The sequence below is a fragment of the Phoenix dactylifera genome, chromosome 11 (genome assembly GCF_051530095.1).
Source record: "Phoenix dactylifera cultivar Ajwa chromosome 11, Ajwa_hap1_PhDact_Kaust_v1.1, whole genome shotgun sequence".
NCBI lineage: Eukaryota > Viridiplantae > Streptophyta > Magnoliopsida > Arecales > Arecaceae > Phoenix > Phoenix dactylifera.
This window is the reverse complement of record NC_143200.1, coordinates 1,182,073-1,465,523: the sequence shown is the minus strand read 5'-3', so window position 1 is coordinate 1,465,523 and position 283,451 is coordinate 1,182,073. Positions and strand designations below refer to the sequence as shown.

At 38.7% G+C, this 283,451-nt stretch overlaps 25 protein-coding genes, 1 long non-coding RNA gene and 1 pseudogene across 60 annotated transcripts in view; 9 read left to right on the top strand and 18 right to left on the bottom strand.

Annotated features, from left to right (window-relative positions):
* LOC103713453 (uncharacterized) overlaps positions 1–1,349 on the top strand; it is a 15,569-nt gene extending 14,220 nt beyond the window's left edge. For all 4 annotated transcript variants that reach the window (XR_005506987.2, XR_005506985.2, XR_005506986.2 and 1 more), the window contains one exon: positions 842–1,349. The gene's annotated coding sequence lies outside the window, so the exon portion shown is untranslated. The remainder of the gene's footprint in view (positions 1–841) is intronic.
* A 1,389-nt stretch (positions 1,350–2,738) lies between these two features.
* LOC103711734 (putative calcium-binding protein CML19) lies at positions 2,739–3,644 on the bottom strand. The gene is made up of 2 exons (XM_039116067.3): positions 3,448–3,644; positions 2,739–3,345 (listed from the first exon to the last, which is right to left on the bottom strand). The coding sequence occupies exons 1-2, from the start codon at positions 3,505–3,507 to the stop codon at positions 2,878–2,880; spliced, it is 528 nt and encodes a 175-aa protein (XP_038971995.2). The 5' UTR covers positions 3,508–3,644; the 3' UTR covers positions 2,739–2,877.
* Positions 3,645–4,169: 525 nt separating this feature from the next.
* LOC103711726 (uncharacterized protein At2g39795, mitochondrial-like) lies at positions 4,170–8,898 on the bottom strand. The gene is made up of 3 exons (XM_008797988.5): positions 8,538–8,898; positions 5,257–5,606; positions 4,170–4,517 (listed from the first exon to the last, which is right to left on the bottom strand). Exons 1-3 carry the CDS (start codon positions 8,817–8,819, stop codon positions 4,358–4,360), a joined length of 792 nt encoding a protein of 263 aa, XP_008796210.1. The 5' UTR covers positions 8,820–8,898; the 3' UTR covers positions 4,170–4,357.
* Positions 8,899–11,839: 2,941 nt separating this feature from the next.
* Positions 11,840–22,542, bottom strand: LOC103711718 (pyrophosphate--fructose 6-phosphate 1-phosphotransferase subunit alpha). The gene is made up of 19 exons (XM_008797978.5): positions 22,336–22,542; positions 21,015–21,187; positions 19,944–20,056; positions 17,214–17,288; positions 17,006–17,119; positions 16,859–16,926; positions 16,544–16,627; positions 16,101–16,154; positions 15,657–15,737; positions 15,454–15,547; positions 15,306–15,379; positions 15,053–15,163; positions 14,739–14,783; positions 14,583–14,639; positions 14,214–14,318; positions 14,008–14,124; positions 13,780–13,883; positions 13,149–13,314; positions 11,840–12,204 (listed from the first exon to the last, which is right to left on the bottom strand). The coding sequence occupies exons 1-19, from the start codon at positions 22,423–22,425 to the stop codon at positions 12,067–12,069; spliced, it is 1,863 nt and encodes a 620-aa protein (XP_008796200.1). The 5' UTR covers positions 22,426–22,542; the 3' UTR covers positions 11,840–12,066.
* Positions 22,543–29,477: 6,935 nt separating this feature from the next.
* LOC103711712 (splicing factor U2af small subunit B-like) lies at positions 29,478–31,413 on the bottom strand. Its single transcript, XM_008797966.5, has 2 exons — positions 31,264–31,413; positions 29,478–30,551 (listed from the first exon to the last, which is right to left on the bottom strand). Exon 2 carries the CDS (start codon positions 30,507–30,509, stop codon positions 29,679–29,681), a length of 831 nt encoding a protein of 276 aa, XP_008796188.1. The 5' UTR covers positions 30,510–30,551; positions 31,264–31,413; the 3' UTR covers positions 29,478–29,678.
* A 20,464-nt stretch (positions 31,414–51,877) lies between these two features.
* Positions 51,878–64,911, bottom strand: LOC103711701 (AT-rich interactive domain-containing protein 3-like). 4 transcript variants are annotated; one of them, XR_015970978.1, is made up of 13 exons: positions 63,514–64,911; positions 63,391–63,430; positions 62,906–62,958; positions 58,470–58,515; positions 56,513–56,605; positions 56,192–56,314; positions 56,051–56,096; positions 55,906–55,981; positions 53,216–53,282; positions 52,968–53,054; positions 52,622–52,714; positions 52,340–52,541; positions 51,878–52,217 (listed from the first exon to the last, which is right to left on the bottom strand). XR_015970978.1 is itself a non-coding variant. In XM_088706329.1 (12 exons), exons 1-12 carry the CDS (start codon positions 64,128–64,130, stop codon positions 52,437–52,439), a joined length of 1,410 nt encoding a protein of 469 aa, XP_088562455.1. In that variant the 5' UTR covers positions 64,131–64,911; the 3' UTR covers positions 52,258–52,436. The 4 variants fall into 4 exon arrangements, 1 of the variants encoding a protein (XP_088562455.1); XR_015970977.1 differs by having other exon boundaries at positions 52,968–53,018; XR_015970976.1 differs by having other exon boundaries at positions 51,878–52,201; positions 52,968–53,018.
* Positions 64,912–68,078: 3,167 nt separating this feature from the next.
* LOC103711692 (cyclin-dependent kinase B2-1-like) lies at positions 68,079–71,207 on the bottom strand. Its single transcript, XM_008797935.5, has 8 exons — positions 70,876–71,207; positions 70,172–70,313; positions 69,674–69,735; positions 69,451–69,562; positions 69,224–69,317; positions 69,027–69,096; positions 68,779–68,917; positions 68,079–68,479 (listed from the first exon to the last, which is right to left on the bottom strand). Exons 1-8 carry the CDS (start codon positions 71,091–71,093, stop codon positions 68,387–68,389), a joined length of 930 nt encoding a protein of 309 aa, XP_008796157.1. The 5' UTR covers positions 71,094–71,207; the 3' UTR covers positions 68,079–68,386.
* A 2,763-nt stretch (positions 71,208–73,970) lies between these two features.
* Positions 73,971–88,721, top strand: LOC103711668 (vacuolar protein sorting-associated protein 26B-like). 5 transcript variants are annotated; one of them, XM_008797923.5, is made up of 12 exons: positions 73,971–74,276; positions 74,380–74,469; positions 75,685–75,759; positions 77,889–77,963; positions 78,065–78,137; positions 80,192–80,236; positions 81,451–81,562; positions 83,702–83,768; positions 85,195–85,239; positions 86,149–86,204; positions 86,300–86,475; positions 88,232–88,721. In XM_008797923.5, the coding sequence occupies exons 2-12, from the start codon at positions 74,467–74,469 to the stop codon at positions 88,447–88,449; spliced, it is 945 nt and encodes a 314-aa protein (XP_008796145.1). In that variant the 5' UTR covers positions 73,971–74,276; positions 74,380–74,466; the 3' UTR covers positions 88,450–88,721. The 5 variants fall into 5 exon arrangements, with proteins under 5 accessions (XP_008796145.1, XP_008796137.1, XP_026662400.1 ...); XM_008797915.5 differs by having other exon boundaries at positions 73,977–74,295; XM_026806599.3 differs by having other exon boundaries at positions 73,990–74,295; positions 77,861–77,963.
* A 4,223-nt stretch (positions 88,722–92,944) lies between these two features.
* Positions 92,945–100,309, top strand: LOC103711654 (AT-hook motif nuclear-localized protein 10-like). 2 transcript variants are annotated; one of them, XM_008797898.5, is made up of 6 exons: positions 92,993–94,400; positions 95,203–95,255; positions 96,750–96,821; positions 97,055–97,186; positions 98,733–98,894; positions 99,766–100,309. In XM_008797898.5, the coding sequence occupies exons 1-6, from the start codon at positions 93,878–93,880 to the stop codon at positions 100,006–100,008; spliced, it is 1,185 nt and encodes a 394-aa protein (XP_008796120.3). In that variant the 5' UTR covers positions 92,993–93,877; the 3' UTR covers positions 100,009–100,309. The 2 variants fall into 2 exon arrangements, with proteins under 2 accessions (XP_008796127.3, XP_008796120.3); XM_008797905.5 differs by lacking the exon at positions 96,750–96,821 and having other exon boundaries at positions 92,945–94,400.
* A 1,288-nt stretch (positions 100,310–101,597) lies between these two features.
* On the bottom strand, positions 101,598–105,110 carry LOC103711646 (uncharacterized). The gene is made up of 2 exons (XM_008797886.5): positions 104,704–105,110; positions 101,598–101,796 (listed from the first exon to the last, which is right to left on the bottom strand). The coding sequence occupies exon 1, from the start codon at positions 104,986–104,988 to the stop codon at positions 104,719–104,721; it is 270 nt and encodes an 89-aa protein (XP_008796108.1). The 5' UTR covers positions 104,989–105,110; the 3' UTR covers positions 101,598–101,796; positions 104,704–104,718.
* Positions 105,111–107,396: 2,286 nt separating this feature from the next.
* On the top strand, positions 107,397–117,797 carry LOC103711631 (protein CPR-5). 2 transcript variants are annotated; one of them, XM_008797868.5, is made up of 7 exons: positions 107,445–108,013; positions 112,601–112,657; positions 112,749–112,784; positions 112,912–113,577; positions 113,672–114,645; positions 116,951–117,287; positions 117,463–117,797. In XM_008797868.5, exons 1-5 carry the CDS (start codon positions 107,615–107,617, stop codon positions 114,206–114,208), a joined length of 1,695 nt encoding a protein of 564 aa, XP_008796090.2. In that variant the 5' UTR covers positions 107,445–107,614; the 3' UTR covers positions 114,209–114,645; positions 116,951–117,287; positions 117,463–117,797. The 2 variants fall into 2 exon arrangements, with proteins under 2 accessions (XP_008796098.2, XP_008796090.2); XM_008797876.5 differs by lacking the exon at positions 116,951–117,287 and having other exon boundaries at positions 107,397–108,013.
* Positions 117,798–121,476: 3,679 nt separating this feature from the next.
* On the top strand, positions 121,477–128,649 carry LOC103711624 (AT-hook motif nuclear-localized protein 10-like). Of its 2 annotated transcripts, XM_008797857.5 has the most exons (7): positions 121,477–121,782; positions 121,895–121,987; positions 122,116–122,697; positions 123,526–123,578; positions 126,682–126,813; positions 127,206–127,367; positions 128,072–128,649. In XM_008797857.5, the coding sequence occupies exons 3-7, from the start codon at positions 122,232–122,234 to the stop codon at positions 128,288–128,290; spliced, it is 1,032 nt and encodes a 343-aa protein (XP_008796079.1). In that variant the 5' UTR covers positions 121,477–121,782; positions 121,895–121,987; positions 122,116–122,231; the 3' UTR covers positions 128,291–128,649. The 2 variants fall into 2 exon arrangements, with proteins under 2 accessions (XP_008796079.1, XP_088562453.1); XM_088706327.1 differs by lacking the exons at positions 121,477–121,782; positions 121,895–121,987 and having other exon boundaries at positions 122,099–122,697.
* Positions 128,650–129,727: 1,078 nt separating this feature from the next.
* On the bottom strand, positions 129,728–137,950 carry LOC103711612 (NAD(P)-binding Rossmann-fold superfamily protein). Of its 2 annotated transcripts, XM_008797838.4 has the most exons (6): positions 137,647–137,950; positions 135,526–135,868; positions 134,615–134,886; positions 132,965–133,164; positions 130,214–130,577; positions 129,728–130,067 (listed from the first exon to the last, which is right to left on the bottom strand). In XM_008797838.4, exons 1-6 carry the CDS (start codon positions 137,834–137,836, stop codon positions 129,964–129,966), a joined length of 1,473 nt encoding a protein of 490 aa, XP_008796060.3. In that variant the 5' UTR covers positions 137,837–137,950; the 3' UTR covers positions 129,728–129,963. The 2 variants fall into 2 exon arrangements, with proteins under 2 accessions (XP_008796060.3, XP_008796069.2); XM_008797847.5 differs by having other exon boundaries at positions 129,946–130,577; positions 137,647–137,948.
* Positions 137,951–140,906: 2,956 nt separating this feature from the next.
* LOC148700549 (heavy metal-associated isoprenylated plant protein 30-like) lies at positions 140,907–143,452 on the bottom strand. Its single transcript, XM_088706326.2, has 3 exons — positions 142,233–143,452; positions 141,458–141,530; positions 140,907–141,336 (listed from the first exon to the last, which is right to left on the bottom strand). The coding sequence occupies exons 1-3, from the start codon at positions 142,236–142,238 to the stop codon at positions 141,149–141,151; spliced, it is 267 nt and encodes an 88-aa protein (XP_088562452.1). The 5' UTR covers positions 142,239–143,452; the 3' UTR covers positions 140,907–141,148.
* LOC103711603 (uncharacterized) lies at positions 141,272–145,949 on the bottom strand. 2 transcript variants are annotated; one of them, XR_015970975.2, is made up of 4 exons: positions 145,238–145,948; positions 143,460–143,728; positions 141,458–141,530; positions 141,272–141,336 (listed from the first exon to the last, which is right to left on the bottom strand). XR_015970975.2 is itself a non-coding variant. In XM_088706325.2 (3 exons), the coding sequence occupies exons 1-3, from the start codon at positions 145,564–145,566 to the stop codon at positions 141,523–141,525; spliced, it is 606 nt and encodes a 201-aa protein (XP_088562451.1). In that variant the 5' UTR covers positions 145,567–145,949; the 3' UTR covers positions 141,457–141,522. The 2 variants fall into 2 exon arrangements, 1 of the variants encoding a protein (XP_088562451.1); XM_088706325.2 differs by lacking the exon at positions 141,272–141,336 and having other exon boundaries at positions 141,457–141,530; positions 145,238–145,949.
* Positions 145,950–147,646: 1,697 nt separating this feature from the next.
* Positions 147,647–150,337, bottom strand: REME1 (Pentatricopeptide repeat (PPR) superfamily protein). The gene has a single exon (XM_008797809.5). It carries the CDS (start codon positions 150,195–150,197, stop codon positions 148,257–148,259), a length of 1,941 nt encoding a protein of 646 aa, XP_008796031.4. The 5' UTR covers positions 150,198–150,337; the 3' UTR covers positions 147,647–148,256.
* A 2,417-nt stretch (positions 150,338–152,754) lies between these two features.
* Positions 152,755–156,109, top strand: LOC103711585 (uncharacterized). Its single transcript, XM_008797799.6, has 2 exons — positions 152,755–153,152; positions 155,819–156,109. The coding sequence occupies exons 1-2, from the start codon at positions 152,973–152,975 to the stop codon at positions 155,990–155,992; spliced, it is 354 nt and encodes a 117-aa protein (XP_008796021.1). The 5' UTR covers positions 152,755–152,972; the 3' UTR covers positions 155,993–156,109.
* A 1,781-nt stretch (positions 156,110–157,890) lies between these two features.
* On the bottom strand, positions 157,891–167,166 carry LOC103711576 (chromatin remodeling protein EBS-like). Of its 3 annotated transcripts, none has more exons than XR_604783.6 (6): positions 166,706–167,161; positions 166,249–166,591; positions 166,068–166,136; positions 159,661–159,796; positions 159,260–159,398; positions 157,891–158,236 (listed from the first exon to the last, which is right to left on the bottom strand). XR_604783.6 is itself a non-coding variant. In XM_008797785.6 (5 exons), the coding sequence occupies exons 1-5, from the start codon at positions 166,776–166,778 to the stop codon at positions 158,210–158,212; spliced, it is 651 nt and encodes a 216-aa protein (XP_008796007.2). In that variant the 5' UTR covers positions 166,779–167,166; the 3' UTR covers positions 157,891–158,209. The 3 variants fall into 3 exon arrangements, 1 of the variants encoding a protein (XP_008796007.2); XR_016397824.1 differs by having other exon boundaries at positions 159,260–159,330; XM_008797785.6 differs by lacking the exon at positions 159,661–159,796 and having other exon boundaries at positions 166,706–167,166.
* A 2,369-nt stretch (positions 167,167–169,535) lies between these two features.
* Positions 169,536–184,084, bottom strand: LOC103711549 (serine/threonine protein phosphatase 2A 59 kDa regulatory subunit B' gamma isoform-like). 4 transcript variants are annotated; one of them, XM_039116001.3, is made up of 3 exons: positions 182,458–184,080; positions 173,132–173,187; positions 169,536–170,155 (listed from the first exon to the last, which is right to left on the bottom strand). In XM_039116001.3, the coding sequence occupies exons 1-3, from the start codon at positions 183,652–183,654 to the stop codon at positions 170,152–170,154; spliced, it is 1,257 nt and encodes a 418-aa protein (XP_038971929.2). In that variant the 5' UTR covers positions 183,655–184,080; the 3' UTR covers positions 169,536–170,151. The 4 variants fall into 4 exon arrangements, with proteins under 4 accessions (XP_038971929.2, XP_008795966.3, XP_088562449.1 ...); XM_088706323.2 differs by lacking the exon at positions 173,132–173,187 and adding an exon at positions 170,717–170,816 and having other exon boundaries at positions 169,992–170,155; positions 182,458–184,081; XM_089926212.1 differs by lacking the exon at positions 169,536–170,155 and adding an exon at positions 170,801–170,816.
* Positions 184,085–187,170: 3,086 nt separating this feature from the next.
* LOC103711557 (homeobox protein knotted-1-like LET6) lies at positions 187,171–199,460 on the bottom strand. 3 transcript variants are annotated; one of them, XM_039116003.3, is made up of 5 exons: positions 199,181–199,460; positions 198,466–198,783; positions 198,109–198,388; positions 187,918–188,162; positions 187,171–187,742 (listed from the first exon to the last, which is right to left on the bottom strand). In XM_039116003.3, exons 2-5 carry the CDS (start codon positions 198,745–198,747, stop codon positions 187,539–187,541), a joined length of 1,011 nt encoding a protein of 336 aa, XP_038971931.2. In that variant the 5' UTR covers positions 198,748–198,783; positions 199,181–199,460; the 3' UTR covers positions 187,171–187,538. The 3 variants fall into 3 exon arrangements, with proteins under 3 accessions (XP_038971931.2, XP_038971930.2, XP_017699631.3); XM_039116002.3 differs by having other exon boundaries at positions 199,240–199,421; XM_017844142.5 differs by lacking the exon at positions 199,181–199,460 and having other exon boundaries at positions 198,466–199,147.
* Positions 199,461–209,530: 10,070 nt separating this feature from the next.
* LOC149751588 (uncharacterized) lies at positions 209,531–212,215 on the bottom strand. Its single transcript, XR_016397825.1, has 2 exons — positions 212,093–212,215; positions 209,531–210,278 (listed from the first exon to the last, which is right to left on the bottom strand). It is a non-coding gene; the product is annotated as an uncharacterized LOC149751588 (long non-coding RNA).
* Positions 212,216–220,267: 8,052 nt separating this feature from the next.
* PTAC2 (plastid transcriptionally active 2) lies at positions 220,268–226,673 on the bottom strand. Of its 3 annotated transcripts, none has more exons than XM_088706320.2 (5): positions 225,102–226,673; positions 224,609–225,021; positions 222,151–222,465; positions 221,932–222,039; positions 220,268–221,257 (listed from the first exon to the last, which is right to left on the bottom strand). In XM_088706320.2, the coding sequence occupies exons 1-5, from the start codon at positions 226,536–226,538 to the stop codon at positions 221,203–221,205; spliced, it is 2,328 nt and encodes a 775-aa protein (XP_088562446.1). In that variant the 5' UTR covers positions 226,539–226,673; the 3' UTR covers positions 220,268–221,202. The 3 variants fall into 3 exon arrangements, with proteins under 3 accessions (XP_088562446.1, XP_026662363.1, XP_008795952.1); XM_026806562.4 differs by having other exon boundaries at positions 220,268–221,169; XM_008797730.6 differs by having other exon boundaries at positions 220,268–221,100.
* A 698-nt stretch (positions 226,674–227,371) lies between these two features.
* Positions 227,372–231,756, bottom strand: LOC148700548 (uncharacterized). Its single transcript, XM_088706322.2, has 2 exons — positions 231,497–231,756; positions 227,372–227,747 (listed from the first exon to the last, which is right to left on the bottom strand). Exons 1-2 carry the CDS (start codon positions 231,707–231,709, stop codon positions 227,718–227,720), a joined length of 243 nt encoding a protein of 80 aa, XP_088562448.1. The 5' UTR covers positions 231,710–231,756; the 3' UTR covers positions 227,372–227,717.
* Positions 231,757–232,130: 374 nt separating this feature from the next.
* On the top strand, positions 232,131–252,659 carry LOC103711537 (homeobox-DDT domain protein RLT3-like). 2 transcript variants are annotated; one of them, XM_008797716.4, is made up of 18 exons: positions 232,131–232,459; positions 234,308–234,408; positions 234,533–235,117; positions 236,226–236,281; positions 236,871–237,110; positions 237,256–237,318; positions 237,572–237,782; positions 237,862–237,962; positions 239,961–240,047; positions 240,173–240,304; positions 241,115–241,255; positions 243,048–243,170; positions 243,291–243,755; positions 245,516–245,959; positions 246,068–246,688; positions 246,894–246,998; positions 247,131–247,356; positions 252,224–252,659. In XM_008797716.4, exons 2-18 carry the CDS (start codon positions 234,330–234,332, stop codon positions 252,244–252,246), a joined length of 3,702 nt encoding a protein of 1,233 aa, XP_008795938.3. In that variant the 5' UTR covers positions 232,131–232,459; positions 234,308–234,329; the 3' UTR covers positions 252,247–252,659. The 2 variants fall into 2 exon arrangements, with proteins under 2 accessions (XP_008795938.3, XP_088562440.1); XM_088706314.1 differs by having other exon boundaries at positions 232,149–232,459; positions 233,056–234,408.
* Positions 252,660–253,232: 573 nt separating this feature from the next.
* Positions 253,233–267,766, top strand: LOC103723851 (Calmodulin binding protein-like protein). Of its 8 annotated transcripts, none has more exons than XR_005506984.2 (8): positions 255,902–256,265; positions 256,415–256,481; positions 261,934–261,986; positions 262,122–262,615; positions 265,425–265,585; positions 265,953–266,156; positions 266,255–267,168; positions 267,285–267,766. XR_005506984.2 is itself a non-coding variant. In XM_088706315.2 (7 exons), exons 1-7 carry the CDS (start codon positions 253,375–253,377, stop codon positions 266,906–266,908), a joined length of 1,662 nt encoding a protein of 553 aa, XP_088562441.1. In that variant the 5' UTR covers positions 253,233–253,374; the 3' UTR covers positions 266,909–267,190. The 8 variants fall into 8 exon arrangements, 6 of the variants coding, with proteins under 6 accessions (XP_088562441.1, XP_038971927.2, XP_038971928.1 ...); XR_015970974.1 differs by having other exon boundaries at positions 255,937–256,248; positions 256,359–256,481; XM_088706315.2 differs by lacking the exons at positions 255,902–256,265; positions 267,285–267,766 and adding an exon at positions 253,233–253,403 and having other exon boundaries at positions 266,255–267,190.
* A 2,781-nt stretch (positions 267,767–270,547) lies between these two features.
* LOC103723850 (RNI-like superfamily protein) lies at positions 270,548–273,945 on the bottom strand. Of its 2 annotated transcripts, none has more exons than XM_008814918.4 (2): positions 273,634–273,945; positions 270,548–272,394 (listed from the first exon to the last, which is right to left on the bottom strand). In XM_008814918.4, exon 2 carries the CDS (start codon positions 272,364–272,366, stop codon positions 270,963–270,965), a length of 1,404 nt encoding a protein of 467 aa, XP_008813140.2. In that variant the 5' UTR covers positions 272,367–272,394; positions 273,634–273,945; the 3' UTR covers positions 270,548–270,962. The 2 variants fall into 2 exon arrangements, with proteins under 2 accessions (XP_008813140.2, XP_026656062.2); XM_026800261.3 differs by lacking the exon at positions 273,634–273,945 and adding an exon at positions 272,735–273,404.
* A 2,576-nt stretch (positions 273,946–276,521) lies between these two features.
* On the top strand, positions 276,522–283,045 carry LOC103723849 (putative glycerol-3-phosphate transporter 5; annotated as a pseudogene). The gene is made up of 2 exons (XR_015970973.2): positions 276,522–278,558; positions 280,296–283,045. The product of XR_015970973.2 is annotated as a putative glycerol-3-phosphate transporter 5 (transcript).
* Positions 283,046–283,451: the final 406 nt, after the last annotated feature.

Here is a 283,451-nt window from a genome sequence, read left to right as displayed (position 1 = left end):
CCTCATCCATTGAGTCAAAGCCCATGTGTAATGGATCCACATGGCTCAATTTTGATAGAAATGTGGATTAAGTACTTCATTAGAGTTGTGGCTCTTTTTTTTTAATTGTTATTCATTCTTTGCTGTCATTCGCTTCCACCACTTACATAGGTCAAATTAAAACCTTACATCATTAAATTTTTTTAAATTGAAGACATGACAGCACAATGCACACATATTAAGTGGTTAGGGGCAAATCAAGCAGACAAAGGATTTTGAAATGTGAAGGTCTGCTAAAAGATTGGATGTCTCTCTTATTATAACAACAATGCCTTTTTTATTTGCAGTAATCTGAGGCTCTGAGCATTGATTGCAATTAAGATGCGCTCCTTTTATGTCTGTTTCTCACACTAAAAGTCATAAAGGGTGTGCATCTTATGAAATGTTTTTTCTTTGATAGGTTATCTGAGTATATTACAATCAGAGTGTTGCTATATTTTTGTATCGATTTGTCTTCTTGCGCTAAATCAAATTGTCACCTGCATTTGCGTGTGCTCAGCCAGCTTTGTATGCTTGTTATACAATAACTGATTTCTGGTAGAACATGTTTCCATTCCTTTATCCACATATTTCTCTTGATATGTATGTCACAACCTTTATTGGATAAGACTCCGTTAGCCATCTATTGCGACCAAACTCCTATGCAACCAATGATGTAAATTCAATAATTTAACAGGCTTCCTCCTACATCAAACTTTTCAAGAGAATGCTAGATGCATTATATACTCATGTGGCTTTGTTGTATGCTGTTTGCGACTGTGGGGGTTCACAAGACTAATTACCGGTTATCAACATGTTGCAGGTTTTCCCTAGTCATGGTCACCAGAGATACCACAAAGTCATCCCGTTGCTCCGACAGATGGAGCTGAAAGCGCGAGAGCTCGGATTGCTCATCACGCTGCTGTCAAGTGTCTGTAAATTTTCATGCCCTACTGGAGTCTGTCGTAACCGGTGGAGCATGGACGATGGATCCCAAAATTGGATTCAACAACTTGGTAAGGATAGATTATGGATTTCGGAATTGGAGTCCGACAATCCATAGGAAGTATAGTGTAAGGTAACCTTGGAATCAAAATGATTCTATGAAAATCTAAAGCTTGCATCTAGTTGTACCATGTCCTGTTGTGGTTCCTGGGTAAACTAGTCTTTCACTGTAGTAAACCGTGGCCTCATAGATGGATACCAGTGGTTGTCAGTCGAGTCTGTCATTAGCAAGTTGTTCTGAACTGAAATAAAGGGCCTGAAAACTTGGTACTGGCTCATTGGTTGCATATTGGGTATTTATGATCATCTTCCCCCCTTTCTCCCAATCTCAAGTTGTGCAGTTACGATCTGGGAAGCTGTGTTATCTCTGATTTGTTTCGGCTTGTTTTGACATGTTGGATGGGTTCAACCAAAGTTTTATCAGAATGTCCACAGAAGCCATACTGCAGTTATTAACCAGTCTGTCTAACCAGGCGAGAGTCATCTCGAGCTGTTTCCATGTGAGCTTGAGCAAATATTTCTTCTATGCACAAATCTCGATCACTTCCAAGGTGCGGCGAGATAGAATGGGCTGATTTCAGGCTGCTGGTGGCCAGCAATATCTACAGACTCGGCTCGAGGGCCGTCAGCTGGTTAAGAACGATATCGATGGTCAGCAGTGAAATCTAATATACCCATCTTAACTTGGAATAGCAGACGAAGAGTTGGGGCTGGTTATGAATGGATATGGATTAAATGCTTCACGGATTATTCCTGGAGCAATAAAATCGTTATTTGGTTGAAGTTTTTGGATCTGTGCGATAAGTTGAGGGGAAAAAGAAAAAGAAAAAAAAAGTTAAGAGAGAGAACAGATTGTGGTTGATTTAGAAGGGAGTGCTAATATTATTTCACCCCTCCCCGTGAAATAGTATTAACTCTGTTGAGTTTTCTGTCGTTGACCGAAGAAAACGAGGCCTTTGTTGGGAGGCCAAGAGAACCATTTTCTAATAGCGGTGACTGAGGTTTAGATAATATTATTCATCTAGATCTAAATCTATTCGAATACAGATACAAATTTAAGTATCTGACTGTTATTTGTATTTATATTTATATATATATAAGAATTAAGATATGGACGTACAATTATGTGATTTGTATCCAAATTTATTTATTTTTTTCTAGTCCTATATAGTTTTATATAGTATTTATAATTTTTTTTTAAAAAAAAGTAATTATATTAACATGGTATTGGTTTGATTTACTTTTGATTTAATGGTACTTTTGATTTGGCGGTCATAAAGTTTAACCATCTGATGCAAGACTTACATCTATGTTCATACTTTTGGTACCTGATTTGTATTCACGTAGGCTTCAAATAAATATCGATGTAAAATTTTATATATGACAAATAAAGACAAATAGGGACATGGAATGGACAAGCATATGACATGATATTCTGATATAGGCTATCGGTTCCCGACCAGCTTAATCAGAAAATCATATAAATAAATATAATTAACTAAAAGCCGAACAGAAACCTAAGAAACATAATTCCTAAATTCACTGGTTATAATAATACTATCTTTTAATCTCTGATCTTCACGAGGTTGAGTCGTATTTCACACAATTTAACTTTTGTGTCAATACAAAAACTCAAAACATTCATCATCGTATTCTTATTAACTACTTATATACATTATTTTTATTTCAACTCAAGACATTGATGATCAGTCTTATTGAATATTGCCAATGAAATAAGATATGGTTTGATTGACAGCATCACAGCATCCATTGAAGGATACAGATGAAAGACAAGATCTTTTAATTCCTGGGCCTGCACCAAGAATTTAGCCGAGAGAGAGAGAGCTTGTCATATCATAACATCATCATGTTCCTGAACTCTTCAAAGCCAAGCACTCCATCCCCATCCATGTCAAAGCTTTGGATCATTACGATGCAGTCCTCAAGGGACCTGGACCACCCCAGCCGACTGAGGGCCCTCCTCAAGCTCTCAGGCGTGATGCGCCCCTCCCCGTCCATTACAAACACCCCAAATGCCTCCCTCAGCTCCCTAGTCTTCCCCTCCTCATCCCCAACCACCCCTACCACCCTCGTGAACTCATCAAACCCAATCAAACTCTCCCCATTCCCCTCCAGCAGCAACTCCACCTGTTCGGCCGACGGCTCCTCGCCGATCGTCCTCAGGCATCTCCTCAGATCATCTTGCGATATCTTCCCATCCCCATCCTCATCAAAGTGAAGAAACACCCGTTCGAATTCCACGAACTCTCTCTTCGATCCTGTGCAGGCCATCTCTAAGCCCCCAGGAATCAGTCGGTCAACCTATGAATGATTTGGTCGGGCGGCTTAGCTTTGATGTTTGTGGGGGCTTCATATTTATACATAAGAGAGAGAAAGAGATGAAGAACTTCCATGAAAGCTTACATGGTAGAAGTTGGAATGGTTCAGACTTTCAGAGACGGTGTTGGCCGTCAAGTCCACCATATAAGACGGCCGAGTCTCGTTTCACGGCAGAGAGGAGCAGTGCGTCGTGCATGGCTGGGGCTGACGTTGCTGCCATGCGCGTGTTGCAGGGGTTGATAACTGATTCCAGTCTCATCCCCCGAGGAATGATACCTAAAAGTTCCCCCCCATCTCCCTTGGCTTCGCACATCGCCGTCGTCACCAAACATCAACTCGCTTTTTGTCTGGATGGCCAGGAATGACGACGACGACGACGACATTAGGACGTGTGAAAGGTCTGGAAAATCAGTCAAAGGTTTGGAAAAAGGGTAAGGAATTGCACGGCAAGAATCTTTGATGACATTAGGATGGGTGACATCATGCTCTTTACGCATGAAATGATGATGAAACACACATGACGTGATGCAAGGTCATGGTGATGACGAAGCTAGAAAGAAGGGTCTCAACTATGTAAGAAATGGAACGGAGATTTCCATGAAATTGGGCTGAGGAGAAGAGGAAAAGCAGGATTGAGATTCAGTCAGTCAATCTTTAATGCTAGGAGAAGAATGAGAAATCATACCATATGTACAAGGTACCTAACAAAACAAGACTACAGCCTTATAATGAAGCTCTAATTACTAGTTCAGGGAAAAAAAACATAGAAAAAATTATTTACCGACAAACAGCAAACAGTCAATGTCTTGACAAATCATGATAAATTAAGATAACAGACAGTTTACAACTTATTTTAAGTTAAACCCTGATGAGAAGCACCTTTCTCACTAAAGTACAATTTTCTGAGACTGAAAGTTTAAGAATCACATATCCTTGGAGATGAATGTATCAAAAATCTCCTTAAACGTATCTAAACTCAAAGTTGATGAAATACTCACTTCCCAACGAATTCCTTCAAGTTCTTCAACCATGCTAAGTACTCCTTCTCATCCTTGCTCATCATGTACTCATGCAAGAAGTCAAACAGGGAGCCCTTAATACCTCTCACTGCAAGGTACTTGTGCAAGGCCTTCTGCAAGTTCTCGTCCAAATCCCTGCAACCAAAGAGTAGACATGAGACCACAGCCTTTTGTCTGGGCATATCTCAATACACTTTTCCTTTACTACATTAGATTACCTAGATTTTTGATACAAATATTTACAGATATTTGAGAATAAAAAGTATCCTGATTTTCATTATCCAAAGTTTCTACCCCCATCTTTTCGTGACCCAAATGAATAAAAGATGATTCCAAAACGTTTGGCAAGTATTGTCTATAATTCATAATCTGGTGTCTGTAATTCACCCAAATGCCCTCAAGTTTTCCTCATTCTAGCCACTTATCCTTATTAGTTGTTCATCACCAACGTTTCTCTAATATTTTTCCAATCATTGCCTCATCAGTGTCACCAGTTGGATAGTCCAGTAGTCAGATACCCCTACTACTTTAGGGCCCCTTCTGCTGCTATCAGCCTGTAAAGCTGACACTCAAGTATCCCGAGGACCTGCAGAATTTCCAAAACCACCTTTCTTATTCCACAACCTATAAATCACCCCTTGAAATCAGGTCTTAGGAGATGGATTCTGAATAAAATTTAGGTACCACATTCGCCCAAAACCTTGTTTAATTAGTATTGATTAATAGCATGCAAATTCACGTCAAATTCCTATTAATACACCCCAATAACTAAATAGACTAAAAGAAAATATGACCAAAGGAACTTATGAAAAGTCCGGACCTTACACCCAATAACTAAATAGATCAAAAGAAAAATATGATAAAAGGAACTTACGAAAACTCCGGCCCTTGATAAGCACCCTGATCATCAGGAGCATCATGCTTCTTCAAGGCCATGCTTTCTATTTCAAGCTCATCAGCATTAAGATTGCAGGAGAATTCCAAGAAAGGGCCCTCTCCTTTTTCAATAGATACAACCACGGAGATGGTTGGCTGGAAAGAGCTCTCATTGTTGTCATCCTCACTCCCATCTTCGTCATTCTCACCCAAATCTCCCTCTGCATCCAAATTCATGAAAACAGTGACTTGGATGTTCTCACCTGCAAATTCCCGTTTAAGGATGACTGTCTGGTTGCCAGGATTGTCAATGATTTCAAAGGGAAACCCATCTGGCAATTCAATTTCCTGCAAAGAGAAACTGAACAGATTATTTTGACATTTTTTTAATTTTACTTTCAATGTATATGATGGGGATAGGGATTGGTTTTACTTTCTAGGATTAGGGTTTTCTCTCCATTATGGACGCTATATTTTTTGGGATCCATACAGCTTCTTGACGGCCATATTGGTAACAGGAACCCCACCAAGACCTAGTTGTCAGTAAGGTCTTGGCCAGCCATGCCATGCATGGAGAAGAGAGAAAATAGGACATCTCTCTCTATCTTTCTCTCTAAGTCGTGTAGCGGGAACAGATGGTAAACGTTAATGGATGATAAAGAAAACTTATTGGATCATAAAGTTAGTCTATTGGATCCTTTTTAAACATTAAATTTGATCCACATACAGTTAAGTTATTTAACCCATTAAGGTAATGGATTTAGAACCAACAACCCAGAAACTTTGAATTTCGTGCAAGGACTTAACTGCAACCATATTAGGGATTGTTCTGCAGTAATATTGTTTTGGGGGACTTTCAGGATACAGTTATGTTGTATGGCCTTAGCCAGACTGAGGCCTATCTGCTGTTATAGATTTTCTAAGGACTTCTGATGAACTGTTTTCTCATACAGTTTCAGCAAATAAGCTGTTGTCTCCATATAACAGAAAGTTTTCTAAAATTATATTTCAAAACATCTGAAGACTTTTATGTGACAGCATGTTTGATTTATACATATATAATGGTCTATGTTTATTTATCACACATGCTTTAGATCAACCGATAATAGAATGATCTACATAAATGTCCTTCATGTGTTAATAATCCACCCTCTAGTGTCTATTGGGTTGAGCTAGAGTCGGTTTGTGTGATGATGTCCTATAGTATTGATTATTCATTATTGGTTCAATAATTGTAATTCATTATTGTAATTATTATTGTAATTTGGGTTATAATATATTTAAATAAGCCATTATGTAATTATTGTTGTTCTAAAGCTCTGTCTGACCCCATATAGATGTAGGCAAATTTATGTTTGAATGTTATGTTTCGTACAGTGTGATGCTTTTAGTTTTCCTAATGTCATAAAGTGCAGAAAAATGTTCAAATTAGAGTATCTGGTGTAGCCACCAATGCAGCCCCGAATACAATGATTTGGAAATTTTTTTCTGTATTAAGTCCCCAATGGCATTACATGGTGCTTAATCTAATACCACCCAAAGAAGGGGCCACTATGTTGGATGCTTAAGCAAGATGAGATAGTAAGAATGTATATTAGGTCATGATGTGTTTCATGGCCAAAGGCAGGGCACAAAACGTCTCCAATATATATGGCTCATAGTCTCATCAAGTGAGTTTTCTCACTACATGGGCAAAGCCTTTTGTGTTACAGTTTTCTCCCAAAGGAGAGGCAGTAATGACTCCTTTGGTATGCATAAGGAAAGTAAATCCTATGGACCTCAAGATTTACTTTACATTTATACATGTTAATTTTGTGGTTATGATGTGAGCATTACTTTGTTTACTTGCAGTTATTCTTGCTGCTATGCATAACGAGAGCAACAATTGCATTCATTATCTGAATGGTTCAAACTTTTCTGCATGAAAAGAATGCATTATGGTTACATTAGAGTGCATGGATTTGGATTTAGCTTTCCAAGTGGATGAACCTGATCCACTCACAATGGCGAGGATTGTCACTCAGAAGGCTGCCTTTAAAAAATGGAAGCACTCGAATAGTTTAGCCTCTTGCCTATACAAGCTCATGCTGGCACGAATATTCGAAGTTCCATTTCTGCTTGTAGAACAGCTAAAGAATTCTTGAAGGCTATTGAGGACCAGTTTGTCAATTTTGATAAGGCAAAGCCAACACCTTGATGTCAAAAATGTCTTCCATGAAATATTCTAGCTTTCGAGGCATTAGTGAACACATAATGCAAACAAAAAATATTGCCTCTCAGCTCAATGAGATAGAGTTCATAATATCTAACAATTTCCTAATTCACTTCATATAGAACTCCCTGCCAGCTGAAAGTGGGCCCTTTAAAGTCCTTACAAGATGCAAAAGGAAAAATGATTGTTAAATGGCTTACTCTCCATGTGTGTTCAAGAAGAGAAAGAGACTTAAAGATGAGGGAGTGCTAATTGGACATACGGTCTCTTATCAAGACAATAATGCACCAGCTGGTAAAGGCAAGGGAGGTCCTTCAAGAAGCAGAAGGGAATTGTCTGGTGGGATTTCAAAACCAGCAGGCATGAATGTGAATATTTCTTTTGGCGCAAGAAAGGACACAAGATGGAGGAATGCTTCAAATACAAGAAATAGCTAGAGACTAAAGGTAACTTCATTCTTGTTTCATCTAAGTATAATACTGTTGATGTTCCATAAAACAGTAGGTGGATTGACTTAGGTGCCACAGTGCCTATTCCTAATGTCATGCAGGGCAGAGAATTCCATCTTGCAACAATTCTATCTTACCAAGTCAAGATAAGCAGATAATTCCATTTATATCCCAGTATCGTAACCCACAATGTTGCAAGTAGTAAATTTCGTTTTGCAAACAAAGGGAAAAAAAACAGAAAATTAACATAACAAAACCTTCATCGCATTGATAAGGAAGAAAAAGAAAGACAACAACCAGAGTCATGGTGAAGAATCTAATACATCGAAAATCTTATCCAGATGTCGTGCTCCATGACAACAAAATTAGAACCTGACACTTATTTAGCATCAAAATTAAGAAATTAATACAAAAACGTTCGCAATAAAGTACAAAATGGGTTTTCCCCACATCTTCAAGCCGGGAGAAAAGAAAATATGTCCAAAAAAAACAAAATCTTTCAAAGGAAGAAATTTTGACATAACTCCTAGTTTCTAGCTACCAAAAAATATCCAAACAAAAAAGAAAAAAAAAATCCTAGATCAATCGATTAGGGTGATGAGATATTGGAGGCATTACCTGTCCGTGGGTGTTCGATTGCAGGACGCAATTGATCTCGGAATCAAGGACTCGTTTGAGATTCTCATCCGCCGACACCTTGGATGAGGCGAACCGAAATGAAAGGAGAGAAGGGGGGTTCCTGAGGATTTGGGGAACCACGCTTCGGATCAGAGGGGAGGAGGAGCGGGAGGAAGCGAGAGAGGAGTAGAAGAGCGGCTGGCAATGGCCGAAGAAGCGAGAGGAGGATCGAGAGAGGCGGAGGGTGCGGCAAAGGAGAGAGGAGGCGATGGAGGACGGCATCTTCCTTCTACTCCCTTCGAGATTCCGCTATCTCGAAGTAGGGTTTAAGGAGGAGGAGGGAGAGGCAGCGTCTCCCGCGAGGGTTTAAGGCTTTTAACGCTGGGGGGGATTGGGAAATAGAAGAATTTATTAAGGGTAAAATTGGTATCGGGTCAGATGTTTCTGGACCCTCCGATGGGTCATCCTTGGTTTTATGGAAGGGAATTGCGTGCCATACATCAAAATAATTTTTTTATTATAAAAAAAAGGGTTTGATGGATGACTGAGTAGATTTATTGGCAATTTTGAACTATGTAGCTGAAGAAAGGATTCAATCTCATGTCTCCTTGGACAACAAAAAAGAAAAATGGTTAATGCTCATGAGCTCTCATCAGACAAGGAGGCAAGGATTTGTCTATTGTTTAATATGACTACCATCATAACAATTTCAAATGCTTCTTCATTGCATCATATATGTACAAAATAGATATGTAAATAATAGATATTATTTAGATAATATATATTTTTTACTAGCATGAAATGCATTTTAGAAAATAAATTAATAAAACAAGAGTTCAAAGGTTCGAGGAATAAGAGAGAGAAAATATATGGATCGAGCATCAACCTCTACCCCACAAAAAAAAAAAAAAAGAGCATCAATGTTTTTATTGGTTTTTTAAAATTTTGGAAAGAGTTCAATAGGTTGGAGATATGGATGCGAGATGGAAAAGGATATTTTTTTTTTGACAAAGTCCTATTGATTTTGGAATATTTAAGAGAAATCATGTAAATAAGGTATAGAGACATAGAAATAAGTAGAGAGGCATGTTATTTATATATCTAACTTTTTAATGGCATTTTTCATAAATATTCATGAAGAAAGGAATTAAAAACTATTCTAGTCACATAAATTGGTGGAGAAAATCTGATAATAAATATACCTCTTTCTTTTAGTAATATAGTACAGATGATGATTTATACATAAGTAAGATAACATTAAATATTTAATAAAAAATAATTTCAAAACCAATAATGAGACAGCCAATTTAAACGTCTACATCATTGATTTTGATCCACATTTAATAGTAGGCGATTTTTTTAAAAAAAATCATATATTTTGAAAATCTTTAGCTTACAAATTAAATGAATCTAATTCTATCAATTACACTAATTTGTCGAATAACATGATAGAGCAAATTCCTACTTCCCTACCGACCATGATTTTAAATATTTTATTTTTTGGTAGGTTAAGAGTCATGATTTAAATATCTTCAAACATGGATAAATTTGAACTCATTAGATTTTTTATGTCTGGATCATAGAAATATATAGCATCATACTATTTAAACCTTTTTTTTCCATCCATTTAATGCTTAGGTTAGGGACACTCAACACATAAGAATTTCTTTCTAGGCATTTCTCATGGTATTTATCTCGTTCAACAGTTTGGACTTTGATTTAAATGATCCACTACTGACTTTAAACCATTAAGTATTTTATTAAATATTTAATATTTAGTGCAGAGTTCAACTCTCTTATATCTAGAACTTCCAAAATGATGAAAAAATGTTACTAAAACAAATTTATTTTTGTTATAGAAAAATTGAATATCTTTAGTTATCATGGCTATCACCAATTAAATAAAAGTGTATGGACAAATTGACTCGATCTTATGCACCACAATCATCAAAAAGATCAGACTTAATCATTGAACCCCTGTAAAGTGAGATCTAGTTGACCTTTCCGGCCTTGCATGTTTTATATAGGTAATTAGATATACAAAGGATGCTTGTAATTTACTCGAGCTGCAGTTCTATTTTTTTTCAATTCAAAGCTCTGCCCAAGTTTGAAAATGATACTTAATTATGAAAATGGCATCCAAATAATACCATTATTTCATATTATCATCCATTATCTCCAATAATAATAACAGCTGCTATATTTTCCAATGCTCTACTCCTCTAGTGTCTGGTCCGAGTGAAGGAGAAAACAATTGTCTGTTGGTAATGTTATAACAATAAATGATGGTTTTGGAGGGTATTCTCTCTCATGCAAATGGGAGGGACCCACCAAGTTAAGAAGGGGTAAGAAGAGACAAACTAATGAATTGGCACCTGCAATGCAACTTTCATTTTGAGCTCTTTGAGTTCCCCTGAAAATTTTTTAAAAAATTATTTAAAAAAACTCGAGACAGCTCAAATTTCATCCTTTTGACTTTATACTTCTACAAGAAATATCATGTCAATAAGCTGGCTAAAGATCCAAAGAGCCCCTGAGAAATATATCTGGACAGCAATGGCATCAAGGAAAATGAGAACACAAATGTACCAGGCTCTGCTGAGCTTTATAACATATTCACAAATAATAATACATCCAAATAATATAAATTTTGTCGCTGGACTGGCTCATTTGCATCCAGAGCAACCATCAAAACTCCAATACGAGCAAATTTAAAGACAATCATCAACAATTTGGCAACTAGGCTGCAGGATGCCCAAAAAGGAATTTAAGGGGTCCAGAAGATATTGTTACCTTCTCAAAGGGTTCCTGACTGTGGAAATCCAGTGGTCCACAACAGGCCCACAGTAGATGGCATCAAGCTTCCATCGCAAGTCCAATTTCAAACAAACTCTTTCAACTTTTCTGCTCATGCAACACCACAGCACCTGATAGATCTGAAAACCATATCGCAGTTCTCGGAAAGGTTCAGGTGAAGGTCCCTCGGCTAAATGTCCAGCCCCTCAAAAGAAATCTCCAGCCGAGTGGAAAGAACCCGACAAGGTGAGCCAAATTACTCGGACAGTATTAGTTCTCCCAGTTTTTCCCCTTACCAGGGGTTTCCAGGCAGGCTTCCTCCAAATAATACCCAACCTATCAGGTTTCCAGGCATGCAGAAGTTCAACACCAAAAATTCGCAATTACGGTAATCCCCTTTCCTCTGTATATTGCTGTTTTCTTCCAGTTTATAAACATATCCCACATAGAAGTCCTCAACATTTCAGAAATAGCTAAAATCATCATTATTTGATGTAGGAAAGAACTTTGTCATAAAACAGAATCGTATTATTCTCAATTTCAAAGTACAGCAATGAACGTGTGGTAGTCACTAACCATCACCAAAAATGCATGCCAACCGAAAGAGACAGATAATCATGTGAAAGTTCTTACCTCCTGCAAACACTCGACAGTAGAAAAAGACAGACGGAGGAACAAGAAAACCAAATAAATGGAGCATAGACATTGCTAATGGGTACACTATTGAAGATGGTTAGTTGTGCAACTGAGGTGGCTGGCTGCTAAATGTGGGAGAAGCCATCACAGACAACACGTCCGTCACAGAAGCCATAGAGCTCAAAGCTGCTTTCAGGACATCCTGTGAACAACCAGGCTTCACAATGCTTTTCACCTGTCAAAACAAAATATAGGAGTGCAAGAGTTAGATCTATATTTGCAGCAAGGAATACAGTAGAACTGCTGTTATAATGATAACCAAGCAAAGGGCTGAGGCTTAGCTTATAAACTAACACTGCAGGACATAAACAAGATCTTGTAATTTGTTATTTTGTTTAAGGGCAGTTCCAGAGCAGGTTTGCGGTGTTTTGATGGGGACTAGGAGATAAGCAGCATGTCAGCAAGCAGGCATTATGATTCAGCTCACAAAGGGGATATCCACTGACATGAATGTTAGTTTACTGGTGTAGCATCCGAATGGCCTATAAGTTAACCAAGTGATAGGAGAGGTATATATTGCGGCAGAAAATTAGGACCAAAGAGACAAGGCAAAAATCATAGCAGATTGAATCGGGTGCAACACAAGAAAAGCAGTTTATGGATAAATTTGAGAAGTTTGAGTTTCTAGGAACCTTAAACAAAATTTATCGCACAAGGTATCCCAGATTTATTACAGGAGCAACATATTTGGTTGTGGCAACATAGGAAAGGGACACTGCAGAGATTTTTTTTTATAAAAAAAAACTATAAATGATAGTGTTGTCATAATTGCAGGCTAATAATTTAGAATAGTTCAGAACATAATAGAAGCCTTAAAATAGGGAAAAAAGATAAACGAGGAGGATTGTTGGGGGGGGGGGGGGGGGGGGGGGGGGGGGGGGGATGGGATGAAGTTCCAGAGTAGGTGCCACGTCCTCCAGGGATAGTTCCTACACTTGGATGGGAAAAAATAACTTTAAAAAAAATATTTCTGTGAATGGATAATTAAATCATCAGCTAAGATACAAACCAAACATCAATTTACAACAATAACATATCCTGTATCATTCTAGAAGATACAGTTAAAATGGGAGAACAGGAAGATCATTATCATATCATAGAACAACGAAATATGAGAACCTTATCCAGATATTCCTGAAGCAATTTAATCCGGCCCATGTAATCTTGATCTTCAACACATAATGTAATGGCCTTAGCATCAGCACCAGGTCCATCAAACTGAAGAGGTCCAAGGTTTCTGTATATGTCATCCATCAAAAAGCTGGAAGCATTGTGTCTCAACAACCTGGAACCCAGATTTAAACATTAGGCACAAGTGAAAACGCACGCAACCAATATTATAAAATGATAAGTTAGAAACCAGGCCACTTGAATCTTATGTTTCTCATCCAAGCATATCAAGAAAAATTTTCCAACTCTAAATAAACTGAACTTATCTCTTACGAGAAGACTACCAAATAAATTTTCTAAGGATCCTTCATGATTGCATACCAAAAATGGACTGGGTAGACTTGCAGTTGCTGGGAAAAGGAAAAAACGCATGCAGCTCAAAGAATATTATATTAAAAGGAAACAACTGAAGGCTTAGAAAATGGTTCATTTCCTTCAAAAAAAAAGGAACTGTGGTTCCATCGACAAAGCCAGTATGTCAAGCCATGCTCAGATAACCGCTTGGAAAGGCAACTGATTCAGAACATATAATAGGAGATAGCAACTGCCATATCAGTAAAATGCTGTAACAATAACATACTCGAATGCTTTTCCTTTCAAGTCTACAGTGGCAGGATGAACAGCAGGTTTTCCAATCATGGAGGCTGCAGGACCACGTGACCATCGCTTCACAGTCATCATTGCCTAGAAATAATCAAAACAAATTGTTACCTGTGGCTTATTTTGATCAGACTGTTGGATCCAAGTGTTCAAACAGGATATTGAGAAAAAAACATTAATTAGAAAAACAAAGAGGATGGAGATTCACCGTAATTGGAGCAGCACCACACTTCCATTTATTCACAGGATTTTTCAGATTTGTAATAGTAGCCATGTAACCATTCAAACCAGCTGCTAGTATATGATAGCAGACATGCCCAAGAACCTAAGCAGATACAGTTTCACAAATAAACTCATTGGTCATAGCAAAACTAACAAAGCAAAAGAAGAAAGCGACTCCTTATAGGAACTCACATAAGCATAGTCACAGTCAAATTTAGAAGGTAAGGATCCCCGAGCTTGGTAGCCAAAAAAGTGGCAGATGGCATTAAATTTCTTTCCTTTATATGTGCCTTCTTTCTGTGAAGATAGTAAAATAAAACATTTACTGCACTAGAACATTTTAGGAATGACCCAGCAGTGACTGATATAGCATACAAGACATAAATGGAAAGAGCAACAAGCTATCAGTCCATTAAACAATATTGCAAATTTGCAATACATATATAAGCAACAGATAAAGAAACTTTAAGAAATGCAACAACTTTAAGAAATTCTATCTGAAGTTCTAGTGAATAGGTGATTTTAGGTGTCATCATCATATAAAATGTGATTTAAACTCACCAGCCGCTTGTTCATTTCTTTCTCCACCAACTGAGCTAGAAGTTTCTCTGTCTCAATCTAAATACAAAGAAATAAAGGTAACTTCAGAAAATAATAATGAGAATAATGCTTTTCTAAAAAAATTCCATCCTTTTGAGTTGTTGCACCAAATTTTACCTGGGATAACTGTGCAGAGTCATCAGATTCTGGATGGAGAAGCAGCTGCAGTATAGATAGAAAATGTTACCAGTATCACAAATGTCTCAAGCAAATCGAGCAGCAAGTAACGAATACGAATTTACAAATATGTTTATAGCCACCATAAATGGTAAGCCTTGGCGCAACAGTAAGATTGCTCTGCTGTAATCTAGGTGTCACAAATTCGAAACACAGAAACAACCTCTCCCCCCAACCCCACAATAGTAGGAGCCTCAAGCACTAGGCCCCTTTTTTAATTTTTATAGCCACCAATAAAAAATAACAAAAATAACCTGTCTCCTTAAAAATGCTGGCAAAAATTCAAACAGTGCAGATGCCCACGGTGAAAGTTGTGAAGAAATATTCTCAGCAGACACACCCTGAAGATGGAGACCATGGATTTCCTAAACCAGATATAACAGTTTAGTAAATATGTAAAGCCACAGTAAAGCCAGAAAAACAATGAGAATATAACTGTTGCTTTCAATTTTCATCCAAAAAACATGGAAATAAATCATTAAGTCGCTTTTTTTATAGGCCAAGTACCTGGAGCAAGGCATACAGTTCTGGTATGCTTTCTACAAGCCCCTCAGGTATAAGAATTACACCATGAGACTTGTCTACACAAGAAACAAAAAGTATATCAGAAGTCGACAAACTAAACATTAATGAGCCCAAGCCAACAACTTCTAACCTTTCTCTGCTCTGGCTTGTACTGCATCACAGATCTGTTTTGTAATGTCAAAAATAGTGAGTTTTGACGCAGCAACCTCCTCGCCTAGGATAACCTGAGAGATTGAAGTTATTATAAATCAGTTGACAAAACAGATATTATCAAATAGATAAAATGTCACGAAAAAAAAGGAAAACCAAGTGAAATCAAATGTGAAGTCTAACCATATTTGGATGTGACTGAAGAGTACATTCCAAGGCCACATGAGATGCCTTGCGACCCATAAGCCGAATAAAATAATAATACTGCAAAAGAAAATGCAAACCATTTGTTCACCAGAAGATTGAGGCTGAAGTTTGAGCAAGAAAAAATAACAACAAACGGCTTGCTTAGCAAACAAAAAAGATATCTGGTGATAAAATCTACTACTGACTGAAACAGGACTAAATATTAGAATATGGTTGATTGCAGGAACATGGAAAACAGGTAGCTTCAACATTTGCGTTGTAGCCCAAGTCAACCATTATAAAAAAATACTCCTTTTTGCCAACACTATTGGACTCTTGAAGAATGATAAATTCATTTGGTCTAACCAAGTTGCTGAAGCTAGTTTGACGAGTAAAGCCTTACAGAGTTATTTCATCCACATGAAATGAACTATGCATTACCTTTTCAGCTGAGAGGGCATCTGTGCAGACATTGCTGATGAGCTGTGAATTAACCTGCAAAGAGAATGCACATAAACAAGCCTCACTATGACATTGCACAGTTTAAAAACTATGGTCATTTTAAAGTCCATATTTTATTGCTAAAAAAATCATGATTGTTAGGACTTCCTCCTCAAATTTATTAGAAAATTTGAATGCCAAGTTCCTGGTGATGAAACATTAAAATGTTATGTTACACTGATTTTACATGCATAATACATGATTGCCACATATAACAAGGTAGGTACAATGTCCAAAAGTAATAAGGAAGAAGTTGGAGTGAGTTACCCAGATGAAAACTAAGAAAATAAAATCAGAAACCAAGGTTCTGTTGACAACAGAATGTATTCATAATTACCTCAACACATCTATAAGATTACAGCATTTGATGTTACGAAACATACCTTGCATATTGTATCAAATCCAACATTTGTCTCCACAAACTGATTCTTAAGATCCCCATTCAAAGTTACAGGAACACCTACTACCTGTCACGTATTCTTAAACTTAGCTCTTGAACTTATCCAGTTTAAACCAAAGGGCACCTGAAGAATCAAAAACCAACATTTCCTGGAAGGAAAATGCATGCATGATTCTCTATAGAGCTATTATCTAACGTCAAAATAAAATAGCCTATAAAATTTAAATGCATGCAAGAAAAAGTTAAGTTGACAATTGACTCATTCCCTAGAATAATGCCAAAACCACATGTCAAATACCTTTGTTGGACATTTTGACTCAGCAAAAGTCTCTGCAAGCTGTGCAGCATCCGTATTGGACGTAACTCCTTAAGAAACATAGGGAAATGCATATTAAGTTATACAGAAGTCTGATAGCATAATTAGTAAGCATACTATGAGACACACCTCCGATGATGACAAGACCATCCAACTTCAGTGCCTGGCATGCAGTCATTGCGGCATTGACTTGTTCGGTTGTTCTAATTTGATCTTTTGTCCGGCCAAGCAAATCATAACCACCTTTAGAAGCAGAAAGCATATGCACAGAAATTAGGAAGATAATTTGCATTAATACAAGAATAAATAAAAGCAATGAAGACAAGCTATAACAAACCTTGGTTTTTATATGTGGAAAGGATATCATCTGTTATTTTCAAAGTTTTCTGTGCAAATAAACCTTCAGTACCGCCTGTAACAAAGACAAGAGGCATTGGCAAAAAATATAAAATGATTTCATCACAAGAATAGAACCACTAGAATCATCTCACAAAAAACAAAGCAAACTGAAATAAGGAATCTGCGGGTGATAGACCAAGATTTGCTAAACCGGTATTGGAAGGGGTACCAGCCAACAACCAGCTCAGCACGTATAAATCCATGCTGAAGAGGAAGGGAGAAAGAGGAGAGAGCGAAGCCTCGAAAGCCCTCATCAGCAGAGGATTGCATATGTTTCATTTTGAAATAGGGGATGCCTTTTTTTTCTAAATTTCAAATTGAAATCAACAAATGATTTGTTGACTTTCTTCTGAATGAAGTCAGCAAATTATTTGCCAATGTCAATTCGAAATTTACAATATATACATATATGGTATGTCGTACCGTACCATACTGACACTATTGCTAATGTGGCACCGGTACGGAATCCGATACCGAGACGGCGAACCTTGATACATACATATATACAAACATACATACGTATGTACATATATACATGTGTGTGTGTGTGTGTTTCGAACCAAACCATGCTAGTAACTGACAAGTTTGATTCGGTCCACCCTGAACTAGCTAGTACAACACGGTTCAACAAACCTTGTGATAACCATATACAGAAGTCATTCTTTAAAAGAGGGGGTGGGGGAGAATAGAAAAATAGAATCCATGTCCAAATAAGAGCATAATCAACATCAAAAAATATTAATCAAGGGCAGCTACCGCGGTTATACAGTGAAGAAAAAATCCATGTCACAAGTACCTTAATTAGATATATTCATGCATTAAGGATAAAGAAGGATTTTAGAGAACAAGAAATGAACTCTTATGTAGTAAAGAATTAGATAACAAGGAATTTTATCACAATGGTACAGAGAAAGAGGGAGAGAGAAAGGAGGAAGATGGAGGGAAAAAAATAACTCAATATATTATGACGATTTTATTAGAAATAACATGATTTTTTCTTCTGCAGGTCCACCTGCAAAAAAAGAAACCATTGACATAGCTTTATTGACCCAAAATGAAAATAGCTAAATTATTAGGTGATATTGATGGGTAATGATGGAACAAGATAGGCAGAGGAGCAAGAAATGCAATAAGCAATTACAAAGAGATGGGTTGGTCATGACAGCAGATCCACTTCAGTGAGCAGCTTTGAGGCACTGATGACTTCTCTTTCTTATTTGGCAACGTAACCAATTCATGGAAGTTGCAATCACTATTGCCAATCAACCAGGTTATAATCTGAACTCCATAATCTTTCATCTTAATTGAGCATACTCTTACCAATGAAAAGTTCGACAATTTATTGCACTAGGATTAGATATCAAAGGGATGTTTGGCTTGGGAAGGGTGAGCTTGTTAACTGATTCCCAACTTGCCTGATACACCAATCCTTAGAGAAGAGGGAGTAAAGTGCAGCCCATGTTTTCAAGAGAAACTTAAGTGATATGGAATCAGGGCATGCATGTCTTCTTGCACTCAAATGTGTGGATGGGGCAATATCAGAAGTAAAAGTCCAGACAGGAAATTTAAGTTGAAGTCCTGAAATGGACCAAAGGCAAATCAAAGGGCCTTCTGCAATCTGAGAAAAGCAAAAATATCAGTATTTCTTGACATCCTTTCATCTATTACCCATCACTACTTATTTGGGACAGAAGAGCTCTTCGTAGAAAGCAATAAGCTGAAAACCAAATCATAGCAGCTAGCTGGGTCTGCTTCCACACTGTTATGAATAAAAGATGAATGCTAGCGTAGCATCACATGATTAATAACAATGCTTCCTCTTTTCTAATATATGATCAGCAGACAACAGTCTTCAACCCACAACACCAGAGTGATGCACCATGTCAAGTCACAGGACCATACAAAAGCCAACAACATTTTAGAAGAGCTTGGACATCCCTCCGAAACCAATTTGTAACTCACTGATCAACTTATACCATCTTGTCTTATTTAAAGGATGAAGATTGCAAAAGATACTAAGTATAAGATCAAAAGAGACTGACAGTAGGGGTAATAGTGCCAGATACAAAACTAGAGAAAGAAAGATGATCCAATAAAAAGTAATTCAAAAAAGAGGTTAGATAGATTATGTCTGGTGGCCGGGAAAAGGAAAGAGGGGAGAAGTACACCAAAAGAAAAAGAGATGAATTGAAAACCAAAAGTTTCTCCAATTTGGTTGGACTGAAAAATTGCAAAGAAAGCAATAAAGAAAGTGGTCAAGATGTGGTAATCTTGATATATTTTCCTTGTGTTATTATTCTCTCAAATTTATTATCATTTAGGCATTATTTGATTGCCAAGAAAGACAAAAGAAAACAAAAGTATTTCATGGGAAGAAAAGAAAAGAATTCTCTTCTTCAGTTGAACCTACAAAACCTAGAAAAACTATTTTTTCCATTGCTAGACAATGGAAAAGAAGATTCTCCTCAAAGTTTCTTTACTGCCACTTTCTTAGCAACCAAAGAAAATGTAGGAGCATAAATAACAAGAAGAAGAAGATAAAGAACATTAGTGATCTTAGAATGCTAACTGAATTTTGCTAATTCATAAAAAAGAACAAAAAATAATGAACACAAAATTGCTGTGTGTAAACTTGGCCATAAAAATGCATCATAAGACAGATGCTTACCAACAAATCCAAGCAATGTACTGTTGGGATTGTGAGCCTTGATAGCATCGTAAAGCCCCCAAATAACATTATGCCCTCCTGGTGATTGTCTCCCAGAAAATACAACACCCACCCTGCAATAAGATATTTGAAAATACAAATCTTAAGTTCTGCTGGAAATAAGCTAATGTGTCATAAGCATAAAATGATGATCAAATGATCAATCTTCCCAAGGAAGCATGATGTTGTACATACCAGAAAATAAAATGTATACTATATGGAAATAACATGCCAACTAACAAATAATTTCGGGGAAAAAGTTTGATATTCGCTGAGGGTATCAGGTTGATAGAATAAACTAAGGGAAACAATCTGTCCAATCTTTAGAACAGTCAATTGACAGCAGGACTCAGCTTCGGCAATACCTGCATAAACGTGAGTTTATGACAGGAAATGTGCGACATTTTAGGAATATTAAGCATCAAAAAAACTTTCCAATCTATACCACCTCAGAGAGTCATTAAAGTTACCAATCTTACAGTAGCCATGCCAAGAATGATGAACCGTTCCAAAAAGAATGAGACATAAAAGCATTCTCATTGGCATACATGCATGAGAAGTGCTTAGTCACACTATCTACATGGATCAGCATGCCCACAAGTGCATTCAGCATGTATATTACAAAGGTGAAAAAAAAAGAAGGCTAATTACATTTTTGACATGGTTTTCAGTAAGATGATTCAGACAGTCACATGTAGGACCACAATATCATATAATTTGTTTCAAAAATCGTGGAGATGCATGCTAAGTAACAACCTCTTCAGAATAAGATACCAGAAGAGTAAAAGTGCAAGCCACATGAGATAGTCTAGCACTTGAGTAATAGAATAGACTATTGCAATGATAAATTTGCTCATTTCCCCCTTTCAAGAGGGTGCCAGATTTACTTAGCATGTAACTCTTATTTAGATCCTTGAAACCAAAATTTTCAAGGATTCGCTCAAATAAGACAAGAAAAATTCCTTACGTTTGCTGAATCACGAGCTCAAAATTTATTAGGAAGCAAAAGAGAAACAGCAATTGAGTATAAACCTGATAGCTGGATGCTCTGTTATGATCTGTGCATCAGGAACTTTGGCTGTCGCCCTCAGAAAATGAGCCAAAGGTTGCCCATATGTGTGGGGAAAGTTTTGACCGATCACATGCGCACTAGCTGGATCTCCAGCTGTTGTTGCATCCCCAAACTCTACCCTCACTGTGGTGCCCTGTTTTAGGTGAAGAGGGGAAAAAATAAGAAAAAGTACAGACCCGCCACTCGGAGAACTGATCAAGTAAGATCAATTTTACTACTGCTAAAGCAGCATGACACAAGATGCAATAAATTAAATAAAATATAAATCATTATTAACTAGGCATAATGAAAATATTGATTTACCAGAGCTAGGGCACAACAAAGGTTTATTTACCGGCGGACACAGACAATCTAAGACTTTGATCATACCGAAAAACAAAAGGCTCCAGAGACCTTTCAGTCAAACCTTTACGAGAGTAAATACAATTTCTATGTTAATGAGATTGGAGACAGATGCGTGATATGTGCTGGCTTGGAACCCATCCCATATTTCTTCCAAGACTAAGACCTTACTCACGCCATAGAAGCATGACCAGAATCCAGTCAAAATTAAAAGCAACTTGTCCAACCAAGCATGATAGGGGAAGAAGACGAAACCATCGAGCATACAGCATATAGAGTCAAAATTTGTCTCTTACAGTTCAAAAGGAGTCAAAGCTTCGTCAAAATTATAGCTTGGTTCCAGAATTTACATCAAAGTCATGGGAAAAAGGGAAAGAATGCACCCAAACCGAACACACGCACAACAAAAAGGTCAAAGCATGCTAGTAGATTCGCTCCATCCCCAAGAATAGTACTCAAAAAGGACACCCGTTCCCCGTCTTATTAAACCGCGCAATCCGCCGATCTACAATATCTAACATGGCGCTGTACGATTAACTGACTGCTAGAATAAAACAAAACACAGTAAACCAAGAAAAATATAATCTTTAAAAATGTCGAAGGCCGAAGCACTAACATCAGATCCAATTTCCAGCACGAGATGGGGCACGAGAAAACAGATTAAATCATCAAAACAACCGAAAAAATAAACACAAGAAACCGTCATAGAGATCCGATCTTTCCATGAGGCAATGCCTGCATCCCAGTCCCACTGTCCATACAACCACAAACCCCGGCCCGATCTAACAGCCGATCAACAGAGTAAAAACCCTCGAAACAAAGCGAAAACCCATCAATTCAAAACGGGAAAAAGAAGGAGGAGAAGAAAAAGATCGCAGATGGAAGCGGAGAAGCCCAATGGAGGCGAAAAAACCAAACCCTTCAGGTAAGAGGAGGGACCTGAAGGCAAGGAGGGAGCTCCGGCTGGTAGAGAGCCCTTTGCTTCTGGAGATCCGATAGCTCTCGGGGAACGCCATAGTCCGAATCCATCGCCTTCTCTCGCCTTCTCTCTTCGCTTCTCTCTTTCGTCCCTGCGTCTTCTCCGCCCCTCGGAAAGAGCGGTATTTAAACCGGGGGCGATATTTACAACGAACGCGAAACCTTTTGCCCTAAATTTACATAAAACCCCACCACGTTTTTATATTTACAAAACAAGCACTAAGCGGTATATACGGAGTACGGATTATAGTTATCTGTATATTAATTTCTATGCGGATGCATGATCTTCTATCCACGTGGCACACCGAACCCACAGCTTCACTTTTGGGCGGTCGATTGTGTGTATGCATAGGATTTTTATGGGGTTTTATGTAGAGGTTTGTCGTTGGAATATACTTGACTGCTTTCGGATCCGGGGTCTGGTGGCCCGCGGAGGGGGCAGGGCTTGAATTTGGACTACTAGGTCAAGCTTGGTATGGATATAAAGCATCTGAATTTTTTTGGTTTAATAGATTCAGGATCTCCACTTGCTTGTGGTTTAGTATCTTGATACAGTGAGTTAGTCCAGATATGGACCAGATCTAAGTTTGATATGCCAAATTTGGAAATGTTATGTGTTGTTGGATTTGGTTAAATCTATTGCATGTCGAGTCCAAATCTACGAAATAGATGTAAAGTACTCACCTTGGTTGTTGCTTGGGTATTAAGATAGCTTTAATTTGATGATTTTTTTTAGGTAGGCTTTGATCAAATTATTTGTTATTTAATGCATCCCTATTGGTTAATAGAGAAAACATTTTTTAATTAGATGGAGGATTATGGTAGTACATAATTCCTCTTGCATGCAAAAGGTTAGAACTAGGCTTGTCTCTACCATATGTTACACAAATGAACCAATGTGACTAGATATTTACTGACCTCAATAAATCAATATTTTGTTCCGATATGGAGCCCATACATATATTTTCTCCGCTCTTCTTTGGTATTGAAAATATTATAAAGAATTTACAAAGATGCATTAAGTACAATCTCAATACATCTACGCTCTCTATACAAGTCTAAAATACTTTCATCTTTAACATGTTCCAATAAATAAACATAAATGCACATCCGACAAAAAGAATAAATCAAATATTAACTAAAAATAAAAAAATAGGCCGAATGCACAACTCTAAGTTTGAAAAGAAAAAGGAAATATGAAATAAAAATAAGAAAAAATATAAGTTAGAAAATAATATCAAAGTAATGTGAAATTTGAATATAGTTAACTATAAATTTACCGATACAAAAAAATAAAATAGAAACATATAAACTAAAACAAATATAAACCCAAAACATGAAAAAAGAAACATGATGGAAACTAAAAAAAGTTAAATATAACAACTAATAAAAAAATCAAAATATAGAAGCAATACTAGCAAATGAAATGAAATGAAATGAAATATATAAAATAGGAGAATATTAGCACAAAAATAACTATAAGATGAATATAACATTATTGTAGATTATATATATATATATATCGGTCTTATCATGATCGTCTCAGATATTGGAGATGGTGGTTGGGATGGGTAGGTAGGGAAGTTTGGTTAGGACCATAGTTAGGTTATGAAAGCGAAAAAGAGAGAAAAAAAGAGATGAGTATCAAGACATAAATAAAACTGTGAAAAGACAATTATGATGCTTTCAGCCATACGTGTTATGCTTACTCATCAAAAAAAAATATAGGAGAGCCACATAACATGCAAGTGTTACACCCCAAAGATATCATGGTTCAAGTACAGCCTGATTTTAGCCCACAACTTGTTCAAACTTCCTATGCTGGAAACATTATATAAAGCATCACTTATAAAATAAGTGATTGTTGGTACCACATAAATAAGGAATTCATAGAAACTTTTCCATTAAGAACTTGCAAATAAAATAGGTTGTTATTAGAGGAACATGAAGAAGGGAAGGGAGGAATGAGCAGAATCTTCCAAATTTATATAAAGAATGGTTTTGCCATTTGGAAAAAAGGTGATGAGTAGAATCTTAAAGAATCCAAATTTTTCATTTCTAACGCGGTAGAGATGATGATAGAGATAAATATATTTCGGAGAGATCTCAATTCAAAATTTTGAATTAAAAATTCTAAGAAATCATGATTTTGGAATCAAAAATGTCAAAAAAAAAAACCCAAGAACTTAAAGATATATTTTATTCCAAGAATTTTTTTAAAAAACTATTTTTTAAAAACATATAATATTTGAGGCCATTCCTTGCTTCGGGACATTCAGGCTATGACGAGGGGTGGTGTGACCTTCCAGGCCAAGTATATTTTCAAAGAGGCAAACGGCCGCGGATTAGGTAGTTTCATATATGGCCAGTCACTCCGAAAGCACCTTGTGGGTTGAAAAAGGGGAGTTGTCTAAAGCACTCTAGGACTACTTGTTTTCTGATCTTTTTGAATGTATCCATACTAGATCTGTATGAATCATCCATTTCAACACACAAAAAAAAAAAAATCTAATATTTCAAGCATATACAAAAATGGGTTGCAAATCATGTATTGCTAACCCCTTAGGGCATTCCTTTTGCTTGTAGGATGACCAGTCCATGTCACCTATCAAGCCTACTAAAATCCTAATATAACTTTTGGGTTTATCTCCTCATTTTTAAACCAAAAAAAAAGGCCAGTATAATGAAGATTTCATCTCCTAGTCACCTTCCCAGAGATAAAATGGAAAGAAAAAAAGAATGGAACAAAAAAAGAACGGAAAAAAAAATTTCTGTCCTACAACCTAAACTTCAGCATCTCCTTGTACTAAAAACAATCAGCTCTCCAAGCCCATGCAGCCACGCACCATCCCCACTAGAAGAAAAAAATTCAGGAATCCAATCAATGGAATCTACAGAACCCCAAGACATGCAGAGGCCAAAATTGATTCGCCCAGCAAGGAAACAAACAAGAAACAAAAACAAGGCACTCCTTGCAGGATATTTGCTAAATCATATGTAAACTAATTGGAAAAACTAATAGTTAATGAAGTCTTAAACCGGTTGAAATGGAAAGAGTTTGTCTGCAACCAACACCTCTATGAGCAAATGTAATACCTCTAAGCATATATAACCAAATGTAAGATGTCATTATCTACTACCTGCAGTGGAGGTGAAAGAAGATCCAGAAAGAATGGACAATTTTCAAAGGCTAGGAAGAACAAAGCTCCAAAGCCGAGGATCGAAGAAGCAACAAGGGAGAGATTCCACCAATTAGCCTTACCCTCGTTAGCAGGAGTCGACAGGGGATTCTGTTGAATTACAGAAAAGCAGTAAACAAAGCAAACAAGAGCTGATCATTGCAAGTGTTACCAGAATGTACCAATATATCACATCTCGACTATATTTATATTAGCCGATATAAAAAAATGCAGCTCGATATATAGGCTGAGATGATATCAAAATATTGGCTGATATTTCCTAATCTACCTCTTAGGAATTTGAAATAATCTTTTGTTTATTAATTATTCAAATCAATTGCTAAATACAGAAGTAATATGTGCTAATTATAATAATCAAGATCTCAGAGAATCTTAATTTCTATAATATCAGCTGAGACTTGCGAGATCTCGCATCCTACTGTTTTGGTCTTGGATTCATTTCTCGCCCTCAATAAACTAAGATCTCCATCCATCTTTGTATCAGTGACCTTCCACGACGGCCGAGATCCCTGTACCCCAGTTCACCTTTAATCATATTACACTTCCATTTTCATTTCAAGCTACTTGAACTAAAGTACAAACTAGTTTGCAGTGCTGCTCTTATCCAATCAGGTCCAACACTACTCCCGACCATAATATGTGCATCACTGTTTGATAAAAAAATTGATCATACACTGACTTATATGATCCTCTAAACAAATTTTATCCAGCTCAGAGCCACTACTATATCATTCTTGACAACCAATATGACAAATAAAATGAGTTTACATACTCTGCCATTTAATATACAACTTACCTTGAGACATGCAGCGTAATGATCATGCTCATTTTGGAGCTCAGATAAGATCATTATGCTAGAAAGCAGCCTTCTTCCTCCGTTGTCTTCCACCGCATTTAGCATCCACACATGCTTTTGATCTAGCCCTCTACTTCCTGTTGTCAAGCTCACTAAAATTTAACTTAAAACAGGAAAGCATGGAAGACACACGAAACTTGAATGCCCATGAGAGAACTGCATACACCTCAATATATCCAAGCTAGTGTTTGAAACTAGGGTGGTACATCGGATCAAAGAATTAATGATCTGTTGTTTTGCCTGAGCTCATCTATTTGTGCCAACTTCCCTTAAACAAAGTGAATGACTGTAATTGGGTTTGTGGCTACTTCTCTATGAACCTGAGAGATGACTGCCTAACTTTTACCTTTATGACAATGTCAGTCCATAAGCACATGCTCCTACAAGATCCTTCTATCCGCTGGGTTGGGTGTCCTAATAGTTTGGCCTCTTGAAGCCCTCACCATTAGAGTCGGAAATGACGATACTTTCCGAGTCATTAAAAAAAAAACCATATATCGGCAACTTTCCAATACTCCCAAAATAAAACCTAAAATCCCTGCAAGCTTCTATGGTCATATGAGATTATAGCAAAGTTCCCGTAGATCATGGACACAACTTACATCTGGTCCTCTTGTCATTGCTCTAGAAGCCTCCTGTAACAACATTGGGCTATTAAGAAAAGCCATTGTTTTCTAATGTTGTTTTCTGTATTTGTTTAGCCTCCTTAAATCATAAAATGTTTTGTCGCCAATCAACAAAATTCTACCTCCTGTAGTAAGATTGTGTTTTGTTGCAGGTTAAAGGATGATTAAATAGACATAGACCCCTTAACTCCATTTATTGCGCTTTAACATGACATATGCTTGGAAAGGGCCTATTTGTTTTGAGGGTAAAATGAGTATTTCGAAAATTACATAGAGCTACATGCAAGTAGTAAATTTGCAAAGGTATACATGCAATTTCAGATTTTTATGAGGTGTATATGCAAAAATATTTATTTATGAGGGCATATATATGAATAGCAAGTTTACGAGGATGTTTGCCAAATTTCAGATATCTATAAGGATATATATGCAAAAAGCCCAATAAACTACTATACTCCACCCTATATAGCAGAGTCATTTATCAAACTAAAGAGGGCTACGATTAGGTTAACCCATTTACAATGGGTTAACTTATTCAACAAGCAACTTATAAGGGTGCACATGCAAAAATATTTAACTTATAAAGATACACATGCAAATATTAAAATTACGAGGATATTCAGGTAGTTTCAGATATGTATAAGAATAAACATACAAAAAGCCCAATAAACTACTCCACTCCACCCTATATGGTGGATTAATTCACCAAAGAGGGCTAGGAGTAAGTTAACCCATTTACTAGGGGTTAACTTATTCAGAAAACCCTGCATGAGGTGCTAGCAAATCCACATCAAATTTCTTTTAGAAACTCATAATTCTGTATAGCTACCTCCTAGCATATCCTTGCGTTATATAAATTTCCATCACTTTAACTTTTACATAGTCCAATTCTTGAAATAAATAGCTTAGTTTGAAGTTTGAACTTCTCAAAGTGCAACAGAATAAGTTTGTTTTGCAAAGTTCCTTAACTCTTAAGTGACACCAGTTGAGTTAGATCATTCTAGAACTTTAATCTTTGTGTTAGTTCCATCAGTATATACTCTTGGCACTGACCTTTTTTTCCTAAATTCTTTGCAGGTGGCTTCAACAGACCAATCCAGAAATTGTTTAAACTTTGTAATAACACAGCTAAGAACTCCAAAGAAAAAAAAAGGCTGCTATATAAAGAAGATTCTATAGCACCACCAAACAGTCTGAGAATGTACAAACTTAGATGTGGGCAAAATCCAACAAAAGGCTAAAAACATCCCATACCAAAGCATTACGCCTATCTTCTGAAGATGGCAGTTGATATTTAACGTGTTTACCCTTCTATCTCTGAATCCAGTTGTTCAAAATTGTACTTTAAACTTCTGATGCAATTATATTATGTGAGATTATAAAGCTTATCACATGAAACAAATGCCTAGTGAATCAATCATCGCACCTCCAACAAAAACCGTCTGGCATTAAAAGGACGAAAAGCTCAACTAAGTATATAACATCTTGTTTTACCCTCAAAAAAACAGCATGCAACATCTCGAAACAAATCATCCTCCAATCTGATCCTCACAAATATGCAGCCTTTTGAACCTCAATATAGATCGTTTAACAACCCAAGATTTCATAAGTTCTCTTCAGACTTCTGCAAACAGTAAGCCTAATAACTCCCACATTAAGTCATGAACAACCTATTCTGGCCCATAATACCTGCCTAGTGCCTTATATATGTATGCATGAATTATAACAGTATCAGAAAACATTTAGACTCATAATCCACCCCCTACTGTTCAGCCAATTTATAATATTTTTTTTGAATGCATCACATGTTTGACATGTGCCAAATGACCAACCCAAGGAAATTTGAATATTATATAAAACTAACCAAAACCTTTTTGTTGGGCTGCTGTACAGGTACTTTAATAGATACCCAACTGCTAATGTAAGAAATTTGGAAGAAGGAATAAAATTGGTATCGCTAAAACTTTGGAATTATGTACTACCAAATTGATAGTATAAATGTCAGACAATCTACTCATCTATGTGATGCTCATCAAACTTGCCAGCACAGTGAAATCTTTTGGCTTCAAACTACACATGGCTCTTTATACATACGTTCAGACTGTAGAAGAGGAAAACCAGTATCACTCTTTTCCTGCTTGAATTTCGGTTGTTTGACATTCAACAACAGGATCAAACAATTGTTAATAATTGATTCAGAACTACAATTATCTGACATATGCCATTTTCCCCATTAACTGTCATTGACTAAAAAAACAAATCAATACATTAAAAGAAATAAACAGAATCAAAAATTCACAGAAGCATCTCACAACACGCCTAACAAATTCATGAAGATATAGCAGAAAAATTGGTTAGATACTACACCTGGTACATGTAGATGAATAATAATTCAGCAGATCATGGCAAACCAAACAGAAATTTAATCGAATACACAAGATCCAGGTTCTCATTCAAACATCAAGATTAGAGAGACCATTTTTAAGGTTCAAGGAGTGCAATTAAAATGTCTGGACCACAAAGTGTTTTCACAATAAAAGCAGAAGGCCAAACATAACTCCTCGCCTAGGTCACCTATAAATAGAAATGGTAAACAAGATACTGCAAGAAATTCAACCTGAATCATGCATGCCTCTCCTCTCTTTCCCGATTCCACTGCTCGATCCTAGCCCTCCGTTCCTCACTTCCTTCTCTCACTGGGCTCCTTGTCCGCCTGGGGCTCCCATGTCGCCGCCTTCCCCCATTGTTCTCATACTTCCCATGCCTGTCTCCACTCCTCCGCCCACTCCCATAGTAATCCCCACGGTCACGGTAGTCTCTATCACGATAGTCCCTCCGAAAGTATTGGCTAGGACTTTGACTACGGCTCCTGCTCCTACGAGACCTCCGAGACTGCCCAAATAGCTTCCTCCTCAACTCCTTACCGATCTGCTTCACATGCATAAAATTGCAATACCCACCACGGTTGCAGCTGTTCTCCTCAAACTGCCGGCAAGTGGCTTCCCGAAAGTCAGTCACTGGGGAGAAGTCCACAATTATCGGGCGGCCTGAGTAGAACCGGCCTTGAAGGGCCTTAACAGCTGCAGCCGCTTGTTCTTCTTCTCTGAACTGGACGTAGACATTCCCGATCATGTGGTCAGCAAGGTTATCACAGACATTTAGGCACTCAATCTCACCAAACTTGCTGAGCTCCTCAAAAATATCCTCATAAAAGTCCTCAAAGTGTTCCTGGATCTTTTGGGGTTCTATTTGCTGGCCCTGGGCATCAATTCCTGGGGTTATCATGTCAGGACGCTGATACATGTTGGACAGGAGAAGGGTTGGGGATATTGTCGGGCGGTTGTGGAGACGGGAGCATCTGTCGCCATGGCGGCATGCCCCAATCTTGAAGTAGAACGGGCAGTTGACCCTATCCTTCTCAGTACCAAAGATCGAAGCCAAGTGTTCCGCCATCAATCCCACACAGTAGATATAACGCTAAAACCTCCAGAAACCCTAGACAAGAGCAACAGCAGTGTTATAATCAGCCATTTCATAAAAAAATGCAATCTTTTTTTACTTGGTTTGGGGAAGAACATGTATTGCCTTGGTTTGGGGAAGAATAACAATATAAAAAGAACTAAAAAGAGATTGAGGTTATGCTCGAGAAATTGGAAGTGGGGTTTACTAAATCCAACTCTAAACAGTGCACAAGATAACCAATGAAAATGCATTCCATAGAATCACAGAGCTGAGGAAGTTTAGCATCTCAAAAGGGAGTGACCATATGGCACCTTTTAATTCAGAAGATAGCCTACCGCCAACAGGAAAAACTTCGTTAAAACAAAGAAAAAAGAAATAACCCCGTAGCAATCGAAATCACACCGTTCTATTGATTAGAGCGTGATATATTTGGCATCGATAAAGCTTGAACTGAAAAACCTAGCATCCAAATCAAGCAATAAAATTGAGGGAGGAGAGAACTAGAAATGAACGAGTCTAATCGGCCACGATCTTCTCAAAAAAGCTAATCCCGAGATATCGTGGAAAAAACAATCAAGAAAAAGAACACCGAAAATTTGGATTCCTCCTGATGTTAAAAGACTCTCACTCATACAAATCAACGATCACAAAACCCTAGCAACCAATCCGTAGCTCTTAACTCGCATCAAAACCAACAATTTCAGAGAGAAGAAAAAGGATGATGCTAGGGTTTGGAAGAGCTAACCTTGTCGAGCGTCGAAGGAGAAGCTGGATCGACGAATCGAATCGCAGGTCGTATCGCCGCCGTTCCGCAAATGGGGCGAGAAGCGCCTGCGCGAGAGAGAGCAAAGGTTTATGGGAGTCCGTATGCCGATCAAGGACCGTCCGTCTGTCCTGATTGATGGATGCGCCACCGTACGGTAGAGCCAGGTGCATGCTCCCCTTCCGCAAAGAAAAATAAAAAAAGCTAGACATATTCAATGATGCGATATCAAACTGTCACCTGATGTTAAAGGAAACAGAATATAAAATAATACCTTAAGGGTACAAATTGCTATGTAAATTTGAAACAGGCTAGGCCCAATCAAACTATCCCATATTAATTTTACACTTTTAAATAACATCTTTTTTTCTTTGAAAATTAATTTTCAAGTTACATCCAATCGAGCCATTTTATGCTCATTGTTTGGTCGCACATTAAGCTTATATATCCATTATCCATACTGATTGTGGCAGGTAGGCGACGCACCTTCGAGTCATCTGTTCTAAGAGCGGAGCTCAAGACAGTATGGGAGGGTGTCTCCTATGCGAGGCAAGTTTTGTAGGCCCGGTGCACCATCCTGGAGGGAGACTCACTAAAGATGGTAGAATAGATTCTACGGGAGAGGCCGGAAGTCTTCAAACATCTACTTCTAGAGGATGTCAAACGGTTATTACAGGAGTGTGCTGTGTTTCAGGTTGGCTATATGTTCTGAAAGGCGAATAGAGTTACTGATTGGGTCCCCTCATTTGCTGCTCATTACTCTGAAAAGATTTTGTAGACTCATTGTGTACCTGTTCATCCACCATTATGGAGTATTTTGACTTGTGACTCTATTGGCAATGCTCCCGCGAGATTAATGTGAGCGGCCAGTTTACCAAAAAAAATTAATTTATATTATCTCTTATATTATATAATTGTTATAGTATAACAAATTAATATATTATATATAGCACTACTAGCATAAAATAACATAATGATTTTAGTAGTACAAAAAATATTATATTGTATTACTCTATATTATATTAATTATGTTACAGTATTGTATTTATAATATGGTAATCCTGTATATTATAATATTGCATCGTAATATAATTTTATAATATTTTGTACTTCTATAATAATATTACATAAAAATATTATAGTATATTATATAAATATTAATATAATAAAATTAAATTTTAATATTAATATTATGGTATAATATCATTATACAAAACAGATGGTGTGTTATGATGTGATACGCACACATATTAATATAGTAAAATGGTTTATTAAGATAAGATAATATCATAATATGATTATTTAATATTAATATATGACTTAAAAATATTAATATATAAAGTCTATACACCATAACATATCAAGATTAACTTTGATATTTTAGAAAATAATTTTCATTAATAAACAGAATTTAATATAAATATGTAGTATAGAAAGTATTTAGACAAAAAAAAATATTTGCTTTCTAATAATAGGAATATTTGGATATTCATGCAAGAATCGGGCCTGTTGACTTTCCTAGCCCACATCTTCTAAGAGCTCGCCGAAATTCTAACCTAAAATCCTAGCATGTGGGCTTTTGGTGAAGAAAGAAAATTCTATAGAGGTCTTTTTTTTTTTTTCTTCCCATAAAAGTCTTTATGAAGAGCTTGGATTTAGTTTGTATAACGATATGTTGGCAAGTATTGTTAGAGAATAATTTAAGAGTTTTTCTTAAAAAGATGGGATCAATCAAATATATGCTTCAGAAGGCTCTGCCAAATTTTTGCTTGTGGTCAAATCTTTGGTGAGGAAAAAGGATGATTAAACGCCTAGATCTTACCAAAAAGATCGAGCTATGCAGACTCCCTTCTTGTAAATTTCACTACTTCATTGTTAACTCCTCCCAACTCTGTATTCTTTATTCTTTCTCAATAAAATAGGGGAAAGGATTCCTTCCACCAAATGCATTAAAAAAAAAAAAACAGTTACAGAGCAATATGAAAAGGAAATTTGAAGGGTTGCCTACTTCTCATGGAAAATAATGTTATATTTGTTGTGGTTGATCGCCTTAGTAAACATAAATACCCACTTAATGCCACTATCACATCCTTATATTGCTGCAGAGTTAGCAATAGGTGTTTCTTGACAATGTATTTGAGCTTCAAGGAATGTCATTATCGATTTTAAGTGTTCGCAAGTAATTTTGGAAAAAACTTTTTACGTTCGTAGCAGACTCGATTGCAGATGAGATTTCTTCTTGCCATGCGCAAGTAGATGGACAAACTGATCAGTGGTCGGCAGGTGCCTTGAAAGCTATCTCCACTGTATGACTGGTGATCAACCAAAAGGATTAGGTGAAATGGCTTCCATTGGGTGAAAGGTTTAGACAACTTTTCTGAAAATAAAACAATCAAATGTTCCAAGTGGTGCTACATTAGTTGTACGCATCATGTAAAGTTAATCAATTAGTTGTCTGAGAAATTCTCTAAAAAGAATAGAAGAGCTTAATGTAGTGTCCTTTAAAAGCTTTAAAATTAGGCTGCAAAACTCTTTTAGCATGAATTAGACCTTGCTATCGAGAGGCATACCAACGGTTATTCAACCTTTAAAAGTCTGCTAAGGCTATGACCAAGGATCACTGACCAATCATTGCCAATGTATATTGCTTATCAATGGATACTTACCAGCTATCTTAATTAATAAAATATTAAGGTAAGGTTGACATATCCGGACTTCAAACCAAAGCTGCAAGTATACTTGAACCTCACTCTCACCCAATCCAATGTGGCATGACATGGGTTTAAACCAAGATCCACAATCTTGGTACCTTGTGCTATATCGGTACAGTAGGGTACGGTAAGGTATGGTACACTCCTATAGCAAAATAGCTTTCTGACCATTTTTATCTTGCTACACCTCAATACAGGTTGGTAAACCTCAGTACGGGCCGGTGCGTACCTCGGTACGTCTCGGTACAGGTCAGTATACCTTGGTATGAGGCAGTACGGGACTTGTACCGACTTAAAGTTAAGCTTCATACCAGTTTCCTTCCGGTATGGTACGGGGCAGTTTAGCAGACTATGGTTCAAACACATTATGAATGATTTCTTCCCCCTCCACCTGACAAATTCTCAACTTCCAACTTATACGGATAAAAGATTTCAATTCTTTGACGATCCAATTTGCGAGTGAACCTATAAAGTTTTGGCTTCTTTCTGGATTTTGAGATACTTTACTCTCAAAGTTTCAAACATGGAATAGCCAAAAAAAAGAAAAGGAGGGATCCTCCAAAAGATAGAGTAAGGTACTATTGCAGATGTGGGGTCCCATCATTTGAAATACCTAGCAAGTAAATAAGTTCCTATAGCAGTCTCTAGTTGTTTTTTGCACTAGATGCTAGTGTCTTTATTTAATAATCAAAATGTGCCGCCATTCCTTCCCCTCAAAAAAAAAAAAAGAAGAATCTTTCCAATTTTATTCAATGCATCCTAAATGTAGTTAGTGCATTTCTTGCAGCTGATTGTTGCCATGTTTTTTCCCTTTCGGAGGAAATGATTGTTGTCACGTAGATCTTTCAAAGGTATGCAATTTGAAGGTCATTAAATTAATTCCTAATCAAAATAATTTGTGAATTCATAATTGTTTTCTGCAGTTCCGACATTCAAGGGATGCTTGAAATGTTTTCTTTTTGTTTCTCAATTCACTAAAAGTTTTCATGATGCTATACATCTTTGATACAGTATTCAACTTGAAATATATTCCCCTTTGCACGTCTGTCATATACTTTTTATTAGCAGGAGAATGGAAAAGAATTGTCTGGTAGTTCAGAATTTCTTTACAAAAGATGTATTTCCTTCATCAGTAGATTCTCTCTTCTATCCTGCAGGCTTTCTTAATTCAACATGAGAAATTTCTCTTTACTGGTATCTTTCAATGTCCTTTTTCTCCTGTCTTTCTGTTCACATCTCAATACATATCTCTTATTATTTCTTCACTTTTTCGATCCTATTTTTTTCTTCATTCTTGTAGTGACTTCATTTTTCTGTCCTCTTAGACTTGAATTATGAATGTGCATCATATGCAATGGTTCTGTCCAGTATGATTGTGTATATCAGTGAATAAGTCACTGGAGTTGTTGATTTTTTTTTTTGTATGTCAACACAGTCATTTTCTATAGTTTTCACATATCCTGGGGAGTTTTTCTGAAGCTGGCACTTGTTAGGGGATATACTTGATTTTTCAAGCCTACAGTTTGTTTTGTTTCTGATAATATGGAAATTCGTGCATAAGAAACTTGTCAGATATGAAAATGGTGCTGAAGCTTTGTATGATTTGTGTGTATAGAACTTTAGAAAGGAATTGTGCATGTGATCGATCTCAAAAGTAAGATATAAATGGTTTCTGTTTACCATCTAATAGGATTTGAAAATAGAAATCCTGTAAATATATGAAGTTTTATGGTACAATTTATTCCTCGCCTTATAACTCTACAGTTAGCTTTTGGGTTGTAGTGCTACTGAAACATTATATAGTAAAAGTGTTTCTGCATTCTCTACCAAAACTTTTCTGCTTGCTCTCTGGGAATTTGTTGAAGAGCCGATTTATTTGTTGCATTGGCATCCCATGTTTACATGGCTGGTAATTGTACATTGAAAGATAATATAATGGAGTTATAATCTATATTTTCAGTTTTCATACAAGTCTTTCCGAGAAAACATTGCCTATGTGTAAAAATTTTATTGGGAGTCTGAAAGCAACCTGTCATTTTTTATCTCTAGATGTCTGGCAGAGAAGTAAGAAGGCTGTGGAGATGCTTGAGAGCTCAAATTAGAAAAATATGAAGCTTCACACTTGTGAGAGATTAGGCTTGATGGATATGCTGAATATCATAAGGATTTAGAGCAGCTAAAGGGGAAGCACCTTGTGATCTATCCATACATGGGTAACATTAATAAGCCACACAACATGTTATTTTGGACTTGCCTTGGTTCGGAAACTTCCCACAAGAACAGTTCACCATGATTATGCTGTGTCTCCATATTCCAATTCTGATCGGCTCTTTTTCTTATCACGAGCTAAGAAATCCTAAGACTGTTAAACAGGATTGCTCAAACTAAAAACAACTTTTGTTTTTTGCATTGATGACACTTGTTTTAAGCATAAAACCAAGGAATCTATTCTGCTTATTTCTTTTAATGGCTCATTTGCATTTTGATCAGAAAGCATGCCCAAACCAACTTTGTAGTCACTGAAGAGCTCTCACAGGTGAAACAAGAAGGTTACACTACTCCAAATATTAGCCATCAGGGAGGGGTAGAAACTCAGGAAAGTAGCTCAAATGCAAATAGGAGGAAGCAGCACTGTAACTGCCATTAAGTTTATTCCCTCAAAACACAGACAGCATATCAAAAGTTAAAAAGAAAAGTAATTACAAAAGTATTGCGGACGCGCATGATTTCTTTTCTATCCACCTGTAAAAAGTGAGATTTCCACTTCATCATGCTATGTTCCTTTCTGAACAGAGTCATGAAAATACTCCCAGTTGATTACACTTATTAGACCAGTCTGCAGCAAGATGCAGTAGCAGGTTTAGGCTCATGGAAGCATAAGTGGCTGGTAAATTGTGCTAGTACTGTCACACCATCCAGCCTTTTTGGGGGCCAGCTTGTTTGCTGGTTAGAGGTAACAATAAACCTAAATGCAGACATGAAAACTTCATTCAGCCCTCCACCATGAGTCCAGCAAGTGGGTGTATGATTGGTAGGTGAGAAAGTTTTTATAATAACATAGAAGAGTCACAGAGGGCTATTGGTGATGCATATAGCTAGGCAAGCAATAGCCAAAAAATGGTCCTATCCTGCATGTGGGGGAAGAAGTGGAATGCAAGACATCCTTTGTCTCTCTGTCAGCCAATTCTTTGGGTCTCTCAGTTGCCTAACCGTGATCATTTTTGCTATCCCTACCATTGGACAGGTATAAAATGTTTCATGTTGGGAGATTCTACTTGCAGCTCTCATCCAACAAAAAAAAAAAAAGAAAAAAGTTTGGTGATTGCAATGGGCGAGTCCTTAGGAAGGACCCCTTGGCATGGTTTCCTGTTGGTTGCTTCAGCCACATTCTTCACTACAGCGCTCTGCTTAGCCACCGATCCGCCCCACTCTGAGGAACTTGCGCCATCACTGAACAGCAACAATATGACTACCACCAATGGCAGCACCACTGGCTTTGAACTTCATGCACAACTGCATCATGCAGTATCTGATGATCTGCGCATGTCAGAATTCTCAAGTATAAGCGACGGGATGGCGGCGGCGGCGGCGGTGGTGGTGGAAGAGGAGGAGGAGGAGGAGGTGGTGGTGGTGGTGGAGGTGGTTGGGGTTATGGCTGGGGATGGGGTGGCAGGGGTGGGGGCGGGGGTGGCGGCCGCGGAGGAGATGTTAGTGGTGGATGTTGGTGGAGATGTGAAGATGGGAGGGAAGGAGGGAGACATCATAGACTTGGAGGCAGAGGAGGAAGTGGATATAATAGGCCAAGTTACAGCTCCACTTTGTACCAGGTAGGAGAGTATGCAAGGTGTTCCGGGAGGGGGCGGTGCGGCGGGATGGAGCTGCTGTGCCCCATGCACTGCAATGATCCATGTTTCTATGACTGCAAGCGCAGTTGCAGGGCCCACTGTAGATTCTAAGGAGGAAGAAAAAGAGCATGCCAAGCTTTGTGCTTGATGCGTGGTGGTTGTATTCTTCTGTGTTCTTCCACTTGTCAGGTCATTAGATGACTGATTGGCTTTGGGGTTAAGCTTTTCGAGTGCTGATTAATTATTTTCAAGGTGGTTGTTGCTGGAAATTGGACCCGGGGGCAATCTTCGGTCGAGGAGAGGGAGCGGAAGGTGGTTACTCACGGCGGGGCGGTGGTCCGTCGACGGGCGGCGTCCTCCGTCTGGGGCGATCGGATAGAAGGAGCGGCTGGTTCCCGCGGCTGGGCGACGATCCGACAGTGGGCGGCGTCCTCCGTCTGGGTGCCTGCACACGAACCGGTGGCCGGGTCTTCCGGCGCCGGCCCTCCGACGCTCAAGTCAGGGAGGGGGCAAATCGTGTAGAGTAGAGGTAAACAGTGCTTGTCCAGAGTATCGATTTTTCAACCCCCTTTTATAGACCGGGGGTCGGTTTACCTGCGATGTAACGGGGCGAAGCCGTAGTACGGCTCGGCATGTCGTTCAGGTCGGCGCTTGGTCAGGCGAATCATTGCACTGATGTCGGCGATGAGGGCGTCGTACAACCCGAACTAGCACGCTACCAGGCGAATTTATTGCATCAGTGTCGGAGGTATGGCCGAGATCAGAGACTTATCACAGTTGACTAGACTCTGCTGGGCTTATTTGCCGTGGAGAGCTGGGAGTCCGTAGATGACAGGAGTCACGTGCATTAATTGTTGAGTGAGCCTGAGATCCACATTTATTGTGGAGTAAGCCGGAGATCCACATTTATTGTGGAGTAAGCCGGAGATCCGCATTTATTGTGGAGTGTGCCGGAGGATCACAGCGGTCATGCGCAATAAATGCCGGAGGGGCGTCATAGTACGGTCTCTGGCCGGACCTCGGAGACGTACGGCCGTAGTAGGTGGCTGACAAAAGTAGGCCTCGGACATTGGGGTTTCTCTTAGGTCGGAGGTTCCGAGTTCGGATGCCGACTTCGGCCTTCCAGGGTCGACGATTATGCGGCTTCTTAGGGGCATTCGTGTCATTTGGGGGAAAAACCTTATTCCCCCAACACTACCTCCCGACTTCCGAGTTCGAGCGGCTTGTGGGCTCGGACGTAGGAAGTAAAGTCCATCGTTAAAGTTGGGGGGCGAACTTCGTCCGCACCCTCATGTTTCTTGGAATTTTCATGGTAGGACCTGCGCCCTTGGGCGTTTCGAGGTTACTTTGTTCGGCGAATTAATGATGGGGTCCATATCCCTACGTCTTTCGAGGCGACTATAGCGGGGGCGGTGTCTCTTGGATTACCGAGGTTGCTTTGCGAGGCGGACCCAGGATGAGGGTCCTCGGGTTCAACGAGGCGGCGCCTCGGCCCCACAATCGAGAGTTCCCGCTCATCAATGAGCGTGCCATTTCGGGTTTCAAAACGGACACGCGGCATGACCAGGGGTCGGACGCTTCCGATTTCGTGTTACCGGGTCATAATTTCGGGGGAGTGAAGGCCACACCGGGGCTCCACGTGTCCCAGATTTTATTAAACGAGGGGAGCGGGGGTGCCGTCCGTTCATTCTTCGAGGCGATGGGATTCTGTGGACCCATAATGAGGTCCCGAGATCCGATGGGACAACACTTTGATTTCGTATTCGATTTATTGATCCGGAGTGGATGCAGTGCCTCGGCCTCAGAGGTCGCCACGTGGCGCAGCCCGATCGGGGGATGGGAACCGACCCCATCGATCTGGGCCGTCAGGGGGTCTATATAAACCCCACGAGTCTGCCCTAAAGGTCTTGTTTGGCTTCCCCTCATTTTCGTCGTCTTTTTCCCCTTGTTTTCTCCCTCAACCGAATTTTGCCGGCGGTGCCCGGAGCAATTTCCGGCAATGTCCAGTAGGTTTTCTTCCTGTTTTCACTAGAGTTTTCTCTTTTCTTCTCCTCGCCAACTTCCATTTTCTGCTCTTAATTTTTACTCCATTCTTCTGTGAGAATGGGTCTCGGTCCCGAAGAAGTTGGGTCGAATATGTCAGAGGAGGAACTGGAGACAATCCGCTCCCGTTTCTTCTTCCAGCCCGGGTTTCGTCTTGAAACCGCAGGGCCGGGGGACAGGGTGACGCAGCCGCCCCCAGGTCGGATCGCGGTTTACCGCGAGACACTCTGGGCGGGCCTGCGTTTTCCCACCCATGGGTTCGTGAGCAGCTTGCTGGCCGAGTACCAGCTCGTCCCGGCGCAGTTGGCTCCGAACTCATGGAGGACCATAATCGGGTTTTTGTCCCTGTGCCTCGGGCACGGGATCCCGATCACGGTAGGCCTTTTCCGCCGGTGTTTTCTGTTAAAGAAGAACCCGGCGGACGCAGGGTGGCTATATTTCGCCTTTCGGGGCGGTATGTCACTCTTCCGGGGCGCCCCTTCCTCGATCCATGAGTGGAAGTTGAAGTTTTTCTTCCTGGCGTCCGCGGCGCCTTGGGGGTTTGAGCCGAGGTGGGGACACCCACGGCTGAAGGCCCTCAACAGACTCTCCGAGCCCACGGGGAGGGAGCTGAGGATCCTAGACTCTGTGCGAGCCCTCGGGAGGGGCAACGACCTGACCGAGCTCCTGCGGGAGGACGCCCTGGCGAGCGTGGGTCTGAGCTCGGCGCGCCCCGAGGGTAAGGGCGGCTACGTTATTTTCATTCTTTGTCTTTCGCTTTTACTGCCACTGGCCTGACACTTAACAAAATTTTTGATTTCAGATATTCCCCGTATGCCGACCAGTAACACGTCGCTTTTTTCCCGCCTGAGGAGGCGGGAGGCCGAGGCCGGGGGGGCTAATCCCCAGCCTCGGAGGAGGGCGAGGACAGACGGCGCTTCCTCGTCGGCCGGGACGAGTGGCCCCGAGGCGGGGGCCCCTGCGGCCGACCCGAGGCGGGAGCGGGTGGTCAGTGGTGCGGGCCCATCGGCCCCTCCTTGCCCTGCCCCCCTTGCCCGGCGGGGGGAATCGTCCGTGGCCCGGCCGCAGCAGCCAGGACCCGGGCCTGCCCGAGGCCCCGAGGCGAGCGGCTCCGGGACCTCGGGTTCGATCGTGCCGAGCTCTTCCCGAGCTTTCCGAGAAGAGTCGGTTGAGCCGGACTCTTCCATTCCTGAGGGGAGCTCGGCCTTTCAGGACGCCGAGGTCGCACGCTCCATGTTGCGGCGTGCAGTGCTTCCAGCGGACCGGGCCGTGTTCCGGGGGATTTCGCTGGAGGAGGTCGCCGGCAGTGCTTACTGCAGCACCGCCCGGGTAAGTTCCCTTCTTAATTTTCCGGAGTTATTAGCGTGCATACGTGCCTTTCAACTCACAATACCCTCGCTTCTTCTTTTTTTTTTTTTCAGCATATTCTCGAGCTCGACACCATGGCGTTCCTCGCCCACGGGTATCGGGAAGAAGTTCGGCAGCTCGGCCAGCAGCTGGAGCCGGCCAAGAAAAGAATCGCCGAGCTAGAAGCGGTGTCGGCCGCGGCCGAGGCTCGGTGGGCGGCCACCGAGGCCGAGCGCCTTGCCGTGGTGGGGGCGCTTGAGGAGGAGAAGGCGGCTCACGCCATGACCAAGGCAACCATGTGCGGCACGGAGGCGCGCTTGGGGGAGGTCCAGGCCAGGGTCGCGGCCCTCGAGTATGAGGAGAGGGCCCTTCGCCTCCGACTCGAGCAACTTGAGGCCCGGGAGAGGAGGGCTCTCGAACGAGCCGAGCACGCCGTGGAGCTCTTCAAAGAGTCGCAAGAGTTCCGCGACATGTTGGAGGAGGAGACGGTCGACGGTTTCCTTCGAGGCTTCGAGAACTTCCGAGAGCAGGTGCGCCTGTACTGCCCTCAGTACGACTTCTCGACGGTCCGTCCGAGGGAGGACCGGGGCTGGGGGTCCGACGTGCGAGCCCTTCCCACCATCCTGACATCCGAGGCGGGAATATATGAGCAAGACCCCGCCGAGCCTTCGACGGGGGTAGCCGAGGCGGACGGTGTCATGGAGGTGGCTCTGGCGGCCGAGACGGACGCTGTCCCGGAGGTGGTGCCCGAAGCTCCTGCTCCCGACCCCGAGCCTGTTCCGGAGGAAGGTCTTGAGGTCATCAATGTGCCGGACGACCCCCCGGATGTGGCTCCCGCCGCTTAGGACTTAGCATATTTTTCTTTTCTTTTTCATTGTATCCGGGGTCGGCCCTTGAGCGGCCGACTTCCAATTTTGTAATTGGCCTTCCGGCCCTTTGTTAATGAAAAAGTATTTTTGCCATTCCTTGTTCATCTTTCCCTCTGTTGTCGTGACCGAGGCCAGGGCCTTAGCGAACCGCCTCGATGGCCTAGCTTTGCATTTTAATTTCCGGGCTGCTTAACGAAGTTGCCCTTCTTCCCAGGCTACGTCTTAGCCTTCTCGGGTTCCAGTCATCCCGACGAAGAGGAGCTCCGAGTCTTGAGTTTTTTAGAAAATTTCTCTAAGTCCTATAGCTCGGATTTGGGAGTCGTGGAGGTCATTGCGTTTAGCCTTTAGGAAAGTCCCAAGGCGTCGAGGTCGGGCCTTAGCCCTTTAACTAAGACCGGACTAGGTCTGTGCGTGCCGCTAATCGGGGAGTTTAGTCGGGTCTCCGAACTTAACTCCAAACCCCTCAGAGGGAGCGCGGGCCAATAGGCAGGTTATTACCGAAGGTTTTCGTAGTTATTGTTCTCGGACTCTGCCGAGGCTTCGGTGAGCAAGGCTGGGGTTTCCAGAGATTGCCTTGGTACCCGTGTTTGGCTGGCACATTCGTGGCCGGGACCACTTTTTCAGCCGGACGTAGGAGTTTACGTCGAAGAGCCGAGTTGGGCACTAATTTATGAAATCCTCTGTACCAGTTTCGGAGACTTGACGAACGGTGCATGCATAATGTAATTAGGAGGTCGATCCTAAGCCGACCCGTTAGAGAGGCCCGACTTTGGGGCGAGATAAGGCTCCAACATTAAGATTCCGCTCAGCAATATGTAAATAAAATTTGACAAGGAGGGCGTCCAGTTGAATGTACCTCTTTCATTCTCAGAGTTATGCTTCGCATGGTGGAGTAGGCTGCTTCCCTTCCTCGTCGGCCTGCGGAGTTATTTTTGACTTTAAGGGGGCTCGGGCTTCTCACGGACCCGACAGCACCCGCCGAGGTTGAGAGGGCTTGGGGAGACTTTATTGATTTGTAGCTCTTTGCGAGGTCGAGGGAGTTTGAGACCCTGTGGTTGGACCTCGGGGCACCTCAACTTTGGTCGAGGGGTCTTGTGTCAGGTCGGCGGGTCTGCGGACGCTTTGCTGACCTGTGGTACCTCCCGAAGTCGAGGGAGTCTGATTCTCTACGGTCGACCCTCGGGGCATCCCGACCTCAGTCGAGGGATCATACGTCAGGTCGGCGGGTCTGGGCACGCACTACCGACCTGCGATGCTTCCCGAGGTCGAGGGAGTCTGGTTCTCTACGGTCGATCCTCGGGGCATCCCGACCTTAGTCGAGGGGGCGCTACGGGGGGCCGCGAAGGTACTACCCCGTTGTTGGTGATGAGCGCCACGGAGAGCCGCGAAGGTACTACCCCGTCTTTCCGAAGTGTCGAGGGGTCTGGGTACGCACTGTCGACACTCGGGGCATCTCGACCTTAGTCGAGGGATCGCTCGCTTCGGGGATCGGGGATCGTCGACCGCTCCTGGGGGTCCACTTCGTGGCGCCCCAGGTGGAGCCACCCTTTCCACCCCTCACGGCGCCTTCCCGAGGTCGAGGGAGTCTGGTTCTCTACGGTCGACCCTCGGGGCATCCCGACCTTGGTCGAGGAATCGTTCGTCAGGTCGAGGGGTCTGGGTACGCACTGTCGACCTGCGACGCTTCCCGAGGTCGAGGGAGTCTGGTTCTCTACGGTCGACCCTCGGGGCATCCCGACCTTGGTCGAGGAATCGTTCGTCAGGTCGAGGGGTCTGGGTACGCACTGTCGACCTGCGACGCTTTCCGAGGTCGAGGGAGTCTGGTTCTCTACGGTCGACCCTCGGGGCATCCCGACCTTAGTCGAGGAGGCGCTACGGGGGGCCGCGAAGGTACTACCCCGTTGTTGGTGATGAGCGCCACGGGGGGCCGCGAAGGTACTACCCCGTCTTCCCGAAGTGTCGAGGGGTCTGGGCACGCACTGTCGACACTCGGGGCATCTCGGCCTTAGTCGAGGAATCCTGCTCCATTCCACGTTTCATCGTCTTGCGATTCTTCCCGAGGTCGAGGGAGTTTGGGACTCTACGGTCGAGCCTCGAGGCATCCCGATTTTGGCCGGGGAATCTGAGGATCACAGACGACCCAATATTAAAAGAGGATTACAGTTATCAAGGTGAGAGAAATATTTGCAGAAAAAGGAGCTGAGTCCATTGTCCTGATTGTTTTGAACCCTTTAGGGTTTCATTGGTAATACATCCGTAGATTCTCGGAGTTCCAGCTTCGTGGGATCAGAGTCCCCTCCAGGGACTTCAATTTGTACGCCCCTGGTCGTTGTACCCGGGCGATTTGATACGGCCCTTCCCAATTTGGGGCGAGCTTTCCTTGCTCGGTCGGTTGAGAAGCCTCGACTCTCCTGAGGACGAGGTCCCCTACTTTGAAGAGCTTGGGCTTGACTCTGGAGTTGTAGTATTGGGCCGTTCGCTGTTGGTATCTCGCCATGCGAACCCGGGCGACCTCTCTCGTTTCTTCGACAAGGTCCAAGTTGCTCCTTAGCTGGGAAGAGTTGGTGTCGGGGTCGTAATGCTCCACTCTGGGAGAAGGCAGGCCGATCTCCAACGGGATGACGGCCTCAGTGCCGTATGCTAGGTTGAAGGGGGTCTCTCCCGTGGGTAGTCGGAACGTGGTCCGGTACGCCCAAAGGACATTGTACAAGTCCTCGACCCACTGTCCTTTGGACCGATCAAGCCTAGCTTTAAGTCCCTGCAAAATAGTTCGGTTAGTTACCTCGGTTTCCCCGTTTGTCTGGGGATGGGCAACCGAGGTGAAGCGATGATCAATGCCGAGTTCAGAGCAAAACTCCCTGAAATGAATATTGTCAAATTGTCGACCATTATCAGATATAAGGATACGGGGTAGTCCGAATCGGCAGATTATAGACTTCCACACGAAATCCCGCATCTTTTGCTCGGTGATCCGGGCGACAGGTTCGGCCTCGACCCATTTAGTGAAATAGTCGATGGAGACGACCAGGAACTTTCTCTGTCCGGTGGCGAGGGGAAAGGGCCCCAGGATGTCGATCCCCCATTGGGCAAACGGCCAGGGGGCGATGATGGAGGTCAGCAGAGCTGAAGGTCGGCGCTGGATATTGGCGTTTCGCTGGCACCGATCGCACTTGCGGACGAAATCTGTTGCGTCTTTTTGGAGTGTGGGCCAGTAATATCCCTGCCGCAGGATCTTATGGGCCAAGGCCCGGCCCCCCAGGTGATTTCCGCAGATCCCTTCATGGACCTCTCGGAGAGCATAGTCCGCCTCGGAGGGGCGGAGGCATCTGAGAAGGGGGGAAGTAAATGATCGTCGATAGAGCCTGTTCTCGTATAGGACATACCGGGGGGCCTGGCGCTTGATTCGGCGAGCCTCCATCTCGTCATGAGGTAGGGTTCCGTCCTGAAGGTAGCAGACGAGCCCGTCGATCCAGCTTGGCTCGGAGCCGATGCACATGGTAGGCTCGGGTTCCTCCGTGCTGGGGGTCTGAAGATACTCGAGCGCGGTTCCCTTAGGAAGCTCGCTCATGCGGGAGGTTGCCAGCTTGGATAGCTGGTCTGCCCTGAGGTTTTCCGTTCTGGGAATGTACTGAATGTTGAAAGAATTCAGGGCAGATATGAGTTCCCGCACCTTTTGGAGATACTTTTGCATGGATGGCTCTTTAGCTTCAAAATCTCCTTGGACCTGGTTCACCACCAGCTGGGAGTCGCTGAATGCCGTCAGGTCTCCCACGTTTAGTTCTTTCGCCAGTTTGAGCCCGGCGATGAGGGCCTCATACTCGGCCTCATTGTTCGAGGCCGGGAACTCGAGGCGCAGGGCTTGCTCAGCCACCACTCCGTCTGGACTAGTGAGGATAAGTCCGGCCCCGCTACCCCCCGAGGTCGAAGACCCGTCCGAGTGCAGGACCCATGGCTGCCTCGGGGCCTCCTCCGCGGGTCCAGATGGCAGCTCGGGGTCGTCCGGAAGGGTGCACTCCACGATGAAGTCGGCGAGTATCTGAGCTTTGATAGCCGGCCTGGGCCGATATTCGAGGTCGAATTTCCCGAGCTCGACCGCCCATTTGGCGATCCTCCCCGCACGATCCGACCTCTGCAATATTTGCTTCATGGGCTGGTCGGTCAATATAGCTATCGTGTGGGCTTGGAAGTAAGGCCTGAGTCTCCGAGCCGAGATGATGAGAGCGAAGATGGTCTTCTCAAGTTTAGAATATCGGGTCTCGGCATCCCTGAGAACCCGGCTGGTGTAATAGACCGGCTTTTGGAGCTTGTCCTCTTCCCGGACGAGAACTGAGCTCACTGCGGCTGGGGAGACGGCCAGATATAAGTAAAGGACCTCGCCTTTCCGGGGCTTGGTGAGCAGCGGGGGAGAAGCCAGAAGGCTCCGAAGCTCTTCAAAGGCCTGCTGGCATTCTTCTGTCCACCGGAAGTCTTTCGGCCGTTTGAGGCTCTTGAAGAAGGGGAGGCAACGCTCGGCTGACCGAGAGACGAACCTTCCCAGGGCGGCTACCCGCCCCGCGAGCCGCTGCACCTCCTTAACTGTCTTTGGAGGCGACATCTCTTGCAGTGCCCGGATTTTCTCCGGGTTGGCCTCAATTCCGCGCTGGGTCACTATGAAACCCAGGAACTTGCCCGAGGTGACCCCAAATGCGCACTTCGCCGGATTGAGTTTCATTTGATATTTTCTGAGCTTGGCGAACGTCTCGTCGAGATCGGCTATGTGGTGTTCCGCCGCTCGGCTCTTCACCAACATGTCGTCCACGTAGACTTCCATGTTCCGGCCGATCTGGTCTTTAAAAATCTGGCTGACCAGCCTCTGATAGGTGGCCCCAGCGTTTTTCAGGCCAAAGGGCATCACCTTATAGCAGTAGGTGCCCTTGTCGGTGATGAAGGCCGTCTTCTCCTCGTCTTCTGGCGCCATTCGGATTTGATTGTATCCTGAAAAGGCGTCCATAAAAGTTAGCAGTTGGTGTCCCGAGGTGGAGTCGACGAGCTGGTCGATGCTCGGGAGGGGAAAACTGTCTTTTGGGCAGGCCTTGATCAGGTCGGTGTAGTCCACACACATACGCCATTTTTCGTTGGCCTTCTTTACGAGGACTATGTTGGCGAGCCAGTCCGGGTAGGAGACCTCCCGGATGAAGCCGGCTCCGAGGAGTTTGTCCACCTCCTCGGCCGCAGCTCGTTGTCGCTCGGGGGCGGAGCCTCTTTTCTTCTGCTTTACAGGCCTGCTGGTTGGTTTCACCTGAAGTCGGTGGACCATGACCTCAGGGTCAATTCCTGGCACGTCCGCGGGCGACCAGGCGAAGACGTCGGCATTATCCCGCAGGAAGCTGACGAGGTGATCCCTCTCATGGGCGCCGAGGCCGGAGCCGACCTGCACGGTTAGCTCGGAAAAATTTTCTCGTAGTGGGATTTGAATAAGGAGCTCACCGGGCTCTACTTGCTTCTTCCAGGGGGTGTCCCTCGCATCGAGGGTTTCTATGGGGAGTGAAGGGCGCGTCGGGCGGTCTGGCGCCTCAGCTGGTTGTTTCACTGTGTGGGCCGCCATGTAGCATTGCTTGGCGACCAGTTGGTCTCCGCAGACCTCGCCTACTCCTTGGCCGGTGGGGAACCGCATGAGTAAATGGCGAGTTGAAACCACGGCTCGAAGGGTGTTTAACCCTGGGCGCCCAAGGATGGCGTTGTAGACCGAGGGCAGACGGACCACCAAGAAGTCCATCCTCACAGTGCTCTCCCGGGGGGCGAGGCCAACTGTGACAAGGAAGCTAGCCTCACCTTCAACCGAGACCGCATCTCCGGTAAACCCGACTAGCGGGGCATTGATTCTCCGGAGATGTCCTTCTGTCAACCCCATTTTTTGGTAGGCATGGTAGTACAAAATGTTGGCTGAACTTCCATTGTCAACTAGGACACGCTTTACATCAAACCTATTTACAATCATTGAGATGACCACAGCGTCATCGTGAGGGGTCTCGACCCCTTCTAAGTCCTCGTCCGAGAACGAGATGACTTCATCAGTACGTGGGCGCTTCGGGGGTGTTCCCTGGGCGGCCGTTCCTGCCGAGGCCCGCCCGATCATGTTGATGGTGCCGGCGATGGGCCTGTTGTCGCCTGGATTTTCGGTTGGTGCGACATTCTCCGCCGGCCTTCTTTCCTCAGGTCGATTCCTCACGAACCGGTTGAGTACTCCCCGTCGGATGAGCGCTTCTATCTCGTCCCGGAGTTGGAAGCAGTCCTCCGTGTCGTGCCCACGGTCTCGGTGGAAGCGGCAATACTTCCTGGTATTTCGGAGAAATCCCGTGTCTCGCATAGGAGGCGGGGGTCGGAAGAAGTCCCGACCCTCAATTTCCATCAGGATCTCGGCCCGGGGAGCATTGACGGGTGTATAGTTCTCGTACCTCGCCTGGTACATCCGGGGCCGTGGTGGAGACCTCGGACGAGGAGGTGTCCTCTGCTGAGGTCGCCCCTGCTGACGGGGCGGACTCCTCAGTCTGGGGAGATTTTTCTCTCTGCGGGGAGACCGGCTCCTTTGTCGGCCGCGCTCCTCGCGGCGCTTCTTCTGCTTCTTAGAGGCGGGCTCGATTGCTCCCCGCCTGGAGGCGACTGCCTCCTCGGCCTTGGCATACTTCCGGGCTCGGGCCAGCATTTCGGTGAAGTCGGCCGGGAAGCTCTTCTCGATGGAGAAGAGGAATCGGTAGGAGCGAACCCCAGTTTTCAGAGCCGACATGGCTATCGACTGGTCTAGCTCGCGGACCTCCCATGTGGCGGCGGTAAAGCGGTCCAGGTACTCTTTGAGGGACTCCCCCTCCTTCTGCTTGATGTCCAGGAGGGAGTCTGATGTCCGTCGCTGGCGCCGGCTGGCAGCAAAGTTGGTGGCGAACTGCCTGCCGAGCTGCTCAAAGGAGGACACCGTGTTCGGCTTCAGTCCAGAAAACCAAAGCCGAGCGGTCCCTCGGAGGGTCGCTGGAAAGGCTTTGCAGAGTATGGCCTCCGAGGACCCTTGTAGGGTCATGAGGGCCCGATAACTCTCCAAGTGGTCGAGGGGGTCGGTGATTCCGCTGTAGGGCTCCACCTGAGGCATTTTGAATCTCGCGGGAACCGGCTCGTCCTCGATCTGGCGGGAGAAGGGGGACTTGGCAGTGAACTCAAAGTCCCCTTCCTGTCTTGCCTTCTTGCCGTGGAGTGCCGCAATCTGGCGCTCCAGATGCTCAACTTTTCGGTCGAGCTCCCCCACCCGTGGGATTGTCGTTGTGGTTTGCGCCGGCCCTTGGCGGTCCGGGGCTGACTCCGCCTCGGAAAGTTGGGGTCTCCGATCGAAACCTTCTCCCGGTAACTCCCTACGGGGAGCAGCCCGTTCTCCGTTGTTGGCTCTGGAGGAGCCATGCAGATTTTGACTGGAAAGAACCGGGCCGTTGGGGAGACACTCCGGCGGGGCCTGGGCCTGCGGGGGAAGCGCCGGTGAAGCTTCCACGCGCCGTAGGCCCTGAACGACGGCGGCCAGGGCCTGGACTTGCTGTACCAGGGCATTGAACTGTTCCAGCTGGACCTGAGGACCTGGGTCAGCTGGAGTTGGGGAATTCTGGACGGAGTGTCCAGGACTTTGCGGGGGACGCCGGGAGACGTTAGAGGCTCCCTTACTTCTCAACTTCATGACTGCTACTCGGGCCCTTCCTCTAGCGCCAACTGTTGCTGGAAATTGGACCCGGGGGCAATCTTCGGTCGAGGAGAGGGAGCGGAAGGTGGTTACTCACGGCGGGGCGGTGGTCCGTCGACGGGCGGCGTCCTCCGTCTGGGGCGATCGGAGAGAAGGAGCGGCTGGTTCCCGCGGCTGGGCGACGATCCGACAGTGGGCGGCGTCCTCCGTCTGGGTGCCTGCACACGAACCGGTGGCCGGGTCTTCCGGCGCCGGCCCTCCGACGCTCAAGTCAGGGAGGGGGCAAATCGTGTAGAGTAGAGGTAAACAGTGCTTGTCCAGAGTATCGATTTTCCAACCCCCTTTTATAGACCGGGGGTCGGTTTACCTGCGATGTAACGGGGCGAAGCCGTAGTACGGCTCGGCATGTCGTTCAGGTCGGCGCTTGGTCAGGCGAATCATTGCACTGATGTCGGCGATGAGGGCGTCGTACAACCCGAACTAGCACGCTACCAGGCGAATTTATTGCATCAGTGTCGGAGGTATGGCCGAGATCAGAGACTTATCACAGTTGACTAGACTCTGCTGGGCTTATTTGCCGTGGAGAGCTGGGAGTCCGTAGATGACAGGAGTCACGTGCATTAATTGTTGAGTGAGCCGGAGATCCACATTTATTGTGGAGTAAGCCGGAGATCCGCATTTATTGTGGAGTAAGCCGGAGATCCACATTTATTGTGGAGTAAGCCGGAGATCCGCATTTATTGTGGAGTGTGCCGGAGGATCACAGCGGTCATGCGCAATAAATGCCGGAGGGGCGTCATAGTACGGTCTCTGGCCGGACCTCGGAGACGTACGGCCGTAGTAGGTGGCTGACAAAAGTAGGCCTCGGACATTGGGGTTTCTCTTAGGTCGGAGGTTCCGAGTTCGGATGCCGACTTCGGCCTTCCAGGGTCGACGATTGTGCGGCTTCTTAGGGGCATTCGTGTCATTTGGGGGAAAAACCTTATTCCCCCAACAGTGGTGTTTTGTGTTTTCTCAACCTTGTCCTTAAGATTATCAGAGCTCATTGGTTCGTTTTCAGTATGTTGCGACATCAAACTACTGGGTTGGTTTGTTTCTGGTGGCAAGTGGAAGTATATGAGGAGCAGAGGAGCATTTGGTCTTCTGAGAGTGTTGAGTATATGACCTTCTATGAGCAGGATTTCTATAAACCTTTTTTGACTATGCAATAATCCAGAAAAATGCAGCAAGATATTGTATCCAGCCTTTTCTCCTGGTGTAATTCCATGAACCATGGAATTAGATATGGCAATGTCGGTCTTTCTTTCTTCAGGGCTTTAATAAGTTATCCTGCCTTCATAATCATAGCATTTATGTTCTACAAATCTCTGTATTATTGATCTAAAATGCATGTACTGCCGTCGCACTATTAAGCTTGTACATAGATCATAACCACAAGAAATTATTTTCATACTATTAAGCGCACATATATATACCACAAGAATTCACAGCACGCGCAATCATGGCACCCTATAAATCTTTGATACATAAGCCATCATATTATTTCTGTCCTGAACCACCAGCTTACTTTCAGCTTACCCATATTTGCTCCAAAGTAATTCAAATCTGGATGAACTGACATAGCAAACAATATGTATTAATTGACTCCCACTACCATATTATCAGGTAAATAGTTTGTAGCATCACTTGAAGCCATCCACAGCCAAATTAGACTCCCAAAACTCCAGGATCAATGAAACATATACGCAAGCAGTTGTACATTAATATAACAAATTTCAATCCAACACCCCTCGCATGCGACATCCAATGCCTGAGACTTCAGAAATCATAATTGTGATAACTTAATTTTACTGAACTAAGTTATCATTCTAAACCCCAATGAGAACAACAGCACATTTGCCATGGATTTTTCACAAGCCCAGTGATTATAAATTGAAAAACTAAAAATCTCAATTCTATTACGCCAGACTTTTAATGAAGTGTGCATCAAAGCATTCCACAAAATTTTCTACCAACTGTCCCAGCATCTACATGCGGCAGCCAATCAAACCAATGGGATCATTAACCAAACATTAAGGAAGCAGCACAACATTAAGGATCAAGTACAGATAAGCCTGTAACAGTCTAATGCATTAGTATCAAGTTAGATTTACAAGTAGATACATCTAGTTGGCGTTCTTTTATGCTAAGTTGCAACTGTGTTCAATTTTCTCCAACCCTAGCTTAGTAATCCCTAACCATAAACAAGAAGCCATATCCCAATTATATTTGGCCAACATCCATCGTTAACAGTACCAAACATCAGCTCATATGGCAAGCTACATAGACAAACGTCCAGTATTCCAGCTTATTCAAACTATGCTGCATGATATCAAACAATAACAGCCACCTCAGCAGCATGAGAGTTCTTCAAGCCTGGAAAAACTAATAACTAGTGCAAGTTTAAAAAAAGAAAAGAAAAAAAAAGACCATTGACGAGAAACTGTATCAGTGGAATATAGAGTTTTCAGGTTAAGAAATGTATGTGGACAGCATGAATCAAGAAGAAAGAACCTGAAGTTTACAGTAGGCCATCAACACAGAATTTCTGCTATTGCTTCCCAAATTTGCCACTACAGAGGTACTAGTCTGACAAACCTAAATCTCACTACTATAGATCTGACTGCTCAAAAGGCGCGCGTACAAACAACTGGCCATGTAGTGTGACAACTGCTGATGTTTGATGTGGATCAATTCGCGAGGGCAACGTAATAACCTGTGAATGATGTCATATTCTATTGAGAAAATATGGATTGATCAAAATTAGATTGTCCCGTTAAGAAAACATATAATCACCTTTTTAAAGGGGGTGACACCCCATGGATTATCAGGCTGCTCTGGCTCACCAGATATAACCAAACGACCAGCAGGATCTGACTGAACATGCACCTGAGTTCCAAATCCATGAATAAATATACCAATGAGTAACACAAATATCATTTCTAATATATTTTTTTTACACACTTATTTCCCCTTTGATATCGAAAAGGAAAACAAAAGAATGTTTTTTTTTTCTGGTCATATGCTACCCCCTATAAGAAGACAAAAGGGCATGAAGTCTATGTAACAGAATCATTCCATGGCCATGCAAGAATGCATTACTCATTTCAGTTTCAAAGCAAGGAGTGGCACACGTCCTCACCTCTTCACGCAGAAGTCCAGGAACTAAAGCGTAGAGTTCAAAGCAATCTTTCTGCACAAAATTATATAAGCTTCAAGCAAGAAGAACCTTGATTGAACAAAAGTTATTCAGCAAGGTCCTATAATCAGTATATCTCAGATATGGTAAGTACAAGCTCTATTTATTCCCTCACAAATTCATTCCCTTTGGACAGTATATGAATACCAAAAGAGATTCAGCTAGCAGTATATTTTATTTGAAAAACTTACAGTCCGCCGGACATTGATCTTCACCCAATCAGCAGGAGCCCCAACATCAACAACCATCGAATCCGTTCTGCCAAACGCCAATAGTCAGCCAGATGTTAGAATGCTAAGCGACAGTAGTTCGATAAATGGGAAACATCAGGAAAACCATTATGATTAAGAAACTAAAAGATGTAATTAAAGAGGCAACTTGTTTTGGGATTTCCAGCAAGAAAAAATTGTTATGGTTGACAAAGCAATTTGACATATGCTTGTCAAGACATCAGGAATCCACGAGGCACAGAGAGATCTGATGTTAGCAATTTACTTGCAACAATATCAAAATCGAATCTATATCTAGGGAAAGGCCTTACATAAATATAGATTTGAGAAGGAAAGATAAAAGGAGACTGAATCCACAATCTTGGGGTGACTCCTTAAACATAAATTTAAACAAAATTTTAAGACATGAAGTCTGTTATCTAAGAAATTAAAAAAGAAAGGGAGTGACTCCATAACTATTCATCAAATCTAGGGAGATAAAATTGGTCTCAATACAATAAATTTCCAAAATCTTGATCCTATTGCAAGAGGAAGCAAAAATATTTAAAAGGTATAAGCATATACATGTCTGGTACTGCTAACCATGCTGATGCATTGTTGATGCTACTATTATACATCTTGCTTGATCATTAAGAAAAAGCAATCAACAAATCTAATTGCAACCATATAATGAGATATTCATAGGTTCAAATATTTCCCAGTGATAGCACATGAAGATAAAGTGATAAATGCTTTCATACTAAGGGACACAAATCACCTTTCCATGAAGAATACTAAATCCTTCCATTTTCTCACAGACTTACTTTATGCAACATTTTTCGTAACATCATTCTATTCTCCTAGCAGTTGGAAGTCTGAGTGACTCTCCCCAAGACCTAGATATTAACTAGAAAATCGGGAAAGCCTTGACCGTCAACAATAATCCAAACACAAGCTAAATTTTAAATAGTCATCTCTTCCTTTTACAAATTTACATAATTGTCATTTATATTAAATTCCAATAAAAACTAGGAAAGCATCAATGGGAATATGATTATTTTAAAGAGTATCATATAAAAGGATTGTCTGCCCACTTTATCTCCATCAAGAAAAAAAAATGCCATGTAGATCTACGAAAGAAGACACCACAACATCAAATGATGAAAGCTAATAACTCAAATCCCTTTAAGGTTCAATCTCCAATTTTTTATTTTCGTAAACATTTCTAGAGATACCATCCATTATCATCAAGCATTGGTGGCGTTCACATGTTACTTCAACATTTGTGCAGAAGTATGAGCTTCAGATATGTTAATATCTACAACCCATTGTCGGGCCAGTTCAGACCATGATGTCAACTAACCGCCGAAATCAGTATGAACCAAAACCATTGGAAATGTTTAGTATTTTAGCATGTGTACAAGAATGAAGAAAATTGAGATTGTCATAATTTAAAAATGTAAAAGGGAAACCTGAAATTAAGAAAATATTCTTCTATCAAGCGGTAAAGATTTCAGTATGATACAATTAGAGATAAAGTAGAATTGACACCCTTTGGCAGCAAAAGAATCAACAAAAAGATTTTCTACATGCTCACATTTAGGTTTTCCAACCCTTTTTCAGAACTAGTTATATACTAGAAGAACTGCAACTTAGACTTACAACAACCTTGACCAATAAGGTTGCAAAAGAACTGGGTAGTTCAAGTGCAGACCTTGACCCAATAAGACTAAACTCAACCCAATAAATGACACTGCAGTTCAGGTTGGAAGCTAGACCACACTTATTAGGTTGGCCTTGGATCTTCCTAGTTTTGACTCACTTAACCTAGCCCACCCTAAAAAAAGCATGGGACAAATGTTAGGCAGCCCCTCAACCCAACTTGACCCAACCTATATAAATTGCTTGTTAAAGGAAATCAATTAAATCTATTAACAAAGTAAGCTTGATGATATTTTTAAATCATGACATATAGCCTTTTAATGAAATAGAAAATACTGCATATTCAAGATTTGTTTTCCATCCATTATTATACAATGATCTTATTACCTGGTTACAGAACCTATTTTTGAGAGTGGATTTCTTGAAACTACGATGGATGGAGTTTAAGATTTTGAATTTTAACAATGTATGCATAATTCTCCAAATTTATTTTTCCACATTCTAGACACTTTATATCACCCATACCACAGATATCCACAGACATCTAAAGCTCAACTTGCCATATAACTTACCCCAAAACCTACCCCTTCAGCCCTACCCAAATCCAATCCCAAAAATCAGTGGTTGAATTTGGATCTAAAAAAACCCACAATCCAATCTGAGATTCCTTTTGGATATTAAAAATAAAATAACAACTTGACGCTACAAAGAATTTAAAAATGGTTAGTCTCATCATCTGGATTAGATCTAGATGTTGGAACTGGATTAATTGAGGATTAGATCTGAATCAAGCAAATCTCTAGCCCATTTGCAGCTTGATGGACAAATATCAAAAGATTTACCCCAAGCAATTTCAAAACAACAAGAGTTATTTTCAGATTATAAGGAAGCTTGAATCTACCACTATGCCCAGTTGAAAGAGGCAAATAAAAAATCCCATAAGAAAAGGAACATGTCTCACAGCAACCAAAACAAAAGGCCAGCATAAATTAAGAGCAAAGGATCTTAACTGTGGCCTAATGACTTTTGTACGTGCAAGTTTGGCTGCATGCTCCAGGCTAGATGCCTTCTTCCTCCTTAGTAAACCTAAATACATTTGAGAAATATGTAAGTAACCATAGAGGCTAGTATTGTTAAAAGAAAGCAAACCAATACTTTTGAGATGTTTATCACGCTTCACGAGAGACATTGGGCTTTTATCCTACAAAAATGAATTAGTTGAGTTACTATGTACGTTAAGAGAATAACAGTAATAAATCAGTATGCCTAACAACGGCCAGGATTCCTGATACTAACCTTAATAATCGGGTCTCCAACTTCACCATTACTAAGTAGGCGCTGAGAATGCCAACCCTGCATAGCACGTGCTGCAGCATCCCTTCGGGCTCTACCTGAGCCCGATGATTGGTTTCCACCTACCTGCAGACGAACTACATGAGAATAACTGACCAAAAAAATTCCACCTACTTCTGTGCAGAAATTCCACCACAATAAGTTTTTAATCTTTGTTAAGCTGCACCTTGATTCATATATCCAACACATAAAAGAAAGCATAAAACCTCATAGCAAAATGATATAAAATTCAGCTGAAGTTGCAAGATCGGAATGAAAACTCACCTGGTGATCAGAAACCATAGTCTCTGGAAGGGAAGAGATCGGCACATGGAGATCACCAATACGAATTTTATGTTTCTCATACTCAAGAAGTGCCTGCAATTTTAGGGAAATAAGGCTATTGAGAGGTAATGAAGGAATAAAATGATGCCTACAAGCAAAAAGTGCAATTTAGTATATCCAATTCTTTCCAAATCACTTTATTATCTTTAACTTTAATGTTAAGGAATTGTTGTATTTTAACCAACATGTCAACCAGTTGATGTAGGACAGCTATGAAGGGCTGCCTACATGCAAATGGTGGACCTAGAGGCGAAGGATTAGGGTTATGAAGGATTTCGTTGTCCGCTGTCCAGGTTCTGAGATTAGGATGGCCAATAAGAAAATTTGAAATTTAGGACAATAGCTGCTCAAAAGAATGTCTGTTTAGGGTGTCTTATAAATGAGCATATGAACCAAATCACAATCTGGAGCTCTCCTAGACAGTCAGATATAAATTTCTAATCAGATTAGATCAAATAATGCACACAGAAATCTGTAGACAGCAATATGATGTATTCAAAGCCCAAAAGAAGCAGGGATAAATAGGTGATTTGTCAAATAAATAAGAAGAAGAAGATTGAGAGAGAGACGAGGGGAATAAGTAGCAGAAAATAAAGAGAAGAGAAGAGAGAAGAGAGAAGAGAAAGGGAGGAAACAAGAGGGATGAACCTGGTCTCTTATCTTCAATTCCATTTACAATTAAGAAAAAAAAAGGATCTAAATCTTTTGCGCGACCCACCTAATAAAGAATCAAGCTTGACCCATGAGATAGAAACAAATCCCTCAAAAAGTTCCCAAAACAAGCTAGTTATTGACTCCTAATAGCTCACAGGTACTGTAACGCACTATTCATGCTACAGTCCTATAAACAGTACCGACACCTTAATTAAATCGAGTCCTTTTGGTCCTGCTAAAATTATAAACTTCAAGATCTTATGATACAACCTTGATTGGCTAGTGCTGGACTTCAAAAAACCCTAATCATTCCAATATAAAGCCCACAATTAAAGAACTTTAAATCAGCAAAATCAAGCTATAGAATGTGATGCAATTCAATCTCGCATCACCAGCCAAGGCAGAATTTTGAAATTTTGATTATATTAAAGATCCTACCAAATAAAAATTCACTTTGTCATGTTCAAATTGGCATAGTTTGATGAAGGTGTGGGTTAAAAGCAAACTTGATATATTTATTAGTAACAATGTAAATGAGGTACATACAACACAGGTCCATGGCTATGGCTATAGAAATAGTCTAAGCCTAATGCACGATATGATGTACTTGATTTTCATAAGACATGATCAGAAGTATTTCAATTTCTGTCTTAAGGGTTGTGGATGTCCACGAGGGACAGATGTTTGTAACGTCTACTATAAGATTCTCCATTATCATCAATGAAAGAGCTTCAACCTGCTCGTGAAAAGAAAAGAAGGTTCTCACTGAAGGCCGATAGGCATAGTATGGGGCTTTAAACTCGGACAGAAGCCTGAAGGAATAAACCTTGAGCAATATCTTGAAGAGTAAAGAATACGGATTTGACATTAACCTTCTGATCCTTTAAACTTTTGCCCCTCTTATATATGTACAAAAAAAAAACACTTTAACTTGGAGAAATTACAAAAAAAAAGAAAGAGAAAGAAAGAAGGTTGAACTATGTGCTAGAATTTTCTTTAGCTTTGACCAGATCCACCTGCAGTGCCAGTTATAACAGAAACCAACATAAAAAGCAGTTGTGAATTAACAAGTATTATATCCATAGACAACAGAGCCCCTTTCAGCACAATAAAGGTAAATGAAAAATAATTAACAAAAATGCATTTTGAACTTTAATCTCATACCGAGATGAAAAAGATGAAGGTAATTTGTTTAGCAGAAATTTTACAAATCCAAGTTGTAATCTTCCAGTCTAAGCATTACCTTCTCGTAGAAAATTCGAAATGACCAAGATACAGTAGTACAGGTCCTGCATGAAAAATGATCTTCATCAAGGAATCAGCTGATAGATTTAGCGATTGAAACTAGAAATTATAGTAATCACTACCATATATACAAGTTACGCATAGACTCAATGCATTTGTAGAGTTGACATAATGGATAAAAGTTAAGATAACTTGTTCAAGCATACTATAGAAAATGTTTACAGGTTAGCAACAAAACAGTCAAGCAAAAATCAAGCTCTAATGACAAAAAGAATGCTGCCAGTAACTAGCAAGCAATTAGATGAGAATGAAGCTTCTCCCATCCAGGATAACATTGAAAGATGTTCCCATAGTTAATAAATGTGGATTAATATATGATATGCATCTAAAAGTGCAAAAAAATTTCCTCAAGGTATAAAGCTAGGATGGGGGAGATCAAGACCATTATGATGAATGGCATGCTAAGGGCTTACCTGACTCAAATTGGATCATCAAACATGTTTCATGTAACCCTCTGGGTTGAAAATCACATTATCATGGGTTCACTGATTAAATTTTTTTCATTAGAAGAGTCTCATTAATTCTAAAAGTCCACATCGTGGGTCCAACAATCAAAATACCCATCAATATTAGAGAATCCCATGAAAGATCTGATTGTGAGCAGTGGCTCCAAAAAAGTACCTGTGTCAACTGACCTCTCACCAAATTCCTATCTCAAAAAGATTTCAGCTTACAACAAAAAATTGGAAAGCAATGGCCTACGACTTCCTTGTACCCCACTCTCATGTTGCACCATCATAGAGCTCCTTCCAAACATGATCAAGGATACAAACTAAAGCAGGCTTTTTATATAATACCGAGATAGCAACAAAAACAGGGAGATTGCATCTCCTATATTTGGTTCAGATAGTGGAGACAAAAGATCATTCAACTAACCAATGCTCTGTTTGGATTTAGAGAAATGGGGAGAAGAGAAGAGATGGTGGCGAGAGAAAGTCAACATCCCTGTTTCATTAAGAAGAGAAAGTACAAATCTCTCGTTTCGATAATTAAAAAAGAAAAGAGGCAAACAGACAGAAATGGAGAAGAAGTTTCTCCCCTAATCCACATTTTTAATCTCTCTAAAACTGGAGAACTTAGCGATAAGAGATCTTTTCTCTCATGCCAGAAGTTCTCTTTTCTTCCCTTGTTTACCTTCTTTTCTTATCTCCTCCATTATGTATCCAAAGAAAGGCTAAGAGAGAGGAGGGACCAAGGGGCTGGCCACCAAAGAAGGTATTTCTCTTATGATGATGGGGACAGATCGAGATTTTTTTTTCTTTTTTTTCCTTGTTATTCTTTCTGTTCTAACTTCCTTCTAAGGAGAAGTAGGGATCAAATAGGATCATTCTTGTAGCAAAATTAGGATGTAGATGATGAAACATAGTTGTTCAGTCTAGGAAGGTTGAGTTCATAAACATGTGTTATCTTTTTCTCTTGTAATTGAAGAGAATCTAACAGTATTTCAGATTTCTTTTACCATTATTTCTGAAGATAGATTCTTCGAGTGGTCAATGATTATCAATTTTGGTCATGCCCCCGAAGATTTGGATTATGGAAGAAACTGATTCCAAACAATTTAAGGTAGTATTCTCAAACTTACATACTTAAGTTTCAGTTCATTGTTCATCCAAGTTTATTAGTTTGAATTTCTACTCAAGAACATCAGAAATATCATTATCAATCTAAACTTTCAGCAGCCCCTCTCAATAAGGAATTCAAACTTTTAAATACTAGTTTTAGTCCCCATATAATAACCAACTAGTACAGGTTGTACACTGTCAGTAGTGTACACTCTTTGATCTGACACACTGTATGCGGGTGTACCAGGTACAAGTTCCCTAACAGTACAGTATAGTTTCGACTTTGGACAACGGTCCAGTGCTTCAAACTATGCTTCAGACAACTAAAGAGATTTGACTTGATAGCATTTCAACTAAACATCTTGCTGAAATTACTTTTTGAGCAGTGATTGCCAAAAAATTTGAAGTTCAATTGCCCACTCTCTCCATTATAGTTCAAATATTCGGTTCTGCAACCTCAATGTTGGCATCAGAGAAATCATCTTTATTTGGAGAACTGACAACTTGATAAAGAAAGTATTTGCATACTAGACTATCATTGATTGGCAACATGAGTGAAATTAATCCTAACAATGATGCTAGCTTTGAAGCAAAAAGCAAAACCATTAGAAAGCATTGGAAGAAAAATCTGTTTTATGACATGCAACAATGACAAAGCTAACAGGGATTTCAAAAAAAAAACAAAGTCGCATTAATCCCTCAGAATTGCAGTCTCCAAAACATGATCTTCCAAGGCATTACAAAGAGCATGATGATGGCAAATCTTCACGACTGAATATTCAACCACCTAAGTATCTTGAAAGAATTGGTAGATCTGATATAATGGGTGATATCACCAACAGGCATCACCTGAAGTTGTCAATTTCCACAATAGCTTGAATACTATGTGGTCATTTTGGCATTCTTATTATTGAATCATGTCCATAGATGATAATTATTTTTGGTAGAGCAAGCCCAAAGGAAGAAGGCTGACATTCATGAAGAGAATTAAAGAATTTGCACATCTATTGTGGTAAAGTGTGGAAAATTGATTCATAAGAAAATATAAGCATCAGTCAATGCATGAAAAGAAATGGAGCCAAGTACAAATAAGCCTTGAACAACAACTTGTTCCTTCCCTGTTGAGCGCATAAATTAATAAAGGATTTCCCCAAACAATCCAGAAATTTGCCACTAGAAATTGTGCGTATAAGCCTCCCCATATAACTAGGCAATCCCATAATGAATTTCTTTGTTTGACAATTCTAATAGAGGAAAAAACTATAGGGTCAACCACCAGGAAAGCTTACATAAAAGTGGGATCCACTACTTTTTTTCCCCTTTTTAAGTGCTATCATGACTATCTTTTGAAGAGAAGTATGGGTCAAACAAAAGCCTCCTTAACCGAGATTAAAACAATGATGACAGAGGATTTATTTGAGTTTAAAACGAAGAATAAGATTGAGTCCATAAGAAGGTAGTCATTTTTCTCTTGTTACAACAATATATGGGAAAAAATCATACTGCTCCATGTTTCTTTTACTTCCATCTTAAATAAAGCCTTGGTGAGAAGATGTTGATCATCTATAGCACAATTTTTCCCTATATCAGGTTTAGAAACTTAAATTGAGGCCCAATTCCACTCAAAAATGCCTCTAACTGATTTAGAAAAGACAACCAACATCTGGAGCTCAAAAAGTGTCCTCAACTAGCCATAAAATGTCTAAACTCCAAAAGCATTAGCACTCAATGAATTAATTAAAAGTTATGAATCCACATGATACATTCTATAGATTGTGGTAAGCATATCCTAAAAAGGCAAACCCACAACATTTTAAGATGCAATTCTCTTGTAGCCACCCTAGCAAGACAAGCTACAACCTTACAATACCCAAGATTTAATTCTTTTATTAACTTGAACATCATAACACGTGTTCCTAATGTCTGTATAAGTAGTCGAGTGGTTCATAAAACAGTAATTGGAGGACAGTCCTCTCCTAGACTCCCTCCAAAATGGACAAGTGACATAACCCAAACAACTGGGTAATTAAGTTTCCTAATTCCATTTGATTAAAGTTGATGGAATTGTGTATTGCAATACATTTGCATTTCATCTTTATCTTATATTTATTTGAACCATATTTTGTAATATTGCTGTTACTCAAGTATTCACCATGTTTTCAGATTGTATTATTGTAGTCACAATATCACCTAGATAAATTGTTTCGATGTCAGTCATTTCTCCATTATTAAATGGAAGAAAAGCTGGTGATAGTAGTTCATGATATCTTTAGCATCCTGACAATTTAATCAACCTATTTGAATGCTTATGACAGTTTGACTGTCTGGCAGAGGTAATGCATTTATAGTTTAGGCATTTTCACAACCTCATATGAAGCATGAAACCTTTCTAGTGAACAACATATTTTCCAAAAACTGATCAAAAACAAGGCACAGCCATCTTGATCTTTGTTAACCCAGCTGCTTATTTGAATGGTTGAACCAGTCGATAATTACAAAAAAATAACATAGAGGGATCAAAAGAAAAAAAAGGCTAAATATTATTTATGGGAAGTTTGAGAGGGGTACGCAAGTGGAATTTTAAGAGGAGGCGTGCAAGTGAGCAGAGAGAGGAGGTATCTGCAGATGTACACCAGGTTTGACTGCTTAATTGGTTTCAACTGGTCAGGTAATGGCAATTATTTTAAATGATTGGTACAGGACTGCAGGTTAGATCTTGGTTTAACCATACCAATCTGACAAATGTGAGATGCAAGATTAAAAGAAAAATAACAGCATAAGCCCAAAACAAATACATCCGAAAAGAACTTACTTGGGGGGCTTGAAAGACTCTCCCACCTGACGCCACAGCTTGCACGATGTCACCTACAGAAAATTAAAAATATCCATATCAAGCATATAGCTGCATGAAAGATGCTAACCACATGCACAATTGCAGTGCAAGAATAAGGAGTGAGCCTTTTCTGGCATACAGCAAGATACAGAATTATATATGCGCAAGTCGCAAGAGGCATGAAAAGAGAATTTGAGGAAAAACAGGATTTTCTTTAAGAATAGCACACTGCCTGATTTTAATTTTTCTAAGAGATAGCTCATCTCTAGCCTAGTGACTAACTTACGAAAATCTTCAACCCTTGTAGTAATTGCAAAACTGATCTCTGATCTTATACACTATAATAGGCAATTACAATTCCATTGCACTTCCAGATTCTATTCTTATCCGTTGAATTACTATGAGTAAAGGAAATTTCATGCAATCCACAAAAATCTAAATTTCATGCAAAACATCACTTTTACCTGGTCATAACCACCCAATCTAGTCACTGCCCTCCATAACCTGGTCCAGAAAAGTGTCTGAAAATTGCTCATGGTGACAGCAAAGCAAAAATACTGGAAAAGATTGAAAGGCCCAGCACTTACTTGAGGCAATTTAGGCCTTCTCCATAAAACTTGGGAGGCTTAAACTCCATGCTCCTCTCCCTGAAAAAATTCTCAAGCTCCTTCATGAAGGCTGCCTGTTCCTCCTCTGCTCCAGAATCATCGCCATCCAAGAATGAGTCAAAAGAGTAAGACTGGTTTGAACCATCCACATGGGCTGGGTACTCTCCGCATTGCTTTTCCTGTTTCAATGAGGCCTCTGTAAATTCTTCGGAACGAGCTGCATTATTATCTATTGCAACAGATCTGCCCCCATTCTCCAATTGAACATTATCCAGCTCATGCTCCTCGCCAGTCCTGATATCAGATGCCTCATTGTGAGCTGAGGCACTGTCCTTCTCGATCATTGGACCAAGATCTTCAGCATTACTTTTGAGGTCAGGTGATGTCCTATCACTTCTTGGAGTCTGTTCAGCTGAAGCAGATTCCCGAGAAACTCCTGCAAAAGCTTCTGTTTGCAACTCAGAGTTCTGCCCCATAGGATTCTCAATTAAAGGTGAGAATTCCTCATCTTCAGCCTCCTCATCTATCTGCTCGTCATCTGAAAGTTCCGGCATTTCTTGGTCCGATGATTCACTGCTATCTTTTGTCTCACTCATCTTGTTAAATTAACTCCTTGAACCAATCGAAACTAGATAGCAGGACTAAACTCCACAGTTCATGAAAACTAGTTTAGGTTTCTCCACGAATTCCCGGAAGCAAGTAATGACTGAAAATCTTCTTCCAAAATCCTAATTTACTTCTGATGCATGTTTGTAGCTATGATTCCCACAAACCCAAACAAAGACCCTACTTCATGTCTCAAAAAGAAACAATGTACATGGAGAGATGCTCATCAGAAGAGTCCCTCAAATCATTCCACTTCTACCTCGGGATTGCCACACAAACCGTAAAACGAATGGAAAGAAGAGCTCCAACCTTTTGAAGGGAAAAAAAGAAGAGAGAGAAAGCTCTAGCCCCAACCCCTCTTCTTCCTCCACACCGCTTCACCTACTCAACTTCATCCACTGGTTTCAGAGCCCCAGTTTCCTTCTTGATCGAAATGGAAGCCAAAACTTCTTAAATAACGGAGCCAATAACAAAAGCTAAGTGAAGCGGAAAAGAAATTCGCTTAAAAACCCGATCATTCTACAGAAAAGAAGAGGAAAGAACTTAGCTTTCTTGGGACACCGTTTCTCTCAGTGATCGAAAACCACGAAGAGAACCAGGGTTTGTATAATGGGCGGGGATTCGGAGCTCCAGAGCGCCCTGAGCCCGATTAGGGTTTCAATCGGGGCCACTTCAAAAACGAAACCTGACCCTAAATTCTTCGAAAAGGGGAGGCAACAGATCTCGTAACAGGTGATGCTGCTGCGACGCTCTAAGGTGGGAATTCTAGACATTTTTTTAATTAAATATTACATTTATATATATAATTATTAAATTTGATTTTGCTTGTCTTATTTTATTATTTTTTATTATTTTTATTAAAATTTAAAATTATTAAAAAATTACATTGGGATGGTTCCAAGAACCAGTTATATTTAAACTCTAAAAGTTTAACAAAATTTTAATCAGCTAACAAAGCCGTCTAAGTCTTAACACTATTAACAAAGTAAGAAAAAAGAAAACAAAAATATCGTGCTCTAAATAGGCCGCATTATAGCTTTTATGCAATCTCAAAGGGCTCCATCCTTTATGATTCATTCACTTATGCAAATTTAGAGCACTTTATCACTTTATCTATTTATGCATCTTTTAAAGTACTCCATCAATTTTTTTTTTTTTTTGTACATGGGCGTTTGTACATCGGCGACTCACACTAATCTTGCATGAGTATAACTAGTACAATCAAAAGAAAGAAAATTGCTCAAAAATGAAGGAGCATCTAACTCCCATGTCCAAAGGATCTCTCCGGTGTATTGAGCGGCATAGGTGGCCACCCAGTCAGTCGCCTTATTCGCCTCCCAGTGCACATGAACGACCTAAAAGGAATCACACTCGCTCGCCAACTGTCAAATGTCGTTGAGGACTCTATCACCCATCCTCTGCCATCAATTTACTTGCATGGATCTCAAAATATTCCATCTTCTATCATGCATCCACCTACATATAGGGGTGGCAATCGGGTCGGGTCGGGTCGGGTCATAAACGGGTCGGGTCATATGCAGGTCGGGCCAAAAAATCATAAACCTGAACCCGACCTGTTTATTAAACAGGTCCGAAATTACAACCTGAACATGTCATGTTTAATAAACTAAGTAACCCGACCCGACCCGTTTAACCTGTTTAATAAACAGGTAACCTGTTTAATAAACAGGTAACCTGTTTGCCCAACCCGACCCGACCCGATCTGTTTAACCTGTTTACCCAACTTGACCCATTTAACCTGTTTAGACCTGTTTAACCTGCCCAACCCAACCTGTTTAGACCCGTTTAACCTATTTAGACTTGTTTAACCTGTTTGACCCGTTTAGACTTGTTTAACCTGTTTAACCCGTTTAACCTGTTTAGACATGTTTAACCTGCCCAACAGTTAAACGGGTTAAACGGTTTAAACGGGTCAGACATCTAAAACCCGTATCCGACCCAATTAATAAACAGGTTAAATGGGTCGACCTGTTTACGACCCGAACCTATTTAGGCCAAACCCAAACCTGTTTATGGCTGGTCGAACACGGGTCGGATTGGCGGGTCGGGTCATATTTTGCCACCCCTACCTACATAGATCTTAGAGCACTCTATCGTCCATACACTGGCACAGATCTCAAAACACTCCATTTGTTATTCATCCACCTACAAATATCTTAAAAAAAATGTTCTATCCTATGTCATCCATCCACTTGCACAAATCTCCAAACACTCCTTTCTCTTCCATCCATTCATCTACATAGATCTCAACCCTCCGAAGCCGCTCTTCCTCGCTAATTCCACTCAAGCAAAGCAGAATAATAATAATGAAAATTCTCGTCATTTATCACAGGCTATATATGTCACAAGCTGCAGATAAACCAGATTTAGTGAGGATGAATCTAAGAATAGCTGGAACAAAAGTATTCTAGGTGAGTTGCAAGAGGTCGTTAGGCAAAATAATCCAAAATAAATCAAATTAGCACCACTTATTCCATGATAGGGCAGAACCAAATACGGATGAACATGACTGGGCACCCCTTATTCCAAGCATCATGACAATGCCTCCCTTATTCCAAGAGTTCTTTTCCTTTCAGTTAAAGATGCAATTCATCTGGGCCTAGTGCATTAAGATCCTTTATATCAGCTCGCTCTTTTGGTGCAATGTGCACTTCCACTTGCAATGAGTATAGGAAAGACATACTTCCACAAATGGACTTGTGTTCCAAACATGCTATTTGTTTACTGATTTAATTTTTTTTCAACAATTTTTTTCACTAACTAAGTCATAATTGGAATTTCCTAATTCCTATATCTCTAAAATGCTTGATGTAATTTGGCAGAGTGAAAATGCTCTGTTACTTTTTTCTGGGCATACGCCCTGAGCTCTCATGGGCATTTTAAGTTCAAGGCTCTCATGATTGGTGCAATCTAGCTTGATACAGAAATCAAAGATGAAGCAAGGCAGTCTACTTCTATGGATGTGTTCTAGATGGTGGCAGTAGGGGAGGAGATGGCTTCGTCATCAGAGATCCGGACTCTAGGGTGGTTGTTGCTGGGGGTCGCCAGATATTTGACACCTCAATTTCGGAGGATGAATTAAGGGCAACATGGGCCAATCTAACCCATGCTCGGTGCGTGTTGCAGGCTATAGCAGTTATGCTTGAGGGTAATTCGGCTACGATTATCGGCTGGATCTAGAGAGGCACCGGCAGCGTGGGTGGGTGCCACCTCTTGCTTCGAGACATCCGGGCCATGGTTAGTGGTGGCGTAACATTCCAGGCTAAGAACATTTACAGAGAGGCCAATGGGGCCGTAGACTGAGTGGCTTTGTATGTGCCCTGTAGGTCAGAAAAAAGAGAGCTGCCTAGAGCACTTTGGGATTTGCTATTTTTTGATTTTTTTTGATGTGTTTATTCTGGAACTGTATGAATTATCTGCTTTAGCAACAACAACAACAAAAAAAAGCGAGGCTTATATCAGCAATCCGTAATACAGAAGCCGGCAACATGAAAGGAGTGCTATTCCAATTGTAGCACCATTCATGCGGCTCTTAAAGAGTCATAGTGTAGTATTTTTTTATTGAAAAATTAGTGCCTTCATGTGGTTTTTCTTTCATTGTCACAGTTGCCATTCTGTTGCTGCCATTTGAGATGAAAAATGAGAACTGTTAATTTGATCCAGACATGAAATATTTGCTATGGAATATAATCAGCATTACCCCCCTTACTATTTTGTTACGGAATATGCTAGACTTGCATTGATGCCACAATGACAAAGCTTGTAGAATTTTCTTCACTATATCATCTATCCATTTCCATATTAAGATCAAAATTCTGGAGCCCAATGATTTATGGTCTATCTAAGGGATAATTTAATCATGTGCCTATGCAAGTAAACAAAATTTCTGCCCATTTCAGCATGTCACATTTTTGAATTCTTTTGATCTTCTTTCAAATGCTTAAAGGATACATAAAATGTAAGAACCAAGGCAATTTCATACTTGAATAGCGCGTCGAATGAAAGTTGTCACAAAACTTCACACAGGTCAGGATAGTAAATCAAATCATACACATTATCATTCCTGAAAAGGTTTTGGTCTCCACCTTTTTCTCAGCTACTGAGGCAGAGTAAAAACATTATACAAAGCTTAGATCTTAATAGACATACCACCAAATTGCAATGCTTGAGGAAAGCAGCCATACACACCAAAGTAACACCTATTTGGCCCCAGTATTTAAAGATGTCAAACATATGCTTTATTTACATTGTTAAAGTATTGGTGCTCCATTGCTTTCTTTGCAGAGATCCGCTTCGAAGGATCATACTGCAACATCTTCTGCAAAAATGTGGAAGTTCCATGTATTAAAAGACAAGCAGCAGGATTATGAAGTAAATAGAAAGACGTGTATATATTACCACATCCATTCCATTACTCACAACTACATATATTAATTCAAAAGAATGTACTAGGAGCAGCATTTCAGTGGCTCGACATTTGATCACCCAGAGAAAATAGCCTAGTATTTTAGTGGAAGGAAGCATCTTGGTTTTTATATGTTTTAAGAAATATGCTTCCTGTGCATACAGAAAACCTCGATATCGAATGACATTAGAGTGCATGCAGGCTCGACTCACCGAAAGCAGATCAATTCCATCAGCGTCGAGATCTGGAACTGCTGAGGAAAGTTTCTTTGGGGTCCATTGAGGATACTCATGCCAATTGGGTAATTTGCCTACTCCTGGCCACACCTCTTCATTTGGAGTGCCCAATAACCTGGAAAATAAATGAATAAATGATCAACATTGAAAGAAAAAAATAGTCAATAACATAAATGTTCTCAAAGGAAAATATGGGAAACACAAGAAAAGTACTGGGTAGGCACCTGAAAATATGAAGGAGCTGCTGCAGTTCAGAATCTCCAGGAAATAGTGCTTGAGTTGTAACTAGTTCAGCTAGAATATAAGAAGACCAAGAAAAAAGAGTTAGGTTACTTTAAAAAAAAAGAAAAGAAGACTTATTTTTTTATACAACATGAATTCTAAGCATGCTTGGTCAGCCTGGAAGAAGTGAACTGCCTACCAAATATGCAGCCAATAGACCACATATCAACTGGTGTTGAATAATGTGTGGCCCCAAGAAGCACTTCGGGGGCTCTATACCACAGTGTCAGGATCTGAAACAAATAGTTATCTTAGTAGTTAGTATTCATTAGAAATCCAAGGTATCAAGGGCTTGGATATCATTAGAAATCATAATGAAGGTAATATTACTTCAACAAAAATCAAGATTATTTCTAAAGCGCAAACCTCATGAGTATACTTCTTAAGGGGAATAGTGAATGCTCTACTGAGTCCGAGGTCTGCTATTTTAAGCATGATCGTCTTCCGATCCATCAAAAGATTGTGAGGCTTCAGGTCTCTGCAAATGAAAAGGGAGCATGAGATGCAAATTGAGAAAAATGGGACCTGTTGTGTGCAAACTCTGTATTTTACCTAAACTAGGAAAAGATGATGATGATGTAAAATTTACCTATGCAGTACACCATGACCATGACAGAATGCTACACCCTTGCACAGTTGGTACATCAAAATCTGCAGGAAGAAGAATACCTACTCCTAAGAATCTCCACCCAACTTGTTACAATTGATTCATTGCTAAATAAATAATAGCCAGTGAAGCAGATGATCTCCAATGACCATGATGTTCAACTTCCAAAAGGAAAGGCAAAACTTGCAAATATACTTAGGGATAATTGATAGTGTCAAGCATGATGGCTGATAAACCCGTCAGCTATACACAGATGGAATCTGCCTCATTTCTAGCAAAATGAAGACATTTTGATTATTGATTCATTAAGCAGAAAAACCTATGAGAAAGATGGTTCAATATCGAAACATTAGACCCCATGAGTATATGGAAATCCTTTCTTTAGAAATTATTTTTGCATCCTTGATAACAATTTTGGTTCAGAGGTGACGGTTCCATTGGCAATATATATGTGCCTCTGAGAAGCTTTTAGAATGTCACCTTCACAAATTTGGATGGAATCTTCATCCGGCTCGCATGGAAGCTTCTGATGTATTTCTTGAGATCAGTGTCCATGTACTCAAAGACCAGATAAAGAATTGTCTTCCCTTCTTTGTTTTGGCCTTGTTTCAGATCCAACAGCCTGGAATTGATAGTGGTAGCAATAAATTTAACAGAAGTCTCAGTAATCATTAATCAGTGCAATAAAGAAAGGGAAATTAAATAGGGAGATGAAGGAGCTGGAAATTGCCAAAAAGAAATGTCTTTTTTTATTTTCCATCTCGGCAGATTAACAAGATATAATACGTATATCATTATCATGGGAGGCTGAATGCTACAAACTAGAACATTGTCCCAAAGAAAAATTTATTGAAGACAAGATAGAAGCATCAAAAGAATCCCAAAATCATGACTTTATGTAAACACAATATTCTCGAAATAATTTTTAACAACATAAAACAGAAGCTTCACGAAGTAATATTTGGGCAGAAATAAATTATTGCACATACAATAAGAACCAAGAAACCGTTCAAGATAGAGCCTTTAAAAAAAAAAAAAAATCTAAAGCGAAGAATCAAAATCCATCGACTTACAAAGAAATGATGAGCCCCAAAATAAAGAACTTGAGAACGGCTTTTATACTCTTAGCTACCGAAATCCTAAACTCACTAAAGAGAGAAAAAAGAGAGAAAAGATTCGCTCACCTGACGACATGGGGGTCTATGGAGAGCATTCTGAGAAGGGAGACCTCGCGGAGAGTGGTCGGAGGGACGCCCTCGTCGTCCTCGGGTAGGCGGGTCTTCTTGAGGGCGACGATCTTTCCCGTCGCCTTCTCCCTCGCCTTGTAGACCTTGCCGTAGGTCCCTTCTCCCACCTTCTCCAGCTTCTCGTAGGCATCCATGCCGCTCATCGTCGCTGCCATCTCTCTCTCTCTCTCTCTCTCGCTCGCTCGCTCGCTCGCTCGGAAAGATTTTGGAGGAAGGGATCGAGAGAGGGCGGTTTTTATGTGAGAGAAGATAGCCGTTAGGGCTTTTAGTGCGATGCACAAACGGCTAGAATGTTTGAAATTATACGGAAGGGCGGCCCATAGATAAAATAAAATTGCTACCCGGGCCTAGGCTCATCCCTCTGATTAAAATGAAGGACAAATCTGCACGGCTCTTAATGCCGCTTAAGGCCTAACCTGCCCGGCTTTTAATGCCTCTTAAGGCCTAATCTTCACTTCTCCTATCACAATTCTGTGCAAAGGGGAGCATGTGAGATGTGGCCCTTGATGGTGGGATGTGGCTTGCCTTGCTGCCATCCGAATCATGCAAACCAGGGAGTAGGGTGCCAGTCAGGGAATCAAGGTGTCAGTACTTGATTTCAGCTCTGTTAGTGTCATGCTGTTCATCGCTTGTTATGAGGTTGTATCGAAAATGTTTTGATGGGTTTCTTAGCCATTAATATTGGAGAAAAATGATTAAATGAGTTGATTATGTTGAGCTCATTATACCATCGTGGCTCCAACTATTATGAAGTCCAGGAAGAGTCGAATATATGCAATCTTTTTTCTACGTACAGAGAAGTTGTTAAGCTATTTTTGTACGTCAAATGCATGCTCAACTTTACCATTGTGCCAGAACCTATCCTCTCATTACGTAAACCATCAGCTACTGATCATTATCTAAATCAGTTACAAACAGCATCACACTACAACTAGGGCTCGATTAAGTTTTGCACTTGCTTGCTTGCGTATAGCTTTAGGCTGGATTGAGCTCGACTCTTGACTTGAACCCCGAGCTGGGTCAACCCAAAAGCGGTGCCAATTTGTGAGTCTAACTCGGACCCTAAATCTAAGCCCTTGTAAGGCTGTAACTAGCTTTAGTTCCTTTTCTCCTTCTCCATGGTCTTCATTGTCCAATGAACCCTCCTATTATCCCCCAACAACCTATCCAAAACCCTAGCTTTTCTCAACCCTTCAGTCCCAACTCATAAACCCAATCTTTCCTCACTCCAATCCCTCCCCATGCTATAGAGCATTGAGGCCGTCATGGTGAAAGCCCATCGGGATACCATCATAGCTGACGAGAGTCTCGCTATGGAAGGTCCCCCAGCATCCTTTAAAACAAGTTTTCTAATAGCTAACCAGCCTTTATTTTGTTTACGCAGTAATTCATTGGAAGGCAAGTGAAGGCACCAAATATTAAAGAAAATACTGAAGTATATAGTCATTAGTCCAAGAACTTCCTCGGTCCCTTCTGTCACACACACACAAACACACACACACACACACACAAAAAGCCACTGCTGGTAGTAGTACCATCACACACTTATACAGCATGCGCATGCATGCCCATAACATTAGTAGCCTGCAATGAAAAGTGAGGTAACAGAAATAACCATGGAATCCACACAAAGTCCATCAACTCTCCATGGCATATACAAATTAATCTGCTTCACATCACCTCCACAACCATCATCCCATGCTTCACTACCATTCTTTGTCTCCTTTTGGATCTAACTTGAGATAAATCTCCCCATCTGCTGCCCAGATCTGCACGTTCTCCTACTTGTAAATGGCATCATAAACTCGTGTACACCATTTCTAAGGCCTGACTTACCATTTTGAAGGCAGCCCAGTGAGAGTTAGTATCATGTTGATTGGATCGTTTTCTTTTCTACTCATCATTCTGGGAAGATTCTTTGGATCCACTTTGTAACTAATCATTCTGAGAAGATTTTTTGGATCTGCTTTATATCTGTTCACCTATCTTTGTGGAGTGTTTTGTCTCTTGACTTTGATGGCAATACTCTCACGACATCAGTATGAGCGGCCAAAAAAAAAATATTATCCCTATACATATATATATATATATATATATATATATATATATATATATATATATATATATATACATACACACACACACAAATTGCGATTTCATTTTTATTGGGATTCAATGCATAAGAACAAGAACATGCATTCGGTACAAGAAGCAATGCGATCGCCTAGTGCTTGTTTGCTCTAAATACACGCAAACTTAGAGATCGACCTCTTTATAGCGCATCTTAAGGCCCACGTGACCCAGCTTGGCATTGGTTGGATGATTTTCAACCAAGGGGAGCCATCAGCTAATCGCTGAGAGAGAAGGCACATCCAAGATACAAAAGTCACCCACTATTCTATTCCCAATTTATATAAATAAAATTTAAAATTTTATATTTTAATTTCCATAGCTTGCATAATTTTTTTTTAGATATCCTTCTAAATATGTAAAATTATATAAATACCCTCGTAAAATTTTTTTTTATATACTCTTATAAATATTTTTTTCATATCTATCCATTAAGAATATTTTAGTCATTTTTAATTTTAAACCACTAATTTTTTGACAGTATTAGATGGTGTGGACACAAATGCAAGAAAAAAGAAAAATAAAGAGTATACATGCAAAACAAGTATTTTATAAGGATATACATGTAAATATTAATTTTAGAAAGATATTTATGTAAATTTTAATATTTAAAAAGATATGTATGCAAAAAATTCTTACGTACATCAGATTATTAGTTTTTTTTAATTTACATTCTAAATGGTTTAGAAGTATCCTCCCAATCATATTTTGTATGCACTAAATATTTATATTTTTATTTGCTTATTAATTTGCTAAAAACTGCATGTCTAATAACAAGAAAATGAAACGGTTTGCGCCGACGAGTTCAAATCGGCAAACCCAGCTCGGCTCCCGTCCAACGCGTCCTTTTGACTCGCAGCGGGAAAGACAATGCCGTCCTTCGTAGCGTAATACCTCCGACTGCACGTGTACACGATCCGAACCCTCTACCATCCCAACCCGACCTTCTTCGGACGCCCCCTTCCCTTTCCCCTCTCTCTCTCTCTCTCTCTCTGGAAACCCCCTCTTCGCCCCTCGCTCCGCCGCTGCCCGCCGGCGACGGTCCGCCTTCTATCGCCTTCGGACTCCGAGGCGAGCTTCTCTTCCGCCTCCGTGGATCTTGGCCTCCTTCTTGGTCTCTTCTCCTCCAATTTTCTCGTAGTTTGAGATTTCGGCTAGCGATCGGGATCTAGGGTTTCTCGACTCGTCCGATCTTCGCCGACGCTAGAGTTCTGTCCTCGATCCCAGGTCTTTGACATTTTTTAGTAGCGCAGGTATTGCGGCCAAGATTCCTTAGTACTTTCTTACGATCTTTCTTCGATTATTCTTCAGCTGTTGTCGGGGAGGTTAGATACAGTAGGAGTGGAGAATCAAGGGTAAGGGCGATTTATTCAAATCAGTTCTTGATCACAGAAAAAGATGGTAAGTTTCTTTTCTTTTTCGTCTGTAATTCTGGGCAGAATTAACTGCAGCTTGGTTTGGTACCTTGTAGGGAATTCGATGGCGCATCGGACGCTCATAGATTAGGATTTTGATAGATTTAATGTTTAGTGACCGTCTTGGTGCTTTAGATTTGAGAACTTTTGGCAGGGTCAAAAGTGTTGAAATTTTGGCCATTTTTGTAGTTTTGCAAGTTTATGCTCCAGCTCCAACCACAAAAAATTAATTGGAAATCTACACAAGTAGGAAAAAATTAGAAATAATTAAAGAAAAAACAAGTGAATGAAATAAACTAAAGTTCCTTTCAGCGTGTAACCATTGGTTGTATTTTTTTGTGTTTTCTAGCAGAAGTGATCAAAGTTAAATCGAGTTAAACATTTAAGTTTTTTTAAATTATCTAAGAGTGTAAGTTGCCCTATTATTATTGGTCAACAATCTGAAATATACCAATATAAATGGCTGAGATGCTGAGGTATAAACTTCAGAATAGTTAAACCTGTATAAAAAATTTACTGCCAAATTCAAGGCCAATATTGAGAAGTTGCTTCTTGAATGCTTACGTATACAGACCAATACTGGTTTAGAATTTGTTCCAACCGAACCAGAAAGTTCTGGTTCCAGTTTTGGAGTTGACTTTTCTCTTATATGTGAGCGAATACTTCAGGACTTAGATGCGGGATCACCATGGAGCAAAGTCTTCTTTCTTGTCATTGTAAATGCTGTAAGCAGAAGATGCTGTAAGCAGAAGGTTCACTACCTATTAGTAAAATTGGATCACTTTTTTATGGGTTTTACATTTTTATATCATGATATTTTTCTTGTTGGATGTAGAATATTGCTGTGGAATGGGAGCAGGGGGAGAGATGAGAGTGCAATGATGTTCACGTAAAAAACCTTTATACTAACATTAAAGATGTTCTTCTAGAGAAAATTTCAAATAGGTTGCATATGACATAGTTATCATGCATTAAGTTGGAAGGTATAGCTGCTCTGCCCTAATGAAATTCTCGTCGAGCATTTGATTGGAGAGTAGAGATCTCATTATTTAAGATATTTTTTTTTATTTTTTTCTGGAATTTGTTGTTTGTATTACTTATGAACATCTGGAATCTGTTTAGCATATAGAATGTTTTTTGATGCTTAGTATATAGATTTTTGTTGTCCTCTTTTCATTAAATTGTACTTTGTCTACTCCAGAATTTCATTGCTGGAGCATTCAAGCCACCATGTAACATCACAGTCAGATTTTCTGATGGGAAGACCAGAAAACAGGTAAAGCATGAGATATTCACGGCATTGTAGTAAGGTGGTAAATCTTTCAACTGAGTATATTTTTTGATCTTGTTTTATTCATGCATATATGTCATGTGAAACTTTGGTAGATAACTTCATGAGAGCCGATGTTGTAGAAATTATTTTCATTATTGGATAATGGCCATACTCTTATTGTCCTCAGTGAAAAAATAATTTTTGTCTCAGGTTCTTTCTTATAGTGTTTGTATTGTTTCATTTAAGTGATCAGTTCTTCTTATAGTGTTTCTGTTGTTTCATTTAAGTGAATTGGTAACCTTTGTGCCTTCGTTGGACCTTGTTTTATGATGCATTCTGTTCAGCGATTTATCATAGCTATTCTTGTCAGTGGAACAATAGTGGTCTCTTTGCCATGGGCCTGAAGGCTTGAACCACTGTATGATATGCGCTGCATATGATAAAGCAGCTTTTCATTGGTTGCTCTTTCTTGGGACCAATTTCCTTGAAAAGCAGTTGGGTCTTCTATTCATGGTGCATGCTGCACTTTGGTTTGATTGGCTGGAATTTCTAGGGGTTTAATTTCTGGAGGAAACAAAATCCTTTGGCTTCTTAAAGCCCAACCTAAAATATAGATTCCACCTACTGATTTGTGTCTGAGCTTGAAGTAAACTCAGCTAATGACCTAGCTTGGGGTTGTTTTAGGGTAATCTTGGTTCTAATAAACAAGTATAATTTTAATAATAGAAATAGAAACGAACTAAATTTTGGTTTCATATGTACCATATGCAGTTCATATATGGTACGCCATATCGTACCGAACTACCGAATTGGATGATACAGAGTGTACCGAACTAGACAATACGAAGCATATCGTACCATATCGGTTCAATACTGGTACGTGGTGTGGTGGGTGTACTAACACTCGGTATGCCAAACCAAGCCCTATATCGGGCGTATCGACATAGTGATAGGGTGGTATTGGTATGGAGCCTAGCATCGAGATGGCTTACCTTGAGTTTAAATATGCCTAAACTTATGAAAGGACTATTTCCTATGCTAGAATGATATTACTGGATACTGGTTCACAATCTAGAACAATGTCTTGTGCCTCAGTACTAGATTTCATGCTAGTAACTTATTGGTATGGTTAAGTTTGGTGCTATATGTCCGTGTGCCGATACATGTAAGAGTTGGCAGAACAGTTGTACCATATGTCAATACAGGGGTGTATTGAGCCCCTGTACGGTACCAATATTATGCTAGGCCAATACAGCACGCCCTATACCAGCCACTGTGGGTTGGTACGTAAAACCATGATCTAACAAATCTAAGATAAAATGAGAATCATTCTAAGAAAAATGTTTAGTGTGAGTTGAGCCCAGTTTTCAGGTTTTGGAGCCTAATTTGAGTTACCAAAGCTGGCTCACCTCAGCTCGTTGACACCTCTATTTGCATGCAATTACAAGCATAATTGTCGATAAAATGTACGCTGAGCTGAAAACATCATGATAAACTTAAATTCCTTAATAATTCTTTGAGCAAATTGATTTCTTTTCTTACATCCATTCCTTAAGACAAATATTATTTCCAAGGAGAGTAGTCATCATTGCAGAAACACTTCCCCTGATTGCTAGATGCAACATTCAGACCGGATAAGATGAACACTCAAAGTTAGTTTTCCATAAAATGATAAATGTGTATGTGTCTGATGTACATATTATCTATAATACCTGCATATACATATATACATATTCATATATCACTCTATAAGGGCTTTTAACATTTTTTTTGGTTAAAAATTGGATTATAAATGTCTTTGTGTCATATGTTTATATTTATCTGTTACATACACACTTACCAGTGAAGCATCACACACAAGTGCACATATACACTCACTCACATATACTCACTTCATGAAGGGATTAACACTTTTTTGGTTAAAAATTGGATTATAACTCATATGCATTGTTCATTATGATAGAGAATTGGTTTATGCATTTCATGTTGTTATCGGGAAATCACTTTTCCAATTTCAGCTAATTTTACATTGTTGACATCCTTTTTTCTCCAGCAATTTCTAAACTTGGGCAGTAATAAGAATATCTCAATCAAATTTGTACAGATATAAGTTTCTCTCTTTGTTTATTCAGAATTCGATAAAGAAGGAAAATGGTAAGACAGCTACGGTTCCAGTTTTTCTAAGTCAAGAAACCATATCTGGGGAGGTACTTTGCATATTTGATGAGCATATGTTTGTTTATATTTTTTCCTCCCCTTCGTATGAAGAAATTGGATGGATGATTATGCTGAGGTCTATGTTATGCAGGTGGTTGTAGAACCTATTCAAGGAAAGAAGGTCGAACATAATGGTGTCAAAATTGAGCTCCTTGGGCAGATAGGTATGCCATTCTTGTTCAAAGCTTTTGATCCTGATTGTCCTTGTTGAATATTAGATGGTCGGTGTAGGTGTGCGCATGAGCACAATATTTCTGAGGTTCTTGTATGCCACAAATAACAAGTGACCTAATATGGATATGGCAATATGGTCTCTTCTAAGATTCCACCTTTACTTTTTTCTACTAGCATACGGGTATGCGCGATGCATGTTTAGTAAAACACAGAAGGAAAAGAAATATAGTAACAAACAAGTGTCATGATTTTGAAATAAAAAAATAACATACCAAACAAAAATAAATAAATAGTATTAAACATAATTCAAATTGGAGATAGAAATTGGGGGTGGATAAGGTTGTTATAGGGGGGGAGAGAGAGAGGGAAAAAAGTTTGTTAGATGGAGAGAGGTTAGTTAAGATAGGGATAAGAAGGACTTGAAAGATTTCAATGGATGTGGGATATGGAATCAGAAAAGAGAATTGAGATTAGTTATGGTTACATTTTTCATTCCAAAATAATCCATGTTGATGATTGTACACAAAGGATCCAACTCTCTTTTTAATATAGTACAGACTAGAGCTGTGGTTGACATACTGCTAGCCTTTGTGTCATGATTTGTTTGTCTATCTAATGCAAGTTGTATATCTATTTATGCTTTGTTTCCTTGATTATTCAAGTGATGAATATCATGCTCATGATTTGTCATAAATTAATCAACTGTAATACCAACCTTTTTTCTTAATAATTTCCTTAATTTATGATCAACATACTATCTACTTATGTTGCCCTATGTAAACGTGTTTCTAGATTTATATATTTCTTAATTGATCTACAATTTTCATCATTATTACTAAGTTTTATGATGTTACTTAAGCAGTATTGTGGCCTTAAAGCACCAAACTTTGGTTGTTAGATATGTGCTTAAGTTGTTTAATTGAGTTTAAGTGCTAGCTGCAGGAGTTAAGAAAGGCTTTTCAGATTTTCTGTATGATATATCTTGTACATTGAAACAAGCATATTGCATCATCAACTGGGTATAAGCATTCATGTAAGTGTGCTGATGTGCCATAAGTAGTTAGAAGTCCAAAAGCCCTTGCAGCTTACACAATCTTGGCAGTATGTGCCTATAGATGAATGTAGTGATGAACTAAATATTTTCAAATACTATTTATTTGCAACTTTACTTTTCCTAATTATTCTTTAGTTTTGTCTGATCCAAAAGAAGTCTTGATATTCATTTTTACTAATTTTTTAAAGAGGTCCTGTCGCACAATAGGACCCGCTTGGTGCAACTAAGAGTGTGCTTTTGATAGTAATAACCTTCTATGTTCTTTTTTTTTTGTGGATGAATTGGGTTTTTTTTAAACATTCTATTAGATAGAGTAAATTTCTTTATTAACATTTTTTTTGCTTAACTTTTCATCCTTCTTCACTTATGATGCCTTATTCTGGATTTCACTACACCTATTTATCTGAGTCTAAGTTATCCTTGAACATATATATTATATATTCAATGCCTCAAGAGTAAGATGAGGTTTGGTGGTTATGGTATGTTATTCTTCTTATGCTTCATGCATACAAACACTGTGATCTTCTACATTGAATGCTCCCCCCCTTTCCTTTTATAGAAAACATGCTTGCACAGTGCATCATCAATACCAGATATTTATAATAGCTCCCACCATCTCATGCACTGCTACACAGGCAGTTCAAATAGCTTTTTTCTCATCTCATGCATAATGTATTTCTGGAAATTGTTTATCTCTTATACATATTTTATTTTGTGTGACAATAACCATTTCTTATAGGAACCTCCTACCAGATTAGGGCAGTACCTCTGACTTGCAGTTTTTTTATTATCATAAAAAAAAGTAATCTTCAAATGATCTTATTTTTTATTCATCATATTAGTATTTTATTTTGAGATCTCCTGTATGACATCACTCATGAGATGCGAAGTGTGCAAATAGAAGCATAATGTTTTCATATGATGTTTTTTGTGTTAGCATTAAGTATTTTTATGTTTCCCTAATTTTCTTTTATTTTATTTTTTTCACAGAGCTGTACTTTGACAGAGGCAATTTTTATGACTTCACTTCCCTTGGTAAGTTATACTTTGGAAGTACGATTATCTTATTATGTAGTTGATAAGATGTACTGACCAAAAGAAGAAAATATAGCACATGCTAATAACTTTAATTTAAAAAAAAAAATTCTTGTAAAAGAGAACAATTTTGTTGCTCAAGTTTGTCTCAAGTGTAACATATGAATATCTTTATAAGCCCTGCTTAAGTTGCCTTGCTGTACTACATGAATGCTTTAACAAAGTCATCAACTCTAGGTTGCCATTGCTTTAGATTTTACCTTTATTGGCTACTTAATTTTTAATTTGCTTGAAATTGAATTCCGTATTCTCTTTGGGTTTTGATGACTTATGACTGTATATGTAATTTCTGTTTAGTATCATTCCAAATATTAACACACATGTTATCTTGCGTATAAAGATGGGCAAAGTTGTATGTTGGGTGCAGCTGGAAAAACACCACTTCAATTGGCAATTCATTTCTCATCATGACTGCTCATGCACGTCTTTGACATGCATGTTTCACATGCTGAATGTATAGATTTCTAGCCATCTAGATGCCTCTCATGATTCCCCTTCTGAATGCAGCCATTCCCACGTTATTGCTCTGTCATGCATGTTTTAAACGTTCAAGCATTGTTTATTAGCATTCTAGATGCTCACAGCTTGTGCATGCTTTTTAATGTTCCAAGTATTCCTTACTAGTATTCTAGATGCTTGTCACTCATGAAAGTTTTTTTGTTGTTTGTTCCTGCTGATCTTTTATTTGTTTTCTCTAAAAGCAACTGTTTGATCATAGAGTATCCTAGATAATGCTAACTGGTTTCAAAAATTGTTGTTGCTTGTTATATTCTGTCCCACCATCCTCTTGCAGTATTCTAATGCTATGGATATCCTTGTTTGTTGCACTAAGTTTTTTTTCATGTTCATGTTCTTAAGAAATTTTTGTTTAACACAATTCCCTTTTCTTCCTATGAAACTCTCACCAATTTTCAAGATACCATTTAGTAAGCTAGTTAAGCAAAGGAACCCATCCTTGTTTCATAGTGTGAAGTTATCCTTCCATATGGCAAGGTGACCAACAGAACAACAACTGTGAGATATGGATTTCTGTAAGATAGTGATAGTTCCTTATTGCATACCACCTTTTTATTTAAAAATTGCTGCTTATTTTACAAGTTCTTCTTTTAATTTAACTAGCTTTGGGGCCTCAATATAATGTTTTGCTTATGCAGTGCGTGAATTAGACGTTCCTGGTGAAATATATGAAAGGAAAACATACCCATTTGAATTTTCTACAGTCGAAATGCCTTATGAGTCGTATAATGGGGTGAATGTGAGATTGAGGTAAGCAATCACTCTACATATGGGGCATGCGTATTAAATAAAGCTAGTTGTTTTTATGCGGAAATAGCACAATTTTCATTATCATTTTGGCTGGTTTAACAAACTGTTTGGGCTTCGGTATTTTAGCACTTATCTACTTGAGACCCTTATTTTAATAGGTATTGAGTTTTCATTAGAGAAGAAACTACTCTAGAGTAGTGAGAAGAGTGTTCTCATGTATGAATCCTTTTTAAACTTCTTTTGTAGTAAGGTGATTGCAGAATTCTTAGCATCTCAAAAAATGTGGGCAATGATGATGATGTCTTTGTCTAGTATCTTCATGAAACAAGTTTTATGATATTCTTTGCATCTTACCATTCTGTTAAAGGGCGGCCTAGTGAACGAGGCTCCCACCATTGCAAGGTCTGGAGAGGGTCAAAAGTATGCAGCCTTGTCTCCGTGTGTGGAGAGCTTGTTTCCGTGTCTCAACACATGACACTCAGGTTATAATGGAGCAATCTTACCATTGTGCCAAGGATAACCCTTTGTCTTAATGTTCTGTTAAGAAGTGATTTTCATCTAGATTTTACTAGGAGACCTTTCATAAAGATTTGACAAGCAAATTCTTATGTCTTGCTTTATGCTTCATTTGTTATTTACTTTGGGTCTGTGTCAAGCTAAATGCATCAGCACTTCATCGTGACTCATAATTCCAAGTTATGGAAGTCTCGAACATTTTATTATTTGAGTTAAACAATAATAATAAAAAAGTACTTGATCTGAAGTTGTCCATTTACATTTTCTAAACTCCTCTGAGGTTTGTTGATCATAGGGCTCTTTTGTTATTGTCCTCAATACTGCTGTTCAATTTGGTCAATTTATGATGTGCAATTCTTTTAGATGCCTTTTGTTACATTCTCCCAATGAATGCATAAAAGTTCCACTGTGAAGGAAGTAAATGTCTATAGAGTACAACTCTTAACAACCTTACTCCAAGGGATCTATGATTTTTAGATAGCATTAAATGTTTCCTTATTTTATTTTATTTTTTTGTCTATTTAATCTCCTAAAAAGCTAAAGCCCATAAAAATCCTGGTATCTTCACCTTTTTAGCATAATAAAGCAAATGTGACCATTTTGCGCCTTTCCTTCTTGGTTAAAAGAAGTGCCATATCACCAATGCAAATATCATAAATCTGTTCGCTATATTTTATTAGTTTACGATTCTTAAATACGGTATTCATATTAATAGCAAGTACATCTCCATTCTCTTTTGGGGTGTATTGTTTCTTTCATATATGTATGATTCCTGTATTCAAAAAGCTTGGCAACAGTTGTATCTTGTAAATAAAAAACTAGCAAAATATCACGAATACATTGTAGGAAGCATGTAGAAATGTCAGTCTGGAAAGCAAAGATAAGTTTGCATATTTTCTTGCTTCTCGCTGAAGTATTTTTCAGTAAAGCTGATGTGGGGAATAAGATCTTCTAAAGCAGTTGTTAGTCTTGTTGTTATGATTCCAAGCTACTATGAAGTCTAGGTAGTACATTATATAAATGCTCAGACTTTGACTCATTTTATTCTTCAGATTTTTCCGTTAAAGTAACTTATATAAATTCTTTAGAAGTGACATTTCTAGTTATATCCAACATTTCTTTTGCTTGTGTTTAGTTAATGGCAAGTGAGATTTGTAGTTGTATCCAACATTTCTTTGGAATTTTTAAATGCTAACTTGAAGAAAATGGCAAGTTATTTCTTCTATTTTAAATTGTACTAATCTTTTTTTTTGTGTGTGGTGGCGTTATATGGACTACTAGGAATATGTACATCTGGTGAAGTATCATGATTATAGCTTGTAATCTTCAACTCTTTATGATATGCACCACCTGCGATGCTTAATCCTGAGTTTCTTCTCAAAACTGCTTCCAGCTAATTATGAGCTTAGTTCCTGAATAATTATTCCTCATACCCTTCAACTTAATTGTTTATTTCTTTTGAGCTTATGCTGATTGTTGAGCTTAAAACACATTATCTACATGTGGCTTATCGTTAGAACTCTTGGGGTTATATGTGCATTTTTATTAAAATGAATATGATATATATCTTAATATCTTATCCTATCTTGATCACTGAAGTGATTGTTCTCTACAAGCTTGCAGGTACATTTTAAAAGTAACAATCAGTCGTAATTATGTCAGCAATATAGTGGAATACCAGGAGTTCTGTGTAAGTCCATGATACACCTCTTAAAGATTGACAAAATGTATTTCAAGTAGCATATGATGGCATCATATGCCAAGCATGGTTTTGTTCTATTGTAACAATTGTTTGACTCAAAAATGACATGGAAATGAAGTCATCAGATGCAGAATGTTGCCCAACTTATCCTCTTTTATAATGGTACATTTTGTAATGACACATTTCATTGATCACAGATTTTGAAGTTGCACATTATGTCAAACTTGATCTTACCCACCTAGCCCCCTCTCGTCAGAAAAAAAGGGGATGGAGACTGGCCAGGGTTTCATTAAGAAGATTACAAGACATATATAGAAGGGGGATCTGAAGAGGGGGTGGGTGGGGGGGTGTTAGTGAGTAACAAGATTATGATGGACATGGTAGAACTTAATTTTAACATATTTAAGTTTGTAACTTACTATAGAATATGGTGTTAAATGAGGATTAAAACAGAATGTGAGGATCAAAAAAGAATCTATGTTCTTTGAAGCAAAAGAAAACTTTCTTACATGGTTTTTATTCAGTAGAAGAGATTTTTTTTTATATTTCCAAAACCCACCAGAACAAAGACCGCCGAACTGATACCAAGACCCATACCAATTGGTACGGTTCGGTACCAAACCAGAACCTGTACGGCTAGGGAAATAATGCCACAGTGCCCACAGTCAACCTAGTTCGAAATCGGGTTGACTCGATGCGAACCGGCACAGTGCCCACAGTTAACCTAGTTCGAAATCGGGTTGACTCGGTGCGAACCGACCGGTTCGCACCAAGTCGGCATCGAACTGGCCGGCCAAATTGAAATGGCGAACTGACCCGGTGCGACGGGTCGAAACCGAATTGAAATGGCGAACTAGTCCGGTTTTGCACTGGATCGGCTCGGTACTACCTGAACCGGGCGGCTCGGCCCGGTTCGACAGACTTTGCACCAGAATGTCAATAAGAAGATTACAAGACATATGTAGAAGGGGGATCTGAAGGGGGGGTAGTGAATAACAAGATTATGACGGACATGTAAGAAATTAATTGACGTAGTAACTTACGACAGAATTTGGTGTTAAATGAGGATTAAAAAAGAATCTGTTATGTTCTTGGAAGCAAAAGGAAACTTTCTTACGTGGTTTTTATTCGGTAAAAGAGATTTTTTATATTTCCAAAAGATCTCTTACTTTCTAGGCGAAGGAATTATTCAAATTATTTGTGCCTTATCAAGACAAATTGATGATTAATATTCTATAAATAACCCATTCAATCATGTGATGATCCTTGAAATCATTTGTGTAATCTGGTCATACTTTTATGCATTATGCTAAGTAGCCCATTTTATTTTTTGAGGAGACTAAGTCATGCATTACAAGTACCAGTAACTGATACATTTTTCTGTGTCTGATTTCTCACGTTTCTATTTTGTCAGGTCCACAATTTTACTTCTCCTCCAACAATCAACAACAGCATCAAGGTAAGTTCAGTTGTTAGAATGCATGTGATGCTTAACTAAAGTTCAGCTGTTAATGGGAAGAATTTATGCTAGACCAGCAATCAGGAAGCCTTATCCTAATCTTTATGAGCCAGCTTTATTGATCAAAGGACGATCCTTTAATGCTTGTGAACATTTTGCAACCTGTCAACCTGATGCCAATCTTCTATGAAAATAAAGGGCAGAAAAGCATTCATGTTTTTTAGGGGAAAATAGGCACTTGAATAGTAACTAAGAAAATAAAATGGATAGTCAGTAATTAGATGAGAACAAAATGAGATGACAGCATTGCTGCTTAACTTGAAGTATCTGGGAGTTAGCATCAAGATTTTGCCAATACAACTTCCCAAACTTTGCACCGCTGAATAGAGTGCATGCATGTTTTAATGGCATGCACATCAGTAATAGATTATTGAAAAAATACAAGCATCCTCCCAATACGTGCCATTTTTAGTTACATTTGAGGGGGACTCTGGTCGTGATGAATGCATTCCATGTATCCAAAGAAATATCACTTTCAGATCTTACCTCCTTGTGGTAGACCTTTTCTTAATGCTTATTCTTTACCTCATCAATTTAGGGATTAACATTTGGTGAAGCTTCCTTCTTTAAGGTGAGCCTCTAGTTCACCAATATATACATCAGATGAATCACAAACTCAAAACATGATTATATTTCTAGTAAGGAGATATGATGAAATGAATCTTCTTTTGAAGAAGCCAAATGATGATTTTATTCTCTAAATGCTCAGAAAATGTCAACTAAACATATAGAAAGGGAAATCTGATCAACAAGATATTGCCGGTTCTAACAGCTAGAACAATTTAATTTTTAGCTTTATTTTCAATGAACTAGTTTGCTCTGTCTTGATTAGGATGGCTAGTTTTGCAGATGGAAGTTGGAATTGAAGATTGTTTGCACATTGAATTTGAGTACAACAAAAGCAAGTATGGTTGCACATATCCATATGCTTTGCTCAATTGTTCTGCTTAAATTGACGTGTAGGCTTTTGCCTTCTCTAACTGGTGCTCACCTCATTCAGGTATCATCTGAAGGATGTTATCGTTGGAAAAATATATTTTCTTCTAGTAAGAATCAAGATAAAAAATATGGAGCTCGAGATTAGACGTCGTGAATCCACTGGATCAGGGCCTAATACATATGTTGAGACTGAGACCCTTGCAAAATTTGAGTTGATGGATGGTGCTCCTGTAAGAGGTAGGTATCTCATATTAAACTCAATATTTAATTTAATCTGTTATACATATCTGGATGTTTTGTAATGCCTTATCAATATTTAGGATTGCACTGGGTCTTCAGGCCTGTGAGGATACAAGTTTCTGCTGTCCGCAGGTGCCATTCAATCTGCCTTGAGATGTGGGGCCATCCTTGAATGCAGCTCTTGGATGTTCAAGGCATGCAGTGTGCATCTCCAGGCAGGATGGTTGGCATCTGTGGCTAGTGGAGACCCCCATTTTTTGCTGGCTAACAGAGCCAGCTTCTGGCCCGTGATTCATATTTAACATTATGAATATCTGCTGAATCTTTTATAATCTTAAAATTCTACCAATCAATGGTTCGTGTCTATAGCTTTCTTAAATATGGAACAATTTAACTTAGCTCTCAGAATACTGTCATGGATATTCATGAATACTGAGAAGACTCATAAAATTGACATGTGCAAAACTGCAAGCTTATAAAAAATTGCATGCATAGTTACACTTTTTTAGCTTTGTTTCTTTTAATATTTCTGAACTGAAGGGGTAACATTAATTATGAGGAGTTGTTAGAGAACGTTGGGATGAGTATCTAAGCTCAGCTGAGTTTCTAGTTGTTTTGACACTGATGCGATATTCAATACGGGTGTTGTTGTATTAGTATTTTTGAGCTTTATAATGCAGAACAAAATAATTTTTGACCATAAGTATGATCAGTACTAGGAAGTTATTTAGGCATGCAGTATGTAGCCTGCTAATTTATGTTTACAAATTATTTTAGAACTGGCCAAAATGAATATTTCACAAATGAAAAAGCTCTCGTGTATTAAGTTTTTATGATGGGTAGACCTTTGGCCCATGGGTGAAATCCTCAACCAAAACTCCTTGTTTACTTCTTGAAAGAAAGAGGGAGGAACAAAAAAAAAAGCTAAAGTTTTTTTCTTGAAATTTCTAATGCTTTTTAAATTCTTACAATCTAAAATAAATGAATATATGAAATTATAGTTGATGTAGAATCCGTCACTTGATTAACTCGACGCTGTCTTGAGACAGTCCTTATTAACCTAGGTAGGCTAGTCCAGTTCTAGTATTGTCGTCAGTTGAGGATCAACTTGTGAAATGTTTTTCATTCTTTGGGAACACACTTGATAGGACTCCCTAGTGTTCAAAATCAACTCTATCAACCCACTTACGGTGATTTAGATAATTTTGGTTGTGCAACTTGAGGCACAAGAATACAGTGCGTCTTGGGTACGTGTTACAAATGCACTTGTCATACCTTTATGATCTTTCTCTTTTTATCCATATATTTCCAGTTGGGAAATCTGCAGATGCTAAGTACCGTTAAGGGAGATGATTTGAAATGTCTGTCAATAATAGAGCTAAAGCTTAACAACAACAACAACAATAACAAGGAAAGACTGAATATCTAGGTTGGTCCATTGGATACATACTTCTCTAGTTCAAAACATGCATAAACCAAGAAATCTTAATATCTTGGTTTGAACATTCCACCGGGTATCGTTCTTGAATGAATCATGGCATGTTTGGATAATGTATTTAGTTAGTAAATTTAGAAATCTGGAGCATTTCAACCTGTTGTTACTATAGAAGGGCATGTTTGCAATTTGATACTGCAGAGCTGACATGATCCATGCTGCATGATCAAAGTTAGCTGGCAAATTTTGCAGATGCTGTAATTTAAAATACAAAAACTGTTGCGAGCGATTCATTAAATGAAACCCTTTTTTTTGCAGGGGAATCGATTCCGATTAGATTGTTTCTGAGTCCATACGAGTTGACACCAACTTATCGCAACGTTAACAACAAATTCGGCGTAAAATATTACCTGAATTTAGTTCTCGTGGATGAGGAGGACCGGCGGTACTTCAAGCAGCAAGAAATCACACTATACCGCCTTCAAGAAACTTCTCAAGATTCATCATCCGTGAGAACAGGCCCAGGGAAGAGTTGATTGCTTGTAGGGCCTCTCTATGAGTTGGGAGATTGGAGGATTGGAGAATTTGGATTCCTTATGGGGCTCAGCTTTGACTGAGCATGAGTTACCAACTAAAATCAGGAGGCTGGTGCGAACTGTGTACATATCAGCCTGCTGGTCTTTGTTTCCATTATCTTACAGATTTCAGGATTTGTTTTTGCGCAACACGGTCTTCTTATTTTTTTGGCCTGCTTGTTTCCGGTGCTGAACTCACCATATCTTTGCTCATTAAAAGTTCTTATAAAACATTTGATGTATTCTTCCGTTCGTTTTAGAAGTTCTTTTTTGGGAAGCAAGCGTGCCAACTCCCAGTAATGCGACAAGCTGGGTTTGCTTGCTTAAGACTAATCAAGAGTTTTAAAGCAGCTTCTCTCATCTAAGTGGGCAACCGATACTAAAATGATTTGGCACGTTGATTGTTTTTTTTTTAATCGAAATGTCAGGCAGGAGAAATTTCATGTTTGTATATTTAATCGAGATAAGCGGAATCTCTGCTATTTAATCGAGATAAGCGGAATCTCTGCTATTTAATCGAGATGAGCAAAATCGAGATAATTGAGACTCTCATATTGTATCGACAACAGACCATCTCATATCATATAGATATTGTAATAGGATAGTACTGGCGCGAGATCTTGAACATGAGGATTAAAAGCTTTGAGTAAGGAAGGAAACACTAGCTAACTTTTACCCATACTACAATAAATAGAGTGGGCTTAATTTATAGGCCTGCCAATTTTCCTAACCAAACTTTAAAAATGTTAAGATGCAAAGCTTTTCCCGGGTGCAGAATGATGGCTGATTACTTTATCTATATTATATTTGTAAAAAGCGAATATATGTTGCGATTTTCCAGAGAAAACCCTAAAAACGAACGTTTTATAAACCTTTATTTCAACAAACTGTATTCTCGATATAAATATCGGAAAAGTTAATACCTTCCTTCTTGAATCCATCTCTTTATATCAATCTTTTATTTTTACTGTTTGTATTGTGACCTGTGAGACCTGCTGTATTTATAAGCAAGCGCATTCTTACATATTATTGACAAACATGGCATTGTTTTATGGTTTTGACGATGGAGATACATTAGCTCATGACCGCAAAATCAACAACTGTAATGAAACAAAAAGTAATAATAACTCTTTATTTGCCGAACCAAAATACCAAAAAAATAAGCTTACAGCATATTTATACCCATTGCCGAATGATATACTACGATTTCTTCAATTAGGAGCATAAAAGATTGCAAGGGAGCTAAAGCCTAACAGCCGGTGACATTTGCAAGTAAAAAATGGTTGCAGATCCTTTTCTTCAGTTCTGAAGGCAAAAGCTGTGCCCACCATTTTGGTATTTCCATTGCCTTCTCACATCAATCTGAATGATGAAAGAGACTCCGACAAGCAGGAGTTTTCAGTTGCAAGTGTTCCCAGGAGCATGTTGAATCCTGGAAGGAACTTTAGTTCCATCTCAGCTTCATTTAATTTGGGATTGGTACTTCTCTGATTGATCTTCCAAAAACTGCAAAATATCATTTAATCCAGATTCTTCAATCTTGGCAAAAGCTAGGCATATCAAGTTATTAGGAGGCTTTGGATCCTTTATAACAAAGAAAGAATAAGGTCGGATTCTTTATAAGAAAGAAAAAATAAGGTATTGGCACCATTGGCCGCATCAAATAGCATTCTTTCTATTTTCTCTCCTCTTTTTGTAGAACCTTATCAATCAAAATCTAATTAATAGACCTGATGGACAACAACAGCAAGAGATTAATTGACTGCATCAAATTGCATTCTTTCTATTTTTCCTCCTCTTCTTGTAGGACCTTACCAATCAAAATCTAATTAATGGACCTGATGAACAACAGCAGCAAGAGGTTCCTATCTTTTATAGACCAGGGCTAGCGCAATTTTGCATGGGGCAAAACAAGTTGAGGGCCAATAAAATCTAACTTGACTAAGAAAATACCTAATTTGAACCCAATCCAACTCGATATCGATCCAAATCTAAACCCAACCCAACTCCAAATTCTTAAACCCAAAGACAATCTACTCTTTTATTGGATAGGTTTGAGTTATATAAGGTTCATTTAACTAAAGTTTAAACTAGAATGAGTTGGAAGTATAGAAAAATGATTTAGATTCGGGTACTCGGAAACCCTACAAACAATGAGGGTAACAGTCAGATTGGACCTTGCTAAGTGCTCTAGCGGCTACCATAGATCTTTGAGTCAAGTTCAAGTTGGATAAAGTTACTCAAGCTCTTAACCTAAACCAAACACAACTTGAGGTTGGGTTGGCCCTTCCAACCCAAGTTTATATTGGCTCAATCCAATTTAATTATTGTTGTGTTAGGTTCCATGTCAACTTGACCCACATTAAACCCCTAAGAACCTACCTTCTAACTAAGAGGATGCTAACTTGCAGATGGTATATAAAATAACTTCCCACTGTAAGTGTAGATTTGAAGCATCATTACAAAGAAAATTTGTTTGCCTTAAATGCTGAACTAAATCCAAGCAATCTACCAGCTAGTCTAAATAGCTCTTGATCCTCCTTAATGAGCAGGCAAGTAAAAGGAACTTCAAGGAAAAACCTTGTTAGTCTTTTTTTTCCCCCTTTTTCTTCTTCTTTCTCTTATTTTTCTTTTGCAGGGGAAGGGAGGAAATCTATCTGAAATCAGGTGAGGGGAAGACTCTGGCACAAGTTTTTGATAACAATCCTAATGTTTAGCCTATTTTTGTAGGGACTATTTTTTAGGTGGTACATTTTCCTCAAATGGAAAGGAACATTTGAGGTTATCAAACCATTAATTAGTGGGGGATCTTATTTTCCTAGATCCTTATCTAACTGGTTGGAACTCAGCTCTCAGTTTGGCAACCATTGCCATCCATCTACTTTAGATTCTTAAGACTGATACAATTCTTAAAGGTCAAAAATGATCATTACTCTCTCTACTTGACCCCACTTGCCTCCATTGGTGAAAAGGCTAGTTACCCATGAAAGTTACATGCCACACCATCAAAAAAAGATAAGTAGCTTGCAAGTCACCCTAAGGTACTTGTGGGCCAACTAAAAGGTTACCTCATGCAATAAGTGGCAGATTCCCTACTTCCATCCTATAATTCAAATAAAATAAGATACTTGCACTAATATTATCTCCTCTTTTTCCTCAATAAGCATCCAATATCCATGTCTATCAGTACATAATGATTCTTGATTATAATAATAAATGGCCACCATGGTTTCATGAGAGTTCTTGGTAGGTTTTGCTTTTAATTTCTTTTGCCCACAAGTGGGCAAAAGGCAAAGGAGTCTTGGGTTATGTGCAGAGAGCCCTGTGGAACTGAGTTTAGAGGAGGTCACATGGAGTATTTGTCTTTTTCCCTTGGATGAACCCTACTTTTTCAACCCAACTCTCTATTGTTTTTATACCTAACGCACAGGTTCTCACCTTTTGGACATGCTCCCATCTAATTTTCCTCTAAAAAGTTTATAAAAAAACACAGAGTCAAGATATGGTTTTGATCTCCCCCCCCTTATTGTACGATAATTCAATTCCAAGGGCTTGCTCAAGGCCATCATCAACTCTCGTCCTTTTCTTAGCTACTTAAAAGATTCCCTAGGAAAATTAGACTTTCTCTGAAAAAGTGTGGTCCTCATCCTTAAAATTTCATACTTATCCCTTTAAAAGAACCAAATAATTAGTATTTTTTATTTGCAGGATAAGTTTCTTCTCATTAGTATAATGTCACGCCTAAAAAGTCAAGACTTAAACTATATAACAAATGAGAAACTCCCACTCATCAAGAATTGCAGGATATAAAAAATTATTTTTTATGATAAATATGTTCTAACTTCAACCACTAAAATTAACCTTCCAGCTGAATAAGAAAAGGATTAAAAACTTAGCTCTAAATGTGAGGAGAATAAGAAAAGGATCAAAAACTTGGCTCAATATTTGACACAAAAAATTGAATTTATGATGCATAAACTTTACAAACAATTTATCTTTCTAATACTATTTTTTTATTCTCTAGGGAATATTAATAACAATGAAAATAGACTAAAGCATCTCTTATGTCTATGAAGAGAAGGGGAGTGCCATTATAACCCATGGATTCTAACAATTACATGTATATATTTTTCAATAAATTTATTTTGAATAAAATTATTGTTAACAACTAGGAACAAATACCTCAAAACCTACTCATACAAATTGCAAAAGAATGTATCACTATCTTTTAATATTTTTTATATAATAATTTTTTTGTTACAATAAAATTTAATAAATGAAAGACTTGTGCATGGTAACAAAATTTTGCAGGAGGGTTGACGGCAGGTATAATAATTGGCTCATTCTTTGCAGCTAGCAGTATGACTAAAAAGAGCCACAAGAAAGGTTGAAAATTACGCAAGAGGGACTGGAGGTTAACGGTAATAAAAAGAAGTTGTGGGGCGTGGAGGTTAATGTCATTTAAACCCTTTAATTTTATATTATTTTGTAGGAAAGCAATTTCGGCCTGCTTTAGCTGAACCTTTTTTTTTCCCAATTTTTTAAAAAGCCCCCTCCCCGGTTAGGGTTTGTGGGAAATTAAAAAGGGGAAAAAATCGAAGGAGGGGGTGAGGGAGAAATATTAGGGCTCGGATTTCCCCCATATTCCCTTTCGCCGGCTGTGAGGGCTTTTGGGGGGCGCTCCGACAAGGGCTTAGGGTTTTTGTTCTTTTTTTTAATTTTTCCTCACCATAACCGCTGCTTTCTCCCTTGTTTTCCCTGATTTTCGCGTATTTCCTGGGCCTTTTCTCCGAAAATGGCGCGGGTTTCGGGAATTTTCGGGTGAAATTCGGAAAAAAAGAGGAATTTTGGGGAGGGTGCGGCGACCGCGGCGCATAATTTCTAGGGTTAATTTGCTGCATCTTGATCAGGGTTGGGATTTTTTTTTTACTGCCGTCGTTTTTTTTTTCTTGCATTAGGCTTAAATTTTAGAAATTTTTCTCTTAGTACCTTGCTTTATTTTCCGCCTTGTTACTTGTACTGTAAATTAAGTCTTGATGCTGCTGTTGTTGTAATTTCGAGTTAATGAGCTGATTTCCGAGACCGGGTTTATGGCTTTTAAAAATTCTTGCTTGCTGGCAGTGTTCTGGAGCTTGTTTAGTAGATTTTTTCTGTAACAATCGAATCTTTGTACTGTTTTCTTTCCTGATCTTGTTGGTGATAGTGGGAACAGAGCAAAATCCCAAATCTTTAGGGGAAAAAGTTTCCAAAATCAGTTTTTTTTCTTGTCCTTCCAAGAAAGGAGACTGGAGTGGGGTTCTAGTAGATTTTCACTGGAATTCTTGGGGTTGCGGTTGCAGTAGAGCTAGAATTATCAGGTAATGGTGTCTAGATCTTGCTCTTGGGCTGAATGGAAGTAAGATCCGAGCCGGGAATCATGTCGGGCAGGGAATCGTTTAACGTAGGTATGCAAAAAAGCCCTGTGCAGTCCCAGCCGTCGATGCAGAGCATGCGATTGGCCTACACCCCAGACGGAACGGCGATCTACAAGCCGATAACCCCCAGTTCTCCTCCACCTCCACCTTACCAAGGAGGAGGAGGAGGAGCAGGAGCAGGAGGAGGGGCAGGAGGGAGCACCGGAGGCGGCGAAGGTCCCTCGCCGGCGGCGATCACACCGCATGGTCTAAACATCAACATGGGAGAACCGGTGAAACGGAAGCGAGGACGACCGAGGAAGTACGGGCCCGATGGTGCCATGGCTCTTGCATTGACCACCGTATCCCCAAGTGCTGCCGTCTCGCCCGGTTCAGGAGGGTTCTCTCCTTCTTCTGCTGGGGCAGGGAACCCGGCATCGTCGGCCTCGGCGGAGGCCATGAAGAAAGCAAGAGGCCGGCCGCCCGGCTCTGGCAAGAAGCAGCAGCTGGCTGCTCTGGGTAATCTCAAAATCTCACCTTTTTGTTGCGTCTTCGTTCGTTTTGTCATGTATTTTTGTATACCCATTAGTTTTTCTGGAATTTTCGATGCAGTAGGATTCTTATTTTTAGTGATCTGGGTTTATCTGGGTTTTACTTGTTTGGCATCTGAGGGAAAACAACTGGGGTTTGATGGGCGTGGGGGGAGATATTACACTGTCAAAAGGATAAAGAAAGGCTGTTTGGTTCTGTTGGGGAGTTTGAGTGTTCTGGTAGATCTGACAGGAAGGGAATGAAATATGGGGAAATTACCTTGATGCCCTCGTTCATGTTAGTATGGTTATTGAATTTTGAGAAATGATTGTTTCAGTACTGAAATGCATGGAGTTGTTCCTCAGCATTTGAAGTTTAAGGTATTAATAGTACATGATTGGGTAAGTAATTGTGGTTATGCACAGTCCTGTTGTTACTGTTACAGTAATTTCTTCCAGTCCAACAAATGGCATAGCATGAATTCCGAATTTTTGCATGTGATTTCTTTGTTTTATGTGATGTTGATGGCATATCAGTTTTACTGATTCTTTCATATCAATTACTTTTATTTGTGCTAAAACCTGCATTGGTGGTAAGTTTACTTTCTTAGTTGTCTGCCTTAGTTCTAGACTAGAGGTGCCTCTTTGAAGATTCTGATAGTGAGTCCTTTTTATTTGTGCGTGTATGCATGTTTAATTATTGAACCTTTTAATTGCTGAAAGTATTAATTTAAATAACTTTATTGGATTAGAAATATGGATGGATGCTGAGATTCATTAATATTTCACAGGATCGGCAGGGATTGGATTTACACCTCATGTTATTACAGTTAAGGCTGGAGAGGTATTGATTTCTTCTTGTGAATTTTGAGATACTTTTACACGTGCAAAATTCATTTTACTATTATCACGTCTTTCACTTTTTTTGGGATTGTTTATTTTTTCTTGGATTTTTGCGATGCCTGGTAAATATCATGTTCAACATTCTCTCATTATAGTTATTATGCTGCTGTAATTTTTGTATGGAAAGAGATAAATGCATCTTTCTTGGTTTCTCCTTGAACTTATGAGTGATTAGCTTGTGACTTGTCACTTGTCTCTTTGCTGCTGGCATCCAACAAGTGCCTTATCTAAATCATTCTTTCCAATTAGTGACTGCTCAAAATATGATTCCTGTACTCCCATTTTGAAGTTCCAGTGGTCGCATATTATATACTGCCATCTTCAAGATAGATAATTGTTCAGTAACTTTAGCTCATTGATCTTATTATCTAATACAGTCATGAAATCAGTATTTAGAGCATATTAATTTATCATGCTCTTTAGAGATGAATGCAGTTCCTGTTAACCTTGCCCTCTTCCTGTTTGGGCGGGGTAAATGATTTCTTATTTAGGAGAACCATTAAAGAGCTTTTTGGCTGCTGAGACTTAGCCATGCTATGAATAAGGCAGTTTTCCATTTAATGCTAACTAATCATTTAGGTTTAAAGGCACGCCATGTTTTGTTTGAAGTTGTCTGGTGCCCATCTTTTATCTGTAGTTGCTGTAACCAGAGATTTAGCACCAACAGAGGATTGGCTTCAAACTGAGAGCAGTCATAATTTTCAAATTTTAACCTGTCATAATTTGATCCATAATGCTAATCATGGCAAATGGGATAACTCTGCTGGTTAAGCTCTGCTTTTTTGTGTTGATGCATCTCAGCCATCAATTTTCCTTCTATGTGAATGTCTTTTAAGTTATCTTAACCATACATTAGCCATATTTATCAATGCTTTGAGGCCATAAAGTTCCTTCTGCTCAGTTTTGTTCTTGGCCATTTTGATGCATCTTGTAGGTGAACTCTCCTTTATATGCTTCCTTTAATGCAATTTGGCCTTTTTGCCTTCTAGTTTAATATCAAAATGGTTGTGGGCTTAAGAAGAAGATGGTTTTATCATGCCTCTGATGCTATTTGGCATCATTACCTATTTATAGATTGTTTTTATAGTGAAAGGTATTTTTCTCGTCTCTTTAATTCATCATTTTCTTTAGTATTGTTTGATTGCTAAGGAAAATTGTGCTGCAGCTTCTACTTTCTTTTCAGTGTCTTGTATAAGCTACCTCTGGCAAGTTTTGCTGGGGAATAGGTGTAGGAGTTGAAGTATAATTAATTGGTGAAGAATTTTTTGTTGGCTAAGATTGCAGAAATGTTTTGTTTAAAAAGCATTTTCATGGTTGGGCTACAAAATTTAAATATTACCAGTTAGTCATTGTTACCTGTACTATTCATCAAGAAGTCATCAATATGGTGAATTCTATTTTAGTGCTTAATGTTGACTCTCCTGCCCACTTCCAGGATGCCTCATTACTTCAAATTATGAGGAGCCTCTTTACCTTGGCTAATGTGTGTTTAGGCCTTAGGTCCAAGGTTTGCTACTGAATTTGTAAAGCATTCTATTCAATTTGATCTTTTTAAGATAATTTTCTTATGCCTGTAGATTATTGTTCTGCACCATGCTGTTATAGGCTAGTTTGACTGTTCTGTTAGACTCTTGGAATCTACCAACAAAAAGTTTGCTACAAGAATTCCAAAATTGGTCCCCCATAACTGTGCCCCAAAACATCCAGCTGCTAATTACTATTTTGGTTTTTGCTTTTCAGGATGTGTCCTCAAAGATCATGTCATTTTCTCAGCATGGACCACGTGCAATTTGCATCCTTTCGGCAAATGGTGCTATATCTAATGTGACTCTTCGTCAGGCGGCAACTTCTGGTGGAACAGTAACTTATGAGGTTTGTAACTGTGATTGATTTGGCAATCAATTATTTTCAGTGTTTGTGCTACCATATATAAGCTTATATATTTATGTATTCTTGAATTCAAGCTGTTCTATTTCCATTTTGTTGTTAAACTCATGCATTTAGGCACTCAGGAACCTGCTAATTGCTGTTAAACTAAGCTGGTAAATAGAAGACATTCAACCACCTCCCAATAAGGCATACAAATGGGTCGGGTTGACCAGTGGCCCGACCTGTTTAGACCCGATCCGACCCGTTTTAAAGAACCTATAGAGCTAGGTCGGGTTCGAAAATTAGTCCCGTTTTATTTTCCGGGTCGGGTCTGGGTATACTAAATTCTGACCCGACCTAACCCATTTGATATTTGGGGTAATTTTGGGTTTCCTACCCTATGACCCGATTCGACCCAAACCTAGTACACCGTTAGGGCTTGCAGGGGTACTTAAGGTTCTCTAACTCCATATTCCTTTAATCTCTTCTTGTGTTTTGAGGATGAGAGGAATGGAAGAGCCTATTTTTGTGTATTGTCGAATGACATGAATTTTATATTAAGGCTTAGGTTGGTTACATTAAATGAGAATATTAATCTCCTAAGAAGGAAGTTCAAACTAATGAAGGCAAAATAGAGTATAACTTTACTATGTGGAAGAAGATGAGTTTATGATGAGTCCTTTGCAGCTGTTGAATTTCACTATATGCCATTATCAAAACTATAATCCTCATCTTGGCCCATATATGCTTTTCTAGTAGTATGTTTAGAAAAAATAGTAGTTGATGCATTCTAGCAAATTCAGAGGATATCGCTGCTGAGTAAAAAGGATTAGCATAGATGCAATTCTTTGCTACTCATACATAAACAGAAAATTTTTCTTGTAGCTAATAAGGTTGAGCCTATTGTTATTAGGTTAGTTTGTAATAGCATCAATCCTTAAGCATCAAGCACTTTCACTTGTATCGTTATGTAGAATCTACTTTCTGTAGTTTTCATTCATTGCAAAAGAAACCAAGCATAGGGAATGATAAGTATAGGGATCCGACCTAGATCCAATCCAAACCTGACCCAAACCCAATCCGGATCTGAATTTTTTGGGTTTAGACCGGGTTATACATGGACCCGACCCAACCTGAATGACCCATTAGGTTAGAAATTTTAGCTATAGACCCAATCTGACTCAACACAATCTTTTATTGGGTTGGATCTAGGTCCAACATTGAGACCCGAACAAGGAACCGGGTTGGGTCGGGGGTCACTCATGACCCGGTCCGATCCGACCCATTTGCACCCCTACCTCCCAATAACAACATTGCACTCCTATAGCTAGTTGTGCACATTTTAGAAGTTGCAACAATTTATAAAAAAAATAATGATGCTTTCATCTTACTTTTCGACATACAGAAGTCGATGACTAGCTCGTTGTATAATTTGAAATCAAAATTTTAACTTGTATTTTCTGAATTGATTCTGTGGATTATTTTTTTAAAATCAAGTTCAGAGGTGGCTTAATTGCTTTTATTTTTAATTTTTTAATTTCAAATGCAGGGTCGATTTGAGATATTGTCACTATCTGGTTCATTTTTGCTGTCAGAAAGTGGTGGTCAACGTAGTCGAACAGGTGGTCTTAGCGTTTCACTGGCAGGACCTGATGGCCGTGTTTTAGGTGGTGGAGTGGCAGGACTTTTAACAGCAGCATCCCCGGTCCAGGTTTGTCTCTCATGTACCGATATGAAACCATGAGCAAATATTTTTTTTTCTTTTTTTTTTGGTGAAAAGTTTGGGGGGTGGTCAATGAGCTACATTTTAATGTGAATTAAGCATATGCACCCCTGGATGCCACCGCCTACATAGTTCTTTTCTAAGCTGTTAATATCTCTTTTGGGTAATGAATAATAGGTTTGGTTTTATTATTGGATTACACGAATCAACATTCCTATCATCATTAAGATCTATAAAAGCAAGAAAGCATATTGGGAAATGATATTTTATGGACTTGCATATAACAATAAGCGTGCAAGGATATTTCACCATGCTCTCCTGCTGTTCATGCATCTAGATGTGTTGGTGTAGTATTTTTGATTATCGTGCGTCGGTCTTTGGTGTAGTTCATTAATGGTTACCTGACAGACCATGGGATATCATATTAATTATTTGGTCTCATCATGATAATCAGAAGTCATCTCTCATAGCTATTTCTTTCATATATCATGGCATGCAGGTATGCTGATTTTTCATTTTTCTTTTTCTGCATCACTATGCATTTTTTATATGGCATGCTTGAATGAAGTTTCAAAGGAACCATGTGCAAGTCATCTACAAAGCAATTGATGATATCACCAGACCTGTATAATAAAAATGACCCCTTAAATTTCTCAGCTTCATTATCGAATCATCCTCGGATCAAATATTACGATGTTATAATGCTACATTTAGCGAGACAACATGGGTTTAGGGGATGTATAAAAGCATGTATGGGTTGTAATAAATTTAAGAAAATCACTTTTATTCACTGAACCCCCATGATATTTTTTCACCCTCATCGTCTCGGTGATTCGATGCAGTCGATTGTTCTTCGCAGGTTGTGGTGGGCAGCTTTATAGCTGATGGGAAGAAAGAGCCGAAGCAGATGACTCCTTCCGATCCTCCTCCGTCGGCTGCTGGAAAGCTTGCCCCTGGCGGGACGGCAGGTGCTAACAGCCCGCCGTCACGAGGCACACTGAGTGAATCCTCCGGCGGGGGGCCTGGGAGCCCTTTGAACCAGAGCACCGGCACCTGCAATAACAGCAACCAACAGGGTTTGCCGAGCATGCCGTGGAAATAAACTTAATGCTCATGCGCCTTGTAATCCTGATCGCAATCTCGAACCTCTTGTTCCGTTTTCCTTGTCTTCCTTCTTATGTAACTGGCGAACTGGGAAAAGTGGTGTCTTCCTCTCCATCGCACCAGGTTTTACCGTTATCATGTGTGAGTTTAGAAGCTGGCAGTATGCTGTTTTTTCTTTCACTTGTAGCTCTCGTTGATGTTTTATTAATGCCTGAAGGTGTTGTATGGAATTATACCCATGTATCAAGTTATCATGATGTGTGTGTGTTCTCTGGGGCCTGACCACCCCTTTTGTTGTCTGTCTGATGTCCTTGATGCTTCTTATTGTTTTCTTCTTTATTTTTTATTCCCTCTAAACATCATTATCGGCACCAATCACATTTTGATCTATCAATTTCATGTTTGATCGGCTAACACTAATATAAATTCACTATGAATGCTCGTAGAATCTAGTAACTTACCGTGGACTGATTAGTCAACCTTATCTGATTGGACCAAAGGCATTAACATAGCTGGGAAAAGTAGTGAAGCAGCCCATGGTTTGACGTAAATTTGCTCCTTTATTTTCCTGTTGGCTGATATTCTGAAATTAATGTAAATGGTGTTCTATTTTTGATGTGCTTTATATAAACGCATGATAGCTAGTTTGCCGTGGTACGGCTGTTGGAAATGCTCAAAATGCTTGGGCTGGAATATGAATTATGCAAGTCCACAGAGATTGAAGTGGATTCGGGTCGTCGAGAAGGAGATATGGGAGGTTTCCTGTTACTATGAAAGGTTTTTTTTTTTATTACTTTAGGTCCTTTCTTTGACTGCCATGGCAGTCAATCTGATGGGAGTCTGTTCTTTGATTGGCAGATATAAAGCTGCCATACGGCAAAATGATTAGAAAATGATGTCATCTGACAAGGAGTATCTAATGCTTCCACGGCAGGACCACGGTGCAAACAGCTTGTTTGCAGACTTATATCAGCTATTTGGAAGAATGAAAAGCAGATTTCAGCAAAGAATATTTTATTGAAAATGCTATCACCGATTAGTTTATCCACAAAACTAAAAGATGATGATTTGCATGAAAATGAAGATGACTCGCCTAGGTGTAAATAAGATTTTTTTTTTTAATGTTTTTATTCTGATCAAAGAGGTCATTTGTTTGCCCGTTATTTAACTGCATGTAATTCAAATATAGACTACAATCCGAACCGCTGCAATTGAAATTGCAGCTGCAAGAACCGCCTGTCTGGAATTGAAAGTTACAAAAACAATTGCAATTGTTTTGTTATATGATGCTAAAGGTATATAGTAACTTGCAAATTATCTAGTAAGGTTACCTCTTAGAAATAGTAAACTGTTTACTTTTTTATTCTAATATAATAATTGTCATATTATTTTTATGATTGCAATAAAAATTATTATTGAATTACTGTAACAATAATCACTATAGTAACTATGTTGCTATAAATAAAATAATATTATGATAATTAAATATATTATGATCATAAGTAGATATTTGTAATACAGCAAGCGACGAATCAGAAATTCAGAATGGGTGTTGATAGTGGCGCAGTGAGTTGCCACGCAAATGGCTAATCTAAACTGTTTGCATTGGACATTTTATGGAGTGATCAATTAGACACAGTAACAATCCATGGTAAACTCAATTTATTTATGCAACCCAAGGAAATAAAGCACAGGGAATAAAAAACATAGTTTCTATAACTGTCTTGGGAAGGAAAAAGAACGCCGAGTATCGATCACGAACCAACCACAGACAAGCTCTCCAACCCTGAGAAGAAGAAATGTCACCTGAGTGAGGCTCAGTTTGAATATTATCAAATAAGCTACATACATTACTCCTAAGCAAAATGAGAGAATGGAAATGGAGCCTACAAAAGCATCTAATAAAAATTGTGATTGCACAAAGGATGCGTGACCCTGAATGACTGTTGTGGATGTACAAAGTCATGTCTCACTCAATTCTTGATCTTCATAGAATTTGGGAACATGAAATCGATCACATGCACATTGGGGCAGCAATAGCTGCTACATAGCAACCCTAAAGACATAAATTCACATGTTCATATCCTTTGTTAATTAAAAAATGGAATTAGTAGAACGATTCCAAGATGCACAAATGGAGATTCAAATAAATAAAAAAGCCATGCAGAAAGATACAGCTATATATCTTTTTATAAATAAAAAAGGCATGCAGAAAGACACAGCTATCTTTGTAAATGGAAGCTATATGAAGTTCAGCCTTATGCTCGGTTAGTTGACCTTGTTCCACCAAACAGCAAATTTACAATTTCAATCCAACATTCTTCCAGAGAAAGAAAGATCAAATGCTTAGCGGGAATATTGAAAATTTTGGAGATCATAATCAATTAATTCAGAATCAAATTGAAATATTTATGAATAAATTAAATTTGAGATGATCTTCTTTTGTAGGAATCTAACGTTGTTCCAGAAAAAGGTCAAATGCTTAGCAGGAATATTGAAAATTTTAGAGATCATAATCAATTCGTTCAGAATGAAATTGAAATATTTATAAATATACTAAATTTTAGATGATCTTCTTTTGTAACTTCTCTAATTAAAAAATTGAGGAAGTAGCATGTTCAGGGAAGAAGCAAAGGTTTTTTCAAGCATCATAGGCAACAAGTCTTCTTCCACTTACTCTGTGCTGGCTTCATGAACCTTCACTTGATATTCTCTTGCATTAAAATTTGCATGCTTGTCAGCAGTGGTTCTGTCAAATCCTTTGTTTAATTCGTGTCCATGTTATGTGGGGATTTCCCTCCCATTCCCCAACCCTTCTTACAGGTCAGAGCCAACCCACTTAAAAGGTCTGTTTGGATCTGTGTTCTGGGTCAATTTTTGTACACTTCATTCTCTTCTCCTTGTTTCATATTTACAACATCAAGCATTTCAAACACCATGGTTTCTTTCATAGATTTACGTTGAATAAATCATAAGATTTTAAAAGTTAGATGAAAAAAAGAGACCATTATTAACTAACTTCACTAAATGTCAGACTAAGTGTTTAATTTCTACTCTCCATTTGAATGTTGTGCTCCTCATAGTATTGAAGGTTATAATGCTTACACACAACTGCACATGCACACATACATACATACATATAGATATACATCAGATATGGAAAAAAAACAGTATTTTAAAAATGATCACCATCTCACCACACACCAATCAGTTGCCACTATGATGCCATAGGCATATATCATACATGAATTAGGTTCAAAACAAGGGAACATATCTCATCAAGTCTTCTTTACACACAGTACATTGTAGACTTCATTTATGACAACATGGGTTTAAAGAAAAAATAAAGAAACAAAGAGTTTTTCTTCATCTTATTCTTATAGCGATTGTCTAAAATATTTTATAACCAGTGTCTGTTCCCTTGTTCTTTTCTAGCTCATGAATTGGTTAAGCAGAATATCCTGTTTCGTATGAATCAAAATAAATTATATTACATGGATCTTAATCTCTGTCCATTAAGTAGTTCTTAAAAACTAAATCAAGAAGTATGGATACCGGAAAGAATAATTTTGTTAATTAGCTATCATTAAGACTAACAAGCCTCTCCCCACTACTCGAGCAGCTTTATGAAACATTTAGACTAAGATGTTAACTTGTATCACTTAGGTTATCCACCATGGGTAGAAATTCATACACATCAACAAGTTGATGATTATACATGAAAAAAAAATCCTTTATTGATTAAAAGGACATCCATGGCGTTGCCAGACATAAACAAATTTACAGCATGATGTAGAAATGACCATGTTTAAGATCAAGAGACTTTCCTCAATGTGAATGGTAGAGCCCTTAAAACTATATAGCTGACAAAAATCAAGGAAAAAACTTCTTATCTTTTTTTTTCCTATTTCTATTTCTAAGCATCCCCTTTATGTCTTTGCCCAAAATTTTGCCCCCAGTGCTAATAAATAAACTAACAGTGCTTCTTGCACAAAATATGCACCCCCACCTTCTTAACAACAGAAACAACCATCTTTCCCACATTCTTGTACACAAGGTTCAAATATATGTTGGATACCAATCAACTACATGTTCGATACAAATCAACGATGAATATTAACAATCAGGATTTGGTTTGTTCCTATACATTCGTACTTAAATTTGGCATATGCCAACAAATTTATCCAAAGAAAGTCGTTTCATCCCCTTTTTTAACAAATCCGTACGACTTAACATATTAATTTACATCCGGAAATGCATCCTTGATGCAATAGTTGTGTTTTTATAGGTTTCACATACTCTTTTAGCCACGTCCAAGATGTAACAGAAATCGTAGACTTGATCCAAATCCAAATGATAAGATCATATGGACAAACACAATCAACGATACCTTAGATCATCTAGACATGCTAGTGATGCAATAAAAATCACAAAATTTATCAGAAGCGTCATCAATTATTCCTCCAGAATCTATTCAAATGGTTACTGGGACAGTAGTTACCATTCGAGATTGATCAAAAGACTAAAATCCAGACCACAAGGATTGACCTAAAGAATCAAATCAAAACCGCAAGATCACATAGATAAACTAAAATTGACGACCCCTAAATTCCACAGATTTACCGCTCAAAGATGCACACGTGATCAAGTATCATGTTAGGACTGAGTACAAAGGCCAGAATTTCGAGCGGACCTGGGAGGATCGGAATCAATGGCCGCCGCCGGCGTGCTTCTGCTGGTGTTCGAGGTGGCGGCGCTCCTCGGGGAGGGCGACGAGGTAGGAGAAGATCATGCCGCCGATGCAAACGTGAAAGAGGGGCTCCACGGAGCTGGTCTCAATGTACTTCTCGATGTAGCGGTCCACCGCCTGATCGGTCGTCTTCTTGATGTGCTCCCACGTGAGTTTCGGCTTCAGGTATCCCGGAAGCTCCCTCACCTTCATGCCCTTGATCTCGTTGTAGAACGCCCTCATCGCCATGCCCACCAGCTCCGAGCTCCCCGCAACCCTAACCTTCGTGCAAGATTTCCCCTCTCTTTCAACGATAGAGAAAAATAGACTCGGATCGGTGCGGGGAGGTGACTCGGGAGACTTAAAATGGCCACAGTCGCTATCCTTCCAACTACTAATCTCGCACGTATGCGTTGCAACCCCACGAAAACTTGGAAAGTAAGTTGTTCGTTTGGCATTCCTTTATTTTTTTATTTTTTTAAAATAAAATCACGAAAACCAAAATTAAAAAAATTGCTACTATCATTTTTATTAGCAAAAATACTTTTATTATTTTGAAAAAAAAAAAGAAAAAAAATCTATTTTCGTGCTTTTCAAAAATAAGAAAATCTTGCTTTTTACAACTACCACTAACACTATCTCCATCATTACTATCAACACTTTCACAGTCATCTATCTTCGTATGACCATTATTATCATAGTCGTCGCTATTGCCTTTTCTACCAGCATTGCCGTCATCATAGTTGTTGTCATTTCCATCACTACTATAAAAACTTTCACACGATCTTGTTATAATCCATGCCACTACATCTTTGAAGCTCCAATACTATTGTCATTGCACCACATCAAATACAACCTTCATTGCCTCCGCCACCACTAATGTGGTATCCTAAAGGATACTAGCATCCGAGAATGAACGAGTACACATCCACGTAGCAGCATCAAGATAAAATGGAAAAAAAAAGAGAAATAAAGGGAGCCTCAAATCAAAGGAAGTCTCGAACTGAATATCCAAGCAAGGTGCTCAAAAGCTGAAGATCTAGCACCATTGAGTTCTGCCCAAATAGTAGATTGAATTAGTTGAGGATGACTTGAAGTATACATGATGCCTCAGTGGTTGAGTGGGAAGAGTATTTTGCCAAGATAAGTTGAGTAGCCAACGGAGGTAGACCGACTATTTAAACTCGAGGCTAATCAAATAGGATGACATATAGGATTTTCCTTTAGGGGGATCATAAGGCATGGCAGCTATGAATATGAAGAGTGGAAAATAATTAGCTTGATCGACTAATACCGTCAGAGAAAGTGGAGACTATACGTGGACAAGTGTTGATATTAGAAGTGGGCAATAACCAAAAAGAAGATATTTTGGCTTATCAAACACCTATTATTTATTTTTATTTTTATCTTGGCCTTTGCATTTATTTTTAATTATCTTGCATTATTTATCTTATTTTATCCTAATTTATTCGTAGCTCATAGTTGCTAGAGTAGACCTATAGTCCCAATTACAATTTATTTCCTTCTCTTTCGAGTAGGTGGTATCAGGATCCATATTATATTCTTCTCAATTTTTAACGCCAGTGGCATACCTGCGGACTCGTATGATTCGGCAGAGAAGTATACACCATTCTGCCTCATAGAAAGTCCAGTATCTATAAGAGAAAGGATGTATCGAGCTCGAATAAATTGTTAAAGATAGAAAAAAAGATATTAGATTTAATACTTATATATAAAAATGAGAGAAATATAACCATCATTTATACATTATTTAAAATAATACAAATCGATAATTGTTATAAAAGTTTATTTGTAGAATGAATAATATTTTATCCACTACTCATAATGCAAGTGTTGCACATGACTTGTATTAGAAATCTAAAAAATGTACGTTTTTTTTTAAAAAAATAGTAGGAATTATAAGGTGTTAAAATTATTTAACACTGATTTATTGTATTATATTTTTAAGCAAGATAAATTTAAATTTTGATATAATTAATAAATAACTATGTGGTTAGATTTTAGAGAAAAAAAGATTCTTATTATATATATCATGAAAGTCCTAAACGAAGGAGAGTTTTTTCTTTGGGCTCATCATTCATGGAGTCCAGTAACATTACAATCTTCTAATACAAGCTTAGCACGATTTAAACCTCTAAGAGAAACTTTGGGAAGGGTTATTATAAAGAGTGGCAATCGAATTAAGTCGGACTAAATACGGATTGGGTCGGATATAGAATAGATTAAAAAATTATCAATCTGAATCCGACCATTTTATTAAACTGTTGAAAAATTTAAATCGAAACCCTACAATTTTATTAAATAGGTAATTTAAGTAGATTTATAATGGATTGAACCAAGTTAAATAGATAAGTATTCCACCTGTTATGACAATCAAAAAGTTTGGGCGATATAGATGCTTTTATATAGTGTTTGAATACGGTTAGGATTGACAATTTTGACAAATCCTGACAATCTCGGAAACTGTTTTCAACCTATTTAATTATATGAAAAAAGTAATTAATTTATAATTATCTTTTCCAATGCTGGGTATCTGTTCAAAAAGTTCCTAAGATCCGGATATGGATACCTTTCTGAAAAAAATGTCACAAAATTTATAATAGAAATATTTAAATATTTAATAAAGAAATCTATTTAGGAATTTTTTTTTGGAATTAAAAAAAGTAAAAACTGCAACCCCGCCCGCCGCTCCCCGACGCGGCTTTCCCCCTTTCCCCCTCTCTTTCCCCTTCCGTTCGTCTCAGGTTCGAAATAATTTTTCCTTTCCCTCTCTAATTTATATTCGAATTCCCAGCTTCCATCCTTCTCCCCTTCTCTCTCTCTCCGACTCTGTCCTCCCCTTCTCTCCGCGCCCATGAAATCCGGCCTGCCGATCCTCTCCCCTTGCTCATCCGCCCAATCTCGTCCCAAGACCCTTGAGGATGCCGGAGCGGCGGAGGGCCGCAACGCCCTGGAGCTAGGCGGCGTCGGCGATCCCATTGCCGCCCAACCCCTGCGGCGGCGGCCGCCCCTCGGTAAGGGACAGGGGGTTAGGGTTTCTACCTCCAAGGCCAAGACCGTGCCAAAGGATGCCGCTTCTTCTTCTTGTTCTCCTTCCGCCTCTCATCGCTGCCAGTCGCAGCAGAGAGGGGTGCACCTGAGGAGAAGATTCCGAAGCCCGTGGGCGTCTCAAGGTGCGCGGCGCGGCGACGAGGAGGATCTCCAAGATCTTGCACTTCCGCTTGGAATGTCTTTCGCCGCTGTGGTTGCTAAGGTCCGTTGGTTTTCTTTAGGGTTTAATTTCTGTTTCTTAAAAATGTTCCTTTTTCTGTAATTTCACGTATTCTTGACCAAGAATTCTCAAGTTTAATATTTATCGTAAAAATGTCTTTTTTCCTTAACATATCATGTTCTTGACCAAAACGCTCGTGATTCAGTTAAATTGAATTATTGGTTTAAAAATACTATCAATAAAATGCTCTTTTGCCCATAGTTTCGCATGATCTTGACCGAGGTGCTCGTGGTTCGGCTGAAATGAGATTCAAGAAGCCAATTTTTTGCATTGTTTGCTGCAGTTAATACTACTACTACGTGAAGCATTGTTCTGCTTCTTTTGAAGGGATCACTTTTAACCAGACACTGCTTCCTTCAGAAAGGCAACATGAATCAAGATAGGGCTTTGCAAGTGCTTTACCTTCTCTTTACAGATAATGTACTTAGATTTGGTTTCAGTGGCTGGTAAAATTTAAAATGGGAGGAGGAACATGTTAGCCATAAAAGAAAAGGAAATGCTCTTAAACATGCTTAAAGAAATTCCCTTGTGAAGCCTATGTTCTTTCATTTAGGAGTCATTTGTTGTTACACCTTACGATTGGCTTGATACTTGGATTGGCTTAATACTTCGATTGCTGCATGGGTTGGAAAAATATATGATTTTTGGTACTCGCATAAACTTTGTTTCCTTACTAGGCCATCTTTGGATGTCATTGCAACTGAATACTGGTGTATGCCACTTAAAAAAAGGGGCAGCTAATCATAACAAGCATGAACCTGATACTAGGGGTTGGTTTTATGAACTCATGTTCCTATCTTGTTAAGGCTAGCATACATGAATCCATTTTGTAATTTTCATTTCTATTATAGGTATTTCCTTTTCAGTTTTAACCATTCGATTTTGAATCCAATTCCTTCTATATATTCTTCATTGGTCTCTGCCTCTCAATCTTGTACCATTTTGAACTGGATCTTAACTTTCTTCAGTGTTTGAAATTATTTTGCTTCCATTAGTGTACTCATCTTTAGCTTTATTTAACCTGGTTTTACTCCTCGTCCATTTCATATTTTCACTTTGGTGACCCTTATGCTCTTGAATCATTGCCAGTCAACTTATTGGTATTGACTATACAATATGTGAAAAACATCACTTTTTCTATCAAGGATTTAGGAATTGAGTTTACTAGTCCTGAGTCAATCATACTGTACCACAACAAACCAGAGGCGGCCCAATGCATTTGGGGCCTAAGGCGAACTCACTAAGAGAGGCTTTTTTTTATTTTAAAAAATAATAAAAAATTAATAAGTGCAAAATACTTTAAAAATTTATTTAAAAATAATTCGTCTAGCTTTTTGAGATGCAAAATTACTAATCAAACTTTTGTACTCAAGATTCAGTAAAATACTATTTTCAATCGATAATATAGCTAATCCATTTAATCTTTCTTGTGACATAGTTGATCGCAAATACGATTTTATCAACTTTAATTTTGAAAAACTTCTTTCAGTAGAAGCAACTGTTACAGGTATTGTTAACAATATCCTGTAAGCAATGCATGTAATATGTTCATTAGTTGTTTCATTAGTTGTTAACAACTCTCTTGGTTTATTTATGCATGGCGGCAAAAAAGATGTGGGAAAAGAAAAGCTAACAAGGACCTTTACAACACGTAAATAATTAAAAAAGAAAAGAGTATCCGGTGATAGCAAAACAACTAATTGCAGAAATCAATAATTTTTGCAAATAGCAGAGGAATTCTTATCACAGACATTAGTGTTATATGGAATGGAGGTAGGAAGCGAACTAATATTCTTTTCTCCAGCTCCACAAATATATTATAGTGTTATTTAAGAAATGTTTGCACAAAAAAAAACATATATATATATATATATAAGGGTGTAAGAAAGAATATAAAGCTTGAAGAAATCCACCACGAAAAATCAAAGCAATCAATTTTATTCTCAGAATCAAAATTACAGAGCACCAAACTAGGGCTAGAAGCATCAAAACCATATCTTTCACTAGACAACGCCAATCGACCAAATCCTAAGCACAAAATTCCACAAAAGGGGATAGATAAAGAAGCATGTAAAAGCATTTCTTCCATTTTCCACGCCAATCGAAAAAAATAGAAGCAGTGAAATTAAGCATACAGAGGAGAGGGAGGGAAAAGGAGGCGGAGATGGGAGAACCCTGACCTTTCGAGGGCCTGAGCGAGGGTCTTGATGTAGCTGTTGATGATCTCGTCCCGGGTGAGAGTGGGATCGGTGGGCTCCATGACGATGAGCCAGTGCTCGAAGTCACACCCGTCGAGAAGGATGGTCTCCTTGGGCGGCCGGTTGCTCCAGTTCGGCAAAGGTTCGTTAAGAGACGACGTCGTAGGCTAGGTTGAGAAGCACCGGACCGCGCCGCCGCGGCCGCCGTCTGCAGGGAGGCAGAAGTAGTCGGCAAGGGGGAGGAGAGGGCAGAGGTCCGGAGGACGAGAGGAGAGGGGAAGAGGGACGGGCAAAGAAGAGAGCTCGGGAGGCGAAGAATCCGGAGGAGAGGAGAGGGGCGAGGGACACATAGGGGAACTTCGAGATTAGGGCTCGACCCGCCATTGGACAAATCCTAATCCTAACCCTAAGAAGAAGTCGCAGCAAAATCGGGCCGAGGCGGAAGGAATCGGGAGAAGGTAGAGCTGCAGAAGCAATGGGGAAGTGCATGTGGGATTTGGGAACTGGGGGCCTTTTTTTGGGCCGGGGCCTTAGGCGACCGCCTATGTCGCCTATGGGTTGGGCCGGCCTTCCAACAGACAAGGACTAGTTTAGGGTACCTCAGTACACAAAGTTTATTGGTATCTCACCATACCGACCTCTTGGAGACTTTGTACTATTAGGTACTTTTTTCATAGGCTGCTTTTAGCATCATTGTCACTTTTCTTTTTTTAAAAAAAATTGAAAATTGAAATTCTATTTATTTTCAGATTTTTGACTATAAAAAAACATGTTTGGCTTGCTCTTTTTTTTTTTTTTTTAAAACAATGAGGACTGGCGACATGGCTAGCAACAAGGGAGTGGGAGGATGGGGCTGGCGATGTGGTCGGGGACGAGAGAGAGCTTGACGTCGGGCGGAGAGGTAGTTGAGGGAGCAATAAAGGGAGTGGGAATGAGGCTGGCCACGTGGCTGGGGATGAGGGATAGCTCAATGTTAGGTGGAGAGATGGCTAGTGAGGCCCAGAGAGCCGGCATGGTTGGGCGGGGGAGATGGGGTTGAGTGTGAGATCGGGCGGAAGAAGAGGGGTTGGGAGGGGAAGGGTGAAAACCCACTTTTAAAAAATATGAAAGTGGAAATTTTTTACTTTCACTTTTCTAGAAATAATGGAAATTGTTTAAAAAAATAAAAATGGAAACAAGGTAGCCAAACATGTTTTCTACATTAGACTCCGTGTTTCTATTTTTAAAAAAAAGAAACAGGGAAAATAGTATCAAATAGAGTATTAGTTCTTTTTTTTTGGTCATTAATATCAAGATGTACTCAGGTATATTGACCCTATACGGCTCCAGTATTGTGTAACATTTGGTACTGCCTGATGATTGGTATGAGTTGATATCTCGATATTTAAATCCTTTTTTCCTTTAGATTTTCCCACAAGTCTTAGAGGGATGTGAGAAGTGTGCAACATCTGAAAGGAAGGGCTCCCCTATAACCTTTTGTATATTGATGGGTTTCTTTTAATCTTTACTCTAGACCGCACAGATCACTTGCCTCCTTTTCCCCCTATCTCTTCCTAGCTCTTCTGCATGCCCTTTCTCTTTATCAGGCATGAAATAGGGGTGTAACAAGCAGAGGTGTTGCCTTATTGGAGTAGGCCCATGTATCAAGCATAGCCTGTGTAGCTGTTGGCCTACTATTCTATCAGAGTTAGTAAGTCCTTAAACTGTTGCCCTATCTATCTGACACTGTTGCATTGGTTTTGGTGGCAGAATTGTTGGGTCCAGGTCTACGTTGACCATAATCCGACTCCAACTGGCTCTAAGGCTAAGAATTAGGCCAAGATCTTACCCATCTAATTTTCAAGCTGGAGTTAAAGTCAAGTGTATATTTAAAGGGATCCTTATTATTTATCCGTTTTTTGACCGTTCCATTCTTGTCTAGCCAGGTCGGCTTCGTTTCTGCAGGATCCATTTGCTGCCCATGAACATAAACTCTAGGCCCAGGTCTAAACCAGCTGGATATCAATCTTTAATTATTATTTATGGTATTGACATTATGAACATTTCACTTGTCCTATTAAAATTTCAAATCTGCACTAAAATAAAAGAAAATTGAATTTCATGTTTGAAATCTGGCAAAGGTGCTATTTACTGTCCATTTCCTGTATCAGAATTACCTAAGAAATGCAGCTTCACAATGAGTTAAGAATTTTTTGTCCATTTAGCAGACAAGAATTTAAATGGATCATTTTATTTAATAAGTAGTAAGATCAGTATCAAGGTCTTTCCCACCTTCTAGTATGCCGGTTTTTCGGATTCTTTTATTTTGTATTCAATTTCTTTATTTTGAGTGCTCGGTTGCTTGATGATACTGATGTTTTGTTGATTTCAGGTTTTGGATGGGAAGACTGCCTCAGGGGAGAGGATACCAGTAGATCGACTTTCCATGGTACACTATTCAAATGCTTATATCTGGAATATGAATAGATATGCAGTGAGAAATATTGTGTTACTGTCTGACATATATTAATGGTTTGCAGATCTGTACTTCAGCGGTGAAAGAATCTGTAACAAATGTAAGTCTGGATCATAACTGGTCATTGTCTCTAGTTGTCAGTTTCAAGTTTTTTCAGGTTGTTCATAAGCAATGCTATGCTGGGTTTTAATTCATATTATACCTGTGGTTTTCTGTTTCTTGAGTAGATATATGGGGGCAGGTTCGAATGTTTCATCAGAAATTTCGAAAAATCATTTGGCAGCACTTTGAAGACCCTTCGGCTAATTAATGAAACATCCACTATTGAGCAAGGAAATACTAGTAGTTCATTTATCAATAGCAGCTGTGATAGTGCACCTACCTTGGGCATTCCTGAATCCCCCAACTCCATTGAAGAGTTTCAAGAGAATCCATCATTGAATTCCATGAAACAACTTGTTCTTCATGGGCATATAACTCAGCAGCTAGCCCCTGTTTCTTATGAAGTGGCCAATCCTGGACTTGATCAATCCATTCAGAATACATTTGAGAGATCTATTATGGAGCAGACTCGCTCAAATGATCTCAAGGCAGTTGAGTTGAGTCTAATCATGAAAAAATTGCAAATGAAGCAATCTCAATTAGCTCTCAATTCCTACGCAAATTTGTTAGAGAAGATAAAGATATCCATGGGTATCTCAAAGGCTTCCTTCAAAGAAGAGAAACTAAGGAATAAGATCCAGGATATGAAGCATGCAGAAGTCCTCAGAAGGTGCATAGATCTTCTTGTCACTGGCTTGATTATCATGTCTGGCTTCCTTTTATATGGAGCATCCATCTATTCATACCAACGCATCGCGGAGGCAACATCGGCCTGCACATCCACCTATAAAGTATGTTTTCATTTATTTTTAAGTTCTAACCTTCCATATGCAGTCATGCTGTTATATCTGGTGATATATGAGTCGTCAACATTTTTTTTTTCAGGAGTCTAGATCTTGGTGGATCCCAAAGCCAGTGGCATCTTTCAATTCAGGCTGGCTTATGCTGAGATGTCACTTTGTAACCCTAACCCGTATGTCATTTGGCGTATTGATGATTTTGGCAATTGCTTACTTGCTTTTTCAACGCTCAGTAATGCCTGGGCCAACTATGCCCGTGACATTCATCCTCCTGCTCTTAGGAGTTGTTTGTGGTTTTGCTGGAAAGTTTTGTGTCGACACGTTAGGAGGGAATGGCTATTGCTGGCTTTTGTATTGGGAGGTTTTCTGTTTGCTTCATTTCTTTGCCAATGTGTTCCCGTCGGCTTTTTACCATATTCTTTATGGTCCTGTTTCTGTGTCTCAAGGAGCTAAGGTGGCCAGGCTACCATACTGGATCAGGCGATACGCATTCTACAGTATCCTGTTACTGATTCTTCCCACATTGTCCGGTTTGTTGCCTTTTGCATCTATTCATGACTGGAAGGATCACTTCTCTGAGAAGATCATGCTTTGGAGATTAGGACATGAGTCTGGAGTTTGAACAATATTAGAGATGGATTTATGGGTCGGATGAGATATTTTTCCTGTCTAATTGTTGGCTGCTGCTTCACCTGGGTTTTACAAGCTTTCAGCTAGATGGTGTTTGTTAGCGGTGAAAGCCTTAGTATGACGGTCGTTGTTCAGCGCATATATTATTTATCAGAAACAAGTTCGAGTTTTTCATGTATATTTCTTTATGGTAAATTGAATTGTTCTTTTGTTGTAATCTTTATGTATCACTCATGCAGTCATGCTGGCATTTTGTATCTTTAGAAATTCAGTAGGCTTTTTCAGTATGACACCTGGAGGTTGGACAATTGGAGCTTGGAGTCTTTTGACTGCAGATATTATGCAAGCACATTATTGATTTTATCTCTAGTTGTTGCCAGGAATAGACACTGCTGAGGCGAAAAGAATAAAGTCAACCTGTAATAGATGGTATTTATCAAACTTGCACTTTATGCTCATCTTTTAATATTTTGAGTACTGCATTGGAAATTTGATTATGAAAAAATGATATTTGATAGTTTTGAATGGAATTGAGCATTATAGTGTGTAGTCATGCAATATGCTAAAATAGATGTATAGTATGAACTGATTTCAAATGAATTAATTTAAAATGTTTTATGGTCTAATAGGATAAAACGAGTAGTTTAGATTTTTACGTAAACTTTTGTCCAGTTAGTCCTCCTGAACTAATTCTATATTGATTATTTTTTATTTCATGATAAACCATTCTATATCAAAATCAAGGATCCAAAAACTGGTGTCTGTACCTATGCTGATTGTTGCTGGTGCTTGTGTCACGAGCAGGGAAAAGGTGTCTTCAGAGTTCAGACCTTTAATCTCAACACTGGCAGGTGCCAGTCCAACACCCCTCAGTTCGGAACTGTGAATCAGCGCCAGTGGGTCCTAGATTGCTGGTTCCATGGCAGGCCGGCGTGGACTTCTGCTACATCCTTGGTCAAAGTATATCAAAAAATTAAATTATATAAATTAATAATAACAAAATTCTACTTCATCTTAAGCAAATTCAAGCATGGTTTAAATTTAAAAAATTCAAAACTTAAGATGGAATCAGTAGTCATAAACAATTGTTCCGGACGAGTCAACTTAGAAAGTCAGACCAGTTATGACAAGTATTGAACTGGACATAAATTAAAGAAGAAAGTTCATTGTAGGAAACACTTAAAAATCATTTATATTGAAATTCATGTCATTCATATAAAAGAAATATAAGATCTATGTGACGGTTGTGGCGGCGGCGGCGGCACTGGTGACGCAATTAAAAGGGAGCATGTTTCTTCTTTCAGAACAAGTGAAAGCCATTTTTTTAATAGCTTTCACTTTTTCAAAATCCAAACTCAAGTTTTTTAAAAATTTAAAATAAAAACTGCTCTATCAAGCAGGTTTTTTTGCCTTGGTTTTGTGTTTTTTTATATTTTTTTTTAAATGTGGAAAATCAAAAACTGCAGTGGTACCACACAAGGCCTCAAGATTCAAGATTTTAGAAGGTACAAATATAGCGAACTAAGTTATGATTCTGTATTTGTAACATAAATACTGAGATAACATCAATTCACCAATCCCGTGGACTCGGCTAATGCATTCATCCACCAAAAATCATCTGTCTTTATGCATCAGAAATCTTTGTTTCCAGTTTTGCTATTAGCAATGCTGCACAGAGATGTAACTCCTGATGTTGTGGGCATTTCAATATGTGAGAGGTGGCTCAAGTTGGGGAACATATTTTCTGAACAGTTTCTGATTTCAAGTTCTTAATGCATTTATAGATTATATGCTGATGCATATGTCACCATAATATAGATAGGATAAGGCTTCTGCATGTTAAGTTTAATGCTTATTTGAAGGTTAGGAAATAAATCAGCAAATGTTAAGCTGTTATTAACCAAGGTTTCCTGAACCGGTATTGGGTGGTACCGGTCGAGACGTAGGTTGGTATGGTATGGCGATTGATGAGAAACAAGCGGAGGAATGCAGTGGAATGGCCTTTCTCCTCTGTTTTAGCTCATGACAGTCCTGGAGCTGGCAGGAACTGGCCTGAATCAAGCCAAGCTGAGGTTCAGGCTGGTTCCTAGCTTATCTCGAATTGAAACCAGGAATGGACCTGGTTCTGCACCAGTTTGGTTTGCTATGCCCTAAATCAGGCAGTTCGGGATGCTTCCTCCTTATTTACAAATACAGTTTTTATGTTTCAGGGTGTTGCACAAAAAATACACAAGGCCCACTTGTTGTTTGTATTCTTTCAGCAGATGACATTACTTGTGATCATCTGATGTACACCTCCTTAGCAACCTCTAGTGGGACTGGTAACCTACGAGGATTGTAATATTGGAACCTGCAATTGATATATCAGTTTATTTTCACAGTACAATCTCAGAAATAAATCAGCAAATGTTAAACTGTTATTAACCAAGGTTTCCTGAACTGGTATCGGGTGGTACTGGTCAAGAAATTGGTTGGTGTGGTACGCCGATTGATGAGAAATGGGAGGAGAAATGCAGTGGAGTGACCTTTCTCCTCTGTTTTAGCTTGTGACAGTCATGGAACCAGCAGGAACTGGTCTGAATCAAGCCAAACTGAGCCTCAGGCCAGTTCCTAGCTTGTCTCAAACTGAAACCAGGAATAGTCCTGGTTCTGCACCAGTTTGGTTCACTATGCCCTGAATCAGGTGGTTTGGGATGTTTCCTCCTTATTAACACATGCAATTTTTATGTTTCAGGATGTTGCACAAAAAATACACAAGGCCCACTTGTTGTTTGTATTCTTTCAGCAAATGACATTACTGGTGATCATCTGATGTAACCCTCCTTAGCAACCTCTAGCACAACCGGTAACCTACAAGGGTTGTAATCTTGGAACCTGCAATGGATATATCAGTTCATTTTGACTGCACAATCTCAGAAAATATCAAGCTTTTTTAACGCCCTTCATCTCTGCTGGGTTGATGCTTTTGTGCACATATTGAACATTCGGTGTTCGCATGGAACTTGAACACAAGTCTGGCGAACAATTTTTGTTTTTGATTTAGCAGAAGTGGGAATGATCTTTTGGTGGTGGTAAATCCTGCTCTGCACTTATGAAGCTACTTAAAGTCTTATTTTTTGATATATAATTAACTAAGTATTGTTGATTTCGATCAGATATTCAACTGCTGCAAAACTTGGATTATGCCTTTTAAGCTCTCCTATTTGTCCTTCTGAAGAACTCGAGACATTTTATTGCTCTTTGCAGGTGGATGTGGTCTGTTTAATGGCGGATGCCATAAAAGCTGATGAATCCTTCAGGTCCTGCATCTACCATTGAGCTTTTGCTTCCAGTGGAACAATGGGGGCGGTCCACCTGCACAGGGCACACTGAGTAAATTCAGAGCCTATGCAGGAGCCCAAGCACCAGCGCATGCAATAAAGCAACCTATCAGAGCTTGCCATTAATTTAGTTGACTACTGTATAATTCATGTTCTGACCTTTATTTTCCCTTATCTTTTTCTTTATAAACATTATCTTCCATCCCAAAAATCATGTCTGAAAGGAACTTCTAGCTTTTATGTAGGGTCCTATTTATTTAATCTTCTTCGTAGGTTGTCATTTCATTAATCTCAGATGCAAATATCATGTGTCATTGCTCCTGCTCATGGTCTACTCTCTCATTTTGCCGAATGTGGCATTTAGTTCCTAATGTCTAGATTGTTTTTAAACATCTGATCTGTTTGATTGTCTCCAAGCCCCATTGCCCACAGTGATCTGCTTTACAGCTTAAAAGTTCATATGCTATGAGCCATGAAGAAAATCTAGCAATCCACTGTCCCCCAAAGGCCACCACACCAGCAGCTGGAGTGAATGACAACACTATTTTCCCACCTATTTCCCCAATTTTCAGAGTTGGGTGTCTGTTTTGTGGCTTTTTTGGGGTTGTCCCATTTTATTCCCCCTTGTCTAATCCATTCTCCTTTTCCCTCTTCTCTATGGCTTGAGGCCAATCCTATCTTGGGAAGGCTGGAGCATGTTCTTGACAAATAACTTCGCATCGAAAGCACCCTCCCATGAAAGATTCTCAGAATGATTCAAAAGAAAGTAAAAGAAAGAAATAATTCATCAACTTTCATCTATATCATTCTAGTTTCCTATACTAACTTCTGACCATATTCCCCTCGCTCCCCTTTCCATATGTTCGATGCATATGGCAGCTTGTTTTGTTAGCAGCATGACCGTGGACAATGGCAATGCTTGCCCAAGGATGGTTTGAACTGGTTGATGGTCAGTGTTGATACCCATTTAGAGAGAGAGATTGTTGATTTTGATGCTTCAACCTCCTGCAGCATCTATCACATCTCTCCTTATGATACCCAAAGTTTTGAATTCCTCCTGGGGACATATAAAAACACAACAGCTTAGTGAACACTCAAACTAGCATGCCCCTATCCTACATCTAGCAAGAATGATACAAGACATCAAAAACAAGTTCCAAATGTGAAAATTAGCCACCAAATCCAGGTAACTAGCATGCCTATCCTACACATTAACTCTCTTTATTAAGCTAAATTTTTTCACAACTTTCCGTTTTGAAACTAGAAAAGCAACTTGATCCAGAAGTGTAATTTTCCATTAACAAGTATAACAAAATGCACATGGACCCTAAGAGGCGGCTAACATGTTTGAAAAATAATTATCGATCACTTTATTGAGAGTTTAGGGAAGGGGAAAGGAGGGGGGGTGGGGGGTTGGCGGATTTTCTTGTTTCTTATAAACAAAGGGCGCAAACCCACAAGATTACTAATACTTGAAACTAGATCCAGTAGCATCAAGTTATGCCCCAAGGAGTACATAAATAGGATATTCATGATTCCAAATGTTACTCTCCTCAATGTAACAAGCTAAGCTTGCAATCCTATTTGCTTCTTAATTTTTCTCTTAATACAAATTGGGGATAGGGATGCTAATCCCTACCTTGCTGACTTGTCTTGTGTCTGCTATATAAGGATGAAGAGTGCCTTACCTTTTCCAATCAAGCCTGCAACTCTCTATCCTTATTCTCTTCGCCTCAAAGCAATCCATTGCATGAAGAAGTCCCGACTAAATTTCTATGAATTCGGCATTTGGTACCAATATTAGAAAAAGAGAGATGACATTAGCATCAAAAAATTTATCTAACTAATCTCAGACAGTAATGCTTGCCCTCATATTATCGTTGTCCATTGATCCATCAAAGTTAATTTTGAGTTAACCTAATTGTGCGGGTTTTAGGAGACTAATAAGGATATCTCTAAAGAGACCTTAAAAGTCTAGATAATCACTTAATAATTTTTCTGCTATAATAATATTAGGATTTCCCGTTCTCTAAGAAAGATTGGCTAAAGGCCTATTTGTTTGTCTGCTATAATAAATCTAGATCACAGTGTACGGGTTAAATTGTAGGTCTCCTTAGGTTAGGCTTAATTTTTTTTTTTTTTGGGTAAAAAGGCTTAATTTTGCCATAAGCTTGACTTGTGGCCAAAAGGGTTCAAACAACCCCCAAGAGAAACATAATGTATGAGTTTACTAATATGAAGGCATTCTTATAAGGAAAATCATCAATAAGAAATGCGATGCAGTTCATAGAAATATATTAATTGGACTTTTTGTTCTCCACATGAATATGAAAATGTTGATAGGATAATTTTATTTTGTAAAAAGATTGATCTTTTTCTTTCAATAAAAAATTCTCTTAGGGCTTTGTTAGATACTTTGGAAGCTATCCTCCGACTATATCACATATGGTGTGGACTTGGAAGAAGTTGGTGGCAAAAGTAATATGGGAGAGAGGATTTTACTAATTAAGAAAGCTTCGAGCCATAGACAAAATTGAGAATACTAAAAATCACCTCTCAAAGAGAACACAATACGCTTGACTTTTGCAATTCTACGTTCCACAGGACTTCCTCCTATTATTTTTCTATCTCATTGTTGCCCTTCTTTTTCAAAGATTTAGTTTTGTAGGGATTTATCATTGGATAACTCATAGCTGGTTTGCATGTCCAAATAGGGCCTTATAGATTAAAATAATGAATTCCTGACTATTGCTAGTGAAAATTGAAATTTGCAATATCATTTAAATATACTCATATCACTCATATATACTCTTAAGATGTCAATTATAATATGATAAATTATTGTGCAAATTGTGTATCTAAAACATACCTTTTATTCTTATTTTGTAATTTTTAAGACCATAAAGAAAAGTGAATAAAATAGAAAATTATAAGAATGGAATGTAATAAAGAAATTGTTAGAAATGTTCAAGTCAATTCATTGTATCTTCCTACTGATACTTTCATAAGAGTTCAAAAGTATTTTCAAAATTCTTTTTATCTTTTTAGTGCCGTAAAATATTTTGGTGCAATCTAAAATATGAATATGAATCGATCTAATTAGGTTTTTTCTTGATTGTCTTTCTTTCCAATTTTTAAATCCACTAGTAAAACAAATGAAATAGAAAATAGAAGAAGGAAATGCAATAAAAAAATCCATAAGAATATTAAATATTAGTTCACTCTTATCTTAATTATTGACCATTTATTCTAGATTGTGCCTTTTTTATCTATTTATTTTTTTCCCTACAAATGCCTGAAAGGTTTGAAGATATTAGAAACTAGAACACGAGATATCATTGTTTTATTTGGTAAATTTTGATATTCCTTGATAACATATTTAATAAAATTTCTCAATTATATTTTTGACAACCTAAATCTTTATATGTTAAATAATTATATCAAAATAAAAATTGTAAGCAATTGTGCGGTTAATATAATATATTAAAAGATATATGACTTAAAAATATTCAAAATTTTTGTAGAGATAAGTTCGCAATAATACCAAATATGATCTGCTATCCAAAGAAATACCACATAAATTGCTATAATTGTAGTTTAAATATTAATTCTTAATAGATATTTTTTAATTCAAGCAATGGCAAATTCGTTAATGCTCATTTCTCGCAATCATCATTCCATGATCATATGATTTTGATTAAATGCTCATTTCTCAGGATACAAAAATGACAAATAAAGTTTGTGCATAAAAGTTGCTAATTCTAAAATGAAAAAAAAAATAAAGAAATAGGAGAGATGTTGAAAATAATAGTAAAGTAATTTTTACCCAATCTACGTTTCAGTTGTCAATAAAAGAAAGAAAAAGTATGTATGGATATATATGTATTTTCCTTTATTTTCTCTATTATTGTAGGTGAAGCCATTTTGGCCTGCTTTACTTGCCCTTTTATTTAAAATAATAATTCTAATGGAGCCCTCCCCAAGAGGGATCGTGTATTTTTCCCCAATTTTCTCATCTGGGCCCGAGGCTTTTTGAGGCTCTCCGATTGGGGTTAGGGCTTTCTTCATATCGCCGCCTCCTTTGCTTCGTTCGCCCAGATTCTTCTTATTTCTAGGACCCTTTTTTTCTCCGAAAAATCCGGGGATTTTGCAGCGGAATTTCCAAAAAAGAGGAATTTTAGGAAGGATCTGGCAAGAGGAATTCGTAATTTATTTAAATTTTCCGCTGAGATTTAATAAGGGCCAGGTATTTTTCACAGTTTCTCCCTTTTTTCTTTTCCTTTTTTTTCTTTTTAATAATTTCCGCTCTTTTTTCCATCCTTACTGTGTTTGAAATTATTTTCTGCTGTGAAATTTAGGAACAAGGAACTGATTTCGACCCTAGGGTTTAGGGTGTTTCGAAATCCTGCTCCTTGTTAGGGTTTTCGAGCTCGTTCTACTAGATTCTCGAGGTAAAAATCGCTCCTTTTGGACATTTTCTTGCCCTTCCTTTTTAGTATTTTGGGAAATTAGTAGACTTTCAAGTCTTCGATCACATAGATTTCCAAAATTTGCTTTCCTAATTTTGTTCTTCTTCCAGAAAAGAGCATAGTGCAATCATTCGTGGATGGTTACTGGATCTCCCTAGAGTAAAAGACTGAAATAATAGAGGTAGAATCACAGGCGATAGGGTGTAAAGTTTAAATCTTGGGGTACATGGAGGCGAGGTCCGAGCCGGGAACCATGACGGCCGGGGAATTATCCGATGCCGGCAAGCAGAGAAACCCAGCCCAAGCGCTGCCGTCGATGTACACCATGCGATTAGTCACCTCTTCTGATGGGACCGCAGTGTATGAATCCATAAGCAGTAGCTCTCCTCCTCCACACCCAGGAGGAGGGGGATGCGCTGACGGCAACTCGGTCGCCGGTGCACCGCATGGCCTCGGTGTCAGCACCGGGGAGGCGTTCAAACGAAAGCGTGGACGGCCGAGGAAGTATGGGCCCAATGGTACCCTCGCCCTTCCGCTCACCACCGTGTCCCCGAGCGCGTCGGCTCCGCCGGCGGCTGCTGGGGGGTTCTCGCTTCCTTCCTCTGCTGCCGCCAGTGCTGCAGCGCAAGCCATGAAGAAAGCAAGGGGTCGGCCGCCAGGTTCCAGCAAGAAGCAGCAATTGGCAGCTCTGGGTAACCTCAGTTTCCTCTTTCCGTCCCTCCTGCTTATATCCTTTGTTACGTCATGCTTTTTTTTAAGCTTCCAATGTTTTGGAATTTATGATGTTGCTGCCTTCGTACATATGGAAACAAAAGATTATGTTTCTATTTGGGATTTACTTAGTGTGTTGTCCGACAGAAAGGTGGGGACTTGATGGGTTGTGTGGTAGACACAAGTTCTTTAATAAAATAGAAACGAAAGGCTGTTTTGGTCTGGTAGACACAAGTTCTTTGGTAGATCTGGCGTGCTGGGAATGTGATGTGGTGAAATTACTGTTGTGTCCTTGATATTTGTTTCTGTGGTTGTTGATGACTGGGAAATTTAGAAATGATTGATACATTAATGTGTTCCTTTGCCCTTGAATAATTGGTACTTATAATAATACATGATTTGGAAAGTTGCATTTACTGGATATTATTTCTTGTTGCTTGATAATTGGGATGGTATGACTTTCGCTTTTGGGTTAATGGAGTCCTCTGCTATCAAAAGTATTGTTGATTTTCATTGAATTTGTTCGACTTTATCTAAAAACTGCATCTAATTCTCGAATAACTTGGCTTTATGTTGCATTTGTTGTTCCAAATAGAGTCTGTGATTTTCATGCGGACAAGAGGTATCAATTATCAGATTTTGAATGTTATATCTTGTTTTTATGTTTGATTTTGCATGTCCTATACCTAGTTTTTTTAAAATTTGGTCACTGGTATTATTAATTTCAGTATACTAAATTGCTTCTACATTTCCATTAAATTTTCTTTCTTGTGTACAGAATTAATTCTTGGGAAGGTAATTCTTTGCAGGATCAGCTGGAATTGGTTTTACACCTCATATTATTGCAGTCAAGATAGGAGAGGTACTCTATTCTCTCTTTCATAATGACTCTTTTAAATGTTCATAGTGCATTTTATGAGGGAAGTTTGTTACAATTGATTTAAGATCCTTCTATAAAATTAAAAAGGTTCTGTCATGAATCCTTCTTGGGGATTTAGGTTTTAGGTTAATGATTATTTTTCTCCTTTTCTTTTCACTTCTCAACTTATGCCCAAGCAAGTTTTTGGTAAGAGATTATTTGCTTTTTCATGGCAACTTGTCCTTCAAATCTAAACCTATCTGTTGATTTAATATTAAGTAATTTGATCTCTACATTGTCAACAAACGCCTTATCAACTTTATAGTCATGCTAAAATATAATAACTAGAAACCTCATATCAATGCTCTGAAATTTCAATGTCTTTTATGTATCCGGACCCTTATCAAGTGTTCATCTAGTATCTGTTCTAGGCTATTTTTGGTTTGGAAATAAGAGAAAGTGGAATAGGAATAGCTATTCTTATTTTTACTGGGATCCAAATTTTTCTGATTACTTTAGGCTGAGTGAGTTTTTTTCCATTTAAAAAAGTAGGTATACATAAATAAAGGGCTTTATTCCAGGAATAGCATATGATATCATTTGATGGAATAGTTATGCCTGGTGTAAGCAAGATGGACTAGAATAACTATTCCTTCTGTTTGTTTCTTAGAAGCTGTTTCACAGGCACAAGGCTTATTCCAGGTCTTATGCTTGCTTTCTTCTGAAGAAAATGTTGCCTTAGCGAATTCATCACTATGTAATAAATTACATTCAACATAAACCTAAGTCTTAATTATCTTAATGATACTTTAGAATGTTTTTTTCTGGTAATATACTTTAGAATGGTTGGGAGCACATTTTTATAATTGGCCATTTTTTATGCCTTTTCTAAGTATGAGATCTTGCTTAGGTGCTCGTGTTTATACCTTCTGATTCTGTAGCCTCCTAAACTAATTTGCTCTATTATTATGGAGCAGACATAGTACATCATTTCAGCTCATGCATTTAATGTTAATTGTGATTGTTATGTTACATATACTGGAGTCTCTCATTTATTTGCAGTTTGGGTTTGTCGTAGATCAGCTGAGCCTTGCCTTTTTATGCACAAAACTGTGGCCTCTTATTGCCATCTCCAGCTCGATCTAATCTTAACTCTAGGTTTAACGAATGCCCAAAAGACCACCTTCTTTCTTCCCCTACCCGAAGCATTTGGTTATTCCAATACCTCCGTCTTCCGTTACCCCCCCTCTCTCTCTCTCACTCTCTCTCTCACTTGCTCGCTCCTGCCAGTCCATGTTCTTGATTAAAGAAAAAGAATTCTGAGGCTTTTAAGTATATCACTCGGTCTACCAAACATGTACCTAACCATTGCCATTTCTATGCGAACAGTTCCTACATTAAAATAAAATTTGTCTTTTCTTTTGGAATAAACATAAATTCTGTCTATAAAAACTATCATGATGTATGTAAAAAAAAACCAGTCATATGTTGTAACAAAAAAATGAGTAACCTTTTTTATATTTTTCTGCTGAAATTTTTGTATCATTTTTTTTAACACTCAAATCTTATTGATGGTTTATCAACTTGTATACTTCACCCTTGTATTAAAGTTTCCTTACCTAGCCTCACTAGTAGAAGACAGTATAAAAAGTCCTTGTACAATCTGTATTTAGGCAAGATCTATTACAGTTATATTTATGTGGTATTAATCAATTGATGGAAATAAAAGGAAAGAAAAAAGTGATTGAAGATAACTTTTCTGAAGAGATAGGACTATAGCCATAGATTTATGTGTCATCCATGTTAATTGGCACTGACTGGCACATGCCACTCCAATGGCTTACAAGCATGCAGCATGGCTTGTGCTGATGCTTGGCATGCTGCGGCTAGCATGTCTGCTCGTGAGTACCAAGACATACCATACCAGTGAAACTCAAGGCAAGTAATTGATCTCTCAAGGATATATATGTGATGGATGCCTGTGATTCCATCTACCACTGAAATGCTTGCTAGGAGGGAGGGAGAGGATGAAAAGGTCTTCATCTCCTTGTAAAGTGATATAATGGGGAATGGGTGGTGAATCGCACTGGACAAATTTGAAAAGGAAAAGTTAGTTGTCTGATATTTCTTTTTTCCCCCTCATATAGTGGTGAATGAAATTCAAATGGGCATTGAATGGGAGTCTAATCATTGGTAGAGATTGTTTTCTTCTAAGCGGACTGGAGGAGAATACTCTGGGATGCTTTGCCGCAGAGGCACACCACGAGCATTTTCATTACATATGGTAGTTTTTAAATACTTATATAAAAGTGAGCCTTTTGATTATCACATGATACCAAAAAATGGTCATAACATGAATATGGCATTTGTTATTTCATAGGACGTTAATGTAAAAAAGATGCCCCAAAACTGTTGAGAAGGCCTATATTTGAGACCATGGGTCTATCCTGTGGGTTTCCCACAGACATGTGATTACTTAAATCACTGAATCAAACTGAGAATTCACTCCCACAGTCCCCTTATCTTGGCACTTCACTATATAATCATCAGACTGTTTCACAAAATATTATCTCATCAACATATGTGCCATGTGTGCTTCCATTGAGGTCATCATGGCTGCATATGGAGTCTCATGAGAAGTCATCACCAAACTGTGCGCATTTACTAACATCCACTTGATGCATCTCTCTCTCTCTCTCTCTCTCTCTCTCTCTCTCTCTCTCTCTCTCTTATGTGCGCACCCACTCATGAGTGGGTGCACGTGCCGGTACACATACACCAGATATAGTTTTTACAATCCCCCTCCTCCTAGGTCTAAGTATCCTTAACAGACCCAATAGACCCACCCCCCTCTTAATGCTAACTCACCATGTTGATGGTCTATAGTATTCAGAGGTGGCTCTGTTTGGAAAATTTATTTTTTCTTATAGGTTGTTTTTTAAGTTCTCCACGCTTCTATGGATTATACTTTGATCCATGAATCAACAGTGAATGAATGGGATAAGGCTTGCAGGTCTTGCAGGTTAAGTCCAATACTGATTTGGAAGTTACATAGGCAAATATGCGAAAATTAAATTGTCATCAACTAATATATTTTATGTTTCAGGATGTTGCATCAAAAATTATGGCATTTTCACAGCAGGGACCACGTGCTGTTTGCATTCTTTCAGCTAATGGTGCTGTTTCGAATGTGACTCTTCGTCAGGCAGCAACATCTGGTGGAACAGTAACTTATGAGGTTTGTAACTTTAGAAACTTGCAACTGATAATATTTATTACTCTGCATAGTACCAGAAACGTTTGTTTTCAGAATTCAAGCTGATTGTTTCCTTTACAACACCCTTATTATCTTTGTTTAGTTGATGTATTTGCACATACTAAGCATATCGATTAAAAGCTTTGCATGTAACTAGGTTATGAGTCCAGTGGATATTCTTCATTCTGGTAGAAATTCAGCAATCTGGTCAATTGTGCTGCTGGTGAATGATCTTTTATTTTTGTAGTTGCAGAATTGTCTGCTTCATTAATGTAGTACGGCACATGAAATTTATGCTTTTGACTAATTAACTCGTATTAGTTATTGATCGCACATTCACTTACCAGTATTGATGCCTTATGTTCAATATACAGGGTCGATTTGAAATCTTGTCACTCTCTGGCTCATTCCTGCTGTCAGAGAATGGTGGGCAGCGTAGCCGAACAGGGGGACTGAGTGTGTGTCTGGCTGGTCCTGACGGTCGCGTATTAGGCGGAGGAGTGGCTGGGCTTCTAACAGCAGCATCTCCTGTCCAGGTCATTCTCAGTTCATATTGAAGCTACTTTTTATTTGTCTTTCTTGGGGTTACTGGATATGATTACTCCATATAAGTTCACAATTTTGAGTGTACATAATCTGGTGGATTGATCAAGTTGATGCAAGTTTTTTTTTCCTGCCATCATATACTATCCATGTAAAGCTCATGATGCAGGATGAGAAAATGTTCCTCAGAAGTTATCTTCTATGACACATTTTTCGTATCTTTTCATGAGATATGCAGGTTTTGTACAGCTCTCATGGATTTCTAATTTGTTTATTTCCCAGATTAAAAAGATATGTTTTAATAAAGTATTCTTTCGCACCTAAATGACCAAAACAGTTCCTAAATCTCTGTCCATCTCTCTCGATCCATTCTTGGATCATATATCCTTTTTGATTTAATGCCTGTCCTAGTCTAGGATGTTAGTGCATGCAGCAAGATTTAATTTATTGTTAGTGCATGTTTTAGATGTTAAATATTTTATAAAGCTGTGTTAAAGGATTACACATGCGTATGCATATCTGTGTGTGTAATGATTTGCACAAGATGATGCTAAAAGAAAACTGCATTTTCACTCAGTATGGTGTTTTTTGACATGTTGATCAGATTTTGCATTCTGAGAAATTTTATACATTATGCTCTCGTCTCTTTATCAAGTTTCTCTTCTCAATGGTATGTAACCAACATTGCTCATTGCAGGTGATAGCAGGCAGTTTTATTGCTAACGGGAAGAACGAGACAACTCAGATGAACACATTGGAACCTATATCTGCCCCTGGAAAGCTTGCTGGTCCTGGTGGGGTTTCACAAGGTAGAATGAGCGAGTCCTCTGATAGTCCCGGGACCCCACTCAACCAGAGCATGGGTACTTACGATAACAGCAACCAGCAGGGCTTCTCAGACATAACATGGAAGTAACCGCAGTTCACACCCTCTGTAAACCTTAAAGCTTCAGATATCTTAAAATCCTGTACTGCTACCTAATTTGTGCCATTTGTAACCATAACTCGCAAACCCTAAACCCTTCGTCTTGTCTTCTATAATGCGCGCTTAGATGTTGCTCAGCCAGGGGCAGTTGCATCATGGCATAGCGAAAATTGGACCTCTCATGCAGTCTCTGTCCGCACCTCTCCCTAGATTTGTCATTAAGAAGTGACTGAAGATGTTGTATAAAGATGTATTATGTGACAGATATTCATTATACTTGTTAATTTCCCTGCATATTTTCTGTTCTTTCTTGTTTGGATCATTTCAAATATAGGCAGCATTTTTCAGTCTTTTCAGGTCTCTCCCTGTGTATGTGTATCACTTACAGGATGCATTTTGCTGTTCGGCTTCCGCAGAATGCTATGCCACGTTTGTCAAATGATTTATTTAATAATTTTTCACTGCTAAGAGGAATCCGTCAAAGTTGCATTTCCAGCAGCCCCGCAACAACTTTTTTAACTACCTGAATGGAATCGATGGTTGTAGCTTAGCATTGTTTCACAGTCTTGCTAGAGAGATTATTATAGAGAACTGGTTCAAGTTATTAGTTATATCTACTGCAACTCTTATAGAGTTATATCATTTCTTTGAATGTGACAAGGTCCTACATTAATGATTTTGGATGCTATCTACCATCTCTAAACTATTTAAACATAAAAAATTATATCATTTGGAGATTCTTATTCTATGCATTGAATAATCATAAATTAAATAATTTAAATAATATAAAAGAACACATAATTTTCGCCACTTAGTGCACAGGCTAGAGATTTTCCAATAACATGATTTTAGTCTATAAGCAATTTAGTAGTAAATATGGAATAACTTGGATTATTGATGAGGGATCTCTATCATTCAATTCTAAAAGGATATAACTATATAGAAGTTACGCTAGATAAAACTTAATCTTAAGTTACTGCTGCTTCTTCATAAATGAGACACATCTGATGAAACAGTGAACCATTTTTCATCAGTCCTCAACGCAAATGTTCTCACTGAAATGTCAACTAGGGTTTAAATAATTTACAATTGTGCGCTCACAATACCATTTAACTGGACGCTGCATTGAGAGATCGACTGCAACTGCAAAACTCTTTTACATCCATTGCAGCTTACATGCATAAATTATGTAAAAGCATCTCAGCTTTCTGTAAGTCTGAAGCCAAAGCCTACACATTAATTGGCTGAGCTGATTAAATCCAGCAACATGCTCCAGATTGAAAAAAAATAAACATATTATATGATTATTGAATATATCTAATAAAAGTGGTAAAAACTGACTGGCTCTTTGCTGAAAGACTAGGAAATTAATCTTTGATAAAACTTAAGCATGCCAAGACCTTAAAAGAAACTAAAAATAAAAATATATGATGAAGTACCTGGTACCAATCATTCCGATTTTGAATAGATATAGTCAATAAGATGCTAGGAAACAAAACATGATCAAATGTTTTTACTGCCTTCGCAATGAACATAATAGATTTTGGAAAATGCCATCTACGGCATCTCTAGAACTGCACCAAGATGGCGAGTGTCTGCGGATGTATTTTGACAACTCTTAACCTTAGGCTCCAAAATACAGTAAGTAGAGTTCAAAGAGCAAGTCATGCAGCATTAATTACCAAGATAATATAATTGAACCTCCCACTACAAGCAGTAAGTGGCTTGTCTCTGCCTTTTGAGATGTTCTGATCCAGCCTCGTCTGACCTGCTTGTGGATGCAAGGTTTAATGCATGAATCAAATCAAAGCAAGAATAGATACAGTTTGTAAGAGAGATCGTCTCAGCGCCGGGCTCTTTTCAACAAATATCTCAGCGAGAAGAAGCCAAGGGCCAAAGTCTGCCAAAACCAACCTTTTGAATTTCTTGGGTCAACCTTCCTTGACAGGTGCCATGCATAGATGCCTTCGCCAACATGCAAAGCTACCGATACAAGGAAGACGAGTCTGATGGTCCATAATGATTGAAATACAAAAAGGCTGAAGGCTCTCACCCATCCTAGTGGTCCAACTGGGGGCAGGAAAGCAGCAGAGAACAATGCAGACATCCCGATTACAGCAAAAAGCCAGACATATATAGTTGGCCCATCTAATTCTCTCTTCTTTCTCTCCTGCCAATATGCTATAGTTGCAGCTAAACCATCTCGAGGGCTCACCATAGGTACATAGCCGAGCTCCTGCCTTGCTTTCAGAGTGGAAAAGTAATGGGTCACACCAATCTGTTTAAAAGGCTTCATCGGTCAGAGATCTAAATAACACCAGTCACAAACCTACAGACTATACTACATGGTTTGAACATAAGATATGCATAGTGGCATACAAAATGAGCGAACACAGGGCCTGCAACCAGCTAGGCAAGGCTCCTATTATAAGCGATAAAGTGTTATTCACATACAGCATTCTCCAAATGAAGCTTCCATGTTGTAATCATGAAACGTGATCCCAGCACAATGTTTTGTCTCTCTGGGTAGCAATATGGCCTTCTTACAATTGAATATTAGAACTCAAAGCACTGAAGGCCTTACTTGTCTCGTGGTTATAATAAGTCGGAAGGCAGTAAAAGATATTGACAAAGGAAAACAAGTCAATTACTTCTGGATGTGATAGATAAATCTATCTGGATTTTGATTGCTGATAATAGTCAACATTTAGTAATTTTCCGGCAACAAGCATGCATGAGTTCATTATGAAAATGTAACAAACCTCAATCAGAAGAAATGCAAATTTTAAACTAATTAATTGGCCTTATGCATCAATCTTTATAGACGAGCAACATCAAAAAATACATATGCATTGCATTGCACCTATCAAATATTTTACATAAGAAAAAAGATTTATATGAAAATTCTGCATTGCACTGTTGTACAATTAAGAACTTAGGCACAATTTACATATATGGAGAGAGACAAAATGATTTTTGATAATTATTAGTAATATTAAAAAGATTACAAGTTAACAAAGAAACAACAGCTGTTGGGAATAAAAATTCAATATATATATATATATATATATATATATACACGGCATTCTCTAGAAACAATAAATTTGAATTTGCATTCTTAAGAATGTGCGTGAGAGAGATTCCATCTACGAAAACACCCTAACTTTGTTAAAAAAGCATAAGCTAGCTTGTAAGGTCCACCATTTGCCCAAGATAAAGCATCACTCACAGTCAACTTGCAAAACACTACTATATTTTAAAAGCTGAAGTTCTCTCCTACCACAAAAAAAAAAAAAAAAATACTCAATTTGAATAAGAGATATTGCCTCTTATTCACCCTTTTTTATACAGTTAACATCCCTCAATGATATAAACCTGATCCTAGGAAGTACACGACTTCAAAATAACAAACAACTATATGGCTACCAAACAAAAAGCAATGGCAGATAGGAAGCCAGAAGTCAGCAAACAGACACAGAGTTAAGCTGGATTTTACATTAAATTCTCTTTTGCAACTGTTTTAGAAATTGTTGTTTATAGTGCAACAGTTCACAAAACATAAAAATAATGTTCCCAGGGTGAGATAAAACTGAAAAACCTTTCATGGAATTCCTGTTTTCCCTTGGATATTTTGCATATGCTCTAATAAAGTGAATATAATCATGCACGGTGAATTTCTGTCTAGGAGGATGTAACTGATGAAGGGTGACCATCACGATTCGTAGTGGGCAATGGATGTTGAGCATGGTGGTACAGGTAAAAGTTGAGGAAAATGGTGTGCAAACATGAAGATGGTGATTGTGGGCTTTGGTGGCCAATGAAATGGGTAACCAGAAGTAAATAAATGAAGTGATTGTGCATAGCCAACTCCATCCTCTCAAAAAACTCTACATTTTAGATGAGCAGAAAAGCAAGGAGGATTTACAACAACGTTTTCATTATTCACAACTATAGTTGGATAATCTAGGGACCTTTGCCGTATTTCCTGCTATGGTGATTGTGGACGTTTTCATTACTCTACATTTTCTTCAAGTTAAGACTACTACCTGGATTTGCTCTTACATTTTTCCTATCCAGTTTTGAAGACTTTCTAAACCACATTTGAGACTAGCAATTGGTACTATCCAGCAATTTTTTTCCAACTGTAATTACTGATGAGACTTGTGGGCTGAATACCGTGTGAATTACCTTCTCATGCATATGAATAACTGTTTTAGTATGTAAAACCTCAATTGCCAATAGTTACCGAAACTTCACACAACATTGTATCCCATACATGCATTACATTTGGGAGTATTCCACTTAAAATATCTGAAATAGAGAAATCTTCATTTAAAGGTATAATGTGATTGTTACCAGCAACAGCTGAAAGTGTCAAACATAAATAGAAATATTTACAAAGGCCAAAACTGATCCTAATTCAATATTCATAAATAGATCTTATGCAGATTACAACTTTGACTTGTTGATGCACTGTTACTGAGATTTGACTTGGTTTAGCAACAAGGTACCAAACTGAAAATGGCCCTTGCATGCATACCAGGTATGTGCGTGCATCTCAAAATTGGATGGCTACAAATATATGCACTTAAAGTCATGAACGTAGGGTTGATAACAATATAGTCATATCAAATCAGTATAAGAACATGCAATAAGAATACTAACCTTGTATACTTCAGCAGGAAGGAGGAGAGGCTGAGGAAGCCATTTGCGATTAAGCCATGGGTACAGCAGGGTGTAAACAACCCAAAAAATTCGTGCCATAAATAGTGCATGCTGAACATCTATTGTAATTTTTGGAAAGTCATAATCTAAACTTCGAAGAAGAGGGTTGATTATAAATTCGGTGGTGTTGACAGGTGATTCTGTAAACAGAAGAGAATTGACCTTGTCAAGGTGATGAATAAAAGGTACTCAACAGCATGTCAGCAATTATAGTATACAGCATCGAACTGAGTTACGCTAATGCCGGACATGCTTATCATGATGTGTAATGAAACTACAAAGTAAACCACAAAAGATGATGCACATAAAACTGGAATAAACAGCATTTTTTCAGCATGATGAACTGCCTGCTTATGCTTGGCTGAGTAAATCTCATCAAAGCAATAAACAACGGAAAAGAAATAAACAACAATGGAAAAGAAAAAAAATGGTTTTATTCGATATTTTCCTTAAACCCCTTTCCCCTCACACCTCTCTCTACAACCAGCATCACCTCATTAAAGCATGTGGCCTTCAGCCACCTCAAAAAGCCTAGGGAACAAGAAATCTTCCATGAGACTGTTGACGTACCAATGCCAAAATCAAACCTTCCCCTCCCCTCCCGCAGAAGGAAGGGGGGGGGGGGGGGGGGGGGTGGTGGTGGTTAGTCTCCTTGAACCAGTATTGCTTACTAAATCATATCGTATCAGCTACTTCGAAAAGCCTAGAAACAAAGAAATTAACAAGCTCTCAAATTACGGAAAACCAAACTTTTGTTAATGCCCTTATGTCCAGACTTCTACAAGACACTAGATCTTAAACATTATCATTCATAGTCTAAAGAAACCTTTTAGATTTCTCCATTGTACATCCTAGTTACTCAAATCTTCCTCCAATCTGCCCATTTTTGCGTCCTTATCCTCATCTATGCTCCCTAGACCCCTATGCCCATTAAGGCCCTATTCCTGCTCCTTGAATTTTACCTCAGTATAATTGTCCTTATATATGCAAACTTATCCTAGTCAATCATCAACTAAATGATTCCCTTTAGGTATCTTTCTCCTTTTCTAACATGAAAACACAAAGGCAGGCATAAGAGGAAAAAAATGCTCAAAGTACTCTATGAGCTAATTAAGGCCTTAGATCCACCAGCACAAGCATGATATCCAACTCCAATTTTGGGCCAGAATCGGAGATATTCAAAGATTAATTATAAGCCGCAGATGCGTCCATCAAATTGTCCAGTTTGAGTTGAGTTGAATAGCACCTCATACAATAGTTTTGATGCATTAGGTCTTCAACGTGCAAGCATCCCAATACAACTGCCATATTCGAAGAAGCATTACTTTTCTTTTTTATGACGATGGATGAAACTTTAGCTCCACTAAACTAAGATCCTAATATAACTAAACTACAGATATATAAGAGTAACTTTCAAGGTAGAAAATATAGCCCCTACCAATGGCAGGCATAGGAAACCAAAACTTAAAAATAAGACACGCATACACAGTACCACATGAGAAAGTTAATCATGTTTTAGGACTTAGCAGACTTCACCAAACAAGGTTGAACATATTGTATAAGCTTTTTCTCATGAATGTTGGTCCTTACCATCAGATATAAAATATGGCTGACCAGCAGCGACAGGCTGTCCTTCTCTACCAGGAATGTCATCCAGAAGCCCCATGCTTGCCAATATCAGGGCAAGCACAAGGTTTTCCACATAGACCCAGTCTGTCTTCACACTTGGACTACCAACTTTAAATGATAACAGTCCCATCTTTGCAAGGGAAAGAATCCTTGGAAGGTGCCTCTCCTCACCTGGTCCATAGATAGCAGCAGGACGGATTGCACAAGTATAAAGACGAACACCATCTTTCTTCCTAGAGCAAGGGGAAAATAGCACATCAAAATATAGTTCTTAGATATTTATCAATAAAAAATAAACTTAAGCTTGTATGAATTATTTATTAGGGACATAAAATGAGACCTACATTTATGGATATATACATATAAACAAAGTACAACATCTCGGTACCCGGCCCCGTGCCAATGCCACCCTATTACTGTGTCGGTAGACCTGGTATGGGGGCCGGTTCAGTGTACCAAGTGTCGACACGTCCTCATACCACGTACCGGAACCGAACTGGTATGGTACGGTATGCCCCGTACTGTCCAGTTCGGTATGGTATGGCATACTTTGCAAATAAAAATATATAAGTATGTGTATATGTATATGTGCATATGTATATGTATATATATACAGACACACAAAGGCAAACAACATGCACAAGCCTGCACGTACATGTGCAAACACATGAACAAATACATGCAAGCATAGACACACATGGATGCACACGTATGCTAGCTGCTTCAGAAACCATATGCCAAGCCATATGAGATTCTTTTTTTACAGGCTTACAGCACAAATCAAATGACATGGAAACCCCAGTTTAATCTACATAAAGATGCAAGAAGAATGTGCAGGGCATTGTTCCAAAACAGAAAGCAAGATCACTTACTTCGACGGACGATCATTGCTCTTCAGAACTAGCTGTTCTGCAACAGATTTACTACGACCATATGGATCAACATGGTCATCGAGAGGAAAATACGGTAAAGCTTCATTTCCGTTCACAATCTCCTTTCCCCCAAAAACCACATTATAAGTACTTACATAGACAAGCCTTTTTATACCAAACTCAAGGCAGCCATCTAAGATGTTGCAGGTTCCATTTATGTTAACCTCATCAACACGCCCGGCTTGAAGCATTTCCTTCCCTGACATACCATATGAAGCAAGGTGAAAAACACAATCTGCCCCATGCAATGCCTTCTCAATATCCTTTTTCCGACTCACATCTCCTGCAACATTCAGAAGAACAAGAGGATTGGTACTGCTATTGCGTTTATAGCTATACTGGAAATCAACTCCAGTATAAAAAAAGAAATTCAGGTTATATAATCCAATGCTGGCTATGTCAGCCCACAGTTGAAATCCCAGGTCATCTACTGAATGGGATGAGAAAATTGGGGGCTGAAGATACTCCACAAAATTATAATGTAAATCTAGAAATTTTTTTGAAATCAAAATATATGTATGAGAGGTGTCTCTGCTGGTGCTATGTCATGTAGTCACCCATCACTTTGGAAAATTGGCAAGAGAAAACATAAATAAGTTTAAATAAGGCAGTGATTGGCAATAGGGTGATGGTCAATAAGATCAAACATATTCATCCAACAATCCTTCTACAACAAAAACTCTTCACAGACTTTTCACATGTTAATGCATGGCCTTGTTGGAAGACTATTATATTTTTTTACATGACAGAGATCATTGAAATATTAGAAATGGATAGATGAATTAAATAATTTCCCCTTATTACTAAGATTATAGGCATGTAGAACATATGATGAAGAAAAAAACAAGAGTAACCACAAGAAAAAAGAAAAAGAAAAAAATTATGAAGACTATAAATCAATCTCCTTGTAAACTGATCATAGTGAGAAACTTATACTGCTTAACATCTGCTCTATGCCTACTAATGGGATCCGGACTGTTTGTGTATTTCAACACTCTGCTTGGAAAAGTCCACTAATAAAGACTTCTAAGAGCCTAATAAATCAGACCAACATGCTACCTTTCTTGTGTGTCCTTGTAATCATGCAACTCCAATCATGCATTTAAAAAGCATAAAGTCATGAACAGGAAACCCTGACAGAATCCAAAACCAAACATTAAAAAGCAGAAGAGAGGAAACAGTGACACAGTCTAAAAATAATTTTGAAAGAGAAATTTGAAACTCAGGAAGGAAAAATATTAAGAAATGGAGGTTAAACTCCTATAACTAGATGTTATAATTAGTATCACTATTATGTAAAGATTGAACCAGGCATATATAGATTGGTGAAAAGACTAGTGTCACTTGAACAAAACATCTTAAACTAAAAAAGATCAGCAATCTCATCATTATGTGTTACCTTCGATAAGTACTTTAATTTAGATAGTGCCGGTTAGTTACGCATGTTTTGGGTAGTCCATAGTTGAAACTCAAGTTCATAACAGTGAGCACTGATTGTTCAGTAACTATAAGCTAGAAAATTCTTTGGGTTAAAGATAGCATATGCTGAAAGCTAGAATGCTTACAAATTTACTGTAATTTGGGAAATTTAAGCTAGCCACAAGACATTTAGCAACCTACATGGACTATATGCGATCTTGCATTAGGTGCCACAAGAACCAGGAAGCACCAATGCACCACGGATCATAACCATCCAGCCTCGCCCAAGTAATTGAGCCCGGAATGATGAATCTCCATGTAGCAATCATGCCTATTACGGGCTACCTTTGATGTTACTGCAAGATGTAGAGATCTAAACCCTAAATCCTTGAACGAAATTCCAATTCAGCCTTATTTCCCGCTAATTACGAGTCCCAAAACAAAAAAAACCCATCACTAGTCGAGAAAGACATCTCAACAACATAAGTCTTCCGATTCTTGATTTCTTCAACAGAAAATGCGGAAGAAATGTTCAATTTTGATAAATTTTAAAGAAACTGATCAGGGAATGAAGCCGTGATGGAATCAAATCGGTAGAAAAGAAGGTTTGGGGGGTGGGAGGGGGGGTGCGAGTGGACAGACCTTGGATGCAGCGGACGCCGGCATGGAGGAGAGCGGCGGACCAAGGGGAGGAGAGGCGGGGATCGAGCGATCGGACCTCCTCCGCCCCTCTCCTCGCGAGCTCCAAGCAGAGGGCCGATCCCACGAAACCCAGCCCTCCCGTCACCACGAATCTGTTCCCCTCGATCCCCTCATTCGCGCTCAGATGCATCCTCTTCGCCTCTCTCTCTCTCTCTCTCTCTCTCTCTCTCTCTCTCAGTGTGACTTGGAGGGAAGTCTTCGGGGTTCTCGCTCAGTCTAAGAGGGGACGGCGGCGACACTCGCATAGGGCCGTTTTGGGGATTGCACGTGTGACGGATCGCGTGGTAGGTGCCCGTCGGGTGCCGGTGTGCAGCGTGAAATGTATCTTCTTGATTGACACGTGCACCAATTATTATTATTATTCTTATTTTTTTGGGGGGTTGGGGGGACAAAGTGAAGATACACTCGGCCCTCGAAGCAGGGCAGAGACGGGCTTAGGTAGGGTTAACAATCTAAAGGGTGGCTCAGCTACTGTTATTAGTTGAATCCGTGAACAAATCTTAAAAGCGCTCAGATACTTTTTTTCTTCTGAATATCTGACAGTTTGCCAGAGTACCATCTTTAGGATGAGCCATGTGTACCGCGAGATGAACAGAGTTACGAATTGGGTTGTTTTTTTTATAGGTACCCGACCACTTTAACAAGGTGCTATAGACGGTCGGTGCGGCCTTGCCTCCCTCTAATTCAGAACATTTTTGTATGCTGACTCTTTTGGATGTACTCATACTAGATGTGTGATTCGTCCCTCCTAGCAATACCAAAAGCTTATGCACTAATGGATATGCTTTTTGACATTGTTCAATGCAGGCCATATTTACGAAACAATCAGCCAACTAATTTGCATTTCAAAGAACATAAAAACAAGTAAAGTTGGATAGAATGGTGCATAGCATCTTGATGTTTGCCGGATGATGTTAAGATTTCTTCCCATTAACCCATTTCACCACTGTTTGAATCCTCTTCTAATAAAAGTTTGTCACTCTGAACCATAACTAGCAATTTAAGACCAAAGATTCAAGGCCAACTCCCGTAGTGCTGCTAGCTAACCCCAAAACTTTGGTGCAGGGCCGAGGGGTAACTACCATGACAAATTGATTGGAGAGACCACATGAGAAAGGACTTGTTTAGACTTTGAGTTGAGACTAGAACTCAAGGCTTTCCCTTTTGTTCCATTAGGATTTGTTTAGACCAGAGTTTTTGAAGAACTTCCACAGAACTCTCAATTGAAGCTACCGGGCGTTTCCTCCGGCCCACCATAAGAGGAACTCACCTAACTTGTCCACCATAATAAAAAACCATAATCTCATAGTCATCTTCTGTTCTCCCATTTTCTACTATTTTTCATCTTTTTGGTAAGGTATCTCCTAGCTCTCTTTCTCTCCCTTTCTGTTAGGATATTCTTTCCTCCATCTAATCCTAATACTTGTCTCCATGTGCAAGGAGAAGTTACTGATTCTTCTAGCAAAAGGCTTGATTAAGTTAAGCGTCAACCCTAGTTGTAATAGTTTTGGTAAAATATTATAGTTTTTACCATCAATCTAGGAATAAATTATAAGACTTGGTTTATATATGTTGCTTGCAGCCTCTAGCAAATTTTCTCACAATATAGCCTAAATCCTTAGAATCTTCATGTTCTAAAGGTTCCAAAAAAAACCAATCTTATAATCTTTGGTGACTTATTTTAATATTTGTTGACCAACTTTGTTGTCACGAAAAATCTAGGTGTAAAGTCGACGATGTCCATCTCGGTCTCTCAATTTGGCCAAAACCAAATATAAGTTAATTTTTTAATGCATGCAAAATGTTTCCAATTGAATTTCATAATTTTTAAATTTTATTTTTTTAACTATAAATTTTTATTTGGATTCGTTTTTTAGGAAATAATTAAATTAGAAAATTGTGTGTCTAGAGTTCTTATTGTACTTGCTTGATTCCTCTAACGATGGTTTTTGGTTATTCTCGAACTTTGTGCACAATTTTTCTTTCTCCCTCTCTTTTTCAGAGCTGGAGACTCGAAGCTGGCAGGTAGTGTTTGTGGTTGAGCTTAGGAAGGCCCTAAACCTGATGCAACACCAACCATGCTATTTTGGTTTATATTGGGAAAACTTCTTTTATAGATATCATCTTGTAGAACTTATTAAACTTGGAAAATTGAGAAATTGTTTTGTTGGTTGGGTTGTAGATTTGTTTTAATGTTTAGCCTATTACACTGTTAAAGTGTAGTTATTTTTTTGGATTAGCATGTGGCTAATTAAAGTTATTAGAATCTAGATATTTTTGAAAAATTTACCCTGCTTGTTCTTGGATAGTAATTGCATTTGAGTTATATTTATTGTTAACAGGTCAGACAAGGGGCAGAAAAAGAGAGTAGAGAGGATATCAGATCCTACAATATCTAGAATTTTGGCTATCAAGATCTATCTAATAGATTCTTCTTTTATGTCATCAAGTTTTCTCGGGCTTGCAGGATGTGAGGATCCTTGTGGGGTGTATTTAACCCCATTTCGGCTATGCGCTAGATAGATTTTGGGCACTTATACAGAGCCAAGAAATTCAAATAATATTTTCCGACTACTCTTTTTGGATGAAATTTTGAGTTGAGATAAATGGTATCAGAGCAGATCCTGCTCATAGTCTATGTGGACTATGAGATATTGCATCAGAGGATCATAAGGGTTTATTGTGGTGCTTGTAATTAGATTTGAATGGATTTGAACCCTAACCTGACGAGGATGTCGGAGCTTATATAAGAATCCGCGCGGGCTTGTGTTTAGTCTCACATCGGCTATGTATTAAGTAGATCATGGGTACTTATACACATCCGAGGAATTAAAATAATATCTTTTGGCTAATATTTTTATGTGAGATCCTGGGTTGGGACACATGATCGATGGTGGTCTTCTCCATGCCTTCCCCCACCCCCTCACGTCACCCATTTCTCAGCCATGGAGAAGATACCATGATACAATTGCTCGGCATCCAGAAACACTACTAACGGAGTGGACCAAGACAAGAACGCACACATGCAAACATTGCTTGTCTCATGGTTTGCAACAATGGTTTCTTTCTTGCATGATATTGTAGTGTATACGAGCCTTCTTCTCCTCGTCGTATATTCATATGTTCTCATGAACGTCTTCCAGTTAATAATTAGAAACCTTTTTAGCATTAATCACAAAATTAAACATTGACAACTTAGCAACAGAATCTATGTTCTTTCTTCTCATATCAACTCTGAGTTACAGCAAATTTGCTTTAACACAAGAAACAGCAAAAAGAAGAGAGAACTGGGGAGGGAAAAAAAAGTTAAAAGTTTTTAACTTCTATTTTCTCACAGATCCAGCAACAGTAAACATGGGTAAATACATACTCTCATGCTAAAAAACAAAAAACAAACAGATAGGCAAAGGTATTCATAGGGTGTCAGGGGGTGTTGGGTTCTCTAGAGGAAGCTGAAGTTGTTGATCATTAGGCTTCCACTGGCATAAGCACTGAGCATCTCATTATGGGGTGACCAGAACTCTGCTCTCAGCCCCACTCTCCTCAGGGCTTTGAGTATTTTGTTCCTGTGTGCATATCCTGTGACCACAACCTTCTGAATGCTGGCCTCCACTTCAACCTTCTCTATCCCTTTGAGTCACCACAGCACCAATTAGTGTTGCAAAAGATCATTAAAGCTCAAAATGTAGATGAAATTGAGTGAGCTCAAGATTTTACAGTACACTAAGGAGGGAGGGAAAGTTATTCACACCTTTTACTTTGGACAGGCATTTCCTCAGTTTCTTCTCATGTAATGCTACCATCTCCACCTTGAGCTCAATAGTCTGCAGCCCACAAAGTAATATAAAGATAAAGAACAATAAGAATGTAGATCAAATCATTGTAATGTAACCGTCCTTCTTTCATTTTGTCTCAAGGGAAACGAGTGAAGGAGCACAAAACTGATGCAACCAAGAGGGAACAGATCCTCCACAGAGCAGTTGTTGATCATATAAGCTATTACATGTTAGAACATGTAAAGATCTTTGCACAAAAACAAGGAAAAGGATATAAAATTTCATCTTGTTCACTTAGGCAGTATTGCTTAAGACATGTAGCTAGAACACAGAACAATGACAAGATAAATCGGTAATGGTAGGCAAATGAAATGAAAGTATCAAAACTCGTGACACCTCCCAAAGTTAAAAGCAAGTCCATCTTAGATGGAATAAAAAAAAGCTAGTCTAAGATGGCACATAGATTGGCATACGAGCAGAAAGGAACAAAGAAATTCTGTGAAAAGTGGTGTTGCTGAGATAGAAATGAATGGAAGAACAAAAGCATAATTTCCTTTCAGAGTCATGCTACACCTTCAAATCTCAAGGCTGATCCCATTTCGAAACACCTTATCTAAATTCACTAACATGATAACCACATTGCGGAGCAATGGCTTTTATGAGAAAAGTCACAGAAAGATTCTACCCAAAGTTATGGTGGTGCTTTGCCATGTTAGAGATCAACTCAAGTTTGGAGTAGCTAAAGCATACCTCCATCTAAATCCCAAGACTGGAATGCGAGGGGAGTGACAATGAGACGATGGAGGAGCACAAGAAAACAGCTAAAGGCATGAAAGCGATGGGAATGAACGAGTAGGGCTGTACTTGCTTTTGAATAGCGGAAGGCGGTCAAGAGGCTCAACTGTATGACAAAAGAGGAGACGGGATGCAGGAAAAAGAAAGCTCAAAGCTCTAGGCTAAGCCCTCAGGAAAAAGAAAGGGAGGGAGGCTGTGGGTGATGATGAGTGGGTTGGGAGGGCTTTGATGGGTCCAACTTGGCTTTGGGGATCTTTGGGTTGGGAGGTAAGACAAAATAACAGTTGAGGAATGCCTGGCGTTTGCAGGCAGAGTGGTATAAAAGAAAGGGAAAGGGGATAAAGGAAAAAGAGGAGATCCATGGGAGAGAACTGGTGCAAGATATACGGGGAATGCCGGAGGGCATGGTTTCCTATCCTGCAACTACGAGGACCATATGAGTGTATATTTAGTCCCACATTAGTTATTCGCCGGAGAGATCTTGGGTACTTATGCAGCACTAAGGAACCAAAAAAAATACATTTCGGCTAGTCATTTTAGATGAGTTCTTGAATTGTGATAAATGATATTAGAGCAGACCCGACCTATAATCTATGTGGACTAGAAGGTACTGCAGCACAGATTTATTGGGGCTGACCACGGCCGAACGTGGTTTCAAAGTTCGAATTTACCATTAATCAAGGTATTAAAGCAAAAAAGTCTTAGTCGAGCCAACTTTCTTTTTATTTTTTACCTTTTCTTGGTGGGGTATACATTTGGGGCAAGGCCAAAACAGAGGGCTAATTCAAGTGTGTTGGTTTTGAGAATTTGCTTAGGTTAAGGTTTATGGAACTTTCCAAGCCAGGGCATTTTGTGCGAGGTGTCAGAGTTGAGTCAGGCATGCCCATAACATAAACCATCAAAAATAAGAGGATTAACTTCAAACACAGATTATTCACAAAACAGTATATACTATATACTATTTAATTTAATTTTCTAACTCTCTCAAAACTAGTCCATGCAAAAAGCTACCTACCAATGAATACATCCAAAAAAAAAAGTTCAGAAAAAAAATCAGAATTTAGCAAGAAGACCTATAGGGAAATGACCAAAAAAAAAAATGAACCAGAAGTCCAGTTGGTTGAATCCGAATTGGCTGATGAAATACTGAAAAAAATCAACTTAAGCCAGCAATATCTCTACCTGGTAGAAGGTCTTTCCATTCAACAAAATTGATTAAGTTGGCAGGGTTGTTGCTATTGTCATCACTATTGGTTTTCTTGAGGCATTTTTCACTGCTCTTACTGATGATGCTTCCATCTTCTTCGTCATTGTTGCAGATCATCTTCGTGAAGTTATCCAATGTGCCATCACGATACACAAACATCCCTTCCTCTCCCATCTCGCACTCTCTCATGGGACGGTAGGTTCTATCAACAGCTCGGTCCTGTGCCTTCGTAAGAGACATGGTCCTGAAACCAATATACTTACACCATTACATTTGAGGCTCAGCACAAAACAACTTTAGGAGCAAGTAATACTAGAGGAAACTTATATCATCCACACAACCAAACTGCCTCTAATTAGTTATTCATTAATTAATTTGTCAATTAGTTTTATCTAAAAAAATAACTGGTGGATTATCTTTATCTTATCCTTGTTTGCAAAATCCTAAGCAGGTTTGGATGGGTAAGGTCCCACAAGCTTCATGTTCTTATTTGCGTGTATAATTATCAGAAAAAGCTGGAAGTTATTGATTTTTGAATTTTTAATTGTTTTTGAATCCAAATGGAAACATATATAAGTTATAAAGAAGTTAAATTTTTATATAGAAGGATAAAAGTTTCTGCTTTACAAAAAGATTGAACTAAAGAGGAGTATAGTGCTTCTGACGAGTTATAGTTTTTTTTGTATAAAAAAAAAGAGTTATGGTTAAATCAACTAGAATTTAACACAGTGATGCATGTGATTGATTCATTGTAGAGGAGGGAGGAACATTTTTAGAGAAGGGAAATCAATAGACAAATTGGTCCCAAAAATAATAGAAAAATGGTGCATAGATGCGAAGAAGGAAAGAGTTGCTCGGGATCAAGATGTCCTCAAGAGTTCACATTATATTGATAAAGGATGAAAGTTAGGATCTAGTTTCAGGTTGGTATTGTCTATAATTCATTTGTTTTGACAGGCTAAAACTTGAAATTTTGTTGAAACTATTACAACTAAGAACTCGTTTGGTTCGCTGGCAGAATTTTTTCTCACTTGAATATTTTTTTGCATGTTTAGATATATAATGCTGAGAAAATAGTTTTTGCACGTTTGATTGGCTATAGAAAAGTGGTATATTATAGGGTGATTTATGTTTAGTTGAGCATCTATCATTCTGAGAAAGTTACCTAAAATATCTATTATACTTTCAATAAAAGAAAAGACCTTGCCCATTCTATCTAAAAGTATAAGAGTACTTTTTGAAAAAAATTTACTCTAATTAATTTTTAGGCGGTGAGAAGTGGACTTTCTTATGTCTCATATAATTTTTTCTTTTTCATAAAATATAGAAATATTATTTTCATATGAAAGCTACTTTTGCTTTTTTTTAATTTAAAAATTCCAACTTCTCCATTTTTTTCGTTGACTATATATTTTTCTTCATCTAACCAAAGAGCCCTGGTAGTGACATCAAAAACAACTAAAAGAGCAGCCGTTGTACCAAAAAAAAAAAGTGGCGAACATGATGCACGCAAGCATCAGTCACATAGGACATAGCATAGCGAATCAAAATTAGCCAAATTAATCACGTGCTAACTTTCGATCTGATTCGGCCCAATTTGTGACCTTGGATCAATGAATTTTCAAACCGTGATTATTCTAACAGCTACGAAATCCAGTGGCTTCTCCGTAAATTATCTCAAATTTCATGGGCAAATCCCAAAAGCAAAGGAGGAGAAAGAGAGAGAGAGAGAGAGAGAGAGAGGCTCGCTGACCTGACGTGGAAGAGATTGGAGACGTGGTGGACGCCGAGGTAGAACTCGAGGGCGGCGAAGAAGGCCTTGTACGCCATCAGATGCAGCCCGTCGATCCTCGGGAACGGCAGCCGGGGGCGCGGCATCACCTCCTCCGGCGCCGCCGCCGCCTCCGCCCGGTACGCGTACTCCCTCCACGCCGCCGTCCCCCCTCCCCTCGAAAGCGGCGGCGGCGCCTCCATCACCGGCAGCGGCAAGAACCCCGCCGCCACCATGATCGGCTCCAGCTCTTCGTGGGTGAATATCGGCCGGAACGTCCGCGTGTGCCACAGCGTCAGCTTCTTCGCCATCTCCCCCAACGACACCCCCTTCTCCGCCTTCACCCTCCCCCGCTGCCCCGCCGCCGCCGCCGTTTTGACTCCGTTCAAACAAAAACCACCTCCTCTAATTTTCCTTCTTCTTCTTATTGGACTACCGGATCGGAATAGGATTCTTCTTTCCGATCTGGATCGGGACCAGAATTTTCTTCCTTCTTTTCTCCTTATCTTGCTGTTTTATTTTGTTTCCATCTATTTATGGGAAGAAGGGTTTAGGGGTTTGGGTGCGGGGAAGGAATGGCAAAGTCTCCGGCTTGAACTTGGCAAGGGAGGGGAGAAGTCCCATCTATCAAACACTAGTAGATTTTGTTTTTTTGGGGGGGCATACCAGATATTAGTAGGCCATTCGTTTCAAATATTAATGCCAAATTAGTATGGTACGTTATTTAATTTAAATTGGTATGGCATATTTTGTCTATTATATTTTTGGCATATCGAATATCACTATACCATATATACCGAATATTGATACCAAATTAATATGGTACACTCTATATTATGTTTATTATTTTTCAGCTTCAAATTTTGAATCAATAAGGAGAGAGGGAACCGTTTTCTTTGTTTTTTTTTTTTAATAGGTGAAACGGATTCCGAGATAGGGACGGGGGGTTTGTTTTGTTTTTGTTTTTGTTTTTTGGTTAAATGTGAAATGCCAACTTATATTTACCTAATTATTTCAATAAAAAAAGGTGCTTCACCAGATCCCACAAAAAAATCGGTGACAAGTCTGATTCTTGATCGTGGAATTGTGATTTAATTAAGAGTTGGGATAAGCATGTGTGTGAGAGTATGGATTGTGATAGGGGAAGCCAAGATTGGAACACATGGCTACAAGATTGTTGGGCCCATGATCAAATCACTAGGCAACCTTTTGTACCTCAGAATGTATTTAATGAAATTTGCCTTGAAAGAAACATTTTGGCCCTCACACAAAGCAAGCTTGGATGAGGGTATACTCCGGACATTAAGTTTTCTAGAATAAAAGTAGTTAGTTTGCTGCTTGCGTGCAAGAAATTCCCTACTTTTAATTTGATACTCATTGAGATGATGATGTTTTGAATCATTGAGATGATGATGTTTCGTATAACAATAGACTTATGGCAAAAATGCCAAGATCTGTATGATAGAAGTAGCTGGTCATTTGTTCTTCCAAGCTAAGTTCCAAGTTTTTTTTTTCTGAAATGAGATACAAAAAAATATATTCCATATTAGAGCTTTTTTTTTTTTTTTTTTGCAAACATGTTAGAATAAAATTCCCTCTATGGTATTGTATATGCACCATATGTTGTTACTGGAGATAGAAATAATTGGGAAGGCATGATTAACGCAATGTCCGAGTAGATTCACCGGCATCCTTCGATCTAATATATTTTGATCTTTTAAAATTTTAGATCTTTTTGGCTTTTAAAGGCATTTATCTGGTTTCAATATTATTCTATTATCTTTTGCTCCTTTTATGAAGTTTTAAGGTAGGCTAGAGTGAATAAAGTCTCCAATATGTTTAGAAATAACAAGTTGGAGAATTGATTTTGTAATTGAAAAATATTTGTCTTCATTAAAAATATTTTTGGAAACAACCCAAACATTTCTAAAAAAGGAAAAAAAAGGCGAAAAAAATCTGATAGCCATTAAGAGAGCTAGGAATTTTACTTCATCACAAAGTTGTCAACATACTTTCTAAAATTCTCACAAAGTTGTAATTGAAAAGGCATGACTAATGAATAGCTTTAATGACATGAATGGAATCAATTTATATTATCTGCCTGAAAAAATGCATCCAAACTCAATTCATATCTCATCCAACCTGGACTCGGACCTGAGCTATACTCAAACCCAAACCAGGGCCTATCATTTGATAGCCAGGATGCAGATAATATGAATAATTATTTGATAAGATTGTGTACATAATATGAATAATTCAATATAGCCCTAGATCCAGAGTGTTCAGCTTCAAACTATGTGCTGACACCAGTTTTACAGATTGTAGTTTTCCAAAAAAGGATTGTATCTATTTGCACAAAAAAGGATTTCTTGTATCTGCGAATAATGGGACAGCATGCACCATCTTAACCATGTTCTGTTAAGTATATCATGCCATGCTTGTCAGGATTTGAGATAAACATAACTGTTCAGAAGATAAAAACAGTAACAAATAGGGATCACATTTTGTGAAAAAAAATAATAATCAGAATGAATACAAATTTATCCTAGCATGATTAGTTCTCGTAGATATGATCCTTTAAAGCAAGAACATATGTCCCTTTTTGGATGAATCCTCTCCATGGTCCTGACATATCATCCACTTGGTTACTTCTATAAGCTTTGGACATGGCGAGCATAGAGACCATGGATGATCATTTTGATTCAACCAAGTCTCAATGGCTTTGCTATATTCTGCAACCTTGCTGTGCGAATTTAAAGGGATGTGATAACTGTCTTAAAACATTAAGCTGATTAGTTTTATATTGCATCCTGACTGGTTCCAACATGCAAACTCCTGAACTTCCATCATCACTCTGGACTGACCATCATAATTAATCAGCTCAGCAAAGCTAGCCACACATTCATGGCAGCATGCAGGAGGAGCTCTATGGTATCAGGTGAGCAGAGTAAGACCACACGAGCCTCACCTCTGCTTCACCGTGTCTTTCTTCCTATGGCTGTCACCAGTAATCTCCACATGAACAAACTCCATCCTGAAAATGGTGGAAGCGAACTGGATCCCGTATGATGATGGCCTTGTCTTCAGTCTTAGCAACAAGCTTCGCAAAGGCATGGCAATCACCGCATATCCTAAGATTCTTCATGATTCTTATGGGCTTTCCCATTGTTGAGTTCATTATCCCAAATGCAATAGCCAGCTTCTCACTGTGATATTGAAGCGACTCTTCTTTTTGCTCTTGTCCTAGATCATGCAACACAAAGTCTGTGTTGGGAACATACCCCAGTTCGGTTATTCTACCAACCAATCGGTTCAGCTCTTTTACAATAATGTCCATTTGTGGGTGCGACATGTCTCCTACAATGAAGACATGGATCTGCTTACCTACTTCAAGCCAGCTGCGACCTGGCTCTTTCCTTACCCCTCGGTCTCTCATGGCTTTCCTCACTTGTTCAACATCACTCCATTGGCGCGAGTCTGCATAAATGTTAGACAAGAGGATGTAAGTTCCTTCATCACCAGGTTCCAATTTGAGAATCTCCTTTGCTGCATATGCTGCCAAATTCACATTTCGATGAACTCTACATGCACCAAGAAGAGTTCTCCATATAACCGAATCCGGTTTGAAATTCATATCATGAATAAACTTCACGGCTTCCTCAAGCTTCCCTGCCCTCCCAAGAAGATCAACCATGCAACCATAGTGCTCCCTTCCAGGCTCTATACCAAAGAGTTTCTGCATTGACCTAAAATAGTACCTTCCTTCTTCAACAAGACCTGCATGACTACAAGCAAACAGAACTCCCACAATGGTAATATAGTTCGGTATAGGCCCAATGACTTTCATTGATTCAAATAGTCTCAACGAATCCAAACTTCTCCCATTCTGAGCCAAGCCTGAGATCATCGTGCTCCACGAGATCACATCCCTCTCCGGCATCCTCTGAAACAAAGCATCTGCCTCCTCTAAGCTCCCACACTTGCAGTACATATCAAGTAGAGCATTGTCAAGAATCAAATCCCTCTCATACTTGAGCACATGCACATGAACTTGCTTCCCCATCTCCAACAGCACCATTCCAGTGCAAGCCCTCAAAACACTAGTCAAGGTCCCCTGGTTTGCCAAAAAGCCAGCCCTCTTCATCTGCATAAAGAGATCTACAGCCCTGTAGCCATCCCCACTCTGAGCGAAGCCCCCAATGATCGAATTCCATACAACCAAATCTCGAGTGACCATGTCACTAAAAACTCGATACCCATGCTCCAAATCTCCAAACTTTGAGTAGATATCGATAAGAGAACTCCTAACAAAGACATCCGACTCCAAGCCAAACTTAATTATACAACAGTGGATCGACCAGAGGGTTCTCAGCGCCATGCAGGCTCTCAGGATTGACGAGAAGGTGTACATGTTAGGTCTAATTCCATCTCTCTGCATCTCGAGTAAGAGCATCAAAGCTTCCTCCTTTTGTTCGAGGTTGGTAAGCGCCGAAATCATGGTGGTCCAGGATACCACATTTCTCTCGGGCATTTGATCGAACACCTTCCGTGCTTCATCGAGGAGACCAAATTTGACGCACATGCCGACCAAAGTGTTGGAAAGGAACAATTTTGGGCAATGCCCATCAGAGGACAGGTGGTGGTGGATAAGCCGGGCATCATCGATAGAGCCATGGTTGAGGCAGAGTTTAATGAGGTGGGAGTAGGAGATGGGATCGGCGCGGAGGCCGTGGGCCTGGAGGGAGGCCATGACGGCCATGGCGGCGGGGAGGGGACCGTGGAGGCATAGGTGGGAGAAGGATTCGATCGATGGGTGGTGGGGTGGGGGCGGGTTGGGGACCGGAGGAATGGTGTGAAAGAGAGAAAAAGAGGGGAAGGAGAGAGAAAGGAGGGGAGGGCGAGGAGGACCGAGTGATAAGATGGATCTGGAGAGGAGTTTCATATGGGGGACGGCCGCCTGATAAATTTGCAGGCGCCGTCGCTGTCTGAAGATTTGAGCGGAAGAGGAGGGGATTCATGTCTCGCTTTATTTGGGGGTGGGAGAATGCAGCTAGCTGTTGGATTTTTGAGGGCTGGGCTTGGTCTCCATGGGCCGGCTCAAGTTTTTGCTAAAATAGTTAATTTTATTTTTAAATTTTTTTTCGCATATATATATATATATATATATATATATATATCCTCTTAAATTAATAAAATTATATAAATATCTTTATAAAATTACTATTTATATGTATAACTTCATAAAATATTTGTTTTGCATGTATATCCTTATTTCTTTCTTTTTTTGCATATGTATTTATGTTATGTTAAGAATGAACGGTTTGAAATTAAAACGATTGAAATATTCTTGATGAAGAGATATGTAAAAAGAAAAAATTATAAGGGAATGCATTAAAAAAAGTAATTTTACACCAAGGGTTATTCATGTAATTTTATATATTTAGTAGATATATATATTTAAAATATTTATTAAAAAATGATCAAAACTTAACTGAGACTTGCCCATTTTTTTATAACTTGGTTGAATCGATAAGTAAAAAAAAATATCGAAGTGACATTGTTATTTTTTCTTTATTTAAATTGTTAGCACGGTCAAGTTAGAATATTGGATGACCATTTTGATAAAGCTATTCTCTCATTTGATTTTGAAGTAACTGTCATTATTGAGTCTATGGTATCTTTTAGAAGATTAAAACATGTTGAATCTACATTAATTATAGATATTTAGATCAGTAATTTTTTTTAGTAATTTATAAATGATGTGTTGTTGTTCATTTATTAAGGTGAGAATTTTATAATTTATTTCATAAGAATTGATATTAATACGGAATCATGCGGCATAATAATACTAATCTTTTTTTTGTTACCCTCCTTGATTAAGAGTGATTGAAATATACTCCCTATCTTTTATAGTGAAAGCATATATTTTGATGATAAATACATATGCTCTTCAAAGGAATGCATACATTTTTTGGAATAAAAACACATATTTTATACTTGTACGGTGTGCAATGTAAATCGATGAGTTGGGCATATCAATGGAGTCGGAGGCAAAAGCATCATATTCAAAGTTAGATAATTTTAGAAAAATTAGAACTTAAATGTGATCAACATTTGCAACAATAAAAGTGAAGTAATTGTTTTTGCAACATTTCTTTTATACTACTGCAATCTTGCATATGTGGTGTATGTGGGTGTGTTTGAGAGAAAATCTCTCGACTCCAAAATACATGATTAAACCTCAAGTTTTGATGGGAACATAAAATGGTGTTGGAGAGTATTTACCAATGTAAAAGACAAAAAATGGAGATTTCAACTCTAAATGTGGAGACACCAACCAAAAAGCTATTTGGAGCTTGCAATTGAAGTTTCACCATAACTTAAGTTGCAATATAAGTTAAGTTACGATAGTTGGCTTATAAAAAAGCTCACTTTCTATATTTGGAGGAGAGTTTGGGACAAAGAAAGGCCCTCGTCTCCGACCGCACCTCCTCCACCAACATCTTCATCCAGGCAACTCCATAAGATCAAGTATGGTGTTAAAGTTTTGATTAAGAGGGATTAGAGAGAAAATCCATTGTTTTAATTAAGATACCTATACAAGCAGGTGCAACTTGTCATGTTGCCATTTGGATGAGTCCACAGACTGCAAGATAGCCCTAATTTGCAGCCTAACAATAACTCAATTTACTGTGCAACTTTAGCTGCATGGCTCCACTTAGTGAACTCGAAACGGAGCCTTCAATCCAAACTTGAGCCAGCCCATTGAGATCCATGCATTTGGTAGCTGACTTAACTGGCCCTTAGAGGTCTGAAGAAAAATATTGTGCTTAAATATAACTTCAATTAGTTCTCAAAATTATTCCCCTCATGAAGGGAAATACCAATGCTTGGACAAATGGGGAACTCGGACATGCTATGTTCCTTTTCTAAAAAGAAATATTCATATTTATTAGCTTTTCATCTTAGAATAGAGTTTCGAGCACTTCTCGCCAAGGCATTGGTTGGGATGGATCCTCTCCCTCTCTGTGAATAGTGCAATCTTAATGGTTATAAGTTGCTATCCAAATTTATGTTATGCAACCAATTAATAAAGCATGACATACATCGAGGTTTTATTTGAATAAGATACTGTATATTGACTAATCCATTGATTTCAAGGTCCAAATCTCGTTCCTTTCTCTGTTCGAGTTTGTGAACTCCTCCCTCCTTCCACGTGGTACTCAAGATTGGAGAGATGTGTATCGAATGTGTGGGTTAGTTTAGGCATGCATTTTTGGTAAAAAAAATGATCCAGTTTTTTTTTTTTAGTATAAATATCCTCGAGCTCCAATGCATGATGATGTTTGAGATTCGTGCACTCCATCAAAGCGACAAAAGATTCGTGAGCTGCCTCGCAAGGAAGGGCATTTTTTGAAAATCTCGCCGAAATCGTAGGACAATTCCGGAAGAAAGTCTCGGATTCTTTCCCTCCCATACAATCCACTGCCCGACTTCCCTCGCTTCCCCCAACGTCCTCCATCGTAACAACTTCCGCCCTTGGCCTCTCCCGCGGCTCAAAACCCTAGCCGGAAAACATGGCGTTTTCCGTCGATTCTCGCCGGAGAACCCAGAAATCCGGCGAAAATTAGAGGCTTAAGGAGAGGAGGAGGAGGAGGGATCGAAGTCTTAGGTCTTAGCTGTCGGATCCAGCCGGCGGGACTCGTGGAACGGAGGCATGTCGATTAGGATCAAGGCGGTGGTGGATAAGTTCGTGAAGGAGCTGACGGAGGCTCTGCAGGCGGACATCCAGGATCGGATCATGAAGGAGAGGGAGATGCAGAGCTACATCGAGGAAAGGGAGCGGGAGGTCGCCGAGCGCGAGGCCGCGTGGAAGGCTGAGCTCTCTCGCCGTGAGGTAAGGAGAAACAAAAGCTAAAAAGATAAGTTTTTTATTTCGAGGAGATAATACAAATGTTTGATTACTTGATCATGTTATAGTAGTGCTATCCTGTTAGGATTGGTTAACTAGAAAATAATTACCAAACTTTGTGGGTAATATTGCTTTCTCAACTGTTTACTAGGAAGTATTTTATCATGTATGAGGGTTCAAGGAGATCTAAATTTTGCAACCTTAATCATGAGTTTTAATTCCGGTATAAAGTTTTACTGTTTTTCTTTTTTTAAAAAAAAATCTAAACTTATTTAGCAAGGAAGGATCACTATGTATATGGCCATACAGGAGAAGGATCTCATAAGTTTAATTCACCTATCCTTTTGGAATACATTGAATATTAGTAAAGCATGTATTGTAATTTTCAAGAATTCTCCCAGTATTCCAGGTCGGCTTTCTTAGATCTCAGTGTCCAGTGTTTCCTATCAAGAGCAACATCTGATGCCACTTCAAGCTTTTAAATACTTTCGTTCTACTTCCGTCCATGTTTCTAGGGTTTCCCCATTTTGTAATATTCTTTTTTGTATACTTACGCACCTTTCTGACCAGGCTTCCTTAAAGCATCATTTGACAAGTCACTACCATACCATCTCAATTAGTTGTCTGTCACTTGGTGCTTGATTGGTACCATTCTTGTTCAGCATTCTATTCTTTCTTCTTTTAACACATATTCATCTCAATATTCTCAATTATACTATACCAATCTTTATTTCCTTAGACTCTTTCTACTGCCCAAAACTTATATTCGTAGCATTCATTTTTCTTCAATCAACCACATACGTTGCGCTTGCCAGAGATGAATCACCAAGGTGTACATTGGTTGCATAGCATCATAGAAGCGCATCTCCACTTCATTGGCAGGTTGTTTTTTCTTCTTTTCACTCTTGTGTTGAGCTTTCTCTGCCATGCTGTGAACGTCTGTCATACCACCACCGATATCTAGATTACTCACAAAATTTGAAATTTTACATGCTTACATGTGAAATGATTAAAATACAATTCTGAAAAGATGTGTCTTTACCTAGAAAAGGGTACTGTCTTTACCGTTTCAGGCATTGCCATAATTAGGAAGCCTTATTCAATTACCTTTATATTGAAACTAGATGCCTGTTGTGTCAACAAGACTAAGTTAAACACAATATCAGTATGTAACGACAATCTCAGTCTCCAAAATACCAGAATATGCAATATTATATACTTCTTATACTAATGTTAGATGGGCTATCTCCTAAAATTAACTTTAGATGACACAAATCAGTTTTAGATCTTGAAGAAGTGGGTTGATCATCAATCAAGAGGCCTTCTTGATTGCTCGTTTCATTGTTGTCGTATTGTGAATGCCAAGTAGTACAGTGATGGTCCTTTGCTGAGCTACATCATGCTGTTATATTGGATAGAATGACTCATTGCTGGATCAAATAAGCCTAAGCTTGTGGATATTGCTCTTATTACCTATCCAACAATATCAAGGAACGTTTATGTGTTTGATAGAAGAATCAAGAGCTTCAAGAAATAGTTAGGAAGCTTCTTTGTTAGAACATGAAACACAAGGTGACTACTCTACATTGCCACTATACCTTTTCCTGACAAATGCTGCTTTCAGTATTTTCTGTTCCTCTCATCACTTGTTAATGGATACATTAAATGCATTGAAGATATAGTATCTTGGTTTTTAACATGGAATAACCATGGTTGCCATACATATGCGCAAAACAGTTGGAGTTTAAATGTCGTATGCAATTTGATGTAGAGCATGGAAATAAAGGAAGTGTTTTGTTAGAAGAAAGCAGTGAATTAGAAGAGGCTAAGATGATATCATAGGCAATGTCATGTTCAGGTCTTTGGAGGCGGCTTTCTTTATTTACAGAGTGACATAGATAAGGATAGCTTTCTAAATTTTATATTCTGTACTTTTGCTTCTTTCTTTTCTTCCTTCTGTTTGCCAGTCTTCTTTCTAGCTAACATTCTATTAAAAAGAAAACATGTCCCTTATTCATTTAACTTTTATAAATTTTCCTTCATCTTTAATGTCATCTCTTAGCATTTTGGAAAAGAAAAAAGAGAAAAAGCTTTGATCAAAATATCCATTAAATCTGCAACACTGGGACTTGTGTTAGGTGGTTCCTTAATTGTTTCTTATGTTGCTAATACTAACTCTATGTTAATCACTGCTCTAAAAGATGGTAGATATGGCCACATAAGCATATGGGGGCTCCTAGCTGCCTGGAGTAAGGCTTTGGTGGCCCCATATATGCAATTGGGTCACATAGTAGTTGCCCAAGCACCTGTACATGCAACTTGGATGTACAAGAATCTTATCTACTACTTGGACAATGAGCTGGTCAAAGATGTCTGAGCAATCTTTGCAATTATTAGAGTTAATAAACTACAACTTTTCTGCATTTACATTAGAACTTGCATGCATCTTATTTGTGATAAGGACATCAATGACTGAAGGAAGAACCAATGATCATGTTACATGCATAGTTAGCATATATATATATATATATATATTGTGTAGCTTTGGATTTTGTTGCATTTTGGAATAAGGCCAAGATAATGCTCCCCTGTACAACAATCACATATTGTAAATAAAAGTACCTGAATCCATGTGTACAACTGTTTTACAGGCAGAAATTGCCCGTCAAGAGGCAAGGCTGAAGATGGAGAGGGAAAATCTAGAGAAAGAGAAGAGTGTTCTCATGGGCACCGCATCAAATCAGGACAACCAAGATGGTGCTCTTGAGATAACTGTCAGCGGTGAGAAGTACAGGTGCCTTCGATTCTCCAAGGCAAAAAAATGATGTTTTGGACAAAGAGATGAAGAGAACAGAATCTAATTAGAGAGTCCAGGCTTAACTTTGTGATACCAAGGGTTGAATTTGTCGTCATACATGGATCTGGGTGATTTAGAGTTTAAACCAAAGTCGCATTCATTTGATTAGTTGTACAGAAAATGGGCCCTATATGCTAATGTTGTCCTCGCAGTCAAAATTGAAGTAGCAGCAGAGTTTAAGTTCTAAAAGACTAGCTTGATAAGAACTTCTACAGATGTATGAAGTTGATGAATCAGGCTTTTCTATATGAAGAAAGTCTATATGGCCCCCATATTCTACACATAGGTCCTGGACTTGGGCTTTGTCGACATGTTTGCCTTCTCTAGAGGCATTGAGAAGGCAGATAAAAAAATCTTTATGTAACATTATTTTTGTTATTGCATACTGTTTCAGTTGGCAAAGTCACCAGAGGTAGGGTAGTTGTGACCTTAGAATTGTTACTGCTATATTCTTTTTGGAGACCCAGTCCATTTTTCAGACCCATTAGCAGCTCTTCTTAGCTTCCAAAGTTAGTAGTCCCAGGAAACCTAGGCAGAAGGTAGTAATAATTAGTATCAGGTGGTTGATACTTGCTTTTTTTTTTTATTTTCTAAATAGATTAGGAGGGGTTCTAATCTCATTCATTACTTGTACCCATCCTATTCCACTTGGATTGGAGTGGGTAGACCGAGATGGAGCTTGCAGAACCAGGAGTTTGCTCCTTGAAACTGAACCCCTGCCCTTTTGCCTAAGAGGCAAGAAACCAAGCAAGTTTCTTTGACAAATGAAATCTGGGATGCATTCTTGTAATATATTGAATTCTCCTGAGAACTAATAGATGTCTATTTCCATATATATCATTTCTTCGGTTGATGCTGTAATAATCTAATGATCCAGGGGAGTTGGGAATATGATCTATTTGCCTTCTCCTGGATAGATAAATCCTAGGAAATTAGGTTTCCTTGCATCCATTTTTCTCTCCGTATGGCCCATTTTTTGGACAGCCTTCTCCACTGGCAAAGTAACTTAAATGCTACTCACGCTAACCCTGATTGGACCGCTGATGATACAGTAGTTCATTAACAGGATGATTCAATGCTAAAGATCTTCTAGATCTGTTGGCAGATTGGGTTTGAAACCAGAATTTTTTGCACCATCTTACACACCCACTCATCTGTCCCACCAAGACATAAACATAACGATGGATGATTGCAATGAGATGGCCTTTACCTGTTCTTGCAAATTGAGATAAGAAAAAGTTTTTGACTAACGATGCATTTTTCTAATAAACAAAAAACCTAAATCACATTTTACATCAAAAGGTTAGTAACTAACACCACCCAACGTCTTGGGGCGCAAGTAGGCACAGGCTGCTCAGGCTTGACTTGGGTCAAGCTCGCTCTGAGAGCTTGAGTAGCTCAACAATTTTTGAAATCAAACGCGAATAGCAAAATACTATATATATAATATAATATTCTATTTATACTATATATTATTAATTTAATTTTTAAAATATAATATGGTGTTATATTTTACTTTAACCATACTTTTGAAAAAAATATGGCCCAGTCCCGAATTCGAGCTTGAGTATGCTCAATTAATATTCGAGCCGAATTGAATTGATCTTAAGTATCACCTTTTTTTTCTAATTTATTTATCGAGTCTAAACATAAATATTAAAACTCAATTGATCCGAGCCAAGCTCGAACCTCTAGCTAGTCGATTCAACTCGGCTTGATTGCACCCCCACCAATGACAACAATTACCCGCAGCTTCCAATGCTCTAGCATGCATTTTCTTGTGGCAGGTGGGAGCATCCTAGCATATTTTATTTGCAATCATAGGGCAAGTCCTCTTAACTTTACATATGGTCAAACAATTAAATATAGAGAGAAGTCCTTTCATACGCACATCATGGAGTATCGGTAACATATTCGCCTCTGGCGTTTTCTACAAAATAGTGCCCATGAAAATAAAACAAGATTTTGCACAAATCATACACACAAGGAGGCACTAAATTATCCCAATGAAGCTTCCCACAGACTCATTACCAAGCATGATAGAAGAATAGAAAAGAAAAGGTGACTCCAGTTTGTGCAAGCAGTCAGATCTCTGCACTGTACAGTTCTACATGACCAACAATAATGGAAGAGCAACCTCACCAGAAAATGCTCGCTTATCTGTGACTACCTTCAGTATCAACAATTACCTCTTTCGCCTTTTAGATTCGACCTACAAATTGCAAACAGTATGAACATCAAGAAAAATTGAACGAGACAGCCAATAGATATGGCTAACAATATCAAGAATCTATTACTATTTTTCAAAGTAGTCTATATTCTCCAGTTACAATAGACTGACTAGAACTGGACAGAGACTTTGCGAGTTCAGAATCCAACATAACCGGTCAAGTGTTTAACGTGTCATTAAATCAAAGGAGATCTGGAACTTGCTTGAAGAAGAAGAACATTACAGCATAAAACAAGTAACCTGAGCTTCACACTGAAGCCAATAGCTCCACAGCTTAGAGTAGTTGATGGAAGGCTGATTGAAGTTTATTTAAGGAAAGAAAACTGTACTACTTATAACCAGGCAGTATGACACACCAGCAAGATTTTACTCGAGGGATTTAACATGGACTTATACATGCTCCCATGCACGCGCATATATAAAGCTTTAGTTGTGAAAATGCATGATGGGTCATTTAAGTTGATGGTTTACACCATCTGTTGCATTTTACATAGCCTAAAATATCTTAAATTCATGATCAAAATTCAAGCTGTTTGGATAATTCTGAACAGCTTTGAATTAAGTTATTCATTCTATTCCTTGAAATTTATTCATTTAGTATCACTTGATGCATAGGTAAGAACTAGCAAGGCTCCTAGCCATATAGATACTAGTTGTAGGCACTTAGGGCATTGTAGATTGTGATGAAAAATGAGTTTCTCTGTATGATCCATGCATCTTAGGACCACCAACTAGCTTTTCTTCTGTCAGCCACTTCAGAATTGAATCGCCGCTCAAGGCTATCAAACACGGTTCAATACTTTGTTTTCCCGAAACTGTGTTATCGCAGCATACAAAAATATATGCCAGGAAATATGCATATTTACACAAGTACAAATATACGTATGTGTTTTGTGTTACACAAAAAAACTTGAAGGAAGAGTCATCTTTATAGATAGATTTAACTCTAAAAAGATTATAAAGCGCTTAATATATACTAGGGAAAGACAACAGCATTACTCTCACCTTAGGCTCAGAAGGTGGTGAGACAGGAAAAGCATTCAAAGATCTCTTGGCATCATCATCGGTGGAACAATCTGAACATAAAAAGTGGTCTAATTTTTTAGCTTGCTCGATAGTCATGCCCATACATGACGGATGAAACCTGCCCTCAAAAGAATGCACATAACATACATCAAATGAATATCTGAATACAATGATACCATAAAAAAGAAGAATAGTGAAATAGTTAACGCTAATCTCTAGTTTATCGACTGAACGGTTGGGCTTTTGAAAATAATGAATGAAATAAATTTAACAATTTTTAAAAAATTAATGCAAAAAAAAGATCTAACTTTAGAAAATAAAAGTTAGTATTCATTATAACATAATATAAAGTGAAAAAAAAAATGAAATAGCATACTGACCGAGAGCTTCCACAATAGCAAGCACAACAAAAGCACTACAATTCAAAGGATTGAAATGGCCTTTGACATGATACATCAACTAAAAGTGTCAAGCAGCAAATGGAACAATTGATTGACCGAGAAGTACACTAAGCCCCTGGAAATATGAACAGAACAAAACTAATGATTCATAATGGCAAATCTTCTTACCAAGGGTTTATGAGTTCATGAAACACAAATTGAAAGGCTCTGCGATTTTTTTGGAATTCAAGGTAAAATAAAGTCGACATCTATCATTGAATAGCTGATGTATGTGTAACATTAGCAGTTAAGCCTGGTCATGTTTTTTTTAAACCAAAATAAAAAGAAAGAAATCAAACCTGAGGAAACAGATTATGGTATCACTTGTTCTATTGTAAGTTGGAGGTTTTGTTCGAATGAACTTCCATTTAGTATGTGGAAGGACCGAGGAAATGTACTTTATCTCAACAATAGCAATAACCTTGCGCACAACTGAAATAGGTGACTGTTTCCCCCCTTTTTTGCATCAAGTATGTTCCTAACCATAAAGCTGTAGACCTACTATTTAAATGTTTATTTTTGGTAATTTTCATTATCTAAAGCACAACACGGAATATCAGGCTATCATGGAGCATGTTAACTTTCTAAACCTTGGCATGTGTTCTATCTCACTTTTACTCTTCTTATGGTCTCATATCTCTTCGTGTCCCTCCTTTGCTATCTCATACCCAAATAAAGTAGACATTTAACCATCCTATGCTATTGATCATCTAAATGGACCAATGATAGATTTTTTTTTTACCGTACAAAAATTAGGGACTAATTTTTAGCAGTAGCTACAAAAATTTGATGCAAGGGAGGCTGTTCCCTGGACATCACTAAATATTACCATCAGCTTTCAGTGGTAGCCAATAGCATAGTTGCGCTAAAGATGTTTATAGCGACAACTTTCTAACAGCTCCTGCTAAATGTTGCCACTAATAGCTGGAATGCCAAACAAATAGAATTTTAGTGGCAGCTTTTTGTGTAGCTACAAAAGGGTTTATAATCTACATTATATAGTCAAGAACTCGATATTTCACACAGGTCACAAATAACCAAAAGCTGAATCATTCTCCGAGTCTGGAGCTCTTCAAATGATACTATCATCATTTGATAAATCTTCATTAAGCATATTAACTCTGGCATCTTTGACCATCAGACTGCAATGATTAGCTACTCAAAATCAAATTTCCATTTGTCTAATATTCAATTAGTCACCAGTGCAAAAAATATTCTTCATTAAATTCACTGTGACTAGCTTTTGAAACTACATTCCTACCATATCCAACTCTTTTGACTACTTCTCAACCAAGAATCCTCACATGATGAAGAAAATACAAAACAGCACACTAGCATAAAGAATTACTTAATGTTTATATCAGAATTAAGAAAGAGAAGGAAATAGGGTGATCGATAAGGTCCAGAGTTGATTAGAAAAGAGAGAGATCTTCTCTCCAAAAAACCTTCATCCACTAAGTAATCATAGGGTACAACATGCACGGGGAAACAGAAGTCTTATAAACGTTATAATAATTTTCTCCATATTTTCCATATTAGCCTTTTACTTTTGTGATGGTGACAACAGTACATGCACATTAAACAGCATTCGAAAAGGCATGATCCAGAAACTAATTCAAAAATATGGTGAAGATAATGGTTATAGGGCTACAAGATCTGGGGAGGGTTAGATGTATACAGCTTTATCTCTACACAGAGAGGCTATTTTTGTGTTTCAAACCATGACCCCCAGGTCATAATGGAGCAATGTTACTGTTGCACCAAGGCATGGTGAAGAAAATGGTACATGAAAAAATTATATGACAGACTCGGTTGGATTCTGAATATGACGTCAAGAATGTCATTTACCATGGAACAAGATAAACAGGTAGCAATGCACCATATCATAAGTTAGATCATCGTAATATCAACGTCAAGTGTGATGCTAAGTTCTGATATTTGAACTATATAAATTAAAACATGCAATAATTGTGTCACCTGAAACAATATATTCAAATGTAAAATACATTTTAAAAATATGTACTTAGATCATTGCACATAACAAAAGGGTACCCTCCCATCGAATACCAAGTAAAAGAAGATGAGCAATTCACTTGTTTAAAACTATTTGAGCTAATAACTTCAAGATCAGGACAACATATTAATTTTCACTAATTAAGTGATTTATGCTCCTTATTAATTGTTTCTAAATTGATTGTTTCCACTTTTAGATTATATATAAATTCCGTCCTACCCAAAACATAAAGCAAGTAATCTTAATAACCTCAGGAAAAAAAATATTCCTTTTATATTTTGTATCTCCCTTGCATGAGAAATGCACAAGCACGAGGTGCAGGGGACCTAGAAATAAAACCCACCAAAACTCTAAAGTTTGTTTTGATTCTTATCTTTCTATTCTAGATTGCATAAAGTTTAGGTCAAGAACAAGCAGACTCGACTCACAAAATATTTAATGTAAATCATGAATATAGACTCAACGTGGACCCAATCTGATTCAAACCAAACCTTACTTTTTTTCTAGATGAGAACTGACTGCAAGTTTAAGTTGAACTTTGATCGACTGTGGCTATCTTGCACCTCTACTAAGAGTTAAAAAAAGAACATATATGTGCATTCACTGTTAATTTATTTTCAGATTATTGAGAATTTAATATGATCATCAAGCATAATTGAAGTGCAATTCCAGAATCTATGCCTAAAAGGCTAAAGGCAAACTCAATCTTCAATGTTGTAGACTAAAAAAACAATAATTTCTTGGATGCATAAGTTTCATCAAATGTAAGAATACCTCGGTTCATAAATGCTTGAATGTAATATTTGAACAACAATCCAAACCAATTAACTATAAGGAGATGATAGAAAATTTGATGCAGAAATTCACAGTCAAAAGCATATCAGGTAATAAAGTTAGACACCTCACTTGCTTAAAATGCTTGGGATGCACTAAAAGGCAGTTCATGACAAATTTTGCAAGATACAGCCAAAGAAGATAGCATTCTATGATAGTTACAAATTGAATTATGCAATTCATTGGATAATTAACTTTTAAGATTAATGAATGAAATGGTAATGAGTTAGAAGGATATAAAAGGGTTTTTATTAACTACATTAGTTGGCACCGCAAATTGCTCAAAATTTCATAGCAGTGTATGAATATATTAGGAGAAAAATATATGAACTTGTCATTTTTATTTCATTCACTCTTCTCTTTATAGGTGATTCAGTCGCATTTAACACAAAGCTGCATATGTCCATGGAAGCACTAACTATAGCCCTTACCCTTTTAGAATCTGATTTCTCACCATGCTCTTCGTATGCAGTCTGTAGACAAGGTTGGTGATTTGCAGGAGTTGTTTCACTTGTCCATTAATGTACATGAAAACTCCAATTATTGAATTACATGTTGCTTTGTTTGGTAGTCTTTCTTGATCGGTGCTTTGTAAACATATCTAAGGCATATATAATGCACATGAAGGTATGATTTCTAGAGAAACTGGCTAATCCTACCTAAACATTAACCATATGAATCACATGAATTGGTTACCAATCAAAGCAACTATATATGGGAGACATGAAAGTGTCAGCCCACTAGATGTAACAGCCAAAAACCAACTTAAATAACTCTTCTATTCATTTCACAAAATATATATCAGTTTGAGCTTTACCACAAAAACATGATCATCTGCATTCATGAATCCCAACTAAGGCAAATACACTGCGATAACAACAGAATAAGTTTTTGTTTCTTTATAATCCTAGTTGCATGAATGAGAGGAGACGCTGAGCGGATAAAACAATGTGTAATTACAGCAGGAAGAGAGAAGGGTGGTGAGGGAGAAAGGTAAGGGGAGATGAAGCCACTCGTTTTGCTTCTTCATATAATTTAATTTGCCTTGAGATAATGCTGTGGTGAAGCATGGAAGTGGTAAGTATGTTGTACCACCAAAAAAAAAGTACCTTTCTCCGGTTCATCATATATTGATATATATGCATAACACACGTATGTATACATGCTTGCATGCGGTCAACTGATCATATGGATGAGCCAATAATGATGTTCCATGAAGTTGATGTCTGGGTCATGATGCTCCCTCAAGTGGCTAATAAATTTTCTATCTCCCTCTCACTGCAACTTCCATATGTTTGCAGTTGGAAGATCCATTTGAATTGCATCATTCAAGCTAACTTATGACAATTTGGATTTTGGTCCTAAGCAGAACTGAATGAAATGCAAGGTTTCCAATTCAACCTGACCAACACATGAATCAGCTCGAATAGGCCAATTCAAGCATAAATTTATCATCAATCATCTGATTCTACACAATGCAAAATTAAAACAGTCAACTTATGTCATCCACCATTGGAAAGTCAAGAAAAGCTTGGCCATATAAGATTGTCAAACATCTAGGGATTAACAATTCAAATCATTTATCAACTACACTAAGTAGTCAATATTAAAAGATTTAAATGCATGTGTTTCTAGTTCTCTAGCATTGATCTCTAGTTTAATCCCAGATTAAGAGTGCAAAAGTATGGGCCAGCGTAATCTCTCCTCCCGATTAACTCAAGATCTATTTTGCTTTCAAGTATATTAATATTTACTTTCAAGTATATTAATATTTATTTTAACTTTTTGCGCATTTCAGTTACAATTTAAAATAAGCATTAAATTACCTGATTAATCAATGCAGTCCTAAAATAAACCAAATCCAGATTAGCAACTAAGCACATTTTCTTTGAGCCAGAAACTCATGACATTCTTTTGGCCTATTTGTATGCATATTAAACTCCCTCCCTCTCACCTAACTCCAATTGTCATACGATCCTTCTCTCTCTTCTCCCAATACATCTTGTCATTACTGTAACTGGCATGCTAAAAATATTTTGAGAATATAAGTACAAGAGCCCAAATGTATAATCTCAAAAAATTTACCTTTGGCCCTAATTGTGACACACAGCAGTGGTTTGATTTTGGCACGAAGTTTTGCTAAGCAAATCAAGAGAACCATAACATACACTTTAAGTGAATTGCATGTCAATTACATACATCAAGTTCAACCAGCACCTCCCAAACACGCATCATTGTGGGGGAGAAGTTTCAATTAAAGTCATTCATCTGACAACATTTAGGTGTGCGTAAACCCTTTGCATATGCCTCATTTGGGATGCCAAACCATGTATAGCGTGAACATTAGGTTGGACTGCGTAACCTTACCACTGGAAGCTTCACTATGAAATCATGTCATGGCTTCAAGCCCTCCAAAGATCTCAATTCTACACAGTTAGATGTTAAACTTTTTCCCCTTCAAATGTGTTCTTGCTTGAGATGTCTAACTATAAAAATTAAGTATTTATCCGATTACTCACAACTACAGGGAAAACAAAACAAATCAAGCATAGCCTACCAAACTAAAAGCCAAATGGTACAACACTACTCATATAATAACAGTAGCCAAGCCCGCAATCCTTTACTACATAAAGAATTGGGACTTTATGACAGAATGAGACTTTACTACTGGATTCTAATAAACCTTGCTAATTCAGTACTCCACAGCTCACCATGCAAAGTTTTCTTTGTCACCAAAACAGTGGATCTTGTTTCATACAGCAGCACTCAGATTTTGCCTCTCCCAAAAGTGCTGATTAAAATATAAAAACAAAAAAAAAGGGCAAGGCATGGTAACATATACATGGATTACATAGGGCCAAACTCAGGTATCACTTCATTGCTGCTAGTAACAGCTGCACAGGAGTAGATATTCTGTAGGCAGCTCATGGCCATGCCATGAAGATCCTTTTCCTAATTTGAACTAAAATTGATGAAGCACTGAAATAGAAGAAGTTAACTAAAAAGCCAAAGCCTTTTAATAATTAACTCAAATCCCTTTACCAACAACACCAAAGCTTTTTATCCTTAAACATTGAAAACTGCAATAAAAGCATATTATATGAAGCGCAGGGAAATCAAAAATTTCCTCCAAATTAACACATATTCTGAGTGAATCAACAACATGTTTAACGGTAATGGACATCTCAAGATCGATGCTTATATTAGAAACCTCAAACTGTCAATATTATCCAGTTAACATTACCCAGAACTCTTGGTCGCACAAACTAAAATCGCCACAGAAATGAAAAGACAAACAAACAAATCAAAATCCCCCACAATTTCCAAAAAGAACACCAAATCCAAGACGCGATGCATATCATCCACTCTGTCGTTTTATTAGCTTGAACAAAGAAAAATAACTACCATAACTTCAGAAAGAAAAAAAATAAAAAGTGGTCACGGGATGATAAATTTACTGAGGAACAGAGTAGCGATGAGAGATTTCACGAAGATTTACCAGTCCTTGCATCCCTCACACTGGACCATGAGGTCATCCGGGTTATACGGCATCTCACACTTGCAGTACCTTCAATCCAAGAAGACAGACAGACACTCTATACGTTAAGTATCAGGACAAAATCTACAGGAATCGAGAGATGCAGGGAGAACAAAGGAAATGAGAGTGAGTGGGGGCTTACACGGCGACCCGGTCGGGAGTGAACCCCCCAGTGGCAGCGTTGTACTCGAAGCGGCAGAAGTAATCCTCGGTGCCGACGTTCTCAAGCTTGGTATAATTCTTGAAGGAGTGGACGACGCACTTGCCCTCGATGGTGTGGGCGCTCTGCACGTCATAGTGGTCCGAGAGGAAGAGCTCCTTGGCCCCGTGGAACTGGCGCCGCCCACCGATCGACTCCTCCGGCCGGTAGTACCACCGCACCCGGACGCGCACGTTCCCACGGTGGTCCGCCTCGATCTTCTCCACCCGTGCGACATACGGCTGCTTATCAGAGTCCGCGGGCCGCATCAGCACGCAGTCCCCCGCTGCTCTCCAGCCATTTCCAGAACCATCAACCATTCATTCCATTCCAATTGCATCCAAAGAAAGAAAGAAAGAAGAGAAAGTGAGGATGATCGGCTTCGTCGATCGGCGATTACCTCGGACGACCTTGTTGGTGCCTCTGATGGTGTAGGAATCCAAATCCTTCTTCCCCGGCTTCGTCTTCGCCATCGACCGACGTCTCGCTCGCTCCTGGTAATATGCTCTCGAAGAGAAGCCGATGAGATCCAGGGGGTAGAGATCTGTATTTATTTATATGGATGAGGAAAAGGGAGTGGAGGGGGGAGGCTTTAAGGATGCATTGAATGTTTCATGGTATTTGATGGGTCTCTAGAAGACTCTATTTTGGTCGGGTTGGGAAGGGATCTTTTGGGGGCGGAGGGAGGGGAGCGGCGGGGGGTGAGAGGAGGGAGAGGGGGGGTTGTGAGCCCTAGAGAAGGGAGCAAAGCAAGGGAGGTGGTGAAGAAGGTGGGGGGTAGTGGGAGCTGTGGGGAGAAACGGAAAGAAACCCTACCCTACCCCAGGAGAGGGTTACTACTGTGCATCTCTATTCCGACAAGGAACAAGTGGTGTTGGCTTTCTGGTGCCCTTTTTGCCCTCATGGGTTGCCGCATGCATCGTTTTTTTTTTTTTTTTTTGGTTTTTTGGTAGCATGCATCGTTTTCATGCATCAATGGATGCATGCACACTGCCTTGGTATGGGATCATATCTATCTTTATGCATGCATCCATTCATCCATCAGCAATATCTGTAAACATGCCCATTATTATGTAAGATGGCCCTTGTTACTGTTTCAACTTTCTCAGACTTTTTTCCATCCATCCATCTGTCTGTCTGTATGTACGTATACATACATACATACATACATACATACATACATACATATATATATATATATAGATATAGATAAAAGATAAAAAAAATTATTTAGTTGATAGCCTAATTTTTTTTTTTTGTTTTTGGTTGAACATGTTATGTTGTTATGATGGGGAGTATATAACCAATGCAATGGCTGTTATTTATTGCTTTCACAATTTATCTGTATTATATAAATATTATATAAATGGTGATATGATGGAATAATATCTTAATTATTTTTTGTTTTTATTATATTTTGCAGTAATATAAACAAGCATCTGAATAGTTATTGTTTCACAGCTATCTTTTTTATGTTTGGCTTTTAGTCTCTACTACTGTAGCCAAATCTTCTCTAGATATATCGTTTCCAACTTTACATCCACTCTCTCTCTCCCTCTCTGTCTCCTTCTCTCTGTATATGTATATAGGTATAACTTCCAGAATTGCATCTAGTTGAATGCTGTTTAAGAAATGGAAATGAGAGAAATCCTAACTATTTACCAAATAAAAGTTTTTATATTATAAAAAAGTAATCAGATGAGAAATCCTAGCCATCTTCTACCGTGATGGTTGATAATTACCATTATAACAGATATTATTCCACTCCAAATAAACCTGAACGGAGACTCATGAGCTGGCAGATCATGATGACTGTGAGTTCCTTCATAACTTTGGAGGGCAGCAATAATGCCATTTTGTTTGTTTGATATTTCTAATGGAAGGGCATGAGTTTTGTATGGGAATGATAACTTCACAGATGGAGGCAATCATCCAAAACAAATGGTGCGAGTCAGAGAAACTACTATTTTTTGAAAAAAAAAAAAAAAACTTTTTTCTGATACAAAACAAAAGCAAAAGAAGATGGTAGATGGAAAAAAATGGAGCAGAAAGGGGAGGCTATTATATTGTGTTTCCTTGGCTAGCTTTCTACTCCGGGTGCGGGTACAGTGTCAAGTTGGTTGGTCGTCTATGCGTGCATGGAAAAAGTCATGCAGTCTCCTATAAGAAGGTGCTTGTGAAACTATCATATGGAAGTAAGCATAGGGTAAGAAATCCATTTCTTATTTCTGGTGACTTCTGCTGCAGTGGGGCAAGGGGAAAAAGAAAAGAAAAAACTACAGTGTGCGACATTATTTGTCAATAGTGTGACACTTATCTTCACCCGAAGTGCTTAGGCATCCATCGAGGCTTATCGGCAGGGAAATGGACAGATTCGTCAATTAAGTCAAGGGATGGCCGCGTTTGACTTTGGGAGACATGATGATATTTTCTAAGACAACCATCCAAGAGCGCTAAATTCAGACGGTCCATGAATTTGTGTACATTTTGATAGATTATGTAATATTATTTCAACTTTGTTCTCAATTTAATTTCTCGTGGACATTGTCATGATGCAGGAGTGGGATTGCATTGAGAAGAAACCATCTGATTTCTTTAATTCCGCAGAAGATATAATGTTAACTTTATAACTCTCTCTCTCTCTCTCTGTGTGTGTAGAACAAATTTATCAAAGAGCAACGTACCTAAGGTGGCAATAGAGTGGGTTATCTCTAACTTGATATAAAGGGATGCACCCTTGAAAATCCTCGTACCTGGGACTGCATAAGAAGTCTAATTCCTGCAAACATCTTTGGATCATGGTGGCACACTATCCTGATCTCATACCGGGTGCAGCAGACCAAAGATGAGCCTTCTTTAATGGTTGATCCCATCCCAAGAGTACCTGTTATCATCCTCTGAGAATAACAAGGGACAGGTATTTAGGCATGAGATAAGAATTTTCTAAATATTGACTATCCACTGCCATACATTTAGTTCAAAGAGTGTTGACATCAGAATCCATAGGTACAAGAGGATGCCTAGAGAATATTTAACTAGAGGATCCAGAAATTTTAAAAAAAAAAAGCAGCTACCCCACAATCCAGGGAGAACGAACAAGCCATGTTGTATCAAGAATTGTAGAGAACCCTGAGATCATAACTTGCCTAGAAGATGAACAATATGAACCCAACATTGATGCAAAATAGTACAGAAAATAAAACTACCAAAAGAACGCGAACGCAGGTGTCTGAAAACAAATAAAATATTATACCGAATCCGCTGAAAGTTCTATCTCTATAACAATTTCTAATTATACACACATTTTTCATGGCCTAAAAAGATGGATAATAAACAAAATGATTACAACCGGAGACGCTTTTCTTCATATCATGATTGTCTGCCATATAAGAAACCAGCAGAATCGGCCCACCAAGGATCAGCACTGCCCTGTACCGAATCAGAAGAGTGAAAACAAGCATTCTTACGTTCCGACTGCAGCACGTGAGCTTGAAGAAGCCATGCTAAGGGAAGAGACTATTCGAGAAACAAGCACGGCTTCATTACTAACAGCTTTGGATGCTGCAACGTCTTCCAAGCGCTTCCAAGTTAATTCCCTCGTCTTTTGTACCTCCCTTTCCTTGGCTTCATCTTCTTGGAATTTTAGTAAACATTCCTCAAATAGCTCCTGGTCAGCATCTGAAAATAGCTTCCTCACATTCAGGGTCAGGCTCTGGACAGCCTGGTTCCAGTGTCCCCTGGTGTTCCTCTCCAGAGCCGGGAATATAATTGGCAGGATAACCTTCCGGTTTTGGGTGATCAAGCTTCTTACATGATCATTATTCCAAAGAAATAATGTGCGCTCTGCTACCTGAATGATCCCACATCAACTCAGTGCCAGTTTAAGAGAACAAAAGCATTTTATGCAAATAAGTTCTTCAAACTAAATGTTACAAAAAGAACTACAAATTCATAGAGAATGCATAGCTGGGTTATAGATCATTGCTAAATTTAGTTTCTTTTCCTGTAGAGAAAGAGAGGGAGACCCCCCCCCATTTTAATTACGTAGGCTCAAACGCTTGGAAATGGACCATCCGAGACTGAAAACTAGAACTTCTGGTTGCCTAAGTAGAGTGTAACTACTAGGGCAAGCCTTGGTTCACTTAAATTTAGTTTCTCTCTGTCCTATGATTACATTTCTTACCCCCAATAGCAGGTGAGGTGCCAGTGCATGTGCTGTGCTGGCACATGACACATTGTGCCAAAAAAATCAAAAAAGAAATATTAAAAAAATGGTTAAATAGGTGTCGTGCTGATGCATATCATGTGCTCATTCTAGCCTAGCACTGTACATGCCAATTGACAGCACAGGCTTTTGAAACCATGATTTAATGTCATACTTCTGAAGCTTCATGAGAGAGCAATTATTTACATCTCTGTTTTGCCAATTGTTGTTGGAGAATGCTGGAACAACAAACATTCAACACAAGTACACAACTTGATGGATAAATAGCCAACTGCAACTGCAACATCTGAGCCAGGAAATTAATAGAAGAGATAAAGCAACTAACATGTACTGCTACATCAAGAACCAGTGACAATAAAAGAAGCTTCATCAATGAGGGGCAAAGTTACTTCTGAGAAAAGCAGCAGATGGACATGGTTACTAATATTATATAAGAATTGTGCATTATAAAGCACTCAAAAAGTAAAAGGAAATGAGAATAAATCACTAGCAAATATAGTAAGCTTTCTCTTCCAATCCAAATATTCATTGAAGAGTTATACTCCAAAGATATCATCTACCTTAAAAAAGCAACTCCCATGAAAAACATCTTGACCAAAAGGTAGGAATCTTCCTAATATTCCAAGCACTAGCATTTTATGTGAGATTCATGAGACTGATCGAAGAGGAAGAGTACTTGATGGGTGATTTTGATCCATCAATGATCAAACAACAAAATGTCTGGATTAGGTCTTCCCATGTGTGTATGTGTGCACATGCATGAGTACATGTGTGCATGATTGATTTAGACTAAACATTATATCTTAAATCTTTGACATAAGATTTAACAATTCAAAAATCAATAAGGGACATCCAAATTGTATTCCATATTCCATTTGCAGATTATTTGGCACACAAAATGCGTGTAACTGATCCAAGAATGCTAATGCTGATGCCACGCACATGAAAAGAATTAGATATGTGGTGAATAATATGTAGATATGGCTTTAAAGTAGATATATCCAGACGTTAAGTTTAAGAAAAAAATTAACACCACACATTAGTCTTATTAAGGAAATCTTTGATACACCACTAGTTTCTGGTATAAGGTAGCAAACAATGTCCTATCAACCATCAATCATCTTCAAATTGTTAGGTTCTAAGAGCACATTTTTAACTTTTTGAGATAATATTAATCTCTAAAAGTTATTGTCCAGCGTATTAGCTGTATACAATAGGCACAGACAAATTTCCAATAAATGGGGACTATATTGTGCTTGAACATTCAAGAATCATCAACATCCTTCTATGGAGCCTCTATGTGTATCATCAGTCACATTATTCCTGCACACTACCACCTGCAAACCATGTTTGGTAGCTTCAAAGCAAGTTTTCAGTTGAATTCCCACAGTACCAGCAGTGTGTTTACAACAATTAAAATGAATTATTATAGTCTGTAGACATAGTTCTAATGCATACACATAGTTACACATTCCCGTGCAGTTTTCTCATCGACTTTGAGCCTATTTTGTATCATTAGTATGTAGCTTAGTTATATAAAGTCAGTTTCCAACAAATTACTCAGGCAACCAATTTGTTTCCTTCAAGACCAAACCAAGAGCAATTCCCAACTTTGGGCTCAGTCAATTTTGGCAGTTTTATTTAGTCTTATTAGCTGAAACAGATCGATTTTAGCCCAATTTTGGCAAAAATTGTCCAAAATCTATAAATGTTCTTTAATTTTTATTTTGACAGTCACTCTCATATCAGGATTATTTCTTTAAGTATAAAGGCTATATAATGTTGATTTTAAGCTTTTTCTTCTTTAATTAAAAGAGGGAATGAATGGTTAATATAATCCTTGACCAGCCAAGGCCTCTGAAAAGACCCTTATTTCAGTATTCTACAAGGATTAACATGAACAACTAAGCACACATCAACCTTCAGAATAGCCTTTTGCTATAAATACAACATTATGTAACTACATGCAATTTTTTTGGGTACAAACTACATGCAATTAACTAAACAGTCACTTAATTTTAAATATGGAAAAAAGGGCTCAAAATCAATATATTTATGTGTTCGATTGAGCAAATCATGAAGAAAAAGATTTAAATGCATCGAGCACCGAAAAACATCAGAATTGCTAAATATAATGATTTATCAAATGGTGGAAGTTAAAAGGGCAAATAATGTATTTATCTATATAACAAAACACCAGCATGCTTTATGAATTCTATTTATATGCCATATTAATTTCAGTCTAAAACTATCAAAACTACACAAGGAACCGATATAACAAATACTTTGTTGAATATTGACTTTTCTTGACTTATTTTAATATTCTATTTTTTTGTTATGCCCTTTGTAGGTGAAACTTCTACACATGGACGTGAACCTACTGAAACCACCAAAACAGATTTTCAGACCTTGCTCAAAAACTGCACAATATGCATGCTGCAATCAACGCAGATATCAAAGATGGTTTATTAGATTTCTGTAGACTAGTTGTAAACCATGCTTTTTGTTAAAAGAGCCTATACACAAGCATACAACAATTTAAGTAGACTTCTATAGATGGCTAAAGGAAGAAAAAAAAAAGAGTAGCAAATTTTAGTGTACCAGATCCTTTTATAGACTTGTGCGCATTCCATGACAGTGCATGCCAAGTGTTGACACTACACAACATAATATATGTACAATATCAGCTCCTGATCAACATGAACTTGGCAACATACACTTTAGTTCTTGATATAGGACATCAATGCTCAAAAAGGCCAATATGAAAAGCAAATGAGATCACAGCAATTATTGACGAGAAGGAAGAAGGTGTGAAATTTGAAGACCATGTATTGTGTTGAGCTTCTAGCAAATTATACCGCAAGAAGATGGATCGACGCCAATTCATAGGGTATATGGTTTTATTATGCCGCAAGACCAAGGTTTTAATTTTTGGCCAAGATCAAAGCGAAACTAACCCCCACTACCAGATTTCGGTCAGTTTCGGCCCAAGCCGACCAGTTCTAGCTGTTTCAACTAGTTTTGGCTGCAAATAACCATAGATGCTTTTTCTAAATTCACGTTTAGTGTTTAAACTCATATTTCAATAATCTCTTTATTTATTTAAATACACAGGATACAAAGTATCAATTTTTAACTAATTTAATTTCTTTTTCTTCAGTTAAGAGGATTAAGAGTAGATAATAATTTTAAACCATAATGGGCTAAGGCCTTCAAAAAAAACACTCATACAAAAGCTAGACTAATATGAACAACTAGATACAAGACATTTCACAAAACTAACATCTTTTTTAATAAATTAAATATAACATTGTATAAATGCATGCATTTATTAAATAATGACTTGACCTAAAAAATATGAGAAAAATGTGCAAATTCGACATCTGTTATTCTGCAAAATGAGATATAATAATCTTTTGGACAATTAAAGTGTAATAAGTAAATAATATATACATACATATCTACATACGTATGTTTCTGTAAATTCATGGTACAAAATACCAGTATACTTAATTTTAAGTCAATCTGAAGCTATTATACATATATGATTGAGAAAGGACATAATGGAGCTCAAGTCAGTTCAAAGAAATAAACAAATGAAAATGCCTGGTGTCCAATAAATAGTGGATTAAATGTGGTTACAAGCTACCACAAGAAAAGTAAAACCAAAAATCCAAGCAAATCTAAGCTTGTTTTAAGCGACTAACCGAGATCCAGAATGAATGGGCATGTTTTGAAAGGAATTTTTCTCTTTATCTTTGTTTTGTACAAGTTAGCAAAGAGTCATGATGATCTTTAGGTCAATACCTAGATAGATTATTTTTGAGACCTAATATCTCTAATATCATAATCAAGAATTTAAGTACCAACCTGTATCGGCTCATACAGAAACATTTTAGTGAAGTATCAAATCATTACACCTCCCATTCTAGTGCAGTACCATCATGTGTACCCTCATTTGTTCTACACTAGTAGTAAGAGGCATATTGTGTGTTAGTACGGCACCACATGCACCACACCGGTAAGGTATCAGCACAGCAATTAAAACCAGTACTTTCAACCTTGATTATCATGTAAATGCTCAAAAGCATGACTACAAGCAACTTCATTTTTAATTTTATTCCCAATATCCTTTTCTTGACAAATGGACTTCATATTTGTTTTTTGAAATGCAGCTACACAATGGGCCTTACCGTTAGGGCATTTCCTATTTTCCACCTCTCAAGTGCATGTGTGTGTGTGTTGGGGGGGGTTGGGGGGGGGGGGGGGGGGGGGGGGGGGGACCACAGCAATCAAATTTTACATGGAGTTTAATATCATGATGAGCTTTTATGTTTGACCTGGTGGATGATGTTTATATCAAGTATACCAATATAGCTAAGTCATTTAACACTTCTTAAGAATTCCCACTTCACTGCTTTCCTCGTATTATCTCTCTAATCTGTAGACCCATCATGCATCATGTGTTACTTGATATTAGAATGCATTAAAAACAAAAAGACCTCATATGACTGAAAAAAGATTGGGTATGGATAAGATATCAGTATATCCATATATGTTTCCATATTATATTAGTATATCCATATTTATTCAGCAGATATGAATCTTGATATGGATACTAAACTATGTATATGTACTTGTTCTTACTGGTCATGGATACAAATCAGATTTTAATTGTTTTCATACTTGGTCTAATTATATCTATATCTGTTCTAAACGGACATGGATATAAATCAGATATTGCTCTAAATCAATGCTTGAAAACCAGTGAGCTGGAGCAAACTATTGGGTAGCCAGGCCAAGGGATTCCGATTTGACCATGGGTCAACGAGCCAACCTAAAAAGTGAATGCACTGCGTGTTTTCTCCACTCTCCTGAAACACCCTATCTTCTTCATTCTTGTCTAGACATCACACTAGTCCTCATCCTCCCCCCCCCCCCCCCTTCCTGGCATACCACCTAAAACCATAAGGAGAGGATCGACATACCCTACGATCAAGGTCATGCCACCTCCAGGCCATGAGATCCAGTAGCATCGCCTTCAGGATTACGATATGTTGCTGCGAGATCAAGCAACCTCGCATCCATTCCTATGAGATCCGATTGTCTTTTCTTAGTTACCATGAGATTTAGCATCTTGCAATGAGACCCAACAAGTTGCTTCCTCTTGCATTATCCAACTGTGAGACACGCCAAAACATGGCAACCTCCGTAGTTGGAGGAATGGTTTTGCAATGTGGGAGCATTTCTTTTTCTTCTTTTCATAATCAACCCATAGAAGCCAAACCCACCCCGTTCAATCTGAGTCACAAGTCAAAAAGGATTTCAGATTTTCTGGGTTTAGATCCTACCCATCGTGCATAGGTTAGTAGGTGACAAGTCAGACAGGCTGACTGCTCGAGTCAACCGGGCTTTTGAACATAGCTTCAACTACAAAAGATTTTTTGAGCAAAGTTTGAAGATAACTAGCAATAATGGTAAAATTATTAAAGACGAGAACAGCGAATGCGTTCTATTTTTTTTATTGACTACAATTTCAGCAGGCATATATGTGGAAGCATGAATTATATTGTGAAAATCTAGATACATAGATCGTTTTACTAATATAGATTTGATCAAATTTTCTTTGTATCCGAATCTATATCTATATCCAACAAATTTTGCATCTCTATATCTAAATCCATATTAGTGAGGAAGAAAATCTCTATCTCTATATCCAAAACCTTATCTAGGTCCAAGAAATTTAACCCAATTTGAATATGAATATGGATCAAGCTGGATTTTATCCGACTAACTTTCGACCCTAGGCTTAAATATAAAGGGTCAAGCATATATTATCAGCAACTAGAATAAGGAAATGTGAGTGGTTTTAAACTCAACTACCAGTCTTGGTGATAGTTTAAGGGTATTTTGTTATGTAATGTTGACTCATAATTTGAGAAATTAGATGCAGAGTGATAAAGGGATGGAGTGCTTCTATCTAGACTTTGGGAGAAGATGACACATTTCATATAGGTAATTGCTAACTTATTCATGACCACCCTCACATGATACGATAAAATTCATACCAAAAGAGACTTGCTAATTAGTGAAGCATGAAACAAGTTATTGATCCTTGGGAAGTTGAAAATTATCAAGAATACTTCATTATATACAACCACTAAAAAATTACAACAAGGTGGTTGTCGTGTTTGGGAGGGTGGTAGAGTTCTTGCAAAAACTATCAATATGGCATCAGTTCCTAGCTCATAGACTATGCTTCTTCACAGAAGGTAACATAAACTAGATATTTTACTGAAAAAGGATTGTTAGTATGCAAAAGCATTATACTTTGTGTCGTATTTTAAGAGATGGAACGAGTCTTTAAAGTACAAACTGCAAATGCTTGCAAGATTGGATAGCCCAATATTGCATAGATTATCTAAAGAAAGTTGAATAACCCTCCAAAAGTTGGGAGCCATTGGCATAGTTTTCATCTCGGCCAAGATCTCATCTTTCGGCAAGGTGGCCAAGATCTCATTCAAGATCTTGCTTTGCATCAGTATCGGGTCCTCAATGATATGATTACATAGAAAATCTTGGCCAATACTTCCTGTCTGCCTTTGCATTTAAATAGATGTTTCAATTATTCCACAATCAATGCCCTTTATTAATTCTAGATTTACCATAACGGGTTGAGATCTTGATATTTGGTCCAAATATATTAATCGAGATCTTAAAAAAATCTTGGAACTTTCCAAATTTTCCCACATTCCATTTCAGTTGAGACAGACCGAGATCTCAATTAGTCACTATGTTGGTCACCCATCAATATGATTGATATCAACTTTTGGATAAATGGGAGAATAATAAAGAAAGAGCCGAGCTTTCCGATCTTTATTCATGAACAATATGAGAGAGTAGCTTTACTTATGTCCTTATAAACCCTAAGCTAAGAAATATTAATATGTTGGCAATTAGGGATTAGAAAGAAAACTATTTATGGGCTCACTCACCATTCAATGTCCTTAAATTACCATACTTTTCAAGTATTGAAAAGTAGATCATACACAAAATCTGAAAAATTGTATAATGTGGTAGTGTCTAAAAAGGGGTGCAAGCATTATCTATTGAACACACCAACCTTATCAACCACCACCATCCTTAAGTTAAATATACAAATTAACTTTGGAAGTTGGTATTATAAGAGTTTAGTTGTTGGGAGGTGGGCTCTTTTAGGGGTCTGAGAATAGCAAGTTAGGTGCCTACAACAAGACAATAAGGTCATGAGCTGAACCAAATGGATTTTAGAAAATAATTGCTAATATAATTAGCTGGATGCCAAAAGGAGCCTACGAGCAAGATCTTTGAAATAACTGTCAAAACAATTAAAAGGAGTTGGATGCAAGAGCAATAGCTACTAGATTTATGGCAGTGAGCTTATTGACAAGAATTGTTCATCCAACCTTCTGGAATGGAACCACTCCCCCATAATCTTATTCTTTTCTACATGCTTCAAAATCTTCATTCTTCATGGATCTAATTTGAATTGTATTTGCATCTTTGCTAGATTATGGATTAGTTTTACTACCTTTATGACATGCTAAACCTACACATGCATCTAGGCAAGTAACACCAGCATGAGTGTGGCACATATCCAATGATAGTCCGGGGATCCCTTTCAAGGATCGGTTGGACTCAAAATTCCAGCTTTCAAGGAAAATGAGATACGTGCATCTATGCATCATTGGCTTACATATGCATGTAGTCCAATAGAAGAATTCAAAGCTCATCACATGCTCCTAAAATTATTCGCATATTGGAATAGTACAAGATGCAAAACTTCTCCGACATATATGCTCACAATTCATCAAATCAGATGATATGCCATGTAGAGTTTGAAACCATAGTACAACATCACTTTTGAATTAAATACGTTTCCTATTCCCTCAAATATTATGTATTCACCTTGCCATCTTTTGCCTCAATGATGTCTAAATACCATTCAAATTTCTTAGTGCTTCTAGTCATTTGCCATATTCAAACTACAACCTGATCTTGTCAAATACTTCTTGGAACTCTATATAGCACTATAAAAATTTTCTTCAACATACATCGATCGCACTCAAAGCAAACTACAATAACAGAACATGTGCATTCTGATTGCAAATCTGCAAAACTGACACAGAAAATTTGAGGCTAATGACTAGAAAATGATATAATGACAGGCTATGGCAGAACTGAACTATCAGTATGCACTAGCAAAATTGCCAGTATCTGAACAGATCAAAAGCTTGTAGAGTTTTAAACAGGCTGTGCAGCACAAAAAGCTACCATAACTACCGGATGCATGAATGTCTAGGGTTACCAACATTAGACATTGATTCAGCTAAACAATCGAGCGGAAATATTTTTGCCACTACAAATAAGTGGAACATTAGCAACAAAATAATTATCTCATCTATTTGCCATTAGAGTCTTATATACAAGAAGCTCCCTACAGGAGCAGAGATAGACATGTGCGAGACAATATTGCAATGAAACAATTATCAGGGAAGCCCTCAAATACATGAATAAAGGTTTTTTATATCCCTCATATCGTCATGTTGCAATCCTGCCCTACTTCTCTTGTTGTTTGACTTTTTAAAATTTAGGGAGGGTTGAGTCTATGTTTATCAGAGTACAAATGGGCACCTCCAGACGTCATTGTTGATCGTAGTGTTGCGAGTGTGAAATAAGAGGAGCTGCAAGTCTAAACTTGACGGCAGAATTTCTAGATGGAAGTAAGACCATTACAAAAGCAATATAACCCCGAAGTACCTTAAAACTTAGATTTATTTCGAACTTACACTATTGATTCTATTATATTTGGTTGTAGTGCTGACGATGCCATAAGTGTTTTTAAGCGATGAAAATAAGATATAAATTTAGATAAAAAATCCGCAATGATAAAGTTAGTACACGCTATGTTTGATGTGATGACATAAGTTCAAAACAACCATGGCATTTTCATGCCACAGGGAAGTAATGGAAGTCCGTTACATGAAAGACTGACCATATTTATTAAAAAAAAAGGGATATTTTAACTTGCATGAAAGAAAATTGTTTTGCATTGGTGCACTTTTTCTGTTTGACTACATCTTGTTTAATTCAACATCCTTAGAAGATGTCTAAGCTAAGATTTTTTTTTTTTGTTTCATTTAATTGAAGAACTTATCATGACACATAATAAATAAATAAGCACCACGATGCATAGACTGTCACAGGCTTTATCCAGCAATATATGTTACCCAGACCCTTCAAATTAGCCAAATCTGACACTTAAACATGTACACTGGTGGGACACTTGGACGCTTAGACACGTACCCACACCCAATATGCATACCTGAGTCCATGTAACATAGCCATCAACAACTAAGCTCGTAAATTTACATACTAGACTGAATCAATTTGGTAAGACAAATAGCACTATATCATTAGGAACTTCGCATAGCAATATGATATAGTGCTATTAGTCTTACCGAAACAAAAAGGATGTTTGTCCGGTTCGTAGACTTGAGCATTTAGTATCCATTCTAGAATGGCTGGTTCAAAGAATAGCACAAAAATAGTGACGTCAACTGGAAGAAGGCTTTGCGCTTGGGGTATGTACTATGAAAATCATAATATTTATTGCATTCTATGAACCAGGACTCCTCAGAATTATTAAAATTTCCAAGAATGAAAATACAGAATTATTTTGATTTTAGTTAAAAAATAGATCCTAGGAAGGCAGCTTATTCCTACATATTGAGGGCACCTGTTTGGCATGCAACTGTGAGGATGTTTAGGTGGATTTGGTAAAACTAGGTGGCTAGTCTTGTAGATCAACAAATCAGAAAAGTAGGAAAGATTACAATATATGGTATGATATTCAAAATGATCTGGACATGTGTAGCATAAGCTATACTGAAACTTCAGCGTAAAGCGATCCCACATATGGGTTGGAGGGTTCGACAAAAAAATGATGAGGATGAAATTAGTGAATACTGATTTGAAAACACTTTGTATTTTGGAATGCTTACCTTTGAATATAAACCAATGATGAAGCAGAATCCAAATAGTTGACTAGCTTAGGCTTATTTATTTATTATGTTTATTAGTCGTTATTTTCACAAGGTACACTCTCAAAGGCTACTGAGATCTCCTAGTTAAACAATGAAAATCCACAATCCACCTTTTTACTTATTTTCCCACTTTGGTGCCACCTTAGATTGATGAGATCGGAGAAGAAACAAAACGATGTCGCACATGAACATGCAGAGTACATTAGTGATGAAAAAGGAACCTTAACAAAGCAAAAGTGATTACGAATAATATATATAAAGTAAAGAGGAAGAGCTGGGTTAAGAAACAAAAGAAGAAATCAAGGTGAAGTTAGCAATTCATAAATTTTGAACTGTCCAGCAATCTCTCTATTAACCATTCTCCTGCTTGACGATAGCAACCCTAGGCAATAATATGGGCCCTAGATCCAACTAAAAGACTCACTCAAGGATACAACATCATTAATTAAGATGCTTATATAGAAAACACAAAAAATTAGAATAAATGCATTAATAATTTACAGCTGCAACTTTCTTACCAGCTTTCGACCATTAAAACATTATGATTTTACAAATATCATGACATATCACTTGTTGATCTCACAAAGTTCTTCCATGTAAATCTACCTCATTGAGACATAGTAATGGAGAAAAAGTTATGCCTTCCAAAAACTTGTTATATCAAATAAGAAGTCAAAATTTTGATTTTTCTCGGGATAGGAACATGGACAAAATTCTGAAACTTTTTTATACTGATGCAAGACTGAATTGCATTATATTCAATAGCCTGAAGTTTGCTGATTTAAAGTTCTTTAATTATAGGATTTAAATTGAAATCATTAGGATCCTTTGAAATCCAATAATGTCCAATCAAGACTGTATCATTAGATCATCAAGTCCAGGATTTAGGAGACTTAGACAAGTTAAGGGATCAGTACCATTCACATCACTGTGGCATGAATAGTGCACTACAAAACCTGTGGGCTTTTAGGAGTCGATACCTAGTTCGTTTTGGAAACTTTTTGAAAGTTTTGCTTCTACTTTTGTAAAGGACTAAAATTCGTTAACTTGTGGGTCAAGTTTGAGAGTCTTTATAAAGTGGGCCAAGGAAAAGACTTGTAATCTGTTTTTTCTTTTCATTGTGAATGGAATTGAAGATTTGAGGCCAGGTTTGGCCCCCTCTTGTTTCCTCCCTCTCTCTATTTTCTGCTACTTATTCCTCTCTTCTGTCTCTCCATCTTCTTCTTCTTCTTATTCTTCTTTTTTTATTTCATAAATATGCCATTTATCCCTGCTTTTTTAGGGCTTTGAGTAGATCATATTGCTGTCTACAGATTTATGCATGCATTATTTGATCTAATATGCTTGCAGATTTATATTTGATTGTCTAAGAGAGCTGGCCTTACGTATTATCTCCTCACAACTCAACAAGAGCTGGCCTCTAATCATCATCCTAAAATTGCCTCTACATGTTTATTTGAGTAAAGCATAAACTAGAAAACCCCATTCAGCCCTTGTACAAATTTGTATCCTGGACAAAACTGCATTAATAAAAAGATCAATTGTCACAAATAGCTCAAAAGAGATCTTTCATTTGAGACATTCATTAGTGGAAAAGTGACCAACCTCTGAAAGGCCAAACAACACTTCATATCTCCACAAAAGGTTAGCACCAAAGCCAAAGACTTAGGCCATAAATACATGAAAGAAAACTGCTATTGACCGGCACTAGCCATTAAGCGGAAGCAAGTAAATGTCAGACATGAATGTAACAAATGACCACTAGTAAAGCAGGATAGAACATGGAACGAAACAAATATCTCGATGAAACCTAAAATTAGCACCGATAATGTAACAGGCTACCTGAAAGTGCAAGCTATTCAGGCAGCGGCCAATCTGCCGGAACAAGGGCACCATACACCTCTGGAACTCTGCGACCTGCGTGGCTTCCAGAACCTCCTCCAGCTCCCCAAGAAACATGACTTCCTTGGAGCTATTGGTGATTGGCCAGTACTTCAAGAGCCCCCTGATGACAGTATCCGCCAGCTTAAAGTCCTTCTCCACAAACTGGGTGATGCAGTAGGAGAGCTGCTGGTGGTACAGGGTCACACACTTGGGCTTGTGAAGCGGGATGAGCGCACGAACAAGGAACAGCTTATGCTCCTCCTTGAGCGGCAGCGCAAACCCATTAATTATGCTTCCCAGTATCTCCAGCAGCTCGGCGATCCCATTGTGCTTCTCCGTCTCGAAGATGAACCGGTAGAAGATGTTGTTGATGGCCTTCCGGATGAAGGGGCGGTGAACCATGAACTTCCCGTACACCCGGTGGAGAATCGTCTTCAGGTACTCCCGCTCCCGCTGGTCCTCGGAGTCGAAGAGGTCGAGCAGCCGCAGGACGAAGGAGTGGTCGATGTAGCGCTTGGCCAGCTTGGCGTCGGTCTCCGGCGACGCGATGAACCGCAGCAGGAACTCGTAGACAACCTGGAGGTGGGGCCAGGCGGGCTCCATGGCGGGCTCCTCCTCCTCGGCGTCGAACCCCTCGGGAAGCCCCCGGAAGGTGGAGTCGGAGCCGGAAGAGGGTAAGGTGCGGAAGAGGTTCGCGGCCACCATCCGCGTCGACTCCTGCATCGCGGCCTCGCTGAACCTGCCGGTGGCCGTCGCCACATAGTCGACGAGCTCCAGCAGCGTCTGCCGCTTCACCTCCTTCTCCCGGAGGTTCTTGCCGGGGTCGGTAAAGTCGAACGCCACGCAGCACAAGGCCATCTTCTTCAAGAACAAATTGGGCTTCTCGGAGCTGGGCACCTCGCGGAAGCTGGGAAGCAGCTCGTACACCGGCGTCGGCATCGCGGAGGCCGCGGCATTGCCATATCCGTTGCTGCCGGCGGGTCCCGAGGAGGACTTCTTGCCCTGGGCGGCTTTGCTGCCAGCAGCGGAGCTCAAATTCGGGGTTCGGCCGGCGGTGGGGCCCGCTGAGGAGACGACGCCGTCGGTGGAATCGGCGGTGGCGGAGGATTTGGAGGAGGGTTTGCGTGGCAGCTTGCCCAGAATCTGCTTGATCATATTTACAAGAAAGGCAACCCTAAGCACCCAAAAAACCCTAAAACCCTCCCAATATAACAACAGCTCCCCTGTATCCAAATACTACGGCATCTCCCCACACAAGAATAAATCAAATTGGGAAAGAAAGCAAGAATTCTATGAGCAAATTGAGGGGTTACACATAGAAGAAGGATTGGAGACGATTGGGAAAGGCTTTGAGGGTGATAAGAACAAAGGAGTTCTCACTACCACTTTTTTCCACTACTTTAAGCTTCTTGTTTTCGTTATTGGGAATAATTAGAGGGAAATGAATGAAATGGTAATTAGAAGACAAAGATGGAGAGAGAGAAGAGGAATTGGGCCGGCGGGGCGTCGTTCGTGGACGAGAGGGAGGAGGAGGGGAAGGGTAGCGAGCGAGGGACTGTACTGGCGAATTTCTTGCAACGCCGGCAGGGCGCGTACGCTGGGCCCCGAATGGGGGATGACACGTGCTCGTGACACGAGCGAGGTACGGAAAGGCCCTGTCGGAAATCAACGCCCCACCTGGGTGGCCGTAGTTGCACACGTGTGCGTGGGTGATAGGAATTATTATTATCTCGTATCAACGCACTTGCTTCAGCTGGCTGTGGAGAAAGAAGACGTAATTCACAAAAATATAGCAAAAGTAAAATACTTGTATTCTAATGTCTTTATAAATATTGTTTTTTTGGTTAATAATATATATTTAAGAAAAGGCTAAGAAACATGCATCAAATTATCACTAATTCACTTCCTTGTGGGGTTGTTTGAGTTTGAGTTTGAGCCAAAATTAACCATAAATGTTTAAGCATGGCATGTTTACTAATAACTCTGAGACTTAAAACTAACAAAATTTGAGCTTGGTTATTTTATTAACCGAATAAGTTTTATTTTGCCTTTTTATTACGACAAGCTCATTCTCTGCGCCTCAACTAATGTATGTATGTATGTATGTATGTATGTAATTTATATTTTGCTACAAATAAAGCAATGAAGAATAGTAAATTCATCTGATTCTAAAGCATTTGGACTGGTCAAGTGCTTTTCTCAGTTTATTTTGTCTTTTTTTTTAGCTGTAAACTCATTTATTTTGTCTTAAACTCGAACAACAGAGGTCTTGTTTGGCATAACCAACTTTAGGGAAACATGTAGCATTATTTTTGCAGCAGCATGGTATCAGCTGGGCCTCCAATTTACATTACTATATATATATATATATATATATTGAATCTAGCTGATATCATGATGATATAAACTGCATGCCACATCAACTATTCTATTGAAGCTGTCCTATAAATTAGTTCATTTAATACTTCTCTTAGAAATACTGAATTCAATTTCTCTACAACCAGCAGGCCAACTGAGACTGCAACTAACCATTGTCTCATAAACTGCTAAGCCGCACCAAACTAGAATTTTGATTAAAGGGACTGATTAAGAATTAAATCAAAGAAGACAAGAAGAAAGAGAACTGGAATGAAAAGCTAATTTCAGTTGCTGCAAATAATAACATTCTCACCACCCTATTCAGACTAAACGAGTGATTGCACAGTCCCTTTGCACGGTTTAAGGCTTTAAGCTCATTAGTTTAGCCAGCCTTCTTACTTTTTGACAACCTTCTAGCCCTCACTCTCTGATATTATTCTGCCACAATGAAGGAATATCGAAAACTTTCTCTCTCATGTATCCAATCTCTCGACCTATTTTTTCTTCTACTACTACTTCTACTTCTTCCGTAAATGATGGCTAAACCGAGCATGACTGAAGAATGAGCTATCTATCTAGTCTTAGTGGATAGGGAATCCATCTGACAAGAAGCAACACCGCCTATGCAACACAATTGATTCCAACATGAATACTGGCCTATGTGAAAAATTAATTCACAAATGAAACATTTTGTAAATTTAGTTTCAGTATTCGATGCTGGCATTATCTAGTCCCTTGCTCGCTTCGCTAGCTCCGCTCCGGAAAAAAAAAATCCCCTTTTGGCCATAAACTCAAGATATACTCAACAACTCAAAATTATATTATATATACATGAACACAGAATTCAACTTGATACAATATCTTAAGCTATTAGCATTTAAATCCAATCGTACACATTAATCCCTTCGGCCATATATCACTTCTGTATATTAATTGTTTCTTCTTAAAATCAAAAACTTAACCTGATCATGAAAGCTAAGCTATTATATTTATATAAATATATATGTTTTTTTAAGTAGTTATTCAGAATTTGAACTTTCTGAAATGCAAGGTCTTAGAAACAAAGTACCAGCCAACAGTGCTGAAAGTTATTGGCAAGTTTACTCATGTAAATTAAAATTTCCATTTGTCTTATTTAGTCAATGTCACTAAACTTTCCATATAACCGGTAATATATAAATCTCATTGGCTAAAAAAATCATGCTCGTGTACAGATATAAATCTATTATTACCTTTTTCAATGCGTAACATGGAGTTTGACATGATCTGTAAGTACCAGTATTTAACCCACTAGTTCACAAGAGAATGGAGAGATATAAATCTAACAAAAATCGAACAGAAACTATAAAATATTCTCATCATTACTCATGATTATTTGGTATTTATAAAGATTAACAATGACTGGTTTAATACTACCTGTTTGATTCAAAATTAAACATGGTACTGAAAGGCTGAACTAGCATTAGCTGTTCTTTTTATTATAGTAGAAGATTGGGGTTAGGAGAATCAACGTTACCAAAAAAAAAAAAATCTTCACCATTTGAGGACTAAATGTACACGACATGCTCTGGAATTTCCACTTGTCATTGGCAACTATTTTAGCTTCACATCATTTGATTCTCCACTATTAAATCTGTTACAGACCTCAAACTCCCGTGGCAATCTGCCACCAGAATGCAACAAACATTTGATTCACCAAGAGATCTCAATCTTCCATCAACCATATCAGCTTTACAGGATTCCACCTAGTCCGGAGCAATACGAAGAATATGCATGGCAAACAAGATGGAGACACTTTCACCCTCTATCCTACCACCCGAAGGAGTCGAGATTAGTCAAAGAACCTCAAAGAAATTCGAAGTCTAACTTACTTCATGGATGTACTTCTGAAGCAATCTGCAATCAACTTCAACATACAGTCCATTTCCACCACCCTGTGACCGTCTCGGGTTAGCTTCCGAACGCAAGGAGTCGCTTCGCATACGGAGTGAAATCAATTTCGAGACTTAAAAAGTATATCAGGTTTATTTCACAGTACCACTCCATCATAGACTCATCCTAAGATCTTTCTCGATTTAAGTTTCAAATCCATGATGTTCTTATCTCTTATGATCAACTTGCGTTTGATTCCTACTATTTTCTCCATGCCACGCACAAAGAATCAAGATCAAAATGCAACAGCCAATACCCTATGCATGGAACTGCTTTATTGCTGTAAAAGAAGATTAAGATATCATATGCAAACACAAGGCAAACAAAAAACTGCATGCATGAAAGCTAACGGGGCCCATGCTCGTCAGACGGCACGATGAATCACGACAGAATCCGTTCTTGATATATAAGACACCACCATGCATCAGAATAGAACTCCCAATACACGTTAGACATCAACGTGATGAATCACAGTGGAGACAGTACCCAAATAGACACTACAATCCATTATTGCTACAGCAATCAGAAGGGACCCCAGAAGACACTTAGGCGGAACAAACCAAAGCACAGCGTCCAAAAGAACGTCCGCTCCAGCAGAACTACAGACGGACAATAACGGCTTCCATACTCATACATAGGTCAGCAGGCATTATGATAAGCGTCCAAGCTGCAAACACGTACAAACTCTAACTTACGTAGATCATACACACGAGTTCAGAGATGAGAGCTAGAACATCCATAGAGTGAAGTCAAAGAAGAGCCGGGGCACAGTCCAAGGGAAAGGGATTGCCAAGACTATTGTCCATGAAGTAGTGAGGATGCGCCGTGTCCATCACCACGAACTGCATCTCCTCCGACGGCTTCCAGTGGCGCTTCCTTTGGTTGATGAACCAGTTGTTTATTTGCTTCTGGTCGAGTCCCGTTGATTGCGCCAGTGCCAGCTTCTGCGCCTCCTGAGAAACCATAGCAAAAACCAAAGCACCATCCTATAGTCAGAAGACCTAGCCATTGTTATCATGGAACATAAATCATGCGTATATCAAATGATTTGATTAAAGCTAGATCACTCGCACAAGATATGATGTGCAAAGTTGACAAGGATCACTCATGTTTGTATCGATAACATACCGAAGGATATGGCCACTTGTAGTGCCTATTCCACCAGTCAAGAAGCTGTTGCCGGGCCTCTTTGGGCAGCTTCCCTTTCTTCCTCTTCTTCAAAAATTCCTGCTTAAGGCTGCTGAGATAGCCGCTGTATTTCCGAAGGAGTTGACCTTTAAGCTCCCTGTCCTCAGCTTGAGGATCGACATAATTCTCAGATGCACCAAACTCTTCCTCAGATGATCCGTTCCTTTCCAACTGCTCCCCATACACTTGAGAAAAAATAATCCAAAAATCAGATCGAAACTGTTAATGAAAAATGTATCATTTGAAAAGCTAGAGAACCTTGTTGCCAAGGAAAAAAAATAAAACTAACAAAACTAGGGCCCAACAGGTTCCTCCTGATATCACCTTCATTGCTTTATATTAAATAAAATTAAGTTTTTTTAATATTTATGTTTTTGAGACATGACTATGTTTTTATATAACCTGTTTATAGCTAGGGTTGTTGTAACCCGTCACAGGCATGCGTACCTGCATTTTTAGTGGAACATCTGGGCAGTATATAGCAAGAGCAACCTAAAAATGCTCACAGCAGACGTTGCAAAGTCTTAAGTTTCAGCAAAATGGGTTTAAATACAATCAACAAACCATACAGGAAATGTGCAAAATGAGAGGAATAAAGACGATCAAAAATTCAGATGTTTGAAAGTCAACTACTTTATTACTCACGGATAAGATTAATGAAGAAAATAAATGCACAAAAACCAGAACAGAAAATGTGGGGAAACTTGCTAATGTTAATAGCCGGTAAAACAAAGTTTTAATAAAGAAGAATTAAGATTTTTTTTTTTTTGAAAACTATTAGGCAATAAAGGCATTACTTGCCAAAGAATCTGCTATTTTGATGAAAATGCAGGAAGCATTTAGATATGCTTACAGGATTTTAAGAAGGGACAGTGCACATCTAATGACATCGTGGGCACTGACAATACAAACAGGAGTGATGCCAATATAAGTCTATATATATAAAAAAAAAATCTACTTTCACCACCTTCATTTTGAATCTGAATCTTCCTGCAAGCAGACCCTTTTGAGTAAATGTTCATGTATACTCAATTGGACATAACATCTAACGCTACAAGCCAAACATAAACAAGTGCCAGAAATCAATTCATATTATGTATAAATATAAGAATATCAAAATATGATGAGAAATATAGTTCGCATATTGAAATATATACTGGAATGATCCTTCACAATTTCACAACAAAAACACTGAAAAACACATAATACCACAAGTGTCTGCCTACACATCAACCATCTAATCAAAATATGTGTTGTTACAGCATTAGTCTTGGATTATAGAAAACGGTCACCAAAATTCTGTAACTTCTAGTGTTTAGCCTTAGAAAATAATCAACAGCAAATTATAAAACACAAGCCAGATCCATGGGTCATATCCCAGGTGCTAGTTGTTGGCTCTTAACTGAAATCTAATGATAAATTAGTGTCAATACAACTAGCCATGGACAAACATCAGTCCAGGGTATTCTTAGTCTGCTTCCTCACATGGACTAATCAAAAATGGTCGGAGCCCCTCTCCTCAGCAGAGAAGCCCCAAGTTCTACTTCAGTATGATGGCAGTTCCATGAATTTTGAAGAAAGCAAAATCAAATTAACATCTAGTAGCAATGCATAAGTGACTAAGAAAGTAATGTCTTTATGTAATGGGTTTTGAAGACGCATGTATGGACTATACAAAGAAGTGACAATGTAAGGCATAAGTGTTATATTGAGAATTAGAAAGAGGTGGAAAAGAACAGGCAGCACATTTGATGTAGTCATGATTGAGTCTTATATGCTAAGTTTCACACAAATATGCTTTTGTTGTTGCTGCTGCCACTGCTGACTATTTATTGGTCTCCCCAGGCATACATTTTGACATAAATAGACATCAAGTGCTTCTATTGCTCTCTAGAAAATTGGTATCAGAACATATATTCATTAGATCCTCATAAACAACGTGCCAGAGTGTCGACTGCTGTTATGAAATTGATCTTGAGATTTTAGTCTCTTCTCCTTTTCTTGGTAAGGGGATTGTACTGTTTTTAAAAGAAGATATCTTTTTCTGAAAGGCATTTAATATGGTTTCAACACTACAGCAAACTAGAAAAAAAAAATTATGCAATCTTTTGAAGTACATGTAAATTAATTTGGACAATTTGTGTATAACCTTGCTGGTTTTAGTCTGTTGCAACCCCAAACATGCTTCATCTCTCATTTTTAAGTGTTACTTGCATATCATAATGAATATTTTCTAATTCTAGTTTTCCTCTCTAACTCCTTGATTAATTCTGAACTATATATTTTTTTATTTCCTATGTTAGAAAATAAAAAATTAATAATAAGTAAAATGACTTAATTTTCACTATCATGCATAATAATGTAATTACACATAATCTGGTTTCAGAACCCAACACCCAAACAATGAGCATAAATTTCACATTTTCATTTTCTTAGAGAGAGAAAAGAATCCCATATTGTCAGGTTTAGATTGCACTACTATTTAGCCAAAGAGCTTCAATGGGAAAAGTCCACTTCTCCCACGCTTCACTTTCACTCTTCCCCTAGTAAACAGCTTAAAAGACCCCAAAAAAGAAGAAACCAGACAAAACTCTGACCAATCTTTGAACCATTGAGCCATTTCAAATGAAACTAAACAAAAGCAACCACAATAACAGCTGAAATTGGTCGATACTACCAACACTGCTAATGTCAGACACCAGGTCAGCCCAAGCCAATCTAAAACTGAATATGTTGGACACAGCATCAAACCTTGCTAAAAATCCTTGAGATCCTACTAGTCGACAATCACCAAGGAGGACCTTCCATGTAACTACCAGTATCTATGACGGCTTTCATTGATCTCCTTAACCTTCCACCAGGACTCATCAAGACTATCATTTCTTTCACTCATTGGAACTACTCATGCCTCTAATCATAAATAATGATTTTCCATAATATTGTAATTCAATTTTTGGTCATATCTAGGACTAAAATTTCTTGCAATTTTCTCCTCCCATGTGGACATTTTCATTATGCATATAAATTTGTTGAATCATCATTTCAAGAAATATGGTTACATCCAAGCTCTTGAATATCATATGACCTAAAGATGTTGCTGCTCGAAACTTGATGTTCTTAGATGTCTGAGCATTCACAATGTTCATTATAATGAAGGATTCAATCTAGTTAGGACGATGAGTAACTCATAAGAATAAGGTGAAGACTTTTAAGTTCTTTTTAATTGCATGTTAAACTTCCACATGATCAACACAATCACACCTAAAATTATATTTTCAAAAATTTAACTAACTTTCATTAAAAAATCATTATTTACGTAACAAGTCAAAATAGACAGCACATTACAAACAACCAAATTTCATACTTTATATGGAGATCAACTTCCATTGTCGCTGAGTTTGAGAAGCTTGGTAATCGATCAAAGAAAAATTAGTGAGGTAAGGTTTACTCCATGTTTGTTCCTTCAAGACAAACACGGCACCACATTGTAGATGTTATTAATATATTTTCGTTTTGAGAGTCTTTAAAAATCTTAGGGAACCGTGAAAATAAATCTTGAGCGCACAAGCTTAAACTGCATTAGATAACTGAGGTCTCCCTAGGCACCAATTAATCAGAAGTTTTGTTGTATGATAGCCTTTTGCATAAAGTTGCCCCAGCCAGACTGTTGGCAACAATTTTAGAGTTCCAATAGCACTGACAAAAAGAGTGTAATCCTTCCCAATCACCAACCAACCATTCCATCGCAGCCATTTTCACCTTGAATGGGATCCACTTCCACCTAGTCCAAAATTTTCTTATTCCGACAGACTCAACATCATCCTTGCCAACCCCACTTCCTGTTGCAGCAATAGTCCCCAAACTGATAGGACAGAGCAAAATAAAACAGAAAATAAGCAAGCAAAGAGTAAAACACAGAAAACGCCAAGATTTACATGGTTCCCTCAAAATGAGCTACATCTACAATATGAAGATGCTGAGAGAGAATCCACTCCAGAAAAAATATATACAATAAATCCCCTTGCAATATTCATCCCTTGAAGTAATATTCACTCCCCTGAGAGAAACCCTTCCTTTTGGTAAATAGTGTAGATCCAATACAAGAGCTCACTGGCTAAAGCCTTTTGAGAAAAAACATCTAGCTTTATGTTGTAGAAGCCCTTTTCATTGCTAAAACTGTCCTCTAGCTCTGTCTCAAAAATCCATGCCTTCTTCTTTTGTCACCACAAACCTTACACTGGGGTCTTTAAATAATGACAATGATATTCATTGAAAAGAATGTGCCACTGAAATCTTCGTATCACACTCTAATAATAAAACCCCTAAGCTGAACTGATTTGCAATAGCGGAACAAAGTCGATATTGAAATATATTATCAAGTCTCGCTTGCATGTGAGACTTGCATCATCCATCCGCCATCCCTAGAACCATAGTTACATCACCAGAGTTACTGTACCAATATACTTTATCACCTTCCTGTAATTAATAACCGGGCCTCACTCTTCTTCAATGACCAAAGAAAAACCAAGCGTCTTTCTCAGATTAAAAAACCAAGTCCATCCAAGAATCTCATGTTAGTGGTACAAGCCCAAAACATTCGCAGACCAAGATAATGAGCTTGCTAGACTTGGTTGACAACTAGGACTGCTACTTGCGACTCTCTCAGCTCAAATGAGATCTCAAAACATACTCAAATAATTTCAACAAATTCATGACTTTGTCATGAATATCAAAATAAGACAAATTTCTCGACACTTATCAAGTATCAGCCCGAGCGAAACCTCCCCATGTAACATCCAATGTCTAAAAGCCTATCCATCAGCATACCAGTCATGCTGAGCACCACTTATCACAAATAACTAACTATAATCCAATTCTTTAAGCTACCAACTTTCCTTGTTATCCACAAAAGTCCAGAACCTCAAGGATCAGCAGGCAACCAATCCCTCAGAAATGTTGTTTCAGTTTGTTAAATAAAGGCTTGGCTTATTGGAAAACCATGTTAAGATAAAGATAGTCTTATTTCTTATCTCTTCCTTTTCTATAAAAGCAACTCCATAGAGAATGTTGACATGGCTGGTAATTGGAGTTCATTCACTTGAAGCAGAAGGGTGGAACTTAGTAGTAATATAATTTTGCTTGTTACCTATGTTCTTTTCTCTTCTCTACTTTATAGATATTTTGCTAATCACACCATGGGATCAAACTAACATGCGATGGTTATTCTATATCTTTTAGGATGGATCTTCCATGGACCGATCAAATATGGGTTATATGTTGGCTACGGTTCACAATTTCCAAATGCAAGTTGGCACAAAGCATGATGAGAATCACAATTCTCAAGTTGTACAAGAAAGTGGCAAACAAGTTGAAGCGGATCGAGAAAATGCCTCTTAAATAAGAGCTACCAAGCGATATGACAGCTTCACCTACATCCATGTTCAATATCTCACATTTTCATGCCCGTCACAGCAGACGAGTGAGAGAATGCAATCCCAAAGTCGAGTCTCTTCCAACAAAGTGATTGATGGTCGACAAAATCCAAAAGGAAAGCAAACGCTTAGATGAGAATTCCACCATGGCCCCTTTTTTCACCATGAATGGGATAAACTTTCAACTAGCTGAAAACAAAGGCTGCAAATGGGTCAAGTTGACTTGTCCAATTCAGTTCAGGCCCACTAGACCAAGCTTGATTGATTCTTGGATGACATGCAGTCAAGTTGTCGTCAAAAATTAGATACATTTTGAAAATTGGGGATATAACTCCTCTCTTATCCTACCAAATGCACTTTTGGCCAGCGACATAACCCAATTTCCCCACTATATCATGTGATAAGCTTATCCATGAGGAGGGGCGGATAGGCTTATTACCTCCTCCATCATAACCCAACCCTCAGGCCACTTTTCTATCCACTCTTAAGCGCACAAAATTGAGAGGGAAATTTTATCTTTGTGATAAAAGACAAATCATCATGAAAGCCAAAGTGTATTGAATGTAATCTATTCTCCCCCTTTTCCCCTCACACTTATTCCACTAACCAAATACCAAAGACGCTAATCCTATTGAATAAGCCCAACCGTTCTATAATACCCTAGTTACATCTTCTTTCCCTTCGGATTTTTTCTTATTCCCTCCAAGCAAGGTTCATCATCTCGCTACCAAACCCCATACCGGTGCCACACTAGTACAACATCGATACGGTACGGTATAAAAATTTTTTGACGTACTGAATGTTGGTACGCCATCCGTACCGAATACCGATACCAAATCGGTACGATATGATACATCCTGTACCATCCGGTTCAGGCCGGTATAGCATACCATGCCTCCAAACTTATTCGACAACCAAAAGCAACCTTAGTTTAATTGAAAATTTTAGTGATTTTATTTTTATTATCAATTATTATATCTTAGTCATAAAAGGATGGCTAAATGGTTGATTCCAACTATAGATCCAATCCGAACCTGAACCTGAATTGTTTGTGTTGAGTCCAAGTCATGCTTGACGCTAGCTAATCCAACCCAAGTGACTGGCTGGGTCTAAAGTTTCCTTTATGGACCCAACTTGACCAGACTCTATCAGCCAATGGGTGGGATTTGCAACAAAAATCAAGACCCAAAAACATAAACAGGTCAAGTCAAGGTCAAGCTTGCCTAGGACCACCCCAACCCATGTGCAACCCTACTAAAACTCTCTTTCCAACGGACTCAATCTCATCCTTACCAACCCAACTTACCTCATCCCTGTCACTAAGTATCATATCCAAACCTTCAATGTTATATCCAATATCTAAAAGCCTTACCAATCAGCATACTGGTCATGCTAAGCACCACTTATTCCCATAACTTACTATCATCCAATTTTTTGAGCTACCAGATCACATTATCCACAAAAGGCCAACATCTCAATAATCAACATGTGACCAATCCTTTTGAGAGGCTGTTCTAGTTTGTTAAATGAAGGTTTAGAATATCGAAAAACAATTCAAACACAATCAGCATAAAGATAGTTTTATGTTCTTATTCTTTTCTATAAAGTTATGTTGAGATGGCTGGTAATTTGAATTTATTTTCTGAAGTTAAAGAAGGAGGTTGAATTTCCTTTGTTATTTAATTTTGCTTGTTACTTGTGTTCTTTTCTTCTCTTCTACTTTCTAGTTATTTTGCTAATCTCATCTTGGTATTTCCATTAGTCAAGATCAGCTAGAAAAGATGGTGGCCTTAGAGGGAACATCACAAAGATGTTGTTAGACACATAACACAAGTTGCACAGCAAATAATACCAGACCAGGAGGAAAGATAAGCGAATTAGAACAAGAATTACTGCAAAAATAAAAAAAAAACAGGATCAGCATTTTTACTCAATTTTAGACCATAATTGGTTTTCTTTAAAAAAATAAGCAACATTAATATTGGGTAAATGCAAATTAAAATTCACATGTAAGAGGTGCATTATTTTTTATGAAATGCTTAATCTTGATTCCAGTGGACACTTTAATAAAAGATTTTTTTACATTTTTAATTACTAAGAATTTCAATTATTTTAAGAACACTCTTGCTATATTTCATATCCTTGTTCAAATTTACCCAATTTTAATGTTGTGCAGTTATATGTCACAGTGTGGCTCAACTTACATACACTGGTAAATAAAAAGAATGCTGCAGTCACAATATAAATTACATTTCCGATATATACTGGTCACCAATGATAATGACACAAGAGGACAGAAGTATACTTAAAATAGAATAACGATAATAAACAGGAAATGACGGATCTAAATAGTTTATTTCAAGAATTCAATAAGATAACTAGTGACCAATAACTTATAACAAGTATTTGATATTCAGCAGCTCATTTCTAAGTAATTATGCATTTATCTAGAATGCTTAATTCAAGCTGTGTTACCTAGATCCTCATGTCTAGCACCTAGAATGTGTTGGATACCTATCTAAATCAGATATACTTCAGACACTTAAATACTTGTGAATTTAACAGCAGCTTTTCAAAATAAGTAGAGAGTTGGACTTCAGAAAAGCAGTTTGATGTAGAATGGTCAAGAGTGTAGGTATTAAACTAGATTTATAAAAATGTCATTTCTCTAAAATCCTTCAGCTAATTGGATAGCATAGGTGAGGGAAAAAAATATTTAAAACTTTAACAAATAGTAGTTTTTATTTTAATATATGCAATATATGTGTATATAATTACATTTTCCATGTATCCCGGCAACTTCTTTTTCACTTCCCGAGTCAAAACACTTGTCCCATATCCGAATCTAATTCCCATATCCGAGTCCATGCAATAGTGAATAAGCATATGCTTCTAAGACACAAGAATTGGATAAAAATATATACATACAAGTACATATATATCTGTGCATACATATACACCAGCACTTACAGCATCAAAAGCATATCCACCTTTTCATAAACTTTCTCAACTTTAGCTCTTGAAATATGGAGTGCTATCCCCCCAACCCAAAGCTTCCATTCCCAGCTAAGCACAAATATGATCAATAAAACTATGACAATGTTGTGAAGCAGTATTTATTCCACAGAAGCACCTTGGAAGATAAATCTGTTTCCTGGGTTGAGTGCATTCCTTTTAAAAAAAGCTACAAGTATCTTGAAAGAAAAAAACAGATTTTATGTGTTGAATGGATTAAAAAATAAAAACGAAGTACGCTGGAAGATAAAGACAGATTTGATGCGTTGGATGAATTTCTAAAAAAGAAGCATGAAATATCTTGCAAGAAATTACTGAAGTCATGTGCTGGATGGATCTGGGAAAAAATAGAAAAGAAAAGAAAGCTTTCATTTGCAATACCATGAAAATGAATCGCCTAACACAGGCTATAATAAACTAAATCTCTGGCTTAGACAAGACAATGTTATATTGAATTTAAGCATCAAAAGACAAGCCATACACTAAAGCAAAAAGCTTTCTCAAAGAGAAATTTAAACATCAAAAAAAGATAAATTGATTTGACATCAAAATAATGTACAAATGGGTATAAATGGAAGCCGGCTACTTGAATATAGTCCTATCACTCAACATCCTGAACAAACTCAACATCAATATGTTAATTAAAAAAAAGCACTATATTAAAATCTTGATGTGGCATAGAGAATGATCCAAAAAATGTGACATTCGAGGAGGGGAAGTAAGGATGGTTCAAGTTATTATGTAAATGAAATATTATCTTTATTTGTGCCCAATAATAAGGCATAAGATATTCAGAGTTTATGCAAAAGTTTTCTCAAGAGCCCCATGCGAACGTACTCCCATGGACAACCATAAATGCCAACTGAATTCACTTTCGCCAGAATACCACCTTCACTAGCGAGGTCAACCTAGATGATAAAATCACTCGACTTTAACAACCATACTGTAGAAACTAAGATGAGAGGAAAGGGGGCAAAAAAAGAGAAAAAATTTTATTTCCTTCAGAAGGCTTCTCTGTGAATCACTCTCCTGCAGATTGCAGGGAGGGTGGCAAAAAAAAAAAAAAAAAAAACTTGAAATGATGTTAAGAGAACTATACATCCCCCAAGAAAAAATAAACCCTTCGCAGCAAAATAGTCACTTTTATTGCTATCAACCTCGAGAATACCTGGCCACCAAGTGAAAATGACCCCAGCAACGAGAAAAACTAACGCCAAACAAAGGCTACCTGCGCTTCTGGGAAGGGAATGTTCAGGCTAAAAGGCGACCATCTGTTATTCCACGAGATAACAGACACACCATTTCATGATGATGCGAGTACCATACATGAAATATATAGCCAGCTCCCAGATTTCCTGGACCACATTCATTTGGAAGAAAGATTATAATAACTAAAAAAAAAGCTGGAAGACATTAAGTCACTCCAGGTGCATGTCAACCAACAGATCATACTTTTGATGCAAGATTTTGTATGAGCTAACGACACATAAGAATGTTACAGAAAGTAAGCACATCCCCATGGATATGTCTAACTATAATATTAATGTCATCTCTCTCTCTCGACCGTAGAAGAGCGGACATAGATCTCGACAACATAAGTATATATAATAGAGAGAAAAAAGAAAAATGAAGAGGGGGGGCGGCTGTGAAAGAGATATGGGAGATAGAGAGAGAGGGAGTATACCTTGAGGAGGAGGGGGAGTGGAGAGGGAGAGGGACTTAAATTGGGAATCAATCCGAGAGAGGAAAAGCATGGCTTCCTTGAAAGGCTTGGAGAGCTCCTGCTCGTACTTGGTTAACATCTCGCAGTAGGCCTCCATGAACTGGTCCAGCGCCGGATCCTCGCCGCCGCCGCCATTCCCTCCATCCCCAGCCGCCGCCGACGAGGACGAAGCCCGGCCCATCATCAGCGACGTCGCGCACGCCTCCTCCAGCCTCGCCACCACCTCCGGCGGCGCTCCCACCTGTCCATATTATATGCATATAAAGTCCAGCCTGCGTTCTTTTTTTTTTTTTGGTTCACATGTTTTTTCCTGTATACCTTGTGGCAGTTAACGTAGGCGGAGAGGAGTCGAGGGTACTGAGGATGCGCCATGATCTTGGCCTTGATGACGTTGTTATCATAGTCCTCGCCGCCGGCGTTGCTCGGCGGGGGAGGTACGAAGAGACCGTTGTTGGACATGTGTGGAGTTGGTGTCGGAATGGAACGTGACGCCATAAGAGGCATGATCATGAGCGGCGAGAGGCCGCCGCTGCCCTCGCCGAAGCCGCCCATCAGGCACGAGCTATCGCCGCCTCCGCCGCTCCCGCTCCGGCCCTCCATTTCTCTCGTCAGAAAGCTCTCTCCGTGTGCGGGATGCTGGGAGAAGATAGAGAGAAAGAGCGAGGGAATGAGCGTGGGAAAGAAAAGAATAAATAGGGGTTGGTATATATTAGGCTTTTATGATGATGATGATAATTATTTCTTCCTTTGTCTGGTAACTAAATGGGAGCTGCAGCGTTTTTAGCTCTGGGCTGGGGAAATGCCTTTTATCCCCTACTCCCGGGTTTTTTGCTGGTCGACACTGGCCACTCCTGCTGCTACTTTTTGCCAAGCCGTTTCACAGGGAAAATCCTATGTTGCAGTCTCAATTATTAATGGCCTTCTCTCTCTCTATCCTTCTTGTGTGCATGGGCTAACATTTGGGGAGGGCAAAACTTAGATTAATCTCTAATGTTTAAGAAATGGAGGTGGAGAGCGGGAAGGGGAACTCCACCTGCAACCTTTCCTTCCCAACGTAACCAAAAGAAAATGAGAGAGAGATCAAGAAATAACTGTGACAGGAAACTCCCGCCTCCTCGTTTGCTGCACTTCCACTGAGATTAAGATGAAAGAGAGAGAACAGGGGTTGATAGCAGTGAAACTACAGTGGATGGAAGGAGGAGGATGAGTAAAGTGAGGCTAGCGATGGATAAATGAGTGATATAAAATTAATATTCACCACACGACAATCCACGAGGTTGGAGAATATATGAGCTTTGAATGCGACGGATTGCACCTCTCAGTGCGCCCTAGACCCCTCCCTCTTCCTTATAGCTAGGTGCTGGGGTGGTGGGCCCTTGATTCCCCTGCCCTGCCAGTTGCCCATCTCTCCCTCCCTCTCTCTCTCTCTCTCTCTCTCTCTCTCTCACCCCCCTCTCCTCAGTTTGATCCATAAGACACCAAACTAAGCCTCAAGCCCATCTCTCTCTCTTTCCCCTCCCCTCCATTATTGCAGCACGAGGGATTGTATCACACGAGCACTGTGGTAGTGAATTTTATTCGATAATTTTTTTTTTGATATTACTTTAAAATACAAAATGAAGTCGTACTTACTGCAGCCAGAAAAGCTGGGAAAGGTATAGTGGGACAGTGCGAATGTCTCTAGCTGTCCTTCCACCCCTTCTCTCCCTCCTCCAGTTTCTCTCCCCCGGCACCCTCCTCACTCTCTTTGCGCTCCCACACGGCTAACAACAAAGTGAGCCCCAAAATGATCCGAGAGTCGCAGCACAACACCCGAACCATTTTATTCCTGCTGTGCCAGTTGAGTGGATGTCCTTTCTTGCTGTCCGAAACGCTCCTCGCTCGAAGGATAGAAGCTGGTGGAATTTGGGTGAGGTTTTGCTCCGTCGCCGCTTCTATCCAATATGACGCACGTTTTGGTTTTATGTTCTAACAATTTAAATCTTTTGGAGTGAAAAAAAAGGAATATATAAGATTCTGTTCAAGTATGTATTAATTTTATTGTACACCAAAAAAACTTGCACAACCATATAGGATCAAAAAATTCTAATAATAATATCTAGCGTTTTTTTTTGAATTTCTACATAGTTACGTGCGCATCATAACCAACTTGGCACAAGGTTCATATGAAATAGGAAATAATATAGCATAGACTCTTACGAAACTAATCAAGATATATATATTTGGATTTAAATAGAATTGAATTCTTGGATTGGAGAGACTCAAATGGGCATATGTGGCTATAAGTGATGCCTTCCCATGCTGCCCTGAGCTCGGCCCCTATAGCTATCACTCTAGCAGTGCTACGTCCTTCTGTAGCAATCAGCCGTGAGTCGTGACTCCTGATCACGAAATTCATATTTGCTCTATCTCCATCGCCCGAGACGCTACCATCGAAGTTCACTTTAAGATGACCGAATGGTAGAGGCTCCTAAGAGACAAGGACAATCTTGGGCGCTGTAACAGTAGAAAGAGAGTCCCAAATATTCTGACCATCCTAGATAGAGGTCGTTGTAGTAGCCCTGGCAACCTCAACAGTCTAAAGAAGAGCTCTCTCCATCGCACTTCTCAAAGACGCCCACTTATCTTCAAAGACTCGGACGTTCCTATCCAACCATATATGATACACTAGATACGCACATGTGACTCCCTGCCCCATTGTTCACGAGCTCCACATGGCAACCCTCATTTGGCGTAGTAGATTATCAGCAGATCAGATGGCTTGAGGCAAAGGGAATGCAACCCACCTCCAGATATGAACTGCTCACGGGCACTCAAGCAGAACATGACTGATGATCTCCTCCATATCATAGCATATACCACAACTCGGAATGATCTTGACTCTCCTCCATGTCAACACGCTCCTAGTCGGTAAACAACCCCACGCTATCTTTCATAGAAACAAGACTATACGGGGGTGAACACGCATCCTCCAGATTCATCTACTATCTATTTGCCTGACAGCATCCTCTTCCATCACCTCCTGTAAGTCCGTGGCCCGCACCTTGGACCTACATGTGGCCGCTCAGACCAACTTATCCCTCGTCTCCCTCGTAGAAAACAGAATGGCCATAATGTTCTTGGCCAGCTACTCCCTGAAGACCTCCCTAATTAACAGCCCATTCGATATGCTCCTTGCAAGACGATCTGATCGCTGACTCTGCAGCCCTCCAATTTTGCTGAATCAACCAGAGTCGGCCCTCGACAGAGCAGCGGCTTGAGTATCCAATTATTTTCAAGACACCAAAAGACCGACTATCACAAACTATCCACCTAACTATAGTAAGTACCATCAAAGCATATGAACAAGTCTCTTTCTAAGTGAAAGAGCACCTAGCCTAAAAATTCGTTGTCCCGTGTGAGATCTCTACTTGAAGTTTTTAAAAGAACATACTTATTTCTGGGTGGTATTTTGCTGCCTTTTACCTACAAAAAAAACATTTTATTATATTTTTTTAAAAATAAAAAGGGCCGTTGGGATGGGGATGGGCAGAAGTGCCTCAACAACCCCTTCCAATCACCAACAGTAACCAGTTTTGTTCTTGTTGAGATAATTGTCCTGTCATCCAAATGGACCACCATGAATGATCGAGCAAGCTCATCATCACACACAGGAAGTGTACGAAATTATTGGATCTTGTTTTACAATCTTTGCAACGCATATTTAAATAATTAAATAAAACAATATCATAACTATGATATAATAAATATAGAGTGCAAAATGATATCATAAATAATTATATTATATATAATATAGTTAATAAATCATCTCGATCATACCGTAATATTATATGTGAAAAACTTGAAAGCATACAAGACACAAACATCCAACATAAAACAACCTTCCCAAAAAACCTATCCAAATTTTCTCTATATCAAAAAAATTCTGTAAAAAAAATAATTAGGATAACAAAAGAAAAAAGCACATAGAAGAGAAAAACAAAAACATAATTAACCACAAATCATATACCCACGATCCAATTAGTTTGATGAGTCTATATCCGACAATTAACTGCAATTCATGTCCATATCAACTTAACCACAATCCAAATAGACAAATATGTTCAAATATTCTAATAAGTTATGTTGTCTAGGCCCATCCAATTAAACAAGCTAGTTTCATAATCAATTAAAATTCACAGAATGCTAAGCAAAAAAAGAAAATAAGATATTCATCTTTCCTCTATTTTTGCTCCTCCATTATTGTTACTGACACGAGAATTTATTTTTTTAAATACATTGAGCAATTTTTTTCTATCTTCTTGGTAAATAGCCATTTTATCTCTTTATGCAGTTCTATGACCTAGGATATTAAACAATGGCTGCAGAGTGCTCATAAAATTCAAAAAAAAATCAGATGCTCAATTATATAAAATGGAAGCTCGGCATGTATTATAAAGTTTCCAAAAAAATCTTCCACTCTCTTTTTGATTAGATTTTAAAGACTTAATTGGATCTTTAAAATTAGTTACTACATGTATTTGATTAACATCATTGACCATTGGATATTTCTTGCAAATATTTTGAAGGTGGTACTTTAAATCACTAGTGTCACCTCTAGTACTACTATTTAGCATTTTATTTATAATATTTGCAAGTAGCTGTAAATTCATCAATTTTTTTCGGCAACAAAATGATTCCACACCCAGAAACTTGTCTTATAACCTCTATCATGATCATTTTTATCATCTTCTTCAATTATACCATTCTCATCCCTTCTATATATTATCAACGATCTTATTTTCACCTACATTTAAATGAGTCATTATATCGTAAAGCAATCTGCCAAAGTAATAGTACAAACTGTTAAAACAAAATCAATATCCGAGCAACAATATACGGACTACCGAATTAAAATAGCAATCAATGGATGGTATATGTACTAAAACACATATAAACAATAATATATATACTATGGATATAACATGGTGAGTGGCTTGTAATAAGTGTTTTGTTCATACCTCAAATCGATTCCATCTTCTCCGAGGAAAGGGTAAAAAAACAAGTTGAGGAGTACAAGCCTGCTTGAGAATCCCATTACCTAAATACCGTAAACACACTGAAGCCATTCATTATCAAAGAGCTAGTTATAACCCACCTCAGGCCAGGTCAATTAATTCAACAACTCATCGAAATAGATTAAATCTTAACTCTATAAGGTCCCAAGAGTGGCTGTGATGACATCCAATAAATAAGAAGAAAATTTAGGGCAGATTCATATTATAGCGGGACAGAATAAAAATACATGTGCATCATTTATTTAGACTTTAAAACATATGATAATAGTAAAGATGAAATTCTAATTAATAGGCAAGAATTTGACCAGAGATAGAAAATCACCTGTACATGGTATTAGAATAAATAAAATCACTGAAACCTTCATCATAATTGCTATCCATACAAAAAAAAAAAAATAATCTCTAAATCCTAATTCCTAAACCCTAATTGGAATCTCTAATTGCAACTCAACATGAAACAATTATACTTTTTAAGTTTGCTAGCATCTTCAAGGCAAGCTTTTCGACCTAGTTTCATCCACTGAGATAAGGAAAGAAAGAGAAAGATTATGGAGAGAAAAGCAAATAGTAGGAAGTAGTTAGAAAGGGATGAAAAGAGATTCCAAACTAGGACAACAATGAGAGGGTACCATTTGCCTTGCTTGGGCGTTAGGGATGTATTCTTCACGCGAAAGAATGATTCATTTTCTTTCACATGAATCCATCATTGGATCATTCACTGACCGCTTTGAGATTTGTGGGGTGGGTGATCTAATGGTTGATTCGCATTCATGCGAAAGATACAATCCCAATCCTCAGTTTGGATTGGCAATTGGCGATGATGGAAGGGGGGATGTGATGCGGAAATCAACATGAGAGGCCGAGAGAAGGAATAGGACTCAAGAAGGATCACTGGATGAGAGGGGCAACGAAGACGAGAGTGGGGATCATCAATCAAAAAATAGGCGAAAAAGCCGAATATAGTTTTAGAGATCAAGGGATTAAAATCCTCAATCTCCGGCCAATTCTACTCACACATGTTGGTTCCTAGGTCAGACCTCAAGCATAAAGTTCTAAAGGCCAATTCTAGCCGAGTTGGCTGCAAGGCCAGATCAGGTTTGGTTCTAGCTCGGGTTTAGGATGAAGCATGAGCCAAACCAAATATCAATTAGAGCTGAGCCTAACCCGAACAGTCTCAAACCTAGCTCAAAGCATATTTGGATTCATTTTCAGCTCTAGGGTGGGATTTCTCTCTATTACTCAGAGAAGGATTTTTTTAAACTAAAAACAAGAAAGAAAGAAAGAAAGAAAACAAACTGATCCACGACACAGAATCACAGATACTGTGCAGTGCTCACTGGTGCCAGACGAGAGACTATTTAATACATCAACGGACCCACAAACCAGATACAGCCCGGAGATCATCCTTCCAGCGGCGGACGGCAGCGGTTACGAAAACTATTTATTTACGCATTTCGTTTCCGTTCCGTGGCACGCCCTCGAACTCAGCAGTCCCACGGGACCAAGGAAGGACCTCTCCCCCTTCCGTCCTCCATCGCTGCCGAGGAATCTAGATCCACCGTCTCAAACACCACGAAGGACACCCGCATCTTTTTGATAGTAAGATCACATCATGTGGGTCCCTTCCCTTATACTCCTCGCTAAACGTAAACACGCTTCCCGGTACACGTACGTATCTCATACGTAAACGTAAGCCTAAAAAAAAAAAAAAAAGCTCTCTCTTCTTCCTCCCCGCCATTGATTTCCATTTAGATGGTTTCCATGAGACGCGAAGAGCTTCCTTGGATTGCCGGGTGCCGTTTTGGGTTCCATTCCATGCGTGTGGCGGAGAGAGCACCGGTTGTCATGTCGCCCCCGGAGATGGGCATAACTTTCCCTCGCTGCTCTCTCTCTTCGTTTCTTTCACCACGCTACTACTCATTCATGCGCTCTTTTATCTCGCTACTGCTAGTTCTCACTCGGACATCACGCTCCCCGGGGACGTGTCATCATTATGGAAAAGAGGGGATGGGAGAATCCTGTGCGTTCACATGGAGCAGTACGCGAGCCCGCTGCAACTTTATGCCGTTTTTGATTGGACGTTGTACTTACTCCCCGGGCCCCTCTCCCTCCAGCTTCCATTCCTTTAAGATATTTTAGACGACGAAAGAAAAGATTAAGATTTAAAACTATGGCGCATGTTAAGGCTCGATTGTGGCGGATAGACGGGAGGATCGACGTAAGGTGGTGGATCTTTCTCGGTTGCAGGGGATTATACTTCCTTAATTAAGCAGCCAAGTACATGCATGAGATCAGCTAGGCTCATAAGTCCTCGTCCCTTGCCGAAAGATTGCCTTATGATCTAGCTAAAACCTATACGTATTAGATATCTTTCTGTTCTTCACGAATTCCCACTAGAATGAGAGAGGGGGAGAGAGAGAGGGGGAGGGTGCACTTTCCACCTACTCCAGCTCTTTGGAGCGACTTTGATTGACGGGTGTTAGGGGCAAAACCCAAGCAGAGAGAGAGGGTTCAGGCCTAGTTGTCCTGAAGGCATTCACAGTTCGGATCTTGTTGTAGCCTCTGCGCAGGCCTTTTATAGTTGATGAGACAGCTGACTTTATTTATTTTATTCTAAGGGGAACATATCACGCTTTGTAAGCTTGCTTAAAATAAAATATGGGACATCCGAGGGGTTCCATGGCCATCGACACTTGCATGGGAAATTGTCGAAGAGCGTGCAAGAAGAGTTCATTTGATTTCATTCCACTGCGTTGATATTTTGGAATGCGTCACGACCAAAGCTTTGGATCGCTTGGCGCGATATCGCTTGGCAGGTGGTTGGGGGAATCCAAAGGACCAGGTGAAAGAAGCAGCGTCTGCTTTTGGAATGTTGAAGGTTGCTCCCATGGTTTGACCGCAAGGAATATTGGAAAGAGAGAAAGAACCTCAGCCTTGGTTGGAGTTCTTCCCTCTTAGGAACTTTAAGCCTTCATTAATTAAATACTGCTCAGGTTGTCCTATGATTTTGTTTAAAAATAATAAAATAGCATGAATCCAATGCCTTCCATAGGTTTTCTTTTGGAAAGAAAAAGTCGTCATTTGAAGACTTTGCTAAAGCATAGAATCGACTGGAGATTAATATTGCAGACACTCCAAATAAGATGCATTAGGAAAATACCCTCACGATGTGGAGGAATTCAAAAATATTACAGAACTATTTTTTTTGCTGCAATTATCCACTGCCGCTGGAACCAAAATTTCTACGAGGGCACATCAGGGTTGAGCACCTTTTGCTCATGCAGCGCTATTGCTTGGGTTGCACGTACATGCACTGCAAAACTATAACTCGATACATATGATGCATTTGAGAAGTGATGTAGAAAGAGGGCCTTAAAGCCACCACCACGATAAGAAGTTAAAAATAGGAAAAAAAATATATTGAAATTATTACCGATATATATATAGTTTTTAGAATATAATATTTATTAATCTATAGTTTTTAAGCTTCATCTGGTATAAGAAATTATATACATATTATTCTTTAGATATTGTGAGCTCTTAGATGCAAAAATTCTAGAAAAGAAAGGAAAATTTGGAAGAGAAAGAAAAGAACTTACGAGGAGAAAAAAAATCTAAAGGGTGAGATAAATGGTTTGATAAAAAAAAGGGTGGATGGTGAGACTTGATGAGAAAGAAAAAAGTTTATCTTTATGGATAATCTCTTTTGGCATATTGGATCAGCAGGAGAAGTTCTATTTCTATTTGACTTTTAGGTTTTCTCTTTAAGATGTATGCTAGAGAAAACGTGGCAAAATAGGAGTCCCACCTCATATAATATATTGTAGTGCCCGTCCCATATAATTTTTATTCAAAGAAGATAACCAATTGAGTATCAAGTGTTAGCATTTTTAAATACAGAATAATTTCTTATATAATAAGTGCAGACTCATTCCTTGTTGGTTTTAAAGAGAAGTGGATGAAACAAATAAGGGACATTATGATATATTCTTTATTGTTATAATAATATATTAAGATATAAATGATGATTATTATTTTTATTTATTTCTTTCTCCAATAAAATATATTGCATTAATTTTTATTCCAAAAGTGATTATATGATCAAAAAGTAATACTTTTATTTCATAAAAAGTGCAAGAAAAAATACAGCCATTATTTTCTTGTTATTATATGCTATAACACCATTATAATTGCCATTATAATAATTATTATTTAAATATTCAAATTTTGAACTTCTATTTTTTGATGCAAATAACTGCTGGTATAGCAATTATAACAATGAGCAAAGATTGAGGTGAGGGTTTGCTATAATGGCATAGCATGTTGTTTGAAAACTTGGAGAGATGTATTCTTCCATAACTCTTATTTCTCTCCAGATGTATATGTTTTATTTCTTTTAAAAGAGAGTATGTATAGAACACCTACCTTAGTGACTGTTGCATGATGTCGGCTCAAGGCTACCAATGGAGATATAGAATACTTTGCGAAATATTAGAAGAAATATTTTGCAAATTAATCAGCTCAAGTAAACAGCTCAAATTTTATGTGTGTAGCATTTCAGTCAATCCACTCTCTGAAAAGGTTTATTGAAATGACTAATGCATCTAAAGTGAAACTCAATTAATCACCATATTTATAAACCCTTAAAAATTAATATAGAATCCTCTAGAGTTAAATACTAGATATTAGTTATTATGATCAATAAATAGCACTGTCCAGCTACCTATAAATTAATATCGTATCACCTGGTATTTCAAAACATGATCAGTTTATATTTGCAGGGAACAAGCAAGACTCTAGATGCATCTTGCATGTCAACATGTGTGTAATACTAATACAGATCAATATCTTATCCGAGATGAATGACCTCCGAGCTATGATGATGAAACCTCCTCGGGTGATAACAGATGCATAATTCACCATCACCACATGATCATCATGGGTATCATCATCATAATAAGCAAAAATCTCATGTAGGTAATTGGTTGAAATCTATGAATTAGGAAGTGCAATAGTCAGCAAATTTATGTAAGAAAAAAGTTGTAATGGTGAGAAAGACAAGATTGGTTGTGGTGTTCTTGAGGCCATGTACACCTTGCACACGGCATGGCTGACCGAGCCAAGCACACAGGCTTCAAAGGATAGGATTTCTATATAGAAGTAAGAGAACCTGCTGTTACATAACTAAACCAATGCGATACTAAACAAAAATAAGTTTTAAAGCTTTTGAAACAACTAAAAAGAAGGGGAGGAGGTTAAAACGATAGCAATTCAGAAGCAGATTGTGCTCAGTTTAAAATTGGAATTCAAGTATCACATAGCCCCCAACTGCCTAATTTTTTGGCTAGCCAACTTTGTTATCTCTCTTAAGGATCACTGCCCGTGGCCCCATAGTTTTAGATTAATGCTAATATTCTATCTTTTTCCTCCTGGTGTTCAAACCCCTTGCTACTACCTTTATATATTATATATGTATATATAAAGGGAACTGAGATTGAAATTTTCCTGACTGAGTTCGGAATATGTAACACCTTACATGATTAATTGAGCTAAGCTTGAGCTTGGCCCAATCATAGAGTGAACCAAGAGCTTCAGCTTGCCTGGCTTACTGGGGTCCTGTAGATACATGTACAATAAGTTTCTTTACTGCATAGCTATACCCTTGCTATAAATTCATCCAACAATACTTTAGCTGTGTTAAAACATGGCCCAGCCAACAAAATTCTCAATAATCCTATTGAAATTGGTAGATACGAAATTTGGAAGGGCATTTTAAAAAAATTGGATAGGTAAGTCAAGCTATAGAAGAAAACTTCTTCCGGTTTAGCAGCAGGGCAAATCCAAACTCGTCAACAGTACCAAGCCTAGCAGGAGAAGTAAACGAAGAGGCCCGTCTTACCTTTAGTCTGTCCAGGGAAAAAAGAAAATCAATCCAAGATCGCTTTCTAAACAGTATCGAAGAGTGTTTTAGATTCAAGAACTACGCGGGAATAGAAAATAGCAATATTTAGCCGTCATGCTCTTAAACAGTCAATTTTGCAGCAGTTATGACAGATCAACTGCACAGAGGAAAATTTCACAGAGGTACATTGTGCAAATACAAGTACATGAAAACATACAAGCAAAAATGTCCACAAGCAAACAACAGGAGATCAAAAAGAAAAAAATCAAGATGAAGATTTTGTCACATATCTTGAGTACACATGTTTGGTACTCAATCCAACATTAACTGTCCTCTCCATATAGAAGCAGAAGAACCTGCATCCAACAACCTACTCAACTTAAATCAAATATGAGATGGACCAAGTAGGCAATCGGACAGATCATTAACAAAACACACAATTCCTTAGGCTTCCTGCCAAATGAATGAATTTCCTGACTTTATCTTGGCACGACCAATCTGGTCAAACCAGTCCAACAATTCTAAAGAGAATCTGATGGTTTGAAGACAATTTGAAAAAAATTCATTCCATGCTATAGTCCTAAGCAGTTCCGTGCAGAGTTAGAATTTTTGAATGACAACTGAATTGGGGAGCCCTGCTTCCTCAATCATATTGTTATCATCAGGATGCTGCTTGGGCGGAAAACCAACCATCTTTAGCTTGTAAATTTCTTGCTGCTTTAGGTTGTTCATGCATCAATGAATGCCGAATATCACTGTTTGTATGGAGAGTATTGAAATGTGCAACCATTCAGGTGCCATCCACCAACCTTAGATGAATTGAGGTAGATGACAAAGAAGCATCAATTGAAAGGCCTACAAATGGGGAAGAAAGAGTACAGGGGTGTAGCAGCAGCAACAGCAGGCTGAGAGACAGTAATCTGAAGATCCACTGCAAAGAGTTCTTCCTACACCTTGAAATGGAGTGAGAAATTTCACAGGTTCCTGCCAACAGGAAATGAAGATTATTACCTTGAGATACCACCGGAGGTGAGAAAACAGTGGTGATCAAAGTTTAAGTTGGTAGGGGGAGCCACAGGACACTTTTCTTTCCTCCTTGCCAGATTGACATGAACCATTGTCCTCCCACCTGATGGTTCAAGCTCTTTAGGGCATCCAGACTTCCTGATGCTCTGCATAGAAGAAATAACATAGGTTGCAACATATTAGGTTTAGATTTAAAGTGACCGAAATGAAACATAGCAGATTGTGACATAGAGCATCTTTCACTGAAATTCCTATCAACAAAGTGAAAACCTTAACATCAACCATAACCAACAAGCCTTGTTCCACCCCATTAAACTCAAGGATCATTATATGACTACCTATAAATTAACTTAACATCAATCCCTATGCCGATCTCAAATTCCAATGAAAAAAATTTTAGGCAAGGAGAGGAACTTGTCATGAAACATAGAGGGTGTGTTTGTCGTTGCTTCTGCAGTTTAAAAAGTTCTTCCCACAAAAGGAGAAGCCGGAAGCTAGGTTTTCTAGCTTTTCCTAGAGCACTTTTAAAAACTTTTCTTCTTGTAAAAGCACTTTGCAGATATTATTGCCCAAATTTGTTTTCTCGAGGAAGCATTTTTTTTTTGTTTTAAAAGTTACGAAGTACTTTTCTTTAAGCAACACCGAAAACATCCAAAAAGCTAGGTGGTGCTTAAGAAGATTTACCTTATTAGTTATCTAGAGCATACACAACAAAGCTAAATTAGCCAAACATGCATTAACCCTTTTCAACTGCCCAAAAGTTCTATGCTACTAATAAGACCAAGCAGCATAGCCAAAAGAATAAAACATTTCAAATTCGCCTACAACTTGGTCTCAAATCACATCTTCAATGACCTCTCAAAAGCACCTTAATGAAATGTTTTTTTCTAAGGGTGTCAACTAGCCAACTGATAAAGTCTCCTGTATTTGATACAAGAGACTTAGGTTTAATCCCACCCTCACTCCGATTCCACTTGTCCTAGATCCCAAATCTTATCACAGCCATTTTAAATCATACTTAAAGATCTTCTCATTTGTTTTAGTTACAAGGCTACATACTTCAAAAGTGCAAGTTTATGACAAGTTTCTTGCTCATGTCCTGTCCAGTATTTGTTATGCCTTGTTCTCTATAGTTGTCGAAAATAAATCCAGGACCTCTTTACTGAACCCTCTTCTAATCTTTATCGACCACAATCATCTAATCTGAACTGACTCTCCATCATTCTAAATTCACTTCTTCTTAACTAATCCTTCCGATAGAGAACCTGCAGAACTTGATATCCTTACTATTATGCATCTAAATCTACTAAGGAACTAAGACTGGATATCATTCATTTAAAATTTCATCAATTTCATCTCTCAACAACATGATCTGTTATAAAACCGACTGTTTATGCAAGTCATTAAAAGTTAATTGGAATTTGAAATATTAGCAACCATGAACCTATAATTTTGCACCAACTAAATTTTTCCTAAATATGACCAGGATGGGTAATCATTAACTTTACACGTCAACAAACAGGACGACATGCAGTGAGCTGCAAAGACTAAATTGATGAAGAATCCAATAAAGATCGCTGCATGGCTCGCGTCTCCTAGGTCTCACGGATGCAGAATCTAACAAAGAACAGTCCACAATCGCTTCAATATTCAAACGATCCCTCCTCTATCCTCCCTCTCACGCTCACCTATGACTCATGAAAAAAAAAAAACATCGTCTTTCTATCGGAAGAAAGATCACTCCAGATCAATGTATACCGTTTTTTTATCAAAAGAAGATCACTCCGAATCAATAAAGATCACTTTTTTATGGGAAGAGAGGGCAAGAAGAATAGATACGTGATAGAACATCTATCTTTTTTTCTTTTTCTTTTTTTTTTTCAAGAACCATCAAATTCTCAACCAAATGCGAGGTTAATAAAGAAAAAAATCAGCTAAAAAAACAAAATTAACCAATCACCACTTCTTCTCGCGGCCGGTGGAGTACTCCTAAGTGCCACCGAAATCGCTGTCAGATTCGGGACCAGACCGCCGGTTCAGATTCGAGAGGGTATATATATATATGGTCGGGCGGCTCCCGAAGGCCTCCGTCGCCGGCCTAACCCCCCGCCCCCCCCCCCCCCCCTCCCCGCGCCGCCCGCCGGCGCGATCCCGCCTCCAAAGTCGTTCGGACGAACGGAACGGCGACCGCTGGCGGAACGTCGTTATCTTGCACATAATCCTCGCCTTCGTCGTCGGCACGGTCTTCGTCTTCGTCTCCTGCGCCGCCTGCCTTGGGTTTCAGCAGGGTGGGGATCGAAGGAGGAGGTCTCGTAGAACGAGTGGATGTGCGGAGGCCAGTTGCGGCTCTCCAGGAAGAAGCGCGCCTCCTCGGGCGCGGCGGAGGTGACTCCGATGAACGTCTCCACCGCGGCGCCCCGGCTCTCCCTCTCTTTCTCTGGCCTCAGCCCAAGCCAAAGGGCTTGCTTCTCTCGGTGGCTGGCTCCAGCCCATTAACACACTAGCGATACGGACCCATCAGGCCCGATTAAAAGATTCCGGCAAGTAACAAAACGAAATCCAAACACCTGTGTCCATGTTCTCAAGAAAAAGCCAATCAGGTTGCTGATCACTCCCCCCTCCAAAAAAAAAAAAAAAAAAAAAAATGAAGACTAACAAAGTGCTGAAAATGGGTCGGGCAGGGCCGGGACATTTCATGTTCAGGTCATGATTTTGGATCCGGACCCACATCATTATTGATCGAGCCAGAGCCATGGAAAGAATTTTAGATCTGGTGGGTCATTCATGTTGGATTGGGGACAAGATTGACCTAGACCCAACTCAAATGCTTCGGGTCAAGACTGTATTAGGTCAAATATGCAGTTTGAGTCAAGTATGTAGCAATTCTTTTATAGATAAAATATAATGATCAATAATTAAATATAAACTTACTAAACCTGAATCATATATAGGCTGGACCGAGTTGGGTTGGGTGGAAAAATACAAGACCTAGACTCAATCTGGATTTTAGATTGGGTCTAGTTTTTGAACCCGAACCAATCCACGTCTTCAAATACATTTCAGATTAGGATCAAGTAGGGTCATGACTCATGAGTCAAACTATCTCAACAAAAGCTAATTTTGATTGTGCACACTATATAACTATCAAAGAAATAGCAAATATAAAGTAGCACTCTTATTGAGCAAGGCTATAGAGAATGTCTTGCTCAACTGTAGAAACAAGTCTCAAATAAAGCACTGCAAGAAGTAACGATTCACCCATCAAAGTTATTTACATTAAGATTAATATATGAACAATAGAAAACATATATAGCAATAACCTAGAGATACATAACCTCAAGCACTATGAGTCAAACCACAAGAACACGGAGATTTATATAGAAACCCCTCCAAGAAGAAAAATTCACATGTAAATTCGAGTAGAAATCGACCATGAAACCAAAATAATAGATTCAAGTTCTTATACCCTTTGTTCTATGTCTGAAGTATCACAAAGGACCAGAGAGATACAAGGATTAGCTTTCTTGACTTCCATAATACTTAGTTCTCACCATGAAGCAAACTTCCAACAAGATGGAGAAGCTCCAAATTTGTTAAAATCTTCTTGTTCTAGCCCAATTTCAACTATGACAGCAATCATAGAACACACAGGAACACACAGCAATTTCAACTAGCCCGATTATGAGATCAATTATAGAGCATGATAGAAAGTTGAGAAGGCTTCATAGAAATGCTGCCAAATTTATTCTCAAAAAAAGAATCATCGTTCCCGAATTCCGGCTCAAAGTAGATTTAAGCAAGAGTGGAGTATAGCATGAAACCTATGATGGTTGGTCGGTAAAATTATCTACTTTATTATTCGCAGTTTAAACTTATGCAACCAAGAGATGATTTTGTAATTTTCAAAAATTTGTAGAGTCTCGATGAAGAGACAAGAAGATGACTATAGATATCAAGAGTTGCTTTCATTTCAAAAAAACAAAAAAATCAGAGTAATAAAAGAGGAAAGAGAAAATCAGTCTGGTAGTGAAGCAATGAAAATCATGAAATTATTCTACCATTATTTCCATTGTGACCTGCTGTTGTAGCATATAGCAACTATTATACTAAGCATAAACAAATGTTAAAAAATGGGCTATGAATTTTTAGCAAAATAATAATTTTTATAATGCATGTTATAATGAGTAATAAGAACTCCTAAATAGCTAGTTAGCTAGTCATGTTGGTGCTTATGATATATGAAAGCATTCCTCCACTTTCTTGATTACCATCTATTATTGTTACCCTCCGATACTTTTGTAAGAGGAGTCCCCACATTGGATTTGTGTTATCCTTTTTCCTTATGCAATTCTTAAAAGACAAATAAGATGCCATCATGGTATCTTTATCTAACATCTTAATCAAAGTATCAGATGCTAAGCTCATAATCTTGGTTTGTAAAATCTCTAAATCCAGATGGCAATCACTTGTTTATCCAGAATTCTCAAGAAGAATAAAGACTTTCTTTGTTTGGTCCTGACGTCCTCCAAAAGAAAGGGCCATGGTATCGAATCTACCTTCTCCTTTCTTTTTTATATATGCGGTATATTTCGCGTGAAAGAATGATTGATTTTCTTTCGCAACATCAATCGTTGGATTGCATCTCTGTACATATCTCAAAGCATGCTAATATTCTTCTCCATCCACCCATATAGATCTCAAAGCGGATATTTTGCGATCCAACGATCAAATTCACAAAAGAAGATGAATCATTTTTTCGTGCAAAAGATACAACCCAAACCCATTTTCATGTAGCTACTGATTCCCAGTAGGCAAATTCCTATTTCAAATCATGCATTGTGCCAAAATTATGGTCCACAAGCTACAAAGGTCCTTTGTTCAACCACCACCATCTACACGGGAAACCAACAAGCTGCAGCCAAGGATTCTCTCATGGCAGGCCATGCTATGCTTGCTGAACTTAAAGAAGATGACTCATGCTATTGCTCGACATGACTCAAATCATATCAATTGCATGATGTGTCTCCTAGTTATCGGCCAAAGTTTGATGAGGTCCTAACCTAACAAGCAAGATGCTTTTAGATTTTGACCACTTAAATCTCTAATATATATATATATATATATATATATATATATATATATATATATATATATATATATATATATATATATATATATATATATATATTCACCATGAATGAACTCAGAGTAAATTCCCAGCAATAGCTTTGTTTGGTGGATATGATAGCTCAAAATTTATGATCCCATCAATGATTATGCTTGCACAGTCAGCTTAAATGTAAGAGAGCATTTGTGCTAGCTAAATACCTGCACTCTTTCTGGTCTTAGATATATAACATCTCTGGACCATTGAACTCGATCCAGTACAGGATTCTTTGCTACATGGATCATATTTCTCATATATGAAAACTTCTTTTATGCTATACCAAGATATATCAAAAAGTCTGGTTCATATAACAAACCCATAAAAGAAGTCTAATTGATAGGTTGAAAGCAATAATAGAGAGGAAAACATATGCTGCAGCCATCCATATGCAGATTTCATGCATGATTAATCCACACTAAGAGGCATTTTTGTCGGGCAGTGTTCGATTGGATTGCCCTAAAAGATATTCCCCCTGCCTCCAGATTAGGATGTGTTTGCTTGAGAAAAGATCTAAATTCCAATGTCATGTAATGGAGTGTGAAAAGGCACTTTAAAAAGAGCTTAAATGAGCCAGTGGTTGGAACAGATAGGTCCCCCTTTGGAGAAAGCTCATCAGTGGCCAAGGTCATGATGCACCATCCAATAAGCTGTAGAGCTATGGATAAGCCCTAGTTTCATCTCATCCTCACTAGATATCTCCTAAAAAGCAGCATCTGATAAAGTTTCCGTGGGGTCTTTGGAGAATATGAATCTGTGCGTGCTCTTACCACCTTTTGCTTACCAAATCTAGCTTACGACACAATTAAATAAGAAAAATAACGCAATATATGTGCATTAATTCGAACACAATGCAGCAGCAGGTAATGTGAGATATTTCTAATGTATCCATCCTTGACTGGCTTAATCAAAGCAATAAAAACATTGGCACCTCTAACTGTATATTATACTTCTCAGAAAAAAAGAAGTATACATTATTAATGATAAATGGTGATTAATTATAAAAATATTAATGCTACTTGATCATTTGATTGTTCTTCAAATAGAAAAATCTAATTACAAGCTAGTAGAAAGGTTTAATTTGAAAATGTATAACTGAATGATGAGAATGATAGATAATTATTTTGGTTCAGCTATATAATAATATTGTTTTTTTTTTTTTTTGAGAAATAGCTATATGACAATTGTTAAAATGAAAAAAAAGCTAAATGACAATCTTTTTTTTTTCCCTTCTTTTTATACATGATCAGAAGGTGATCATTCTTGAAAGATATATTTGATAGGAATATCTGAAGAGACGCCATGCATCCAATTCACCTCAACATGAAAATCGGTGTTTTTAGTTCATATAGCCGCTCTGACAGGTTTTGTATTTTTCATCTTATTCTCTGCATAAGTTATCTAAATTCCAAAATCTCTGATACTTAGACAACTTTGCAACTAAGCAGGAGTCTATATCCTTTTTTTATCTTTTAGCTGACTATAACCTTTTTTTTATTATTATTAGAGATCAAACCATAAATAGGAGAGAGGGGAAAAAATTTGTACCTGATGCGCTTGGACAGCCTGAGATCATAGAGGAAAAGCAGAAAGAAAAAAACAATGGTCCAACTTTTTCCAACAAACTGTTGCTGAGAAGATAAAAAGAAATTATAAAGATACTCCTTTAAGTTTGGGCTATATACATTTAGGTTCTAAAAAATTAAAAAATATCAATTAATCAAAAAAATTTTAAATTTGTTGCAATATAGCCCTATCGCCTATCTCCATTACAATATGTTATAGGATCACCTGATAACTAAATTTGTATAAAATTTCAAAACTACTCTTCTCACTAACTTGCAAGAGGCATACACTTCGAGATTGTACGAAAGCTACGGTCCGGTTTCTCTGAATAAAGAGTATTTCTTTTTTTTTTCTCACTTGGTAGAATAGTTAGGCCATATTGTAATAAATCAAGATTTATTTGTAACTATCTAAATTTGAAGAGATATTTCAATAATTTTTTCAAGAAAAAAAAATGTTAAGATCGCGGTTATCAATCAAAAAATTCCCATGCGTAGCATAACGCCGGTCTTAGAATCATACAACGGCCGTTACTTTAGACTTTGACCTAGGACAAGAATTCCTTTCATACCAAGGAACACTACCCCACCAGTATAAATAGGGACATCATCTCCCATATCCTCATCACTTCCAGTACTTCTCGACCACCGCCAGCCCCACCACCGACGCCGTCGACCATCCCCAAAAATGTCCACAGGCAGAAGCACCGAGCGCAAGAACCAGTCCATCCTCGAGAACTCCACCTTCATGGCCGCCAACTTGCTCAGGGCCTCCTGCTTGGCCCTCTCCGAGAAGGGTCTCGGCTCTCTGCCCGGCGGCCGCTGCGCCCGTTCTGCGCCCATCGAGGCTTCTCCTCCGGTGCTGCCGCAGCGCCCGACCATGCGACGGGTGGAGACCGGGAGCCTTTCCACGGGCTACGTGATGGAGCAGCCAGGCGACGGGAACAGCGTCGACACCAGGGCCACCATGTATATACACAAGGTGAAGCAGCAGAATATATCCGACGCCGGTGAAGTCGCCATGATCTCTAAAAAAGCTCGTTAGCATGGGATGTACATCGCTGCTCCTATATATATATATATATATATATATATATATATATATGTATGGGATATATCGCTGGCCACTATATTTCTATATCGCTGCTCTCATATATCGCTGTTATTTCTTCTGCCTTTCGGCATGTTGTTACCATGCATATATGGCGATAAATGCAGAGTTTGGGATGAATTGGTAGCACTAAAAGTTTCGCACTTTGGGCATCTTTTATTCTGAATTTGCTCTCTCTCTCTCTCTCTCTCTCTCTCTCTCTCTCTCACTGTGTATATTTTACTTGACCGTAGTTTTTTTAATAAATTTTCAAAATATAGAATTTAATTGATTTGCCCAGGAAGTTTATATACGATGACTTGGGTTGGATCATGATTTTTTTTCCCCTGTTAAAACAGATATATTATGTATTATGGATACGAATACAACCAAATAAAGTTGAAAAATAATAGGTTCGGAGTGCACCGGATAATTCCTTTTCTCTATTCAAAAAGTGTTTTGGAAGTGGCTGACCAAATATGAGGCATGAATCTTTAGGACAAGAGCGCAATTTAGCAGCTAAAGCACATCTAAACATCACTGTAGAATAAATTACTTGGGACCTATTATAACCGCTACAAACAAATGATTTTTTTTTTTCCAGGCCCAAAATGAATATAATGGTTCGACAACAAAATCTATTTGCACCCACTTTGGGTGCATCTATCCCGGGGTACACAGGTACAGCATATTCCTTCCGTCAATCATGTATTAATCGGTGTTTCCTTTCTGCTCGTTTTCGCTTTGCTCTTCAGCTGAAGGAACATCGCACAGTATATTACTACCGTCGGAGCCTATCACGACCGTCTTATTCCAAGTTTAGAGCCAATAACTAGTAGCAGACATCAGGATTAGTAGGAAGTCAGTGTTTCCTACGGACTAAAATTCTTTATGGTGCAGGATGCATCACAGTAATTCCTTACCTACCAGGGTGCAGAAGTACAGTACCTACTCGATTATCTAATGATGGACAAAGGAGATGCAAGTGGGAGGCATATTTTTATTTGGGGGGCAGGTGGGTGGTATATTTCGATGCAGGTTACTTCCAAGAAGCAGTTTGAAAAGATGGTTAGGTTGCAACAACATGGCTTGGCATCTTATTCTCCATAGAAAGAGCAGCTAAATTAATCACCTTACTTAAGGTGTATTAGAAGTTAATAAGGTATACGTGTGCTCACCTAGAAGGAATGTCCCATGCTTATCCAATGTTATCAACCTGTCGAAACAGGATATTGATTGATGATGAAAAAAGCAGATGCAATTGGAAGGTGTAATTTTATCTTGATTGGGCAAGTGGGTGGCATATTTTGATGCAGGTTACTTTCAATTAAGCCTGCAAATGGGCCGGATGACTCGTGACCCGATCCGACCCATTTAGACCCGACCCGATCCATTTTGAAAGATCCGTGAGGCCGGGTCGGATCCTAAAATTAGACCCGTTCTATTTTTTTTAGATCGGATCTGAAACCTATTTAAAATTTAGATAATTTTGAGTTTTTATTACGACCCGACTCGACCTAAATCTTTAAAATTATTTGGGCCTGCGGGCCACAGCCCGTCAAGGTGCAAACAGTTCTGAAGCCATGGATGGGTTGACCCGAACAGGATCCAACCCAAACCCGATTTGGACCCAAACCAAGCCCGAATTTTTTGGGTTAGGTCTGAATTATACATGGACCCAACCCGAACTGAATGACCCGTTTGGTCAAAAATTGTAACAGTGGACCCGACTCAATCTTCTATTGGATTGAGAATCCGAACAAGAAATCGAGTTGGGTTGAGATCACTTATGACCCGATTCGACCCATTTGCACCTTCATTTCCAATAAGCGGTTTGGAAAGATGGTTCCAATGCAATACATGGCTTGGCATTTTATTCTCCATAGAAAGAGCAGCTAAATCAATCATCTTACTTAGGGTGTATTAGAAGTTAATAAGGTATTCGTGTATTCCCATGTTTATCCAATGTCATCAACCTCTCAAAAAATGTCACTTAACAATGAAAGTGGCATGGGCTGTTTTTCATGCATGTTCAGTGGAGAGTTAGCCTTCTCCATCTAGTTGCTTGGCCGAACAGCAGTTGTTAAGCCAAAAAAAAAAAAATTAAAGAGAATTTACTCGAAACAATTTAAAGGGGGAAGGGCCGACGGGGGAGTTGGTTTACATGGAAATATTCGCTAAAATTGCCTTATGATCATCAGCATTTTGGATCTATATCTGTACTCCATGATTTAACAATAAAAAGGGAGCAAAGAGAAGGATGCTGCTGCTAGAATAGTGGAAAGCCCACTAACTTCCTATTGTTCAGCAGGAACATACAAGGAATTCGAAAATACTTTATTGCAAGAACCAAAAAATAAGTATATTTTGTGCTCATCCAACAAGACATCAAAACTACAAGTCTACAACTCACCTTTCCTCTCCCTTTATCTGTTGGATGCTTGGCAGAACTGGTGTCTGAAGCTCAGGATGCAACCAACAGCTCCCGAATACTGAAAGCATATACCAAGTCAGTGAGATCATTCAGAAGCGTGGCACTAAAAAAGACCTTTTCTCATGAGTCCATAGCAGATCATGGGTGTGCATGAAGATGTTGTCTTGCTGCCAATAGATTACGGTTTAGGCCATGAAGAGAATTGCTTGGAAGCAGAACGCATCACTGAATAAATGCCCTGTAAATGCAAATTTTGCCTCGTCGTGAACCTTGACCTTGCTTGGTGTCCATCACATGCCTTTGGCTTTGAAACTGGTAAAGAAAGATCTACAGGATTGGACCCACATAAGGATGGTGAACTTGCTGTTGTCAGTTAATTCAAATTTTCATAAGCTCCTCTTCTGCTTCAGTGCTCACTGTCTCATCAGAAACAATTTGGTCATTATCACCATCAATATCTGCAGTATGTATTCGAGTCCTAGGAGATGGAAAAGATGAATTGGTAATGGAAACAAATTCCTCGGTGGATTCATTTGGAGATTTCTCTGAGATTACTGATGGCAGTCGTTTCAGCTGCGACTGGTGGCAAACAATGCGACCCTTGTTCCATCCAGGAATATGAAAGGATGGAGATATTTTCTCTCTCATAAAAGAATATACTGCCTTTGCAACAGGCAATCCCTTTGCTGCAGTACTCTTCTCCATCTCCCCGCGTCTGATCATCAAACAGCATTCAATTAAGGATATTCACCATGTTGAGTTTTACTCTTGCCACTAGGAAGCCCTATTGTTAACATCGATATAATCTAAGTTAAAACTAGTGGATTCCAGTTCCAGCATAACATAGAGAAATTTCCTCACAAATTTCCTCACTGCATAACAATCATTAAGTAGAACCCTTTAGCTATATGATGAAATAGGAGCAGGCCAGGAGAGGGTTTGGGTGCAGAAACAGGGAAGCAAAACTATTAAAACAAATTCAGGGAATAAGAGCATATAAATAGCATATATATCACGTAACACGGAATATCATAATGAATAAAAACATTCATAGCCATCTTGGAAGTTTAAAGAAATATGAGATTCATGAGTTTAATAATATAAGTTAAACCATGAATACGAATTTATTATAAAATTTACTTTAAGAAAAATGATTTTAATAAAAAAATACTGGTAAGGATAATTGATACTTAATTTCAGATTACTTGCAGGTGTCACCAAGCAATGCATGTACAAAGCAAGATTTTGGAGCAAGTCCAACATCTTAGATAGATGACTCTAGCCACTCAGGTACTGGGGCCATGTTGACAGAAAATAAGGAAAAAGGAACCTATAAATACAATTTGGGTCTCCTACTTAAATTAATTTTGCTATGGTCCACCCAAGGTGTAGCCTTCCGATGAACACCAACAAGGATAAAAAAAACGTACGTTCTTACCTTTCAATTGCAAAAGAAAAAGTTCTTACGTAGGCTATCAGATAGCAAACATAAAAAATGTTTAAGCAAAAGAGGAGGAGAGTGGAGACGAGTGCACGAGTCGCTTACACTACTATAATGGTCGCCAAATGAGGGAGATTATCCCCTCTTTTGAATCTTCCATGAATCTCATTAAGCCAAACCGAAACTGCTGCAAGAGCTCCACCTACCGACATCCTGATAAACAAATCATACTTTATATCAACCTTTTAAAGAGATTGATATATCCAGCCACTAATTGAAAATGAATGTAAAATGTAATGAATAAGATAATAAAATGCATATCACCTGTGTACATCGACAGACCACACTAGCTTGCTTTGATGATATAGCTCAGGAAAGAGCCCGCGCCTTTCAGCTTCATGAAGCACCCGTGCAGCCCGTGCCTTCTGGCCCAACCACCAGAGGGCTTCTAGAAGTGCATTATAAAATCTCAGACCAAAACCACAACCTTCAGCATTATATTTGTCAAAGACATATTCCACCATTTGCCAATTTGATTCATCATCGTATTCCCCTTTAATCATGGAAGCAATCACTTGATGAGTGCTGGAAATCCTGTTTGTTTTCATTTCTTCCAGTAGTTCATAAGCTTCACTCCACCTGAATTTTAAGATCGCAGGAGGAAATGGAAAAAAAGAAGAGCACAAAGGTCATAACAAGGAAATATGGTAGTCAAAGACTTCACATAGCCTCTAAAGCTGATATCTGAAATGGCATGAAAAGTAAAGAAAAACAAGAAAACTTAAATATCTCAGCCACTGAGTTTGTTCAGTATAAGTGTGCAAAATTTATGTGTGAAGTTGAAAGTGCCACCAGTTATTACAATAGAAAAGATTCATTTGCAGACAAGTTGTTAACGGGCACAATAGGTCATTCATATATGCATACCTAAAATTAGATGCAAAAATAGAGAGAAATGTTCATAGCGATCACATTTAATATAAACTCGATGGAGCAGATCATCACGCAATCAGCTTAAGTGAAACTTAGGAAATCAATATTTTGTACAGTAAGAAATCCAATGAAATATATAAAAAACTAAAAGTTTACCCCCAAAAATAAGTAGCTATAATAATAAACATTAAATTTCAGTTGGAATAAGATTCTTATAGGGTGGGGCTATAGAGGCCTATATACACTGTAGCTACCCTTTGTGAGACAAAAGTGAAAATTTGTTTTAGTTTTTTTCCTCTTTTTCTTCCGAAGGTGATAAAGTTTTCTTCATCTTTTGACAATAATTCCATGAAAGCTCAGCAGGTCAATGTCATGAGACCAAGATTTTGGTGGCACCGTGGCAGTGATGACTCCTGCACTACTTATCTTTTCAGCTCTATCTTTCCTGTTAATTACATTCCAAGCCTCAAGCCCGATCTAGATACTAGTGCCCTAAAATCTTAGCATCCTTATAGCACTAGTCACAAAAATTCCTCACCAGCAATTTCACTATATAATTCACAAAAAAAAAGCATAAAGATCTGACAGAATATTTCAACAACGTAAACTTAGTAACTAGCTTACTAAAAGCAACCTAGATAATTATCTCATTGATACCAAAAGCTGCATGTCTTCTAACCCCAAAGCATGATTTTAACAAAAAACTCTACCAACAATTAATTCTAGCAGCAGAACAAATGTTTAGTTGTCATTTTATAATGTATATCATCTTAAAAGTTTGTATGATGATATTCATCCACCCATGGCCCTAACCATGTTGTCTCGATTTCCACAAATTTTCAATCACAAGGACATACTAGATCAGGGTCTATTATGCAACGGCTGGCCTACCTGATATCAATCTTTACTATTTTTGTTCAGTGCCTGAAACTAGAATTAGCAATTTACCAATATATTATGCACTATGATATCAAAGGAATTAACCTAAAAAGTGGTTCAAAACAATGATCATTCTTGTGCAGGAAAAAGATGATTCCTGGTAAATAGCCTGGTATAGATTACTCAGTTAAGAAGAATCTTCAAGCAAACGAGCTGGTCCAGCAAAGGGGGACAAGATAATAGTAATAGCAACATGAAACACTGGTCTGTATTGATAGCTCTTTCTTCTTTTTTGTTGGTTTTCTTTAATTGATCAGCCATCATGCACCTAACCACTCCTAAATCGAGCCAGAACAGCTCCGATAAGCTGGAGCCCTTCAATATTACCACCCTTCAAAACTCTGCCCTCATTTGGAATTTTAGGACACCCACTCAGACAAAGAAATGCTTCCCACTGCAAGCAGAGTGACAATTACTGGATTATATCAAATTGGACAGTGATGTTTCTCATGCTGATGTGTAGGATAGAGATAACTGTACATCACAGCTACTTAAAAATCACCAGAAGACAAAAATTTTGAGAATATAACCTATCTGATAAATATACAACTTAGTTTTACATTCAAGCATAGGTTTATGGTTCCGTAATACCAAATTTTCATCTGTCAATCTGAAAACAACAGCATAGCCCACTGGAGAAGGTGGACTTTTAAAATAACCATACTATTTGGTGTTACTAATATAAACGGTAGCACTATATTATAATGGATTTAGGGAAATAGGCCAGAGAAGGGATGTCCTATACTAGCACATCATGAAAGAAGCCTAAAATCAAGACTTAAAAGAATAAACAATTAAAAGTTTTATTCAATTACCAAAGAAATATTGCCATAGAAAGTTTAAGGCATGTGAAGAGCTCCAGTTAGCAAAGAGAAAAACAGTTGCCAGAAAGAAAAGTTACAGTTATTACCTGTCATTCTTAGCATAAACTGAAAGCAACATGCAGTAGGCCATGATGCTTGGCATGATTCCCGCCGACTGAATTTCCTGGAACTGCTCCTTGCTCTCATCAACAAGCCCGGCAGCACTGTATACACTCAGAACCGCCTCAAGGGTCCGCTCATTTGGATTGCACCTCGACTTCTGCATTTCCACATACGCCTTGAGAGCATCCTCAAACTGCCCTCCCTGGCAGTACCCCTCGATGACTCCATTAAAAGAATCCTCATTCATCTGATACCCAGCTCCTCTCATCCGTGCCAAGATTGCCTGCAACTCCTTAAACAACCCGCCTCTAGCAAACGCATTCACTAGGGAACTGTAAGTCTCCACTGTCGGCATGCTCCCGATCTCATGCATTGTATTGAATGCAACAAATGCTTCCTAAAAAGAGAGAAGTTCGGATCAAAACTTCGCAGCTCCTACAAAATAATGTTCCGATAAATCGACTGATGGCTAATTACCTCATATAGAGCTGCCTGCCCATAAGCTTCAACTACTCCAGTATATGCCTTGGGGCTCGGCACAACTCCTTTGCTGTTCATCTGAGAAAGCACGGCCTTGGCATCTTGATGAAGGCCGCCCTTGCCACAGGCGAGCATAAGGCCTTCGTAAGTCTCCATATTGGGCTCCACCTTCTCTTCCACCATGTCGTCGAACAGGGTGACAACTTCCTTGAAGTAGCCCCCCTCCCCGAACACTCGGATGAGGATGTTGTATGTGTCGGCGTCCGGTGCCGTGTTCCCGATCTTCATCTCCAAGAACAGCTCCCGCACGTCCTCGTACCGCCCGCTCCGCCCGTAGAGCCCGAGCAAAGTGCTGTACGTGGCGGCGGTCGGCGGGCACCCGGCCGCCTGCATCTGGCGGAGCACGCCCACGGCCTCCTTGGCAGCTCCCGCCCGCGCGAAGGCCTCCATCAGCAGATTGTACGCGGTGGCGTCCGGAAGGTGCCCGCCGGCCGCCATTTCATCGAGCAGCTCGGAGACTCTTTCCAGCCGGCCGAGCTTGGCGAAGGTGTCGACGAGGTAGGTGTGGGTGGAGTTATCCGGGACGACGCCGGCGTTAAGCATGGTGCGGAGCACCATCTCGGCTTCGTCGGCGAGGCCGCGGGCGCCGGCGGCGGCGAGGAGGGTGTTGTAGGTGACGAGGTCGGGGCGGACGCCATCATGGCGCATCTCGGCGAAGAGGCCGATGAGCTGGTCCCAGGGGACGCCGCCGCGGGCGCAGGAGTTGAGGACGGTGTTGTAGGTGAGCGCGGTGGGGGCGACGCGGTCGGACTTCATCTGGGCGAGGAGGGAGAGGGCGGCGGAGTGGTCGCCGTTGCGGCCGTAAGCGTTGATGAGGGCGGTGTAGGAGAGCGCGGTGCGGGGGACGCCGTGGGAGGGCATGTCGTTGAAGACGTCGAGGCACTTGTCGAGGAGGGCCTCGCGGCCGAGGACGCCGATGAGGATGGCGTGGATGTGCTCGTCGGGGCGGCACCAGGACTGGCGCTGCATGTACTTGAAGAGGCGGAGGGAGCGCTGCCAGTCGCCGCGGCGGGCGAATTCCTTGAAGACCAAGCCCAGGTCCGAGAGGGAGAGCCGGTTGCGGAAGGCGTCGAGGCAGCGGGCGATGCTGCCGCGCGGCGGCAGGCTGCTCAGCTTGTCGATGAGGCTCTCCACGTCGTAGCTGTACTTGCCCTTCTCCACTGCCACCGCCGGGTTGCCGAGCACCAGCTCTTTGGACCTGGCCGCCGCTGTCATCATCATTCCAACCTTCCGTCCTGCCCACAAATCGTGATTGGTGCTGCCGCTGTGCCCGTGCCGCCGCCGCCGAAGCAGCGGAATCCATCTTTCCTCTCTATGGAAGAAGGTCTGGCGAAAGAATTGACAAGAAGGGAAGGGAAGGAAGAGCAGGGTCATGGTGGTTAAATCCTTTGGCCTCGAAACTGGGAGGCAGGAGGATGATTGATTGAGATCTGGGTCTTCTGGGGCATTGGAGGGAGAGAGTGCGCTTGGCAGGAGCTTGAGCCGTTCTATTCTTAGATTGGATTAGAATGCAAAGGAAAAGAGACACGTCACGTCCGGTCGCGTGTGGCATTCCCGTCGGGCCGGGGATAACTTTGGAATAAAAATTAGGAATAAAGTAGAATAAACTTGCCCTATTTCCTTTTTTTTTTTTTTGCCCTTTTTTGGCTAATCCAGGAATTTAATCCGGGGAATTTAATCTTGATCTGGAATAGATACACCCCAAAGAGTCACTCAACAGTAAATATCTCTTAGAGCATAAGAACCATGCATCCAGAAGAATAGGGTGAGAATTAACAACTAGTGTTTGATTCAGTAAATATTTCTCTCTGGTTTGCCTGTCATTGTTAATTCAGCAATTAGCGTTTTCTATCTAGATGCTGAGAATTAACAACTACAAATGCTAATGTTGTCATTGATTATCTAATGGTAAAAGAGAAGCGATAATGCTGCAGCTGACCTGTTAAGGTTACATAATTCAAAACAATAAATAATAATTGATTCACAGTTGACCATGTAGAAACTGGTTTAGCAAATAATCCACCATGTAAAACAGTCTCCATTCTAGCAAGTGAAATAGATAGAATCATTAACCACAGGACTCAAATAGTCATGCATCCAACTTGAAAATGTTAGCCAGAATTATTACCATGCAGCCTCATTCCAATTTGAAGCTGGATGCAAACATCCTTGTCACTGCAAAAGCATTTTCAGAAAAGAACCGGGAAGAGTAAAAACACCTTATAGAATTTCGTCGATTGTCAATTAAATTGCGAACCAGGTGTATAGGCGAGTCTCCGCTGTACTAAAGCTAACAGATATCTGTCACAACCTAATGGGACATATGTCTAGATCTCATTATACATTTCCATAATTATGCATGCAAAATTGCAAGGAAGTCCAAATGAAATCTGAACTACAGATGGCCCTTGCTTCTTGGCCATGCAACAAATAGAAAAGTTTTACTCCCCAAAGTTTCAATTCAAACTGTTGATTCAGCCACCTTTTATGCTCATTGCTTAGAAATATAACAAGATTGAATCAAAGACAACATGAGAACTCCAGAAGCAGTTTTCACTCTTCAGGTTTTTCCTTCTCCATTTTCTGCAAAAAAAAGAGAGACCAAAATTAGTTAAATCATTTGACTTCCAATCAATTATGAGCGCGATAATTATTGCGCAAAGATGGAAAATCATAACACTGGTAGAAGGATGCAGTGAGCAAGAAAAGACAGAAAATACCATAAAATGTTGAAAGAGTAAAACATACAAGCAGAAACTCTCCCAGGAATATTCAGGATGAGCATGACAGACACCAAGCATTAATTTCATCAATAATAATGAATCTTGCAGCATTAGCCCAGTCTAATATGAGTGGTATCTTGGTCCTGTATATAAGTTTTTTGAAGTTCAGCCCTTTCTTTCTTATTTTTCACAAATTAGAGGTCTCATAATGTTTAACTAAAGATAAGAAAAGAAGTTTAAAATAAAGAAAAACTGGCTTCTTCTGTTGTTTCCTCGAGCATCCTTCTTCTAAGCCCCCATCACATCTATTCTATATTTAAAGCAAGGACAACAGCAAGCATCTCACTTAACTAAAAAACAGTGGTACACCGTGCAGGCAAGTGCGGAGGTAGAGAAACAACATCGATGACATGAAAGGATGTTCATAACTATGACCAAGAAGGTTGATGAAAATTATCAAGTTCACTCAAGATAAACCAATTCTTGGAAGACAACTTTAGTGAAAAACATGGTCCATCCATAACCCATGAAATTTTAGGCTTCTTGACACTATGAATTCTGTAAACATGCAATCATTGTATGTGTCCTTTTGACAACTAATGCATGTATTGGTTATAAACAACATATTAAATGGAACATTCTCTTAATCATAGAGGATATAATAACGCTTTACTACCAAAATTGAAATTTCAATTAAAATCAAAATGCTTCTGCTGAAACAAATTGGTTCTGACCCAAAGCAATCCAAAACCAAGTGCCATTTTAGGCTTCATAATATCTTCAACTTAGGGGTTGTTTGGAGCCTTGCAATTAGAGATACACTACGGCTCAAGTTACAAATAGGTGCAACTGCATGTAAAACTGAGTTGCATGTTGCCCAATCACCTTTGCATGGAAGGCTACAGGAGTCATGAAACAACGGGTTCATCAGCATCGAGGGTACCCTGTCCATACAACCAAGCTGGGGCTTAGGAACCAGCCATGGGAACAGCATGGGGGAAGGCAAGATGGGCAAGGGCGATGTTGCAGAGGTTGAGAAGGGCGAGGGAAGGTGATGTGGGTGAGGGAAATGGGTGGAGGTTGCAAGGTGGGGAAGGCGAGGAAGATGGTGGAAGGTCAAGTAACAAAGCAACAACAATGGGGATGCTGGGGAAGGGAATCTCAAGAGGCAAAAGGAGCCGATGCAGTTGTAGAAGATGGAAAGCAATACAATGGAGCCCGATTCAAGTGCCTGCAACTCGATCTGTGGCCATTTAGCCATGGATCAAGCTACATTTTTTTGGGCTTAAGCTACAATCCCCATGCAACTCAACCTACAACATGAAATCGAGCTGTAGGCCTCCAAACACCTGAAGTGGGCCGTACCAACAACTCAACTTGCAGGTAGGTTGAGTTAAAGGGCTGAAAACAACCCAAATCGAAGAAATCTACTGAATGAAGGAGAGAGTAAATGGATGTTCGACATATATTTCCTCTTCTTCCGTATTTGAGTTGCTTCTACTAAGCAATGCATAGATCAGACATCTAGGTGTTGATATTTTACAAGATTAGAATCAAATTTGCAAGATTTATCCCTTTTGAGAACATATGTGATGCCACTATGATAAAAGATTCGCACAATAATGATGAAAAATGGGGGTTTAGGTGCAAGAAAATTGAATTTGAGTCGATTGTTATAGTCTTGGTCCATATAGCCACATACAATTATTAATTCTGAGAGTTAGCATGTAAAATTTTTTGCAATACGTTGTACTATATTTTGGGGTTATATCTTTATGTAGGTTCTCAGATCCTTTTTCAAGTAGGATCACACTTGGTCCAAGTTGGATTAAGAAAGTTTCGAAGCATAAGATTATATTTTGAATTGGTTTGATAAGATTTGAACATTGAATAACTTTTTCCACAAGAAAAATGTATTTTGCTAGACGGCTTGTACATGTGAGAGATCAGTGACCGAGCGAGGGGATTGGATGTTCCCACCAACTATCAATTAAATGTTGCCGGAGGTGGGGAAGGGGGCAACTAGGAATGGAGATCTAGATCCTGAAATGGAATATGGGTCGGAGCAAGGTAGTGATGATGGTGAAGAAGAAAATCGGACAAAGGAACAAGGGGGCGGAATATCAAGTTGCAAGTTGTGGTTTTAGATGGCCCAAGGTTGTTGTAGGTTTCTATGGGAAACAAAGAAGGTTACTAACAAGAAATAACAAGGTTCGAGGAGAAATTTAGTGACACTATTTTTCTGACAGGGAGATAAAGGAAGCAAGAGCTCCTTCGAGTAATATGTTGATTGGGAAGCTCTTAGGAAGAGGGTTTCCCCTATAGATTGTGAAGAGGGAGGTCAAGCTCTAGTGGTAGTTACCAAGAGATTTCCAAACCATTCACTCATTTGTGTTGTGGATCTTTCAGACTGAGAAGGATAAAAAATGGGTGTAGACTAATGGAGCCTGGACTGTTGTAGAGCATATATTAGGCATAGATGATTGGAAACCCAACTTCAAGGCAAAGAAGAACGTTATACGGCGAGCAACCATTGGAATAAAGGTACCTGCTCTTTTGGTGGGAAGTACTATGGAACAAAGACAGTTATTGGTATATCCTTCAGAGCAGGTACTTTAGGAAGGTGTCAAACTTCGAGGTTGTACCAAGAATATTACTTGGTTCCTTTTGTTGGTATGATCCTTGTTATGGAACGCACCAAATGGAGGCCCAATCAATGTGCCCCAATAACTCAATACTTCCAACCAAACAAAAAGCCCACTAAAATTAAAGCTTTGAGACACACTCAAGTAAAATTAGTTATCAAATTTCTTGTGACCCTTAGACTTGACAAAAAAGCCAACTAATATCGATGAACTAAACAGCTGCTTCTAATACCATCCAACAAAGAAAGCTAATAAGATTAAAAATGTCATGACATCTCCAATATAATTTGCTATTTGTGGATGTTAACAAACAAACCACAATCATTTCATCAAATATTTGGCATGCAAAAACCTTCCCAACCCATTCACCAAAAAATCAAAAGCCATACAATATGTATTTGATGTTCTATTGATATAATAACATTGCAATGTAAAGTCAGCATAGAATCCAGACGTTGAAACGAACAGACAAACATTAATATGATGGAGATCTAATCATTCACATTAAAGACTGTAAAAAAAAAACAACACTGCGGATAATGGCTTGGATTTTATCCGTGTAGCAAAGAGGCATCGACTTGGAAAAAGACATAAACAGAAGACGTAACAGAACTATTTCAAAAAAAATCTTAGTTAATTGGGAATTTAACCCTTCATAAGACGGGAATTTGTTGTATTTATTTTAAAAAAATATTCCAGCTAATCATAATCCTCTACTATAAGGTGTGGATTAAATTCAAAATCCTATAAACCTTGTTCCCCGAAGTCAATGCGCATATAATTTAATTTGGCGATATTTTGATGCATGTATAACAAAATTTGGCAAACAAGAATAAAAATTAGTTGACAGGTTATATAAATGTTACAGTAAAAAACAAAAACAAAACCATCGGATTTAAAGATTGCAAGAACTAAAGGATGGGGAAAACGGAGCAAAGGGGAAAAAGAGAGGAAGAGAGCTAACTGCTTGGGCTCTGTGCCAGGCGAGGCCGCGGTAGACGTTGACGGAGAAGGTGACGGTGAGGTAGAGGGTGGCAACGCCGAGGCCGGCCGTGAAAGCCTTGAAGGCGAAGTCCCCCACTCTTCCCATGTTCGCCTTCGATTCCTTCCCCACCTCTCTTTCTTCCTCCGGTTGCTCTGCCGCCCCGTTCCGACGCCGCTCGACCTCGCCGCGCATCTCTCGGCCCTCTATTTCTTGCCTCTGGGCCCGATCTTGCACATGTATTGCACGTGCCGGGATCCAGCGGCTGTTTACAAGGGGCGATGCCGCAGCAATCAAATAACGGCACGTACACTGCAACGGATCTTCCGAAACAGCAATCACAGCCGTTATTTTAATCAATCAATCCGGAAAGCAGAAGATCATCTTGAGAGGGCTAAACCGCGAAATCCCCCACGCATATCTCGAGCCGTCTGATCGGATCGGGTTTGGGCTAACCCGACCCGAGTCGCACCACCATTTGGCGGATGGAAGTCTCCCACGAGGGTGGCCCATATCTACCATCCGATATCCAAACCCACAGGATCGAACGGCTCCACCGAATTCAACGAGGAAGGGCCATTTAGTAATATAATCACAGAACCCAGGGCGTTTGTTCGAATGCGGCAGATATTTCACGGGGGTTTAAGCCGAATGGGAGTGGTAGGGTTTTGGGTTCGAGAAGAGAGAGGGACGGAGCGGGTGCGAAGCCCTCCAGGGTGTATATAAGAGAGGGTCACCTCATCGCCCCCTATCGTCGCGGCCTCGGGGGATGGGTGTGGTTCCCGTCGTCTGCTCCCCGTAATCTCTGCAAGAAACCCTAAAGTCCGGGTAGAATTCTCGAGAGAGTGGGTCTGGAAATGCGCACGCCGCCACTGGGGAACTCCGTGATCTTGGGGAAGCTCTGAAACCTCTGTTTGAGATAATCTTGGCGGCGTTTTTCTCCAGGTTCAATCTTTATCTTGATACTATTGGACTACTACTTTTCTTTTTGATGGTGTTATTAGTGGGTCGAGTGGGGCTTTAATCTCAAGAATTAGGTGGGAAAGAAGTTGTTCGGGACGTTAGTAGTTTGCTCGTAGCTCGCACAGTACGTTCTTTCGATTGGAAATTTGGTGGAAATTTGATGTTTTTCTGATAGATTTAAGGTTTTGGGCACGAATCCTCTGATTGCTTTTTTCTTGTGTGTGGGATTTGGCTGGCAATTTCGCAGATGGTTTTAATTGGTAAATTCTTGTATTCTTTTTGATATACGAGGTTGCTAGGTTCGTGCTTTGAGTATCGGGTAGTAATTTTTATTTGGTGATGATTTTAGGACTACCTGATTGGAATCTGGATCGGATTTTTGTGTTCTTCCTCATCGGAGAGTGTTCTTCTAAGTGATGTTAGTTGAATGATTTCAGTTTGAAAAGCTCAGGAAAATAGTTAATCTAAACTAGCTCATAGCGTGAACTCAAGTGCTGGTTGGCACAGCATGCCATGATATTTACCGTGCCAGTGCCCTAGTGGCACGCAGTACTGACATGGTCTCTGCTTCGTTTCAGTACTTGGAATGCTGCCATGCTACTGCGTGCTAAGCATGCCAGCCCTAGCTTGGAATGGCAGGGTACACTACAACGCTGCCAGTGCCTGGGTGGCAGGAGATACTTTCTTTACTATGATTGCTGGCGTGTTGGTTTGATCTCTAATCTTAAACTTAAGCGGACAAGTTGTCCGGGACATGGTAACTTATGCCGTGGTTTCTTTTAAGTTGGGGGTTTGATGGAAATATGGTGTTTCAGGGATAAATCTGAGGTCTCGGTATCGGTTCACTGTTTTTTTTTTTTTTTTTTTGGTTGAGTATTCAACTTTGTTCAGCGGTCTCTTTGATGATTAAGTGATGAAATTTTGTGTTGATTTTGGTCTATGATTGCATTTTGGATGTTACAAGTGGTAAATATTTATTTGGTTATCATCTTTTGACTAGCTGATCTGAAATTTGACAGGATTCTGTATTCATCCCCAGTCTGACAGTGTTCTTTTAAGTGATATTAGTTGCTTGTTTTCACCTTGTGGATACTGTTGTATAACAATCTTTTTATTGTCATTGTTGTTATTATTAGTTTATTTCTGCTGTCATATGTTTATAAATCCAGGATAGCCACTTTAAAGCTATTCAAAGTGTGTTTGCTAATTGTTGTGTCAAGATTGGTCATCTAAATAACTTGGCCAATTGTTTTATTATGATACATGTGGCAGTCCATTTTGTTGACTGGATACAACTGGTGCATCATGCGATTGACTAGACAAAGAATTTTGTGGAGTATTGGTGCGGAAAGCTGTTATTCGGATTTGTTTGAGAATTTCTTTCTGCTGCCAACCAAGTTCTATTGTGACACTATATTGGTGGTTTTAGATTTTATGAAGAAGTAATGAATTATTTATGAGTTCATTTTAACATTTAGTTTTTGTGAAAAAATGGACATGCCTTTTCACTAGCTCTGAAATGTTATTTATTATTTTTTAAAGTTAATTTTTATGATGAAATGTTTGTTTAGAAGTCACCTGTTTAGTTTCCTTTGTACTCTGAGTTCGTTTATGAAACATTTGCATGATAACTTTTGCTGCATCAAATTTACAACATTTTCCCTCATAGGCTGCAATATCTGAAGAACAATTTTCATGTTGCTTTTGATTTTTACATTACTTTAACCTTATTTATACATAAGATGCAGTATTTGTTTGTTTGGTACAATTCTCAAGTCTATATGTCACCATTTCCATGTTCTAACTTCTGGTATGGGAGATTGTTTCTAGGTTTCTGCTGGGTTGATGGGCAATGATGATATCAATGCAGACAAAGACAGCAAAGAAGAAGACACAAGCCCAACTTCAATCACTCGAAAAATTCTACTCAGGTTCCAATTTGCTAGCATTAAATGCTTTCATTTTGGTTTGTTTATTTCTGTAATCTTTTCTGTTTTTTAATTGCTGTCCATTTGTTTAAATATTATTGAGGATCTTATTTCTGATTGCATGCAGATGAGAAATATCCAAAGCAAAAGGCAATGGAAGAGTATGCTACAACCCTGAATTTGACATATAACCAGATCCGTACATGGTTTGTTGAGAGGAGAAGGAAAGAGAAAAGGGAGAATGAAGCTCTAAGTAACTCAAAATCCAGTGAATCTGTGGAACCAGAATCAGATCAATCAAATGACGGTGCATTGTTTGCTGTTGTTAGGCATGTTGGGCCAAAAGACGAACGCTCAGCACCAATAATGTGTAGGAAAGATATATCAGGTCAAGAAGAACTAAAAGGCCCTGCTTCGCTGATATGTGACGAGCTACAGAATCCAAAAAAAAAAACCTGGTTAAACAAGAGATGCTCTGCAGAATATTCTACCAATCAGCTTGTGAGACATAAAGATAGACACAGGATTTCAGGTCAGCAGATGAAGAACTCTGTTGGTGGGAGAATGCATTGTGCAGAAAAGAAACATCTTATTCCCTCACCTGTTTTATTTTCCAAGGACTATGTTTTGAAAAAAGTGTTTCGCAAAGATGGTCCTCCCCTTGGAGTAGAGTTTGATCCTCCTCCTGCAAATGCATTTGGCTATCGTACGGGTATGTCTTTCTCTGCATTTATTGACAGGGAAAACAGATTTGTGAATTAATGCACTTCTCTCTCTCTCTCTCTCTCTCTCTCTCTCTCTCTCTCTCTTTCTTTTGGGTGGAATGGTATGTTTAATAATGGTCGATTTCCCTAGATGGTGGTATGGCATATTCAAATTTGTGTTATTTAACAAAAGAGAAATAAAAAAGTTGAATATCAAGTGATTGCATCAAGTGAAGAGATTAAGCACAGCTATGTGTTGTCTTCTGCTATAATACAATTTTCAAAATTTCAGTGTAAAAAGGATACATATTTTTAGTACGAGCATAACTCTTTTGTAAGCCTTGAATTAATATATATAAACCTTGTCATCTGCTATAACACAATTTTCAAAATTTCAATGTGGAAAGGATACATATTTTTGATACGAGCTTAACTATTTTACAAGCCTTGAATTACTATATATAAACCTGGAAAAGGTCTGGATCAGATTTCATCTTTTGAGGATGGCTATTGATAACAAATATTAGACTTTTCCAACTTTCATTTTCTGTTATGATGTGGTGTTATAGCCTAGCACTTCCTCCCATTAAGTCTTTTGTTCTTACTAGGACAAGATAAAATTTAAAAAAATCACCCTATCATCTTATCTCAGTCTTCCATCAGCTAGGCTTCAAATTTTAACAAACCGACATGTTAAAGATCTATTTCTTGCGTTTCTGCCCCTGGTCTGTTCTACTATTGCCATCTATGTGCTTATTGACTTGTTGCTAAATATTCTGTAAGGTATTGGAGTTTAACTACTTTAATGAATGACAACTTATCTGTAAAGTTTCTGTCTGAGAGACACAGATAAACATTGATATGCTCTCCATCATTTAATCGTAAGCATCTTTTATGATTTTTATATATATCTCAGAGGTTTTTCTGTTGCTTGTTTCTCTGTAATGTATATCTTAACAGTGTGCTTATATGTTAACTCGAAGTACTATTCAGGATAAACCATTTAATTTGATGCCTCTTCTCATTTATTCAGGATTTTTTTACTTATTTTTAAATGTATTTGCATTTTTGTGTTTTTAACTTTATATAGTTTGATGCTTTTTTGTGTGTGGGCAGGTTCCCAAATCCTTCAGTCTTGTCCTGACAGCCAAAAAAGCCTCAAAAGGAGAAAGGTACTTGAACAATTTCCAAATGATCTGATAAGTAGCTCAGTTTTCCTTTCAAAGTGGCAAATTTTAATCTATCCATAATACTTGGGAGAAGTTGTACTGGTCTCAGTGTAGGTAGTTATTACTAAATGTAATGTGCTGCACAGGTTTTTCTTATAAAGCATTCTAGTGTAGTACTTTCTTCTCTTCTTTGTTAGATATATTAATTTTTTAAGAACAATATGCTTCTTTTGCACTTTATTGTATAATCTGTCTTGGTAAAAACTTAATTTTGAATACATTCAGTTCCATATTTTGAAGAGTCCTCTTCTAGTTTTATATCTCTTAGTTATTTATTTTGGTTTTTGCTCTAGTCTATGTGAGCATTCGAGATTCATAATTATGCTCAATGGTTGAAATTTCTTATGGGATGAGGCTTGGTTGGTATTATTTTATCAGCCTCATAAATGACGAGGAAAAGAACTATGACCTTATGATGTTTACCTGATGTCTGTGAATACCAAAATATGCTCATCTCTTTATTCAAGATTTGAAATATAATCTAACTCATGATTTTCTTTGATTTGCTTTTGTCAAATACATTCATTTCTAGGTCTGTGAGTCTCCTATGGTAGACCCCATAACTTCTCATGAAAGAAATGTTCCTGAAAGGAAGTATGGTATTGGAAAAGGTTTGATGACAGTATGGCATGCAACAAATTCAGGAAGTAGAATGATTCCAACCAGTATTGATGTTGTAGATGGAAGTGCATCCTGGATGCCCTTCAAATTGAATGCTTCTTTAAAAGAAACATCGTGTCAGGTTTCAAAAGGAACGCGGCAAAGAAAACTGGTACAATAAATGTTTAATTCCTTAATTTTGTCTTTTTTCTGTTCTTGTAGATTTAACCAATCCTGACCCCTTGGTTGTAGAACTCTTGCTTCTTTTCATATCTAGATAAATGATTATCTGCTAATAACTTTTTATCATTTTGCAGAAGGAAAATACATCACGGAAAAAGATAGAGGAGAAAAGCAAGCTTCCCTTGAGGAAAAGAAAGGTAGTGTTGCCTTGAATATTCTCTGTGATATGAGTATTAATCAAGAATGAAATCAAGCGGCTGATGAAATTAGCTGGAGTGCCGCTAAAAGAGAGTCTCTAGCTTCTAAATCGGCTTGAGATTATGGAAGCTTTTGTATGTAGTCACAGTGTTTCTTGGTCAAGTAACTTAAAGATGTGATGTCGAAATGCAAATTTACATTAAGATAAGGGATCATGTATTCTGTTCTTTAAATTTTATGCACAATACTCAGGTACCGTGTAGCAAGGATGTGGTTCAGAAGAAACCTCATCTGATAGAATGCAAGCTTTCACTTGATGAGTCTTTAGAACAATCGAATATGCCAACAGTATTGGTTGATGATGAGGAGCTGGAACTCAGGGAGTTACAGGCTGGACCAAATCCATTGAGATGTTCTGCCCATCTTGCTTCAAGTGGGAGACATGGCTGTCCACTTTGCAAAGGTTTATTTATTTCCCTAATGTCTTAGGGATCTGTCTTATCTTGTCAGACATTCCTCATTTAATGTGCTTTTATTTTTAGACTTGTTGGCCAGGTTTCCTCCAGAAAGTGTGAAAATGAAGCTGCCATTTTGTACAAGACCATGGGATTCTTCACCAGAACTTGTCAAAAAACTGTTCAAGGTCAGCGAAGTACTCTTTTTCCCTGTTAATTGCATCTTCATCTATGCGACTTCCACTACCTGGCATGAGGAATAAAGTACATCTTTCCTCAGTCACACTAGCACAGTGGTGTCATTTGATAAATATTTTCATTGTCGTTGCGAAGAGGACATGGCCAAGCAAGACAAGTTCTATCAGTGGCCCAACTTGAAATTTCCCATACATGTTTATTAGAAAAATTATTTTATTAGTAAAATTATTTTATTAGTCATGCTGTAAGAACATACTAAAATCACCAACCATAGCAAAATGTTATTGCTTATCCTACTCTTAAGTCATGGATTTAAAAGAGGAATGATACATTTTAAACCCTAGCCCCTAATATTTCCTTATTGATTATGTTAAACCTTACATTTGGTTTCCAATATGAACATTATACTCTGTCGCTCCACCCCCCCCCCCCCCCCACCCCACCCCCCAAAAAAGTTCTTTTTTTCCAGAATAAACTTGTAGCATTACAATTTTTAAATGAAATTAGATACTTAAGTAATTTAATGGAGGAACCTGGCAGGAAGAAAGCAAGACAGTTATGTCATTTATATAGATCTAGAATTGTATTAGGAAAAAGAACGAAAAGAAATGATTCATAAATTCTAATGGCAGAGAAGTTCCATGAGTTCTAAATCACATATTTGCGTGGGCTAATAATCAATAAATGTTAGGAAATCTGTTCGTTTGTTGTTCCTCCTTAACTAAATGCTACAATAAAAAGCCTTGTCTAACCTTTTTTAGGGTTGATACTGTGAATCCTTTTTTGCCATTCATATTCATTTAGGGGCTTTCTTGATATAAATCCTGGATTCCTGAACATGTAGTTTCCTGTTGCTGCTAAACTGAAGCCCCTTTCTTACGGGGAACTCCTCATTCTATCTTCAGTCATGCTTCACCTGGACGTATTCTAATGTACTTAATATCCACTTTTTACCTCATCTTTCCTACTTATACAAGAATTCCAGTGTAGCTCCCCTTCAAGATCCGGTTGTAGCTTTCACCACATATCTGATCACTTGAGACTTTGTCCACTGTGAGTTTCATAACTACGAAACCTCCTGAATGAGAGCTACTAGCCAATTTATGGAAACTAGTCAAATGTCTACAAGTGTTTTCTCTGGGCACAATATAATTCTCACCGTTAATTTGCCAAACCTATTGTGACTCATTTCCATATTTGGTATTTCTTCATTTTATTGATGATTGTTGATTTCATGCAGAATCAGCGATTATTCTTTCTCTTGTTCTCTGAGAATATTAATTTTTTATACTAAATAGTGAGTTTAGATGCTGGTTATAGAAAATGATACAGACAATTTTTAATCTTTTGCTTTCTATTATGAATATCTTCGTAATTCTATACTTTTATGTAAGATGATAGAAACATGGTTCAATTTGCTGCCTCTTGTGTCTGCTTCCAATAGAATACCCAGACCCTTCAGTTTAAGTGTCTGCACCTGACACTTCAGACATGGGTATTAGCATTATGACCATTGGCTATGGGTCAGTAAGAAGAAATTCTAAAATATTGAATGGATTAGGCACTTAGACATGCACCCAACCGAGATACATAAATAAAAAAAAATTATAAATAAAAAAACTTGCAGCAGATGTTTGCTCTTCTTTGGGTTTCCCAAATCATGATCAGTAGAAGTAAATGAAACTAATTGCATGGTAACAGCATCCATGAAGAGAAATGTATATTATAGTGGCATGCTGTATTTTATATAATGGATCCTCAGTCCACCCCTTCTTCCTCGGCATATATTAACCAAGCCTGAATTGGTATGCTTTTTTTCCTATTCCCTTTCCAACTAGAAGTTTTGAGGTAAATTTTACTTATAACATACTTTGCTGCAAACAGCAGAGTGCTATTGGGAATTTGGGATAGATCTCACTTTTGTCATCTGAAGTTACCATATTATTGTACTGTTGAAATATCTATCTGTTGCCTTGTTTCTCAAACAGGTTTTGCGTTTCTTATATACTCATTCTGTAACAATTGAAGTATGCCCCTTTACCCTCGATGAGTTTGCTCAGGCATTCCACGACAAGGTAAAACATTTTTGAAGGCTAAATCAAAATAAAATATATTGGGGCTATTTTTTTTAGGAGCTTACACTATTTGACTGTTGTTGCTTGCTGATATGGAGCTGTTACTTTTCATATGTAATTTCCAGGACTCCTTGTTATTAGGAAAAATTCATGTGGCTCTTCTCAAGCTGCTTCTGTTAGATGTGGAGGGGGAGATGACTTCTGGACTCATTTGTCGGGCTTCCAAGGACTGCAGATATCTGGGGTTTCTGAACTTTGTAAGTTTATGATCCTGGGTGAATGCTTGATGCAATTTCTTCTCATTGTCACATGCAAATTGTGTATTGTAAAACCATCCAAAAGTAATTTTTTACTAAAAAAACACTAAAAAATATTGATATGAATTTTGATCTCTTGCAACTCCTTGTTTTCAACATATGCATGGAAATTTATGTATCATTATGTTCTTCTTTGTTGCTATTTTGATGAAACATAAAATTTAGACATATCATTGTCAGCTGAGCTATGTGTCTGGACCCATCAATTATTGTCTTAATATTTCTGGACTCCAGATTTTTCCATAATTATTTGGTAGATTGAGCTATGGCCTTCTTCATTTCATTAGCAAGTGATTTAGAAAGAAAATATTGAGGAGCTTTTTTTGACCTATATTAGGTTTCTTTTACCAGAGATTCTTTTTATGAAGGTGAAAAGAGGCTCTCAATTAGGTTTAGCTTTAGTATCAGCAGCATGAAGAATTTTCGAGATGTTCCACATTTAGATGCTGCTTGGTCAGAAAATTGGTTGAAATTAGTTGCTTTCACTGTAGGTTAATGTCTTTTTATTACATCATTCAAGTAATACCAAGAAATCTTTTGTTTTGTGACTTAGATTTTGTGATTTGGTTGGATTATCCTCTGATGATTATAAAAGATTCAAACAAATTTTCGATATTAGTTCAATGCTTTATTCTTCTTCATTATGACTGTTCTCATTGCATAACTTCACCTCTCCCTTCTTGTTTGTGCTTTCTTTTTTATAGTGAAACTCTCATGAACATTTTGGTTTTGAATTTGTATCTCATGCAGGTTAGAGAACAGGAATTTGATGTGAATTTCTGGAGTAGATCTCTCAATCCTCTTACATGGACTGAAATACTGCGACAAGTATTGGTTGCAGCAGGTTATGGTTCAAAGCAGAATACAGTGAAGAGAGAAATTTTTAACAAGGTATTGAAAAATGAATCTTTAGCATGGTGGGTAATTATGAGGCAAAGAACAGAAAATTCAGAAAGGATTTAATATCCTTTCTCCGTGCCGGCACATGTTGCTCCGTGCCAGCACAGGTGTTGTGCAGTGTAAAAACAGAAAATTCAGAAAGGATTTAATATCCTGTTTTAATTAAAAAAATATTTTAAAAAAGAAATAATACATACTGTGTCAACCTGTATTGTTTGTTGGTATTGGTCCTGTGACATGATATGTGCTGGTTGGGACAGACCGGCACATGCTGGCATTCAAAACCTTTAGGACTCGTTTGGTTCGCGGAATTTTTTTTTTCACTGGAATATTTTTCTTGGGAAGTTGATTCCTAGGAATATGATTCTTAGAAAAGTGGTTTTGACATGTTTGGTTGACCATGGAAAAGTGTACATTTCGGAGTGGCTTATGTTTGGTTGAGCATCTACTTTTCTAGAAAAGTTGTGTGAAATATCTATTATATCCTTAATAAAGGAAATGACTTTATCCATGGATTTTGATGGCTTAAAGGTAGTTTTGAAAAAAAAAGGATCCCAATTTTCAACTGGTGGAAAAGTAGTTTTTCTATGTTCCTCATGGGTTTTTCTTTTTCATAAAACATGGGAATCTTATTCTCATGGTATGCTATTTTTTCATTTTTCTTCTTTGAAAACTCCAACCGAACAAGAGGCCTTTCTTTGTTTCCCATTGACCACACTGTTCTCCCTTCTTTTTTCGCGAACCAAATGTATCCTCAATAAGGATAATGACAATGATATTAGTATTAGTAACCATGTCCATGTGTTTTCTTATCAGTTTGTTGACTTTGTTTGTGAGATATCTAATACTAACTTGTTCCTATAGCAGCGGTTTTAACAGTGCTGCTTGATTTGTTATATATGCTTGTCATTCTTTTGTTAGATTGAGATCTTGTAAATGTCAAGGCAAGAGAGTTAATATCCATGTCTTTGTAAGAACAACCAAATTGTCATTTGATTAGGTTGTGAAAATTATTCAACATTTACTATAGTTTAGTACATGTAGATTGCTTCATGGATGATCGATTATATTCGGCAGGCTACCAAGCAATTTTAAACTGTTTTCATTGTGCAATGTAGGATAGCACCGTCTAAATCAAGGTCTGCTGTGCCGGCTCGGACTAGTTGTCCGGCGGCACGGGTCGGTATGCTTCCGTACCGTTCCATGCTGGCTCCATACCGACACAGTAGAGGAGGCGGGGGAGAGAGAGAACAGGAGAGAGGAAAAGAGATAGAGAGAAGGGGGAGAGAGGGAGGGAGAGAGAGAGAGGGCGGTGGAGGCCGGCGAGCCGCGGCCCTCTCTCTTCCTTCCTCTCCCTCTCCCTCTCTCCCTAGCTCGCTCTCTTTTCCTCTCTTTCCTTCTCCTTTTCCCCTTTCATCAGATGCTTTTCATTTCGGTTACCGGAACCGTCTCGGTTTATTGTTGGTACGGCTCGGTACTCCCCTAACTGTCTGGTTCGGGATAGTTCCGCCGACCTTGGTTTGAATCTTAAGTGGGCTTTTAGATTACTTGCATTATATTTATTTCTGAGCTCCTGATTCTATGTTTTCATTCACTATGTTGTTTCCATCTACTTGCTGGTCCTTTAGATGTATCCAACCTTTTTATCTTATGTATGTTGTCATTCTTATAGTTTTGTGCCTCATCAAGTTCGGGTAAAGAAGTGCAATTGTTGCAGGGATGAAATAGTTGCGAATTAAAAGAAAATGCCTTCTTGTTTATCTTTTATATATTCATGTTGTAGGAGAGGAATCGAATGGCAAAATATGGCCTACATCCCCGTACACTAAAAGGAGAACTATTTACATTGTTATCTAAGAAAGGAACTAGCGGTTTAAAAGTGTCTGAGTTGGCAAGAGCTTCTCAGGTATAATCAAGAAAATACTATGATGCATCCTTGAAAAATCAAAGCTTCATTATGTAAGATATCTGAAAAGGCAAGCTTGCCATATATTCATATGACATTTTTTTTAAAAAATTTCTTCAGATTGTTGACCTTGACCTCCCCAGCACAACAGAGGAACTAGAGCAGCTGATAGGCTCAACTCTTTCTAGTGACATTACATTGTTTGAAAAGATCGGGCCTTCTGCATATCGTCTTCGTGTGGATCCTCATGTTAAAGGAAAAGAGGAACTGCCATCAGATACTGAGGATTCAGGAAGTGTGGATGATGACTCTGTGGATGCCAGTTCCAGCAGTGATGATTCTGATGATTCCGAGGAGATGAATTCTGCTATACATGAAAGGCAGATTGTTAAGTACAAGGCTGGGCGAAGGAAAACAGGCCAAAAGATAGCTAGATGCACTGAGATTGATGAAAGTTGTTCAGGGGAAGCATGGGTCGTAGGCTTGATGGAGGGTGAATATTCAGATCTAAGCATTGAAGAGAAGTTGAATGCTTTGGCAGCTCTGGTTGATCTTGTTGGCGCTGGGTCTACTTTGAGAACTGAGGTGATAGGAAGTTACCTGACCTTCTTGTTATAGTCTTCCTTGTTTATTCTAAATATTAGTTATCTATTTTTCTTTTATCTCCTGGTTTTGTTCTTAGGATGTTTAGGATTTTTATATATTACTTTTAAAAAGTGCTTATTTGCTCATTTTCCCTTAGAAAATTGGAAACTGCATGTTTCCTTGCAATGATTGGAAACTTGTTTATATGCCAATCCAAAAATCTGAAAGTTTCGTAAATTCCCTTGTTCTTAGATTGTGTAGTTGCTTATTTACCACTAAGAGGTAGAAGTTGTCACATGCTCCTAAAATTTTGAAAGAATCATATATAAATAGGGGCAAAATAGTCAATGAACAACTTAAGTTTATTGTTCACCCAGCTAAACTAATATTGAATATATGCAAGTAAATGCAGCATGATCAAGGTCTATTGTGCCGGTACCGGGCACCGTACGGGTTGCCCGGCGGCACGAGTCGGTACCGGCCATGCCAGGCCCGTACTGAGAGAGAAAACCAGCCGGAGCCGGAGCCGGAGAAGAAGAAGAGAAAGAGAGAGCGAGCGGGGGAGAGGAGAGGAGAGGCCGCGGATGCCTGCGGAGGGCCGCGGGGGGGCTGGCAGAGGCCGCGGAAAAAAATTTGGGGCTTTTTACCCACGGCCTCCTACGGCTCTCTGTGGACGTCCTCGGCCTCTTCTTCTCCCTCCCCCCCATGCTCGCTCTCTCTTTCTCTTCTTCTTCTCCAGCTCTAGCTGCAAACCATTTTCAAAGCCGGAATTGTACCGGTAAGCCACCGGTACGGCTTGGAACGGGCGGAACCGTCTGGTTCGGGACGGTTTCACATTCCTTGAGCATGATAGATGTAAATTTCAAACATTTAAAGGTGTGTATATTCCTCTTTACATTTAGGGGCAGATATTCAATCTAGGATTTTTGAGGGGTATATGCGTGCAGAAATCCCTGTTAATTTTAACTGTATAACTATCTCTACAGAATACATCTGCATATTTCCTCTTTTCTTTTGTTTCTTGTGGAATTTTTTGGGAAGTATACATTCTTGATTTGCTATATATTTGGGTAAACATATGCTTGCCTTTTGTTTTTAGCATCTACAATTTCAACCATATTACTCTTTCTCTCTTCTGAATTAATGAATCACAGGTTATCCCATCTTTCGCTTTATATTTGTTTGTTCTGGTTGATTAATATGGTGCCCATTCATTGTCACTATTTCTTTTTCTAACTTTGATTATTTTTCTTTCATGCTATTGTGCCACCTCTTCTTTGATAATTGATATGTTATTAAACAGATGCATCATATTTTGTTATTTCTATTTCATGAATCTTTTCTTCTCAAAATTTTCTTATACTGATAAAGAAAATTAAATATCAGTGCTACAATAATTTGTCAACATTAACTGCACCGCATTACAACTGACCCTGTGAAAGGTATTTTAATAATGCTTTTCTTGCTCTGAAAACAGAGTTGTTCCCAGTTGCACTCTTCTGTTGCTTCAACCTGAACTTTGTCTTCACTTGCTGCTCATAAGCTGCACTATTTGATCTGCCATGATATGTTTTCTTAACCTGGGAAATCAAAGTTAGATTGCCCTGGATAAATGAGAAATTTTGTAATCTGATGAATTTAGATTGTCAAACCCTTTTGTTTAACACAGTATCAGAAAATCTATCGTTCTGTAATTTTTCTTGGCTCAACTTCCCTAGAGCTTGATATTTTACTTCAGTTATGTTACTCTTTCTGTGCAGGAACCAATAAGAGCCATATCATTCATTCCCAGCATATGGTCTCATGGATCAGGTGCAAAAATAAAGAAATCATCAACAAATCATTCTCTACTACCCCAAGCATCGTGGGAGGGAGTTTCCCGTAATGTAGAAGAAACACATTCTTTACCAGTTTCTTGTCCAACTGATTTTTCTGCTACCTTCTTAAAGACATCTAAGAAGGGGCAGTCCTCTGTCAATACAAATGGATATCTGCCAGGTGGCCCCAGAACAAAGAACCCTGAGCCTACGGGAGAACCTGGTCAAGTTGTTCATCCATTACAGTCCATATTTTTAGGATCTGATCGTAGGTACAACAGCTATTGGCTTTTTCTTGGCCCTTGTACTGCAGATGATCCAGGACATCGAAGGGTCTATTTTGAGTCTTCCGAAGATGGTCATTGGGAGGTGATTGATACATCACAGGTTGTTTATAATCTCCTTATGTCAATTACAGAAATTCATTGAATCCTCTTATAACTTATTTTCTCAGCTAACCTGGAAAGAATATCACTGTCTTTAACTGCAATGTAGGCTTTGCATACGCTGCTCTCTGTGTTAGATGGTAGAGGCACACGGGAGGCTCGCCTTTTTGCATCTTTGGAGAAGAGGGAAACATGTCTTTGTCAAGCAATGGATAAGTATATCACTGATGAAATTAGAATCAGGCAAACAAGAAGATCTGATTCATCTGACTTAGATGGGAATAGTGGAGATGGATCTTCACCTATTTCAGATGTTGACAATATTATGATTCCTACAGAATCAACAGATAATCTATTGTCTGCATCTGGTGCCATAATTCTCGAAGTTGGGAGGAAAGGTCAAGATAAGAAGCAAAAATGGGAACGTCTGCAGGCATTTGACAAATGGATATGGGGCTCTTTCTATTCCAGTCTTAATGCTGTAAAATACAGTAAACGATCATACATGGAATCTTTAGCACGCTGTGAGAGTTGCCATGATTTGTACTGGAGAGATGAAAAACATTGTAAAATATGTCACACTACCTTTGAGATAGATTTTGATCTTGAAGAAAGATATGCCATCCATGTAGCAACATGTAGGGAAATAGAGGATACCAGCGAGTATCCAAAGCATAAGGTTCTTCCTTCACAGTTGCAAGCACTTAAAGCAGCCATTCATGCACTTGAGGTGAATCTTTAACCTGACTTAGAGTGTTTAACCCCTTTTTGTTTGTCACGTCTGAGTGTGAACTTGTACTCTAATCCTGATTTTTAATTGCAACTTGCAAGGATTCAAGCAAATATGTAATTTAATTTGCATTATGGTCACAGTATGAGCAGCAATAGTTTGAGTGCTCTAATCGATAAAATCTCTGTTCACTGTTTTTCTACAGGCAAGTATGCCTGAGGCAGCATTAGCTAATACATGGATAAGTTCCGCGCACAAGCTCTGGGTCAAGCGGCTCCGACGCACATCATCTCTGGCAGAGCTTTTGCAGGTTCGGTTTCAAAAAAAAAAAAAACAGTTAATGTTATTTTCCATTATTCCTTGGTCAAATTATTAAATTCTATAAGGTTTCTGACATACACTTTCTTTCTTTTGGTTCATTTCTTATAACCATCCATGGCAGGTTCTTGTTGATTTTGTTGGTGCCCTAAATGAGGAGTGGTTGTATGAATGTGCTTCTGCCTTAGGTTCTAATATGGTTTTAGATGATATCATTGTATATTTTCAGACCATGCCGCAAACAACATCTGCAGTTGCACTTTGGATGGTCAAATTGGATTCTTTGATCGCTCCTTATTTGGAAAGTGTTCAATCTGAAAGAAGATTAACAAGCATGTCGCAGTTAAAACGTATGATAACAACTTACTATGATTTATATTCATAACTTTTTCTTAAGATTCAGGATATTGTTCTTCCTACGTGCTTGTGTCGTGCTTGTTTTGTAAGTATGATTTATTGTTTATCATTTTAGATATCTTTTTGATACCTGGCTTATCTATTACAATCTGGAAATCATTCTGTTAGTGGGTTGGAAATGTATCACTTTGATTTGCTTTCAGTTAGTAGTTCTTATAAATTTATTTAGTGCTAATCCTTTTGTTGTATTCATTCCGCTTCTGAAGCAATTATTGTTATTCAGTGTTCTATGGTTTTTCCATGCATCAGTAACTACCTTATTGTGTTTCTTATTTACTGCTAGTTAATTAGTTTCATAACTTCTATTTTATTAACAATTCATCGCAATTCTGATATCAGCCTTTCTTTTCCTGTGGGGTAGGAATTTACCATATTATTATTTTAAGCCATATCTTTTAACTTAGTGCATTTGTAGTGTTTATGCACTAATATTTTATGCAATGGTCTTGGTTATGATGATGTTTATGAGAAACCCGAGAATGACACTGCTAAACCCATGAAGACAAACTTGAGAAAACTGATTGTGATTATCAGAGGGTTGATGATGTCCCATGGTGTCCCTCTTTGGTTCTACTTCTAGTTTGCAGTATCTCAGGTCCTTCTCAGTTAATAACTGAAGATTGTCATTTGTTTACGAACTCCTTAAGTACTATGGTCATGTCCTTGCTGTTAGATTGGAGGTAATCATGTGGCAATTAGATTCTTGGGAATCATAGGGTCTTCAAAGCAAGCTTTGAAATCTCACGCATATTGGCCTTGTACCAGCACCAGTGCATGGTGGCTCTCATCTTACCACCTCATGGGTGGTGTAGTACATATATCTGCTGGCTCTCATTCCTCTTGGTGTGGACTGGCCAACATCAATGAGGAGATTAACAAGCTAGAGTGGAGAAGATTAACTACCAAAATAGGATTATTAATAACTATCAAAATAGGGTTATCAATAACATGAAATCATAATCGATGGAATGTGTAAATGAAGGGGATCTGATGATGGTCTATGTGCAACTTGGAAGATTTGTTTTGGGCAACTTCCACAAGTTGATGAATGTTTGACCGTTCATAGCGTTAAAGAAACTAGGCAATGAATGATGCTTATCTACTTGAGCTACATAAGTATGTGAAGATCAATCTTGTCCTTATTGTCTTAGATTTAATGCTTCTTTTGGGTATCAGGAAGCTGCTGATGAGGCTTTGAATTTTCAGCATACACCAGTGATCTAGCAACCTTAGGAGGTCGAAGAAGTTCAAGATGATGCGATCATGGTGAAAAGAACTGATTCTACCAGAAGTTTCTGATAAAATGTTGTCAACAATCTGTATTAAAGAGGATTTTGACGGTGACTTAGCCCATGTCTTTATAAGGAATGCTAGACTGCATCTATTGTAGTCAGATTTTACCAAGTCGGGAGGAATTGATGCAGCATATAGGCATATCTAGTCTCAACATAAATTTCACTCCTCTTCTCAGGTTAAGATAATCAGATACTATGACCAAATTATTGGATTTCATTAACATTAATCTGTGCTGGCTTGCCTATGCCAAAATGAAGCGTATGGTAAAATGACACATCGGCCCAAGGTTCGAAAGCTTTAAATGAATCTTTTTCATAGTTAGATGCCCATTGACCACTTCATCAATTTATCAAGTCTACTCTGGACCTTAGAGTTGGCATCCAAATATGTGTTATGTTATAGTTCTATGGCTCGTGCCAGCCTTCATTAATTGCTGTGAAGCCAATTTTAGTCAATTTAATGTTGAAGTTGTTTAATTTTAGCTTTCCTTTTGTTAATGTAATGAGTCTCACGGGGAATGTACAAAGAGGTAGAGTCTCAAGGGATTAGGCACCCCCTGCCCCCCAACCTATAATTACTCATCTATACTTTTATACAGCCACGTGCTATGGATGAAATTTGAGCTCTCTCAAATTCTCTCATTGCTATGCATGTATCCATAATTGAAAGATCCAACCAGGAAGACTTGGTGATAGGCTGGCTACCTTTAATCAAGGCTTTGTGAAGTTTGGAGGTGAGACATTGAAGGTTGAGCAGGGAGGGAAGCTGCAAGGACTTTATAATGTATCTATTATCTATTGATGGTACCCTTACCCCATTCCCTGGCCCTTTTATTTATCTTTGCTTATGCATGTGTTATGCAATTAGCTTCAGGGTGCTCTTTATTTGAGCGTGCTGCTGTATATGGACTTTGGGGAGGGAATTTCCATTTCCAACCTGCTTCATTAGCAAGGTTTGGTTATGCCATGAAACTAAAAGACTAATTGATAGGCAGGCTTTGTGGCAAGATTGAAGCTTATGCAACTGAGTGGCAACTGCTAAATTGTTTCCCTAAACTTGGAAGGATTTTAGATTGAAAGGCCAGATGTGATTTAGGGAGTTTTTCTATCCTAAGGCACAAAGTATAAAAGCCAAAATGATGTACTAAGGATATTCAAGCTCATCTCCAGCAATGGACTTTGCTTATTTATTCATTAATGTTCTTTTAAGGTTGTGTTTGGTTGCAAAATATGTAAACCTGCAGTAAATGGGTAACGTGCTTCCTCTTTACTCCTGAATAAATTACTTCACCATGTGGGTGGAGTAGTTTATTCCAGGTTAAGTGGAAAAATAGCTCAACTTACTATTTGAAATACCAATAATACACTTGGAATAAATAGGTTAGTTTTTAGTGTTAGGCAGGTTAAAGTGGCATAGGTGGAGTAAAGGGGGTCTTTGTTCCATCTAACCCCCCTTCAGCCTGCAAACAAACACAGCCTAAAAGAATTGCTGGATGGCAAGTCAAGAAGTGCAACCCTACTGTGCATATAGGAGAGTAGTTTTTTTTTTGGTAAAAGAGAGTAGAATTGTTTAGTTTAGGCTTAATTACAATTTTTGTAAGTGCTTTGGGGAAAAAGAACAATGTTCCCAGCAGGTTCGCAGGACTTTGGTTTAAATTTAGATATATTGTAAATATCAATTATGGTGTGATGGGGTAAGAAGACTGATTGCATGTGTAGCTCATAGCTCCTTGATGTGCACCCCCCCTGCCCTTGAGGTGGTGTTCTGGTTGGGTGGGGTTTTAAAATGTTATATACTTTGGTTCAATACATTAATCACTATTGAATAAGGGCATGTAGAATAGAGGGTGCTTGGTCATTAATGACTTGCAGGATTCTCCTATTTTGTCCAGTCTCTTCCTAAAGCTATTCAGACAACAACAAATCCTTTCAGTGATTATGATATCCATCAAAAAACAAGTCTTGATCTTTCAATCCAACATACAATTAATACTCTTCATGCTTGTGGGACAGGATCTCATGTTTTACATATAAATCTGCATATTTATTTGGGGGATTCTTGAAATGTTGGACAAGTAGAAACTCTTAAAAGAACTAACAGATGCGATCGCTGGTGGTCTTTTTGATTGTAGCAGGATGTAATGTTCGATCAAAGATGTTAACTTTGCATAACTCTGGACACTGGAGTCTGGATGGTATCAGAGCTTATTGAAAATGGAATCATGGATAAATAGATTAAAATATCAAAATGGGAAGCTGATTGATGTCGGAATTTGACCCACATCTTTTCCTAGTGCTGGTTGATAGGATCAGATGTGGTGGATATTACTTTTGAAGTAATTAATATGGAAGAAAGTTTAGAGTTTGAGGGTTTTTAATTTAGTCAAACCAAACGCAATGTGTTGATCAAATTGTCGATGGAATGTGTTGAAGCGTCAAGGTTTCTATCTTTATTCTATTAGACAGTAATAAAGAGCTAAATGGACATTTGTAATTAGGATGGGGTGAATAAAGTGGAGGTCATGCTTTTGATGATGTTATGTGATATTTGAAAATTGTAGGAAATAAAGAGAATGATATATGATTTAAAAATAGAAGAATTGGACGGTCGGAAGGGCACATTAGCATAAGGTGAATGGAGTAAATGCCAGTGTGTTGAAGATCATTAAACCTGAGAAAGGAATTCCTAAGAGGAATTGAGTAATACTACCAATAGAGGACATAGTGAACAATATGTGCTTGAGATGGTTTGTCTTCACTATTGCCGTGCATCAACCAGAAGTAATGTGAGATGGGGTTTCACATTGGAGCATTGTAATTCAAACAACCATTGAGCTCTTTTTTATTTCATTTTCAGGGGTTATCTTTTGCTGTGCTTGGTGCTCTTTTAGTAGATATTTATACTTCTCATCAAATAACAAAAAAAACATCATGTTGAGAATATATTGCAAAATTATAATAGTTCTACTCAAAATGAATTTTCTAAGCTTGGTGTTGATCATGATACATGTTTGTATTTTGAGTTGCCCAAGAAGATTTTGCAAGGTTATAATTATAAACATCGGTAGTTTGACTTGATTGCTTGTGTGAGATGCATAAACTAGTTGGAAGCCACTGTATTGATCCTGGGACTGGGAGTTTCGGAAAATAATTTTCCTTCTGGGACAGAAATAATTCATTTGAACGTTTTCATGGCCTTTGATATTCCAGAAGCACAACTGCCTTTCTATCCGACATCTTTGTGATTGTTCAATGCAGGTAAAAGATAAATATCACGTTAACATCTCTTTCAATACATTGATTGTTTACAAAAAATTATAATGGTAACTATTGTAAGCTGGTGCATTTCATCGAGCAGGTTAACATTGTATATGGGTCCCCTGTTAGCTGTCCTGATTCCTGGCTGTATATAATCAACTTATGCTGAATATTTTTTCTGTTCTTTGCTCGAGATGTATCCTTTCCCCTGACCATTTTATCAACATTTGAAAATTGTGTGTTCCAGAAAGCCGGGCCTGTACGAGATAGCTTGGAATCAATAAAGCTATTTTTTAGCATGCATCCAAGTCAAGACCATTAGGATAAAGCTAATGCCAGGGATGACATCCACAGGATTGGAAGATGTATGGCCTGCATATCTCTCCTGAGCATTTTGTTCGTGCTGATGATAAGAGATGTTCTTCTACGGGTCTTTTGCTATGGATTTCTCAATCCTCAACAGCATATATTTGTAATTTATGTTGCCGCAGTTTTGAGCCATACATCACCATACAGTGCCAATTTTGACTGTCTTGAGAATCAGGCAAGTCAGCTGGATCAGCAACTGTTGAAAGTGATTCAGCTGCCAAACATGATCGGCATGGCCTGACAAGTTTTTGCGCTCATGTACTTCTGAAGTATAAGTTTCTCTAACAGCAAAGCAACATTCATGTTAATATCCATCACTTGCATCTGTATGAATGTCTTGCAATTTTTTTTGTTTTTTAATCTCTCTTCTAACGTCAACTCAGCACATGATCAAAAAAAATTTAGTAACAACAGAAATTTGGGGAGCTGTTTGGTTGTCTTTTGGCGGAGTAAACAATTCTTACATTTTCATGTCAACAGAAATTCATAGCTATCCGTATTGCATTATTGATGATTATTATAATAATGGAGTCAGTTTCATTCTGTAGCATCAATTGATCTATTTTGTTCGATGGTTTCATCAACAGTCTGATTTGAAGTCATGAAATAAATAAAACTAAATTATATGGTGTTTTCTTGAAGGTTTTTTTCCTGCTCTTTCGTCACATGTTTGTGGGCTGTAAATTGAGGGCATTGGTTGGCAACTTTCTTCTAAACAAGGTTGCCTCTCCTATTAGGGCTATTGCAGAGCTTTATCCAAAATCGTGATAATTGTCTTGTATGTTTAGTTGGAAAACTTTTGTTGTATATATAGAAAAAATTGTTAGTCTTTAGCTTTTGGAGGACAATATAAAATTTGAAGTTATTATGGACAGGAGAACGATGTCAGGATGGCAGAATAGTGTTAAACTTCTGTGCACCTGTGTTTATACAGCATGCATTGGTTCCATATCCACTTTGATATTAGCTTCATAAGTTAATATTTCTGAATGGCAGAACGGAGCATTCCAAAGGACCTTCAGGATTACGATGCAGGGGCTTCAAAATGGGATTATAAGGTATCATGACTGATCTCATAATTGGTGCATTTCTTTATCGTAAATGGCAGAATATTTGTAGAACACTATGAATTGAGATTAATTTTCTCGTATTTCCTTTTGTAATTCTGCGATATATATATATATCAAATGTATGATAAAAGATTTCAATAAATATGGTAATCCGGGACAAGGAACAAAGATGGACAGTCTACAAATCTATGGATAAGATGAGACTGAAAAAATATCCAACTAAAGAAAAGAAACAGAGAATAAAATATCTGAGAGGTTTCAGCTTTTTTGAATTTGAAAATAGAGTCTTGTAATGAACACAAATTCACAGAAACAAGACCAACGGCACGTGTTTACTTATAGATGCTACAAAGCTAAACCAGCCTACAGCTCTTTTAGTTTTTTGGCAAAATTCTCGGGCTATTAGGAAATAGAACTAATAGGTAGAAAAATAAAAAAAACTAGATGAAGAGTTGTTTTACTGCTTGTTTGCCGAGAATGGAGTTCTTTGATGCCTTAGAAGTATTCCAAATCCGAATAACTCGTGAACAAAAAAATTGATTCAGGATGCATAATACTCAAAAAAAAAAAGCCAACAAAAAAAAAGACTGAAAGGGATGGTGGATGGCTTTCTGGATTTTTAGATAACTTGGATGTCATTTTTGTATTTTAAAAGAACTCCTTTCAGAGAGGGAGAAGAAGAGGCATAGAAAGATAGGGCGTGATGACTTAACAGTGGTTTCTTTCTTAAAAATTTGAAACAAAAAATAGAAAATCTGGCTTCATCGAGGTCTAACACAATTTTTCTAATCCACGCGTCTTCGGTGTAGAATGTCGATTGTCATCGTCAAATCATTCATGAAATGGACCATGCCATGGAATAACCTGAGCATGATTGACTCTGATATTGGATATTATCACATTATTTACACACTAATGGGCATTCTTACACATGGGATTAGATCTATCCATGATATCATATTTGTTTTTTTCTGCAATCTCTTCATACCCACTGTTCACACATGAATGTGCTTTCATGGGTGTCAACAAATGTGCAGAGCTGGAGCCCGGCATATTTGCTTGCTGGCTTCGCTCATTTAACCGTCTTCATCTTTAGCGGAATAATAATAATAATAATAAATATCCGCTCCTGCTTCAAAATTATGGAGTGTGTAAGGTGAATTATAGTTCTCAGATTGCTAGCCATGCAGGCGTATTTTGGATATTTATATAGAATTAAAAAACTAAAATAACATATTTCAGTTAGTTTTTTAAGTGAAATTTTGAATTGTACTAAATAGTATCAGAACGAACTTAAGCCGTAGCTTATACGGACTAGTAGATACTGTAGCATGAGTCAATTAGAGCCGATCACAAAGTCAATTATTTTTGACATGCATGACTTTTTGTAGCAATGGAGTCAAAATTTGCTGATATTGTTACATAAAAATTTCTGTAAGGATATATTTTTTTTGGGGGATCCGCACAGCACGGGGCCTTCGTGATATGTCATTACTTTCACACCCAACGGATCACGGAAGCGTCCGCTGCGAAACTCATTCAATGCCTTTTATGCTTAACCATCATGAGTTAAATATGTAAATCTGCGGATCTGCTGCTTGGTTTCCACCATCGCTCATCGCAAAATTTAGCCTACATCCTCTTCATCGGACACGTGCGATATGCTGATTAGTCACGACGATCGAGGGAACACAGCACCCAACAGCGCACCTCGTCGCGGTCTTCGTAACGGTTAGTTATCAAAGCAGAGTAGCCGGTCGGACGGTGGCAAAGTACGACAGTCAAAAAAAAAAAAAAAAAGGCGGATCCGACATAAGCCTAGACACGTGTAAAGCACCCGAATCTTACGGTGAACAAACGGCGGGTACAACTTTCCAAAGCTGCCGTTGCTTGAATATTTTTGTTATTAATAATAAAAAATTTTATTAACAAGTTTTGAGATTCTTGTTATTTCAATCAATACTTTGAAAAATATATATTAAAAAAAACCCCATGAATCAATGAAACTTGTTTTTGTAGCGCACAATAACTCTCCCTTGCAAATACTAATCCTTCGATGCCATGTAGTAAAAAAAAAAAAAAAAACTTTTAATATGAATTACTCAATTATTTTTATTTTAAATAAAAACTTATTTTCAAGTAAATGTTTAAAATAAGGCTGTTTAATTAACGTCCGGCATGCCGGGCCGTGGGAGCGACGCCGCCGGTCCGGTACAAGCGCGGGAGGAGGTTGTACGAAGGATTCGCCTTCATCCACCGTCGGATCGCCCATGCTCACAGCTCTCAAAGCGATCAGCGGATGAGCCAACGGTGGATTCGCCTGAAGGAAGGTGAATACTCCCTTCGTGTGAAAGATCCAACCCTCTTCGCAAGCGCGTGGATGGCGACGCCTTTACTTCTGAGACGCGCTTTCTGTGGGCCCCACTTCACCTTCATATCATCTCTCCCTCTCCTCCTCTCTTCCAATTTCCCTCTCTCTGTCCTCCACATAAGTATAGGAAGAAGCCCACTCGAATTCACAGGGTATTAACTTAAAAAACGAGATTACAGGCGTCGTTAAAGGGAGGAGAAGGGAAGGGAAGCGAAAAGAGAAGAATCCAAAAGAGGGTACGCACCAAAAGACGGCGGCGGTGGAGGCGATAAGCACCAATCCCAGCACCAACGCCGGCGAGACTTTTGAGATCGAAAGGATAGATCGATAGAGTAGGTGCCGGGGGGGGGAAGAGGGTATTCGGAGTCCCGTCATCGCCCGAGCGAGATGTCGCAGAAGCGGCAGCCCGAGGGGGGCAAGCCCGAGAGGAGCAAGGCGGGATCAGACGAGAAGCGCCAGAAGGTTCCCTCCTTCAGAGCGTCGGTGTTTTCCCATCTTCTCTCTCTCTCTCTCTCTCTCTCTCTCTCTCTCTCTCTCTCTCTTTTTTAAAGATTTTATGTCTATTCATGTAGTGCTGGATTTGTTTGGTCTTCTGAGCATTGAGGGGATTCTTTTGAATGCTTGTCAGGATTGTGGAGAAGGCAATTCAGTTGGACCAGCTTCAGAAGCTGTTCGAACCTTTGGTTCGAAAAGTTGTGAGTGTTCCTATTCCTGCCTCTTGATCATGAACTTGAAATATGTCGGTGAAAATAGTTGGATTGCAAGGGTTGGTGAAGTTTTGTGTTGTCCTCCCACTTGCCCGTAGAGTCAAGCAGTCGACCTCTGCTCAAAATAATTAATAATATAATCGACAGAAAGAGGATAAAACTGACAGATTGTATCAATAATATTTTATGTTTTCAACAAGAATAGATGCAAGAACGACGATAAACATCTTACAGATGGCCATTTCTTTTTTATTTTTTAAGAAAGCCGTATTTCTCTAAACCATCTAGTCTCACCTTATGGTATGAAAGGTCTAATTGCTTGAATGTTGGAACCATCATTGCTGACCTAATTGGTGCAGATGACAAACCTGAACCTAACCTGACTATACTTGGGTGAGTTTCCAGCAGCCGGAAAATGAAAATCCCTTAACCAAACATTATTTCAAACATATTCCTATACATAGATATAATATCAACATACTAATTATTTTTATTTAGTTTACTGTCGAATAGCTCATTATGCTAATTTATTGTAAACCCGAAAGATGAAACTGTTTCATCCTATGTTACTTGACCCTTTAATTAGCCTAATGTACCTGCACCTGACACTTCAACATTGGCATTGGTATGGCACTTGGACACGGCTCTATAAGAAGAAATTCTTAAATAATAAGATTTTCTGATGCTTAGACATGTACCAACACCCGATACATGCACTTGAGTCTATGTAACATAGATTTGATCAAGTTTCTCATGCCATTATTTTGATTCTCGTGTAAATCCACATAACTATTTATGAAGTTTATAAATATTTTCTTGTTTGGGAACTATATTACCCTTATTTAATCTGTATATATTATTAAATATATTATTGATAACATATGACATATGTTATATGTATTATAAGGTTGAATGGTTATGCTTTTATGTATTATAATGTGTATCTTATATAGTAGATATTTCTTTTTCTGGTTTTCCATTTGAGGTGGTTTTTTTACATCCATTTGGTGGATTATTAGTTTCCATATAGATGATAAAATTACTAATACTCTGAGTGCCATGATCCTAGCTACATGGTTGTATGTGTCAAAATAGCTTGAAAATTATTCTACTGTATGAACATTTATTGTAAGGCTGTGACTATGAGAGCTGAGTTGTTCTCTGATAAGGTACTAGTGCATGGTGGTGATTCACTACCTTGTTCGAATTAATCTTGAATCTATACTATGATCTCTGATCCAATGCTTCTACCTTGTGACTATGTTCACTATTCGTAACCTCCAATTCATTTAAACTTTAAACTAACACTAAGTGGAGGTTCTAGTCCATGAGACACCTCCATCCTTTGCACGGTACAAGTTGCTCAATATTTTCTTGTGTTTTCTTATTTTAAAAAAGAAAAGAAAATCATGAGTGATTGTTGGAGATAAAAAATAAATATTTTCCATTTTTTATTCTTTTTTTCTTTTCTTTTCTTTAGTGGATTCTCTCTCTAGGGAAGTGGGAGAATGTGATAGGAGTTTGTTGGGGAACATCCATTTAGGATACTGAATTTTGTTACGGGAAAAACTTTGTTACTTTTGTGATTCTTTTCTCTAGAAGCCTGGACGCATTGAAGTGACTAGAGCTGCCTTCTCTTCAATCCACTTCCCAAGAGTTAGTGTGTACAAATTTCTCATGTACACAGATTTTGGAAATTGAGTTTTGTTACTCATCGAGCAAGTGTTGGGATGTTTCAGGAGTATAAGAAATTCCCTAGGCAGTCATATAATTAGAATAACACATTAGGTTATATTGTATAGCTTTTTCATACAATAAACTTGGGTGGGATGGGAGTACCTATTATCTTCATGTTAAAGCTGTTGAGAATAAACTAAACATCCACTACAAATTCATAGTAGATTATAATTTGAAAGTTTGCCATGAATGTACCTGAAAGCACATGATGGCATGAAAGACTGCTGGAGCTTAATATCTTAGATAAGGGGTAATGGGAATGTGTGTGTGGAAGGAAAAGATAAACAGAAATAAACAAAATAATATAAAGAGTTTAAAATTTCTGTGCCTGCAATCAAAAGCTATGAACTTAACCATGAAAGGCAAATAAATGCTGAGGATGGATGTAGAGAAGAAGAGGGGTGGGTTTGTAACAATAAATGAAAAGTGCTTCTACAATAGAAAAAAATCTAAAAGCACTTCTAGGTGAATCTAGGAAAAACCTAGCTTCTGGCTTCTCCTTTTGTGAGAATAACTTTTTTAAAAACTAGAAGCAACACCAGACATGCCCTAGGAGAACCATGGCACTATATACCAGCAATTGTATGGACGTTATGATCCTACATATGTCTATCATCTTACCAAATCCATATATCTTTACCGATTAACCAATTCTCGATGCTGGAGTTGATACTAAAGAGATATACTTCCTCATGAATTTATCTTGAATCGGGGCCTTTTGGCTCAACTTTATCCTAGTTTTGCCAAGGGAGCAAGCTCCATTTTTTACCTTGAATTGGTCAAAGAATTCTTGAGTTTTCGTGGAGGATTAGATCCAATAACAGGGGGCCTATGGCTGAGCGATATTGCACACCATCATTTAGCTATTGCTATTCTTTTCCTGATCGTTAGGACTAACTGGGGCATTGGTCATGGCCTTAAAGACATTTTAGTGGCTCATAAAGGTCCATTTATAAGCCAGGACCATAAGGGTCTATATGAAATCCTACAACAACATGGTATGCTCAATATCTCTTAATCTGGCTATGTTAGATTCTTTAAGCATTATTGTAGCTCACCATATGTATTCCATGCCCTCCTTTCCATACCTAGCTATTGATTATGTTACACATTTTTCGTTGTTCACCCATCATATGTGGATCGGTGGATTTCTCATAGTTGGTTGCTGTACATATAGCTATTTTTATGGTAAGGGACCATGAACCAACTTGTCGATACAACGATCAATTAGATCATGTCCTTAGGCACCATGATGCAATCATATCACATCTTAATTGGGCATGTATATTTCTAGGTGATTAACAGGCTCGGGCTTCATTATTTCTGTTTGAAAAACTAGTAATCAGTCATGCTAGCTAGTTTAGTAAGTAATGTTTGGCACAAGCAATGCATGTGAATGATTTTATTGATGGCTATGGTTCTGTCACATGTGATGGATCTAACAGAAAGGCGTATCTGATTGATGATTTTGATCCGTTATCTAGCACTTTTTTATATAATTATGGAGATTATTTTTCACATGGTTTTTGGATGCTTGGGGTCTCATCACATGCTACTTGTTTGCCACCCTAACACCATCTATAAAAGGCATGATTGGAAAAGAAAGAAAAGCGGATGATATAAGTGGAAGAGGAAAACGAAAGCACAGTCTCAACAAAGCAGAGTTGGAGAGCCAGGAGATGCATCGATACGTTGTAATTGTTATCTTGGCCCTTAGCACCCACTGTAATATGATACATCCCACTTTGTGAGCCTATATGATATCAAAATGTCAGCTGAGATTTTCTAACCAGTTGTATACCATCTTAAATTAATTCTAACTACAAATATTCAAATTAGTTTCCTAAAATAGTAGTAACTTCGGACTTTTGCTGATTTTTAAATATCTCGGCTACAAAGTTATCAGCAAATATCTTAGTCCTTTCCTGTTTTACTTTCCATTTCGGCCGAGATTTCAATATCATGGTCCATCTCGGTATCAGCTGCAATGTGATAGATGAGATCTCTGGTATTAAAATCCATGCTGAGCAGAGCATGAATAAGACTTTAAAGGTTTCACAAAAATACATTCAACCCTTTCAACGTTGTTATGAGTCACCTGGCTATGGGACAAGGTATCCAAAATCATTTGTATTTTTCAAGATCTGATAATAGCGTGGGCAACTTGCGGCCTATTTAGTAGTCTGTTTTTCCATTATCAGCCCCTTAAAACTGATAGCCTACTGGTAGACCGGTATGTGAGTATTGAAAAAGTAGTAAGATCAAGCCTGGAAAAGGCAACCATTTTTCTTTTCTTATTAAGTGAAGTTAATGTTATCATGTTAAATAAATTTTACTGTGCCAGCTCATTAAGTTTCCACATCGTGCGATACAGGACTGTCTAGATCAGACGCTTCATTAGTTTATCAACTTTTTTGCCAGATTGGATCTGTACGCAGCTGGTCCGAGTCAGACTCATTTGAACCAGCTAGTTCCATCCAATTTGGTTTTAAAAATAATGGTGTTGCCTCATAGTTAATGTCACATAATTATTCCTGTATTTAGAGGATCATTCACTTTTGCTAATATGTTAAATCAGAATCCTGTACATGATGGCTGTGCAAATTGATGTCCTTATCAATAACCTAATATTACACAAGGACAATTTCTTTTTTTTTAACAACTTGTATGTGATCTTACTTCTCAAAGATAAATCACTTAATTTGAAGGTAATTGTTTATTTTACAGTAATTAGTGACAGCCATAAGTTGAAGATCTTGTGCATGCCATGATGTCAACAATTGCCTTGGTTGTAGGGTTGCTTTAGTTTTCCAGCTGTCTAGGTTTTTACTTTTCCCTTCGTGTTGAAAGAATTAAGTACAGGTCCAGATTTTGATATCTTCTTAAACAGCTAAATTCTAAATTTACATGTGATGCTACTTATGAGTTTGATTCGACTGATCGTGATCATATGCTTTTACAATCATTGTTCAATTATGCTACTAATGTTTCATTGAATCAAGTGCACAACGCTAACTTCGGTGTACAAGTCCTTAGGTTGGAAGGCTTTGTATTTTGTTTAGAGGTAGCATTACCTTGTTGTGTTTATTGCTAGTCAGGATCTAATCCTTCCACAAGCAATATCAGGGAAAAATGCCGTGTTTTATACGATGGTAAGTCTGGGAAAAATGCATGTCAAAGAACATAAATCAGAATCATTTTCTTTTAGAAAGAAGATCTAGGAATTCTTTTGGAGGATAGATTTTGGAGAAAAATATTATTTGCTAGGGACGAGTTTTGAATTGGGATATCATTTTCCTATTTGTCAAAGATGATGACATTTAGAGTGCTTTTGTTTTTGCATTTTCATTATGCATTTATTAGTATTATTATGTGTCTTTGCCTCCAGGTTTTGATTTGAAATTACACGGTGATCTAGGATAAAATTGATGTTGCGGGATTGGCAGCAAGTGTCAGGATCTTATTATTTTCTTTGAAGCAGATTGTAGGAGTCAACTGTCTTTTGCTAGTGGTGGTCATTGTTTTTCTGATTGGGATCTCTTTTTGATATCATGATGAGATAAGATGTGACGAAAAAGGGATTGTGCAAGAGTTCTTTTTTCAGTTTTTGTGTCTGCATTTTACATTTATAAGTATTCTATAGAGAGTGTGTATAGAATGCTGCATGAAGACTTAATTCATATTCTCTTTCATTTCTCACCAGGTAAAAGAAGAAGTCGAATTGGCTCTAGCAAACCACTTGGCTAGCATGACTCCGTGAGAACTGACACTTACTGATGAACATTAATGTTTCTACTTGGAACTCAACAAAAATAAACCTTATCTTACTGTTTGACTAAATTTGTAGATAACATGTTTCTGTGTTTGATAGTTTTCTTTGTTATTGTACAGACAATGTGGAAAGCAGATATTTCCATCCACCTCAAGAACTTTACAACTACAGTTCAACAACAAGCTTTCTCTTCCAATATTCACTGGCTGTAGAATTGAAGGAGAGGACTATTCAGTCATAACTATAGCTTTAGTTGATGCCTTGACTGGGCAAGTTGTTGTGTCAGGTCCTGAGTCCTCGATGAAGGTGGAAATAGTAGTTCTAGAGGGAGACTTTGAAGGTGGTGAAGAGGAGAATTGGACATACGAGGAATTTAGAAGTAATATTGTTAGGGAAAGGGAAGGCAAGCGATCACTCCTTACTGGGGATGCCCTTGTAGAACTTAATAAAGGGTTTGGTGTGATAGGAGAGCTGTCTTTTACTGATAACTCCAGCTGGACTCGAAGTCGAAAATTCAGGCTAGGGGCAAAGGTTGTGGATGGCTACTTTAGTGGAATGAGAGTAAGGGAAGCCAGGACTGAACCATTCATGGTTAAGGATCATCGTGGAGAGTGTAAGTTTATCAAATTTTTTTTTTTATTTTCTGTTTGTATGATTGTTTACGTCATGTATATTAGTATTCTTGTTCATTAGTCTAGATTCTCATGGTACTTTTTCATGCTGAATTACTCATGGGATGCCGCTGATGCACCTATGTTAATTAGACATAAGAAGAATAGCCTTTGGATGTTTTTGCTTATTGACTTTATCAGCTTGAAAAAGAGATGCCTGACATGTTATTATCTATGCTATAATTCATATTCTATATGTTTGTTTCATACTGTATTCTTAAGTTATATTTCAAAGTTTTAATAGTGCCTTTAAAATATATGTATAAACAGGTCATTTTACATATATACATACACAATTGATATGTAGAGAAACTCGTGATATGCATGATAATTTGTAGAAAATCTTGATATGCTAATCCAAAATAAGAACACTTAGAAAAATACGGAGCAAGCCATACAACACGTGCTTAGTTTTTATTTGATAATTGATAGCACGATTGTTACTAATGAAAAAAATTCATTTCAAGTTTGGTTGTTGTAAGTACTTATTTAGCATATTTTTGTCACGCCCCAAATTCAGAACATAACACGGACATGCTACCGAGGGGTACAACCCACGATAACACGAAGCCAACATTACATTTAACCTTCAAATCCATCTCAAACAAAATATAATAAATAGAAGTTTAATTTCATTATCCATTAAATGTAACCAATACTGGTTCAGAGCGTCTAAATCCAAACATAAATACCAAACCCATAATCCTCAATATTCAAAAAAAAAAAATCATTAACTACAAATTCATAGTCAACTTAAAATACTAAAATTCTTCTACAAAATCGCCAAGCTTGCTAGCGTGAACTCTAAGCTTGGATCATCCTTCATTCCTATCAACCCTATTCATTTGGAGAGAGAAAAATAAAACTAGAAATATATGAGCGACAGCTCAATAAGTAAATCTTACTTTACCTTACCGAATCAAGTATAGGTTTTTTCATGTAAATGCATCATTTAAGAAAAATAACATATATTCCAAAATAAGCATTTCATAATACAGTATATCAAGTCATAAAACAAATCATGCATGGACAAATCATCCATCTATCATAAACATAGTTTTGTTTATAGTGCAAATAAATTTGTAAATCATTCTTCACATCATTTAATCTTATTATGGATCAAAACATTGCTCATAGATATTTGTGCTATGGTCACTATAATCCGTGATAGGGCCATCTTCTTAATCGACAAGATATCATAGTTCGTATTCGTTACCAACTTTAACCCATTGGCGGAGGGCTGTTTTCGTTGGATGCTAGCTCTAGGATGTCGATTTCTCCAATTCTAGGGATCATACATAGCTATCTGAAAGCCTTTAGAAAACTTATATATTTTTCTTAAAACATACACATAAATAAATGAAAACGTTAAATGGCATGATCAGATTCATATTTCATAATAAAGTTATTTTTCATTAAAACATTCATGGAATTATTTTTCATAATAAAGCATGATTTTTATAACACATATGTTGATCTATATTTTTTAGAAAAAATGACATTTTCATCTTTCATGTCTCGTGTTGGAAATATGTTGTTTTTCCTACTGTTTGATCTGATGTAATGTGGAATATAATATGAATCTATTATCGATTGCAGCTAAAAAGCTATCCTATTATTGAATGATCTCGTTTATAATGCTGTATTTTGACCTTCAAATCTTGAGAATTTGTGTTGGAATTTCTGGACTGCAATCTTATTTATTTCTGCAGTCTCCCTCTCTCTCTCTCTCTCCCTCTCTCTCTCTCTCTGTGTGTGTGTGTGCGTGTGTAAAAGTGTATGCATAAAACAGGCATCAACATTCCAATTGATGAAGCTGAGCTACTAGGGCTGCGTGAATGCTTTTTCACAAACTACTTTGAAGGTTATCTTGGATCTTTTCTACTTGACCTTTGACATAAAGTGGAACTCCTTTCTATATTGAGGTTACTCAAGTCTTTGCTACACATGCCCACACCATCTTAGTTGATTCTTCATCACTATATCCTCTTGGCACAGGACAATCTAAGAGGCCAAGCTTTCATACTCAAACTGATGGAAGAACGGATGAGTGTTCTGAACTTCTGATCTTTAGAAGTTGTTGAGGTTCAAGATAACAAAGTGGAAAGGTGTTTGATGGGATCTGTTACCAATGTTTGCATGCATCTTTGCATGTGTGTTTTTGTCAAAAAGTTTGAGAACTTTCCTTGAAGTCCGTACGAGTTTGTGTTATCCTAATTCTAACTATATGGTTCACCTGATCCCACACTAGATGAGATTATCACATGACATATATGAGATCCCTGCATTTCAAAGGATGCTATATGCAATAGCTTCCATTAAAAAAGATGAATAACTGAAAGGGAAACACTGTCATGCGAGGTATACATGCTATATTATTCCATGTGGTTAGAGTTTTTTTTGTTGAAGGGTTATAGCCACAAAAGGCCTTCAAGAAAGATACAACATTGGGCTCAGGAATCCGTCTGTATAACATTGTTACAATATCTGGACAGAGCTTGCAGGCACCCTAATGATTCCATGAGCCACGACATTGCCTGATTTTAACAGCTCACTGAATTTCAGATATGTGTCGTCAAACTGTCCAGTCTTGGGGTTCTCTTTTCCTCACTAGTCAGGCATCACTGTTTTGCTTGTTTTTTCTTTGTCAGTCATATTGTTTTCAATATTATTGTGCCAAAGGTTGCTTACCTAATTGGCTTTACATGTATTTTGTTCTATAGCCATCTAAATTTTCATTTCCTTTTGCAGTGTACAAGAAGCATTATCCCCCATCACTTTCGGATGAAGTCTGGCGACTAGAGAAAATCGGTAAAGATGGTGCTTTTCACAAGCGTCTGAGCAGTGAAAATATCCATACTGTCAAGGATTTCTTGACCTTATTGGTCATGGATGCAACAAGGCTCCGAAATGTATTAGCCTGTCTCTTTATTGTTTTTTAGTAGATTATTTTGGTGTTTTATGCTTTCAAGTTTTCACCAACTTAACTAGCAATTATAGTTGCTTATGGAAAACAAAAGTCTGTGCATTTTTTATTTATTTTAAATTAATTTTTTTTCATAGTTCAAAGTATCAGCAGTGATACAGTGCTGCATGCCATGATGCTAGTCGCTAGTCCTGCTGTCATATCTCATTATACTTTGGTTGTGGTTATCATAGCCATTAAATAATTAAACATCTACTTATTTGCATTTATGGCATAAGTAAATTTCATCAACAAATATAAATCTTCCATCATATTCGCATTAACCATCACCTTTCTTTGCATAAGCTATGCAGATCTTGGGCAGTGGCATGTCTACTAAGATGTGGGAGGTCACCGTGGAACATGCTCGGACTTGCACAATCAGTGATCAGCCGCATGTTTACTATCCGAATGGTCACACAAAACCTGGGGTTGTATTCAATGTTGTGGGACAAGTGATGGGGTTAATTTCTGAGCAGCAATTTGTTGCTTTGAATAATCTTTCAGATAATGAAAAGGTGTGTATTTTCATTTACTGTTACCTCTTTGTCAGGATCTTTTCTTTTTTCATTAATCAGAAGTAAAAGTTGTTCCCACTTATTGGACATGTCAACAGGCAGAAGCACAAGTGGCTGTAAAACTTGCTTTTGAACATTGGAATGATGTGCTGACCTGTGACACTGGATCTATTTTGGGCAACACTTCAAATGCACCTCCTCCTTTTGCCTCAGGGTCACGATCCTCACAAGATAATGTGTACAACACTTTCCCAAGTCCTGTTAAAGCTGATGGCTTTGGTTTCACTCATGCAAGCATCCCATCACCAGACATTTTTTCCATAGGGGTCACAAGGGCCTCAGATGCTTATGGTCTGCAAGGTGTGGATAGTATGGAATCTAGATTTGAAGCCGAGTCAGAGAGTCTTATGGGCCGGGATGCTTTCAAAGACTCCAGAGACCTAGAAAAATTTTCCAACCCTTCAATTTATGACGAGTGTGGCAACCAGGCATTATTTGGTGAAGACAGTTTGCAGCAGTATATGAATTCTAACATCTCTTTGCTCTCGCATAGCCTTGGTGCAGATTCGGCAGACCTGGGAACTGCCGTCACCGGCTTCCTTGCAATGTCAGCAGCACGGACAGCAGCTGTCCATGGGAAAGCCTACAGAGGATGGAGGACATTGTTATCTGTGTTGAGATGGAGGTTCTCCATAAAGAGGATTGTGGCATTGAAGAAGAAAACGATACAGGGAAGGGGGAAATTTGGTTGAAAATATCTAAAAAAAGAATTGAAATTATAGAAAAGAATAAAGAGGTTTTAGTCTTCAGGAATGAAACTGGTCTTGGCTTGCAGATCAAAGGCCTTGTCTGTTTCTTTTGGTGTATAGAGTGTATTTCAAAATGTAATTGCCTCAGTTTTGGTACAGTTTTAGAAGAAACCATACATAGCGAAAAATGCTCTGTATATAATCAAACTGTGCTACAGTGGTTTTAATTCATCAAGGCACAGCTTGCTTAAGTGGAATAACAGGTTTGAAGTTTCAGAGTTGCAATAGCATGCACAATCTTCTTATGTGCAATTGCTCTTTTTCCTTTTTATGTGTGAATTGGCTTTCCAAATGCTGAAAGATTTCTTGCTTCATGTAGATACTTGGTTTCCGTTCCAGACTACACTCACGTTATGCGTGGATCCCTGGTTTTTTTCGGGCATCCTGATGAGGATAAGAGCCACTTGGAATGGTTTATTGGAGGGAATACCCCTAGGTATCTACTTTGAGTTCGAGTTGAGGCAGAATGTGCATGCATGCATCTATTTACAGGCATCTGAGAGTATATTTACTCCTAGACAGCATACATGCACTTGGTAATTGTATAACTTGATCTCTGTTGACATGCTAAAACCCAAAAGCTCCATCATTGCTGCTTCAATTTTGATGGTAGACTTGCCGCAGAGAGTTCACTGAGTGCTACGGTGTGATGCAGGACATCGTGCATGGGATATCCTTGAGTTCATGCAAAAAGCAGTTGATGTTTCTGTACTCCAAAACTCAAGTTAGATGATTTTTTTTTTTTTCAATAAAGGTTGCATGAGATTCTTATATAGCTTAATTATGAAGCAGATTTTTTTATAGCTGAAAACAATTAATTACGAGTGTGTTTCCATTTAAAACCAACCCCCCAGGTGTTGGATGAACCTAAATGTTAGCACAACCGAGAAAAGCCTGCACATATCTGGAATGGAGGAATTTTGTTCAAGTTGAGGTCTGGAGGATTCTGGATCAAACTCTTCTGTTGTAGATATAAAGAAAGAATGAAGTGCAATGATCTCGTATTTATAGTCGATCAAGTCATACATGGGCCTTTCACTCATTGAAACTTAATCAGATCAAAAAAAGAAGAAAAGAAACATTTTTACGTAGTCATATGCTTTTTACAAATGGAAAATGAGAAACAGTTATCACCGTTCTGTTCAAACGAACGAGAGCTAACATGGCTCCCTCAAATTGGATACTGTAAAAGATCATTTCAGAAGAAGATCTAAAACTTTGCCTGGCCCATCCAAGCATCTTCACAAGCACAATGTTTGTAGTAAAAACAATGCCACCAGCCAACCAATTGTTCAGACAAAAACAAAAAGGGAAAAGGCAAAAAGAAAAAATTCGGGCCAAGTGGCATGGAGATATTGATGTCACTAGTTTCCAATCCAGCACCTATGGCCCAAGGAAAATTTTGTGACTAACCAGTTGCTCATAGAATTTTTGTAATTCAAAATTATAAAAAGTGGGAAGTAGAAAGTGATGTTTCCATGAAGGGTGTTAAGTCATTGAATTGGTAAAGTCTCTTGTAGATGGCAATGGATCATGTATAGATCGACTTGGTTTGAGATGAAGGTATTAGAAAAAGACCCATTAACCCGAACCTAATCCGTTTATTAAACAGGTAATCTAAGTTGATCTACATAACTTGTTTAACGAAGAGCTTAGATCAAATCAACTAAGTTAAATTAGGTTAAATAGGTCCTAAACATCATCGATATATTAAATAGATCTTAAATGGATCAAGTTGCAAGAACATTGATGGGATCTAATTGAAACAAGCTAACTAGGTCAAGATGATAAATCCAATCCCGATCATTTAATAACTGGGTTAAGTTGGATCATTTCTATAATAGTTGATGGTTCAATGAGTTTACCTTTGCACTAGCAAAATTCAAGGACATATGCTAGTCTTAAATTTTCTAATACTAATTTGAATTCTCAGCATTCCAAAAGGATCATCATATAGACCGCTCTAGCAATTATAGAAAAGACTGGACATAATTTACAAATGAGATTTGCTATAACAGGAAGCAAAACACACGTCAAAGTTTTGGAGACTCTATAGCATGGTGCCCTCTTATTAGGGTGTGGCATACCGAGCGATCGAGAACAAATTTCATTATTTAGATCTTGAAAAAGATCGATAAAAATATTTTTTTCTAAGAATGACCTGATATATTTTTCAATTCGAAAAGAATTAGATGAAATTGCTAAAGACAAAATTGATATAAAAATTGAGATCTATCTCCTTGGAATTTTAGTTTTTTCATGATGTTTTCACTAGTTATATTTATTTCGGGAGTGTTGTTTTAACTAGAAGAGGAATTAAACATAAATTGTGCAAAAGTAAATCTCACTAATATAAACAGAGACTACTTAACTCAGTTTTATAATTAATTAAGAAAAGTAAAGGAACCTAGACCCTACTTTCATCATTTTATTCTAATTTTTTTTTAAGAATATTCAAATTAAGTGGGTTGAAGAAATTTCTTCCTTCTTCTTGATTGAATTACGATTTGTCTATCTCTTTTTCACCATTAAGGCGAGTTATTAGCAGAATATAGGTGGAGCAAAAATTTTCCTGGACAACTTGTTGAGGGTAGGTACCAGCCAAGGGCTTACCTCAAGCAGATGGCACCTCTTTTTTTGTAGGAATTCATGCGTCTAAATCTTATCAAGGTCGCCCACTCAATTGCCTTAAAAAAGAAAAATAAGAACAATTATAATAGATATTGCAGTGGTTATCAAAATGATAAGCGACGGGTTTGCCTCTGACACTTCCAATAAATTTCATAATGTCAGGATATAGGCAATAGGAAATCCAGTAAAGAGTCGTTGGAAGCTTATTGGTAGTATGATCTTACAAGAGTAATGAGGGTACCTCCCCTGGAACATAAAACTAGTATTTAGTAACTTTTAGTGTTACAAAGAGGGATGACATTTTTCTTTTGTTATGTAAGAAATCAAGAACTTAGTATGTGCAGTGGATAAAGCTTCACGATGGCTAAAATCAAGTTAGATTATGTGCTGACCGGCAAGATAAAGATTATGCCTGGAAAAACTGTCAGCTGATAGTGATATTCACAATTAATTATGACTGAATTTTGATAATTGAAAATAAAGCCTGCATGACCAACAGTTCCAAAGATAACATCAGCTACGATCCAACTGCAGTAATAGAAAACCTGTGCATCAAAATAAGCATGTTTGGTTTTAGCTTTCAAAGGGAGAAAGACCTTTTTAGAGGGAAAAAGGAAAGAATTTTAGACCAAAATATTGTCCTCATGAATGCATGGACTCCGAAAGACGATTTTACTTTATGGATAACGACATGCAATTTACCAATTGGTTAGTCATTATTGTCATGAAATAAAAGTTAATTGTATGTATTCATTTCATAATTCTACATAATATAGATTTGCTCAACATTAGTCATTCAATTTAAAAGACATTGAGAAGAAATTCACATTCTACATTGTCCCTTTTATCTGCATTTGATAGTTTAAAATGTTGATGCTCCATGTAAAATAAAAGCTTAATAAATAAAGGGATGAAGCATATAAGCGTATACAGATAGCAAAGACCCAGTTATGCATAATTTTTTTTTGCTTCTTATTAGTGTAAGCTGAATTCAGGTTCAAGAGAAGCAAATGTTCCATTCAAAGTTCAAACTCATTGAATATGGGTGTAAACCCTACACAAATTGCTTCCTAGGACATTGTTTTTCATACAAGAGCTGATGGAAACACATCGAGTCCTTTTATCGTCATGATGAGCTGGCTGGTCTCTTTGATGCAGGAATCCTCTGAACTTAGAAGAAAATATTTTTTCTTAGATCTTGTAACCTAAAAGAACACCTTCAACCAGGAAATAAAGCTATTATGATAGAATCACAACACATGAATGCATGCTTAAATGGATGGAAGGCCTCCATCTCTGAAGCATCCACATCTTCAAGAAGCCTGCCGTTAGCTATAGACCTACAAAACAGGCATGAACCAAGAATTCAATACAACCATGATAAATCTTGCCGGTACGAAACGGACCTTGCAGCCCCTTGAACACCTTCTTCAGAAATCAGAGTGCAGTCTTCAACTGTCAGAGACTCCAATTTCTGCGAACCCACAAGTGGCTTTAATCCATTGTCTGTCACTCCTAAACATCTGCGGAGCTTAAGATTAGTCAAGCAAGGGAAGTGTATGACAAGCAGAATACCCTCATCACTGACTTCCTGGCATTTCACAAGCTCTAGTGTCTGCAAAAACTGCGCAGAACAAAGGGCTTCCATCCCACTGTTGTTAAAGAAGCAAGTGCTATTAAGCGTCAAAACACGAATTGGACAACTTTGAATCAACACTAGAATACCATCCTGACTGAAGCAAGAGAATGATGGGAATTCTACATCAGAGAAGGATAATTCAACCACTTCGAGCATGGGGCAGCCACGAGCTAATGCCTTCAGACTCTCATTAGTCAACCGTAATGGAGTGTTCACTAAGACAGGTGCCAAAAACTGTGAAGGGAGGCGTAACGAGATGCTTCTGAGGTTGCTGGACTGCTGAGATAATGCAATCATATCGCTGTCCTTTAGCCCAATGCACATGTCCAGGAGGAGCTTCTCCAATGCCTGGCATTTTCCTAACAAGCATGAAAGCCCTCTGCTCGGAGTCATAATACAATTTATCAAGCTAATCTCCTTCATCTCCTCACAGCAGATCTGATGCCTTTTCCATCTATCCCCCACAAAGTGATCATAAGCCTTTGGGTACCTATAATATGCGTCCACCTCAAATTCCAACCGCTTGAGTTTCCTCAGTCCAGGACCTAGCTTTATGAGATCATCCTCACCAATGGCCCTGCAATTCTTGATAGAGAGGTCCTCTAGGGTTCCAACTTTACCAAGGTATTCTAGCCACTCGACACTGCTAACTCTCATGCAGCGAATGAGATGGAGGGTGGAAAGATTCTTGCAACCAACAACAAGTGAGAGAATCCCATTAGAACTTATCGCCGGTGCAAAATTTAGCTTAAGAGATCTAAGCTTTCCGCAAGAAGCTAAATAACCAAGGCCAGTATCATTGATGAATGAACAGAAACTCATGGTTAGCTCTGCAAGACAAGGGCAGTGGGATGAGAGCACAAGAAGGCCTTGATTGTCTAATTGCTTTCCCAAGTTGGACATCCAACCAGAGTAGACTATCTCTACTTTCTTTAAGTTTGGGAAGCGGATGCACAGAGAAGTTAATGCTTCTGTAGCTGGATGTAATCCACATCCAACTCTTAAGAAATCTCTCTGTTCTCCCTCGATTGCATAAAGGCGTTTGCACACAAGAGATACAGAATTTCTGTCAGCAGAGTTACTTATTCTCTTGAGAATATCGAAAACTAGTACTTCAGGAAGATCCTCCATCAAGAAACCAATTGTGCACTCTTAGCACCTATAATTAATGCAAACAGTATAAGAAAGTGGTGCTAAAAAATAAGCTAAATATGATATCCCAATCAACTTTTTTACAGATTATGATGGATTGTTAACTTGGTGTCCTGCTAATCCTTCACAGGGAACCAAAGGCTAGTTATGGTTATGCCATCTTTTGAATCCATAAATTTACCCTTTCAGCTATATGGCGAATAAATTACCTCAACTTTTTCATCAAAAACAAAAAAATGAAGTGAGGTAAAGAAAGAGATAAACTTGACAAGAATATCGTATCCTATTCCAATCTTTATTAAGTCAAAGATTTAAGAGAGAAATACTATAAGGCACTGCTCACTTACTCTGTCAGTTATCTGTGCTGATATGGAGACGGTATGATGCATATTGATTCGACTTTTGCCAATCCAAGTAGTGCCCAATAGCATTACTCAACTTATAGGTGTATCAACTGATGCCACTAGAAGGGTGCTAAAAATAATCATAAATATCATTTGGGGGGAGAGGATTCAAAGCCAATGATGGTTGTATTTACTGTTTAATGAATCTAGGGAATTTGCCCTCAAAGATTTTTAATAGTAGAATTTGTGAATACAAGAAAGGCATGAATTTTTACAACAACATGGCTCTTCATTCCAGTTCCTTTTGTCAACTTTTTGTAGAATCAGGGGCCCATAAACCTCCCCTCCTCCTCCCCCCCATCCCCTTCCCTTCCTAACCCAATAAAGGTGGGAATTGATTCCAGGTATCCTGCTAGATTTTACCAGCAGAATAAGCTGCTTCCTTCTAATCTGCTACCAACCAATGATTTAAATGAGGGTGTATCAAAATTTCGACATATATCAACAAAAAAATATATGTAAATGGGTATTTTCTTTCTCCAATTATTGGATCTATTCTCATCACTTCGAAAATTATGAGAAGAACATAAAAGTTAGAAAATCCTGAAAAGAGCACTGATTATTTGGCAGCCCAAGCAAAACAAAAAGTGAAAAAAAAAAAAAACTCAGCCGCAAAAAGAGCAGCACAATTATTCTTTGCCTTATCTCATAAGAATTCATACATAGCCAGCAAATTTTGACAAAAAAAAAAATCCCAAATTTCAGACATATATCCTCTAATTCAATCTCTATAGATGGCAAAAAAGCTTAGATTTATATGAAAAAAAAACAAGAAGAATAGTATGATAACAACCCCTAAAAGAAGAAAAAAACATGAAATGAAACAAAACCAAAGGCATCACCTTTGAGTATCTGAGAAGCACCAGATGGCATCAACTAATCAAATCCCTCTTTTCATCTCACAAATCCTCACTTCCTACCAAATAATCCATGTCCAGATGCGATTTTTTTTTTTTTTTTTTTTTTGGGGGGGGGGGGGGGGGGGGCGTAAATATCCAGATGAGATTTTTCAAATCACTCCCACAAGGATTTCAGATGTGAATCTATGAACAAATATCCTAAATCTTCTACATGGAAAGATAACTTTCAGATAAAAAGACAAGGTTGGAACGGAGACACCATTCCATGTCGTAAGATATTTTTTGTCGGGAAGCAAGTTTTAGATCTTATTAATTTATAAGGGATATCGGAGGTGCGTATTTACTGCAAGGTCATTTTGGTAGATTTGAAGAAAATCATGTCCTGTTTCGTCTTTCCACCTGATATTTGGTTCTATATACACCCCCCTATTGCTCAGGACACCCCCCAAAAATTAAAAAAAAATTAAATACTCTCTACACCCCCCATTTGCTAAGGACACCCCTAAAAAATTAAAAATTCCTAAATTACCCCCCACCCTTCCCACCCCCTCACCTAAATTGCTCTCTACACCCCCCAAACCCCCCCCCCACCCCGTTCTTCCCCTCCAAAACACCCGCCGGCTTCTTCCTTCCGCCCAAAAAACCTCGCCTTAAGCACCTCCCCGGCCATCTCCCGAGCAACGAGCACCTCGCCGGCGGAGGAGGAGGACGGGAAGGCGGGGGGAGGCGGAGGGGGAGGTGGGGGATGGGGAGGAGGAGGAAGGAGGACGGGGAGGTAGGGGAAGAGGAGTGAGAGGAGGTGGCGGAGGAGGAGGGGGGAGGTGGAGGGGAGGAGGGGGGGAGGTGGGGGATGGGGAGGAGGAGGAAGGAGGACGGGGAGGTGGGGGATGGGGAGGAGGAGGAAGCGGGCGCAGGGGGGAGGGGGGAGGAAGACGAGGCGGAGGGGTGATGGGGGAGGCGGAGGAGGAGGAGGAGGAGGCGGAGAAGGAGGACGGGGAGGTGGGGGATGGGGAGGAGGAGGAGGAGGGGGAGGGGTGATGGGGGAGGCGGGGAATCAGGAGGGGTAGGAGGGGGGAGGCGGAGGAGGAGGACGGGGAGGTGGGGGATGGGGAGGAGGAGGAAGCGGGCGCAGGGGGGAGGGGGGAGGAAGAGGAGGAGGAGGGGTGATGGGGGAGGCGGCGGAGGAGGAGGAGGAGGCGGCAGTGAGGAGGAGGGGGAGGGGAGGAGGCGGCAGTGAGGAGGAAGGGGGGTGTACTGAGAAAATTTCAAGGGCAATATGGTAATTACACTAAAGGTTAGTTTGGGTATTTTTTTTTTGGTTTTTGGGGGGTGTCCTTAGCAATAGGGGGGGTGTATATAGAACCACCCTCCGTTCGCGTGCTCCTCCGCTTAAAAAACTGTAGCGATCCGACGCATTGAGAAGTTTGGGTCTACTCTCGTACAGACATCTCTAAACGACCTTTGGACTCATAGTACTAATGATGCATGTATATTTGGTCATTACTTAATATACAGTAAGTATCAAAATTTTTATTTTAATACATTGCTGCTAGATTCTGGATTTAGGTCGGACTCGACCTGCATTGTGCTGCAGTCAGTGAAAACCGAAGTACGTTGAGGTTGGTTGAAAGTAAGACGGAAGGCGGGATCAACCTGCAAAGAAGTTCACTTGTTGGAAAGTTTCGCGAGGCACCACCTGATGCTTAAGTTAAAGATTTAGAGCAACAGTGGAAGAAAGAGAATGAGTAGAGGAATAGTAGATTACTCACTTGAGGATCCTATATAGGATAAAATTAGTGTCCATAACTTAGTTTATTGGGCAATGCTACAACTGCATGATAACGATCGATCGTGCATTAGTTGCATAGTAACGGCTCGCCATAATTAATATTTAGCGATAACTATGTCGATTGTGCGTCAACGCAATGTTCGCTAATGCCATTATTGTCATTCATGCAATGATCTTTGGTATTATTCTTATGCCGAACCGACCAGAATGAAACATCGGTCCATATTGGATTTACTTACCTCGGTTAAGACCGAGGTTAAAGAGATCGGATCAACTCGAGGTTGGACTAACCAATATTCTCCCAAATCATATTATAATATTTAAATTATTATATTATATTCTAAAAATTGTCAGTAAAAAATATATCCTTTGTAGCATATGGATTGGTATTAGTGATGCCGGTATTAATGATATAACATTTTTGCATAGAGATTTTTGTGCAGTTCTTCGTTTAGATAGAGGCATTAATGATGAAAATTTCTACTATGTTATTATCAAATTCATCAGTTAACGTGCAACAAAAATTTAGCAATTAAAGTGTTTTATTCTTTTATTGTTATAATACATTTCAAAATAGTTAAAAAAAAAATGACATCCTGCATCATACAAGCCAATATTTGTAATATTGATATTAATGATAAGAGTTTCTCCATGAAGATAGTTTTTTTAGAGTTATCTGCTTGCTATATGAATGCCAATATTAATGATAGCAGCTCTTGCTCAATCATCATCATTGCTTAGTATATACTAAGAAATTGGCTCTTGAAGTTTCATATTTATTATAATTTATTATGTTGATATATTGGATTGCAAGAATAGTCGAGAGAAGAAGAAAAAACTGTACCTTAGCATTGCACTAGTTAAATGCCATATGTCCATGTCATGTCCTCAGGGAAAAAATTATAGCTTACTCAAATTATTATGAGGAAAACGGAAATATAGAGCCATGATTAGGAGACACCAATCTCTACATGCGAACACAAAACTAGAACCCAAGAATTGTAGGTGCGACCGACGGATATGAAACAAACTCGCAAGCTCAGTCAACTCTAACATTCTCTTATGCTGTCTATTTATACTCCAAGCTTCTCTCTGCCAAGACAAGAGGATAAGAGGAAGAAGTTAGAAGATGCAACCTCCCCCGCCTCACAAGCCACAAGGCCATGAGCCACATGGTCCTCGGGGTCCTCATGGAGGGCCAGTAGGTCCACAAGCTCCTCCTCCTCCTCCCTCTTCTGAACTTGGGGGGCGTCCTGCTCCCCATGCACCTCCGCCCGGCGGTCCATCTGCACCACAGGGTCCACCCCACCGTCGATGAAGTGGATGTGTAGTGTTGTATACCTAATAATAAATTTATTAACTAAAAATGGTGTGGCACTATGGTTTCTAGAGATGCATGTACGTACTATGATAAGTTGGTGAATAAATATGATGGTTTACCTTTTTCTATTAAACTTCCTTGGTTCTTTTGCTGTATCTATTTCTGCTTTTTTATTACTCTCACATGCCCAAGTCCGCTATAAGATTTGCAAATCATTGCATGATACATAGTGTGGTTTTTTTCGGATGATCGGCCACGTACCATTTTTTTTTTGAAATAAGGAAAAAAAATCTCCAACACAATCTGTTCTGCATGCTTTCTTGAGAATTAAGTAATCAAATTTTTTTATTTTTTTCTTTGTTTTAAATTATGTTATGTGTTATATATGAAATTTAAAAAATATAATTGGATAATTTACGAAATCTATTTTATATGCATATATTTTGGATCCGGTTATAATATAACTTTATCAATAAAAAATTATTTGTTGGTAAGAGAAAATAAGTGAAAGAAAAGCTTAAATCAGTCCTTTGAATCTTTACTCAATTCCTTCGGATGGCGCATTATTAAATCAGTCCTTGGATTTTCTATTCGTTTCGGGAAAAGCCGAACCAAACCGGCAACTGGTAACCGTTATTTCATTGGTAACGGTTAATAACAGTTTGGGGGCGAGACATGCTATCCCGCTACTACCGAACCCAAAAATGACCGTTGCTTCGGATCCACGATTTGATTCCATGGGTCGATTAAATTAACCAATCAGTTGATTCCTTCCTCTTCTTCCTTCCCTCCATGCCCGAAGGAAAGCCACCGCAGGATACAGGGTTTCTCCGATGGAAACGCTAACGATAGGCCCGCCGCCACCGCGGCGGCGGAGCCTTTCTTACCACCAGATCTCCGTCCTCCTCCTCACCTTCTCAGCCTACGCTGCCTTCCACGCCTCCCGCAAGCCCCCCTCCATCGTAAAATCCGTCCTCGGCCCCGAGGTGGCCGCCTCCAACGCCTCTTCTGCCGCTTCCGCCGATGCCGGCTGGCCGCCCTTTGACGGCCCGCGCGGCCCCCACCGCCTGGGCGAGCTCGATCTGGCCTTCCTCGCCTCCTACTCCGCGGGCATGTACCTCGCCGGCCATGTCGGCGACCGGATCGACCTCCGCCGCTTCCTCGCCTTCGGCATGCTCGGCAGCGGCATCTCCACCGCCGCCTTCGGGGTCGGCTACTGGTGGGGCGTCCACCGCCTCGGCTTCTTCCTCGCCGTCCAGATCGTCAGCGGGCTCTTCCAGTCGATCGGGTGGCCCTGCGTCGTTGCCGTGGTCGGGAACTGGTTTGGGAAGTCGAAGCGGGGGCTTATCATGGGGGCTTGGAACTCCCACACCTCGGTGGGGAACATCCTCGGCTCCGTGGTGGCTTCCTCGGTCCTTGAGTTCGGGTGGGGGTGGTCGTTTGTGCTGCCGGGGATTCTAATCATCATTGTCGGGGCATTTGTTCTTGCATTCTTGGTTGTGAATCCGAAAGATCTGGGTTTCGAATCTCCAGCCATGCAGATTGAGATGAATGATGCTGGCAATGGATTGGAGGCGGGTGCCGACGGGGCAAATGGGGAAGAGGTTGGTCTTCTTGGATCAGGGAGAAAATCTGATCTGGACTTGAAAGCAGCTGATTTGGACTCGAAGGCAGCGATTGGTTTCTTGGAGGCATGGAGGCTGCCCAGCGTAGCGCCCTATGCGTTCTGCCTTTTTTTCTCCAAGCTTGTGGCATATACTTTCCTCTATTGGTTGCCATTTTACATTCGACACACTGGTATGTCAAAATTCTGTCTCTTTCTGTTCTTTTTTTTTTGATATTAATATGAGCTGTTCAAGCAATTAACTGCATCGTTCATGATGCTTAATAGTTATGGTTTAGACCATAGTTGACTCTTACCTGTTTCCCTTTATGTGAAAATCTTTGTTGCCAAGTAAATAGACTAATCCCATGAGGGAGGCATGCTTTCTTTCTGGATGGATGCACCTGAGATGGCAATAAGGAATTCCTAAAGATGACTGGAGGAGTGAAGTCTCGCAAAATACTAGACATTTTACTCTTAACAATAAGGAAAATAGGGTTTCTGATCAGTAAAACCTAATGGGGTGTTTGGTTGTAAGGAAGTCCATGGAAAAGGGAAAAGAAAGTGAATATATCATGGAAGAGGAAAAGTCATGCAGAAATCTAGATATAAACATTCCAAATTTGTCAATTTTCTGCCGAAACAAACAAATGAAAAACAAAATTTTCAAAGAAACATAAGCTTTCCAGGTACTTTTCATGCAACCAAACATACCCTAAGTTAAAACAAGATCATCTTTTACCAATACCAATCATGTCTAAAATACATTTGAGTCAATGCAAATCGGCAACGTCATTAGCCCTTTCTGGATCAATTATATGTACATACATACATATATATAATAAATTTTTTTCTTTTTATGCTGGAAACAAAATACACTTATTACCTATGCTTTACCTTAACTTTATATTTATTGCCACCAAATCCAAGTTGAAGGCGGTAAGATCAAACGAGCACCGAGTTGGTGAGATCGGACGTGCTTCGAGTTGAAGAGATGAACTGGAGAACGATTGCGGTGGTTGAGCTCGGACAGAGAGGCTGACTCTAGCAATCCAACCTGAAAATAAAAAAAGAAAGTCTGCTTGTTGGAGTTTGTCTGGCGGGAGATCCTCCAATGATTAAGTCTAGCAGAAATTTTGGGGGAAACAGTGAAGGTTCAATAGAGTTGCAGAATGGGAGAGAGCTTAGTCAAGCATATCTTGAGGTCCTTTGGACACTATTTATATGGAGCGAGGGTTAATGCCCATTATCAAGTAAGGTGGAAGTGGGCCTTAATTGTTCGACAACAGTTCGCATGTTGTGCACATCACGAATCTCAATCGCACGAATCGTGCGGTAACCGCTCAATCATGCAGGATAAGCTGTAACTGCCCTGCAATGTGCCTCATAAATGGCGGTGCCTTCAACAGGCATTAATTTTCTCTAATGTATTTTGAATTGGAGACACATGGCTCGCTGCTACTGGCTGCACAGGTCGGCAACTTGGCCAATGTCAAGATCAGCAGCCCGGTCGACTGATGCAGTTGGTGGCTCGATTGATGCTGAGGTCATCATATACCATATCAATATTATTGCTGCAAATTAGGTTATCGCTCAATAGTTGCACCCTTCCTCCAAATGGAGAAGGTTTGCCAATTCGATCACAATCTTTCATCAAATGCTATTACAATTGGTTTGGCTACTTTAAAACTTTTGAATGAAAGGATTCTCGACTTTGATCTCTACTGCTTCTGTCCATTCACATATATTGTCTGTATGTATTCACCATACCCAAGTGTACTGGAATCTCATCAGGTCTTATGCTTTGATGATTTTGAAACTGCTTACATAGAACAAATATATTACTTTAGCATGGCTCCTAATATCATGATAGAAATTATTTTAGAATATTATAATGATTATGTACATTGAACTGTTTGTTGTTGTTGTAACTGTTTCTGGCAAGCACTTGTCGCACAAAACTGCGGGAATCCTTTCAACAATATTTGACATTGGAGGGGTATTTGGTGGCATTTCAGCAGGATTCATTTCAGACAGGCTTGGTGCTCGTGCTGTGACTTCGGTTCTATTCCTTCTGTTCTCAATCCCCCATCACTTATTGTTTATCGACTATATGGAAGCATATCGATGCACCTCAACATTGGGTTGATGTTTCTTTCTGGGTATTTTGTGAATGGCCCATATTCACGTATTACCACAGCTGTTGCAGCTGATCTGGGTACTCAGGACATGGTTAAGGGGAATGCATGAGCATTGGCTACTGTGACAGCCATTATTGATGGTACAGGTTCTGTTGGAGCAGCTCTGGGACCTTTGCTTACAGGGTATATTTCAACTAGGGGATGGAACAGTGTTTTCTTGATGCTAATTTTTTCAACTTCTTTAGCAATTTTGTTTTTGATCATATTGCAAAAGATGAGTTTACTAGAAAGATGAGCCAAGGAAGATAGATTAGGACAACAAACAGATTTGGTACCGTGAATACAGATATATTGATGTATTGGTATGCACTTTTTTTCCCTCGTCTTGTTAATTTTTATTCATTGTATGTAACATATATGAAGTATAGCTGGTTAATTTTTATGTTCCAAGATACATTTTCTAACATAGAGTCATGTTATTGGAGCTGAATGCAGCATTGGGTTTGAGGAACTGATGATTATGCTACCTAGCATTTCCTTCATGGGTATGCTGGCATATCGGATTGTAGGACCATTCAACTCCAATCTCATTTCAGGATGTTTGGTCTGCATGTTCAATGATGTGGGCAATCATTTCAATCGCATTTAAGGCCATTTAGTCTTGCTTGGTTGGTCAGACCCTAACAGCATTTCTAGAGAGGATGCAGGATGGAGGTACATATTTAGTTTGGTTGAAACATCTCTGCATTAATGACCATGGGTTCCTTACATCTCTAGTTGATATTCTTTTTTCAACAGACATTTTGTTGACATATTATCATCAAATATTTGTTCCATTTCTGGTTGCATCTTGACATGTACTCACTCATCAATTTAAGGACTTCTGTTGCACTTGAAAATTGGGATTATCGCTTATCAGTAATTTCGGCACTTAGCTCTTGTATAAAGTTTTGCTATTTCATAGTTAGCTTTGTAGCAGGGAAGAGCTGCTGCTTACACCAGGCCTGTTGATGGCCTCTGGTTACAGGCTACCTATTCATAATTCTGCAGGGGAACTCAGCAAACATTCATATGTTATCTGTTCAGGCTATCTATTCATATTATAAATATCATCTTCCATTTACGTTACTTGAACAGTTAAATTAGAAGCTCCCAACCCACACTGTCAAGCCAAAAAAAAAAAAACCCCTCAGTTCATGTTGAAGGTAAATGTTTTGTTTGTCAGATTCAGTATCAGGTTACCATGTTAAAAATGAGTTTTAATGCGTACAGCTTCCACATACAATCTGTCTTTGTAAATTCTCAGCTAGGTGGCTTATTTCTTGCTTAAATTTGGCGATCTTTTGGCTGGAGAAGAGTTGAGTTGCAAGACTGTGTTTAGATACCTAATACCATTCCTGAATTTTTTTCCCGGTTCTTGCTTTATTTTCAAATAATGTAACATCAGCTTTGTAAAATCAAAATAATTACAAAGTTTGGCGCATTCCTGTGGGGTATCCTTGACTCTTATTGGTGTTATTGGAGTTGAATGCAGCATTGTATTTGAGGGACTGATGATTATGCTACCTGGCATTTCTTTCATGGGTGTGCTTGCATATCAGATCACCGGACCATTCAACTCCGGTCTCACATTAGAATGTTTGGACTGCATGTTCAACAATGTGAGCAATCATCTGATTAGCATTTCCGGCCACTTAGTCTTGCACAGTTGCTCGGACCGTAACAGCAATCAGGATGGAGGTTTATATTTAGTTCAGTTGAAACATTTGTGCATATATGACCATGGGTTCCTTACATATCATGTTTATATACTTTTCCCAATGGACATTTTGTTGACATATTATCATCAATATTTGCTCCATTTGTGATTGTCAGCTTGGCATGTACTCATCAATTTAAGGACTTCCGCTGCACTTGAAAGTTGGGATTATCATTTATTAGTAATTTCTGCACTCAAGTCTTGTATAAAGTTTTGCTGTTTCAATAATTGGCTTTGTAGTGGGGAAGAGCTGCTGCTGCTTACACCAGGCCTGTCGATGACAGGCTATCTATTCATAATTCTGCAGTGGAACTCAGTTAACATTCATATGGATCATGTTACAAATATCATTTTGCATTTACATTACTTGAACCAACAATGTCAAAGCTGGAAGGAGGAAAAAAAAAAAAGAAGAAATCCCCAGTTCATGTTGAAGGTAAATATTTTGGTTGTCAGATGCTGTATCAGGTTACCATGTTAAAAATGAGTTTTAATGTGTAAACCTTCCAAATACGATCTTTCTTTGTAAATTCTCAAGTAGGTGGCTTATTTCTTGCTTAAATTAGAGGATCTTTTGGCTGGAGAAGATTGGAGTTGCAAGACTATGGTTAGATACCTAATATGATTCCTGGAAATTTTTTGTTTCATTTTCAAATATTGGAGCATCATCTTTGTAAAATCAAAATAGTTACAAAGATTAGTGCATCATCTTGTTAGTTGCAAGACTCTCAGTTGTTGTACTTATGATTATGTTTATAAAGCTGTCTTCAGTTTTTCATTTCTTTCATGTGCCTTTACACTTACCCCCTATAACTGCAAATTTCTAAATTTACCTGGCTCGATGTGATGAATGAGTTGATGTTCTGCCTTTTGGTGATATTTATTGTAGGTTCAATTTGAGTAAAACCGCCTTTCATGCTACATGTATCAAGTAAATACTTGTGTATCTACTTGTATGGGAATTAAGAAACAAAATGTTTTGGGGGGTCTTAAAAAGTTTTATTCGATTTGGCATTAACTCAGTCTAGCATTTTACCATCTGGACTCAATTCTACTGGATTGATGGCAGCTTTTGGATTTAACTTGCAACAGAAATTGACAAAAGCATGTGTAATGTCTAAGAATGAATCCAGGTTGTTAATATTGCACCAAAATAATTTGCTTTCAGAAAGCTCAGTGATCTCTGT

Bases quoted from the DNA above. Each gene is read 5' to 3' on its own strand.
- LOC148700549 (XM_088706326.2), bottom strand. The intron at 141,337-141,457 runs GTGTGAATAACT...GGTGACTCAAAG, and splicing joins ATGCCTGTCCAAAGTAAAAG to GGATAGAGAAGGTTGAAGTG.
- LOC103711734 (XM_039116067.3), bottom strand. From the start codon at position 3,507: ATGGTGGACTTGACGGCCAACACCGTCTCTGAAAGTCTGAACCATTCC. The intron at 3,346-3,447 runs GTAAGCTTTCAT...AATCATTCATAG, and splicing joins ACCATTCCAACTTCTACCAT to GTTGACCGACTGATTCCTGG.
- LOC103711692 (XM_008797935.5), bottom strand. From the start codon at position 71,093: ATGGCAGCGACGATGAGCGGCATGGATGCCTACGAGAAGCTGGAGAAG. The intron at 70,314-70,875 runs GTGAGCGAATCT...TATCAATTCCAG, and splicing joins ATAGACCCCCATGTCGTCAG to GCTGTTGGATCTGAAACAAG. The intron at 69,563-69,673 runs GTAAATTTTACA...TTTCATTTGCAG, and splicing joins GGTCATGGTGTACTGCATAG to AGACCTGAAGCCTCACAATC.
- LOC103711557 (XM_039116003.3), bottom strand. From the start codon at position 198,747: ATGGAGGGCCGGAGCGGGAGCGGCGGAGGCGGCGATAGCTCGTGCCTG. The intron at 198,389-198,465 runs GTATACAGGAAA...TAATATGGACAG, and splicing joins CCTACGTTAACTGCCACAAG to GTGGGAGCGCCGCCGGAGGT. The intron at 187,743-187,917 runs GTATGTTATCGA...ATGGTTTCTCAG, and splicing joins ACAAGTGGCCATATCCTTCG to GAGGCGCAGAAGCTGGCACT.
- LOC103711718 (XM_008797978.5), bottom strand. From the start codon at position 22,425: ATGGATTCGGACTATGGCGTTCCCCGAGAGCTATCGGATCTCCAGAAG. The intron at 17,289-19,943 runs GTAAGCATCTGT...TCTTTGTTACAG, and splicing joins TACATTGCTTGGATTTGTTG to GCGGTACTGAAGGTTTATTT. The intron at 16,628-16,858 runs GTATTTGACATG...AATACGTGACAG, and splicing joins AGTCAAAATGTCCAACAAAG to GTAGTAGGTGTTCCTGTAAC.
- PTAC2 (XM_008797730.6), bottom strand. From the start codon at position 226,538: ATGACCCTGCTCTTCCTTCCCTTCCCTTCTTGTCAATTCTTTCGCCAG. The intron at 225,022-225,101 runs GTAATTAGCCAT...CTCTCTTTTTAG, and splicing joins GGCAGGCAGCTCTATATGAG to GAAGCATTTGTTGCATTCAA. The intron at 222,040-222,150 runs GTGATATGCATT...TTTGTTTATCAG, and splicing joins TGGTCTGTCGATGTACACAG to GATGTCGGTAGGTGGAGCTC.
- LOC103711603 (XM_088706325.2), bottom strand. From the start codon at position 145,566: ATGGCGAAGAAGCTGACGCTGTGGCACACGCGGACGTTCCGGCCGATA. The intron at 143,729-145,237 runs GTCAGCGAGCCT...TATTGGTTTCAG, and splicing joins TCCAATCTCTTCCACGTCAG to GACCATGTCTCTTACGAAGG.
- LOC103711549 (XM_008797744.6), bottom strand. From the start codon at position 183,654: ATGATCAAGCAGATTCTGGGCAAGCTGCCACGCAAACCCTCCTCCAAA. The intron at 170,156-182,457 runs GTAGCCTGTTAC...GGGATCATTCAG, and splicing joins TGAATAGCTTGCACTTTCAG to GTAGCAGAGCGCACATTATT.
- LOC103711701 (XM_088706329.1), bottom strand. From the start codon at position 64,130: ATGAGTGAGACAAAAGATAGCAGTGAATCATCGGACCAAGAAATGCCG. The intron at 62,959-63,390 runs GTAAAAGTGATG...AATTTTCTGTAG, and splicing joins GATTGGGTGGTTATGACCAG to GTGACATCGTGCAAGCTGTG. The intron at 56,606-58,469 runs GTAATGCTTAGA...CTAAAATTGCAG, and splicing joins TTCGAATTTTCTACGAGAAG to GCACTTCTTGAGTATGAGAA.
- LOC103711654 (XM_008797898.5), top strand. From the start codon at position 93,878: ATGGAAGTAAGATCCGAGCCGGGAATCATGTCGGGCAGGGAATCGTTT. The intron at 97,187-98,732 runs GTTTGTAACTGT...TTTCAAATGCAG, and splicing joins GTGGAACAGTAACTTATGAG to GGTCGATTTGAGATATTGTC. The intron at 98,895-99,765 runs GTTTGTCTCTCA...TGTTCTTCGCAG, and splicing joins CAGCAGCATCCCCGGTCCAG to GTTGTGGTGGGCAGCTTTAT.
- LOC103711646 (XM_008797886.5), bottom strand. From the start codon at position 104,988: ATGGCGATGAGGGCGTTCTACAACGAGATCAAGGGCATGAAGGTGAGG.
- LOC103711726 (XM_008797988.5), bottom strand. From the start codon at position 8,819: ATGCCGTCCTCCATCGCCTCCTCTCTCCTTTGCCGCACCCTCCGCCTC. The intron at 5,607-8,537 runs GTAATGCCTCCA...TTCTCTTTGCAG, and splicing joins AATCGAACACCCACGGACAG to GAAATTGAATTGCCAGATGG. The intron at 4,518-5,256 runs GTAAGTTCCTTT...CTTTGGTTGCAG, and splicing joins TATCAAGGGCCGGAGTTTTC to GGATTTGGACGAGAACTTGC.
- LOC103711537 (XM_008797716.4), top strand. From the start codon at position 234,330: ATGATGATATCAATGCAGACAAAGACAGCAAAGAAGAAGACACAAGCC. The intron at 234,409-234,532 runs GTTCCAATTTGC...GATTGCATGCAG, and splicing joins ACTCGAAAAATTCTACTCAG to ATGAGAAATATCCAAAGCAA. The intron at 243,171-243,290 runs GTATAATCAAGA...AAATTTCTTCAG, and splicing joins AGTTGGCAAGAGCTTCTCAG to ATTGTTGACCTTGACCTCCC.
- LOC148700548 (XM_088706322.2), bottom strand. From the start codon at position 231,709: ATGCGCGGCGAGGTCGAGCGGCGTCGGAACGGGGCGGCAGAGCAACCG. The intron at 227,748-231,496 runs GTTAGCTCTCTT...TTTTTTTTGCAG, and splicing joins CCTGGCACAGAGCCCAAGCA to AAAATGGAGAAGGAAAAACC.
- LOC103711668 (XM_008797923.5), top strand. The intron at 77,964-78,064 runs GTACTTTGCATA...TATGTTATGCAG, and splicing joins AAGAAACCATATCTGGGGAG to GTGGTTGTAGAACCTATTCA. The intron at 85,240-86,148 runs GTAAGTTCAGTT...CTAGTTTTGCAG, and splicing joins CAATCAACAACAGCATCAAG to ATGGAAGTTGGAATTGAAGA.
- LOC103711631 (XM_008797876.5), top strand. From the start codon at position 107,615: ATGAAATCCGGCCTGCCGATCCTCTCCCCTTGCTCATCCGCCCAATCT. The intron at 108,014-112,600 runs GTCCGTTGGTTT...TGTTGATTTCAG, and splicing joins TCGCCGCTGTGGTTGCTAAG to GTTTTGGATGGGAAGACTGC. The intron at 113,578-113,671 runs GTATGTTTTCAT...TTTTTTTTTCAG, and splicing joins CCTGCACATCCACCTATAAA to GAGTCTAGATCTTGGTGGAT.
- LOC103723851 (XM_039115999.2), top strand. From the start codon at position 256,174: ATGTCGCAGAAGCGGCAGCCCGAGGGGGGCAAGCCCGAGAGGAGCAAG. The intron at 256,482-261,933 runs GTGAGTGTTCCT...ATTTCTCACCAG, and splicing joins AACCTTTGGTTCGAAAAGTT to GTAAAAGAAGAAGTCGAATT. The intron at 266,157-266,254 runs GTGTGTATTTTC...ACATGTCAACAG, and splicing joins ATCTTTCAGATAATGAAAAG to GCAGAAGCACAAGTGGCTGT.
- LOC103711585 (XM_008797799.6), top strand. From the start codon at position 152,973: ATGTCGATTAGGATCAAGGCGGTGGTGGATAAGTTCGTGAAGGAGCTG. The intron at 153,153-155,818 runs GTAAGGAGAAAC...ACTGTTTTACAG, and splicing joins CTGAGCTCTCTCGCCGTGAG to GCAGAAATTGCCCGTCAAGA.
- LOC103711624 (XM_008797857.5), top strand. From the start codon at position 122,232: ATGGAGGCGAGGTCCGAGCCGGGAACCATGACGGCCGGGGAATTATCC. The intron at 122,698-123,525 runs GTAACCTCAGTT...AATTCTTTGCAG, and splicing joins GCAGCAATTGGCAGCTCTGG to GATCAGCTGGAATTGGTTTT. The intron at 127,368-128,071 runs GTCATTCTCAGT...TGCTCATTGCAG, and splicing joins CAGCAGCATCTCCTGTCCAG to GTGATAGCAGGCAGTTTTAT.
- LOC103711612 (XM_008797838.4), bottom strand. From the start codon at position 137,836: ATGCATCTGAGCGCGAATGAGGGGATCGAGGGGAACAGATTCGTGGTG. The intron at 135,869-137,646 runs GTCTGTCCACTC...TGAATGTTGCAG, and splicing joins CGGCGTCCGCTGCATCCAAG to GAGATGTGAGTCGGAAAAAG. The intron at 133,165-134,614 runs GTAAGGACCAAC...TTCTGTTTACAG, and splicing joins GCCATATTTTATATCTGATG to AATCACCTGTCAACACCACC.
- REME1 (XM_008797809.5), bottom strand. From the start codon at position 150,197: ATGAAACTCCTCTCCAGATCCATCTTATCACTCGGTCCTCCTCGCCCT.
- LOC103723850 (XM_008814918.4), bottom strand. From the start codon at position 272,366: ATGGAGGATCTTCCTGAAGTACTAGTTTTCGATATTCTCAAGAGAATA.
- LOC103711576 (XM_008797785.6), bottom strand. From the start codon at position 166,778: ATGGCGAAGACGAAGCCGGGGAAGAAGGATTTGGATTCCTACACCATC. The intron at 166,137-166,248 runs GTAAGCCCCCAC...CTTGGATTGAAG, and splicing joins ACTCCCGACCGGGTCGCCGT to GTACTGCAAGTGTGAGATGC. The intron at 159,399-166,067 runs GTAAATCTTCGT...TTTTGAGGGCAG, and splicing joins TGTGAGGGATGCAAGGACTG to GTTTCATCCGTCATGTATGG.
- LOC103711712 (XM_008797966.5), bottom strand. From the start codon at position 30,509: ATGGCGGAACACTTGGCTTCGATCTTTGGTACTGAGAAGGATAGGGTC.